The sequence below is a fragment of the Corvus hawaiiensis genome, chromosome 4, assembly GCF_020740725.1.
Source record: "Corvus hawaiiensis isolate bCorHaw1 chromosome 4, bCorHaw1.pri.cur, whole genome shotgun sequence".
Lineage (NCBI taxonomy): Eukaryota > Metazoa > Chordata > Aves > Passeriformes > Corvidae > Corvus > Corvus hawaiiensis.
In genome coordinates, this window is record NC_063216.1 from 12,310,338 (window position 1) to 12,571,928 (window position 261,591).

At 43.7% G+C, this 261,591-nt stretch overlaps 3 protein-coding genes and 2 long non-coding RNA genes across 9 annotated transcripts; 3 read left to right on the plus strand and 2 right to left on the minus strand.

Moving 5' to 3' along the window:
- Positions 1–52,149: 52,149 nt before the first annotated feature.
- On the minus strand, positions 52,150–69,475 carry LOC125324593. Of its 3 annotated transcripts, XR_007203045.1 has the most exons (5): positions 69,331–69,475; positions 68,094–68,350; positions 66,749–66,826; positions 55,677–55,920; positions 52,150–55,208 (listed from the first exon to the last, which is right to left on the minus strand). It is a non-coding gene; the product is annotated as an uncharacterized LOC125324593 (long non-coding RNA). The 3 variants fall into 3 exon arrangements; XR_007203044.1 differs by lacking the exon at positions 69,331–69,475 and having other exon boundaries at positions 68,195–68,835; XR_007203043.1 differs by lacking the exon at positions 69,331–69,475 and having other exon boundaries at positions 68,094–68,835.
- Positions 68,974–81,956, plus strand: NUP50 (nucleoporin 50). 2 transcript variants are annotated; one of them, XM_048300640.1, is made up of 8 exons: positions 68,974–69,215; positions 71,804–71,882; positions 72,995–73,078; positions 76,071–76,266; positions 77,769–78,428; positions 79,654–79,732; positions 80,770–80,888; positions 81,575–81,956. In XM_048300640.1, exons 2-8 carry the CDS (start codon positions 71,814–71,816, stop codon positions 81,775–81,777), a joined length of 1,410 nt encoding a protein of 469 aa, XP_048156597.1. In that variant the 5' UTR covers positions 68,974–69,215; positions 71,804–71,813; the 3' UTR covers positions 81,778–81,956. The 2 variants fall into 2 exon arrangements, with proteins under 2 accessions (XP_048156597.1, XP_048156596.1); XM_048300639.1 differs by lacking the exon at positions 68,974–69,215 and adding an exon at positions 69,499–69,673.
- A 9,039-nt stretch (positions 81,957–90,995) lies between these two features.
- KIAA0930 (KIAA0930 ortholog) lies at positions 90,996–187,455 on the minus strand. Of its 2 annotated transcripts, none has more exons than XM_048300316.1 (10): positions 187,099–187,455; positions 161,194–161,342; positions 111,761–111,865; positions 110,468–110,545; positions 105,982–106,083; positions 104,818–104,958; positions 102,569–102,763; positions 100,254–100,416; positions 97,473–97,628; positions 90,996–95,810 (listed from the first exon to the last, which is right to left on the minus strand). In XM_048300316.1, the coding sequence occupies exons 1-10, from the start codon at positions 187,220–187,222 to the stop codon at positions 95,770–95,772; spliced, it is 1,254 nt and encodes a 417-aa protein (XP_048156273.1). In that variant the 5' UTR covers positions 187,223–187,455; the 3' UTR covers positions 90,996–95,769. The 2 variants fall into 2 exon arrangements, with proteins under 2 accessions (XP_048156273.1, XP_048156272.1); XM_048300315.1 differs by having other exon boundaries at positions 111,761–111,868.
- On the plus strand, positions 116,272–120,895 carry LOC125324447 (endogenous retrovirus group K member 8 Gag polyprotein-like). Its single transcript, XM_048300314.1, has 2 exons — positions 116,272–118,500; positions 118,546–120,895. The coding sequence occupies exons 1-2, from the start codon at positions 117,425–117,427 to the stop codon at positions 118,820–118,822; spliced, it is 1,353 nt and encodes a 450-aa protein (XP_048156271.1). The 5' UTR covers positions 116,272–117,424; the 3' UTR covers positions 118,823–120,895.
- LOC125324449 lies at positions 151,060–156,414 on the plus strand. Its single transcript, XR_007202975.1, has 4 exons — positions 151,060–151,528; positions 152,027–152,251; positions 154,201–154,287; positions 155,093–156,414. It is a non-coding gene; the product is annotated as an uncharacterized LOC125324449 (long non-coding RNA).
- Positions 187,456–261,591: the final 74,136 nt, after the last annotated feature.

Sequence of the window (261,591 nt, forward strand, 5' to 3'; positions counted from 1 at the left end):
GAAATTAAAGCATTTCTCTAGTGCTGCAAGATGTACTGAGAAGGAATTTGGGAAACAAAGCACTTGGAAGCAGAACAAGGGGACAGGCAGGCTAAAGAAATGAAGTGATCAAAACATGACAGTACAGTAACAAGAGGAATATACACTAAGCTGATGAAAAGCAACACAGAAACAGGAACGAAAGCTGCTTGTCAAATTTAAGTACTCAGTAGGCAAGCGTTTGGGTGGAGATTCTCCAAACAGCAGGCATCTGCTGAGAGAGCATTTGAACTTCATCGCATGGCTGGAATCCCCCAGCGTTAGCTGAGGTGCACAGGGAGTGCAGGATTGCCAATATGAGCTCTGAATTTTCTGGCTTTTGTGAGTTCCGTTATTTTATCACTGTAAGTTTTGTGTCAGTTTTTTTTTCCACGTATAGAGATTGTGATTCTGCTTACAGAGTTGCAACATGTGAAGAGAAAACTGGCTGCCCTGGCAGTATTCCCTGATACACTTTGTGCAGCTCCTGATTGCATTCCCATCTCTCCCACAGCAGTCCCCTGTGCACAACGAGCGAAAAATACAGGCAGCAGAAAAACCACTGCCAGAGCACCAAGCTTTGACTAGCCCCTTGATTGCCTGTGACACATGTGAAGTGAGGAGAGGTGGTGGGTGGTCTAACAGTGACTGTTGTTGGCCAGTGAATACAAATTTCATGTTTGGGTGTCCTTGGTGTTGTGGAATTTTAATTTTTTACTGGTGAAGCTGACTTTTGAAGGTGATTTTTCTTGAGCGGCCCGTGCAGAGCCATTGGCTGCAAGGAGGCAATTAGCAGGAATTAGTGCAGGTGCTTCTCTTGGCTCCCATCCATGGGAGCAGCTCGGAGCTCCTCACCCTCCATGCCAACCTGGGAAGACTCCTCTGGCAGGGTTGCACTGTGGTACTCAGCTCCTCCGCACAACATAATTGAGACTTATGCAAAGTCAGATTTTTGCCTGGGCAGTGGTTAATTTAAAGCTGACTTTTCATGCTAGTTACTGTCTCTGCATAATGAACAAGAGCACTTTAGTTCTCCTCCTTTTTGCTGCTGATCAATTGATCTGAAATGTTGATGTGGTCATTATGCATTTAGCATCTCTGGGAACCAGAGCTGGAAAAGTAAAAATTTGTACATGTTTCAGTTCCAGTTATTGTAAATTAGTCATGGGATATAGAGATTTACCATGCCAGTAATTCCAAGATGAACTGGTAAGATGAACAAAATTATTTTAGAGTTTAGTAGCATCACTGTGTGTTCAGCATCAACAGCTCATGCTTAGACTATCATTACCTGATTTTGAAGGGGCTTAAGAGACAAGTGCATATAAGATGGAGCAGCTGAGGCAAAGTGAGGTTCAGGGGTTTCCAAAGTAGTTCAATGGATGCCTTGAGGAAGCTAGGAAAGAAAACCAATTCTCCAAGATGTAACCCTTCAGTAACACCCCTTCCCTTTATGGCCTCTTCATTTTCATTTCCTGAGAACCCACAGTTCTCAGCTGAAGAGTTGAATGTTATGAGATGGTCAAGGAGAAGGACTAAGTCAATCCTATGTATAAATGTGGTGCCTCACAACTATGACTGACATCCCTAGGGCTGACACTTACAAATGCTAGACATGCCACAGTGAATATGTTGATTAGAATATCTGATTCTTCACGATGTTACTGCAAGTAAACAGAGTCCCATACATAAACATAGTTATTCCTTGGAATACTGACTTTAACTTACAGATGAAGTACAACTTGTAGCTTGTTTCCTACACTTTGTTCCTAAAGTTCCAATTTGTACTCTAAGAAAGAATATCTTCACAGAAGGATGAGGGCTTCCTTAAGAATTACAGGAAAGATGCTCTTAAATGGCAGGGGATACAGAGCAGTGCAGGAGTTGACCATACGGAGCCCTTGCTTGTTGACAAGTCCAAAAAGGTAAATTAGGGTAAAAATAGGCTCTTGAGACACTGAATTTATACTGATGGGCTAGAAGGGAGTGTTAGGTGAAGTGATAGCAGGAAGTCTCAGATATCCTGGTAAACTGGTGGGTAATACAGCTGCTGGAGCATGGGTACTCTCCGTCACTACTGCACACACCAGTACAGTTCATCCCTTGCCTGCCCCCACATTGCCAGGCCCTACCCCAGAACACACATTCGCTATCTAAATCACAGACACCGATAACAGGCAAGGAGGGACTAGAATTTGTGCAAGAACAACTTTAACTGTAACCACGAGTTTCCAGCATACAGAATTTCATGCAGTGCACAGATCTGGATGACACAACTGGCACTTCTCTACTGTCTCTCTTTATTCTCCAGCTGTACATAAGCTACAGCATAGAGTTTCATTAAAGTAATGGATATATCAGAACCTACTTGGCACAGTAGAACTACATTCCCACACAGCTTAACTGAGGCTGCAAAAAAAATGGAAGGTTGTCCTTCATAAATATATTAAACTGCAGAAAAGTCTGACTTATACTCATTTTGTGAACTTAAAGATGACTATTTCTATCTCTACACCTACATATGTTCCCATACAAAGTACTGCACTAGTTTACAGTAAAAGAATACAGAGGGTTGTATCCTGACTGAGACTCTACCTAAAACACAATAGAAATTATAATAATCAGAGATGCAGAAAGTACAGAGTGGAAAGATACGTTAGGGGAAAAGGTAAATTAATAAAACTGTCTAAAAATCAGGTTTGTGAAGGGAGTTTCATTTTTGTTGCTGCAACTATAAAGGGGAATGGACAAAGGAGAGCCACGCTCCATGATATGGCCAAACCTTGATTAACATAAATCAGAATTAAGACTGACATGCAAGTATAACTTTCATTACAGACTTATATCTGATTGTCTTGATTTAAAATATTATATGAAATGTAGAAAAAGTTAGTGATAAAGATTATACAGGAGTTTTCCACTATTTCACGGTGGGGTTTTTTTTGTGTACAGTACAGCACCAATTTCTGATTATTTTTGGGTTACTATTTGCGTTCTTCACTTTTTGGAGAGCAAATTCCAGATTCATTACAATGTTTAGGTAAAAAATGGGCTTTTAAAAAGAACCTTCTCTAGGCCATCTGCATTTTTGCATTCTGTGCTGCATATGTAAAGCCAGTAAAGGAGATTGTAGGAATTTTTCCACTTACATTAGTTACAGTGCTCCATCCAACCAAAGCCACACACCAAAACCCCAGGGACATGGCAGCTGGGTCTCCCCATTTCACTGTCTTTTTTGGGATTCATGGGATTTTTACCTTCATTTTTCACAGGTCTGCCACAGATAGGCAGGAAGGCTTTGAGGAAGCCCCATCACTGGGAAATACTTCTAGTCTCCTAATTTACTGAATGCAAATAATGATACTTCCTTCATGTGCTGGAGTCCAGTAGGGAAAACTACAACAATAAAAGCCCAACCAGTTGTTACAATTAGAATAAATTTTCTATGCACAGCTATTGGCTAAAAGAAACATCAGAAAATCTTACCATCTCACTGGTCCCCGTTAAGACTCTCCAATATCCATGCACTTAGAGTTATGCTGGTTCTGAAAAACAAAACAGCAGCAAGGCAGTATAAAAGATATAAAACCACCACTGCCATATAACTCAAAATGCTGCCCTAGTATAAGTCCACTCTCTGATTTTACATATGTTCAGGAAGCACAGGCAACAGTGTGCAGTCTGGGCAGGTTTTTATTCTACAGCAAGTATTCTCTGTCCTCCTGCAGCTGGGACAAAGCTGAAATGGGTGCTCTGGCTAATTTGATGGAAACAAAGTGGTATTTGTTTAGGAGCCCGCACACACTCTGGACCACAGTGGTGCTGCAGGTGACCAAGTCAGGCACAGACCCAGTTTTAGCTCCTGTAGCACCAAGGCCAAACACCCTGTATAGTGTAACCTGTGCAAGCCCACACTTGATTTGATATCTGCATGTTACAGGGGCCCATGATAAGGTCCACTGCCCACAGCACTCAGGATAAACCTCCAGTCTTAGCACTCACAATGTCACTGAATGAAACCAGGATCAAATGGATCATCATGCTGGATTTGCTGCAGTCTCCAATAAGGCAGTGTCTTGCTTTGAAAGACAGGTGTCTGCTAAGGAAGGCAGGAGCCCCCCTTAGAATGGCAGATGCAACCCCCCTTCCCTCCGAGTTATTATAATTTTGAAATCAAGGGGCTTTTAGGCAAAGATGTGGAAAACAGGAATAACAGTTCTTTACTATTACATATCTATATGTGTATAACAAGTCAAACAACAGTAACTATGGCAGTAACAGCAAACAATCACAAACCCAGTCCCAGCCTTCTCGGCTGTCAGGCCCTTTCCCCTCGGGTGCAGTTCCGCTCGCAGCCGGCAGGGGCGCTGGCGGCTCCCGGTGAGCAGGGCAGGTGCGATGGTTCCCCCGCGGCTGCAGGGGGCGCTCCGGAGCGAACTCGGGGAGCACGCGGCACTGGTGCCCTGGGATCCCGGGAAGGGATGGGACAAAGGCTTCACAAACCCCTGGGCAGCCGATCCCGGTGTCCAGCCAGACCCTCAGGAACAGCAGGCTGGAACGGCAGGCTAGAACGGCAGGGCACAAATCCCGGGTGGCAGATGAGATGTATTCAAACGGGGAACCCCCCCAGAGGTCTGGGCGGGCAGGGTGAGCACGGCTACAACATAGCGAAGGCTCAAAGCAACGGCAGGGCAGGGCGGCCACAGCCCGGCTCCTAGCGGGGCAGGGAAGGTGGGCTGGGGATCCTGGTGTTTTTCTCTGCAGAAAGAAAAACAGCCGATGAAAAACAGCCTCCTTCTCCGGCGTTTGGGGACCAACTAACCGCACACCCAGGTGAAACAAAAGAGTAGCCAGATGCACCCCACCCCCAGTGGGTAGTTCTTTGTTTTTCTGAAGTACCCAACAATTTGCTAGCAACACGTATGGGGATATTTCCTTTAACAGAAAAAAACTAGGAGAACTCCTAAAACCCCAACAGGCAGTTCTCAACCCCACTGAACACAACTTTTTGGCTTGAGAGGCTCCAGCTGTATCACATAGAGAGTGAACTTGAAAAGAAAAAAATCCCAGACAGGTTTTCCCTGGATACCAAGAGCTGCATGTTTCTGCTCCCTGCAAAATTGCTTTCCCTGTAGCCATCTAGTGGAATGCAACCAGAATGTTCCCAATCAGGAAAAAATGAAGAGAGGGTTATTGCAGTCATTCAGAAGATCTCAGTACAAATAGAAATCAAACAGGCAGCAACCTTGCTGAAAATCTTCCTAAAGCATCATTTTCAGCTACACAGTAGCAATTCTATTAGGCAAACTCCTCTCTTTAAGAACACCCAACACCCCAAATGTATTAGGCTGGTTTCTCTTAGCAACTTGGCTCTACTTTGACATAACTCTGTTCTGCATTAGATGAGCTTGTTTCTGATTACATAAAGGTAAATGAGGTGGGAACTGGGCATATTAAGTGTATATTGAGCTGCTTTCCTAAGCAATCTATTTTTTTGAGACCCAGAGACTGTCTATTTGAGATAGGTGTAAACAACTACTAGAAAAATGAACTCAGTGCTTGGTGAATCCTGGGTTTGTTCATACCGTTAGCACAGCCACAGGTGGCCCCAAAGAACTGAAGTTTCCCTGCCGCTGTGAGCAGGTGTGTACTGATCCATTCAAGAAAATCCCTACTCTTAGAATGGGAAAGGAATTGCACAAAGTACTATACTAAATTAATAAGGAAACAAGGAACAAATAGGATATTTCTTTAGCTAACTGCCATAACTAAGTGAGAGGACAAAACAGAGTCAGGTCACACTGCATACCAGGCAAATACCTCATTTTTCCCCACATACTAATGAAACAAGAATGCAGAGCTGCACTACCTATCCTTTCTCCTGGTTCCTTCTTCACTCCAGTACTTCCATTTTAATTGTCAGCTGGGTTCACAAGAAACAAGTTACTCTGAAGGACTGCAACATGCTTTATTGAAGGGCAGCAGTGGTAACTGAATGTTAATTCTGCTCCTGACTTCCACTCACTTTTCAGACTAGAGCAATTTACAGCCATGTTCCTCCCGCAGTTTTTCCACCTCTAAAACAAGAAACGGCAGGATAAAAAACCACTAGCAGTTGGAATTCTTTTACTGTGAGGTTGGTTTCATCTTGTAAATTTTAATATTAACAGCCATGTCTTGCTGAAATAGTCCTCCATAAGATAAACAAGTAATCACCTCTTCGTGCCTTTGTCTAATTTACAAGTGCTGTGAACTCTGATGGTTTCACTCCTAGGTCTGGGTTATGCCAAAGCATTAAATGACAAGAGAATATGGCTGAACATTTGAAAAGCATTTTGAGGATAAAAAGCACCCATAAACTGCAAAATGGGTGTTATTGAATCTATGCAGAGATGAACTGGAAAGGTGAAAATACCAGTCATACTAGTACTTTCAGATCATAACATTGAATTAAAATTCATCATTTCAACATGATTCCTCATGTTGAAAACTATATTTCTGAATGATGCCAACAGAGCAAGAGGATAACCCTACATAAGAAATGTATATGAAGGTTTCAGACTGGGAAGCAGGAGGTTCATACTGCTTTATTCTGAGTTCCTTTTTACTCCACAAAAAAGCTGGGACAACTGAACAAGTTTAGATTGTCTAAAGAGCAAGTTACTGTCTAGGCTAAGCTAGGACTGTAGAATTTGTCTTTAACTGGGTGGCTTTTATTTGTATTTGGAGCTCTTTTTCCCATCCAGGATTGTCCCATAATACAACCAATTACAGATTCTGAGTTATTCGAGGCTTTTGGTTGCTAGAAACACAAAGGTCTGAGGTTTTATATTTCTGAATTCCCAGGGTTTACTTGCACAACTCCCGTTAATATTGATGTGAGTAAAATATCTTAAAAATCCCAATGCACACAAAAAAAGAATAGACTCCTAAGTGAATGTCTATTATTAAATGACAAAGAGCTGTAGTCTTTGCAAAAGCTAGCGAAGAGTATTCTATTTAATGCCTAATAAGTGTCACATTATCCATTTAGTTCAATTACATTGAATGAGTCTGTTTTTTCCAAAGCCTTTCACTTTGTCACAGGGAGTATGGGAGGCTGACAAGAAAGATGAGCCACTGTGAGCTCTCAGGTTGTTACACTGATCTCTCCTGAACCTCAGTGAGAGCTGGATCCACTCATTAGCAGAAAGGAAATAGGCATGACAATGGCCCCCAGTAGAGCCCTCGAGGTACTGATCTGACAATGATTCCATTGTAAACCTCTTGCCATCAAAATGTTTTTATTCTCATCCATTACTCAGTCTTCAGGGACTCAGACAACAAGAAGGAAATGGGTCCCTTCTGAACTTCTCTGAGGAATATAATACAGTGCTGAAAATTTAAGCCATGAGCTGCATCTTTTTTATATACTGCTTAATTCTCAGAAGTTTGTCTTGCTGTTTTTCCACAACAGTGCCTTTTTCTTTTACGAGACATCGCTTGTCTTTTTAGGACAAGCCCTCCACGGTGCCACAGAATGGGACACAAATACACAGTGCTTTCCAGCAGAGAACACAAATACTCAGTACTTTCCATCCAGAGGTTTCTCAAGCATCAGTGACATCCATCACGAGTGTCTTAATCTTGTCCTACCAAGAGGGTCAGTATTTGAAAACAGGGAATGCAAAACAATTACTAACAGGGAATGCAAAACAATTACTGATTTCAAAAATATTTCATATTATTTCAGCATATGCTAAAAGGTGGAGTGTAGGGGCAGAGTTCTGTTTCATCACACCTCATTTTTCATATTTCATGTGCTAGCAATTCATCCAGCATGCAGAAGACCAGAATAATAGAACCATGGGACATCCTGCACTGGAAGGGACTCACAAGGATCATCAAGTCCAACTCTAACCAGTAGCAGAAATCTTACATATTTTTTCCATTAAGTAAATCATCCAGTTTCTTTAACTACTGAAGCTCACATGTATGCAGTGGAGTGTCATTGGTCCCCAGAAGCCCCCTTAATATATTGGGTAATAACACATGTTAAAAATTTCCTGCCTTTTCTTTTTCTTTTAATGATGTATACCATAACAGTAGCTTCTGAGGCATTACAACATGCCTGGTTGTCATGGGTTAGCTAGCATAGTCCCGGAAGTGATGTTCTCGCAAAGGAGTGCTTACAGCTTCCCCCATGACCTGACAGAACCTATCAGCTGGCCAGTTTGAATATGGACAATTCTTTAAGCCACTTAAAATTGTGACCGCCTCTGTGATCCACACTTAAGAATAGACAACACCCCCCCCACAGCTCTCTCTCATTTCCAGCGCTGGGACAGGTGGCTGTGGGCCCTGTGTGGGGGCCAGTGGGCCCGGCCAGGCCCTGCTCGGGCCAGGCTGGGCTGGGCCACGGCCATCCTGGAGCCGATGGGCCCTGTTCCACCCATGGAACGCCCCCACAGCCTTGCTGTGGGCAGCTGAAGCAGCTCGGCTTCCCCCCCGCCCCCCCCCCCCCCCTCCACTGCGATAAGCCACATTCCAGCTGCAAGGCCGAGGTGAGATTAACCCTTTTAGTGCTGTGAAGAGCTGAAAACCTGAGGGAAGAGAAACAGGAGATGCTTAAAGCTGAAAGTCTGTTGTGAAGCTATGATATATCAGAGTATCCCGTTGTAATTTCATGAAGATATGGGGGGGTGGAGTGTTCAACTCGTAAGCAAAAGCACCTGCGCTGAGATAGGCAGATGCTGACGCAGCTGTAATTTCATGAGAAGTTTGGACAGGGAGAGATAGACCAGATGAGGACTTTTGCTCCAAATGGGAAAGGAGAAGAGATGCTCCCAGAGATAGTCCTAAAGATGAAGATGAGGAAGACCCTTTTCTCCCAGGGAAGGAGAAGGGCCTCTGTTCTTAGAGATGAAATGCTCCCAGAGATGGGTGAAGAGAACTTTTTTTTCTGAACGGCTCAACCTTAAAATTGTACCCCAAAAAACTTCAAGAGTGGACCCTCGAAAGCAGTTGTGGGAAAAGCTGTAAGTCGTGGGAAGGGACTCACATGCGAGCAGAGAGACTCCTCTTCCTAAGTGGACTGAACAAAGTTATTTGGAAGTGGGCGGCTCTCTCGTTGTGATAATTTGTCCATAGCATGAGCAAGAGAGACTCCTCTTCCTAAATGGACTGAACAAGGTTATTATGGAAGTGATAAACAGACTGAACCTCTTAAGGGTTGTCTTTTTACATTGTCAGTGGGAGAAGGGAGGAAGGTGGGGGGAGGAGAAGAGTTCTGAAGGTGTGGTATGATTTTTTTTTTCTTCTTTTAGGTCTGATAATAAACTTCTTTATATTCTTTCAAGGTTGGTGCCTGCTTTGCGTTTCTCCTAATTCTTATCTCACAGAAGGTAAACAGTAATGAGTATTTTGGACCAAACCACTACACTGGTAAACCACAAGAAACTAAAAAATTACATTGGTAAACATACACATACATAAAGATATGGCCTACATATATGTATATAAATGCTTACATACCCATTATGGGTATTTGAATTTATTGCAGGGATTGGATTAAAAGGTGTTGTCCCTACCTTACATACAGTTACTCTGACACCATCATGTCTTGTCCCAGGTACTACTGTCCTACCCCAAGGAATAAGCCTTATTTGAGAAGTCACATTTTATTTTAATATAAATAAATATTCAATAAATCAACTGCAAAACAACTTCTGTGGAGATACTCCAAGTGTGCAGGTTTCTTCTGCTCATTAGAGCAAAGTGTTGTCCGTGTATTCTCACGTCTTCCTGCTCCCAGCACAAAACCCAGCCTGCAGCCTGCACGTAGGGTCCTTCTTAATTTCCCTCATGAGAAGTGTTCAGCATTCTTCTCTGCCCTCTCCATTGCCTTTAAAACCCTTTTCAGTATTCAGTGATTCAGATCAACTCTTGTCTTTATGCATATGATAATCTAAGAGCTAGAGACTCCAAAAAATTTGAACTTCTGAAATAAATGAGTTTATCAATGAGGACTAAAACAATACACAGAAGTATAACAAGATCAGAACAAACAAACAAAACACCCTCCCCAAAAGCAAAACCCAGAAAATCATCTGCAGAATTTCAAACACAATTCCATTTCTGGATAGCTATAACACCTCAAAGACAGCAGGTAATTTGGACACAAACAATGTGTCAGGCCAGTTTTATGAGTTAAAAATGTGCTGCTGTTTAGGAGACTGAACTCACTGAATAATTTAATAAATGCAAAGATTACCACTGTCATCAATGGGAATTGTATTGATCTGAAAATTAATTGCTGTCTCACTGCTGTGTATTTAAAAGTTTATCCTTCCCAATGTGTATTGGCCATGTCAAAATCCTGATTTTCAGAATCAATATTCTTGCTCAGATTCATATTCCTTTTATTTTTTAATCAGTGCCTACTAAAAGGAAATTACACTTTTCTGTAACACATTCTTCACAATACTTTTAGCTGATTAAAGGAAAGAAATAAGGCTTAAATAAGTATATCAATAAAATCAGAAGACTGAAGACCCATAGTCATATCAGCCTGGACAAAGATTAGCAAGCTAGAACTGACATTGGTTAGACTGAATTTATATTTGTATGTGCTTGGATTAAAACTTTGGATTTCCTTTTCTATCTTTCATCTGCCAGAAGTGATTGTACTAGTATGGTTTATTATCAGCAAGTTGTGCACAAATATCAAAAGTATTTCAGGAATATATACTGAAATCAGGATGCATTTTGTTCCTTTGAAATCCCATTTTCTTCCACTCTTCCATGAAAATTTCAGTAGTCCACTAGGAGAGCAAAACTAATGCAACACAGACCTCGGCTTCTTAATACACACCAAAGAAGGCAATCAAGGATGCCAACTTTCCAGTGACCCTTGATTTGCCATGAATTTGATACAATTTTGGATAACAAACAGGCAGAAGTACCAGAACATGTTTTTGAACAAAATTCTAACATACTGAAGGTAAATGACCTGCCAGAAGTATTTTTCAGAGCTCTAGTTCATCTGGGGTTAGATGCAGAGAAAATTGCTTTGGTCAAACTGCAGCACATTTCCCAGCATGGCTTCAGTACATTATTTGCTGAAGGAAACAGAGATCCAGAAACTAAATTCCAGATCTCAAATTAAATTGATCTGAAATTAAAAACAAGCAAACGAACAGGAATTGAGGAAAGCTTACAGAAATAGGTGTAAACTGTTTAGAAATAGATGTAATGATTTAACACCCCTGGTACTCCACGCCAGTTTTCCAGGAGGCTTTAGAGGACAAGCAGAAATAAAGGCTTACTCATACACAGTCTTTAAACAAATGAAATGCCTGACCCAATTTGCTGTTCCCTAAAAGACGGTGTAAATAGCCACAAAAGGCAAATTCAACTGTGTTTATAGCCCATTGTTTTCTTTTCTGAAGGCTACACACTGAGTAATTATTAGAACATTCCTTATTGTCAGCATCTGAAAGGAATAAATGACTAGGTAGGAGTGTTTACCTGAGCACCATTTATTGATCAGTTGGCTTCCCAGTCATCTTTGGCAGAAGGGCCATTTCCAATTTTCAGTATGCAGCTGAACACTAGTTATTTTAGCAAATAACTACTTACAAGCCTCTCCTGGCTATGCCTGAAGAACCTGTAGGTTTCACAGCACTTTGAATTTTTTTGAATAGGGTTTGGAAGCTTGTATTTTTATGGTCAGAATTGTATCAAAGGTTGACAGAATTTAGAACTTTAACACTCCAACTGACAGTAGCTATGAGCCACACAAAGCCTGCAGTCCCAGTCTTGTGAAAGTTGTATGTGTGCCATGAGTGCACAGATTGAGATACTATATAAATTTTATGAAAATTTCTAGCTGAAGACAATAATGAGAATTTCACCCGTAAGAGACTTTATGGCTGAATAGAATTACAAGAATTTTCAGCCATATGAGAATTTCTGGCTAAATAGCAGAACTTGGAGGTCCTCTGGAAGGTGCATCACAGCTGTCCAGCAGACTCCAGCTTGCAATCCACTCTTGGTGCTTCCCCTTATCCTAGAACTGCAAATGCTAAAAGAAATAGGCTTGTTACTTGCCTTTTCACCATCCCACTGCAAGGATGAAAATGGTCTCTTTCATGCATTGCTGTCTGGCTTCTTGAAGGACAAGGTTTATATTGCAGAAATCAGCCCACCTACTTCATGCTGTGGTACAGGAGTTGCCATGGGAGGTGCTTGTTATAGCAAATCCTTCCACCCAAGTGCCAACAGCATAAAATTGACTTGCTCTTAATATCTCACCAACTTTTTGAAAGTAATAAACCGAACATCTCTCAAAGTAACATGAATATCACAGTACTACAGAAAAGTAGTAAGCAATAGAAAAAAAACTGAATTAGAGTCATGGGATATTTGAATCATTCTTTACATTTGTTCCCAGAGCAGTTTTGCGAAAAGCTACAGAAAATGACTGTTCTTCAACCAGTGGATTTGTTTTTCTTTGGTTAATTAATGAAATTAAAAGAGAGAGAGACTGGGCTTTCTAAAATAAATGTACTTGGTTTTCAGACAAGGGAAAATAACTTTGCTCTGCTAGGAGGCAACATAATGTAATCCATAAATCTCTTCACTTTATGGACAAAGAACTCAGCTGTGAACTAGGCTGCAGATACTTTCTATCAACGGAGTACCCAGAAAATTGGCAATCATACGCTGAAAATCTTGTCTTTAAACCTTTCAGGATAGGAAAAATAGAAAGAAAACAGCATTTCATACATTTCATGTCATGACTATATCATCACTTAGTCTCTATATAGGTACAGAGAGGGACATCTCATCATTTATTTCCTAGCAGAAAAAAATTACCATCCCAATTTCAGATGATGAAATGGCCAGGACCCAGTTCAATACCTTGTGTACTGAAACATGCTCCTTAAACTAGTCAAAAGCCAGCAGAAATGGCCACTGCGTGATGAAGACATGGCCTTCAAGTGATGAAGACATGAGCCTGTCCACTTACAGTTTTGGCCTCTAAGATGAAGGCTGAAAAGTTGAGATCAGTGTTTTTTGTTCTCTGCTTCAGATCCAAGACCTGGGTCCATTTTCTTTAATACACTAGGTACGTTACTCAATAAGGAAAAAAAGTTCTTCCAGTCATGTAGCTCAGTGGTTCAACTCATAAAACCCTAACAACTATGGAAATTCTTCTTGCAATTCGACTAGTGAGATTTGCATTAGTAGGAAACATACTCCATACACAAAACTCCCTGTTGCTTTCAAACCTCTTTGTGGACTGATGAGGCAACACTGCCAATGACACTGAAAATTTCACAATTGCCACAAAAACCTAACATTTTCCAGCAGTTTATTGTGGGGAAAAAATGTCATAAACAGCATTCTGTAAAAACCCCCTTGCCTTGTGTCTTGGTTTTGAAAGACAGGTGTCTGCTAAGGAAGGCAGAAGCCTCCCTTGGAATGGCAGATGCAACCCCCTTCCCTCCGAGTTATTATAATTTTGAAATCAAGGGCTTTTAGGCAAAGATGTGGGAAATAGGAATAACAGTTCTTTACTATTATGTATATAACCAGTCAAACAAACAACAATAACTATGGCAGTAACAGCAAACAATCACAAACCCAGTCCCAGCCTTCTCGGCTGTCAGGCTCTTTTCTCCTCGGGTGCAGTTCCGCTCACAGCCGGCAGGGGCGCTGGTGGCTCCCGGTGAGCAGGGCAGGTGTGATGGTTTCCTCGCGGCTGCAGGGGGCACTCCGGAGTGAGCTCGGGGAGCACACAGCACCAGTGGCCTGGGGTCGGTCCCGGGGAAGGATGGAACAAGGGCTTCACAAACCCCCAGACAGCTGGCCCCGGTGTCCAGCTGGAGCTTTGGGAACAGCAGGCTGGAACGGCAGGCTGGAGCAGCAGGCTGGAGTGGCAGGGATGAGCACAAATCCCAGGTGGCAGACGCAATATATCCAAACGGAGAACCTCCCGGAGGTCTAGGCAGGCAGGGTGAGCACGGCTACAACGCAGCGAAGGCTCAAAGCAGCGGCAGGGCAGGGCGGCCACAGCCCGGCCTCCAGCAGGGCAGGGAAGGTGAGCCAGGGATCCTGGGCTCTTTCTCCCCAGAAAGAAAAGCGGCCAAAAGAACCAGCAGCTTCTCTCTCCAAACACCGAGAGCGAACTGACCCCACACCCAGGTGAAACAAAAGAGTAGCCAGGTGCACCCCACCCCCAGTGGGTAGCTCTTTGTTTCTTAAGTACCCAGCAATTAGCAACAGTATGAGGAAAATTCCTTTAACAAAAAAAAAAACAAACTAGAACTCTTAAAACTCCAACATTATCCACCCCGAATTTTTTCCCATACTAACATGTTACATGAAACTTAACCCTTTTAACCATATAAATACATGCATCACCCAAATTATATACATATATACATGCTGATACTGATACAAGTACAGAGCCATGGGTAGTTCACCCTAAAACAAGGTCCCCTTGAGGTATGCATCGGGTCTCTCCATCCCTTTGCATCACCCACCAGGTGCAACCTGATCCCTGAGCAAAAACAACCCCACAGATGGGTTTGTCTTTGCTCAAGGCAGACTTAACCCAGTTTTTCCAAGCATACCTTTCATGTGCGCCACTGGAACCTTATCCCCATCTGTTGTTTGTAGGGGTTCAGATTGGGCAGGGCCTGCTTGGTTGGTGGAGCCTCAGGTGTTAACTAACCAGGTGGCTCTTGCTAAATGCACCTCCCAGTTTTTGAAAGTCCCCCCACCCAGTGCCTTCAAGGTGGTTTTAAGCAGTCCATTATACCGCTCAACCTTCCCAGCTGCTGGTGCATGGTAAGGGATGTGGTACACCCACTCAATGCCATGTTCTCTAGCCCAGGTGTTTATAAGGCTGTTCTTGAAATGAGTCCCATTACCAGACTCGATTCTCTCAGGGGTACCATGCCTCCAAAGGACTTGCTTTTCAAGGCCCAGGATGGTGTTCCGGGCAGTAGCGTGAGGCACAGGGTAGGTCTCCAGCCACCCAGTGGTGGCTTCTACCATTGTGAGCACATAGCGCTTGCCTTGGCGGGTTTGAGGCAGCGTGATATAATCAATCTGCCAGGCCTCCCCATACTTGTATTTGGACCATCGCCCACCATACCACAGGGGCTTCACCCGCTTGGCCTGCTTGATCGCAGCGCATGTCTCACAATCATGGATAACCTGGGAGATACTGTCCATGGTTAGATCCACCCCTCGATCTCGTGCCCACCTATAGGTGGCATGTCTGCCCTGATGGCCTGAGGCATCATGGGCCCATCGAGCTAAGAACAACTCTCCTTTATGTTGCCAATCCAAGTCTATCTGGGACACCTCTATTTTTGCAGCCTGATCTACCTGTTTGTTGTTATGAGTTCTTCATTAGCCCGGCTCTTGGGGACCTGAGCATCTACATGACGGACCTTCACGGATAGCTTCTCTACCCGAGTGGCAATGTCTTTCCACTCCTCAGCAGCCCAGATTCCAGGAGAATTTGAATTGTTCTGTCTCCTTTCTCAAACATCTCTGTTGCGGTGTTCCCCCACACAATGATGTCATCAATGTACTGCAGATGTTCTGGGGCCTCACCCTTTTCCAGTGCAGCCTGGATCAGTCCATGGAAGATGGTGGGACTGTGCTTCCACCCCTGGGGCAGTCGGTTCCAGGTGTATTGCACACCCCTCCAGGTGAAAGCAAACTGAGGCCTGCACTCCGCTGCCAGAGGAATGGAGAAAAATGCCACGATAGTCCACAGTCAATCTCCATTCCCCGTCAGACTTGCACACAGGCCAGATGGGGCTGTTGAAGGGTGAGTGGGTCTTGCTGACCACCCCTTGGCTCTCCAGCTCACGGATCATCTTGTGGATGGGGATCACAGCATCTCGATTTGTCCGATACTGCCGGCGGTGCACTGTCGAGGTGGCAATTGGCACTTGTTGCTCTTCCACTTTCAGGAGCCCAACGGCAGAAGGATTCTCTGATAGTCCAGGCAGGGTGTTCAATTGCCTAATGCCCTCTGCCTCCACAACAGCAATCCCAAATGCCCACCTGAGTCCTTTCGGGTCTTTGTAATAGCCATTCCGGAGGAAGTCTATGCTCAGAATACATGGGGCCTCTGGGCCGGTCACAATCGGATGTTTTTGCCATTCCTTCCCAGTCAGGCTCACCTCAGCTTCCAAAAGGGTCAACTGCTGTCATCCCCAATCACCCCAGCAATGGATACAGAGTCTGCCCCCACATGTCCCGATGGCATTAAGGTACACTGTGCCCCAGTATCAACCAATGCATCATATTTTTGTGGCTCTGATGTGCCAGGCCATCGAATTCACACCGTCCAGAAAACTCGGTTCTCCCGTGCCTCTTCCTGGCTAGAGGCAGGGCCCCTCTAGTCCTGGTTATCATTCTTTCCCTGGGCGTACATGCTCGAGGTACCTTCTAGGGGATCTGACATATCATCCTCCCTTTTGTAATACCTGGCAGCTCGGTCACGGGAGGCTGAGGCTACTTTCACCTTAGCGGAACCCCCTCGGTTAGTGCCTCCCTCCTTGAGTTCACGCACCCGCGCTGCCAGGACAGAGGTGGGTTTCCCATTCCACCTTCTCATATCTTCCCCATGCTCACACAGGAAAAACCACAGCTCAGCTCATGGGGTGTATGTACCCTCTCTCTCTAGCTGGGGGACGACGGGCTCTGACTTGGGGGCCTGTGACTCGCACTGGTGCCACACTGACCTTCCTCATCTCCTCCCTTATTTCCTTCCTCATCTCATTCATCTCCTCTTTGAGGTCCTGGACCACAGCAGAGACATGAGCTTTCAGCGGGCCATTGACCATACTGTCATAATTCCTGAGCCTGTTGGTGGTGGAGCCCACTGTTTCTTGGTTATTGTCAGCATCAATCGTTGCAATGAAGGTGGTGTATTGCGGTGGCCCTAGCTTTGCCAGGTTCCACATCATCTGTCCTATGCACCTGACCTTATCGGGGTCATTATCATATTATCATATCCCTCCCAAAGAGTACCTCTAATACTGCCACCTCTCTTAGCTGCTGGATCCCTTCCTCAAGTGCATTCTGTGATGGTACTCCTGCATTCTCTCTTTGTGAACGAACCTTTCTCTCACACTCATTAAGAGCCGCTCCCAGAGAGAAAGGGGCCCTGGCTCCCTCACAAATATCTTGTCCACACCTGGGTCCTGGGTCAATGATCCCAGATACCTTGCCTCACCACTATCCAGTTGCACACCTGTGCCCATAAGGTCCCAAGCCTGAAGCAGCCAGGTTGTATAAGGCTCACGCCCCCTTCGCACAATGTCTTTTCGCATATTACGGAGACTGTCGTACGATAGGTACTCAGTGATGATTTCTGGCTCTGGCTCTCCTGCTGGTTGTGAGGGCCCTGGTTCCCCATCATCATTAACTGGGCATACTGATTTGGTCTTATACTTCCTCCTTTGCACAGGGGCGACTGCTGCTGGCTGTGGTTGTCCTTGTGGTTCGGCTGAAACCTGGACGGTTGTAACATCTGTGGGTTCCACTGCTGCACCATTGGACTCACCCTCTTTGGGGCAGGGAGAGGGTTTTTCACTAGCTGAGGAGGTGTATTCCCTTAGCAATTGGCATATCTCCTGGCTCATCTCTTGCATCCCCTTCACCAGTACCCCCACCCAGTTCAGGTAGTCCATTTCTGAGGTGGACTGTTGGGTGGTATCAGGCTCTGGGGCTGAATCAGGCTCTGGGGTAGGATCTCTGTTGGGGTCCCTCCCCTGCCATGTAGCCCTGGGAGAGGGGCCCTGAGGGCACAGACACGGGGTTTCCCTGCCCCTGCTCAGCCTCGTTCCCATTGGTTGGTTTGTGTTCCCCTGCGCGGGCAGAAGGACCCTTGGTCCGGTGACTGGAACAGTTCCTGGGCAGAGCTCCGGCCATGTGGCTGGAGAAATAAACATCTCTGAAACAGCTATCAAGAATCTGTCTGTCCATATATATTTCCTTTCCATGGGACTCCTGGTTTGATATATGTATGTTGCAGGATCCCCACTGCAACAGATCTCTAGTGTCTGGGGCCGTGTCAGGTTCTGGGGCAGGATGAGGCTCTGGGGTAGGATCTCTAGTCTCTGGGGTTGGTGTCTGGGTAGTTATCCAAACCAATCTCAACTTATCCCTGAGAGCAGGCCTACCAGCACCAGTTGGTTAGTACTCAGAGGGAATCTAAACCCTTCGAAAATTGGTGGGGTGGGCCTAAAGAACTGGTTGAGGGGTTGGGAGAAAACTTCCCTGGTGTCATTTCCTCACAGAAGGTACCATTTTTAACATAACCCCAAAAATATGCACTTAGTGTGTGATAGCCCTTTATCCATGTACCCATATTCCGGAGGAAGTTAAAAACCCATGAATTCCTCACCTTCTCGACCCATAGTGCAAACTGGATAACACCAACGGTAGCCTTAGTCAGAGGACCCATGTTTAGGTAAGGAGCTGCAAAGGGGAAGAATATAGCCACAAACACCTGCCACCCAAACCAGGGTATTTAGACCACATAGTGCTGCCTAGCAAGGTTCCTATATCCAGCACACAAAATTAAGTTATCCAGGAACTGTTTTTCCTCTTTCACCCCTCTCTCTTAATGCCCTCAGGCCCCACGGTTGGGCGCCAAGACGTTGAGACAGGGTGTTTATCAAAACACAATGGAATCTCTGAGTAGTGCTTTCTCACTGGCACTTGGCTACATGTAAGAGAGTAAAGACCAGGTTAGTCAATAACTTTGCACTTTACATAGGCTGAAAAGGACATAAAGTTAATTTTTAATTATTGGTTATTGTGATACTGTATTTTATAGGTGTCCTGGTATAGGAATGGCACTTCCCAGTTTAGTACTCCCCCTCCCTGAGACTCTCCCAAACCAAACACCACTTGCTCTGTGCTCCCCCATCCTTCCCCTCCCTCTTCCCACTCTGGGGATGGCATTGAGAACTGGAGGCACAAAAAGGTAAAAATTATGTGTTGAGAGAAAAACAATTTACTGGAAGCAGAAATTAGATAAGAAAATGAACTGCAACAGCAACAATATTAATAATGAAAGGTATAAGGCAAAAAATCGAGTTGCACAAGAAACTGCGACAGAGTACCAACTGGCTCTTCCCCCCCCACACCACTCTGAATGGTCACTGAAAGATCTTTGCACTTCCCTTGGATGACGCTTCTTTCAAGGTGTGACTAAATACATTTACTTCCTGGAAACAGTAGATTTGATGAGTAAGAGATTAGTATTCACTCCTGTTCTAACTCTTCTGTACTCCTCCCAACATTGTCTTCATCAGTTTGGGAGGTTATTGCCACTTCAACAGTTCTGAGACTGCAGTCTTGGTCAGGTCTGGAGAAGGATCTAGCTGAAAATAACTCTAAAGGAGAAAGCAGTAACTGAAATAAGATCAAGTCCTAACAGTCAAATAACATGTAATAATCTCTAGCCTATGACAGACTAAAAGCAATGTTAACACAGCTGATTTTGCCAATCTGGGAGCAAAGTGATCCAAAAGAATGGCAACAGTTACAATCTGAAATCAGACTAAAATAATCTTCCTAAAGAAATCCCACAGAGAGTAAAGCACATTGATTCTACTGCGGGATCTGAAGAAGCAAAATTTCTGTTACTCTGCACCACAGGGCAGAGGTCATAAGGTAAGAAAGACAGGCATGTAGCTCTTTTAATGCATTAAAACATCTTTCTCTTGTGTTCTGCTCTCTTCTGGCTACAAAGATTAAATATGTCGGTTTAAGGAAGCTACTGGGCACTCCAGCACAAACTCTGACAGGTTTCTGATCCTAAGGCTGCTGAACTTGGAGAGTACAGGAATCAGCAGGCTCTACATTTTAACACACAATGCTCTCTTCACTCCAAGGATGTGTGGAAACAGCAATGTTAAACAAAATGAAAGGTTTTGCATTAAAAATATTCAGTGTATATTTCAGCTATGGTTAATACAGACAACTGCCCCAGCACTAATGATCCCTTCAGTTAGTATTAAACTCCTTATATCTTCACAAATACACCCAAAACCCAAAGCATTTGCAATCCCAGGTGCACCATGCACAGTATTTTTAACAAGATTATATAAGTTGCCATGCACTTTGCACAGGGATGACTGACCCAAGTGCATCAGCTGTCAGAGGCTGATTGGAGAAAAGGCAGCTTTTCCATGGACAGGCACAACTGGCACATCAGTCAGGACCAGCTACTAACACACAGATCACCACTCTCTCGAGGAAAAAGCACCATCAAGAGTCCTTCAAAATAAGAATATTACAGGACTGATGTAGTCATGTTAATAATGGACAATACAGCTAAGAAGAGGCTTTTTATTAAAGCCTATTATTTGGCTTAGTGAAAATAATAGCATAACTGCTGCTAAGTCTGCTTCCTCCCTGTAAAGCATATTATTTCAAGTATTTCTAGAGGTGAAATGAGGGCTTTATTATCTAGGATTTTGAAAAATAAAGTAAAAGATGAGAGCAAATAATAATGTTTCCTGATATTTTTTTTATACTTGAATCACAAGGACTTCAAAAATATCTTGTACAATAGCTCTGAATACCATTTTCTTGAAATATTTGATTGTGACAAAAGCAAATAGCAGTTTCAAATAATTCAGACATCAAATGTAGCACCCTTAAATGTTGATCTCCTTAGAGTCGTCATTTTAACATTTATTTCAAAGTTATCTTCTAAAAATGCTTGTTCTCCTTTTCTAAGGACTTCTGAAGCTTATAATTTGTTTCATTTCTGACACTTATTAGTTATAAGCACTGTTGAATTTCCAGCCAGCTTGGCTGCCAGAAGAGCCCCTCTCTTCCTGGGAAGAGGCAATGGAATCAGATCCTATCTACAGAGCGGTAAAAGTTACTTCACCTGTGTGGATGACGGATGGAGAAACAGGTGACAGACTTTGCAGCAGATCTTATCTTAATTATCCCTACTTCAAATAAAGTCTATTCATAGTGTAGCTCATAATTATTAAGATGAGAACACAAATGCAATGGCTGCAAACTGAGCAAAGCAAAGACAGCACTGATGTCTATATAATTTAAGTCAAAGTAACGAAGTGCTTATATAGCTTGGTTTATAAGATATCTATGTAACCTAATATCAATATAACCTAAATCATGACTTTTTATCCATATAACCTGAAGAATATCAATATAACTTGAAGCATAGCTTTCTATACTTAGATAGCCTGAATCATAGCTTTTACTTATGTAGCCTGAATCATAACTTCTATATCTATTTAACCTGATGCTTATATAACCTGAATCATAACTTCTGATACCCATATAATCTGATATGAATAACTTTTTATATAATGTAATGGCTAGTATATAGTTAACTAGTTGCTTATATACAAAATAGAGAAAAAGAGAAAAACAAACAAACAAAAAACAAACAAACAAAAAAAGCCCAACTTGCCAGGTCTATAGTTTTAGAGATAGGTAAGTGTAGTACTAATGAGAAATTGGCAAGCCAAAACCACTTAGCCACAAAACAAAGAATTTAAGCTGGTTAAGACCAGATGGACCAAGGAGCACCGTAACTGTGCATGCCCCGAAGACAAAGTTGAAAAGTTCAAGTGTGAAGAAGACTTTAGAAGCCTTCATCAAAGACTCCCAAAGACCCCCGAATTGGGGAAGTGCATGCGCAGTGCAAAGAATTATCTAATAACCATGAGATCGTGCTATGTAAATTAGTTCCAGCGCATATGTGATGATGCTGTAATGACATTAAGCAAAATTTACTGTATAAATATACCACAGCACTTGACAAAGGCGGGTGAGTTAGGAGGAAAAATCCCCCTCACCACCAGCGCTGCAATAAACAAATACCTGCACTATAGACATTGGTCTGTGGGGATTTATTTCCAGCCTATCTTTTGGGCATCAGTACCAGACTTCCTTCCTAGCTGGTGTTAGATGAACAGTGGAAAGATCCAGTTAGTTTTGTTTTTACGAAAGATCATAGAGCACATTTCATGAATATACGTTATATAAACTCCCTCAAAATTTGCATCTGGTTTAAAAATCTCTGATGGTAAGGAAAAAGTTACTCTTTGGAGTAGGGTGATTGCCAGGAACAAGGCATGAGTTGATATTCTTTTCCCTAAAGACAGCATGTGAAACTTTCTCTTGTCTCTATAAGGGAGATTTGCAATGGCACCTCCTTGCTAAGAGAGACAAACAAGCAGAGAAGTCAGCAAAGCAGTACTCCACAACTTTTACTAGCCAAAATAACAATCAAGATATATCTCTTACTAAATTTAGCATCAATGTTTTCCCCTTCCATAAATATTTTAGAGATATCAACTCCCATTCTTTGGGAGACCAAATAGGAGGACTTTTGTTGGGGGTTAGGATTTTTCCTTTTGTTCCTTTCTCTCATGGAATTTTGTCCCACCTGTTGCTAAGAAATGATAACTACCAATACTTAAGAGAACAAAAGATGAGGCTGGGAGGAGTAAGAGGAAGGGTGCAGCTGGCTATTCTCTTAACTGAAGGCTTTTCTCTTGGGAAGGGCAGAGTTACCTTGAGACTTTAGGCTGGGGGAAGGAGGCAGGGCGTAGCTCCTCTTGGTCTCTCGCTGTGAACATTGGGGGAGAACAGTCGAGCTGTTGCTCACTGTGGGGAGAATTCACTGCCACCGCCAGAACCCAGCCCTGTACTGCTTCTTCCTTACTGTGGGTGAGCCTTCGCTCATAACAGCAGCCATTGGACCTTATTAACACCCTACCTCACTAGAAAGGACTCTCACCATCTACTGGGCTGCCTCAGGGGAAAACCCGGGGCCCCGACCCCCTCCGAGGGAGCCTTTCCCGGCCGTGCTCGGGAGCCAGGCTGCTGCTGCCCAGCCCCACCGCTCCTCTGCCACTGCTCCAGGTTTTTTGCTACACGGTAACCCCACACCCCCTGCCTGCCGGGACACCCTGCAGCTCCTGCTACAGCTGTGGAGTTTCTGATACATTTCATTTGCTCGTCCCTGCCATCCCAGCCACCGCTCCAAGGTTCCTGCTGCAGCCCATTGTCACCACCCAGCCCGCCCGCCATTACCACGTGAGGGAGACACAACTGAACTCGCGCCACAGCGCCCCCTGCAGCCGCGGGGGAACCACCGCACCGGCCCTGCCCGGCCGGGAGCCACCAGCGCCCCTGCCGGCTGTGAGCGGAACTGCACCCGAGGGGAAAGGGCCTGCGGCTGAGAGAGGGCTGTCACTGGGTTTGTGGTTCTGTTTGTTTGCCTTGTTATACATATATACACTAGTAAAGAACTGTTATTCCTTGTCCCATATCTTCGCCTGAAAGCCCCGTAATTTCAAAGTTATAATAATTCAGAGAGAAGGGGGTCATATTTTTTCCATTCCAAGGGAAGTTCCCGCCTTCCTTGGCAAGCACCTGTCTTTCAAACAAAGACAACTTTTGAATGAGAGAGAGAGCAACAGACTGACTTTCAAGGTCAGCATAATGAAACCAAAGAAAACACTTCAAACAAGATACAAAATATGCACCTCAGCCATCACCCAGCCATGCTAGTAAATAATTCACTGACCACAAAGATGTGTCTGACAAAAGCAATAAACCAAATTACTAACTTTTTCATTACTATTTATTGACTCCTTGGCATATAACATAATATGCCACATTAAGAAACTACTTTATGTTAATGAATTTAGAAAAAAGCAAAACTCAGTAAATGTGAAAGAAAGGGTCCCATTGACAACAAGGTGTACCCAGCAATTACAGGGCACAACAGAGGTGACGTGTGGTGGGTTAACCCTGGCTGGATGTCAGGTGACCAACAAGTCACTCCATTATTCTCCCTCTCAGCTGGACACAGCAAGTAAAAGATCTTGACCAGCTCATGGTCAAGATAAGGGCAGGGAAACATCCCTCACTGGTTACCAGCACAGGCAAAGCAGACTCAACACAGGGAAATCAGATGAATTTTTACCAATCAAATCAGAGTAGGATAGTAAGAAAAAAACCTGAATCTTAAAGCACCTTCCCCCACCCCTTTCTTCTTCTTGGGCTCAAATTCACTCCCAATTTCTCCCTGTCCTCCCCCTGAGCAGCACAGTGGGACTGTGGGGAATGAAGGCTGTGGTCAGTTAATCACTCACCTCTGCCACTCCTTCCCTGTCACACTCTTCCCCTTGCTCCAGCATGGGGTTCCTCCCATGGGAGACTGTTCTCCATGAACTTCTCCAATGTGGGTCTTTCCCATGGGCTGCAGTTCTTTATGAACTGCTCCAGTGCAGGTCCCTTCCCCAGGGCTGGTCCTTCAGGAACAGGCTGTTCCAGTGTGAGTGACCCACAGGGTCACAAGTCCTGCCGGCAAACTTGCTCCAGCCTGAGCTAATCTCTCCACAGATACAAGTCATTCCAGGAACCTACTCCACTGCAGTCTCTCCATATGCCCACAGCTTTTCTCTGCCATCCTGCTGCTCTGGTGTGGGCTCCTCCATGGGCTGCAGGTGGATCTCTGCATCCCCATGCCCTCCATGGGCTGCAGGACAAAGATGCCTCACCCTGGTCTCCACCACAGGCTGCAAAGGAATCTCAGATCTGTTGCTAGGAGCAGCTCCTGTCCCTCCTTCTCCACCAAACTTGGTGTCTGCAGAGCTGTTCCTCTCACATAGTCTCACTCCTCTTTTCTCTGACCATAATTGCTGTTGTGCAGCAGTTTTTCCCTCCTTCTTAAATACTTTATTCCTGAGGTGCTGCTACTGTCACTGACAGGCTCAGCCTTGGCAGGTGTCAGAGACTGAAATGTTATAATTTATGGCTTAAACATCTTCATGAAGGACTTTTGCCTATTATAGCAAAACCATATAAAAGCTGCAGAGAAGACTACCAGGCCCTGACTAAGGCCCTGGACTGCTCATTGATGGAGATAAGATAAAGTAACTCAAGTCTGGGCTTGGGGAGAAGAGTACATTCACAGAGGGATTCAAACTTAGCACCTTTGGGGTGGAGACCACAGCCCCAGGGCTATCAGCTGCCAGGCTTGCACAGACCCTCACACCAAAGGGTGGAGGGAGGAGGAGAGGTTTTGGGTGTGTAGTGAAAAAGCCACTGGTGAGAGGCAGTTAACACCCATCCTCCACTGTGCAGAAGAGCTCAGCTGTGGGGCCCCTTCACCCCAGGAAAAGCCGCATGCACATGAAGCACAGCAGAGGGAATGTCATGGCCCATCAAAGGCCCCCCCAAATGGGTCCCCAGACTCTGCACCAGGGCACTACATGTGATGCAACACATCCACAGTGTTGCAAGGGACAGTGTCAAACTTGCCCTCGCCAGGGGAGGCACGTGGGCCTTCCCACCTGGCCCAAACTACAGAATCCACTGGACTCTATACTTTCCAGCAGCAGGTGGCAGGAGACCCTCACCACCAAGAAGACCAGGTGGAGGGGAGTCATGAGATGTCGTTGGGACCCTTGGAAGGGTGATATGTTTCTACTTAACCCCTGTCACTCTCTCCCTGTTCCCCCACCCACGCACACATTTTTTTCTATCTCCTCTTCTCTTCTCTTCTCTTCTCTTCTCTTCTCTTCTCTTCTCTTCTCTTCTCTTCTCTTCTCTTCTCTTCTCTTCTCTTCTCTTCTCTTCTCTTCTCTTCTCTTCTCTTCTCTTTTTTTCAGGGGAAAACCCGGGGCCCCGACCCCCTCCGAGGGAGCCTTTCCCGGCCATGCTCGGGAGCCAGGCTGCTGCTGCCCAGCCCCACCGCTCCTCTGCCACTGCTCCAGGTTTTTTGCTACACTAACCCCACACCCCCTGCCTGCTGGGACACCCCACGGCTCCTGCTACAGCTGTGGAGTTTCTGATACATTTCATTTGCTCGTCCCTGCCATCCCAGCCACCGCTCCAAGGTTCCTGCTGCAGCCCATTGTCACCACCCAGCCCGCCCGCCATTACCACGTGAGGGAGACACAACTGAACTCGCGCCACAGCGCCCCCTGCAGCCGCGGGGGAACCACCGCACCGGCCCTGCCCGGCCGGGAGCCACCAGCGCCCCTGCCGGCTGTGAGCGGAACTGCACCCGAGGGGAAAGGGCCTGCGGCTGAGAGAGGGCTGTCACTGGGTTTGTGGTTCTGTTTTCTTTTTTCTTTTCTCTTCTCTTTCTCTTTGCCTCTTTTACTATTAAATAAAATATATCAATTTTTTTGGCACCAACATCTAACCTCATTTGGTTTTGATCATGTTTTTTGGATATATTTCAAACCTTTCTGGGTTTGATCTGTTTTATTCACAGAGGCTTAGTTTCTTTTGGTCTTCCGTGTTAATTCGGAGCGTAACAGCAGGTCTGTCCTGGAGCCACCTGGCCTTGGCTTTGTCAGACGGGGGGGAAGCTTCTAGCAGCTGCTCACAGAAGCTGTCCCTGTAGCTCACCTACTACCAAGACCTGGCTATGCAAACTCAATACAAATACAAAATATAAGAGCTTCCAGGCAGATGCCTTCAAGGTAGATGCCTACTTACGGCAGTGGTGACTTGCTGCCCGTGTGGAAAGAAGAGTAGGGAAGAGGAAAGGGAGGGCAGTCTGCCTTCAGCTGCTCCTCCCATTTCTGGCATAGGAGAGGGAGGCAGTAGATGTCATGTGCTAATTCATCTTTGTCCTCCCTCCCTAGTTTGACCAGATTAGGGCTTTTAGCACAAACAAAATGGAAGTGGGGGCAGACAGAGCAGAACCAAATGTCCATGCACATTCAAATTCCTCATCATGATGTGAAGAAATAAAAGTATTACCAAAAACTCGGTAAAATAAAAAACTCTTTAACACCAATGTAGCATTAAGAAGCAGGCATTCTTTATTTGGCCGGATGCACGGGGGCATAGCTGCTCCTAAAGCCATGCATCCTGAGTACAGGAAAGTTTGTCTTTGTATACTGTATTTTGCATACATATTCATTGATTGTCCCAGACTAAACATACATACAATAATCATTTCCCTGAAACCATTAACATATTTCTCCTTCCCTTCACACATGCATTCTTCTGTCCTGGGGGTCTCTCTGGTGGTCTCTGGTGGTTGTGGACCCCAAAGTTCCAGTTGTCATGATCCAGTTATTAAAGTTCTTAGAAAGGTCTCTGCCCAAATTAAGGTGCAAATGAGACCACATGACAATTTCAATACTATGGGTTTTATTTGATAGTAAATATGCGAGAGACAGAAAAGAGAGAGGAAAGAAGAAAAAGAAATAGAAAATAGATGGGGGGGACAAAAAGAGAGTGACAGAGACGGAATAAGGAAAATATCACCAGTCCATGGATCCCAATGATGTTCCGTTGATTCTCTCCAGCTGGTCTTCTTGGTGGTGAAGGTCCCCCCAAAAAGCACAGAATCCAATGGGTTAATATACGCTCAGGCTAGGTAGGAAAACCCAGGCACCTCCCTGGGGCGGGGGAGTTTGCCATTGTCTCTTACAACAGACTCTGGGTTTGTTGCATCACAAGCAAGGCTTCAGGAATGACTCTGGGGGGCACTTTGGGGGGTCTTTGATGGATTATGACACCCCCTCAGCTGCCTCTCATGTGAATGTCCTGTGGATGTGGCCTGTGGGGCTGGGGGTTCCACAGCTGGGCCAGTTTGTATTAGGGAGGATGGGTGTTCACTGCCTTTGACCAGAGGTTACACCTGAAACCTCCTTCCCTCCTTGTTTCAGGGGGAGTAAACCTGGTTTCTGTGGGCTGTGGTCTCCCCCACCCCAAATTCAGCCAGGGAAGAATCTCTGCTGCGCTTGGCTTTCTTGTGGATGCATTCCTCTCCCTCAGCCTTGTTTCTTTTTCCCTAGGTGTTGCAGCGGGGATTTCTGCAACATGTATTGACAGCGAGGCCCATGGAAAGAAGCAGGGATCAATTCTTGATAGATGTTTTAGAGATCTTTATTCTCCAGCCGCATGGCCGGCGTTCTGCCGAAGAGCTGCTAATCACGGGACCAGCTGGGTCCTTCCCCATGCAGGGGAACACAAAACAACCAGTGGGGAACGGGATGCACCAGGGAGTAGGGAAACCCTGTGCCTCTACCCCAGAGTCCCCTCTCCCTGGACCCCACGGCAGGGGGTAGGAACCCCAACAATTCACCTTTTTGTTTTAACTAAAAGAGGTTTAAAATTTAACATTGAAAACAACTGGACAAACATAAGATAACAAGAACAGTTTCAAAAGAAAACAAGCCACCCTCCTGAGTCTCTAAATGTCCAAACAGATTTTTTCTCTGGAGCATCTTAGGGTTGGCAGAAGGGAGACAGGACTCTCTGAGCATGCTTTGTGGGGAAACTGAGGCAGGAGAAGGTTTCTTCTATTTGTACCTGTTGGAACTCTAAACAACAGTAGTTAATTTCTTCCCTCCCCTTTTTCATCCCCCCCTCGGTATCGGAGAGGAGTTGTGGGGAAAGGGAATTGTATAGGGAAGCCATGGGGAGAAAAACAGATTAGGAATAAATTGGGGATGGGGTAAACTTAGGAAAGGGTTCATATTGGGTATAGGGTAAAAGGGGAAAGTAGGCTGCAGGTAGGGAAGTGGCTGGGATGGATATTGTTTATAATTTTGTGCATAACGGCTGCCTTTGACTGGAATACCCCCAGGCCCTGTTACGTGGGCCACCTGTGGGCCTTTTCTTCCTTGCACTATGTCAAATTGTACAACTTCTCAATCTCCTGCACTGTGGAGGTATTTTTCAGGGTTATTCCTTTTAATGGCAGTTCTATGGATGAATAAATCTTCCCCTGTATCATCTCGTGTTATAAATCCATAGTTGTTTTTGACATTGTACCATTTCACAATTCCTGTGATTTTCATTGCTAGAACTTCTCCTATTACGTGCTTGCTTCTGTGTCGTGGCTGCTGGTCCTGCGCAGCCACTGCCTCGCCGACTCCAATGTCTCGGTCGGGCCCCTGCATTGCTGCTGCTCCGCGCCCTCTGAGCGGCGCTGCTTCAGCTCGGCACTGTGCTGCACGGCTTCTCATGTCGCTGTGGAAACTGCCGCTTCTTGCTCTACAAGGCTCTCCGAGCCGTGTGCTTGGAGCGGGTTTCCACACTGACCCCCGGTTCTTGGCTGCTTGTGGGGGTTGCCTCTCTGCTGCACGTGGCCCACGGCACCCATGGCGCCTGCAGCGTCACTCCCTCGCGGTTGCGTGGCCGGGGACCCTGAGACAGGGATGGGGTCCACGATAAGGCGCGCGCTCCCAAGGGGGCCGGGCGCATCCAGCGCAGGCACCTCCACTGGCACCGGCAGGGGAGATCCCGCAGCTGCAGTCACGTGCCCCTGGGATGGCTGCCGCGTGCTTTCAGACATGTGATGACAGTCATCTTCCGCCACAGAGGTAATGGGACCATGCAAATGCTCCTGAAGAGCTTCACTGATTACAAAAGATGCAAGGATAAGTTCTATCACTAGTCCATGTTCTGATTGAGCCTTTATCTCACCCAAGATCTCAAACCAAAAATTCCAGTTACCAATTCCAGGAGGATCAATATCAAAAAGTAAGTCTCGAGAAATATAAAAGAAATTTTTGAAAAGCCAGTCAAAAAATTGTTCTAGATCTCCCAGAGCAAGTTTCCTGTTTTGCTGTGCTAGGATTTCTTTAACTTCCAGATACATTTCCTTCTGTGGCATAGAAAGCCACATTTCCCATGATTCCTCCATAGTCCAGAGAGAACAGCCAAACTAAGGCGAGAAGAGAGAGATACAGAGTGGTTTTTACTCATGAATTTTCGGGGATCTTCAGAATTTTGGTTATTTCACAGGCGCTGTCTCCAAGGGATCGTCATGCCCACGTTCTCCGCCATTGTTGCAGCAGGGATATCTGCAACATGTATTGACAGCGAGGCCCATGGAAAGAAATAGGGACTGATTCTTGATAGATGTTTTAGAGATCTTTATTCTCCAGCTGCATGGCCGGCGTTCTGCCCAAGAACTGCTAATCTTGGGACCAGCCCGTCCTGTGCAGGGGAACACAAAACAACCAATGGGGAACGGGATTCACCAGGGAGTAGGGAAACCCCGTGCCTCTACCCCAGGGTCCCCTCCCCCTGGACCCCACAGCAGGGGATAGGAACCCCAACACCTAGGCTGGAATAACTGAAAAATAGCATTATCTAGGCGGCATAACTTACAGTCCAAAGTTCTAGTCAGGCATCTTCAGGAAGGTTTCTTTTGTTGTAGCTTCTTATACAGTTTTTGTTATAATGGGCAAAACTCCTTTATATCAATGTTTGAGGCATGAACTCTTTCAGTTTCTGACACCAGTTGACCTGAATGAGTTGGCAGAACACTGGCTGGTGAACTTCCAGTTCTCCTTCTTACACAATGGGCATTGTGCGATTTCCACAGGCCAGTAGTTTTGGAGAACAAGCATTGTGTTAGTTCACCAGACAATTTATCATCTGGTAACATCCCCTCCTTTGAGGCTTGTGAAGCTTTTGTTCTTTTCAAGCCTTCATAAGCCTCACCTGGTTTTTTTTTAGTAATATCATATACATTTTTAAGGCAGGTAGCATAATCACAATTATTACTATGATTACGATTATACTTTGCAAAAGTGAGGCCAACCAACCAGTCAGAGAAAATCCAAATTCTTTAAATATTTAATTTAATTAGTTACTTTCTAATCCTGTCCTATTTGATCATTCAGCTTAGCAGTCACATTTGGAATATGCACACAACAAGCGTTGTTTAAATTCAAGTAGCCACATACTCCACAGTCATGTAACAGTAATAGGTCTAAAGCTAATCTGGTTTTTAAGGCCCCACATGTGTTCCAAATTTTTGTCAAATTGTTGACTAAAGTTCCCCATGGAACTAGATTTTCTGCAGAAGTTGGTGCTGGCAAACAAACTCATTATAGAAGTTATATTCTTTAATCTTTCAAAATCTTGCACTAACTTCAAGACTACAATACCTTTCCTAGAAATTAAGAATACAGGTTCTATTATTACTATAAATATGCAATTAATTATAATTTTCATCTAGATCAAATAAATAATATTCTTCTAGAAAATTATATCCTTTACTTAAAACGATAGGATTTATATATATACTTAAAAACTCCATGGTGTTAGTCAGCCTTGTTTCTGCTTTTATGTGTTGCTGGTTTTACCCACTTGTGATGAACTCAGGTTCCTCAATTCCTTCCACCTTGAGTACAATGTACATTACATGGGGACTTGATACCATCATCCCTTTCCCTTCTCCTGGATTGGTCCAAAATTCTAGGTTTTGGTGCACATGGTATCTTTTGGTTGTAAAGGATGTACATGTAAGTCTAATGCCAATGATTTGTTGATAACAATGTACTTTTTAAAACTTAATTAATTTTAGTACTATTATATAAATTTCAGCAAAAGTTTGAGGCTTCCTTTGCCTTGTGGGTGTGACATTGGAAGGTTTCTGGCTATTCAGAAAAGTACCAGAATACCAAAATGTACTAGCCTGCCATTCTGCCTGGGCAGTTCTGTAAAATCAATTTGCTAATAATTACCTGGTGAATTCTTCTGTTTTACTAGTCCTGGAGGTGGCCTTCTTCCTCCCTTGAGATTATTTTGAAAAACAAATTATTTATTTTTCAATAACTGATCTATTAATTTCTGTTATTTTTATGCTTACCATATTCCTTTGTAAACTAGTTACCATATTCTCTATTTCTTAATGTGTTTCCTTATGTTTTAATTTTATTATCTTATATATTAATTTGGAGGTACAATTATCTGCCCACATGAGCTTACCAATCACCTGCTGGGATTTTCTGTAGTTTCCAATGATGGGGCTAACTGCCTGTCCTGATTCGGTTTCTGTTCTAGGACATTCAACTTTTTATTAGGTGTTAGTGCACGGATACTTTTTTCAGCAACCTCTTCGTTTTGTCAGCTGACTGATTCCTTGTATTAACTGGGGAGTCTCCAAACTGATGGGCTTTACAAGGGCATCATAGCCACCTTTTTCAGTTTTTGCACACTTTGTAGCAGATGACTAATTTCTTCTTTGTACTTCATAGGAGACCTCTGTGCCAGTAACAATCCTCTTTCCTTCCACATCGTTTCGTTGGTGTGTACTTTTTTTCCTTCAATGATTTCTAGCACTCGGTGTGAGGTCATTCATGCTGCTTTTTGTGCCGATGTCTGTACTAGTTTGAAAACAAACCAGTGGGAGATCACAAGTCAGAATTATGATTTAATAGGAAAATTAAAATAAATGCAATAGTACAAGAACACTGACAGAGTCGGGATACAGCCTGACACCCTGTTAGTCAGGGTGGTGGTAGCAGTCCAGATAAAGTGGTCCTATTGAAGCAGTGATCCTGTAGAAAAGGGTGTGGTCATCACCTGAAGGTTCAGTGATAGCTCTTGTCCTTTGGGAGTGCCATAGGTAAGGGCTGCTCATGCTGTTCCAAACCCCAGACTATATCCAGGTGGGAATGCTTGGCTCCTCCCCCTGAGTGGAGCATGTCACAATGGGTTGATGTAATTCTATGAGTCATGTGGTGGGTCCTTGATTGCCCATTAAACAGAGATAGCTCCCAGAGGGAGTTATCAGGGATGAGTCATGGTAGGAGATAACAAACACTGCCTCACCTGCTTTAACAGCTTGTGAAGATGATAATAGAATGCATGCTTTTGGTTATATCTTACATTGTAACCTAGGACAATGTATTAAAAGGTAAAGCCTGGGCTTATAGCCTGAGTCGAGGCTCCCCCTGCATACCCAGCTGCCCATAACATGCTGCTCCCATTAGTGTGCAGGTCCATTTCCGGGTCCTGGATAGGATTGCTCTTGAGATCCAGTCTGCCAGAACACACTTGTTCCATGGTTACCAGGCAGTCATGGCACAAAGGTCTCCGGGCTTCTGAAGCATGGAGAAACACAGCTGGGGTTTAAATTAGTCCTTACCTTAAGTTCAACATTGTCCTGCTCCAATTGAGCAACCTGCTATTTCAGCATCCTGCTGGCAATATCCAATGTTTTTTCTGTTCCAAACCATTCATTACCATACGGGGTACATACCAGCTTTTGTGTTTCTCTGCAGCTACCACTGCTCTCAGGTATTCAGGTCATTCTTCACTTGTATTGTCCGATAGTTTGGATAGGATACTTCCATGACCCCAAACACTGTCCAGTACTTCTAGGGCCAGGTGCATCCTTTCATGCACAAATAACTCAAATGGTTTGATTTGAGTGTGAGAGATCCAGTGCAGGGGTTGTCATTAAGGTTCTTTTAGGGCTTCAAAGGTCCTCTGACTCTCAGGAGTCCATACCAAGAATTTTCGGTGGAGGGCCATGCAAGGGTTTTCGCCAGTATCCCATAACTGGTGATCCATAACCGACACCATCTGGCCAAATCTATGGCACGTTGTAGTCCTTGGCTCCGGAGTCTGGAAATGGCTTCTTCTCAGCTGCTTCACAAGCTTCTTTCCTGAGAGATCTCAAAACTAGAATATATTACTGCTTCTTTGCCTATTTGTGCCATTTTCTTTGACCTCCTGTATTTAGATTGTTCTAAGAAATGTAACAGACTTACAGTAGCACTGAGGCAATTATTTTCAGTCTTGATTGCTGTCAGAATACTTTCCATTTTTTTTTTTAATTTTTGTTTTGCTTTCACAATTCATGTTAGCTTGTTAGCTGCACCTTTCACCCAGTGTTTGAGTTTCCCCACTGAAAAGCAAACAGTTTTTTAAAAATTATCTGAGTCAAGAGGTATTACAGAAAAAGGCATCCTTAAGATCGAGCACCATGAACCATTTGTATTCCCTTTTATGTGCTGTCAAGAGTATGTACAGATTAGCTACTACTGGATGAATATCAGGTACTTTTTATTAATGGCCCTTAAATCTTGTACTAATCTGTAACTGGTAATACTGGTATGTCATACTCTGATTCACATTCTTTCAATAACCCATATGTTAAAAAATTTATTTATAAGTTTTTACTAGTTTTTCTAACTTTTTCTTTGCCTCACAGTTAATAGAATATTGGTTTTGCTTTACTGGTCTGGCTTCAGGTTTGAGAGTAATCCTCACTGGTCTGGCCACCTTTGATCATCCAGGCATTTCAGTCACCCATATCAACAGGGTTACAGCATTCTTTGCTCCCTCTGGGATTTCTTCCAACTCTTCTGATTCCTGTAATATAAAGTCTTTGCCTCGATGGCTTTTGATTCTGGTGTTTGAATTTGTATTTCCCCATCTTAAAAAGTTATTTGAATCAATTTTCCCAATAAATCTCTCCCCAACAAGGGGATTGAGCATTTGGGCATATACAAATTGGTGTTTCCCCCACAGTTTTATTAATTTAAATAGTAATAGTTGTAAAAAAAGGCCCATTCTCTTTCTTCTTTGTCACACCCACAATGCTTACAGGTTCTGAGCTTAATTTTCCTCTGCACGTATTCAGTACTGAATAAGTTGTTCTTGTAGCAATTAAAAAATTTACCTTTTCATTCCCAGCAATAATGTAACCAGGGCTCAGATAAAGATGATTCCTCTGTTTCCTTCAGGGGTGTTCTTCATTTTCACTTAAGGTCTTGAGTTTGATGGCTTGAATAGCTTGGTTTAGGTTCTTTGTCTGACTTCCCCTGGCTTGGGGACACTCCCTTTTCCAATGTCCTCTTCCTTTACAAATTGCCAAATACACTTCAGCTGCCGCCTATCACAACGCAAACTGCCAAATACATTTTAGCCGCTAAATATCACAAAGAAATTGCCAGATATACTTCAGCAGCTAATTAATACAAATTACTAAAGTATACTTTAGTCACCAATTATTACAATAATTAACCAATTGTTTCTGAGTCCTGAGTCCTAATTATGGTTTCAAATACTTTAGCAACTCTGTCCGGATTTTCCCTATAAACTCCTGTCACCTTTCTCCATGACATTAAATCCACTATCAAAACCAGGATTACCAGACCATAATTCCCGACTACCTGCCAGAGGCACACCATCAGAACTTCCCCAACTTCTCCCCCAACATCTCTTTGCTGCCTTCTAGTGCGTCCCACAATCAGACCAAAACCCTCCGATCCCCTAAAGTGTTTCTCTGTTCCAGTCCACTTTCCTATGACTTACTCATGTGTCTAACCGTATTCTCAGGTACATCATTCACCCCCCCAATTCTTTGCCACAGAGCAACCATCAGTCCTAAATCCCCCTCCTCTTGCCCGCACTTTAAGCATCTCTGTCCTATGCTGCACAGAAAACACCTCTTTCAACCGTTTGCCTTTCTTTTCCTTTTCAAGTGCATAAGAAACTTCATCCCACTTATTTTCCCTTCTACAAAACAACATTAATTGCAGTATGGTGTTACACTGCAAGGTTCCATCCTTAGGCCACTTCTCTTGATCTTCCAGCATGTAAAGCAGCCAGAATTGATTACAAAATTGTGTAAGTTTTTCACGTGTGAGAGGATAACCCCCAATTTGTTTCCAGTGTTTCAAGATACATCCCAGACGTGACACCTGTGATACCCCTTTTGAGGTTTCGTTTCCCATTATAACAAATTACCGTAGAGGAGCTCCTGGGAAGGGACTCTAACCCTTCCCTTTTTGAAGGGACTCTAACCCTTCCCTTTTCCCACCTTAGGTACCTTTAAACCAAACCCTGTGTACCTTTTGCTGCACTTTACAGGTAGGTTAACAGTTAACACCTTTAAAGTAAAGAATGCCTTTATCTTACCAGGGCTCTTGCTCCAATTTCCTTGTACCAAGGATCGAAGTTCTCCCCAAGAATCCCTTGGCACTGGCTGGAGGTCCTGCGATCCCTCAGATCCATTGAAATTCAGGAGTCTATCCCACCTGGGTTGCCAAAACTCTTACCATAAATTTGGTAAAATAAAACCTCCTTAACACCAATGTAGCTTCTCCCAAAACTGTGCATCTGGCCGAGTAAAGAATGCCTGCTTCCTAACGCTACATTGGTGTTAAGGAGTGTTTTATTTTACCAAATTTTTGGTAACAAAAAGGTCTCTAAATCCTGGAGACAGTTGAGGAAAATGGACTGGTAGAGAAGCAGCTGTATCTGCAAACTGCTTTCCAGAGTATGGCCATCTACATGATACCAAAATCAGCTGGATAGAAACTTTCTAACACAATTTTGAGTATTAGAAAGCAGGCCTTCTTTATTGCAGCGCACTGGTCACTTGGAGGATTGTTCCTCCAATTGAGTGCCCAAGTGTTGGGTGAACAGTTTTTATCCTCCTTTTTCTTAAGACTAAGTTCCTTATGGGAACCAGTCTCTTGACATCTTTATTTCATTTTATTGTGTAAGGCATTACAACAGCTATAACACTGAATCATGATGCAAGCTAAAGTACATACAGCAATTATTATGGTAATGATTGTAAACAGATGTTTTAACCAAGTCCATGTGGGTAACCATGAACTAAGTTTGCTCCAGATTTCTTCAAATCCCTAGAAGGTGTAGTCTTGAGCTGTGTGTTGTAAAAACTGGATTCAGATTTCCTGGGCATCTGTAGACACTCTACCACTTTGATCAACGTATACACAGCAACTGGTGTTACTGACCATGCATACTCCTTCTTGTGATGCTAAAAGAAGCTCTAGTGCCATTCAGTTTTGTAAAATAACTTGCGACAAGCTCTTGACTTCTTCCTCCAACACAGTAATTGTGGAGATACAGCTAGAAAGAAGAAGTGAGAGCACTGCTAAACTCATGTCAGAAGTAGACGCGCTAATGCTGCTAGGCCGCAAACTGTGGCAGGCAGTACAGCCTATAACGAAATAGTCAGCATAGAAGAAAGGCATGCTTGGTATGTACCTGTGATAGTTAGTGCTAGCTTTTAGTTTTGCAATGTTATTAAGAAACATAGATATGGTTGTTATAGTGATTGCTGCTTATATAAGAATTTATTTTTAGTAACTGCTGAAAAGGTATAAATACTCAGCTCTGTATCAATAAAATTGGCGTATTGCATCCAAGCAATCTGCCCCGTCTCTTTCATCGCCAACTGTCTCACGACAGTAATGGCATCTATTGTACGATTTTCTATATATTCTATGTGTTGGGGTTTTAGTTTAGTCCTAGTTTTTTTTTCTGTTAAAGGAATTTTTCCCCCCCTATACATGTTGCTAAGGGAACAAATCGCTGATCGTTGGATACTTAAGAAAACAAAGAGCTACCCACTGAGGGTGGGGTGTGCCTAGCTAGTCTTTTGTTTCACCTGGGTGTGGGGTCAGTTCGCTCTCTGCGTCCGAGTTGCTTCGGCTACTTTTCTTTCTGCTGGAAACAACACCAGGATCCCAAAGCCACCCTCCCTGCCCCGCTGGAGGCTGGGCTGTGGCTGCCCTGCCCCGCTGTTGCTTCGAGCCTTCACTGTGTTGTAGCCGTGCTCACCCTGCCTGCCTAGACCTCCGGGAGGTTCTCCGTTTGGATACAACTCGTTGTCCTCCTGGGATTTGTGCTCATCCCTGCCACTCCAGCCTGCTGCTCCAGCCTGCCGTTCCAGCCTGCCATTCCAGCCTGCTGTCCCCGAAGCTCCAGCCGGACACCAGGGCCAGCTGTCCGGGGTTTGTGAAGCCCTTGTTCCATCCTTCCCCGGGACCCCAGGCCACTGGTGCCGCGTGCTCCCCGAGCTCGCTCCGGAGCGCCCCTTGCAGCCGCGGGGAAACCATCGCACCTGCCCTGCTCACCGGGAGCCACCAGCGCCCCTGCCGGCTGCGAGCGGAACTGCACCCGAGGGGAAAGGGCCTGACAGCCGAGAAGGCTGGGACTGGGTTTGTGATTGTTTGCTGTTACTGCCATGGTTATTGTTGTTTGTTTGACTGGTTATATACATATATATAATAGTAAAGAACTGTTATTCCTATTTCCCACATCTTTGCTTAAAAGCCCTTGATTTCAAAATTATAATAACTCGGAGGGAAAGGAGTTACATCTGCCACTTCAAGGGAGGCTTCTGCCTTCCTTAGCAGACACCTGTCTTTCAAAACCAAGACACTATGGTAGCAGAAATGTTCGCTATTGTCTTTTCTAATTTACTTACTCCTAGCCAGGGTAAAAACCATCTTATAAAATCATGAAATTTAGCGGGTCACAGCTATAGCCTTCAAAGTTCATTTTGTATGCCCCAAATAGTTTCTCATCCGAAGTCCTCAGGTCTTTATCTGTGGTGATCTGTTTACCCACTGCTTTTCTGATCCCATATTTCCCCCCCGCTTTCCCTTGCTCCTAGCCCTGGCCACTCCCTCAGGCTCTCCCTATTGGTTCCTGTACTCCAACTCTGCCCATGTACCGTCCCTGAGCCCCTGAGAAAAAGCCCCTGCGCCTGGATCATGAGGTCTCTCTGCCTCTGGGGATTGCTGGGACAAGATGTAAGATTAAAGATCCTCTTAAACCCTTATGGAGAGACCCTTCTCGCCTCCTTTGCCATCACTGTGTTGTAAAGCTGATAGCTAGCTGGAGCAAAACTGCGGAGCTGTTCGAAATGGACTACAGGAGGGGGAAAATGGTCGCACTGCCCTAGCAGCTCCGCTGAGTTCTCAGGGGAAGCTGCAGCTTGCTAAACTAAACTTAGCATTACAACATTTATCAATTATTGTTATGTTAGGGACTAAGGCTCCTAAAGTATAAATGCCTTTCCAGCCTAGGGACAACCCCTTATGGGCTTTATTTCTGCATATCCAATATCACCCTGTTCCATTTGGTACTGACCAAGGATGATTTACTTTTCCAATATTAAGTGTTTGAATATATTGTGTGTCATTTCATTCATTAGTTCAATCTAGTTCTCTTGTTCCTTTAGGACAGTTACATCTTTGCACACATATGTGACCATAAGAGAAGTTGGTAGGTACTTGCACACTAACTGGTATGTCTTCTTCTTGGCAAAAGGAAGTGTTCACCCAGTAAATAGTATTAATTTCTCACGAAAATGGAATTGCATTAATGGTTAATGGCTTCATCATGTTTTCAGCTAAATGGGTGCACACCCAACAATCATTTCTGTGCAACACTTGGATCACATTTTGTAATAAAAGTAGATGAAAGTTTTGCTCCCAAGTCAAGGCTGAACTGACTATTGTCAGGACAGCAAAACAAGACTTAAGCATCTTGTTCTCAGACAACTGTTCAATTACCCAAGGGGCTTTGATCCTTTTTAATTTTGGAATAATGTATCCATTATTTTACTCCAACCAGTTTCAAAGTTATCAATGGGACTTAGGAAGGTCCCTTCTGGCTGGAGCAGAGTGGTTCCCCAGTCTTTCAAGTAGACTTAGTCTCCTCATTGGAAATTCTGTACTGGTGTGTCCAATCCCATCAGTCTGGAAATCACCACTGCTAGCTACAAATCCTGTAAGATTTTACTAAGAAACACGAGGTAATTATTCAAATTGATCCCTCCTTTTACATGTGTGTTTCCTGGAATGTGTGGTACTTGGTAGGGTCGACCATATAGCAGCTCATAGAGGCTTATTTTGCTGGTGCCCCACAGGTGAATTCTAATTTGGAGTAACAGGTAAAACTTGGAGCCATGTCAAGAAGGTGTCCTGACATATTTTACCCAATTGCAATTTGATTGTATGATTCATTTGCTCTACTTTGCCTCTAGCTTCGGGCCTCTAAAGCGTAGGAACATCCCAAGCTATTCTCAAGGCTTTCCTAACCTGTTGTACCACTTCTGCAACAAAGTGAGAACATCTGTCTTACGACATTCCCAAAGGTATACCTTGAATCTAGGTATTATTTGATCCAACAGTATTTTAGTCACTTCCCTAGCCTGATTGGTGTGACAAGGGAAGGCTTCTGGCCACCCAGAAAAGGTATCCACCAGAACTAGGAGGTATTTATACTGCCCTTCCAGTAAAATCAATCTGCCAATATTCACCTGGAACATTTCCAGATTTTATGGCCCTAGCCCTAGCCCTATTTTATTAGCTTTGTTAGGGTTGTTCCTTTAACAAACTATACATTGTTGGATTCTTGATTGTACAATCTGAGCCATTTAAGACCCAACAATAGATTTTTGCAAATGTTTCAAAAGTTTTTCAGTACTCCAATATACACTTGGCTTTGTGTTCATGTTCCACTACTTCACACAAGATTGGTTCTAGGACTACTATTTGCCCTGTTAGGGAAACTGCCCAGCCTCATGGATAAGATCTTGCTTCTAAGGTTTCAATTAATTGACAGTTCCTAGCACTACACTCTGTTTTTTTCTACTGGGAGAGGTATCTCTAGCAGGGTTATCAAAGATAAAATTGTTTTCTAACATGCCTTTTTCTGCAGCCTCTTTGCTAAATGATTCCCCAATTAGTCTTATTGGCTAAATGATTCCCCAATTCCAGTTTGGTCTTACCCACTTGGTGTGCTCAGCAATGCACGATGGCAACTTCTGCTGGTTTCTGGATACTTTCAAGTAAAGTCAAGATTTGTTTTCCATTTTTGATCCATTTTGATGTGCCTTGAGATATCGAAAGGCCTCTTTCTTTCCAGATGGCCCCATATGCATGTACCACTCAAAAAAAAAAATTTGAATCAGTCCAAAAGTTAACTCATTTTGCTTTACTCAATTCCAAAGCTGGAGTGAGTGGAATTAGTTCTGCTTTCTGAGCTGAAACATCAGAGGGGAATGCCCCCAATTCGATTACCTCATGGTGTGTAGTCACTGCATATCCAGAGAGCCATTTTTCATTTCAGACAAAGCTGCTCCCAGCAGTAAACAATTCCCAATCAGGTCTTTCCAAGGCTCTGTCTCCTAAGTTAGGTCTGTTGGAATACACTTCTTCTATAGTTTGTAAGCAATCATGATCTGGGCTTCCTTCTACTTGTTGGGCAGATAAGAACATAGCAAGGTTAACAATAGAAATTGTTTTGAGCGTTGTTGGGGTCCCTTCCCCCTGCCATGGAGCCCTGGGAGAGGGGCCTTGGGGGGGAGACACTGGGTTTCCCTGCCCCTGGTCAGCTTTATTTCCCATTGGTTGGTTTGGGTTCCCTGATAACGCCAAGGACCCTCGGGTCCCGTGACTGCGGAGTTCCTGAGCTGAGCCCCGGCCATGCGGCTGGAGAAATAAACATCTCTGAAACATCTACCACGAAACTGTCCATATATACTTCATTTCCACGGGACTCCTGGTTTGAAATATGCTTGTTGCAGTAATCCCCGCTGCGACAAACTGGTGGAGGAATGCGAGCAAGATACCGATCCCTGAGGAAATTTGTGAGTAAAAAACCACTCTAGACCTCTCTCTTCTCACCTTGGTTTGGATATTCTCTCTGGACTATGGAAGAATCGTGGGAAATGGGGCTCTCTGAGCCACAGAAAGAAATGTACCTAGAAGTTAAAGGAATCCTTGAACAACAAAATGAAAAAGTAATGGAACCGGGAGATCTAGAACTTTTTTTCAACTGGCTTTTCAAAAATTTCTCCTATATTTCTTGAGACTTACTTTTTGATATTGAACCTCCTGGATCTTGTCAGGGGTGTTTTTGGGACAAGATCTTGCGGGAGATGAAAGATCAAACAGAACATGTATTAGTGATTGAACCCTTGCGTGGATCCATGGTAGTCAGATAAGCTATTCAGGAGCATTTATATGGTCCCATTAAAGCAAAGGAGGGCCATAGTCCCGCGGCTGAGGCCGCGTGGCTGCCATCCCTGTGGCACACGCCGGTGGAGGTGCCTGCGCTGGATGCGCCCGGCCCCCTCGGGAGTGCGCGCCCTATTGCAGACCCCATCCCTGTCTCGGGGTCCCCGGCCATGCGACCGCGAGTGAGGGAGCGATGCCGCAGGCGCCGCGGGTGCCGTGGGCCACGAGCAGCCAGGAACCGGAGATCGGCGTGGCAGCCCACTCTGAGCACACGGCTCGGAGAGCCCTGCAGAGGGAGAAGCGGCGGTTTCCACAGCGACACAAGAAGCCGCGCAGCGCAGTGCCGAGCCGAAACGGGGCCACACTCAAAGCAGCGTGGAGTTTGCGGAGCGGAACCACTCACAGGGCACGGAGCCAGTGGCGATGGCAACGCAGGGCCGCGCAGAGTCCAGACACGCGCCGGAGCTGCGCCGCTCGGAGGGTGCGGAGCAGCCGCAACGCGGGGGCCCAGCCAAGACGTCGGAGTCGGCGAGGTGGCGGCCACGCGAGACCAGCAGCCACGACAAACACGCAAGCACGTGATAGGAGCAGTTGTAGCCACGAAAGTTACAGGAACTGTGAAATGGTACAATGTCAAAAACAACTATGGGTTTATAACACAGGGGAAGATCTATTCATCCATAGAACTGCCATTAAAAGGAATAACCCTAAAAATTACCTGCAAAGTGTAGGAGATGGAGAAGTTGTACAGTTTGATATAGTGCAAGGAAAGAAGGGTTTACAAGCAGCAAATGTTACTGGGCCTGGGGGTATTCCAGTCAAAGGCAGCTGTTATGCACAAAATTATAAACAATATCCATCCCAGCAATTTCCCTACCCACAGCCTATTTTCCCCTTTTACCCTATACCCAATATGAACCCTTTCCTAAGTTTACCCTATCCCCAGTTTATTCCTAATCCGTTTTTCACCCCATGGCTTCCCTATACAATTCCATTTCCCTACAATTCCTCTCCGATGCCGAGGGGGGGATGAAAAGGGGGAGGGAAGAAATTAAACCCTCTCCTGCCTCAGTTTCCCCACAAAACATGCCCGGAGAGTTCTGTCTCCCTTGCGTCAGCCCTAAGATGTTCCACAGAATCTGTTTAGACATTTAAAAACTCAGGAGGGTGGCTTGTTTTGTCTTGAAACTGTTCTTGTTATGTTTATCCAGTTGTTTTCATTCTCCTTTTATTAAAATAAAACGGGTGAGATGTTGGGGTCCCTTCCCCCCTGCCATGGAGCCCTGGGAGATGGGCCCTGGGGGGGAGACACGGGGTTTCCCTGCCCCTGCTCAGATTCATTCCCCATTGGTTGGTTTGGGTTCCCTGATAATGCCAAGGACCCTCGGGTACCGTGACTGCAGAGTTCCTAAGCTGAGCCCCGGCCATGCGGCTGGAGAAATAAACATCTCTGAAACACCTACCACGAATCTGTCCATATATACTTCATTTCCACGGGACTCCTGGTTTGAAATATGCTTGTTGCAGTAATCCCCGCTGCAACAGAGCATCACATTATTTTGCTCCAGAAAGACTACATGGTATTTTAGCATCCAGCTGGGAGATAGCCAGTGGCCCCCTTTTTTTGCTTAAATATCAACTGGACCACATGTGGTACATAAATGACAATGCTTTGTCCCAAAGTCAATTTTCAAGATTCTTGGATCAAGAGAATTGTAGCTCCTACTGCCCTCAGACAACCTGGCCAGCCTTGGTTGACATTATCTAGTTGCTTTGAAAAGTAGGCCACAGCTTTCCTCTACTCCCCAAGGAACCATGACAGCACTCCCAGTGCTATGTTTCGCCTTTCATAGGTAAATAGTTCAAACGGACACACGGGGTCTCTTGGGTTTGCATGGCCTGGTTTTGGTAGTGGGGGGGTTACAGGGATGGCTTCTGCGGGAAGCTGCTGGAAGCTTCCTCCATGTCCGGCAGAGCCAATCCCTGGCAGCTCCAAAGATGGGCGTGCCACTGGTCAAGGCTGGGCCAATTAGAAATGTGGTAACGACTCTGTGATAGCATATTTAACAAGAAAGGAAAACTAAAGGTCATTGTGCAGTTGTAATTGTGGCCAGAGAAGAGTGGGGTGAGAATGTGAGAGAAACAACTCTGCAGGCACCAAAGTCAGTGAAGAAGGAGGAGGAGGTGTTCCAGGCACCAAAACTGGGATTCCTCTGCAGCCCATGGTGCAGCCCATGGTGAGGCAGCTGTGCCCCTGCAGCCCATGGAGATCCATGAGAGATGCAGAGATCCACCTGCAGCCCATAGAGGAGACCCATGCCAGAGCAGGGGGATGCCTGAGGAGGCTGTGACCCTATGGGAGGCCTGGGGAGAGAGGGGCCCATGGTGGAGCAGCCTGTCCCTGAAAGACTGTACCCCACGGTAGGGTGAGCCACGCTGCAGCAGTTTGAAGGGGACTTTCATCCACAGGATGAACTCACATTGTAGCAGCTTGCAGGGATCTGTTGCTCGTGAGATGGACTCACGCTGGAGAAGTTCATGGAGAACTGTCTCCTGTGGGAGGGACCCCACAGTGCAGCAGGGGATGACTCCTTTCCCTGAGTAGCAGGAGAAACAGTGGGTGATGAACTGACCATAGCCCCCATTCCCTGTCTCCTTGTGCTGCTGGGGTAGGAGGTAAAGCTGGGAAGGATGGAGGAGTGGGAGGAAGATGTTTTTAAGGTTTTATTTTACTTCTCATTAGCCTGCTCTGATTTTGTTAGTAATTGTCTCGGTTTTGAAAGACAGGTGTCTGCTAAGGAAGGCAGAGGCCCCCCTTGAAGTGGCAGATATAACCCCTTTTCCCTCCAAGTTATTATATTTTGAAATCAAGGGCCTTTAGGCAAAGATGTGGGAAATAGGAATAACAGTTCTTTACTCTATATATATATGTATATAACCAGTCAAACAAAACAACAACAACTATGGCAGTAACAGCAAACAATCACAAACCCAGTGCCAGCCTTCTCGGCTGTCAGTCCCTTTTCCCCTCGGGTGCAGTTCCGCTCGCAGCCGGCAGGGGCGCTGGTGGCTCCCGGTGAGCAGGGCAGGTGCGATGGTTCCCCCGCGGCTGCAGGGGGCGCTCCGGGGCGAGCTCGGGAAACCCGCGGCTCTGGTGCCCTGGGATCCCGGGAAGGGATGGAACAAAGGCTTCACAAACCGCTGGGCAGCTGATCCCGGGCTCTCAGGAACAGCAGGCTGGAATGGCAGGGACGAACGCAAATCCCGGGTGGCAGACGAGATGTATCCAGATGGGAAAAACCACGGAGGCCCAGGCAGGCAGGGCGAGCAGGGCTACAGCGTAGCGAAAGCTCGAAACAGCAGCGGGGCAGGACAGCCACAGCTCGGTCTCCAGCAGGGCAGGGAAAAGCGGCTTTTGGGGTCCCGGCGTTGCTTCCAGCAGGAAGAAAGAACGGCCAAAAAGAAAAACAGCAGCAGCTCCTTTCTCTGCAGCTTCTCTCTCTCCGGACGCTCAGAGCGAACTGTCCCCACACCCAGGTGTAGACAAAAGAGTAGCCAGGCCCGCCCCACTCCCCTTTTTGTCTTTCTTAAGTACAGCTATTTGTCCCCTAGCAACATGCATATGGGAGAAAATTCCTTTAACAGGAAAACCTAAGACTAAACTAAAACCCCAACATTATCCACCCCGAATTTTTTCCCATACTAACATGTTACATGAAACTTAACTTTTTTTTTTAACCATATAAATCTATGCGTTACCCAAATTATATACAAATATACATGCTGATACTGATACAAGTACAGAGCCATGGGTAGTTCACCCTAAAACAAGGTCCTCTTGAGGTAAGCATCGGGTCTCTCCATCCTTTTGCATCACCCACCAGGTGCAACCTGGTCCCTGAGCAAAAACAACCCCACGGATGGGTTTGTCTTTGCTCAAGGCAGACTTTACCCAAACAGTTTTTCCAAGCATACCTCTCATGTGCACCACTGGAACCTTATCCCCGTCTGTTGTTTGTAGGGGTTCGGATTGGGCAGGGCCTGCTCGGCTGGTGGAACCTCGAGTGTTAACTAACCAGGTGGCTCTTGCTAAATGCATCTCCCAGTTTTTGAAAGTCCCCCCACCCAGTGCCTTCAAGGTGGTTTTAAGCAGTCCATTACACCGCTCAACCTTCCCAGCTGCTGGTGCATGGTAAGGGATGTGGTACACCCACTCAATGCCATGTTCTCTAGCCCAGGTGTTTATAAGGCTGTTCTTGAAATGAGTCCCATTGTCAGACTCGATTCTCTCAGGGGTGCCATGCCTCCAAAGGACTTGCTTTTCCAGGCCCAGGATGGTGTTCCGGGCAGTAGCATGAGGCACAGGGTAGGTCTCCAGCCAGCCAGTGGTGGCTTCTACCATTGTGAGCACGTAGCGCTTGCCTTGGCGGGTTTGAGGCAGTGTGATGTAATCAATCTGCCAGGCCTCCCCATACTTGTATTTGGACCATCGCCCGCCATACCACAGAGGCTTCACCCGCTTGGCCTGCTTGATCGCAGCGCATGTCTCACAGTCATGGATAACCTGGGAGATACTGTCCATGGTTAGATCCACCCCTCGGTCTCGTGCCCACTTATAGGTGGCATCTCTGCCCTGATGGCCTGAGGCATCATGGGCCCATCGAGCTAGGAACAGTTCTCCTTTATGTTGCCAATCCAAGTCTATCTGGGACACCTCTATTTTCGCAGCCTGATCTACCTGTTTGTTGTTACGATGTTCTTCATTAGCCCGGCTCTTGGGGATGTGAGCATCTACATGACGGACTTTCACGGATAGCTTCTCTACCCGAGTGGCAATGTCTTTCCACTCTTCAGCAGCCCAGATTGGTTTTCCTCTGCGCTGCCAGTTTGCCTTATTCCACCTTTCCAGCCAACCCCACAGAGCATTGGCTACCATCCATGAATCAGTGTAGAGGTAGAGCTTTGGCCACTTCTCTCTTTCAGCTATGTCCAGAGCTAATTGGACAGCTTTGAGCTCAGCAAATTGGCTCGATCCACCTTCTCCTTCAGTGGCCTGTGCAACTTGTCGTGTGGGGCTCCATACAGCGGCTTTCCATTTCCGGCTAGCGCCTACAATTCGGCAGGAACCATCAGTGAAGAGGGCGTATTGTCTTTCACTCTCTGGTAGCTCGTTATATGGTGGGGCTTCTTCGGCACGTGTCACCTGCTCCTCTTCTTCTTCAGAAGATAACCCAAAAGTCTCACCTTCTGGCCAGTTTGTAATTATTTCCAAGATCCCAGGGCGACTTGGGTTTCCAATTCGGGCGCGCTGCGTGATGAGGGCAATCCATTTGCTCCAAGTAGCGTCGGTGGCGTGATGCGTGGAGGGAACCTTTCCTTTGAACATCCACCCCAGCACCGGTAGTCGGGGTGCCAGGAGGAGTTGTGCCTCTGTGCCGATTACTTCTGAGGCAGCCTGGACTCCTTCATAAGCTGCCAGGATTTCCTTCTCTGTGGGAGTGTAGTTGGCTTCAGATCCTCTGTAGCTTCGGCTCCAGAATCCCAGTGGTCGGCCCCGAGTCTCACCAGGCACCTTCTGCCAGAGGCTCCAGGACAGACCATTGTTCCCGGCTGCAGAGTAGAGCACGTTCTTCACCTCTGGTCCTGTCCTGACTGGGCCAAGGGCTACGGCGTGAGCAATTTCCTGTTTGATCTGGGCAAAGGCTTGCTGCTGTTCAGGGCCCCAGTGGAAATCATTCTTCTTGCGGGTAACCAGGTAGAGAGGACTCACGATCTGGCTGTACTCGGGAATGTGCATCCTCCAGAAACCTATAGCACCTAGGAAAGCTTGTGTTTCCTTCTTGTTAGTCGGCGGAGACATTGCTGTGATCTTATTGATGACCTCAGTGGGAATCTGACGTCGTCCATCTTGCCACTTTACTCCCAGGAACTGGATCTCTCGGGCAGGTCCCTTGACCTTGCTCTTCTTGATGGCAAAACCAGCTTGCAGGAGAATTTGAATTATTCTCTCTCCTTTCTCAAACACTTCGGTTGCAGTGTTCCCCCACACAATGATGTCATCAATGTACTGCAGATGTTCTGGAGCCTCACTCTTTTCTAGTGCAGTCTGGATCAGTCCATGACAGATGGTGGGACTGTGCTTCCACCCCTGGGGCAGTCGGTTCCAGGTGTACTGCACACCCCTCCAGGTGAAGGCAAACTGAGGCCTGCACTCTGCTGCCAGAGGAATGGAGAAGAATGCATTGGCAATGTCAATAGTGGCGTACCACTTTGCTGCTTTGGACTCCAGCTCGTACTGGAGCTCCAACATGTCTGGCACGGCAGCGCTCAACGGTGGAGTCACTTCATTCAGGGCACGATAGTCCACAGTCAATCTCCATTCCCCGTCAGACTTGCGCACAGGCCAGATGGGGCTGTTGAAGGGTGAGTGGGTCTTGCTGACCACCCCTTGGCTCTCCAGCTCACGGATCATCTTGTGGATGGGGATCACAGCATCTCGATTTGTCCGATACTGCCGGCGGTGCACTGTCGAGGTGGCAATTGGCACTCGTTGCTCTTCCACTTTCAGGAGCCCAACTGCAGAAGGATTCTCAGATAGTCCAGGCAGGGTGTTCAATTGCCTAATGCCCTCTGCCTCCACAGCAGCAAACCCAAATGCCCACCTGAGTCCTTTTGGGTCTTTGTAGTAGCCATTCCGGAGGAAGTCTATGCCCAGAATACACGGGGCCTCTGGGCCGGTCACAATCGGATGCTTTTGCCACTCCTTCCCAGTCAGGCTCACCTCAGCTTCCAAAAGGGTCAACTGCTGTCATCCCCCGGTCACCCCAGCGATGGATACAGGTTCTGCCCCCACATGTCCCGATGGCATTAAAGTACATTGTGCCCCAGTATCAACCAATGCATCATATTTTTGTGGCTCTGATGTGCCAGGCCATCGGATCCACACCGTCCAGAAAACTCGGTTCTCCCGTGCCTCTTCCTGGCTAGAGGCAGGGCCCCTCTAGCCCTGGTTATCATTCTTTCCCTGGGCGTACATGCTCGAGGTACCTTCAAGGGGATCCGACATATCATCCTCCCTTCTGTAATACCTGGCAGCTCGGTCACGGGAGGCTGAGGCTACCTTCACCTTAGCGGAACCCCCTCGGTTAGTGCCTCCCTCCTTGAGTTCACGCACCCGCGCTGCCAGGACAGAGGTGGGTTTCCCATCCCACCTTCTCATGTCTTCCCCATGCTCACACAGGAAAAACCACAGCTCAGCTCGTGGGGTGTACCCTCTCTCTCTAGCAGGGGGACGACGGGCTCTGACTTGGGGGCCTGTGACTCGCACTGGTGCCACACTGACCCTCCTCATCTCCTCCCTCATCTCCTCCCTCATTTCCTTCCTCATCTCATTCATCTCCTCTTTGAGGTCCTGGACCACAGCAGAGACATGAGCTTTCAGCGGGCCATTGATCATGCTGTCATAATGCCTGAGCCTGTTGGCAACAGAGCCCACTGTTTCTCGGGTATTGTCAGCATCAATCGTTGCAATGAAGGTGGTGTATTGCGATGGCCCTAGCCTTGCCAGGTTCCACATCATCTGTCCTGTGCACCTGACCTTATCGGGGTCATTATCATGCTGTCCATCCTTCCCAAAGAGTACCTCTAATATTGCCACCTCTCTTAGCTGTTGGATCCCTTGCTCGAGTGTCTTCCACTGCATTCTATGATGATACTCCTGCATTCTTTCTTTGTGAATGAACCTTTCTCTCACACTCATTAAGAGCCGCTCCCAAAGAGAGAGAGGCCCTGGCTCCCTCACAAATATCTGGTCCACACCTGGGTCCTGGGTCAACGATCCCAGATACCTTGCCTCACCACTATCCAGTTGCACACTTGTGCCCATAAGGTCCCAAACCCGAAGCAGCCAGGTGGTATAAGGCTCACGCCCCCTTCGCACAATGTCGTTTCGCATAGCACGGAGACTGTCGTGCGACAGGGACTCAGTAATGATTTCTGGCTCTGGCTCTCCTGCTGGTTGTGAGGGCCCTGGTTGCCCATCATCATTAACTGGTCGTACTGATTTGGTCTTATACTTCCTCCTTTGCACAGGGGCGACTGCTGCTGGCTGTGGTTGTCCTTGTGGTTCAGCTGAAACCTGGACGGTTGTAACATCCGTGGGTTCCACTGCTGCACCATTGGACTCACCCTCTTTGGGGCAGGGAGAGGGTTTTTCACTAGCTGAGGAGGTGTATTCCCTTAGCAATTGGCATATCTCCTGGCGCACCTGGCCCATCTCCTGGCACATCTCCTTGCGCACCTGGCCCATCTCCTGGCACATCTCCTGCATCCCTTTTTCCAGTACCCCCACCCAGTTTGGGTAGTCCATTTCTGAGGTGGACTGTTGGGCGGTATCAGTCTGTGGGGCGGGATCTCTAGTGTCTGGGGCTGTGGCAGGCTCTGGCTCTGGGGTAGGATCTCTAATGTCTGGGGCCGTGTCAGGTTCTGGGGTAGGATCTCTAGTGTTTGGGGCCGTGTCAGGCTCTGGAGCAGGATCAGGCTCTGGGGTAGGAACTCTACTCTCTGGGGCCATGTCAGGTTCTGGGGCAGGATCTCTAGTCTCTGGGGCTGGTGTCCGGGTAGATATCCAAGCCAATCTCAACTTATCCTTGAATGCTAAATAGAGTAGGCCTATCAGCAGCAGATGGTTAGTATTCAGAGGGAATTTAAACCCTTCGAAAATTGATGGGGTGGGCCCAAAGAACTGGTTGAGGGGTTGGGAGAAAACTTCCCCTGGTGTCATTTCCTCACAGAAGGTACCATTGTTAACATAACCCCAAAAACATGTGCTCAGTGTGTGATAGCTGTTTATCCATGTGCCCACATTCCGGAGGAAGTTAAAAACCCATGAATTCCTCACCTTCTCGACCCATAACGCAAGCTGGATAACAGCAATGGTAGCTTTAGTCAGAGGACCCATACTCAAGTAAGGAGCTGCAAAGGGGAAGAATATAGCCACGGCTACATGCCACCCAAACCAGAGTAAACTAGACCACATAGTGCTGCCTAACAAGGTTCCAATATCCAGCACACAAAATAAAGTTATCCAGGAACTGTTATTCCTTTTTCACCTCTATCTCTTAATGCCCTCAGGCCCCACATTGGGCGCCAAGATCTGTCTCGGTTTTGAAAGACAGGTGTCTGCTAAGGAAGGCAGAGGCCCCCCTTGAAGTGGCAGATATAACCCCTTTTCCCTCCAAGTTATTATATTTTGAAATCAAGGGCCTTTAGGCAAAGATGTGGGAAATAGGAATAACAGTTCTTTACTATATATATATATGTATATAACCAGTCAAACAAAACAACAACAACTATGGCAGTAACAGCAAACAATCACAAACCCAGTGCCAGCCTTCTCGGCTGTCGGGCCCTTTCCCCTCAGGTGCAGTTCCGCTCGCAGCCGGCAGGGGCGCTGGCGGCTCCCGGTGAGCAGGGCAGGTGCAATGGTTCCCCCGCGGCTGCAGGGGGCGCTCCGGGGCGAGCTCGGGAAACCCGCGGCTCTGGTGCCCTGGGATCCCGGGAAGGGATGGAACAAAGGCTTCACAAACCGCTGGGCAGCTGATCCCGGGCTCTCAGGAACAGCAGGCTGGAATGGCAGGGACGAACGCAAATCCCGGGTGGCAGACGAGATGTATCCAGATGGGAAAAACCACGGAGGCCCAGGCAGGCAGGGCGAGCAGGGCTACAGCGTAGCGAAAGCTCGAAGCAGCAGCGGGGCAGGACAGCCACAGGTCGGTCTCCAGCAGGGCAGGGAAAAGCGGCTTTTGGGGTCCCGGCGTTGCTTCCAGCAGGAAGAAAGAACGGCCAAAAAGAAAAACAGCAGCAGCTCCTTTCTCTGCAGCTTCTCTCTCTCCGGACGCTCAGAGCGAACTGTCCCCACACCCAGGTGTAGACAAAAGAGTAGCCAGGCCCGCCCCACTCCCCTTTTTGTCTTTCTTAAGTACAGCTATTTGTCCCCTAGCAACATGCATATGGGAGAAAATTCCTTTAACAGGAAAACCTAAGACTAAACTAAAACCCCAACAGTAATAAATTTAAGTTGTATCTCTAATTTTGAGCCTGTTTTGCCCATGATGGTATTTGATGAGTGTTGTCTCCCAATTCTTGTCTCAACTCACGAACCCTTTGTTACATTTTCTCTCTCCTGTCCAGCTGTGGAGGGAAGTGAGAGAGTGGCTTTGGTGGGTGCCTGGCATCTGGCCAGGGTCAACCCACATCAGGTCTGCATAAGGGCTTGCTTAAGTTGGAAAAAGGCAGCCCATGAATCATCAGTCCAGACTATAAAGTCCTTCTGAGTTGTCTTCAAGAGATCATACAGTGACTTTATCAGCAACTGTCCCGGTTCGAGACAAATTTGGAGGAATGTCCAAATTTGAACATCCTCTGATAGAAGGCAGGCTACAGCCCCCCCTCCCCCACCAGGTTCAGGAAAAAAATATTTTCCTCGGAGGAAAGTGAAAGGGGAAAAAAGCTATTTATTTAACAGACACAATGCACAATGGGAAAAGAATAATGCTAAATAATAAAACCTCTTGCTGTGAAGAGAAACCTGGGAAGATTTGAGAGTCCTTTGTGGGTGTGGCTTTCTCCTCTTCAGAGCTGGGTTGGCTTGGGCCCCCGGGCCTTGGTGCAGGGTCTCCCAGTTCGTTCTGGTATTGTTGAAAGTCCAGAAGAGAAGAAGAAGAGGATGCCAAAGTCCCAGGGGAAAAAAACTTTCTTGCCTTAGCTTGCAGACTAGCTGAAAAGCAAAGGAGTTTAACTCTCTGTCTCTCTCCTGAGAAAAGGAGCCAAGAGCCGGGAAAAGCAGGAAGGTGCTTGCCTCTGCTCTTGCTGCCACAGAAGCACACAGAAAAGATAGAGTGACCTTGGAACACAAACTGCTTTGAAAAGTTTGTCTGGCTTTTTTTTTTTCTTTCTCTCACACCTAGTTTTAAAGACACAGAAAGGCACAGGAATCATGTCTGGGCATAGAGCAGCGATAGGGGATACAACGTCATAAAGTCACCCCAAGATAGCAACCCATAACTGCAAATTCACAGACAACACCATCCCCCCATCCTGAGAAACGCATGCAACTCTCTTACTATTCATGGCTGTGGGAGTTGGCAAATTGCTTCTTTTTGTTCCTGTCCCAGCCTCCTTTGTCCTTGAAGGATTTTTATTTCCACACTGGTTACTCTGGTCTGGACTGTTTGTGCTTTGTCTTTGGATACTCTATATCCACTTAGTCCCAAAAAACTCAACAATGCCACAGCCTGATCCCAACAATGCTGTTTAGTTTCAGTGGATACCAGAATGTTATGTACATACTGTAACAAGACTACAATAGGGTTCTGATTTTTCCATTTCTCCAATTCTTTTGCCAATTGATTTGCAAATATGGTGGGGCTATTTTTAAACCCCTGCGGCAGAACCATCCAAGTGTTCTTCTCCCTGTGTTTGGATTTTCCCATTCCGAAGCAAAAAGCTCTCGACTTCCAGTACTCAAAGGGATACAGAAAAAGGCATCTTTCAAATCTAATACTGTGAGCCATTTTAATTTTTCACTCTAGATTGTTAGCAAGGTATAAGGGTTTGCTACTACTGGGTGTATATCTTCTATCTTATTTATGGCTCTAAGGTCCTCTACTAGCCAGTAATCCTTTCCAGTTGCCTTCTTAACTGGCAAAATAGGGATATTAAATTTGGATTCACATTCTTTCAATAGGCCATATTTTATCAATTTTTCCACAAGGGGTAACAACCCCTTACAACTTTCTATTTTCAAAGGGTATTGCTTTTGCCTTACTGGTCCCACTCCAAATTTCAATTTAATTCTTATAGGCTCTGCTCTTTTGGAACGCCTGAGCACCTCTCCAGCCCAAACTATTGGAATCACTGCATCCTCAAGTGATACTGGCAGACAGATCATGTCAAATTTCGGAGATTGTAGTGCAAAAATAGAGGATTCCATGTAATTAGATTCTGGAATAATCACCTGTATTTTGCCACGTCTAAATTTAATTTCAGCATTTAGTTTTTCCAATAAATCTCTCCCAAGTAGAGGCTTTGGTGAATTGGGTGAGTCACCCATTGTTTTCCTAGTTTAAAATCAATGGACTTCAAAAAAGCCGAGTTTTGTGATTCCCTTTTGCACCAATGATTGTTATAAAACCATTCACACTTCCTTTTACTGTATTTAGCAGAGAGTAAATACCTCCTGTATCTACTAAAAATTCTACCTCCTCATTTACCTCCTCACTCTCCAGTTTAGCTGTAATCAGAGGTTCTGCCAGGCAAGAATCCTCAGGTCTCCCTCAGTCATCATCAGTGATGGCCATGAGAGTTGTATGTTGCAACTGTGACAGTCGCTTTTCCAACACCTGTCTTTCTTACAATATGCATATTGATTAATACCTAGTCTCCCAGGGGAGCTTGAGATAGGTTGTCCATGCCCTCATCCCCTTTCTTCCCCCGGGAGCACTATTCCTTTGGAGATTCCTTCCATAACTGCAACTATTTTTTGTTTAGTTGTTTCTTGGTGTTTTTCTCTATTCTGATAAACTCTCCAAGCAACATCTAACTGCTTCCCTAAATCATAGTGATTTTGTCCCTCAGCCTTTTGTAGTTTTCTTTTAATATTATCTGAGGATTGAGCCACAAATATACGGGCTAATTGAGTTTTTCCTTCCTGTTTCAGGATTGATATTAATATATTTTTGAGCCGTTTCTTTTAAGAGATTTAAAAATTCAATAGGTGATTCCTTATGATCCTGCTTAATTTGGAATAATTTGGACATATTTATAGCCTTTGGTATGGCATGTCTAATTCCATATAGTATCCAAAATCCCTCTCTAAACATGGGCACATTAGGGTCACACTCAGAATCCACAGTGGGAAAACTAATATCTAATGTACCTGTAAATTTACCAGTCAAAATTAGCTCTTCCACAAACCTCCTACTGGTTTTAACACCCATCTCTCTTTCTGTACTACCAAACAACATTTGTAACACAGTAGCTATATCCTTCCAGTCCAGATCCTGAGTTTTAATCATCATTTAAAATGCTTTTGCCATTTTGTCTGGGTCAACTTGGTAGGTGCCAGCCACTGACTTCCAATTATTAAGGTCTGTTATTGAAAACAGAAATTTTACTGTGATTGGACCATCTATACCTACCCCCTGATGGAGGGGAGCTACTATCACATCTCCGTATTTAGCTCTAGGTTGCCCTGTAATTGGACTAAACCCTCTGGTCCTTGATACATCCTCTTTATCCTGTCTTCTCTTCTACATGTGCTAAATCTGCCTCTTTATGTGCCAGTTCCTTCAAAATACCAGTCTCAGCAGCCTGATTATCTGTATCCCCATCCAACCTGCAGTTAGGACTGACCTTAAGATTTAAATCACCCTCCTTATAAGGGAGATGTTTATAACAAATTTATCCTCTGCTGAATATAGTACAACATTTTAACTGTTTTCCTTGATTCTCTTTTTCAAGATCCAGCACAAAAGGGTCTGAGGGCATTGGATCCAACCCACAATCTTCCTGCCATTCTGGATGATTCTGCAAAGTGAAAAACATACCAGCATACGTCACCTTATGCCATTTCTGTTGCCGTCTTAAAATAGCGTTAACTCTAACAATGTATCGTAATTCAAGGTTCCATTTTGTGGCCACTTTTCTCCAGAGTCTAGTTTGTACAGTGGCCACCATTGATTACAATATTTAATCTCCCTGGTCACTGTTCCCCCAGGGACCACACCAATCTTTCTCCAATGTCACAAAATGCAACCAAGTGGGGATTTTTTCAGAATGTCCCCCTTAGATTGTCCACTACCCATTTCTGAATAGTAGACCCAAAATGTTAAAATACAGATACAAATACAAATACAAAACAATTATCAATTGATAAAACCAAGTCAAATACCAAATTCTGGGATACCTAAAAACTCACCCACTGTGCTAGAAGATCCACATGCCTTATTTGGGCAGGATTAAAAAAAAATTCCTTTATATCGAATGGGGTCTTACCAGTGTCCCAGACTGGTACGAGGGTCTGTGGTCTTCTCCAGGAAAGTCTCAGTGCTTCCATGAAGATCCAGAGACCTCCTTGGATCCATGGGAGACCAGGCAGAGTGTTCCATCCAAAGTTGCCAAAAATTATATCAAAATTGGTTAGATAAAAACTTTCTAACACAGTTTGAATATTAGAAAGCAGGCATTCTTTATTGCAGCACGCTGCTCACTTGAAGGATCCTTCCTCCAGCTGAGTGCCCTGAGTGTTGAGTGAACAAAATTTTTATCACACACACTGATTACCTATTCATGAGCTATTTCCATTTCCTTGACTTTATTTGACAGTCGCACCCCTTATTGGAAGTCCTTATATGGTTCTTTGGGGTCTGTCTTCAACATTCAGTGTCCTTTTTATGTGGCTGTTCCTTGACCCCCACTTTTGAGTAAGCACAATATCATTGTTTTGCATAATTTCTGCTTTATCAGCCTTGCAGAGCTGAGCTGGCATCCTGCTTGCGTTTTGCATGACTTCTGTTTATCGAAGTTACATCCTTTATTTATTTTTCCAAGGCTATGCTGTTCTGTTCAACTGTCCTTGATAAGAGTAAAATGTTCTGTTCTGCTATCTTTATCAAGTGAGTAAAATCCTGTTCATTTCTACTGTCATTATACAATCAAAAGGAATGGACCAGAGAAGTATAAAGATGGCCACCATAAATCCCTCTAGGAACTGGCTGTAGCCCTCACACTATAACGGAAGAAACTTCTCTTCTACAGACTTTCACATCTCTGCTAGGACCATACACTCTTATCCACAGCCCAAGCAATCTGCTTCAGGCCTTCCTATTATTCCCACCAAGCTGTGGCTACAGAAATGACCTTTGCTGCTGCCAGCAATGGGATCACACAGGCAACTTTGCCCCTTACCCTAAGGGTGGTACAACTTCATTTTACCTACACTGCTGAGAAACACTGAACTTGCTGCTTACATGTATAGCAATATTTTTCCTCAAATGCCCGTTATTGAGAAGAAAGACACTTCAAATAGGTGCTGTAGGAGTGACAGTCTTGAAGAAATCTCAGTGATGGGAGAAGTATCACTGTTTACATATATGCATGAATACATATATGAACATTGTATTGTATATGTATTATAGATATATTAATATTGTATTTACATATATAAAAGGTAATGCTGAAAATCAAAACCAGCCAGCAGCTCAGTATACTTAATAACCAGCAAATTATCATTTGAAGAAAACAGAAGAACACTCAGAATGGAGAGATAATTCACAAATCCCACACAGCCAATACATTTGTACTCAAGAGTACAGATGTACTCCTTCGAAGAGGTTGTGCAAGATCCCTGTTTGTCTACCAAATCAATAAACACATCACTTACTCCAGAAAATACCATCAAGTGCTAACAGTAAGGAAAAGTGGGGTAGTGGAAGTTGTGTTGCTCCAGGACTATATTGTTGGTGACAAAAGTAAGTATTGTATAGGGCTGGTGCAGATATAGTCAGTATATGAAAAAGGGAAACACTTAGATGCATTCAAAACTAAAATACATTCAGGACTGCACCAGGACTGACTACTGTTATCACTCATGCTTTCTACTTCCAATACAATGTCTGCATATTTCTTGTAGACAAGTCCTGGGGGAAGAGAGAATTGAAATGAGATACACCACACTTTGGCTGTCTTGAGTCAGTCTGATTAGACTTTCATATATTCTGGAAGATTTACAAATGGATTGTGTGCCTTTATTTTGGAAACATCCTTGTCTACATGACAACCAGCCAATCCAAAGCTGCTGCCCTCTCAAGAACACCTGTCCGGAGCATAGGAAGGTGTAAAATATATTGACAATGCAGTTCAAAATCTTTCAGCTTCTGTAAAGCAGGAAACGTGAGACAGCCTGTGTAGAGGGATTCCTCCTCCCTCCCGGAGGGCTTGGGCATCCCAGGGCTGTTGCAGAAGTACCCCTGATGGGGCCTCAGGCCGAAAACAGGCTTGCAAGGCACCTGCTAGCTGGCAGCCTTGAACAGCCTTGGGAAAAGGTATACACTGGTCAGCTCCCCCGCTGCTTAGAGGCTTTCTCATGGGAAAGGGGCATGAACTTTGGAAAAAGCATAACTTGGTGTAACCGAATAATAAAACTGGAGCATGATGCTCAAATCGTATCGGTGTTCGTATCGTGACTCTGGCTGGATTCCCCTGCTCCCGGGACCCTCCCCTGCTACAAGCCTGGAGGCTTTCAAGAACCTCAGCTAAATATTAAACATCTATTCTGTTGGCTTTGAAAATGGATTCAGTTATGAAAACTTAACTAGAACCAAACATTCACCATTGCAATTTTTTCTGCATCTCCCTCACAACGCTATCTGTATTCTTACAATATAATTCAAAGTCTTTCTGTAGTGTTCATGTGTCACATAACTTTACATCCCCTTCATATCAGCAGCCACTGACAAGCTTTGGGGCCTTGACATGCATCCCCAAGTGCCACAAGGAAGGCAGTGCAGACCTTCAACAACCAAGTTCCCTGTTGCCCTCTCATGTGTCAGGAGCCCGGCATCAGTGAGTGCCACAAGCTGCTCTCTAGTTCCTTTTCTTGTCAAGGCCACGGTCACAGCCGTGGTCACTGCTGCAGCCACAAAGGTTTGCCTTGCACTGAGCTTTCCTGCTGAACCATTTATTCCTTGCTTCATTATAATCTTTCCAAATACTGACAGGAAATGCTGCCTTGCTCCTACTTTTCTTAATGATTTCATGGTTTTTGCCCTTTGTTCACCCATCTCAGCTCTGGAGACACATCCTGGGTGCTAAGAGGTGCTGAATGAGACAAGCTGCACCTGCCAGTAGATCCCTGGGGTCTGAGAGTTCCCTGGGGGGAGCAGGGCAGGCTGGGGCTTGCCAGGGACAGCCCCTGCCTGGACACGGGGACAAGACAGGTAGCATAAGCTAGCCCTGCTTGCAATTACGTCATACTGAAATCTATACTATCTCCTGACTTTGCTTGGCCTCTTTCATCAAAGTAATTTTTGTATACTGTGTGAATTATTCTACATGATCCACTCCTCTAGCTTCTTCTGCAGCACAAAGAAGCTGGAATAAAAGGATTTTAGTAAGGCTGAGGGAATTCTAAAAGTCTCCATTCCTTAATTCATCAATTCATTAATTTCTTTAATCCATTTCTCTCCACAAATTAGAACTAAAGACATCTTCTGAAATAATGCACACAAATATTGCACATATTGTGGACAGCATTCAGCTCCGTAATTAATTTACGTATACCCTCTGTAACTTGTCCAGCTGAAATGTGTGGATTCATAATTCATATTCTTATATTACTAACCAGGGTGGCCTAAAGAAAAATAGCTTCCATTTAGAGCTCTATCCTGGACTTTGTGATGCCATCCCCCTGAACCGGCAGTGTTGTTTCTGCAGCCAGGTGGTGGAACCTGATCAGGAAACTCACCTAAGTGGAAACCATCCTGGCAAAGAAATAAAGACGTTAGTATTAATCCAAACCAGCTCTCCAATGTCAGCTGCAAAAAACATGTGCCAACACAGAGGAAACAACAGCTCGAGCTGGGAATGGGCAGTAGAACTACCTTTTCTCTTCTGGCAACAGTACCAGTTGAAGTGTCTATAAAACTCAGCTTTTCTCATTGTAAGCCTTATACAAGGCTTTCAATGCCAGCTGCACACAGACAAGTGGTTGAATGCCTTCTTGAAGAAGCCCCCAGAAGAGAACCCTTCAGAGGAAAATCAGATTAATGATCTTTTCTCATTAATTTATGATCAACATTTTGTACTTTGTTGTGTTGGTTGTTTGGGGATTTTTTAAATTGAAGTTTTCAGTCTGCTTCCCAATGATCTATGTGATGCGACACGGGGCTAAACCATGACTTGGTTGAAGAGACTGAAGAGAAAACTGGTGTTACAGAGGGTACAACTGACAGTAGTAACTTCTGCTAGAAACTTCCTTTCTGAAGTCCTTACCTCCTCAGCCTGAAAGAAGCATGGAAAGAAAATTACCCTAGTTGTGGGGAGATAAATAGTGAAACCCCACTCTTGAGTCATTGAACAATCCTCACAAAGAAATAGCTACACTTGTTTCAAGTTTAAAATGTTGTTTTTAAGTTTCCCACCAATTTAGAAACACTTCCTTAATGCTCCTTTAAACTTTGCCCCATCCCATTTTAACTAAATCTCCTTAAAATCAGACCTACATTTGAAGAAAATACATAACACTTAAAACTGTTAAGGATATTTTGCAGACCTTCTGGAGACTCAATTCAACTCAGAGTGATATCAGGAAGATTAATCAGTTTTATCAGTAATTTCTTCTAGAGGAGAATTGTGTAAGGCTGCAAGATCCTCAAGTGTAAATTAGGAGCACTTAGAGTAATGAATACTGCAGGGGTGTGGAACAGTCTCTCATCAATATAAGGTAAGATTTAACCCTAACTGTGCATAAAGCTGCTCTCCAGGAAGTGCAACAATTTAAAAACAAAATGATTGATTTACTTTATGACTAAAAAGACACATTTTCTCTGGCTCTCTTAGGGAAAAAAACTAAAGTATTTTTCAAAAACTGGGACTTCCAGTTCCACAGGCGATAGTTTTTTCCATTATTTATCATGTAGAGGGAAATACTAAAGAGATTATATGAGTATTACAAACAAACACAGGGATTTATCAAACACCCAACATGTATCATGACACCTGCAGAGTGTTTTAAAAGTTTAACATCTTCCTAAGGTTAAAGTACATTAGAAGCCCTCTTCCTTTATTAATCTGTTGCTCTGCTCTTCTGTCTATTAATTGATATCATAGTATATCATACTATAAAATAAGACTGTATCTCGATAATGATGCCTAGAGGAGCAAGCTTCCGAAGCATTTTCAAAACATTTTCTGTACTTTTGAAAATTATTAGAAAGTATTTCCATTACAACCTTATAAATAAAATTAATTTACTTTAAAATAACCCAACAATTAACATATAAAATTTCCCCCATTTGGTAAATGAGACTTCTTCCTTTCAGTTTCCTTCCTAAAAAACGACAAAGCCAAAAAGGCATTATCCATTGAAACCAAATCCAGGGAAGTTGTATACAGTGTGATGCATTTACATGTACTGAAATTCCTGCCTTTATGTGGGTACATCATAAAACAAGTTAATAGCACAAACATACCTTTTTCAAATGCATGGAACTATTTCCAGTCAGGTGAAATGCAGATAAAAAAACTATACTGAAGGGCAAAGCACTGGTCTAAATCCCTTTCCGTATACTTGGGTGAACAACAAAATTATCCATCACCTGATTAAAAAGCCAAGTACTTAAACCCAAGAAAACGAGTATTTAAAGACCCTATAAATCTTAGGCTGCCTACATCGTAGATGGACCATTATTTCTAGGTATAAAAAAATGTCTACTTCATCATAACAAAACAGCCCTCACTACAAAAATCAGAATAAACATTATTCTATATGTAAATATAGCATAAAAAGCCCTGCAAAAAAATAAGCATGAAAGCATGCAACACTGGCTGAAAAAATAAAGAGAAATAGAAACAATTTCTCTATAAAACAGAGTTGAAAACTGCTCCTCTTGGATGGCAGGTACAGTACTACTGCCAAAAACCAAGATATATAAATATTTTATAACATATTACTTAACAGAGTTTTTCTGAGCTGAAAGGACATGTCCATGCCAGTGTGTCTATATCACAGCAGAGACTAGCCACAAAAGCCTGTGGTGTCTTTTAAAGCACCTCCAAGTTTCTCCCTCATGGAAAGTGTCTGCCACAGGACAGGTGCTGCATCCCAAGGACACCATACACTGCTGTAAAAAACGCTTTGTAGTTTCCCTCATATTTGGCAGAATTTTTAGATGGATTTCCAACAAAAACTCATGCCATTCAGCACACAAGGATGCTTGCTCAATGAGAGACTCCAGTCTTTCTTATTGCACACTGTTCAAATCCTGCTCCAAAAATGCGCATTTTCTCCTTGCCCTTTATATTTTTCACTGTCCTAATGTTTCTCATCAAACATGTGTCTCTCTTGAGTAGCCAGTCTATTCTTACCTAGCAGAGTAAAAGAGTTGTGCTGATGGCAGCTGAAGACCTGAGATCACATGAATCCACCGATTTTAAGTGTTAATTTGAGCAGAGAGGGTGCACCAGGTTTTCTCTAGGTAGTGCAAAACTGCACTGCCTGCCTTCTGCAGCTTTCTGTTACTTTGGGATTTCTAGGGAACAACTGCAATTTCTGTCCATGTGAAGTATCACTAAAGTACTTAGCAGGGAAGTTTATGTATGAAGACTGTTGTGGCTTTAAATCTGCTTGAACACTGGAAAAATCTTACTCAAAGTACAGAATTTTTACAAGTGTTCACAAATAGTGATCATGGACTACACTTTGCAGATAACTCAAACACTCAAGGCTGTAAATGAAATCAATTACTGCTGTCCTTAAATATGAGGTAACTGAATAACACTAATTGTTGAAAAAAACCCAAACAAAAAACAGTAACAGCAAAAACATGCTAAGAGATGTCTCTTTCATCAAACCACTTCTCTTTCTCTACCTTCAAGCTCCATGTTTCTTAACTGATCAATAAAACTGGTCATTAGACAGCACAGCCTGGCCCAGGGAAGAACAAAACACAGGTTACCTGACAACTATGTACAGTAGGTGACAGGCACAAAAGCTGCAACAAAAAAATAAAAATATATTGCTTTTAGATGCAATATGGCTCATAAGCATGAGTGTTGCACATCTCCAGCACAAATTATCCAGAAACTTGGATAATCCCAATGGATTATCCATCCATAAATCCACCAACACAAAGCCCACAGATGATACCCATGGTTACTAAGAACCTTCAAATACTCCAAGAAGAATTAGTTCTAGACTCCGCAAATGCTCAAATCTTTCAATAACACTTTTAGTGATAATTTTTTTCCAGAAAAATGTTTCATTTTCTCCCTCTACCCCAGTAATTAGTGAGGGTTAAAGGTATTTGGTTTGATTACTCTGGGGCTGATTCTGTGGATGAGTAAGCAGGTTACTGTGGGGAAAATACATTATTCTCAGACAACAGAGAAAATACTGACTACCATGCAGAACCTGAGTTTTAAGGCTTAGAGATATCCAAACCACCTTAGTAAATATATATCACAATTTCTGCAGAGCAAAGTTAAATGAGGACAAAAATAAAAATTCATTTGTAAAAAGCTTAACAGTTTGATTATTTTAAAAGTTTGTTACCTTTTTAAAATCTATTTGTTCTTGCTGTCACATCTTTGGAAGAGGTTTTCCTTAATACTGACTGAAAATCCCCAATTCACTCCTTAGACATCCCTTAAAAGCCCAGTAATTCACTTTCCCTATATATTACTTTGTTCAACTGCTTCCTTTATAATCTATTAAAAGCAAAAATACAATTCCTTAGGGAAAAATACCATTATGTCAACCCTTGATTTCTGGGAAAAATAAAAAAGTCAAACTTAAGAGATACATCAGAATCAATTATTTCTATAACTGACTCGTGTTTTAACTTGTCTTTACCCAGCCCCCCTGGACTAGACAGTATTTTGAATCAATACAATGAGAAAATAAAATAACTTGGGAGTGTGCAGAAAGCCGTGTGGCTTTTTGCATTTGTGGCCTATAGCATACTAACACACAGAACCGGAATGCAGACTGTATCTGTTTCTTAAAAGTACCCAGAAACAGGCAAGGCTACACATTTTCTAGAAGACCTCAAACTGTAACTAGCACTGCAGGTGGCAGGAACCTCTTTCTGGCTTATATATCCCTAAACCGGGGACTGTTGGGCTCAAAGGTCTTCAGAGGTTGGACTCGATGATTTTGGAGCTCTTTTCCAACCTCAAAGATTCTAAGATTCTGTTCCATTACCTTGTGAGAGGGAAACATGCAAGTCAAGCAAGACAAACCCCCAGATATGTGGATGCTGAGTGTTTTTGAAGGCATATGTTCTCTGCAGTGGAACAAAGGGAGACAAGGAAGGTGCTTTTCAAATGGACCAGGCAAGCCCATCTCTTAAGGAAGAGATTCTTTAGCAAGCAGCAGCAGGGCTGTAAATCACTTTCTGCAAACATGAGGTGAAGACTAATGGTCTCCATTAAGTCAAATTTCAGATGATTATATTGAAACCAGCTTTGGAAGGTAATAGGGAGACTCATGGCAGATCTCAGTCCTGAGATGAAGACATAAATCTAGATGTCTACCTGTAGATGACTATAAAACCAAAGGAGATATAGTCAGTATCAGCTGGTGGTTCCTGGAAAGCTCCCAAGCTGGCCTGACATTTAGCATGTCTCGTCTAGCAACTGAACTGAACTGAATTACACACTCTGTGAGAACTCATCGTCAACAAGAGCTCATGCACAAAGAGCACGGGCAGAGACCCAGATCCTTAACTCTTGAGAGCATTCATGTTATTTACAGCATTACGAGTTCAGCCATGGGGGAAATGGCTTCCTCTGGTTCAGGCAACCCCAGCAAGTGACATTTTCACAGACCTGTTTACCACCACATGAATTAGGATTAGAACCAGTAGAGCCCCTGTAGCATAAGATGGAACAAACGGACCCTCACCTTGCTGGGAAAGGAGAAGACAGATTAACTCTGTACTACCAGAAAGGCTCCATTTATCCCACAGGAACCAGGTATGAAGAGCAAAGAAATGTAACGTGTTATGCCTGGACCTCTCCCATTGGTTAATACTTGCACATGCCCCACAATCCAAAGTGCTTTTGAGGAAATCTACTCAGGCAAAGTATGTTTGTTGAGGAAGTTCAATATCTTCTGTCTTCCTTTGATCTTCATTAACACTGGCCTAAGCCAGGAATGCAGAAGTAATACAGCTGGCTCTCTGTGAGCGTGGATTCACCAGGAATCTTGCTGGGGAAAGCCAAGTTGGTGGCAGAAGATGAGAGAGCGGAAAAAGAAAAGAGGCTGTTAGACTGCTAACTATGTTAACGGTTTAGAGTTCTTGGAAATACAGGAGAGGATACAAGATCTGCCAAACACATTTACTTGGGGCGTCAGACTAGCAGTGGTCAGACTTATAGCCTGCTGTAGCCAAAGGAAGTTAGGAAAGGAGTGGCTAAGGAAAAGCTGGGTTAGAAACAGGACTAGCTATGATACATAAAATGACAATGCCATTGCGATAGATACTCCTAGGGAAATGGACTGACAAAAGGAATCCCTGCCCTTCTTCCTCCTCAGCATTTTATGAGTGTATCCAGACATGCAGCCAGCATCATTAAAGCAAGGCCATGTTTCATGAAATACATCAACAGTTCAACAACTTTTATTCAACTAACTGCGAAGTATCTGAGGCTTCTGGAAGTTTGGCCCATGACAGCTAAGATATTTTTGTGTATTGAGAAGTCTACCCTTGATTTAGCATGTCTTCAACTTAATGAACATATAAAGTCGGTTTAATAGCAAGCTTGCTGTCATTTAAAAAAAAGCTTTATAAGTTCTGTGGTCAGGATAGGACACAATAAAAATCACAGAAGCAAATGAAGATTCATAATGAAATGTGCATCTGCCTTGGCTACCAGGTTAAATCACCAGCAATCCAGAGTACTTCATGCACAGTGGTTTGAGGTTTTTCGGCTCAGAATTGGCATCAAATGCTGCCTAGAAAAAGGTGGTTTCTGTTGATTTCCCCTCAGCTTCCTTCAGTCAATAGCAGATGGAATTTCAGTTTTCTCACAAAGACTGTAGGCTTAGAATAACAATTCTTACATTTCCAAAAGAGATGATGGAAAGCAACAGCAACAATAAAAAAACCCCCACAAACATTCAGTGGCCATCTGGCCACTGAAAGGCAGATCTGATGCTCCACTTCACAGAGGCTCTTGTAAAGTGCCCACAGTGGCACCATGGGAGAATCATGTGCTGTATTTCTACCAACTATCAGCTGTAGATTACAATGTAACCTGATATTCATGAAGAAATAGCTTTCTAGAAAACGTTAATAAACCTGATAGCCTCCTAAACTTTTATAGAGATAGAGCCAAAATGATGTTATCTGTTTCTGCAATAAGGAAAAGCTTACATGTGAAAAATAGCTCAAGGAATTAGTATTTTTTTAATTAAGACAGTTACTGCTGGAAAGAGCTGAAAACTTGGTACAAACTAATCTTTTGCTTGAAGTCTGGGAGAGAAGAATTTACATTACAGTCAGAGAATGAGAAAAACTGACAGTCCTGACCTATTTGGCAACTGAGTGGAATGGTGCTTTAAGCACTTTTGGACTGCTGAGATATGTTATTATGACAAAATATTACACTCTTTCAGAACAAGATTCGCCTTAAATATGAATTTGTATGTGTATTTGGTGTATTTATAAATATGAATTAGGACTAATGACCCCACTTTGTAGTGAGTAACTACTATTACAATGATGATAAAGCAGAGTTCTAATAATATACACAAGAATATTGAAAATGGCATCAAAGAAATCTCTTTCACAGACATTTTTCCAACTGAGCTACCAGAAACCAAACCAAATAGATATACCCCTGGCTTGGAATTTTAACTTGGAACTGTGTCTTCTTTGGACAAATCTGTGATCTCTATTTAGGGATTATATATTAGTTGATGAATGTTTAACTGAAATTTTACCCCCTCCTCAATATAGGGAAGAATGCAGAAAATTGATACATTTTCCTTTCCTTTTCCAATTTTCTAAAAGAAGAATTAAAACACCCCCACACAAAACGAATGAAAACCTTTAGTTTCATTTTGGACAAAGTTTGTCAACTTGTCCTCAATTTGTAATTTTTGCCTTTCTTTGCCAAAAAAGCTTTTCGAGTTAATATGAAATTCTCATTTTTAAAATATTTTAGGGAAGAAACCATTAATAATTTGCATAGATCATCTACTGTACTGACCCTCTGTAAGATGTTGTGGAGATCTGTCTCCTTAGGGAAATGGATGTTATGTCTTCCAGAGCTCTTTGATGCCTGGAGATGAACCTTCTTATGCATCATACCTGCAAAACCTCCATAAATGTTCTAATTACCTTAGACAGTCACCTTTGGTCCTTGCTGTGCTGGAGATGAGCACAACACGTCAGAAATAGTTTATGGCAAGGACAATCCTATTAAGAGACAAAAAGAACGACAGTTGTGTTTGTTCCTTCCATGAGTATTAAAAAATTGGGAGTTCTGATACGTTTTCCAACATCCTCCTCACTGGGGAGAACAGCTCTGTTTGAGGCACCTTGATTTTAGCAGAATTTGGAAAAATAAATTGAAAATACAGGAAAGAGGTTTCAGGCCTAACTTTACATAAATTAATAGATTAACAACTGAAGTCAACACATCTTATAGACCACTAGGAGAAACTTTTCTTTTTTACCCATATTAATCCAAAAGGTTATTTTTAATGCAAACATTAATCCCTTTCTAAGAATTGCATTTACTATTATTTCCATCAACTTTCAAATTTCTAAGTCAGTTGATATTTTGAAGTGCAGCTTTTGTAAAAGATCTCCCACATGACCTCTCACTTTGCTATTGTGATTTTTGTTGTTTAGAACATATTTAGTTTTGTTATTTAAGAAAAAACTCTATTTCATTTCAACTCATATTCTTTCCCACTAAGGACCAAGAGACAACATGGTATTTTGAGGGGCTCATGAAGAGATTGGTGGTGACATTTTAGCAAATCCAATTCACTGCTGGGAGACATTAATTCTCTCTTTTATAATATTTGGTCTACACCCAAAAAGCCCAGGAAACAAAGCCTTTTAAAGATAGTTATTTGAGGTACTTGGGTTTTTAACAGTTGATCAGGTAAATACTGCAAGCCAGAGACAATGACAAAAGGAAAACCTCTAACAAAACTCTAACCCTGGATCCACACCGAGTTTGTCACCTGGTACCTGGTACCTGCCAACAGAAATAGGTGCCGACCCTGTATTACCACACAGGGCTGAATATTTCTAATCATCAAGTTCTTTTGCTTAGCGTAGATCAGGAGTCCTTATACAACAGAACAGCCACGTTTCCAGTTAAAATACTTGCTAGGAATTCCTCAGAAATCTTCCAAGCACCGGCACAAACATAAAAAATATCAATGAGGAAATGCCTGAATACTATTAAGTGACCCTGAAAAACTCCTTATTGAAAGAATATTTTACAAATGGACTTTCCCTTCAGCACCATGAGTGCCTTACTTACAACAAATAAGAGTTGACAGATAAAGCAATTTAAAAAGCTACACTTCTGGAATAACAAAATGCACAAACAATGAAGAAAATGTTTACTTTAACAAAAATGTATTTTAAAAAATATTTTTTTCCCCCTGCTTCTCGGTATTTGACTTTCTTGGTTCTTTCCAGTAAACCACTTCAAATGCCTCACCCTTGGTAAAAGCAGTCTGCCACAGCCTCATACCCTCAGCGGCCGTCGTGATGCAATGATGTGGGCAGTGACCTTTTCAGCTCAAATCGAATGCGTCTTACCAGGGCAACGCTGGATTCGTCTTTCTGCTGCTCTTTGCTGTTCTCTGTCCCCCACTGAGACAAAATCACCGTCTTTATTTTCAGCATTCAGGCCGGAGAAAGTTGGATGGAACCCCCTGCCTCGGGGTGACTTTCACCCTGTCACGAAGGTATTTCCTATGATCATCGGAACAAGCCACCATTTAGCAAGTTTCTGGACTATGTTTTCCTACAGGTCTAGTGCACACACTACCACACTGCTTATAATTAATATCCTGATCATGATTAATTTAAAAAATTAATTAAAAATCAACGAGAAAAGTGAATCAGCGGCAGCGAAGCAGGGAAGAGGAAGCAGGGCCGAGCAGCAGGATAGCCCGTGACAGCCCAGGGCACGGCCGCCCCTCAGCCGCCCTGAGGCGCCTCCCATGTTGGAAATGATTAATTATGTAATTTAGAAGCAGTGAACATTATTTTGATAAAAATGTATGAATAGGTGAGAAAGTTTTTATCAGCGTCTGTGTGGAGGCCAAAGTTTTGTCAGGCACCCACAAAAGGCTCCTGGCCAAGGATTTAGTGTCAGCCCGACTCGCTGACACTAAAAGACGACGTTGGGGGGTTTATTTTTCCCGACCATTTCGGAGAGTTTGGTAAGACCGCGGCTTGCGCCGGAAGCCACGTGACGCACGGCTCGAACGGCGCCCCCCTTCCCTCGCAGCGGCCTTTGGGGCGCCCCCCCGCAGCCGCCGGCGGTACTGCACCTCCCGGCCCCGCCCCGCTGCCCCCGCCGGGCGCACGCGTGGTGCGGGCAGGCGCGGGACGGCGGCGGCGGACGCGGCGTTCCTGGTTTGGCTCTCACCGAGCCCCGTCCCCCGTGGACACAGCGGGGGCGGCCGGGCCGGGCGGCATCGGGGATTGTGGGGGCACAGCGGGGGATGCTGAGTGCGCCCCGGGGCCGCGCAGCCTACGAGTAGACCCCGCCTCCCGCCCGCCGCAGCGTCGGCCCCGCAGCGCGGCGGGAGAGAACTGCCCGCCCGAGCGGGTGAGTCCCGCTGGGGGGTGGGAGGGGTGACCGGGCATGAGCGGGACCCGCACACGGGGGTGCGGGGTGGGGATGGAGGGAGCGGGGCGGCGGCGGGGGTTTGGGGGCCTCGCACCGGTGCAGGTTCGTAGGGTTCGGAACGCGCGGAGGGGTCTGTGAGGTGTGCGGGGAACGTGCGGCGTCCCCGGAACGGAGGGAGCGGAGCCGGGAGTCAAAGCAGAACAGCAGCTCCACGGGGGCGCGGGGTGGCCACGGCAGCATCCGGCTTCCGCTTCCTCCCGCCGGAACCGCGGCGACACCGCCGGGGCCCGGCACCCGGCTCCGCTCCCTCCAGCACCGCGGGGGCTCCGGCCCCTCGGTATTCCGGTGATGCTGCCCCATGCAAATCTCCAGCTAAGCCTCGCTCGCAAACGGCTGCGTTAAATAGGGCAGTGAAGCTCCTGGGCGGATCTCTGTATGTCAGCAAAGCATCTATGTTGTGTTATTTTTAAACAAGAAGAGCTTGTTAATCGAACAAGAGTTAGGCTGGATATCAGGAAAAGGTTCTTCCCCCAGAGGGTGCTGGGGCACTGAACAGGCTCCCCGGGGAATGGGCACGGCCCCAAGGCTGCCAGAGCTCCAGGAGCATTTGGACACCGCTCTCAGGGATGCACAGGGTGGGATTGTTGGGGTGTCTGTGCAGGGCCAGGAGCTGGACTCAGTGATCCTGGTGGGTCCCTTCCAACTCAGGATATTCTGTGGTTCTTTGATATGTTTCTCAGAATACTTCCATCTCAGCCTGTTCAGAGCTTGTGTTCCTAAAACTTCGAGAAGTTTGTGAACACCAACCAGATGTGGGTTTGTGTTGGTTCTTGTTTCACGGGATAGAATATACATCAGGTTCTCTGGTTAGATTCATGTTAGATTAATGTGTGCTAGATCCTCTACAGTGCTTTTGTAGAGAAACTGTGTAAACACAGGTGGATGCAGCGAACGTGGAGCCCAGGTTGAAAAGGTTTTCCCTCTTTTGGTGGGGGACAGGCTTTGTAGTTAATGTGCTCTTTAAATAACTCAAATATTTAATTTAATAATAAAACGAATAAATTTAAATAATATAATACTACATTATATGTTTAATATATGCAGAATATATATACAGAATACTTTTATTTATTATAAGTTTAAAATTAAAATGTATTACATAATATAATATATTCTGTATAAAAATAAAGTAATGAAACAATTATTTAAATAAATGTGACTTTAAAATAACTTCTTTTTTAGCTTTTCAATGGGTTAGATTGAAATAGTCTCCCAGGGATCAAGCAAGGACGTCTACTTTCAGGACAGTGTGGATTAGGGTATTTAAATATGTATACACAAGCCAATCTTTGTCTCTCTACTTAGAAGCTCTAGTAACCTGACCTTATTTGTGATGTGTGTCAGACAAAATTCAGGACCTGGATGTGTGATTTCCAAGACTGCTGTGCTGCTGGATTTACTGTTCTAAAACATTTCAACGGCTAAACAAGATACTCTGTAACAATGTATTGCTACAATTTCAGGCTCTGAAATTCAGCTATTTTGGATTTTTTTTCCTTTTTTTCTGGGCAGGTCTTAATCACAAACCCAAGGGGGTTTTGGGAAGAGTTTTAATTTTTGTGCTTGCTTGAGATTTAAATTGCAACGAAACTACATATTTCCTTTGGAAAGTTTTCATATTTAGTGTCAGAAGATATGACCATAGTTAGTAAAAAACCTCTTTTTTCACATAAAATTCCAGTAGTGTGATTGCTTACCAGGTTTTTTAGATTGAACCCAGCTACCATGTTTTTTTTCTTTGGTTTTATACACAGCTGATAAGTTGTACTTTAGTAAAATGGGACTCAGAACTGTTACAGATATTACTTCCCCAAAGCTGATTTTGCTTTACATCACAGAGAAAAACAGCAAAATGATGATTTGTCTGCTTACAGTAATTGCTCTAAAATCCATAGTATGACCTATGTGTCCTTTGTAGGAAAACCAATCTGATTTATTTGTAATTTTTCTCAAATTTCAAATTAGTAATGGCCTACCAATCCCATTTTTTAAAGGAGAGCATTGTCTTCAGTCTTAATCAAGCTTTCTGCCCAATTGATTCACTGGGTCCTCATCAGTATTTATTTTAGACATTATAAAGCAATTTACTTTTTTCTTGCTGCTTACATGGGTATCCTGAGGTGGCAATGTGGAGTGGAATACGGAATGTTTCAGCCACAGCTTTGGGGTTTTTGTAGCCCTTCAGAATGCGAGTGTATGAGTTATGGTTCTGAAAGGAATTTTTCCAGCTGCTGAAGGAAGCTTGTCACATAACTGAACTGCACATTTCTGTTGTTGCTTTAATTTAAGATTGAATATGGCTGATCACCACAACTTTAATCTCAAGTGCTGCTGATTGTTTTTGCCACAACACTTGGTTTTCAGTTGTCATTCCAGTCTTGACCTGCTTCTACAAGAACTGCAATTCCTGTTTTTTTGTTCTAAGAATACAAATTGAAGATCACTGCTGCTTAGAATTTAATTTCTGTGTAATTCTTTCTAGGATTTTTTTTTTTTCTTCCACTTAGGTGGGGGAAAATGGCAAAGAGAATTGCAGAGAAGGAACTGACTGACCGAAACTGGGACCAGGAGGATGAAGCTGAAGAGGTAAACTACGCATTAGTTCCCCCCTACACACCCCTGGAGGTAGTAGAGTTGCTGTTTACATGTGCTGTGTATCTTGTTCGTAAAACCTACACTAAAACTGGTGAAAAGTGTAGCAATTAGAGATAATTTTATAGAAGTGAATTTTTAAAAAAATTTTTTTATAAAACTTGCAGTTTTGCAGACCATATGGCAAAGCAGCTTTTAAGAGTAAAAATTACATCCGTGGTTCTGGAGAAAGGAACTTCATGTTTCTAGAGGGAACCTCAGGTTTGTTAAAATGCTTTTGGACTCTTCAAATGTGTGATAGGAATTTATTTAATTGACAGGAAAACCAGGTTTGATTTTTGGAGATAAATGCTCTTCATGCCTCCAGTATTTTTTTGGAGGGTCAGTAATAGTTAATTTCAGAACTATGTTAATTTTAGCTGAATGCCCCCACACAGCCAGAGGAATTAGGCAAATAGCTCAAGTGGTATGTTTAACCTGATTGTAAGAAGAGATTTTCACCTTTAATGTCTCACACTTCCTTATGGCTCATGTTTAAACAAACTGGTTTAGTTTTTGTCCGAATGAAAGTGTTAAATGCTTAGGCCTGTAAATGTAGGAGACAAAACTGACTCTTTCAGGAATTTGAGTATAAGAAAACTTAATTTCCTTATTTGTTTCAGGGAGCCATTAGCTCCTACTGAGCCATAAGCTGCCTTTGCTAAGTTTGAACTACAGCAGGCTGCAGGAGGTTTCCTTAGAGCCTACATCTCCATATATCTGCTCCAAACTGTGGATTACTGGCAGATTCCCTTTGGCAGAGAGAGCTTAGAGCTGTGTTTAAAAAAAGCAAAGCAAAACTTACATTATTTGTTGTAATAAAATGGAGATAGCACAAAGAGAAATATATTGCAGAACAAGAAAGAGTTTTCCAAGTATCAACTCACATTCAGGTCACTGGCAAGCTAATAGATGGTGCTATATTTTTGGGGTGGGTTGGTTTTTAACTTCTTCCCTTGTTTGTTTGGGAGCAGTGTTAGAGTTGTGTTCAAAACCTGATCTTGGCTGTCCCTTCATGTTGTGCATTTTGAGAATTCTAGTAATGATTCCATAACTTCCTCTTAAAGGTGGGAACATTCTCTGTGGCAAGTGAAGAGGTCCTGAAGAACAGAGCTATTAAAAAAGCAAAGCGCCGAAACATTGGGTCAGAGGTAATGTAGTCACTGAACATGAGTGCTGGAGATTTACTCAGTTACAAAATACAACATCATGCTCAGGATTTTACTTACTTAGGTTTGTAGTGATGCTGAATATCATTTCAACTCACTAGCTCAGATGTGCACATGAACTTTGGCTGTACTGTACCATGCCAAGAATAAGGCTAAAGCAAAAAAAGGATAAAAGTTTGACTGGGTGAGGAGGGTGTTCTTGCATATTTTTGAAGTAAAAATAAAGAGCAGTTCGGACACAGTTTTGTTTACAAATGGGTAAAACAGCATTTTTACTACTTCCATTTTTTTACAGAGATGGAAGTATGGAAATGCAAAGTTACTGGTTATCCATACTGGAGGGCTGGAGGATGTCTCAGAAGCTGTATTTGTATAGACATCCTTTGAACAGGACATGCATCATGTTAGAAATAGCCCTGGAGTTTTACCTGTTACATAGATTGCTTTAGGTTTGGATGGGACTAGGCACAGTTAAGAGCTAGACAGTCTTCTATGCTTTTGATTTTCCTTCTGCAGTCCAAGCACTGTAAATGAGGAAGCTGCCTTAGCCCACTAATGCTTTGAGTAGTTTTAGCCACAAATGTGGTAGAGGATACAGTTAAATAAAGGATTGTACTGGAAAGAAGTGATGCAAGACATAAACTACAACTTGAGAAGGAGACATTCAGGGGCAAATGGAATAGGAAAAACAGAACAGTATGAGAAAGAGGACCAGATGTGTTGTAGAAATGGTTGTAGAAATAGTCAGGAGACTGGGAGGAGGCTGTTAGAGCTGGTAGAAGGGCCTGGTGTACTTCAACCCCAGCTGACAACTAAGGACCATGCAGCCCCTCACTCACTCTTCCTCCTAGCGGGATGAGGAGGCAAATCGGAAAAAAGGATAAAAACCCTGGGTTGAGGTAAGAACAGTTTAATGATTGAAATATAATGATGATGATGATAAGGGAACCAACAAAAAGAGAAAGAAATATACCCCAAGAAGAATCAGTGATGCACAGGACAGTTGCCCACTACCCACTGACCTCAGCCCATCCCCAAGCAGTGATCAGCTGCTCCCAGCCAACCCACGCTCCTCCCCTCCCAGTTTCTGTGCTGGCCATGACATTCTGTGTTATGGAATATCCCTTTGGCTAGTTCAGGTCAGTGTCCTGGTCATGCTCCTTCTCAGCTCCTTGTGTCCTGCTCACTGGCAGAGCATGAGACACTGAGAAGTCCTTGATTGCAGTGAGCCCTGCTCAGCACCAAGTAAAACATCCTTGTGTTATCAACATTCTTCTCACCCTGAATCCAAACCACACCACTGTACCAGCTACTAGGGAGAAAATTAAACCCTATCCCAGCTAAAACCAGGACAACAGGCTGGACAAAGTCTAAAATGCAGAAGAGATGACAGGACAGCTGAGGTTGCATAAGAAACCTGTGAAATAGTTACAAAAACGTGAACTTGAAACTAACTGATGTTCCCACATGGAGCAGGCAGAGTGCTGCAGTGAAAAAGACTGCAGTTTAACTGGAATGTCCAGAGAGAGAGGTGGGACTGACCAGAGAGACACAGAATAAAAATGCCTGCCTAGTAATGAGGAGCAGAGGACTGCACTGGAAAAGACTGCACAAAAGGAAGCAAAAAGACCCATACCCACAAGGTCACACACTGGAATACAGCTAAAATTGACAAGCTTTGCCATTTCTTCAGTGGCAAAAGCAGATGAAACTTGGAAGCAGTTCTCCTCTGATGGTTTTCCAGAGAAACTGAAAGTTCAGTTCCAGTAGTAAAAGTTCATTACCTCCAAAGACCTAGAAGTGGGCAGTGTGTTGCTATTTGGGAGAGACGAGGGTAGACAACCTGGTGTGTCACGACCTTCCTAGAAAGAGTGTCCTGCAAGGAACAACTCTTCCAGGAGTGGTCTCTGGCTTCCCTGGGCAGCAAGTGATTTCACCAAGTGTAGTGATTTCTCAGCTACAAGTGATTTCAGCTCTTGTGATTCAGCTCGTTGTGAAATTACCCAAGGCGAACTTGGGAACAGAGAGACAGGAGCCTCGTATAGCAGTTCCACAGAGGTGGCTTTTATTGTCCAGCAGCCCCTGTGAAGGGGAGGCCAGGGACAAGAACTCCCTGTTGAGGGGCAGAAACGGGGCTTTTATGGGAAAGGCAGGGGTTGGGGTAGAAACCAGCTAGCCAACTGGGTACAGGCTATTACCATAGAGAAACAAGACATGCCAGGGGTGGTTCACTTTCTCACCATGACCGGGAGGCAGGTTGCTTATCTCTGGGGAAGGTTGTCTTGCCCTCAAGCCTCTCTGCTCCAAGGGAGTGCAGAGGGCTCTCATGCCAAGGGCTCCCAGCCCTCCACAGCAGTGCTTTATTTGCATGTTAATCAGACTTTGTCTTTTAGAAACATGTAAGAAACTATACCATGAAATAATATTGTTGCAAAGACAGTGGTCAGAACTGGGTAATGAAAAGGCTGCAGAGATAGATATTTTGTGATCAAGTACAGTCTGTCTTTGCATCTTCCATCAGTCACATTGGAATATTTTGGGTAAATCACAGAGGTTTCATAGGTGACTCCAGAGTAATGAGTGGATTGAAGTATTGGGCTCTTGATTGCCATTGTAAATGCTAAAAGTTGTTGAAAATAAACCTGAAATTCCTGTGTAATTATTTAAAGAAAACAAGACGCTGTGAATGTCTAATAAGTAGTCAAACACGTCCACAGCTCTGAACAACTTCCATGTATCCACATCCTAGACCCAGTTTATTTTCATACCAAACATCTGAGTCTTTTAAGAACAGTAGCAGTGTGTGTCATAAGGAAGCCGTTAATTTTGTTTGCATAGCTGACACACTAATGCATGGAATGACATGCTGAACTGGGGAAAAATAAACTGAGGATATCAGGAATAGTAAGTGGGGATAGGATTAGTGTGGAGATGATGTATGTAACTGGTTGTCTCTCTTCTTTTCTCTGCCCAGTCTGAAAGTGGAGGAGCTTTTAAAGGGTTTAAAGGCTTTATATTGCCTTCTGGAAAAGGCGGAGGTGGCTTCAGTGGATTCGGGAATGGTGCAGGAATAAAGCCTTTAGAAGGGCTATCTAATGGAAGCAGTAGTGTCTCTGGTACTCCTCCTTTCAGCAGTTTGAAGGGTGCCTCCGAAACACAATCAGCATTTGGTAAGTTTTAAATAAGCATACATATTTATCAACCTTCATGACCTTCAGTCATAAAATCTGTAGGGTTATTTTAGTAGGGAAAAAAACACATTTAGACCATCCTGTAGTTGTGTTTTAAGGTTTTGAGACTTCAGACCTCTTTGTAAGATTTCTTAAGAAGATTTTACAGTGCTGGAGGGACAAGTTTTCAAATGCATGCAGTTTAAAGAGGTGGCAGCTAAATTCATATTTCTAATACTGGAGGTAAAAGTTTTGTAGGCACAGATGGAAACGGAAGGCGCTGGCATAAGGCAATCTGCAAAAGGTGTAAAGCATCTGGTAACATGTTCCAGTTAAATAGTTGTCCCAGTTCTTTGAATTTCAGTAAAAAATACATGCTGCATAGCTAAAGTCTTCATCTTTTTTCCTTGTACATCTGATGTTGCAGACAGTCTTACTAGAATCTTATCTGTTACAGTTATACCTACATTTTAAGCATTTGAAATACTTTGGCAAGTTGAGCTCTCATGCTTTGGAATTCCCTGAGAAATATTAGTTCTGTCCCTTTGTGTTGGAGATGCAGAGATGTTAACCCTGCCACCACAGAATTTTGGAGTCACCATGCCGTAGAATAGAAATGGTGGAGTTTGAAGTTTAGAGTAACTGAGATTTCAGTGAGCTTGAATAAATTAAGGGAAACTTAATTTATGTTAAGAAATATATTCAATGAGACTTTTTCCAGTTTGCTTCTTAGGTTTTTTTATATGGAAGTGCTCAAAAGCATGTAAAATCATGGGCTAGTGCACTCAGGGTGGTTTAAAGCCCAAATGGAAAGAGATAAGTTGAGTATTTTGATTTAATAAGTGTTATAACTTGCTAAAGTTGTAAGATTTTTGTAAGATTTTGAAGGTTTTGGCAATATATAAAACATGTATTTTTTTGATGTTCTGTACAAGATGTCTTTGGATTTTTTTTTTTATACACCAGTGTCCTCCATCTACTTTGTCTATCCCTAACTTACTCGTCTAAGCTTAAAACTTGGGTCTGCTCACTGGCATGGCAGTACCTGGGGCACAGTGTGGTGACCCAAAAGAAGAAGCTCAGCTGAGTAAGGATAAGTGATTTGATTAAGAAATATTGAGCATGTAAGTTAGACTTTTAAGAGAGCTGTGCTTTCTGGGGAAAAAAGAAGGTTCTAAGCCACATTTCTTACTAGGTCAGCAAAGCATCTGTATTGTTTTGTTGTGTTATTTTTTAAAATCAGAGCTTATTAACCAAACGTATTAAGTTGGATATCAGGAGAAAGTTCTTTCCCCAGAGGGTGCTCAGGCTCTGAACAGGCTCCCCTGGGAATGGTCACAGCCCCAAGGCTGCCAGAGCTCTGGGATCGTTTGGACAACACTCTCAGGCAGAGGGTGGGATTGTTGGGGTGTGTGTGCAGGGCCAGGAGCTGGACTCGATGATCCGTGTGGGTCCCTTCCAGCTCAGGATATTCTGTAATTCTGTGATTTTTCTTGTAACAGGATCCCCAATGTCAAATGGTCCCACTGCTGCTGTGTTTGCTGAGAAAAAGGCTGTGAGCCCAAGAGCCAATGGTGGCAGCCAGCCCTGCTCATCTGGCAGCACCTTGAGTGTGGCACATGGCTCCGGCACCTACCACAAACAGCTGGCTGCTCTCAACCGCTCCGTGTGTGACTGGATAGTGAAGCATGTTAACACCAACCCCCTGTGCGACCTGACCCCCATCTTCAGGGACTACGAGCAGTATTTGGCAAGCATTGAGCAGCAGCATGGAGGCAGCAGTGACAGTGGCTCTGAGAATGAAAGCAGCAAGACCCCTGGCCCACGGGCTGTTCCTGCGTTTGGGAGTTCAAAGCTCCAGCAAGGCTCCACATTTTTGTTAAACAACAAAACTGAGGATACCTCAGACAAAAAACCTGAATCTGCATCAGAAAAAAGAGACCCATCGTTAGGAGCTACGTCAACTGTCTCGTTTAATTTTGGCAAGAGTGTTGACAGTTCTGTTTTGGGTTCCCTTGGTTCAGGAACACTTAGTAGTTTCTCATTGTCTCCTGGGAATTCAGGTTTGTTTGGAAAAGACGCAAACCAGGCTAAGTCTGTCACTGCAGCATCCACCAGTTTATTGGAAGCTCAGACAGATAGTGGCAATAGTGATGACAAAGGTAAATTCTATGTATTTCTATTGTAGTTATTTTAATGGTCAGCTGTGAGTGTATGTGACTTAAGAATACTATAAAAATGCAATATTGCATTGATCATGATCATGGCCTGGTGTAGTGTCAGAGGAAGTTTGGGTTGGTTATCAGGGAAAGGTTCTTCCCCTAGAGGGTGCTGGGGCACTGAACAGGCTCCCCTGGGAATGGCCCCAAGGCTGCCAGAGCTCCAGGAACGTTTGGACAACGCTCTCAGACACAGGGTGGGATTGTTGGGGTGTCTGTGTAGGATCAGGAGCTGGACTCAATGATCCTGGTGGGTCCCTTCCAGCTCAGGAAATTCTATATTCTGTGATCATCATTATTCTTGAATTTGAAAGTGCAGAATTATACTCCTAACTGGAGATCCCAGCCTTATGTAAGCAACACCAAAAGTATGTGCTTTTCAAGACTTACATATTTCTGTCAGATTTATACATTCTGTAATGTAATATATAATATAATCCTTTTTCTGAGGACAGGATTTGAACTGATGAAATTTAAAGCAGCTGGTGTGTTCAATCTTTGAGCCGGCTGGACTTCTCAATCCTACTGCTTTTCCTAGTAGGTTTATCAAGAGATCCCTGCAGTAAAAAGCATGAGAAACAGAACAATTTAGTCCATTTGACTGAATAGATTGTAAAGCAAACAAAGTTACATAGTACCTGGCAGCTTTACTCTGCTCTTTACCTGTGCTGGTTACAGTAGGCTGATAGAAATCCCAGTAGCTGAGGGGCTGGAAAGGCATAATCTGCCACTCTCTCTTGTCTGTCATTCTGCAACTTAATTCCCTTCCCCCAAAGTAAACTTGGCTCTTGGAAGTATTTATTGTGCTTTACTTGAACCCATTTGTGGAGCATATTTGAAATGTGAAAACTGTTTCTGTTCAAACAGGAGGTTTTGACTTACTAAGCTTTATATTTTTGGGGCTTGATTGTTTGGTATGGATTGGGTATTTTCATCACATATAAACTGAAGGTGAGGATGAAGTTGCTTTAAGAGCTGAATGAAAAGCAAGTAACACTTTTTTTCTGTAGCTGAAGCTGCTGCAGAGTTCATGTGGACTGAAAGGTGTTCTGGCTGTCACTGACTGGCCACATGTGTCCGTGTCAACCATGGTGGGCATAAGGGACTTCTAATACAGTACCAAAATCTGTGCTCACAACATTAACATATTAAAACTTTTTCTGTAAAGGAGGGGAAGAGGAGGAAGAAGAGCCACCAAAAGTCATTGTTAATGAAATAAAAGAAGATGATGCTTTCTACTCAAAGAAGTAGGTGACTTTAACTTGGAAAATAAAATTAATACCTGCATATTGCTATTCTTCACCACTGCAGTGCATAATTAATGATACGTTTGTGACTTCCTAATTAATAAACTTGTTAGGAGTCCACACAGAATATGAACTCCTAAAAAAACTTAATTATAGGCAGGGATGTGTAAGATCTTACTAAAATTCTTCTGTATCTTGTACACAACTCTAATAGTTTGTGTTGTACATGTGATCAGCTTTTTTACAACTGAAGATGTTTCTGCCTGCATCAGGTTTTGTACAGTTAAATTGCAGGGCCTGTACCACAAAAATCATGTACTGTACTGCTGGAAAATCCATCAGATAGATATGCATAGCCTAAAATAAGACTCTTCCGTTGGAAAATGCTGATTATTATTATTATTATATAAAGCAGTGAACAAGTTGCGCTTTTAAGCTCAAAATGAAACTAGCTCTACTAGAAGCAGTTTTTCTAATCATGTTCAGTAGTCCAAGTAATTGCATGTCTGCTTGACACTCAGCACAGAACTTGTCCTGCTACAAAAAGCCATTAGCTTTATCTGAAAGAAAGTGTGTGCTACTTTATTAAAATGGCATTAGGTTAGAGCTTCAGTTAGAGCTTCACTTCAAAAATGTTTATAAATTGTACATTAAAGTCCTATTACAACTTCAGAATGATACAGCAAATTCTTCTGGCTTTCTAATTAGTGTTTTTTAAAAGTAGCCTACATTTATTGCTCCTCACAGACCCTGAGTACAGGTTGCTGTGCCTTTTACTTTTCCCTGAAAGTAATGCATTTATCATTTCAATACTGAAAGAAATAATTCACTTTCTCTTTGAACTGCCAGTGCTGTCCATTAGCACATGAAACAAGGTCAAGAATAATAAAGATTTATGTTACTCACAGCATGTTAACTCCTGATTATTGTTACTGTGAGTCAGATGGATACCTGTATTTGGAAGATATCTTTGTATTTCATCTCTACATGGCTGCACAAACAAGGATTTTGGATTTGTTTTATTTTTTTCTCCACAGGTGCAAACTGTTCTACAAAAAGGATAATGAATTTAAAGAAAAAGGCGTAGGAACATTACACTTAAAACCAGCAGGAAATGAAAAAACTCAACTCTTAGTACGAGCCGACACCAATTTAGGTAAGTACATTTCTCCCAGTAACAAGTCTTGATGTCAAAATTCCTTGCTAAGCATTAGGATTTTTCTGTCTTTTTTACACAGCATTAACAGACACAATTAGTGAAAACCTTTCTAGGTTTTTTTTTCCTGAATAGTTTAGAATACTGACAAACACTTGGATGCCTCTAGTGAGCATTACAAAAGAGAGCACATGAAGCAGTGCAAGAAGTAAAGGTTGTGGTGTATGTTTGGGGATACAAAGTACCTGTTTTACCCTGGTTCGTCCAGGTTAACATGTCTGTCTGTATCAGAACATTTTGCTTTGCATATGAACTGCGTCTGGTGGTCAGAATGAGTAACTTGGCATAAACTAAGCACTGTGACTGGATTCCTCATTTGCTGCTTCTCCCTTGTCCCCTTCCCTTTCTCCTGTGTGTCCCTACTATCATTTGATATTCAGTTTCCTCCATTTAAAAAAGAAGGATGCAGTATTTGCAGAGATTTTCTCATTTCTAGTGAGGAAAGAAATCTGAGAACAATGGCCATGAACGGATGCTATGGGAAGAAGACCAACATACACGATGTTTCTGAATTGCCTTCCTTCCAAACACCACCCTAAATCTCTAGTTAGTACCTATACTAACACTGTATTGCAGTAAAAGCTAGAAAATGACTAATTGTAATTTTTTCCCCTCCTCATATGCAGGAAATATACTGTTGAATGTTCTAATTCCACCTAAGATGCCATGTACAAGAACTGGAAAAAACAATGTTCTTATAGTTTGTGTTCCTAATCCACCGATTGATGAGAAGAATCCAGCTGTTCCTGTCACTATGCTAATAAGGGTGAAAACAAGTGAGGATGCAGATGAATTGCACAAAATCTTACTGGAGAAAAAGGAGGCTTAAATGAGTTGCAGTCCATAATTTGAGGAATTATTGCCAAACTGCTGCTGCTCTTTTTTTTCCCCCTAACTTCACTTGAACATTTAATTCTTTACTCTGATATTAAGAACTGTTATAGGAATTCTGGAAAAATGATGTGAGGAAAAGCTAAACTAGCTAATAAAAGCTTTAATAGAACTCAAGTGTTGGACTGTGCTCCCTCATTTTCAGTATCTAAATGCAGGACCTCTTCTGGATAAAGCACATGGATGTAAATCCAAGCATATGCTTTTAGCACCAGTCGACCAAATGGACAGAAATCCAAGTACAAAACCATGGTACCAGAGCTTCCTCACGGACAATGCAATACAATGCAACCACCTCCTCTTTTGAGAAGGGAGGATGTTCAAGTTTACCTGTTGAAACTGTTTCTAGACTGCAGATTTTTAATTGGTCTGTTGTATTCTGGTGAGACTGACTTTTCAGACTCGGTGACAATACTGCACCCCACCAGTAATGATCTACATTGTGCTGTGTCTGTACCCTTGCAGACCCACGTGCTTTCAGGACTCAGAAACTGCAGATATTTAAAAGAGAATTTGCTTGGGTAGTCTTGTTGACAGTAGTGGTTCCGAGAGAGGAACTGTCAGTTCTGTTCTTACTGTAGCAACAAATGAATGATGTGCAATATAGTACAAGCAGACAACTGGAAGACAGTTTTATCTTGGACACTCTGGCATCCCCTGGCTTCTGACAGGTCAGAGGCAAAGGGTTGTAACATGGTCCTTCCGAGGTGTTTGTCCCTAGTCCTGAAACCTGGCCGGGGCAGAGCTGGACTTGCTGCTTTGGTCCTGCTGCTGGTACTTTGCTGAAGAGAGCTCTTCCCACCAACAAACTTGAGGACTTTTATAGACCTTTCTGTTGCCTGTGGCCCTTGCCAGGAGACACATACACAAGGGTGTCTGTCAGTATGTATTCTTCCATGTGGTAAAGCTTCAACGCTGTGCTGCACTGCATTAAATAAAACAGCGGAGTGCAGCTTTGGCACAAGCTTTCTGTTGCATGTAGGGGGCACGGGGTAATTTTTAAACATAGTTTTCAGCTGTGTTAAAATTAATCAGATGGCAATAATTTGGGGATCAGAACATTCATTCTGGTCTTGGTTTCCCACAACTTTGTCAGACTGTGTTTGGTGGTTTAATCCTTTTCTTTTTTTCAAATGTTTGCTGGAAACTCCTTCCCTAGTAACTTTTTCTACTTTGCTTCCAACTCTGGTGGGACTTCTCCAGGAGCTTGATGTTAGTATGAAACTTGAACTGCTCTCAGATGTGTTGCACTGACTAGCTCTGGCAAGATGGAACAAACGTACTGTTTTGTCTCTGGAAAAACAGAGGAAAAACCTCTGACACAGAGGAAAAACCCTTTTCCTTAAAAAAAGTCGGTGTGACACAATTCATATAGGGGACCTGGAAATCCACCACAGTGGCATCCTGTGGGCTGAGAGCAAGGAATAACACCATTTGAGGAGGTGCAGCACATCTCACCTGCCCCCCTTGCTCTGGGGGGTCACAAATGGCTGCCTCTAGGCCTAATTCACTGCACAGTTCAGGTTATGGCCTTTTTTCCCCTCTTCATTAAAAGGAGGAAAATCTTGATTTTATCTATAGCCCTGTTGACCAAAGTTCCAAAACAAAGGCCTTTGCTCACATTTCAGCCATGCTTAGTCTACAGGAATTGCATTTTTAACACTGGAGTGTGAAGGGAGCTTAGATGCCATTTGAGATATTTGAAAAATAAACTGGTGCCTTTTGGGGTTTCTTTTTGCATCTGGCTAAGTTCTTAAACCATTAAAAGTCAGTGACATTGCTTTCCTCAAAATAAGATGCTTTTTTTAAAAAAAACCGTCTTGCTGCTACCTTAATTGGAGGTCCAAAGCTGACACGGTGTATCTAAATGTGTATGAATGAAAAGCAGAACGTTGCCTAACAGTTTAGTCCAGGCTCTGTTTAGTCCAAGGGCTCAGTTAATTTTGCATTTGTCTTTTGACTAATGTCTTAACCCTGTCTCTGTGCAGAAAGGTTTACAGAGCTTTCGTTATGCATCCCATAAAGAACAGCTCTGTCTATAAATGCTTGGGCTTGTCTTTGCTTACTTCCAAAAGCTCATGGATTTGGAACTGTTCCTTCATCCACAGAAACGTGGACCAACAAACTGAACTTAACACTTCTTTCCTTATGCTTTGCCTCTGAAGAGGGGCAGTTGTGGGGTTTTGCACGCATGGATGTGGCCCAATTCAGACAGTACATCTCAGGCCTCTTTCAAAGGGGAGGGCACAAAGAAAAAAGAAGTAGAAGAATAATAAATTGTGTTGGAAAGAATTAAACCTTCCCCTAGCCATGAGTCCTGAAGTTCAGCAAGTAACACCTGAATTCTTCAGTGCATGTATCTAATCAGTAGAACCAGGGGAAGGTAAAAAACTGGGATGTCACCTTCATTAGAATATCAAATATATGCATAAACATACAATTTTGAACATTTTACATCGGGAAAATTGCCTCTAAAAGAACAGGGAAGAATTTCCCTGCAAGTCAGATTTTAATCAACATCTATTCATGGGGACTGTATCATTATGTGGACTATGAAGCAGGAAAAGTCAGTCACACACTGACATACTTGGTGCTCAGGTATAAAGCACAGCCCTTTCCCAGCACTGCTGGAAATTTTTGATGATGCTTCAGTTTCTGTTTAAGAAATATTAAAATGCTGTAAAAGGCCAGAGATTGTTACATAGAAATAAAGGCCTTAAATGAAAAAGCAAAGTTCATGGAGTGCACAGACATCAGTGTACTGCTGCCTTCATAACAGACTGGCACATGCTATCCAAGGAAAGAATTTTGATCAGAATTCCAACTCAAGGAGGCATTCCTATGTTTTGGTTGGTAATGTATTTAACAGCTGGATATCAGACACCTGATATTAAATATGCGAGTTTCTGCCCGCATTTGTGTTAATGCCTTTGCTGTTCCAGCTGCATGTAGATGTTGGAGTGTCTTATCCATTCCTCCTCCTCCTCTAATTTTGAAGTTTCAGCTGGAAAATATACATCTCTGCTTCTTTTAATTCTCAGAATAATTTCTAAGGGAGATTATTACAATTGGCTTGAATTTTATTTTAAAATACTAAATTGCAATATTCAAGTTTTAGTTTTTTGGGTTTTTTTTTTGTTGTTGTTGTTTGGTTTGGTTTTTTGTTGGTTTGTTGGGTATTTTTTTTGCAATGTACTCAAAATTACCTATTTTGGAGGACAACAGTGTGTTCCTTGAACCCCTTTTGGGTGATGGATGTGAAAGTTTAAATTAAATTTACAGTTCAAATGAACATACTGTAGAACATAAACCAATCAGGAGGTTTGCTTTGCTATTAAAACTGAAGTTCAGCTCCCTTTGCAGCACTGTAACATTTAAAATGTCATTAAAGACTTTCTTTCTGATGCCTTAACTTACTTGCATTTAGTAAAATTTTGTAGCTGATGCCTGTGTGCAGAAATTAAATGACATTAAACAATGTAAAGTGGCATGAGCTAGTCTAAATCCAATGAAGATGCTGAATGTGATGATCTGTTAGTTGTTAGTAGATTTCAAAATGCTCTGAATTTTTCAGTGGATCCGTAAGTTTTACATAACATGTATATTAATGTTTTCATTAGTTCTGATACACTGAGGACATGTACAAAAATCCATGGAAAATGTGAATAAATGAATGGAAGAATAATTTGCCTTGTGTGAATCACTTTCATTTTGAGTGTATAACATTGCATTAATAAAATGAATTGTATAACAAGTTGCTTGCAGGTGAACTCCTGCCTAGAAAATCCTGCTGTTAAAGGATCTGAAGACAGCTGCACCCCTGAGCACTGACCTCGCCACTGCGCAGTTTTTTTGGCCTGTGCCATGGCCAGTGTTCCATGCAGGCCTCATCAGCTGGTACCTGCCTTCTGCATTGAGAACACTTTGAGTGCCTAGTGAGTCTTGCTTGCCTTAGAATATACAACTTTATTGTCACCTGCCTATGGCTTTTATCAGCCCTTAACACTCATGGTAGTTTCCTCCAACAGTCTTGAAACAACATTTGTACAGTTTTGCCACCCCATAACTTCCACTGTTGCACCCAGCTTTCTATAGGCCTCACACCTACTTTAGTTTGGTTTTAAACTGAAGGATTCTTAACACTGAATTCCCCAGTAGCTTTTGCAGCCTTTCCAAGCCTGCCAAGAGATAACCCATTATTTTAGCAGGATGCTTGCCACAGTGTCTATCTTACTGTGTTCCTCCTTCCTTCTTTGTTCCTACCGGGATAGTCTGTGAGCTTATGACTGAACTTGACAACCACTGCATTTGAGGTTCCTAGTCTCAAATAATCCAGCTTGTATGACTTTGTCCAAGCCAAACTTCTTGCTATTACAGAAAAGGGTAAGCAACAGAAAAGGGTAAGCACTCTCACTGGGACAGTGCATACTTCAAAGAAGGAATAGTGTGTGTGGAGCAGCATGACTCCTCTCCTAGGAGGAAATGAGAAGGGGTTTGCAGGTTTGGGCTGGGGTAGAGTTAAATTTCTTCCCACTAGCTGGTAGTGGCTGTGTTTTAGATTTGTGCTGGAACAGTCCTCATAACACAGAGATGTTTTAGTTAGTGCTGAGCAGAGCACGCACAGAGCCAAGGCCTTTCCTGCTCCTCTCCCACTCTACCAGCAAGGGACTGGGGGACACAAGGACATGGGAGGGAACATGGCTGGGACAGCTTTTCCCAGCTGGTCACAGGCACATCCTAGACTATATGGTGTCGTGTTTAGCATATAGAGCTGGAGGGAGATTGAGAGAGACATTTGGAGTGATTGTGTTTGCCTTCCCAAGTCACAGTTGTGTATCATGGAGTCCGGCTTCCCTGGGATGGCTGAACACCTGCCTGCCCATGGGAAGTGGAGGATGAATCCCCTGTTTGGCTTTGCTTGTGTGCATGGCTTTTGCTTTTCCTGTCAAACTGTCTTTATCTCAACCCACCAGTTTTCCCACTCTCATCCTTTTAACCACCCCCATCTCACCAGGGGGAGGAGTGAAGGGCTGAGCTGCTGCCTGGGGCTAAACCATGAGAAGGCTGTGCATGTGTGTCACTGGCTAGAAAATACTGATGGCAAGAAGTACACTTTAATCATGATACAAACAATGCCTCAACAGACAAGTTACCTGCTGTAATAAACCTCATGCTAAAGACAAAACTGAAAGTGAATGCAGAGCAAGAGCCAGCCAAGGAACTCTGGGTACCATCTTTGCACAAGGCAGGACATGTGAAGGTGTGAACAAGTTCAAAGTTTGGACAACAGCTTTGGTAAAATACTTGCTTCATTGGAAGTTTGTAAGAGACTAAAGTTGAGGTGGAAAAAAGCAACAAACTGCTCTGAATATTCAGGAGGTGATGGCTGGAGGGCAAACCTCTGCACAAGCTACAGTATATTACTGTGAGCACATGAAGATGAGTTGCATGAAATACAGCAGTAGCACAAAGGAACCAAAGGCTGCACAAGATGAATAAAGAAATAGCAGCAGAATTACACTGTCTGAAGTAGTCAATGTACTTATCCCAGTTTCTGTTAGGTTTGTGTATTTTTTTAGGCATCACACTTGTTTAGAAATTCTTATTTGCTTAAGAGCATCCTGTATATGGATATTTATTTTGATTACAATCAAAATTGATTATAATACAAATAAACACCCATAATAATCAGTTTATTGGGTACTACTGTTAGGGACATCATAACCTTTACTGAGAGGTAACTCAGAAATTCATCATCTCTGGAAGTCTGCAGAGGCTTCAAAGATATGAACAGAATTTTCTTGTTCAGGCAGTACCACTGAGGAAAAAGTGTGACTTTAGTTTACTACCTTACAGCATGGATGACATAATACACTATAAATTTTTTTGTCTGAACTATGGTTGATGCTGTATCTGGAGCCCTACCTGGACTGGTGGGCACTTGGGGCATTCTACTCACCTGCAAATAGCAATTCTGTTGATGGCAATTACAAGGAAAGCTTGCAGATGGTTTCTTCATTGTAAAAAAAACAAAACAAAACCACTGAAAAGAAAATGGTGGTTTACATACCAAACTTACTTACTTTGGCAGTTTACGAAATCTGTTTTTCCTTACCTTTACAGTGAAGTCAGGAATGACACCTGTGCTGATCTCCTGTGGTGGGCAGGGTAACCACAGACACCCATAGCAGGAAGCATGGCATTCCCAACTCTTGCTGAGAAGGAAGCTTGAATAGTAATTACTCTTCTTGCTCCTTGATGATACATCTATCACTATTTTTCAAAAGAGAACCTAGTCTGACACTTGCAGTGATTAAAGAGTAGGTTCTGGCGACCCTCTCATCCTTCAGGAGCAAAGGAAAGCCTCTAGACTTGGTGCAGGCTTAAAGCATTCACTATTTCCAGTAGGGTTTAGATGAACAGAATGATTGCATCGGAATTAAAGGCTGAGTGTGGGAATTCAAAAGGCCTGTAGACTTGTAAACTGCTTTTGCTGAATCTCCACAGCAATATTGCTCCAGCAGGAAAAGCAGAACTGTAATCATAACCACATTTTAACATCTGGGGGAGATGTGAGGTGGAAGAGCACAGGGTGAGTCAGCACACATTGTGAAATTCTGATTCATGAATCACCAGAATCACCCACATGTTGGCATAAACAGGTAACAGGGAAAACCTTAGTGCAGCTGTAACTAACGAGACAAGCTTTTTTGTAGTGTAGGTACTCTCCATTGAGCTGTGCAGGAAGACTTGGTATTTCAGAAAATTATCAGCCAGCTCCATTCATTTCAACAAAGGTTTAAAACTGTTTATTCCCATTTTCCTTGAAAGAGTTTATTTGAAGTGAATTCAGGAACATGCAGTTTAACTACCTGCACACTTACTATTCATACATTTATGTCATTACCTCAAGTTCACCCATGTAACAGCAGCAGCTCCAGCAGAATGCTCACACTGCCCAGGAAGCTTCTGCAGTGGCCTCATCTGCTTTGCTGAACAGGCACATCCTTGTCCTCTCTGACCCCTCCCACTCGTATCATGTTCCAACCAGGAGATTTTGCCTAAAAATCCTTCTTTCTGTGCAGGTGCCATGAGGTACACATGTGTGAAGGTCCAAAGACAGCTGTGTGGCAGGTCAACTTTATCTTCTGCAGTGGAAGAGCATGTGCCTCACATAAGTAAATCCTGTTTGTGCACACAAACCCTTGTGTCTTGTCTAAACAAAAGAGTGGATCATCTTACCTTAGTTTTCATACCACCACCTCAGTCAACATTAACCCTACTAGGAAAAGCCAACTAGTTTGTCTTGGCGAAGAGTTTCCTGGCACAATCAAGCATAAATTACTTATTTCTGACATTTGAAATGACTTATTTCTGAGTACTTATTTCTGACAAGAAAGTCACTAGATCCCACACTTACCTCTGTGAGGAACCAGGCTGGGGACAGAGTTTGAATTAACTCATATTTTCCTTGATGTATTTTAATGTCTTCTTTACTGAGGAGCATCAGCCCCTCCCAGATTCTCATCTACACTGTTAATGGAAAATCAGACCCATATTCTTCCTGCATTTTACTCCTTTGCTTTCTGCAAAGTTTCAATTACAAGTTTCAGGAACAACACACTTCTGAGAAGAGTACACAAGTAAGTGTTTGCTAACAAAGATGGCTAGTTTTCCTTTAATCTCCAAAGTGTGATTTTACTTTGTAAAAGCAGACCTCAATGATAAACTTCTGTGCCAAGCAATATTAGGGTATTTCTTGGGAGGATCTCTCCAGGTGTGGCCAGGCAGGACACAACACTCCAGGACAAAAGAACATGAGTTAACTTGGCTGCCCAAAGCAGGGACATTATAGAGCAAGATGTATTTCCACACTGTTAATCCTGTATTTGTATTTTAGTATATTGAAGAAATTAATTCAGTAAAGCTGGGAAAGCTCTTCAAATATGTACATGGCAGTCTTCTGTTCCCTCAGCATTTGGATTAAAAACCAAACCCCAAACCAGCAAACGTTTTTCTGTCCGAACTCCTGAATGACTAATAAAGCAGGGGAGGTTTATCACCACCACTCGTGAGGTTCTGCTGTTCCTTACCTTTTGTACTGGTTTAAATAATGCTTCTCCATTATGGCTGCTTCCAAAACCTTTCAACTTAAAGCATTCAAGGAAAAAAATCAGTTTGTTTCAAAGCCATATTTTAGTATTTCCCAACCAGCTAAGATTCCTGCCCAGTTGCATGTGCAGTCACAAAACAACACTGCCAACAATCTGCTCAAATATCCATGTAAAGAACTGAGACATCCTGCTCTTCTTAAGCTCTGTGTTATAATTCTCCCTAATATCTCACACGTTTCTGTGCTATCACACATGGCTTAGCATAAATGTTGTTACCTACCACATGGATTCATAAAACATCCTGGTCTGGGATTCTTTGAAATGGAATCCTCAGCACACCAACTCATGGAGATTGTTGGTAACATTTGTTCAAGGAGAGTTTAATTAATTTAGACAGAAAAATCCCCTGAAGGTTTATTTGACTGTGAAATGTTAGTCATAAAAATCAAGTGGAGAGGGAGGAGCCAGAGCCCTGCATGTCTGTAAGTCAAGGCAGATCCCTGCCAGTACACACAATTTAAGGCAGTGTAAACAGTGCAGATCTAAATGCAATATCCTTTTCGTGACAATGCACAAACCCGCACTGAAGTTCTTCCTGAATTCATCAGGAAGAAACCATTACAGCCATCAGTCCTCACTATTATACACTGCACAAACATAAATGTTGATGACATAATCAAGTTTAGAACAAACCACAGATCAGTTTAGAAGGGTTGTTCTAAAGGCAGAAATGAAAAACTTTTGTAAACAAATTCAGGACTACGCTGACTTTTACCTTCTTTCCCCTTATCCAATGTCAAGTTGTCAGGGGCTGACCACTGAGAGGTTCCATAGCAGAATCAGAAGTTGGGCTTTCCTCCAAATGCAGTAAGAATGAAGAGCAATGAGGCCACTCTGCCTCATTAGTCTGGTATCTGGCAATGCCTACATGAGTGCCAGGGAGCACTATTCCACCACTGGTGCCGGCCACCAGAAAGAAATACATCCAAACTCCAACATCACCAGGTACAGTAGAGAGAAAACACCACTAATAGAGCTCATGGTCATTAAAGAGGTCTGTTTATTTGCTGCAGGGTCCAACACTTTCTTCACTGCTGCCATAACCAAAGTCAGCTTTATTTTTGGTGCACAACATTCTCCTTGCTCTTTGTTCAAATGGCTCAGTACAGTGCCAGCACGATTTTCAACCCATCACCTTTTAAGCAACACCAATGATCGATGAGGCAAATAAAACCCAAACCATGCAACATGTGTTAGGCTGATAAAATTAGGCTGAGAATATTTATATATTTACACAGAGAACGTTCAACATTACAACCTGCTTGCAGACTTGTATTATCTTGACGAAGTATCCAAACAGCTACATTCTGGTGTAAAATACTCTTTTTGTTTAAGGTTTGGTGTAAAAGCTACTTACTTCACAATGCCTTTGACTGGATTCTACCGCACCTATTTTTGACACAGAATTTCTACACACGAGCACCACACACTTTCAGTCACACCTCACAGAATGTGTAAGGCATTTTCAGACATCTGATCACTGTGAGCACAGGAAATCCACTTTCTAGAGCTTTCAGCCATGACCTTTGGAAACCATGAGAGTCTTTCAAACATAAAGGGTGAGTCCATAAGAGAGACACTGTTCTTCCAAGAACTATAAACTTGTCATTTCTTGACACTGCTACACACAACACAGATAGAATTTAAGACTAATAAATTATTTTCCTAAATAAAAATTTGTTCTTAAACCCCACTTGGTAACAACAGGGCTTAGGCACTTCTGAAGATTTTATCTGTCTTTAATATGGAAGCTTCAGACTACAAACACAAGGGCAAGCAATCATTTCGAAAAGGAAAAAAATAATGACTGGCAAGAAGCAGGTCAATAGTCTAAGAGTGTAGTCTATTTCCCTGAACTCCACATCCATATAGAACTTCAGTGACCAGACAGGATTCTGCACATGAGGGTCTGCTGGAAGAAATCTGCCTGCTGGGCCAAGGCCTTCACTGTCTAAATTATGAACATACTTTGGGAAAAACACGTTACTGTGAAAAGCCACCTGTGCAAATAATTCTCTTTTCTGGAGAGCACAACATGCCCAGAAATAGAAAACTGAGTAACAGCAATCCAGAGCCCAACATGCCCAAGCCTTGTAAACAATGAAGACCGGGAAAATAAAAAGAGAAGGAACAGGGACCAACACAAACTGGATTAGCCAAGACAGATGAAAGGCTCATAGAGATTCTAAAAGCATCTTCTTTTAAAAGGAGATTTGGAATCCACCTTGTCCTGGCTGGCAGTAAGAGAACATAATTTCATGTACATGGTGGTCTCTAAGGCAGAGCAATAATCAGCTAACAAAAAATCATTGATTTAAGAGCTTTCTTTAAAAAAAAAAACAACAAGCTTTTTATATTGGTTAAATTGATAGCAGTGAAAAACTTGTTATGGGTGAAAAGATTCAAATCCTTGTATTTGATAATTTGATATCTATCAATATACAACATCTATGAAGAGCTCAAGTGGTAAGCCTTGATCTCCAGAGGGAGTGAATGGGCAGAAGGATGGAAGGAGTTAACTGAGCAATGACATATGATGGAATTCCAAAAAGAAATAAAGCTATTCTGCAAAGTTTCCCGAATTTGTTAACCGAGCTGCATCTTCAAACATCAGCATAACTGATGAAAGTCACTGTGCCCCAACCATTAAGACACTGACAGCCAAACAGCCTTCAAGGCATTGCAGGACACGCCAGCTCCCTCTGCAGCAATTACTTAATGGCCAACAGGGGCTGAATCCAATTTACTGCTTAGGAGCTACAGAATTAAAATCCCTTCAAATTAATATGGTGAGAGGTTCTTACTAACATTCACTTTTCTTTTTTCATGTAGTGCAATAGAATGCTAAGGGTCCAGCTGTGCCATCCTGACCTAAGCAAAACTGATCAAATTCTCTGTCAATCTGTCCACACAAGGACAACCAATTATAATTTTCAGGGTTTGTTTAAAAGCAGAAAAAAATGTGGAATTTGATAACAGAAAGTGGGAACCACTGGCTACACATAAGAAGTCCAAGATAGTTGTTTAAAGAAGGAATAACCGAGAATCTGGCACATCTTTGCTTCCAAAAAGCACTATTGACATTCAGTAGACTTTTTGACCTCTATTTTCCATGGATGTCCATGAGGGCATACTTGTAGTCCTTTTCTACTAGAAAAGGAGAGTCTTCAACGTATCTATAGCATATCGCACTAGGAAGATACAAGAAATAAATTTACTTTTTTTAGGACATTACAGCCCTTCAAACACTAGACATCAAAATCCAACCATATACATGTAACAAAGCAGATGATACCTCCTGAACAACAGATGTAGGATCTAAAGTGTACCTTCCATAGCACTGCTTTTAAACTAATGCACTAGCTTAGAATCATTCCTCATTTGCTCTGAAATCTTACACAGCAAGATTTTCTCAGTCTTTCAAATCACACAAAATTAAACCACCTAAACATAATACACAACACCAAGGGAGCATTACAAATCCCTGTCCACTGAGAAGTGTTCAGGCACCTACCACTGAGGGTCCTATCTGGATACACTTCATTTCTACATTGTTCCTCCAGCTGCCTGACTGAAAGGTATCTATTGTCACGATCAGTACAAATGTGAACCCTCTCTCCCTTCCCTCTGCAACGAGCATTTAAAGGAAAACCAAGCACTGATTTGCCCAGTCCAGCAGTATGAAAGCACAGAGTAAGGAGCACACTGAGAAGCTTGTTTTCTAGCTGAGGAGTGGTTTAATTCTCAGCATGGGCAAAGAGAGAATATTCGTACCAACTGATGTCAGGCACACTACCTGGGGATCTCAGGTACCCACCCAGGCTGCCTGGCAAGTTCCTTGAGAGATCACTTCAGCTGCTGAGTGAAGACTCCACCTCTCCCCGGGCTCAAGGAGAAAGCCTGGGGCAACCAGGTTAGATGGTAGAAACACCCTCACATACACACAAACCACTGGCAACATTCCAAGGTTGCAGCATGAAAAGTGGGTGTGATGGTAATGACAAAGGGAATGTTTTTCTAACGCCTTGCAACATATTTGAAGCCAACTGAAAACTAGTCAGCTGTCTCTGTCATACACTCATGCTGCCGGTGTAAGAAAGGCCACCACGCTGTGCTAAGGTGACAGCTTCCAGGCCTGGCCTCAAATACTGACAGACCTCCTTACCATGCCAGTCATCAGGCTGGGCTGAAAGGCAAATTTGGTCTGCCTTTATGCTGAAGTAGAGCTATTTCCATGGAATCTAGCCTGAGGAAAAAAAAGCAGAAAGTTCTATTTGAGAGGTTAAGTCAAGATGCTACTGTGAGAGTAACAACAAAGCACTTGGGAAAGACCAGGTATGAGGGAGACAAAGGTCCAGGCTCAGAGCACATGCCACAGCATCAGGTTTAGGTGCTCAGAGTCTGAAAAGTGACAAAAACGGCATCTTTGCTCTCACTCTGTGCGGTGCTGGAGTCTGACGTGCCCCAAGAGACACACCACCCCTCCCACTGTTGTGTGGTCCTAAATAAACCTAAGTATGTACTGGCTCTCACATCAAAACAGACAGTCAGAGCACAGTAACCTCAGCATTCAATCATTTTGTTTTCAAATGTCAAGGACAGCAGTTTTGCTGTTTAGAGAGAGCTGCACTTCATGTGTAAACATAAGGCTGTTTTCCTGAGAGCTCCTGACACACAATTTTCAGACCTCCCACTATGCAATTTTTAGTCACTTTTCAGAACAGAATTATGTTTCCATCTTTTGGATTTCAAGAAAGGTCTCTGTGCTTCAGCATATAACAGCCAAAGATAGAAAATCCGGGCAAGCTGCCTGACCATAAAGCAGCTCCCATGCCCTCCTTGGCTACAAAGGGTACCGCAAGGACGAGTCTACAAACTCTCAAGTCCAGTGCATGCAGGAGGATGGGTTACTGGTAAGGTTTTAGGCCTTTGGAGACCGATTACAGTCTCCCATTTTTTCACTTTAGACTCAAACTGGTATTGACTCAGCTGAGAGAAAGGTAAGCAGCATTAGTCCTGGAGATGAACCTCAGCTTTACTATAGCAGCACATTTTAGCCTTCTTTTCACTGGCTTGTTTTCTTAGCCAGTTCTTGAGGATGAAAATGTTGCTGTTCTTTGGTAGATACAGAAATCTGTCAGCAGAGTTCACCTCTCCTAACACTGACAGATGAAAAATGGGAACATTTTCAGCCTCTTTTAAGCTCTGACCTGACCTGCTGCACAAACCAAAACAGTGATGTATCTTTTTCCTTTTCCTCCCTTAGCAGGAAGTTGTTCTCTCCCCCACTCCGCTCCACACACACACGTGCACACGCTCGCACACGGCTGATGAGATGAGGGTATGGCCAGAGTCTATGGAGCGATGTCCAATAGCAAATCATTATGAAATTCTCAGAATGTTTCTCCCAAAGAATATAAAGTTTAACACATTCTGTACATATTGTTGGCTTCTTAGTTATAAAGTAAACACAGTAGCAAACTGTCCATAAAGTGTTGACTCAGTTTAAACACAGCCCCTTCTCATTTTATCTTGCTGAAAGTCCTCTTCCAGTCAGAAACACTCCAGTGATGTGGGCATTCGGTGTGTGACAGCAGAGGAAGGAAGAAAGAGGCACTTTTGATCGGCTGGTATTCCTGGACTTCCCTTTTTCCTGCGGAGGTCTATGTTCCTGACACTAGATGGTAGTGTTAGCACGGAAAACCGCTGTGGATAGGCACTTGGCAACAAGGCTCCAAGGCAGTGCCCGCTCTCTGCTATGTCATCAGGATTGGTTTCTGCCGCACTTCCAGGATATCTGGGCATGGGAGAGAAATAAAGAGACATAGTAAACTTAAGAGGCTTCTGAAAGCAGCCACAGTACCAGGAAGTACAGAGAACTGGAGATGTAAGCATGGACTGCGGCACAGCCCACCAGGAATCTAAAACATGACAAGTACGCAGCTTTGCCTGTTAAAATCTGAGTTAACCAGGATGCAACTGGGAAGATCTGAGAGATGAGAAACTGCAAATATATCCCATCATGTGGAGAGGACAGGTGATCTACAATCATTTATACTGGGATGAAGCAACATATGTTATACAGGGAGTGATTTTCCAGGGAAACAAGCGCAAGTGCCATTAACAAGAGCTGCTAAGAGGTTTTCCATTCTTTAAGGGAGAAATGCAGCATCCCCAAGCCCCTTAAGGAGACTTCTGTGGGTACAAGTATTTCACCTCTTTTATTCATTCTATAGTCCAAAGCCTACATTCCTGCACTCAAAAAGCTGCGAAAAAACCCCACTCCTCTTTTTGGCTTCTCAACTCCATATTGCCCAAGTGGGACAGAATATGACCCTGTAAAACTTCTGTTGTAATCATGGGCATCTTTCTAAATATGGGTAGTAAAACCAACATGGCAAGGCACTACGCAGAAATATCTGGAAACTGGGCTGCTATGTTCTTTTCTAGGCTACACAAAGAACAAGGAACATGGAAAAAGGGAGCACACAATTAAAAGGCTGATCAAACACAACTGCACAAAGAGGATGACATGAGCAAAAATTGATCCCCAGCTCCAGAGGGCTCCAACCACACCTGTAAAGAATTTAACACAATGGAGCGAGTCCAGTGAAGGGCCACAGAGATGACTAAGGGACTGGATCATCTGACATTATAAGGAGATGGTGACAGAAGTGTGATTATCCAACATGGACAGAAGGGTCAGAGTGAAGTCTTATCAATAAACTCAAGACATTTTTAGAAAGTATTTTGATCACTATCACTGGGATTTTAATATCTTAGTACAGGTTTTCTGAACTACCCAAGAGAAATGAGCACCTTTCCCACTTCACCCTGCCCCACATGTAATGCTCCTGCTTCCTGGAAAGCTGCTACTGGCACAAATATATTGATTACAAAAAGGCCTTGGAAACAGGACCTACACAACATGTCAAGCTAAAACAAATGTGGGTAGTGAAAAACTGCAGATGAAAATTCTGCCTTACAGCCCAGAAATTTCATGCTCTATTTCTGTGTATCTCGATACATACCCCAACTCCTGCAACTGTATGTTCAACAAATTAAGTCTTAGAAAGATGTTCAAGCTCAAAGCCAGTATTTGAGCATGGAGGCATTTGTGCCACCCTCTTGAGCATGTATTAAATGCCAGCTGAAACAATACATCTTCTGTGAACTCCAAAATGCCTGTGCTGAGAGAGTGAGTGACCTTGGTAATGCCAGCTAACTTGCTGTAAGATTATCAACACAATGATCATAAGGAATAATTACATATTTTGCTGAAATGTTCAAAATCCATCCTTAATTACAAATGACCAACTTTTTACTGGAATCTGTAATTTCTTCTGAATTGAAATAAACTCCTATTTACAGTGGCATTACAGAGAAATACTCCTTCCTCTGTCTTAACAGCAGAATCCCCCAACATTGTAGGCTGTGCACAATGCATGTCAAAATTCACCTGTTAAAATTCGATGCAATGGCAAAGTGATGTATGTTAAGTGTGCATAGAGTAGAAAATTTTCATCTGTTCTGTTCAGCTTCAGCCACGAGCCCACCAGTGAGCGTCCTGTTCCAGACAGGGACCGCGACCGGAGATTTGTCGCGTTGTGAAGATCTGCAAAGGCAGGAAGAGACAGCAAGTCTCAAGGGATTGTACTTTACTGGAACACTTCTGAAACTCAAAAAAGAGGAAAGCCTCCTATTCATTGTTTAGAGACAAATCACATGCAGGACACTATCATAACTGCTTTTTAAAAACCAGACAGACCTTGCCTAGCAGAGAGTTCACCATTTACACTGAAGCTAATGGTAGCAGTAGCAGCTGAAAAAAAGTCAGGAGAGGGCTTGTGCTACCACACTGCACCAGCAGAACCCTAACTCAGCCTTCTCTCATACACAAAGTCATAGAATAGCCCTAAGATTAAGTACTTACTCATGCAGAAATTCACCAGAGTAACAAAACAGAAATTGTTTCTTTTGAAGAAAATTGACATCTAGCAGACATGGGGAGATGCAGCATTAATATCACAGTTTCCTGCACACCTCTATGCACACCCTGAGGCACACCTACGACCCTTCAGCTGAGCCACTGTTCTCCGAATTAGTTTAGATGTCCCCAGGTAACTTTTAAAACAAAAAGATACTGAGTCCCCTGTAGGCCAGAGGAGTTTTTTATAGGTGCAGGTCTCTACCACAGCCATGTGCTACATTTTTGAAATGTTTTTAAATCTTTGCTCTATTGCCCTGTAAAATTCAGCCCTGTCCCACAATGCTAAAAGCAGATGTTGAAGTTAACATATCGATTCTGAACCAGGGTGATCCAAGCTCTGGGACTGAAAGCAGATCCTGATCCAAACAAAGAGGAAAATTCATGGTGGCAGCTACTATAGAAAGATGCATAACAATGTGGGAGGAAAAAAATTCTGAAAATCTTTCCCTCCTTCCCTATACAAGTGTATGTATAGTCAAGCTGTATATTCCCTCTTCCCATGCATGACCACTATGCCAGGAGCACTGTGGTGATTAGGGTAGAAGGAGCTGACTCTGGTAGCTGCAATAAACACAACTCTCCTGGTGTATCATGCTTGCACACAGCAAAGCCACTGACTTGGGCCTAGATTGGCTGTTCCTGTTCACCACAGGTCTGTCTGCACGGGGGCAACTCTGCAGCAGCACTGGCTGTACCAAGGACACTGCTGACCTTTACACAATCCACATCTTTTCCTCCACCCACAAAGCCAAGATGCACCCAAATCTCTGCTCCTATCTCTGCATCTTCTGCATCTGCATCTGGCTTTTTCATGACAAAATAAGAAGGTTTCACCACTGCAGCTCCTGAGCAAACACTGGTAGGACATTCAGGTTTCTGAAGTTTGTAAAAAAATCTCAATTTAGGTACTACTCCTTGTAGAAAACTCATCTTTGAATAAATTAAACCTCCTAGCATAAGCTGTTAAAATAGTCCTCTTTTTATTTTTCAGATGAGGAACAATAAGGTCAAAGCACTTAGAAACCATTTCTTGGTATTTTATATGAATGCTATAAAATATCTGAAAAACCTACAATTTGTTTACTTCCATAAATATATTAGAAGGAAAAGGATACAAAAATAAAAAACATTTCCATCATTATGATTAAATAGTCTAGGATCAGACCCTGCAAGACAACCCTGAGGACACACTGCATCATGCATGAAGGCTGCCAGAGAAACACCTTGAACCCTGTTCTCTCCTGGGCAACCTCCAAAATAAAGACACCAAAAACAGGACTGCATGTGGGGAAAGCTGCCCTTCTCCCCACACTACACTGTGCCTAGTAAAACATACTCAAACACATCACATTTCAAGTAACATAGATGCTGATTAGACAAATTAAGGAAAAAGAGATGAGCAAAGGTTTTTATTGATAGAACCCTGAATTAACTACCATCAGGTTTTTTTTTTAAACTGCCACAGAATTTGCATTAAACATTATCACTTCAGTTTGTTTTTTAATGTGCAATTCTTTACTAGCTAAGGTGGTCCAGTACTTCTGATAGGCAGTATCTTTGCTACTTCAAACAGAACTTGTAATCTGGAAATTACCTTTGTGTTTATCTGTTAGAATGCCAACAGACAGATTTGTTGACTGAATTGTTTTTAAACATATGAAAAGCAGTTTGGACATTGACATTTTTGAGTTTCCTGCCTCACAAGACTGTGATGTGATTGGGATTTATATACTATATTCTGAGTCAGGCTTCATCTTGTCAGGTGTTTCCTGCTGAGTAACTAGAATTTAAAGGAAGAGTTCCACAAGTCATTAAACTATTATACAAACTCATTAGGTTTTCTCTTTATAGAGTTCAGAACTGATTTAAAGCCAGTTGAAGTAAAACCCCTTTTCACCAGCTTTAACCAACTCTGGATCAAATCAGAATTCAAAGAACTTGTTGCTGAGAACATGCCCTACCCAACTATACCTGGAGAAGTGCCCCCAAAGTGTGTGACATCTGGGAAAGGGGGAGGATCTCAGCTGCTCCAGTTTCTCTCAAATGGGTCCACATAAAAGAAATAAGTTTTAACATATTCAGAGATACTCAAGCTTGTGAAAAATCTTATTTTCAGAGAGGCACTGGCTGTTTGTGGAGCTCTCGTTTTTCCACCCTGCAAACCTGCTTGAAAACCCTTCACTGGGATACCTTTCCACAGCTCTGTGCCCTCTCCAGACAAGTCTGTTTAGCTGTCAATACTTCTCTCACCTCCACCATCATCATCTCTGAAGAACTCCTCACTGTCGTTTGCTGAATGGGACTTTTTCATCTCAGCAATTCGATTTCGGGGCACTTTTCTCTTGAGGGATGGGGAGAAGAAGGATGGGCGGTTGTTACGTTCTGGGGTTGGCGGTGTGCTGAAAGAGGTAACCTGAAAGGGAAATAGAAGAAATGCTGGAGAAAGTCTTGGCTTTCCCTCCATGTGCCACAAGGCGGTCACATGTGTAAAATCAGAATGATGACGGGTATCTAGATATGTTTTATCAAAGCAGCTAGAGAATTTCAACTGAGTAAACATTTCAGCTTCAAAATGCTCATCAAGGGGAAAATATTTTGGTATATCACAACCCTCAACTGTTACATGAATAAAGAAAAACCTCTCTCCTCAGATGATCACTTTTAACAAGGATTTACAGTCATAACGGCACAAAATTAGTAATTTAGGCACCAAGAATGTCAATCTTATTTTTGCATATTGAAATTCAGGAGACTTAACATGCTAAGAATGTATTGTATTGAACACACTCAAATCGTGCACCTTCACTTCTTTGGCACGCACAAGGCAGCAGTTTCCCTATTGGGAAGGCTGTCCCATGGGATCCCTGTGGAAGGTCAGTGTCCCTGGGGAGCAGGGTCACAAATTCCTGAGCACAACACACTGAGGCAGACATGAAGTCAATGTTCTCTTTTATGTGTGTCATGTTTCAATACTGGAAGGAGAAAATGAAGCTGTGGTGCCTCAGATGATTTGGTTAGTCCAAGTGATGACAAATACATGGATGGAACCATCTGTGGTGAAACACAAATTAGGGACAAAACTGTGGAGACACCCTTCTTTCAGAGCAGTAGTTGCCATTGAGTAAACTACAATTAAAGCCAGCACACCTGTTTTGGAGAGAACTGAAATGTAGTGCTGATGTACTGGCTGTGATTGCACTATTTTAATAGTTTCATTTCAAAAGGAAAAAAATAGGGATAACTACTTTGCAAATGGATGTGAGTAACTTTTATCTTGTCTTTTCTTCTTCACAGAGTCAATTTAACAACCCCCTAACTCCTCCTGAGCTGGCACCTGACACTGCTCATATCTGTCCAAAGGAATGCAGAGGGAGGTGACATGGAGTGACAATGGCAGCCAAGCCAGGCTGATGTTACACTGCAGAAACACTCCATGTTGTCCCTCTATCACTAATGTTAAAAAAATAAAAGAAAGGGATTGTAACACCCAACTGATCCTCTCCCCAGCACACTTAATTTCTAATTTGTGCTTGCCTCTGTTTTTAATTTTGGAGTCATTTCATATCACACTGTGGGTGGAATGAGAAACAGACGTATCGCCGTTAAAACCACTAGCAAAAAGCAGTGGTAACACATTATCAAATCTAATTTGACATTTTCCAGCTGACACTGGAAGCCTTGGAGACAAAAGATCATGTTGTCCCTCCAGGCCTGATTTCTTCAGGCTGTATTTCTGTGGTAGAGAGCAAGAACATCCAGTTAATGAGTTCTGTGCTGGTAGCTCATGTTGCTTTCTACCAAGTCAGAAACAAAAACCACACTGCCTGCATGGAGATCTCTAGAAGCAGTTCTTCAGATCTTTAAATGATACAGGTTAGCCACACTACACAGAAAACCATGCTAGACTCTAGCAGGTACTGACCCAGCCCAGGTCTGTGCAAATATTTTGAAGACATGTTGCCTAATCCCCATCAACCAGGTAAAATGTTGTAATGGAAAATAAAGCTCAGGATTGAATAAAGGCCAAATTGGCATCTATGGTCTGATTCTATTGGCATTTTACTGCACTTGCATTAAAATTAAGCATATGTATGATGCATCTGGGTCCGTGATCTTTGTTTAGCATTATACAGGCTTTGTGTTGGCAGTATTCCTCAGTGGCAAAACCTAACAATACCATTTCCTGTGAGGTTTAGCAAGCAACCTATATAATACACAAATTCCACATTTCTAGGTAAATCCCATTTTGCACAGAAGTGGAATCTACGTATTTTATAGAAAACAGGCAGAATCCTCGGTTTCCTTGGCATCAAGACTGCTGTTGTTTCAACAAAACACTCCTCCAGAAGTATGAATCATCCAGTCATCTCTGTATTCAGCATTTGCTCAGGAGAAACTGCATTAAAAAAATCCATCTCATATACTGAGTTCAACCAAATTACACAGAGGCAAACTTAAGTGCAGCACCTCGATGTGACTTAACCCCAGCTTCAATCTGCCTCCTGCCTTTGGAACAAAGCATCTTCATGCTTCACCTTCAGAAAGTATTTCTGTCTGCTACTTACTCTCTCATGCACTGGGGAGTCTGGATTTGAATCTTCTTCTGTCCCATACGGTGAAGTGTCACCAGTGGAAACTCTACTCACTGCCATCTCCGCATGCCCTTTTCCCTGCGGTCCTTTCATTCGGACAAACTCCATGTTGTTGTATTTATAAAAGCCAAAAGACATTCTTTGAGCCATCTTAGCTGCAACGCTCACCTACAATGCATCAAGACAGGAGAGAAAAACATGTAATAACAGCTCTACAACTTGAAAATAACATCCTCTGAAAGCAGTTATCTAAGAAAATGTCAGAACCATAGTGGATAATGATTCCTAAGAAACATTTTAAGCCACAATCTGAAGTGATCTCCAAAAGGAAAGTAATTTTACAGAGACAAAAACAGGTTCTGAGAAGAACCAATTCCGTCAGCCATCCAAAAGGCAGAGTTACCAATGGCACACTGAGAGAAAACCAAAAGTTTTTATCCAGGCCCACACACTGTGGCACAGGAGAGCACAGGCAGGTACATGCACAACACAATGCATCCTGTGCCGAGGCACTCGTTTGAGTCCAAAAGGCAATAGACACACACACACAAGATGCTTCAAACCAGCAAAGCACACCCCACAACTGGGCCACTACTTTGTGCCAAGTAATTTCTGACATTTTTATGTCCATACTGTCAAGGCCAAAATATGAGGAACCAGCCCCAAGCACAACTAACTTGCACTGCATGGCTCACCAAGACACCCTGACAATTTTAAATCCCATAAACAGACACAGGGGCTCAATTTCCAGTCAGCAGAACTGAACTGAGAATTGAACTGAGAACTGAAAAAAGGAACAGACCAATATGAAAACAGTCGAGCTTTTGCTAAGTGATGTAAGTAGGATTTATCCATAAGTTTAAGTGATTTATTGCAATTTTCGTCAGTTTATGAAAAGGACAAGATGCTCATCAGCTTGTATAGTACTGAGAATTACAGAATCCTAGAATAATTTAGGTTAGAAACTACCTTTAAGATCATTAAGTCCAACCAAGTCCACCACTAAATCATGTCCTTAAGTGTCATATCTACACATGTGTGAAATATCTCAAGGGTTGAGGACTCCACCACTTCCCTGGGCAGCCTGTTCCAGTGCTTGAAAACCCTTCCAGTAAAGGAATTTTTCCTAGTATTCAATATAAACCTTCCCTGAAACAACTGAAATGAAGTAACCTTCAAAAGCATAGAGATTACTCCTGTTCTGTAAAAATAATGGTAAAATTTCAAGGTTTGCCTCTGGCCATAATGGAATATTTGAAAAATTAACAATTTTACTTCATCTAACAAAATAATGTCAAGTAGCTGTGTGGTCAATCAGAACATTCCTAGACTATGTGGCGACTTTACTCCATCAGATCTTATCTTTCCACTGCAGGACTTTCTTTTTATGTTGTCCTCAGTGATTCTGCATTCCCATTTATTTTAATAACCCAGCTGCTGATTGTGTAAGGCCATAAGATGACGGTGGGAGAGAAACAACTTCTGTTTCATATTCTCTCAGAAACCTGCTGGAAGAGTGTAATGGCTCACATTTAAAACAACAAGAAGGGAAATTATTCAGCATCTCTCCTGACAAGGGCAGAAACAAAGAGAACTTTACAGACACAGTAGATATTGTGGGAATTTCTTCTGTTTGTTTCTAAAAATCTCTCAGGATTGTCTTCATAATAAGCCATTTAAGAAGTTTACTGACTTGAAGGTAAAAGTGCTGGTATTTCATGTTTCTGTAGAAAGCAGAGAAAGCTTTTCTCAGTGGCAGTGAGACTACAAGGGTCTTTTGAAAACAGCCATGAGTGCAAAATACAATGAAGAAAAATACATGTTATCGCAAGGTAGTTACCAGAGTTTAAGATCTCCCATGAAATCATACCTTCTCTGAATACAGAAATATCTATGACCTTTCAAGAAAATGAAGGGGCTCAAAGAACTGTTGTTCAAGTCCATTCCAGTGTCACACTCTTGACTACTTATCCCTACCTCCCCTCCTTTTGGCAAACAGCAGAGGAATATATCCCAATCTCAATACCCTCAGCTATCTGAGCCAAATCCAGTAGCTTTCACCTAACTTTCAAAGCCAAAAAAGACAGACAATGATGCAGCTGATCTAATAGGACAAAAAGATGACAGCATCAACCAAAGAGAACCTAGAAATTTTCTTTACAAAGAAAATTTAGTCAGAGCACCATTGCTGCAAAGGACATGGTCTTTCAGAAGCTCCTTACCCTGTTGTCATAGACCTTCTTGAGTGCTTCATAGCGGATGGACCCCTGGAAAATCACCCCTTGGAAGGTGTTGCTTTTATCACTGGCCACCAGCTCCACACAGACCATTTCTCCTTCTCCCACAGTCATGTCACTGAAAACCTGCCAAAGATGCAAGATGAAACACTTGGATGCAAACTGCAGTTGTTCAAATTGAAATACGTTCCGATTCCCATGGCTGTCCTTACACCCAAGGAACTTTCAATATAAATTGAAAGGGAGCAGAATGTTTCACCCCAGCCTTTCAAGAAAACAGACTCCAGGCAGTGCACACTGCAAATCACACATTGAGATGAGCAGCCCTCACATCAGCCTTTCATGCTTTAGCCCATCATAGGTACTGAAGCCTAAATACAGCTTTAAGATCAGATTTCAAATATTAAAGAGAGAGGAAGGTAACATAAAATAAAATAAAATAAAATAAAAAATGTGGAGGGTGGGGGGCCTGCTGGACAAGGAACAAAAGGAGTCCTATGGTGGAACAAGTCCTAGGTTCTTTTTTAGGTTAGGGTGACTGAAAAAGCTTCTCCCAAGATGCTCTGTTCTGTTATGTTAATGTACCCCAGTTCTGCTTCCCTGGTTGGCTACGTTGGCCGCTCCACCCCTTGCCCCATCACCACACTCTCAGAATTTCCCTACTGGTTCCCTTACCCTGGCCCCACCTGTGTGCCGCCCCCTGCCCTCAGATCATTGGTCCCTGATGCTCAATCTGCTCCCATATAAAACCCTGGACCTTGCATTGTTCTCAGGCTACTTCTCTGGAACCCTGCACGAGTGTGGCTGCAATAAACCTCTCCTGTAAAACCCATGCGAAGACCCTTCCTGCTCCTTTATCGTTGGACTGTTTTTGACAGGTATCTGGTGTATCTGTGCGTACGTGTGTGTGTGTGTGTGTGGTGGCTGCATCGAACAGCTTCCTCCCTTGGAGACGCTTTTGGGAAGGTCGCGGCATTTTACCATCCAACGCCACTGCGACAAAGTAAAATAAAATATAATAAAATAAGATCTCGCAGAAGATAAACCGCAACTACCCAAGAACATTTGTTCAAAAGGTACAAGAAAACAGCTAATCAGGACCTACGACTAGAATAGGACAAAACTTTGCTGCTGCGACAAGGAACTCACCTCTTCAAAACTGTCAATCATGAAGAATATATTGGGGTAGCTGATCTTTGACTCCTCTCCTTTACTGTCCATTGGGTGTTTGCTTGGAGATGCAAACACTTGCTGAGAAAGATGCAGAAAAAGATACCTCTTCTCAGTTAAATGTGCTTGGGAATAGACACACAAACACAAGGCAAGTAATTACAAAACATCTCAGGCTGGCACTGCTAACTTACGCTAGAGATGCTGGACATCCTTCAAGCACAGCTGAGCTGGTTTCTGACTAAAGCCAGATTTGCAGTAATGGCACTTGAGAAATCCTTGGTTTCCACATGCAAGTAATCAAAAACCCATTTCTCCACAGTAAATCTACCTGTGTACCTAACCTCTCACCATACTACAGTATACCATCCTACTTTTTCATCATCACTTTCAGATGCCTTTATGTTGCTGCAATGTGCTGCAAAGTAAAATACCACAGTGCAAGAAAGTTACCATGAAGCAGCTGATCCAACACCTTTAATTTGTTATTGTTTACTTAGTACCACACTAAGATCAACCTCCCTCAGTAAGGGCAGCGTGGCTGTCCTGGGGTGATTCATAATGCTATTTTATTCCATATCTACCTGCACACAAAAACCGTTACTGTATCTTTATAACCCTACAGCCTCAGACCTTGTGTGTGTGAGGTGCTATCACGGGCATTTTTGAAATCGGTGCAGAGGCAGTTTCTGGGCTCTTGGCTGTGTAGTATTCACTTTGCAGGCTACTTGGTCTTTGTTCAGGCTTTCCTTCCGTTTTTTTGTTCTCTCTTAATTTTGGGGGTTTTTTTTTCCTTGTATAGGAGAGACTGCAGTTAGTGATTTTGGGCTGCCTTGGGGCGAATTCCACAGGCGCCCACCTGCAGCAGCCCTCGCTCCAATCCAAGCCCTTCCAGGAGAGAAGGCTATGGAGAGTCTCTCTTTTGTGGCAGCTTTGGGTTTGCAGCTGTAGCTACTTGTAGAAATTGCATTTTGCAATTAGAAACTGTTTCAAAGTGAACTTGCAAACTCCGCCAACAGCCAGAAAAAAAGCGAGCGAGTTCCTGGGGCCAGGCCGCCCTGTGCCAGTGCCCACAGACTGGCCCTTTCCCCCCCAACTCCACACCCAGGCTGCAGAGCCCGGCAGCAGCAGCAGAGCCCGCGGAAGGCAGGAGGAAGCGGCTGCAGCAGCGCAGACCCCACACAGGCTGGTGAGTTTCCATCTGCCTCTGGAACTGCTCTGTGGGCTCCTGCCTTCCTGGTAGGGGTTGCCACCATCTTGTCTCTTTGTTCCTGGGGACATGTGGTCACCTGGGAGGTGCCATCTTGGAAGGGAACAGTGTGACACCATCTTCCCTTTGTCCCTTGGTTACATGGCTGCCTCCTGCAGGCACCATTTTGGGAACAGGTATTTCTGGCATTTTGGGTTTCTTTTTGTTCCCATGGGGTTTTGAGTTTTAACAGTTTGGTATCTAGCAGTTATTTACTTTTTCGCCCTGCCTGTTGGTGTCTGTTTGTTAATAAAATGTTATTTTTTCACTTAAATCTACTTGTATTTCATTCGTTATTGGGGGAAAGGGATTGGTTGGAATCAAGGGGGAGGTTACTCATTTCAGAGTGCCCACTTCTTTAGACTGTCTAAAACTGTTCAAAATGATACCAAGTTTAATTTTTTTTAATGTAAATTTAGTCAGGGGTTTTGTTCATCTTTGCCCTGGGGGGAAGGCAATCAAAGTTTCTTTTCAGGGGACTGTTTCATCACTCGAGGCCTGATGAGCTTAACATCTCAACAGACTGGGAGTAGCACAGAAGATACACAAAAAATAATGACCATCAACAACCATTAACGAATATCAACTCCAAACATCACCCCTGGCATGGTCAGAAACACCTGGTCTGGGAAAAGAGAGATAAGGGAATGAAGAATGAGAACCTATTAACATTGAAGGCGAAGAGATTGATAACCAATAGGAAAGCAAATACTAAGAACTGTGTAACTTGGGACCAATGAACATTGAACCAATTAATTTCTATGGGTTTTGACTGTATAAGTATGTGAAAAATCTAGTAAAAATTATGTGAGAATGTTGTGGTTTAGTATAGCTTGGTTTTCAGCTAAGGAGAAATCCATCATGATGGAATGAATTTCTCTGCACAACCCGGGCAATGTGCGGATGAAATGATTTCTGTTGCACATCCTGGCAGAACAACATCCTGGCCAGAATAAAGTAATGCCTTGATTCTCTAACACTAAAAATGTTGTTGGAGAGTTTTTGTTTTCCCTGCAGTTCTGGTGACAAAACCAAGACAATGGCTCACAGCACTTGGTTTCTCATCCGCATCTTCTGGTTCTTTCCCTATCACTGTGCTTCCTCTTACACATTTCTCCCTCCTAAGCAGTTCCTGAACTCCTTTAGTGACTTTGTTTAAATAGCTAAAGGCTTTAGATTTTATCATTCCAAAAAGATTAGCGACCAGGTAAGGAGGGAGAAGGAATTCATACCAAGCAGATTTCTTTCCTTCCGCATTTGTTTACAAACAAAGGTTTGAATTACAGAAACCTGTCAAATCTTAGCCCACTGTGAACATGCTGAAAGCTCTGGATCTGACCAGGCTGTCAAGTTCAAGACATTCTTGCTACAAACCATTCAACACAAAACATAATTAAGGATAGGATATTAGATATTCATGAGAGGGTTGCTTTTCCTTATTTGTATCTATGCAGCCTTTAAGCACATTGAAATACAGTTAAAAAGAAAGGTTGTTTCAACACCAGAAACATCATCAGAAAGTACCCAGACTCCTCAAAAATGCTACTTGCACCAATGCCTGAAACAAAGATGTCTTCCAGGCATCCTCATTTTTATGCCAGCCAATGAACAGCAAAACATCCTCCCAAATTCATCTCCAGTCGGGCACACCTGAGGAAAATACAGTTTGTGGAGATTTTATTGTCAAGCCAGCAGTTTTCAAAATAAAGTCAGCCTTTTTCCTTCTGGCTTCATGCCGTATGCATTCAGTTGTATGAGCAGAGTAGATTTGTCATAGGTCTGGAGTAGGACAACAGGTCTTAGGCCATCAACATCTGGCTGCACATGGGCAGGAGAAGACGCATTTTTTAAAGCAAGAACCATCAGAGCAGTAATGCAGATCCAAACCAGCTGGATTTCCTTCATTTAACACCAACAGCTCAATGGTGGACGTGACAACGAAATGCCCAACTGCAAACATGCTTTCACAGCATATGGAATTGCCTTTGCCCTCTCTATAGATCAACGCAACGATGCTGAAATGTTACTGGTATGTTCTGGTAAGTTTAAATGTGGAAAAAGGGAAGACACAATTTATAAGCAGTCCCACAGTAGGAGCCTCTAGAAAGGAGGAACAAAAAACTTCCTCTTCCTTCTAAATACTGCTCACATGCAGTAAGGGCATATCCCTCATCTTCTCCTTCCTAGTTTTCAAATCTGCAAATAATATTCACAGATTTTTCTCAAAAACATTTGCAGAAGTTAACTTGGGGTGAAATTTGGACTAGCCAACAGTGAAAAAAGCAATGAGAAATAACAGGCTTAAATCAGTAGCGCAATGTGGCATCTCAACAACACCTAGAGAAAAAATTATGTGCTTAATCAATGTAAATCACAGAGACAACAATCAGCATTCCTAGTTTTGTTTGTAGGCAAAGAAAAAGTTCTTTTAAAGTGGCAAAACATAATTAAAAACTAAAGAGCACTGGTTAATTTCGGTAAAGCCATGCAAACACCTGCATGAACTAAGGGAATGGAAATGCCTGGGATAAACAGGCTTTTGAAGGCAACAGGAGCCTTTTAAAGAAGAATTTCTGCTAACTAGAAGAAGTTGTTGCAAGATCTACTGGAAATTGAGTGGGGAAGCCTCAGGTTTCTTGCTCCTATCCCCTTTATGCTTGTTATTCAGTCTCTTCCACTATGCTAAACCCTGGATTAACTGCACAGAAAAGATAAAAGCCTAGGGTATGGAGAATAAAGGAATGAGCAGGTTAAGAGACAAACTAAGAATCTTGTAAAATAATAAAAATATAAATTGGTAATCAGTAAATTGTCTGCCATTTAGCAGCTCTACATTAGAAACTTACCCTGAAGGCTCCTCGTAACCCAGATCTCATACAATTTCAGGTTTAGTCTCGGACTGGGGAACAGTTAGGCATCATATTCCTTCCTACCCCCAGCACCTTCCCTTTCTCCCCTAAATCCACCAGGCAAAGATATACACCCTGAAGCATGCAAGGGTCTTTACAATTTACAAAATTTACAAAGAGGGGCTATAAAGGATATTTACATCTCCCATCTAGGTAACTGGCAAGAAATGTCACTATACAAAGACTTGAGATGCTTCACAAGGATGAATCTGTCAAAGCACAGCCTGAGAACCACTGCCCCAGTTTTTAAGATTAGGTAATACTGGATACCAACCTCTGATCCACAGCAATAAAAGGGGAAGCTCACCTGAGATTTCTTTTTGTGAATATGAATATCACCTCCATCAGAGCGCGTGCACACAGCACAGGTCACCACATAATCCAGCTGGAACAGGGCACCATACAGAGAAATTAACATTTAGAGTTGGGAAAACAAAACATTGGTGTGCATGAAGCAGAACACATTCTGTTTCACTTTTTTTTAGCTGTCTGTCTAAAAAGCACGATATTTTGGTGTTGCCATTTTCTTTACTCTCTTTACTATACTGAACCTCCTACAATTTTCAAACCTGTGTTTTTTCATTAACTAACACCAAAATCTCTTGCACAGCTGCTTGTTGAGGTGCACAACCAATGGGTAAGGAAAGTCCTGCTGATATAGTTTAACATGAACTTAATTTCAGATGGGGGAATAAGCAGCGCGCACGCACACACACACACACACACACACACATCCCTAAGCACACTTTATGATAGAAATGGAAAAGATTTCCTCTCTTTGAACAGGGAAAAAGGGACACACTAATGAACACCAGTGACATGTTAGAGGTATCAGAAAACACTAGCACAGCCTTCCAAACAACCTGAAAAAACTTAAAAGGAGAAAGTGCAATAGCTCTGGACAGCAATGGCCAGCTGTAACAATATCTCTGAATTCTGACTGTGGCAAATATGTCCTGGTTTTACTGAGTATCAAATAAAGGCAAAAACTGCTCTCTGCAGAGAAGTTCTGCAAAGAGAGTTCTGGGAGAAAGGAGGGAGAATGAAAACAATTTATTTTCCAGGATGTGTGCCTGAGCCAACAGTTTCCCATTCTGAGATCATAATCAGCAAAACTCTTAAGGGATCTCAAATGATTACAGTAGTATTCAGCTTTCCTAAGCACCAATGTAACACACACAATAACCAAACAACCTGTGAATTAATTAAAGAAATAATTAGTTCTGCCTTCATATTCCTACCACCAAATGTTTTATTAAAGTTCTGCTGTCAAGAGCAGTAACCCTCCAGCATAATACACGACACTGCATTTACACTTACCACTCTTCTGTCTTAGCTGCACCAGTACTGTGAACTCTAATGGAAATGCTGCTTGTCTAAGTCTCATTCACTCTCAAAACCCATTAAAATGGATGAAGCCTTCCTTTTGCAAAACTTTGTTACGGAGAACAAAACTCAGCCCAGCTTCACTGCATACAGTTAAAGTTTTTTGTAGAAAGCTATTAGGACTCTATCGAAAAATAATAAGTATCTCAGTTTAGATTCTGAAAGGCAAAACTGCATAAATAGCCTGTGAAAATTAGATAAGCATCACTGTTACCTTCTGCAGGATGAGGTTCAAGTAGACACTCTCTTCCCAGTCAATATCGGGGTCTCCCAGGCCAGGAAGCTTCTTAGAATCCCTCCGGTAAACTTCAACTTCAACCTGCTAAGAAAATACCACATCTCTTTGAAAACTATTACTTAGAGGTACCTATTTCCAAATATAAAAGTGGTATCAGAAGCTGCACATCATGTAGCTTCCTAGTTTTCTGCCAGGATCAGATTTTGCTGATGATGCAAGGCTTTGTGTAGGAATGAACTGGGGAAACATGGGATGTGTGGGCAAACAGGGAAGAAAGGCAAGTCTGTGCAGGAGAATCCCCGTTTTGGACAGGAGCTTCATTTATTTCCTGTAACAGGTATGTTTTAGCAAAAATGAAATTAATAAAATCAGGGATGCACACACATACATATTTCTCTTAACACAATCCCTCAGAATCAAGCAGGTCACTACACTAATGCTCAGCATGGTCCAGCCTGTAGCTATTGCTTATTTTCCATTGGTATGGGAGTCTCTGGGAAGACAAAGTCCAACAATTAATCACAGAATATGACAACTTGGAAGAGACCCAGAAAGATCATCAGTCCAGCTCTTGGCCCTGTACAGACCATCCCCAAGAGTCACATCATGTGTCCCTTGGGGATGGTCCTGTGCGCGCCACAGAGGATATTTTGGAAACCCCTTTGTAATGGGTTTGTGTGGCCAGGTTTTGGTAGCAGGAGAGTGTCATGGTTTAGCATAGTATGGTTTTTTGGTAAAGAAGGCTCCATCAGCCACAGAAGTGATTCTCTTGCAAAGAGGTGCTTACAGCTTCCTCTATGACCTGACAGATCCTATCAACTGGCTAGTTTGAATATTGGCAACTTTTTAAGCCACTTAAGAAGCTTGACATGCCTCTGTGATCCACATTTAAGAACAAACAGAGCCTGGAAAAGCTCTCTTGTCTTCTGGCTTTCGGAGAGGTAGCGGGGGGGGGGGGGGGGGGGGGGGGGGCCTGCAGGCGGCCCAGCAGGGCTGGGCTGGGCCTTGCTCAGCCTGGCCGGGTCGGCCGTGGCATGGTCCGTGCAGGCGGCGCAGCCCAGCTCCCCACCATCCCCACCTCCAGTGTGGCCGAAGATTCATCTGAGGATGCCCACTGCCCAGCAAAGATTATGTGACGAACAGCAATAAGTGAACTCCACTGCAAGGCCCAGGTGAGATTAACCCTTTTAGTGCTGTAAGTTTCCTCCAGAACAGATGAAATCTGCAGACATCAATCCTCTCCCAAGTCAGAGGAAGAGGAAAGGTGAAGGCGTGTGAAAAAACGCCATAGAGACACCAAAGTCAGTGAAGCATGAAGAGCTGAAATGCTGAGGGAGTAGAAAGAGGAGTTGCTTCAAGCTTAGAAGCTAAAATTCTGTTGTAAAGCTATGGTGATGGAGTGATATATCAGAGTACCCATTGTAATTTCATGAAAGCATAGGGGGGTGGAGCATTCAAACTGCAATTGTGAGCAAAAGTATCTGTGCTGAAATAAGCAAATGACAGTAGCTGTGATTTGATGAGGACCTTTGCTCCCAGGGGAGGAGGAGGGCCTCTATTCCTAGAGATAAAAGTGATGAAGACCCTTCAGGGGGAGGGCTTCTATTCCTAGAGATGAAGATGCTCCCAGAGATGGATGAAGAGAACCTTTGTTTCTGAACAGCTCATCCTTAAAATGGTACCCCACCCAGTAGCTCAAGACTGAACCCTCAGAAACAGTTGTGGGGAAAGCTGTAAGTCGGGAGGAGGGACTCTCACATGCAAGCAGAGAACCAACCAGGGCAGCTCTCTCCCTGTGGCACTGAAGCCATGAGAGAACTGTTTCTTGTGGAGATGTCTCCATAGCATGAGCAAGAGAGACTCCTTTCCCTAAGTGAACTGAAGAAGGTTATTATAGAAGTGGTAAACAGACTGAACATCTCAAGGTTTGTCTTTTTACATCGTCAGTGGGAGAAGGGAGAAAGGTGGGGGAAAGAGAAGTGTTCTGAAGGTTTAGTCTGATTTTTTTCCTTTCTTTTAGGTCTGTTAATAAACTTCTTTATATTCTTTTCAGTTTTGTGCCTGCTTTGCTTTTTCCTAATTCTTATCTCACAGAAGCAAAATAAGTAATGGATATTTTGAACCTAACCACTACACTCAATTGGTGTTCCTGCCCGGTTTATGAACTGAACCCTCTACAGGGAGCAACACGGGCAGCTCCTTTGAGCAGCTGCCAGAAGCTTTTCTTATGTGCATCAGAGCCAGTGCCAGGGCAGCTCCAGGATGGATGCGCTGCTGGCCAAGGCTGAGCCTGTCAGTGATAGTGGCAGCACCTCAGAAATAACAGGTTTAAGAAGGGGCAGGTGGATGCCTGACAGAGGCTGTGACCCTGTGGAGAATCCACAATGGAGCCGGTTCCTGGCAGTATCTGTGGAGAGAAGAGTCCAGGCTGGAGCAGGTTTGCTGGCAGGACTTGTGACCCTGTGGGGGACCCATACTAGAACAGCCTATTCCTGAAGGACTGACCTTGTGGAAGGGACCTGTTGCTGTTATCCCCAGAGAATGGCGAAATCACGACAATGCAGGTCAGATGATATGGCCAAAGCAGAGCTAAGACCTCATTTAATGAATTTCTCCTCTTTTATAGTGTAGTTCGCAATAAAGAAATTACATGATTGGCTTATTCACTCACCACCTCTCAAGGTGATAGGCTGAGCAGTAAGACACCCATTTCCAAATATTATTCTCACAAGACTGAAAACAATTCTACAGTTTCCAGAACAACTTGCAAGTGCAAAAATGGTTTACATTCTTACAAACTGTTATCCATCCAGTTCTCATGAGAATGAAAGCTCTCACAGGGAAGCTGTGAGAAGCTGGATTTCTCTGTTTCTCAGCTAAAGCATGAGAAAGGAAAAACTTCACAAACTACAGAGCTGGAAAATTTTTCTGCTCCTGCCTTTTAGCATTCACAGGGACCCACACTGGAGCAGTTCCTGAAGGACTCTCCCATGCAAGGGACTCCGCTCTAGATGAGGGAAAGAGTGTGATGAGCCCTCACACTAAGGACAAAGTGGAGGCAATGTGTGAGGAACTTAGCATAACCTCCATTCCCCATGACCTTGTGTTACTGGAGGGGTGAAGTGGTGGAGAAAACCAGGAAAGAAGGCCACGAAGAAGGGAGGGGTGGGGAGAAGGTGTTTTTAAGATTTAGTTTTATTTTTCATTGGTAATAAGTGGAACTAAATTCCCTAAGTTGTTTTGCCCATGACAGTAACTGGTGAGGAATCGCTCCCTGCCCTTATCCCAACTCACGAACCTTTCGTTGTATTTTCTCTGCCCTGCCAGTGATGCTGTGGTCTTGGTGGGCACCTGCCAGCATCAACATCCCACACTTTCTTCTAAAGATTTCACAATGGAACTACTGACTGGATGCAACTACATACACGATTTTCAGCTATACTAAAAACCAAGCAAATGCAAAATCCCAAATAATCTCAGAACACAGAAACAACTCTACCTATCCTAACGAACTGGAGCAGCTGAGACAAATATAAAATGATGACGTAGCACACTGAGGTAAATGTAGTTAAACATTTCCAATACAAACTAGAATAAAAATAAATAAAGTTGGAATACTAAAATATAGTGAAGAACAGCAAAACAGTAAAATTTCAGGATTGCCACTATCATCCGATACCATGAAAGCTGAACACACTGTTCTTAACCATTAATTTTTAAACTTAGAAATATTTTTTTAAAGGTCTATAGACTTATCATTCTTCTTTTGCTTTTTTTTTATTTCTTCCAAGGTTCCCATCCATGATTTTTTATTGTCAATATAATTACACAAACTAATGACAGTTACTGCAAAAACCTAAAGATGTGAGCAGTTGAGGCAAACAACCTAATTTAAATTCATCTCCAAACAAAGGTAATAATTGCACTTCTGCACCTAAAAGCACAGAAACATGACATGAACGAAAATCCAGAAATATCCTGTCTCTGAAGGAGACAGCCATCCTGTCTCTGAAGGAAAGATGCAGTGAGAAAACAGGGTGAACGCAGGACTGAGTAATGGCAGGGTAAAACTCCAGCTCTAAGTAACACCAGGGAAAGCAAAACCAAGTGCTCAGCAGACACCGTTTCTGGTCTCTCCTGCCTCTGTATCCATGGAGCCTTTATTTTAAGCCAAGTAGTAGTTAACCGCTTCATAACACTGAAGTTTAAACCTCCCCCTGCAGAAGTCAGTCACTAATTCTCTCTGCTGGTGAAATTCACTCACACATGAACAACTTCTCCCCAGCAATTACAAAGCCAGTGCTCAACAACTCTTTCTTGGAATGCCTCGCAAGTCTGTCACAGATATTGAAAGGAAAAGGGCTTTCTTCAACCTTTTTTCCCCCTGTGCACTAATTCGAGGTAGGATTCCTTGGTGTACAACCTGTGGGTCAGGGCAGAGTGGATCTCCATGAATTACAGCTCTCCGTGGACTGGAGAACTGTGAGAGATTGGTTACGTGAAAAGGGACATATAGATTCAGGATATACAGATTCTTTGCAGCTTACTGATCTGAGAAGCTGGCTACGTGAGAACGGGCACATAGACCCTTGCAGCTAGCTGAGCAAGGTCTCATAAGACAATGCACCACACATCCTGTGTAACAACTGAAGTTACAGAATATTACATGTATCTTGCTCAGTAACTGAACCACCATTGAGTCTTACTGCTGAACTATGGGTTTATTTGCAGAGCCAGCAAGGTTAGGTTTTGGCAGCAAAACAATGGACATCTGTGGTTAGAAGGCCAGGGAAAAAGGCAGAACTGCTGACCACGAAAGGGGGTCTAAGGAGGGGTTTAGAATCAGCTTAATCGACGTGAACCACTTAGAATGCGCCGTTACGAATATGCATAAAGCCTATTATTGTTAGTATATAAGGAGTTCTGGTACAATCAATAAATCGGATTCCTGCTGATCACTCATATTGAGCGTCTGGGTTTCCCCTCTATCGCGACATTCTGGCGCCCGAACAGAAGACGGAAAAAGGGACCGTAGAGACGGATAGCCTACGTCCGTCAGCCTGCGGGGGATGGGGACCGTAGAGATGGACAACCTGTAGCCACGGCACGATAGAGAGTCTGCGTCGGTCCCGTAAGCAGCTCGGGAGGCTGCAGAGGTGGTGAAAAGTCCACACCTCCGAGCCCAGGAGCACCTACAGAGGAGTCCTGCTGGCCACGCACCGCCGGGTCTTGCAAAGGCTGCAACAGCGCTGACGTTTAGGTATGGCTAAGAGACAAGCGGTGTATCAATTGCTCAAATGCTTTTTAGAAAAGTGGAGCACACCAGGGATAGATTGTAAAAAGGATCTCCCTGGACTTTTAGATTATGGAGTTGCTAAGGGTTGTTTTATTGATCCGAATGAAGTTTTTGAGAGGGAGCAGTGGAAAGTGTTTGGGGATATTTGATGCAGCTACGCAGGATGATAAGGTGGCTAAAAAGATGATGAAACCGTGGCGGGCAGTGAGTAATGCTTTGGCACAGTATGAGGCAGAGCAGAAGGCTGCAGCAGCCGCTGCGCAGCGCTTAGGAACGCCGCTTACTCAGGAGAAGGACATGGGTGAGAGCAGCTGCCCATTACCCCCCTCTGTAATACTTCTACCATGCAAAAGGGGAGGGCAGCCTCAGATCCTGTTTTTTCGTCTCCCGCGTCCCCTCAAGCTGTTAGTGCACCATTAGCACCTTTAGAGCATGAGATAGTGCCTACAGCTCCTTCGTTAGAGCTGCCCACAGCCCCCCCGCTGTTTGTAAAAACAAACTCAGAGAGTCAAGAGATAGCTAAGGAACGAGAGGAATTTTGGAGGGAGGTTGCTAAAAATATTGCTGCTGAGGGAGACATAGATAATGCCAGAGAACTTGCACATGCTTTTCCAGTCGAATTTTCACCCTCTGATGCTCAAAGACAAGTTACTGTTAATATTAAACCTTTAGATTGGAAATTGCTTGCCCAACTGCGAGCCACTGTTAATGAATCTGGGTTAAAAGGGGAACCAACTCGTCAAATGCTTGATTTTTTGTGGGGCTCTATGCTCTTGCTACCGAATGATGTTAAAAATATTACTAAGCTGATATTAACACAACACCAGTGTCTATTGTTTGGAGCTTACTGGCAGATTTTATGCCAGCAGTCAGTAGCAACGCAGCGGAGAGCAGCAGATCCTTTGCATGGGGTAACCCTAGATAAACTAATGAGTACGGGAAATTATACGCAGATAGAGACACAGGCTCTCGTAGGTCCTGACAAGGTCCGGGAAAGCGTGCAGCTAGCTCGGCGAACAATAGATCAGATTAAGGACTCAGGAGGATTGCCATCATATATGAGTATCAGACAGGGAAGAGAAGAACCATTTGGTACCTTTATCGATCGAATAGCAAACGCTATTATTGCAGCCGGGGTTCCAGAAGCTCTGCATGGTGCCTTGCTTAAACAATGTGTCATTCAGAATTGTAACCCCACTGCACGTAGTGTGTTAGTTACTCTGCCTGCTACTTGGACGATTGAGGCGGCATTAGAGAGGATGTCACAGGTCCCTGTAGGTCCACAAGCTATGCTTGTTAATGCAATAAAGGAACTTGGAAAGGAACTAGGAATAGGGATGAAACAGCAGGCTGAGGTAGCTCAGAGGCAGATTGAGGCAAATCAGAGTCAGGTTTTAGCTGCCCTTGCACCTTTGCGAAATCACTGGAGCGGGTCCCGACGACAGACCACCCGACTGCGATGTTTTCACTGTGGAGTCTCCGGTCACATGAGACGGGATTGCAACTCTAGCAACGTCTGGTGTCAGCATTGCCGATCGGACACCCATGCCAGCACTGCCTGCCGGAGGTCGGGAAACGGGAAGCCGAGCGGGAAGCCCCGCCCCGCGATGACACCAAAAGCGGCAGCATACCCAGTGACCCAGGAAATCAACACCTGCGTGCCTCTACCGCCTCTGACCAGCACTTTCGTCTCCAGCCCGCAACCCGGGGGAGCCTCGGATTGGACTTGGCAATCTCAATAAACTGTACTCTTATAGACAATCGACCGCAGCGTGTCCCCACCGGGATTAAAGGACCTATAATTATAAATGGGAAAGCGGTCGGAGCACTTTTAATCGGACGCTCATCAGCTGCTATGGAAGGATTACAAATACTTACAGGACTAATTGATGCGGATTATACTGGAGAAATTCAAATCATGGTACAGACTCTTTTTCCACCAATGTTCATAGAAAAGGGCACTCGACAATTGGTGCCTTTGCCGGTTCTCACTGAAGGACTGTCACCCATACACTCTGACCCCAGGGGTGAGGGAGCCTTCGGATCCACAGGACCGGCAGCCATGCTCACTGTGAGCCTGAAAAGTTGGCCACGCCGCACAGTGGCAGTAACATACCAAGAAGAGACTGTTACCCTGACAGCACTCTTGGACACTGGCGCTGATGTATCCATCATCAGCAGTCACCACTGGCCTCAGCATTGGCCCACCTTTGAATCTGGATCTACAGTCACTGGAGTGGGAGGACTTACCCTCGCTCGCAAGTCCCCTCCATTGCAATGGACTATAGCTGATCAAGTGGTAAATTGCAGTGTGTCTATCATCCCATTGCCACTTGGTGTTGCTGCTCTGGTGGGACGAGACATACTCGCTCAAATGGGCATGGTTCTTACCACAGACCAAAATTTTTAGGAGTGGCCATTGCTTGGACTTTTCCCCCCCACCAGCTCAAAGAGGGACTGGAAGCTATGTTCACTTTAAGGACATGGCTGCAGGGGAATGGAAAGGCCCTGCAGAGGTGTTATATTTTGGTCGTGGCTATGTTTGTGTGCTTACTCCTACAGGTCCGCAGTGGATACCCAGCCGCTGGGTCAAACCGACACCGTGCAAGCCTGGAGCCTCCACAATATCACCTTCCAGAGCTGAGTCTGCTTCGGCTACATCTAGTAGCTGATCCGGTGATCGCACCTCTTGCAAACATCGTGCCTACCCGACTTAGGCACTTTGAATCCTGAGAGGAAGCAGAACAGCTACTGGACGCCCTTGAACAGTATTATCCAGGGAAACTTAATTGTCGAACCTGTGGTGTTTGCGGGAAGCCAGGGCATTTTGCATGGTTTCTTATCCAATGTGGGGGTTGTAACAAAGAGTGGTGGGTTCATCAGACACTTCTGTTAGGGGGAGCATGGTGTATTATTTGTGAGGGAACTTGGCGACGTGACACGTTACAGAGAGATTTAGAACGGGAAACTGGTTTACCAATTTTTCAGGGTCTTACTCTTTATGAGTCAGTAGAACAATGAGCTATTGCTGAATTTCGCTATCGAATTAATCACGAGGTTGCTCGCGTTCGCTTACAGCTTAAATCCGCAAAAGTGCATAAAGTTTGCGGAGATGGCCTTAAAATACCACGCCAATGGATGGTGCGTACCCATGAGTGGGAACGCATGTGCTATCGCTTTAACGCTTGCAACATTGCTGATAACCGTGCACGCTACCGATCCACACCACGTTAGCGCTATAGACCACCGAAAAAACATGTGGATTACCTGGGCTAACCAAACAGGCCAAGATTCTTTTTGCTTATCCTTAGCAACGCCTTCTGACCCTTTCCGCACTTGCCTTATTGGGGTTCCATTAGCAGAAACTGGTAGCCTTAAAAAATACACCCTCAGCTACTCAGAGCCGGAAATTGCACTCTGAACCTTTTGTAATGCAAGCTATTCTACCCTCACTGATAACTATCTCGATACTCACCTCTCTACTTTTAACATCTGCAATGACCTGAAAATAAAGAAAAACCCTCTAGCTGCCCAAGCACGAGCAATTGCCTTAGGCCTTAATACATCTATGTTTGAGCCACAAGAGCTAGATCTCTTAGGCTCTCAGCCTAGTCCCTATTGTCTTATGTTTAAAGGCAGTCACTTTGACAGCAGTGTCAGCCCCCAAAGGCCAAACAAAGACAGTACATGGCTGAGCCCTACCACCTCATGGTACTTTAACATCACAGTGTACTGCAATGGCTCAGTATGGCCAGTTGATAATCCTCCACAAGAACCTAGGGCTTTGCCCTCAGGAACTTTCCTCATTTGTGGGGACAGGACATGGCCAGGAGTGCCTTCTAAACCAGTGGGAGGACCGTGCTATTTTGGGAAACTAACAATGTTTGCTCCTAGCATTCAGCAACTGTTAACTATTACACACAAGCGATCACGACGAAGCGCTCTTCCATTAGATCCTAATTGCAGAGACGATATGCAGTTATGGAAAACTCCTGCTGTCTTTTTTGCTTCTCTTTTAGCCCCAGGAGCTGCATCAGCACGTGCCCTCACTCAGCTTAGAAGGTTGGCATGTTGGACAGGCAAGCAAGCAAATGTCACCTCACACCTGATAGGTGAGCTTGTTGCAGACGTGGATAGCTTACGCCATGCCTTACTGCAAAATCGTGCAGCCATTGATTTCCTACTGTTAGCACATGGACATGGATGCAAAGACATAGAAGGAATGTGCTGCTTTAACTTATCAGATCACAGTAAATCCATACATTCTCAGCTTCAATGGCTCACTGAACATACCAAAAAGCTCACTGTTCAGGACAGTCCTTTAGATAGATGGTTTCAAGGGACCTTTGGAGGACTTGGAGTTTGGGCCGTAAGTCTCATAAAAGAAGGTCTTAGATGGGTCGGCATCATACTTTTGCTATTGCTTGGAGCACGCATTATATTTTCTTGTTTAGCCAAACGTGTAGATCAACTAACTCAGGGAGTTTTGCTTGCTCAAACGAATATAAACGGGGGAATTGTGAGAGATTGGTTACGTGAAAAGGGACATATAGATTCAGGATATACAGATTCTTTGCAGCTTACTGATCTGAGAAGCTGGCTACGTGAGAACGGGCACATAGACCCTTGCAGCTAGCTGAGCAAGGTCTCATAAGACAATGCACCACACATCCTGTGTAACAACTGAAGTTACAGAATATTACATGTATCTTGCTCAGTAACTGAACCACCATTGAGTCTTACTGCTGAACTATGGGTTTATTTGCAGAGCCAGCAAGGTTAGGTTTTGGCAGCAAAACAATGGACATCTGTGGTTAGAAGGCCAGAGAAAAAGGCAGAACTGCTGACCACGAAAGGGGGTCTAAGGAGGGGTTTAGAATCAGCTTAATCGACGTGAACCACTTAGAATGCGCCGTTACGAATATGCATAAAGCTTATTATTGTTAGTATATAAGGAGTTCTGGTACAATCAATAAATCGGATTCCTGCTGATCACTCATATTGAGCGTCGGGGTTTCCCCTCTATCGCGACAGAGAACATGCTGGATTTCAGACAGCTGAGTCCTCCCAGGAAACAAATCTGTCCCAGCCAGGCATCCAGAAGACACTGGGTCTTTTTCCAGGCCTGCTACTGACTCACTTGGCCATGCCTCATCTTTGTGCTTGTTTACCTGGCTCTAGATCAGATGTGCCCTTCTGCAAGTGCGAAAAGTTATTAACAGAAACAACTATGTAAATACTAATTATTTATTCCCAGTGAAATTTAGAAGCCAAACTAGATATTTGCTCATTGAAGTGAGTGACCCTTCTGGAGCTGAAATCCATGATGCCACCGTTGTATCAAGTTCCTGAGGTTCCTGAGCCACAGCTGTAAAGAAGGGCCTCAGCCAGGCTGACCTCCCACATGCCACAGACATTTACCCTTTTACTTCCTCACATAACCCAGTTAAATGACCTTTGACTAGACAGTGCCTGGGAAAATACCTTGTTTTGAGAACTCCAATGATTCCAATGATTAATCATCCTCTTGGCTCCAAGTGTGCAACTTCATTTAATTTGGCTGCTTTCCTTTTGCCAGCCTCTGGATCTTGTCATGCCAATTTATATATTTATATATATATCAAGAAGATCTTGAATACTCAGTTTTGGGTTTTTTGGTTTTGTGCTTGGGCTTTTGGGGTTTTTTTTGTCATGTGTTAATCTTTGCTAATCTTTTAGACCAGACAAAATACTTTTAGGACACCTCTGTGCCTCTCATTAGGCACCTCCTCAGAACTTGTGCTCCTTTGCCACCCACTTAGTGTAACATAATGCACACCTTAAGTTATCCACTTTCAGATAGCTAGAACATTTTTATCATTAAACATGGAAAAATCCATTTAAGACCCCAGTCCAGGTTTAAAGTCTTCATGATAAACAGGGTTTACAAGAAGCACTATTTTGTTGGCAGTGAGAAGCCAGCCAAAACAGCAGATCCTGGTTTTCTTCTAAATAGAAGTCTAATGGAATTACAGGTCTGCTTGTAAGTAGAACCATTTTCCAGGATTTTTTCAGACCACATTCACTAAAAAGAGTAAAGGGGAGAGGATTGAACATGAAAAGGGAGAGGAAAAAGACTCAGGGAACAAAATTCAAGACTTTTTCCACAAACACAAGTTCAACAAGAAAATACTTCTTCTGTCCCCAGAGCCAGCTGAAATACAGAGACCAAAATTTGATTTCTATGATCTTACATTGACATGTTTGCTTCAAAACACCAGGAAAAATCCACAAAAGCAAAAAGCTTCTTTCAAATGGATCCATCTGCAATGAAATTAGAACGATGCCCCAGCACGTGCTCAGGTTTGAAAAGCCCCATCACACAGCATGTCCAGCTCTCATGGCTTCAACATTAGAAGTATCATTCTCACATTTATCCAGGTACTTCCTTTTACCTCTCTTTTCTGTAGCAGAAAAGTGTCATTTCAAAATGATGTCTTAAATTCAAACCAAATTAAATGGTCCTTCTAAATTTGCTGACCAAAGGAACTAAAATCCTTCTCTTCCTCAGATTCACACCCAAGCAGCCCTAGTTTCTTCTGCTCTTTTCTTGTACATTATCCATCAGCCCCTTGTTTTATTTCCTCACACTTTAAAAACCTCTTTTCATACTGAGTACTTTAAATGGTGTAACCTGGGTGGACATTAACAGAGCAAACTGGTATTACCACTGCAGAGCATAATCTCCATTTCCAGACAACACTTCTCTTGGACAACCAATACTTTGTAGCTCCACAGACACTTATTTAAGCACCTCATCACACAGCTGGGATTTCTGTGTGCCATCCTGTTCCCTCATTCCAGCAACTCAACTTAGAGCAGCAGGAAACCAGATCCCTTTGGTACCGGTACCTATGGATTGCCACAGCACGAGCCTGGCACAAGACAGCAGCTGTTTGGTATTCCTGTTCCATCTAAGCAGCTTTCCATGAAGCAGCAGCACCACCACAGTGTGAAGCTGTTTCAGAGTTTGCAGGCACAGACACACATCCCCATCCATCCCCTCTCTGAGCAGCAGTATTGGTTCTCCAGGATCCAAAGCATCGGGAAAACCTCCCTGGGCCAGTGGATACTCAGTTGCTTCCATATCAGTCTTGTATATAACTAATACAGATCACACTTCACACAGCACAAGCTATTTAGTTATAAATTTGGACTTACAAGATTAGTTTTTTACAAGAATAAACACTCAGGAATTTTTTTTCTCTTATGGGAATGAAAGATGTCTTAAAAGAAAAAAATCATTAAAAATATGCAAGGTACAACAAAGAAGTGGTGCTAAATGCTAAACACCAGCCATCAAGCCACAGCAGGACAAAAAAAAAAATTAACATTGCAGTTACAGTTAACTTCTAATTGCATATTCCTAAGATGGGCAGAACACTAAATTTCCTTTTCTTTCTGTATCCTTTCAACACACACATTTCAAATAACTTGAACCACTTCATACAGCACCAGAGGTACTACTGCAGTAAGGTGGTTTATGGATGCGAAGGAGAGAGAATTCGTGACTAAAGCAGATTTTTATTCAAACCACCTGGTTAGACAGCAAGAACAAACTCTGGGGCATAAGTAGTCATCTCTGGCTCCTTCTGCCACAAAACTTAATCTATTTTTCCCCAATACACACAAAGACATCAATTCTCACCCCAAACCTCAGCTCTCCAGTGCCCTTATAATGTAGTATCTTCAATGAATTCTCAAAATTCATGGATTTCTGCAGCACCTCTGTGACTAATGTAACCAAGGCTATCATTGATAAATGTGTTTTGGAGGTAGCTCAAGCTATAACAAGTCATTGGAATGCTTAGAAGAGTCCTAAAAAAGGGTCTGATTGTAGTGGTTTGGTTTGAAATATCCATTACTTACTTATTTTCCTCCTGAGATAAGAATTAGGAGAAAGCAAAGCAGGCACAAAACTTAAAAGAATATAAAGAAGTTTATTAACAGACCTAAAAGAAAGGAAAAAAATCAGACTAAACTTTCAGAACACTTCTCTTTCCCCCACCTTTCTCCCTTCTCCCACTGACAACGTAAAAAGACAAACCTTGAGATTTTTTCAGTCAGTTTACCACCTCTATAATAATCTCTTTTTCAGTTCACTTAGGGAGAGGAGTCTCTCTTGCTCATGCTATGGAGACATCTCCACAAGAAACAGTTCTCTCATGGCTTCAATGTCACAGCAAGACAACCGCCTGGGATGGTTCTCTGCTCACATGTGAAAGTCCCTTCCCTCGTCTTACAGCTTTCCCCACAACTGTTTTCGAGGGTTCAGTCTTGATCTAACGGGGTACCATTTTAAGGATGAGCTGTTCAGAAGCAAAGGTTCTCTTCACCCATCTCTGGGAGCATCTTTATCTCTAGGAACAGAGGTCTTCTTCTTCCCTGGGAGCAAGGGTCTTCATCACTTTCATCTCTCTCTGTTCAAGCTTCTCATCAAATCACATCTACTTCAACATTTGCTTATTTCAGCACAGGTACTTCTGCTCACAACTGCAGTTTGAACGGTCCACCCCCCACGCTTTCATGAAATTACAATGGGTACTCTGATGTATCATAGTCCATCACCATAGCCTTACAACAGAATTTCAGCTTCTAGGTTTGAAGCATCTCCTCTTTCTCCTCTCTCGGGGTTTCAGCTCTTCCTTCTTCACTGACTTTGGTGTCTTTATGGTGTTTTCTTCATGTGCGTTCACCTTTCCTCTTCCTCTGACTCGGGAGAGGATTGATGTCTGCAGGCTTCATCTGTTCTGGAGAATCTTACAGCACTAAGAGAGTTAATCTCACCCGGGTCTTGCAGCTGGAATTCGCCTTTTGCTGTTGGTCACCTAATTTCTGCTGGGTGGCGGCCAGAGCTTGTTTCGGTGTAGCATTTCTTTTCAGCGGCCGCACTGGAGGGGCTGGCTGAGCTGTGGGGCCAGCACGCACGAAGCAGGGCCACGGGTGGAACACGGCCGCGCGGCTCCAGGGTGTCTGTCTCCCAGCCGGCCCGGCCCAGCCCGCACTGAGGGGGCTGCGTTGGGTGTCCAGCAAGCAGAAGCAGCTGAGATCTCAGCCAAGCCATGCCACGGCCAACCCGGCTGGGCTGCCCCGAGCAGGGCCCCACCTGGCTCCACTGGGCTGTGCCGAGCAGGGCCCCCAGTTACCTGTCCAAAAGCCAGAAGCAAGAGAGCTTTCCCAGGGTTTGTTCGTTCTTAAATGTGGATCACAGAGGCGTGTCAAGCTTCTTAAGTGGGTTAAAAAGTTACCAATATTCAAACCAGCCAGTTGATTGGTTCTGTCTGGTCTAGAGGAAGCTGTAAGCACGTCTTTGCAAAAGAACCACTTCCGTGGCTGATAGAGCCCTCCTTAACTAAAAACCCAAACTATGCTAAACCATGACAGTCATATAGCAGTGTACCTCCACTGGAATGCAAATGATAAAGGGCCTTCAGTTTCTTTACTTTCACCGCAGTTCCTGAACACTTCAAATCCCAGTAGGCTTGCTCCTAACAAAGTGAACTAAAAGAATAAAATACATATACACACCCTTAAAACTTTCAAAATATTATTTTAGATAAAGATTTAGAGACCCTAAGGTTCAAATCAGCCTCACAAATGTTCTAAGTTAATTTAATATACTAGTAATGGGGAAAGGATGGGTTATATTGATTTCTGCAATTAAAAAAATTGAAAAAAAAAAATTAGTAAGCCACATGACCCTGATTTAATGCAGAGCAATCTTCCGAGGCTGAACATTTCATGGTGTTTTTACCAGCAGATGCCTAGTTTGAGATTAGCAGAAGGTAGATTCAGTCTGAGCAAAAGCTACTCAGCTTTGGTTGGGTTTGTGTGCTGTGATTCCTGCTCGTCTGGCTCTTGAAGAGAGGGTGCAGGTAATTCATTAGGAAAAGGAAACACTGCACACAAGAGTGCCTGAAACCAGCAGCAATGTAGGTCTGTGTGACAAACATTGCAATCTTTGCAATGTCTCTCTTTAGCTGTAGCACCTCCTTCAGCTTCAGCAAGGTTGGTTGTACGGAGAGTGACCTGCCAAAACATGTCCAAACTTTCCCTGCAGCATGAAGCTTTTCTGGCAAAATCCCCCAACTCCAGACAGGGAAACACAGGTGACTTCTGATTTCCCTCTCTATACACATCAACAGCATGATGCAATTCAGGAAAAAAGACAGTATCTCGGAGCTGCTTGGACCTTTTAGCACAGGAAAAGGGCGTTTTTTTTCTCAGACCAAGAAACCGCCACAAACAGCATGGGGGTTGTTGGTCTAATATCCCAGGACTTGTGCTTCCTGTGTTTTAACAAGCTGGGAAGCCCCAGAATCACAGAGCTGAAAGGAATGAGGGACTTACCTTTACAAACAAGCTGTGGGCCTGCTGGTAGATACAACTAGCATTGAGAGATAAAAGAAACAATGGTTGACGGATGGAATGAGAGAGATTTGCCTTTACAAACAAACTGTAGGTCTGCTGATAAATGAAATTAGATACTGAGAGATGAAAGAAACAATGGGAAGAACCATAAATTCCATAGGAATTAAAAGGGGGGGTATACCCTAGAAGGAAGTCTTATGTATTAGGCATTTCAGGAAGTCTGTACCTCTCAAGTACCTCAGCCAATGCGGAAAGAGAGAGGGAAATGCGGCCAGGAAATTAGGATAAATAGGAGGCTGCGTCCTCCAAAAATTTGAGAGACCCCAGGGGAAATGCCCCATGGCCTCTCTCTTTATTCAAATAAAGTAACAGGACTCCTCTGTCTCCTTTTTGGACATAAACCTCTAGTGTTTGTGGATTAATTTTCCTGAGAGAGCCCTGTTCAGAGCAGGGCTTGGCTGACCAGCAGCCCTGTAGAACAGGTAATTGATAGGACACAGGCTGGGCTGGCCAGTTGGCCAGGAAAACCCATCTGCTCATGCATCCGTTCACCAGCAACATCCCTGTCTCTGCTAAATGGGAAGGAAATCAAAGGAGCCTGCTATTTTCTGAAGTACGCAGAGAAGCCCTGTGGGAAGGGTGCGCTCCTAGTCATGTCATGCAGGGAAGCTGATGTTACAAGCCTCCACTAGAATATTTACATCCAAGATAATATTTAAAAGGGGACAATTGTATTCAACAATGCAACAGTGTCCTAAAATGAAAAAGAAAGATTATTTCAGATGTCATATGGAGGAGCTTTCTTCTTAGGATTATGGCTACTGAAATTTTCACCAGTGGTAACAGCAGAGGACAATGCAAAGAATGCCCTCCAAGACAAAATTCCTATTCCCTTTTTCTGGATACTATCAATTATTCAGAAGTTGCACCTGATTCTCCCAGAACACATTGTGGAGCCCACATAAAGGCCCACATAATACAGGCAGCATAGCCCAGTAGCTATGGCAACTCAACACCCACCATAGCTATAAAGCTGAAACAAAGCCTGCTGCAACAGAGCAACTGCAAACTGCGAGAAGCAAAGTTCAGCTACAGACAAACCACCCATTTTGAAAAATTTGCTTCAGTGTCAATTACTTGAATTCTGTACCCACAACCCCTTTGTATAACCAAATGATCACAAACTTTAGGAACTTTTCCTTGTGCTAGTATCTTGGTTTAGAGACAAGTTTAGGAGAAGAATGCTCTGGAATGAGTGTTTCCTCTAACAAAAAAGGGGTTCCAACAATCCCTTTCTGCCAATGAGAGATTAACAGTAGTGGATGAAAGTGAAGAAAACCAACCATTTATTCACAAACAGAGTGCCAACATGGCACGGGAAAAAATGGTGAATAAATGCTAGATACTGAACTGTCAGGCCTTGCCCCCCTCCATACACACCCCCACACCAGAACAAAAAAACCCCAAAATGCCAGGGAAAGAGAAAAAAAAAAACCAAAATGGCTGTCACATAGTGGGGAGGAGAAAAAAAAAGGTGTCGGCTTTTGTCTCAGGGAAGGAAAAAAACCAATGGGTTCACACAGTAGCCTGGGCAAAAACAGATGGGAACCTGATGAATCTCTGATGTTGGTCTCCTCTTCACAGCAGATGAAAATGGTGGATTTAGGGTCCTTTTGATAGGGAAGATGTCTTTACAAACAATTTGATGGGTGAAGGTATGGGTGTTAACGTCTTTAAAACGGGTCTTAATGTCTCTACTAACTTTGGGCAGCAGGTTTGTTACAGAGCCCGGACAGCTGGGCTCCTGAAACAGCAAGGGGGTCTGCGCAAGCCTGAACTTCTGAACTTTGCGGTAAAATGACAGATTCAAGAGGGGATATGTGGTAGGCCGTTCAGGAAGGCCATACCTTCCTAGTACCTCAGCCAATGGGGAATGGAAGAGGGCACCATGCGGCCAGGAGTTTAGGATAAAAGGAGGCTGCACCTTCCAAAATCTCAAGGGAGAAAACACCATGGGCATGTGCCCCAGTGGACTTTCTCCCTTTATTTGAATAAAGCTGTAGGTCTCCTCTGTCTGCTTTGTGGACACTGGCTTTTCATAGCATGATTTTCCATACAAATGGGGTATCGTCCCGAATCCTTCCACCGTCTGGGTCCGGCATGTAGCAAGAGGAGCTGGAGGCGTGCCATACCCAGTTTTGGTGACCAGCTCTCTTCGGCGCTGGCCACTGGGTGATTGATTGGTACCTGAGACTGTCCAGGAGACAGATGACAGGTGGACCAGGCGGGTCCGTGAAGAGTCCACAGGAAAGGACCACTGGACATGGATGCCCAGAGGGGGCAGTAAGGGAAAGTTGAGAAGGGTCTCGGCAAATCTCACCAGTGAGTACAACTTTGGGGAGTAAAACATGGCAGGATGCCCAGGATGGGCAGCAAAGGAAAGTCAAAAAAGGGTCTCAACTATAGGGATGACGATCCCAAAATACCTCTGAAAGATCCTTTGGGAAAATGTTGAGATGGTTTGCACATTCTCCCAGAGGTAGTTAAGGACATGGATGCCTAGAGGGGGCAATAAGAGGAGCTGAGAAAGGATCTCAGAAATCCACACCCAGAGGGGGTAATATGGTGTTGGTTTGGGAAAGGATTGGTTGAAGGGGAGTGTGGAGAAACATGACTAAGGCAAAGAGCAACGGGAGGCTATGTGATAAGGAAAGAAAAGAGAAACAGGGAGGTCTGGGAAGCTCTCCACCTTATCTTCAAAATCTGCAGTCTAACATAGGGCTGGCCGCAAGTCTTTTGTATTCCTGGCTTCCAGGATAGGGAAGGCAGGGAGGTATTGTTCCTACAGCCCTACCCCTCCTCGGGCCATTATGGAGCCAGGGGGCAGGATTTGGGTTTGTGCACTTACTACTCAGGGCTTAAGGGGGTTTCTCTATGGTGAGAAGCGCCGAGGCCAGGTGTGGAAATGCAGGACCAGCAGCACGGGTTGTGGACCTGTGGGGGAGATGCGGGACCGAGCCAAGGCTGTGGGGCAGCCACTGCCCCCGCGGGCAGGGGCAGCAGTGGCCCCCCGGCCCCCATGAGGTTGCAGGACGCCCTGGCTACCTGCCCATCCCTGTGGCATTGTCGGCTGTGCCCGCCCGCTGAGCTGTGCCTTGGACCCGGTGCTTTACAGCGCTTGCGGTGCTGGGAGAGCGGCCCAGGGGCCTGGACAGGTGTGCTGGGGGGGTGACTGGACACTGCGTCAGGACGGGGAGCGGCTTTGGTGTGCCGGTGTAAAGTACAGTGACCTACTTTGATTTAAGATACAATGTGTCACCAAAGCTTGGCCCAATATCAGAAGGGATTTTGCTTGGGTCACCAGGGAGGAGAGTGATTTTGCAGAGAGTTCGGCGGCTGTGGGAGAGTGAGAGCCCACAGACAGTGGGAGCAGGGGCTGGAGAGGTGGCAGAGTGGGCCCTTGGAAGAATTGGTTTTGAAAGGCACATCAGGTATGTGAAAGAAAGGATGAGGAAAAGGTAAAGGTACAGGCAAGGATAATGGCACAGTTTTTACAACCCCCAATGGGAAAAAGTGCAGGGAGGCCCAGGACCAAAGGGAAGGGGGTAGCCACCAGGACAGCGATTGGGAAGGAACGAATGTGCCATTTGTAAAAAAGAGAACATTAGAAATGGATTGTTAAGGGTATCAGGATCTCCTATTGTAGCAGGGGCTCAACACACTGGAGCCCTTGCTGGACTGAGAAGCGTGTTTCCTAGTAGACATAGGAGCCTCTCTGTCTAATTTGAATTTTATGCCAAAGGGGGGACAATTATTCAAATGTTCTTTTGCTAAGTGGGAAAGATGAGCAGGTGTGTTTCAGTCAACCACTGTCGGTGAATCTGTGTGTTAATTTGAACTTAGCCAGTATAAAAGTAACACAGGGATACCCATGAGAGTTTGCTGAATGTGTGGAGCTGCCTTTTTGTGTAGTTTGTTTGCGAGTATTGCAGCTACAGAATATCAGGTTTTAGTCCTGCAAGGTGTACCTGCCTGGGCTATTCATGTAGCAGGGTTTGCTTAGGTGCTTTGAATTTTTTAAGGGAAGTGTGTTAATTTGAACTCAAAAGTGTGGGCAGTCCCAAGGGAATATGGAAAACTGGATATGGAGGCCTCTCCAGATTACTCTGAGGTAATCTCTGGACAACTGGTGTCTAAAAAAGCAATACCCTCTTTCAAGGGAAGGAAGGAAGGGGCTGCAGCCTGTTGCTGAATCCCTGCTAAAGGCAGATCTTCTGGAGCCGTGTATGTCCCCCTATAACACTCCTATCCTACCAGTTACGGTGCAGGACCTGAGAACAGTAGGTGAGACTATTAAACCAAGGCACTCCATGGTCCCAGATCCTTATACCATCTTGAACCAGGTTCCCTCCTCACACTGCTACTATTCAGTACTTGATTTAAAAGATGCTTTCTGGGGATGCCTACTTAGAGACCACAGTAAACAGTATTTTGCCTTTGAGTGGGAACAAGGGGGAGAATGGATTATTTGTGCAAGGTATTAACCGAATTTACTCCATCCCTAGGAATTAAGTTATTTCAGTATATGAAGGGCTTGCTCCTATTGGGAGAATGGGAAGAGGTACGGGAAGCCACTGTGATTTTCTGGCTGGAGGAGGGTGACTTGGAGTGTCTGAAAGGAAGGCACAGGTTGAAGGAAAGGTTGAATGTTTGGGGTGTATTTTAATGGCAAGCTTGCAGTGTGTTGTCCCAGAGGGGGTCCAGGGAATCTTGGAGATGCCATTGCCCAGAACTGAAGGGGAGCTGTGACAATTTTTAGGATTAATAAGGTATTGCAGGACCTGGATTAAGGACTTTTTATTCTGTGACTTTTAAAATCCAGATAGCCCCGATGTTGTGGTATAGACACCAGAAAGACAACAAAACTTTAGCCAGACTCAGAAAAGGAATTGGAATTATATGTGGATGTTAAGCAGGGCTGTGCCAAAGGAATTCTAGTGCTAAAATGTTTGACCCATTGGCAAGGGGATGGCCCATTGTTTGCTCTAACAGTAACTGAGGCTCTGTTGTCTGCAGAATTGTGCAGCCACGGCTTTGATGGTAACTGATGGCAGAATTGTTAAAAGTCTGGCATCAAGTTCTAAATGGATGACCAGCACCAGGCTGTTACAGTATGAAACCTCTTTAATGGAACAGGAGGATTTAGAACTGAGAACCCAGCCTCCTGTTTAACTGGTCCTGAGAAAGGAACCTTAAAGGAGACTCATGACTGTATCCAGGTAACAGATCTCCAGACTGGAGCTAGGGAAGATTTAGAGGATACCCCCTGGCCAAATGGGGGAAAGGTATTTATTGATGGATCTTCAAGAGTCATAGGGGGAAAACAAGTCGCTGGATATAGTAAAAGGAGGAGAATTGCAAGAAGAGGGGAAACTACCATGCACATGGTCAGTACAGACCACAGAATGGTATTCCTTAATAAAAGCCTGCAAAGTGTATCAAGGAAAGGTGATGAATATATTTATAGATTCAAGGTATGCATGTGGGGTGGTACATGCGTTTGGAAAACTGGGAGGAGAGGTTTGTTAACTTGCAGAGAAGAACGTTTGCTTAGGAGAGCTCAATTACTCGCCTCTTGGAGGTGGTGAATTTACCAAAAGAGGTAGAAATAATACATGTTAGGAGACATCAGGCAGGGTACTCAGAAAAGACAATAGGTAATCAACTGGCCAGTGGAGATATTCAGAAAGCAGCACTTCTGCCAGAGGTCTCTGAGATCCTCCCTTTGCTCCCTGGCTCAGCCACTGCCAGGGGGAGGGGGCAGTGGTGCTGTCTTTTCCACCAGAGGAGTTGGAGATAATTAAAAGTGGTGGGGCAGAAGAAAGAAGGGAGAATTGATTTACAAAGGACAGTGTAAACAGTGGATTCCAGGAGCTTTGACCCTGCAAATATTAAAACAACTCCATGGGGGGGTGTCATTGGTGCTGTTGAAGATTGGCAGAGACCTTCCTAAAGACGTACTGCCTTGGGTCTTTTTGTTTTAGCAAAATGAGCTATTGAGATTGCAAGGTGGGGAGTGACCCTGGGTTATATGTCCTATCCAAGGTGTGTTTTGCTTAGATGCCCTGGGCGAGAGGGCTTGAATATCTTCTGGTAGTGGTATGCTAGCTGGCAGGATGGCCAGAGGCGTTTCTGGTCACATCAGCAACTATTGCATCAGTTATTAAAGTATTTCTGGAACAAATAATTCCAGGATGTGGGATTGCAAAGACAGTGGACTTGGGAGAACTCATTTTACAAGGGGATCCTTCAAGGGATTATGGCTGCTTTGAGAATTCACTGGGACCTCCATAGCCCCTGGCACCCTGAGAATTCCAAAGAAAGGATAAATGGAGAAATAAAGAAACACTCTTTGAAGCAGGTGACAGAAATTAAGATGCCATGGGTAACGGCTTTGTCACTGGCTTTGGCAAGAATAAGAGCCAAACCCCGAGGAAATCATGCCCCTTTAAATTAATTTTCAGTGTGGTGGGGAGGTGAAGATGTGTATTTAAACCAGTATGTGGCCAGAAAACTGTGTCTCGTGAAATCTCTTTGACAGGACACCCAGTTAGCACAAACGCTGCCTTTGGACTTTGCTGTTCGTAACATCCAACCAGGACTGCAGGAACAGCAGTCAGGACAGCTGAACACAGGTGGACCCATCATATTCTAGTCAAGATCTCTAAAAACCCAGAGATTTAGACTTCTCAGCAGGAGGAAAAGGATGGGAAACTCTTGGGGTCTCCCCCCCTGCCATGGAGCCCTGGGAGACGGGCCCTGGGGGGGAGGCACGGGGTTTCCCTGCCCCTGGTCAGCCTCATTCCCAGTTGGTTGGTTTGTGTTCCCCGGTGTGGCCAAGGACCCTCGGGTCCCGTGACTGGGGGAGTTCCTGAGCAGAGCCCCGGCCATGCGGCTGGAGAAATAAAGATCTCTGAAACATCTACCAAGAACCTGTCCATATATACTTCTTTTCCACAGAACTCCTGGTTTGATATATGCTTGTTACAGTAATCCCCGCTGTAACAGGAAACCTTTGGTATCAGTAGCCATGGATCACCTACAATGACCTCTAATGATTAATGGGCTAATATGAACTGTCATTGTCTACTTTATTCTCTGTATTTACTTGCCACACCTGATGCAGAGGCCAGATGTGGAAAAGCTGGGAGGGGGTGTTTCAAACGTTAATCTTTATACCATGCCAGGTTGCTAAAAAAGGTTAAGTTAATGTCTTGGTGTGACTTTATGATGTGTGTCCCCTGTCATCTGCTCTATGCCCAGACATGAACCCTCTGCCTTTCTGTACCTTTATGGGAGAGGGGGGAGAGCTGGTGGAATTCCTTCAGCGCTGTGTTCAAAACACAAGATAAGCTCGCTGGCGTCTCCTGCCCAGCTGCTCTGCTTCTGCAGCAGGGAAGAGTTACATTCCTCTTGGTTTTTTAGCTAGTTTTTTGCTCGTTAGCTAAAGCATGAAGCCCTGGGACTTCGGTTTCTTTTTCTTCTCTTTTGGAACTGTTTAGAACACCGGAACATCATCGGGATACCCTACATCATTGGCCCGGAGGGGGCCCACGCCAAACCCCAGCTCCGGAGAGGAAAAAGCCACACCCACAAAGGACTTTGAAATCTACCCAGGTTCTCTCCACAGCAAGAGGTTTCATTATTTAGCATTATTCTTTTTCTTTCCCGTGTCTGCATGCACTTTACTTATTAAATAAACAGGTGTTTTTTTCACTTTCCTCCGAGGGAAATTCTTTCCAAACCTGGTGGAGGAATGGGATGGCTGTAACTTGCCTTCTATCAGAGGATGTTCATTTTGGATGTCCATTTCGGACATTCCTCCGAATTTGCCTTAAACCAGGACAAATAATTAGTTGTGCTCAGCACAGGGCCTGGAAGAAAGTGAAAAACTGTGATAATTACATTTTGGTTTTAATTACTTTTTTATTGGGGTAAAGTAGTCACCATGTTGGTTGAGTTCATAATGTCTCTCTGGTTTGAGGTACTAATGTCTATCTGGTCTCTAGGCCTGTTTGCCTATCCACAGATTGGTCCGTTTTTTTCCCTGGTACGTAACTTTTACCGAGTAGGGGCACGAATCCAGATTTCTATTTTGCTGTGCTCAGTGATAATGGTTTATAGGAAGTTAACAGAGGTACTGGAAGTTGTTGAAAATGTGCATGGTCTTTTGTTTCTCCATCCTAATCCCAGTCCTACTTTCAGTAGCCTGTTTTGGGGATTTATTAGTAATTGCATCCAGTTTGTTAGAGGAGGAGGAGGGGATGGGGTTTCCCTGCCTTTCATCTCCTTCCCCTTTAAATTTGATACGTCACCTTTTGAGAATGTTCAGTTTCCCCTGGATGTTAGAGAGACCACCTTCCTGGTATTTTATCTGGTAGGTTTCCTCTATATGGTCTGCAGCTTGTCTAGAATGAGGGATGAGATTTCCAGGGTGGCTGATGAGACACCTGACCCAGGCGTGGAAAATCCTGAGTGGTGTGGGGAATGGGAGGATATGGGCCAAGCCCTGAAGGAATTCTCTGACTCAATAGCCTGGAATTTCCCCCCCGAACAAATGCAGAACCCAGCTGAGGTGGGGAAATATCTGAAAGAGAAGTGCAATGACAAGTCTAATGAGAAAAAGCTCATTGCAATATGTCGGGCCTTGGCATATGCCTATCACACACTGCAGCAGGTGAAGGTAGAGGGGCAGGAAGATAAATCAGCAGACACCTCAGTCACTCAAGCTGCAGCCAAACCAGACTGTGAGCCTAAGCCATCGACAGTTGTTCCTACCATGAGAAAAAAACACACAACCAAAACCAATCGCCCAGTGAAAGATGATGATGCGGGGTAAGGATCCTCAAAGCCAGCAACTAACTCAGAACCAGAAATCATTATTGAGTCCATGTCCATGAAGGACCTTCATGGCCTGAGAAAGGACTACACCCAACAGCCTGATGAATATATATTAAATTGGATGCTCCATATTTGGGACGCTACAGGCAATGATACAATTTTGGACAGTACTGAAGTGAGGCATTTGGGATCCCTGTCACATGATCTGGCTATCAACCAAGGGATAGTAAAGAGGCCTGAACCTCTCAGTCTTTGGACACGGCTCTTGAGAAGTGTGAGGAAAAGACCTGTGCCAAGATGATTTCTATGTGCAGCAAACCCCATGGAAGACCATAGAACAAGGGATCCAGTGCTTGAGAGAACTAGCAGTGGTAGAGATTGTCTAAACAGATGACCCAGGATTGAGGAGTCCAGACAGGGTAAGATGTACATCAGTGATGTGGCAAAAACTCGTATGACTTGGGCTGCAAGAATACGCTTCTGCTTTAGCAATGATGAAACCAGATGATGGGGATGAGACCATGGGTGAAATGGTGAAGAAGCACCAAGCATATGCAGATGCTGTACATGGCCTAACACATTGTAGTGGGTTGAGTTCGAAACCAGGCAGAAACACCAATTAAATGTAGTGGTTTTGGTTCAAAATATTCATTACTTACTTATTTTCCTTCTGTGAGATAAGAATTAGGAGAAAAGCAAAGCAGGCACAAACCTTAAACAGTTGCAGTACAATGAAAGAGTTTTATTACTAATAGAATTAAAAGTAAAGAGAAAATAACAAAACAAAATTAAAGCAAATCCCCCCCCCCTCCAGCACTTCTCTCTTTTTACCCAGCTCACACAAGGGATAACAGAACATGGGATGTTAGTCAGTGTTCCAGTTCTTGAAAAGTCTCTCTCTTATGCTTAAGGAAAAAAGGGTTTTCCTTCACTTGCACGTGGTTCCCAAACTGCCACTAACAGCAGATCCGCCCGGAAACAAACAGTCTGCTGTGTGTAGAACATCTCTCCCATGAAAAATCTCACAGTTCCTTCACACTGCAAAACATGGGCCATCACATGGGGTTATTCATCTTTTTAAGGATAAGTTATTTTGGCCTTCACACAAAGGCTTTTCTTCGCCACAAGTCTCTAACAGCCTCTTACTACTTCTATATAGCCTGGCATAGGCATTCTTCACAATCTTCAAAGGCACACGAAGATACTCCATCCCCCCATGTTCTTCAAATGGATTAAAGAGACAAACAGTTTGTGGTATTACAGTTTCTTACCACGGCATGCAAGAAGGTTTCTTTTAAGCTGCGCGCCAGAATCGCGGCACCGCCCTCTTTTCTCCCATCGCCATTGTTGGGGTTTTAGTTTAGTCTTAGGTTTTCCTGTTAAAGGAATTTTCTCCCATATGCATGTTGCTAGGGGACAAATAGCTGTACTTAAGAAAGACAAAAAGGGGAGTGGGGCGGGCCTGGCTACTCCTTTGTCTACACCTGGGTGTGGGGGCAGTTCGCTCTGAGCGTCCGGAGAGAGAAGCTGCAGAGAAAGGAGTTGCTGCTTCTTTCTTTTTTGGCCGTTCTTTCTTCCTGCTGGAAACAACGCTGGGACCCCAAAAGCCGCTTTCCCTGCCCTGCTGGAGACCGAGCTGTGGCTGCCCTGCCCCGCTGCTGCTTCGAGCTTTCGCTACGCTGTAGCCCTGCTCGCCCTGCCTGCCTGGGCCTCCGTGGGTTTTCCCATCTGGATATATCTCGTCTGCCACCCGGGATTTGTGCTCGTCCCTGCCGTTCCAGCCTGCTGTTCCTGAGAGCCCGGGATCAACTGCCCAGCGGTTTGTGAAGCCTTTGTTCCATCCCTTCCCGGGATCCCAGGGCACGGGTGCCGCGGGTTTCCCGAGCTCGCTCCGGAGCGCCCCCTGCAGCCGCGGGGGAACCATCGCACCTGCCCTGCTCACCGGGAGCCGCCAGCGCCCCTGCCGGCTGCGAGCGGAACTGCACCCAAGGGGAAAGGGCCTGACAGCCGAGAAGGCTGGCACTGGGTTTGTGATTGCTGTTACTGCCATAGTTGTTGTTGTTTTGTTTGACTGGTTATATACATATATATATAAAATAAAGAACTGTTATTCCTATTTCCCACATCTTTGCCTAAAGGCCCTTGATTTCAAAATATAATAACTTGGAGGGAAAAGGGGTTATATCTGCCACTTCAAGGGGGGCCTCTGCCTTCCTTAGCAGACACCTGTCTTTCAAAACCGAGACAGATCTTGGCGCCCAACGTGGGGCCTGAGGGCATTAAGAGATAGAGGTGAAAAAGGAATAACAGTTCCTGGATAACTTTATTTTGTGTGCTGGATATTGGAACCTTGTTAGGCAGCACTATGTGGTCTAGTTTACCCTGGTTTGGGTGGCATGTAGCCGTGGCTATATTCTTCCCCTTTGCAGCTCCTTACTTGAATATGGGTCCTCTGACTAAGGCTACCATTGCTGTTATCCAGCTTGCGTTATGGGTCGAGAAGGTGAGGAATTCATGGGTTTTTAACTTCCTCCGGAATGTGGGCACATGGATAAACAGCTATCACACACTGAGCACATGTTTTTGGGGTTATGTTAACAATGGTACCTTCTGTGAGGAAATGACACCAGGGGAAGTTTTCTCCCAACCCCTCAACCAGTTCTTTGGGCCCACCCCATCAATTTTCGAAGGGTTTAAATTCCCTCTGAATACTAACCATCTGCTGCTGATAGGCCTACTCTATTTAGCATTCAAGGATAAGTTGAGATTGGCTTGGATATCTACCCGGACACCAGCCCCAGAGACTAGAGATCCTGCCCCAGAACCTGACATGGCCCCAGAGAGTAGAGTTCCTACCCCAGAGCCTGATCCTGCCCCAGAGCCTGACACGGCCCCAGACACTAGAGATCCTACCCCAGAACCTGACACGGCCCCAGACATTAGAGATTCTACCCCAGAGCCAGAGCCTGCCACAGCCCCAGACACTAGAGATCCCGCCCCACAGACTGATACTGCCCAACAGTCCACCTCAGAAATGGACTACCCAAACTGGGTGGGGGTACTGGCAAAAGGGATGCAGGAAATGTGCCAGGAGATGGGTCAGGTGCGCCAGGGGATGTGCCAGGAGATGGGCCAGGTGCGCCAGGAGATATGCCAATTGCTAAGGGAATACACCTCCTCAGCTAGTGAAAAACCCTCTCCCTGCCCCAAAGAGGGTGAGTCCGATGGTGCAGCAGTGGAACCCACAGATGTTACAACCGTCCAGGCTTCAGCCGAACCACAAGGACAACCACAGCCAGCAGCAGTCGCCCCTGTGCAAAGGAGGAAGTATAAGACCAAATCAGTACGACCAGTTAATGATGATGGGCAACCAGGGCTCTCACAACCAGCAGGAGAGCCAGAGCCAGAAATCATTACTGAGTCCCTGTCGCACGACAGTCTCCGTGCTATGCGAAACGACATTGTGCGAAGGGGGCGTGAGCCTTATACCACCTGGCTGCTTCGGGTTTGGGACCTTATGGGCACAAGTGTGCAACTGGATAGTGGTGAGGCAAGGTATCTGGGATCGTTGACCCAGGACCCAGGTGTGGACCAGATATTTGTGAGGGAGCCAGGGCCTCTCTCTCTCTGGGAGCGGCTCTTAATGAGTGTGAGAGAAAGGTTCATTCACAAAGAAAGAATGCAGGAGTATCATCATAGAATGCAGTGGAAGACACTCGAGCAAGGGATCCAACAGCTAAGAGAGGTGGCAATATTAGAGGTACTCTTTGGGAAGGATGGACAGCATGATAATGACCCCGATAAGGTCAGGTGCACAGGACAGATGATGTGGAACCTGGCAAGGCTAGGGCCATCGCAATACACCACCTTCATTGCAACGACTGATGCTGACAATACCCGAGAAACAGTGGGCTCTGTTGCCAACAAGCTCAGGCATTATGACAGCATGATCAATGGCCCGCTGAAAGCTCATGTCTCTGCTGTGGTCCAGGACCTCAAAGAGGAGATGAAGGAGATGAGGAAGGAAATGAGGGAGGAGATGAGGGAGGAGATGAGAGAGGAGATGAGGAGGGTCAGTGTGGCACCAGTGCGAGTCACAGGCCCCCAAGTCAGAGCCCGTCAGAGCCCGTCGTCCCCCTGCTAGAGAGAGAGGGTACACCCCACGAGCTGAGCTGTGGTTTTTCCTGTGTGAGCATGGGGAAGACATGAGAAGGTGGGATGGGAAACCCACCTCTGCCCTGGCAGCGCGGGTGCGTGAACTCAAGGAGGGAGGCACTAACCGAGGGGGTTCCGCTAAGGTGAAGGTAGCCTCAGCCTCCCGTGACCGAGCTGCCAGGTATTACAGAAGGGAGGATGATATGTCGGATCCCCTTGAAGGTACCTCGAGCATGTACGCCCAGGGAAAGAATGATAACCAGGGCTAGAGGGGCCCTGCCTCTAGCCAGGAAGAGGCACGGGAGAACCGAGTTTTCTGGACGGTGTGGATCCAATGGCCTGGCACATCAGAGCCACAAAAATATGATGCGTTGGTTGATACTGGGGCACAGTGTACTTTAATGCCGTCGGGACATGTGGGGGCAGAACCTGTATCCATTGTTGGGGTGACCGGGGGATGACAGCAGTTGACCCTTTTGGAAGCTGAGGTGAGCCTGACTGGGAAGGAGTGGCAAAAGCATCCAATTGTGACCGGCCCAGAGGCCCCGTGTATTCTGGGCATAGACTTCCTCCGGAATGGCTACTACAAAGACCCAAAAGGACTCAGGTGGGCATTTGGGTTTGCTGCTGTGGAGGCAGAGGGCATTAGGCAATTGAACACCCTGCCTGGACTATCTGAGAATCCTTCTGCAGCTGGGCTCCTGAAAGTGGAAGAGCAACGAGTGCCAATTGCCACCTCGACAGTGCACCGCCGGCAGTATCGGACAAATCGAGATGCTGTGATCCCCATCCACAAGATGATCCGCGAGCTGGAGAGTCAAGGGGTGGTCAACAAGACCCACTCACCCTTCAACAGCCCCATCTGGCCTGTGCGCAAGTCTGACGGGGAATGGAGATTGACTGTGGACTATCGTGCCCTGAATGAAGTGACTCCACCGTTGAGCGCTGCCATGCCAGACATGTTGGAGCTCCAGTACGAGCTGGAGTCCAAAGCAGCAAAGTGGTACGCCACTATTGACATTGCCAATGCATTCTTCTCCATTCCTCTGGCAGCAGAGTGCAGGCCTCAGTTTGCCTTCACCTGGAGGGGTGTGCAGTACACCTGGAACCGACTGCCCCAGGGGTGGAAGCACAGTCCCACCATCTGTCATGGACTGATCCAGACTGCACTAGAAAAGAGTGAGGCTCCAGAACATCTGCAGTACATTGATGACATCATTGTGTGGGGGAACACTGCAACCGAAGTGTTTGAGAAAGGAGAGAGAATAATTCAAATTCTCCTGCAAGCTGGTTTTGCCATCAAGAAGAGCAAGGTCAAGGGACCTGCCCGAGAGATCCAGTTCCTGGGAGTAAAGTGGCAAGATGGACAATGTCAGATTCCCACTGAGGTCATCAATAAGATCACAGCAATGTCTCCGCCGACCAACAAGAAGGAAACACAAGCTTTCCTAGGTGCTATAGGTTTCTGGAGGATGCACATTCCCGAGTACAGCCAGATCGTGAGTCCTCTCTACCTGGTTACCCGCAAGAAGAATGATTTCCACTGGGGCCCTGAACAGCAGCAAGCCTTCGCCCAGATCAAACAGGAAATTGCTCACGCCGTAGCCCTTGGCCCAGTCAGGACAGGACCAGAGGTGAAGAACGTGCTCTACTCTGCAGCCGGGAACAATGGTCTGTCCTGGAGCCTCTGGCAGAAGGTGCCTGGTGAGACTCGGGGCCGACCACTGGGATTCTGGAGCCGAAGCTACAGAGGATCTGAAGCCAACTACACTCCCACAGAGAAGGAAATCCTGGCAGCTTATGAAGGAGTCCAGGCTGCCTCAGAAGTAATCGGCACAGAGGCACAACTCCTCCTGGCACCCCGACTACCGGTGCTGGGGTGGATGTTCAAAGGAAAGGTTCCCTCCACGCATCACGCCACCGACGCTACTTGGAGCAAATGGATTGCCCTCATCACGCAGCGCGCCCGAATTGGAAACCCAAGTCACCCTGGGATCTTGGAAATAATTACAAACTGGCCAGAAGGTGAGACTTTTGGGTTATCTTCTGAAGAAGAAGAGGAGCAGGTGACATGTGCCGAAGAAGCCCCACCATATAACGAGCTACCAGAGAGTGAAAGACAATACGCCCTCTTCACTGATGGTTCCTGCCGAATTATAGGCGCTAGCCGGAAATGGAAAGCCGCTGTATGGAGCCCCACACGACAAGTTGCACAGGCCACTGAAGGAGAAGGTGGACCGAGCCAATTTGCTGAGCTCAAAGCTGTCCAATTAGCTCTGGACATAGCTGAAAGAGAGAAGTGGCCAAAGCTCTACCTCTACACTGATTCATGGATGGTAGCCAATGCTCTGTGGGGTTGGCTGGAAAGGTGGAATAAGGCAAACTGGCAGCGCAGAGGAAAACCAATCTGGGCTGCTGAAGAGTGGAAAGACATTGCCACTCGGGTAGAGAAGCTATCCGTGAAAGTCCGTCATGTAGATGCTCACATCCCCAAGAGCCGGGCTAATGAAGAACATCGTAACAACAAACAGGTAGATCAGGCTGCGAAAATAGAGGTGTCCCAGATAGACTTGGATTGGCAACATAAAGGAGAACTGTTCCTAGCTCGATGGGCCCATGATGCCTCAGGTCATCAGGGCAGAGATGCCACCTATAAGTGGGCACGAGACCGAGGGGTGGCTCTAACCATGGACAGTATCTCCCAGGTGATCCATGATTGTGAGACATGCACTGCGATCAAGCAGGCCAAGCAGGTGAAGCCTCTGTGGTACGGCGGGCGATGGTCCAAATACAAGTATGGGGAGGCCTGGCAGATTGATTATATCACACTGCCTCAAACCTGCCAAGGCAAGCGCTATGTGCTCACAATGGTAGAAGCCACCACTGGGTGGCTGGAGACCTACCCTGTGCCTCATGCTACTGCCCGGAACACCATCCTGGGCCTGGAAAAGCAAGTCCTTTGGAGGCATGGCACCCCTGAGAGAATCGAGTCTGACAATGGGACTCATTTCAAGAACAGCCTTATAAACACCTGGGCTAGAGAACATGGCATTGAGTGGGTGTACCACATCCCTTACCATGCACCAGCAGCTGGGAAGGTTGAGCGGTGTAATGGACTGCTTAAAACCACCTTGAAGGCACTGGGTGGGGGGACTTTCAAAAACTGGGAGATGCATTTAGCAAGAGCCACCTGGTTAGTTAACACTCGAGGTTCCACCAGCCGAGCAGGCCCTGCCCAATCCGAACCCCTACAAACAACAGATGGAGATAAGGTTCCAGTGGTACACATGAGAGGTATGCTTGGAAAAACTGTTTGGGTAAAGTCTGCCTTGAGCAAAGACAAACCCATCCGTGGGGTTGTTTTTGCTCAGGGACCAGGTTGCACCTGGTGGGTGATGCAAAAGGATGGAGAGACCCGATGCTTACCTCAAGAGGACCTTGTTTTAGGGTGAACTACCCATGGCTCTGTACTTGTATCAGTATCAGCATGTATATTTGTATATAATTTGGGTAATGCATAGATTTATATGGTTAAAAAAAGTTAAGTTTCATGTAACATGTTAGTATGGGAAAAAATTCGGGGTGGATAATGTTGGGGTTTTAGTTTAGTCTTAGGTTTTCCTGTTAAAGGAATTTTCTCCCATATGCATGTTGCTAGGGGACAAATAGCTGTACTTAAGAAAGACAAAAAGGGGAGTGGGGCGGGCCTGGCTACTCTTTTGTCTACACCTGGGTGTGGGGACAGTTCGCTCTGAGCGTCCGGAGAGAGAAGCTGCAGAGAAAGGAGTTGCTGCTTCTTTCTTTTTTGGCCGTTCTTTCTTCCTGCTGGAAACAACGCTGGGACCCCAAAAGCCGCTTTCCCTGCCCTGCTGGAGACCGAGCTGTGGCTGCCCTGCCCCGCTGCTGCTTCGAGCTTTCGCTACGCTGTAGCCCTGCTCGCCCTGCCTGCCTGGGCCTCCGTGGGTTTTCCCATCTGGATACATCTCGTCTGCCACCCGGGATTTGCGTTCGTCCCTGCCGTTCCAGCCTGCTGTTCCTGAGAGCCCGGGATCAACTGCCCAGCGGTTTGTGAAGCCTTTGTTCCATCCCTTCCCGGGATCCCAGGGCACGGGTGCCGCGGGTTTCCCAAGCTCGCTCCGGAGCACCCCCTGCAGCCGCGGGGGAACCATCGCACCTGCCCTGCTCACCGGGAGCCGCCAGCGCCCCTGCCGGCTGCGAGCGGAACTGCACCCGAGGGGAAAAGGGCCCGACAGCCGAGAAGGCTGGGACTGGGTTTGTGATTGCTGTTACTGCCATAGTTGTTGTTGTTTTGTTTGACTGGTTATATACATATATATATAGAATAAAGAACTGTTATTCCTATTTCCCACATCTTTGCCTAAAGGCCCTTGATTTCAAAATATAGTAACTTGGAGGGAAAAGGGGTTATATCTGCCACTTCAAGGGGGGCCTCTGCCTTCCTTAGCAGACACCTGTCTTTCAAAACCAAGACAGCCATGCTCAGCTCCGTCCCACGTGACTCACTTCTCTTTCTCTCTGACTCTGAAGCCACCATGTTGAAGAGTGTTCTTGTTCAGGCTTTACGGTGGGGAAAGCCTCGCTCCCTCTGTGCTGCTGGCTGTGTAGTGTCCTCTTCAGTTCAGCACGAAGTGTGCTGGCTGCAGACAGGAGGCTCTGCCAGCTCCCGCTGGCTCCGCCGGCTCTGCATGGAGAGGAGAGGGACCCGCCTGTCCCCAGAAGCCACGCTGGATGGGTTTAGCTGTGAGCAGTCCATGGCTGGTTTTAGCTGCCTGCGGCTCTGGGACAGTCCCCCCAGCGACCCAGGGTCCGTGCCGCAGCGTTGGGAAAGGGGGAAAGGGGCAGTGGCCCCAGCCCGGCCCGGCGGGGCCAGGAGGCTCAGAGCCCCCCCACCTCCCAGCAGGCGAGCACCAACAAAAAAAGGGGAAGTCCCGCCTTTCTGTGCGGTTTAAATATGTAAATTGTGAGAAGCGTAATTGGTCTTAAAGACTGTCCATCAACTCAGGGTCAACCCAATACACACATGCAAGAATTTGCAGCTGTGGAAACATGTCTGCAGAAAGTGGAAGATAAGATAGAGGAGAATCACCAAGAACTCAAGAAAGAGATTAAAGAGGGCCTTCTCCAAATCTCGGTGGTACAGATCAGAGATTCTGGTACCAGATGCCGACATCCCCCAGGCAGAGAGAGAAGATACACTCCGTGAGGTGAGCTGTGGTTCTTCCTATGTGATAGTGGGGAAAACACGAAGAGGTGGATAGACAACCCACTTCTGCTCTGGCAGCACGGGTGCATGAACTGAAGGAGCACAAGACTCAGAAAGGAAGTTCCACCAGAAAGGAAGCAGTTCCAGTTGCCCATAGCCGAACTGTCAGGTATGATGGAAGAGGACACGTCCAATCCCCTTGAAGGAACCTCTAAAATGTATGCTCAGGGAAGGAATGATAACCAGAACTAGAGGGGCCCTGCCTCTAGCCAGGTAGAGGCCAGGGAAAACCATATTTTTTGGACTGTGTGGATTCGTTGGCCTGGCACATCAGAACCACAAAAATATGATGCCTTGGTTGACACTGGTGCACAGTGCACAAGAATCCCATCGCAACATGTGGGGGCAGAATCTGTTTCTATTGCTGGGATGACAGGGGGATCACAGGACTTGACCCTGGTGGAAGCTGAGGTGAGCCTGACTGGAAATGAGTGGAAGAAACAAATCATTGTGACTGGCTCAGAGGCCCCGTGCATTTTGGACACAGACTTCCTCCGAAGCGGGTATTTCAGAGACGCAAAGGGACTCAAGTGGGCTTTTGGAATAGCTGCTGTGGAGACAGAGGGCATTAAGCAATTGAACACCTTGCCTGGACTATCAGAGAGCCCATCTGCAGTAGGCCTTCTGAAGGTGGAAGAACAAAGAGTACCAATTGCCACCTCGACAGTGCACCGCCGGCAGTACCGGACAACTCGAGATGCTGTGATCCCCATCCACAAGATGATCTGTGAGCTGGAGAGCCAAGGGGTGGTCAGCAAGACCCACTCACCCTTCAACAGCCCCATCTGGCCTGTGCGCAAATCGGAAGGAGAATGGAGATTGACTGTGGGCTATTGTGGCTTGAATGAAGTGACTCCACCATTGAGCGCTGCTGTACCGGACATGTTGGAGCTCCAGTACGAGCTGGAGTCCAAAGCAGCAAAGTGGTACGCCACTATTGACATTGCTAATGCATTTTTTTCCATTCCTCTGGCAGCAGAGTTCAGGCCTCAGTTTGCCTTCACCTGGAGGGGTGTGCAGTACACCTGGAACCGACCGCCCCAGGGGTGGAAGCACAGTCCCACCATCTGCCGTGAACTCATCCAGGCTGCACTAGAAAAGGGTGAGGCTCCAGAACATCTGCAGTACATTGATGACACCATTGTGTGGGGGAACACCGCAACAGAAGTGTTTGAGAAAGGAGAGAAAATCATCCAAATTCTCCTGGAAACCAGCTTTGCCATCAAGAAGGGCAAAGTCAAGGGACCTGCCCGGGACATCCAGTTCCTGGGAGTAAAGTGGCAAGACGGACGGTGTCAGATTCCCACCGAGGTCATCAATAAGATCACAGCAATGTCTCCACTGACCAACAAGAAGGAAACACAAGGTTTCCTAGGTGCCATAGGCTTCTGGAGAATGCACATTCCTGAATACAGCCAGATTGTGAGCCCTCTCTACCTGGTTACCTGCAAAAAGAACAATTTCCACTGGGGCCCTGAACAGCAACAAGCCTTTGCCCAGATGAAGCAGGAGATCACTCATGCAGTAGCCCTGGGCCCAGTCAGGACAGGACTGGAAGTGCTCTACTCTGTAGCCGGGAGCCATGGTCTGTCCTGGAGCCTTTGGCAGAAGGTGCCTGGTGAGACTCTGGGTTGACCACTGGGATTCTGAAGCCGAAGCTACAGAGAGTCCGAAGCCAACTACACTTCAACAAAGAAAGAAATCTTGGCAGCCTATAAAGGAGTTCAAGCTGCCTCAGAGGTAATCGGCACTGAAGCACAACTCCTCCTGGCACCCTGACTACCGGTGCTGGGGTGGATGTTTAAAGCCGAGGTTCCCTCTACCCACCATGCCACCAATGCCACATGGAGCAAATGGATTGCTCTCATCACACAGCGTGCCCGTATCGGAAAACTGAATCGCCCTGGGATATGGAAATAATCACAACTTGGCCCAAAGGTGAAAACTTTGGTCTCACTGACGAAGAGGAACAAGTGACACGTGCTGAGGAAGCTCCACCATACAACCAACTGTCATCAGAAGACACACACTACGCTTTTTTCACTGACGGTTCCTCTTGCATCATAGGTATGAAATGAAAGTGGAAAGCAGACGTATGGAGTCCCACATGACAAGCTGCAGAAGCTACTGAAGGAGGAGGTGGATCAAGCCAACTACCTGAACTCAAAGCTGTTTTGGCTGGCCCTGGACATTGCTGAAAGAGAGAAGTGGCCAAAGCTATACCTCTACACTGATTCATGGATGGTAGCCAATACTCTGTGGGGATGGCTGGAAAAGTGGGAAAAGGCTAATTTGCAGCATAGGGGAAAACCAATTTGGGCTGCTGAAGAGTGGAAAGACATCACTGCCCAGGTAGGAAAGCTACCTGTGAAGGGTCTGCCATATAGATGCCCATGCTCCCAAGAGCAGGGCTAATGAGGAGCACCAAAATAATGAGCAGGTAGATCAGGCTGCAAAGATAGAGGTGTCCCAGATAGACTTAGATTAGAAACACAAGGGAGAGTTGTTCCTAGCTCAATGGGTCCATGATGCCTCAGGCCATCAAGGCAGAGATGCCACCTATAAGTGGGCATGAGACCAAAGGGTGGATCTAACCATGGACAGTATCTTGCATGCACTGCGATCAAGCAGGCCAAGTGGTTGAAACCCCATGGTATGGTGGGCGGTGGTCCAAATACAAATATGGGGAGGCCTGGCAGATTGATTACATCACACTGCCTAAAACATACCAAGGCAAGTGCTACGTTCTCACAATGGTAGAGCCCACCACAGGATGGCTGAAGACCTACCCTGTGCCTCACACTACAGCCCATAACACCATCCTGGGCCTGGAAAAGCAAGTCCTTTGGAGGCATGGTACCCCTGAGAGAATTGAATCTGATAATGGGACTCATTTCAAAAACAGCCTTATAAACACCTGGGCTAGAAAACATGGCATTGAGTGGGTGTACCATATCCCTTACCATGCACCAGCTGCAGGCAAAGTGGAATGGTGCAATGGATTGTTTAAAACCACTTTGAAGGCACTAGGTGGGGGATCTTTCAAAAATCGGGAGCAGCATCTAGCAAAGGCCACCTGGTTAGTTAACACCTGAGGCTCCACCAATCGAGCTGGCCCTGCCCAATCTGAGCCCCTGCATACAGTGGATGGAGGTAAGGTCCCAGTAGTGCATGTCAGAGGCCTGTTAGGAAAGACTGTTTGGGTTAATTCTGCCTCGAGTACAGACAAACCCATCTGTGGGGTTGTCTTTCCTCAGGGTCCTGGTTGGACATGGTGGGTAATGCAGAGGGATGGAACAACATGTTGAGTACCACAGGGAGATTTTGGTGTTGGGTTAGAGCCACATGTAATGTGGAATGCCTATATACCACTGCTTCCTGAGTGTCACTGTTTGTACACAGCTGTATATATATATATATATATATATATATGTATATATATATATATATATATATGTATGTATGTATGTATTGATGTATGTGTGTAGTTAGAATACATTAGTTTGGGCACTGAGCTGACAATATGGGATTAGGGGTGGAATGTTGTCATGGTTTAGTATAGTTTGGGTTTTTTGTTAGAGGCTCCATCAGCCACGGAAGTGATGCTCTTGCAAAGAGGTGCTTACAGCTTCCTCTATGACCTGACAGATCCTATCAACTGGCTAGTTTGAATATTGGCAACTTTTTAAGCCACTTAAGAAGCCTGATACGCCTCTGTGATCCACATTTAAGAACAAACAAACCCCGGGAAAGCTCTCTTGCTTCGGGCCTTTGGACAGGTAACTGGGGGGCCCACAGCGCAGCCCCGCAGAGACGGGCCGTGCCCTGCTCAGCCTGGGCCGGGCCAGAAGACAGCCATCCTGGAGCCGTGCGGCCCTGTTCCACCCGCAGCCCCTTAGTGCAGGCCAGCCCCGCAGCCCTGCTCCGTGCAGGCGGCGCGGCCTGGCTCCCCCCCTCCAGTGTGGCCGAAGATTCATCTGAAGGCAAAGGCAAAGATCATGTGACCAACCAGCTGTGGGGCCCAGGTGAGATTAACCCTTTTAGTGCTGTAAGTTTCCTCCAGAACAGATGAAATCTGCAGACATCAATCCTCTCCTGAGTCAGAGGAAGAGGAAAGGTGAAGGCGTGTGAAAAAACGCCATAGAGACACCAAAGTCAATGAAGGAGGAAGAGCTGAAATGCTGAGGGAGTAGAAAGAGGAGTTGCTTCAAGCTTAGAAGCTAAAATTCTGTTGTAAAGCTATGGTCATGGACTATGATACCTCAGAGTACCCATTGTAATTTCATGAAAGCATGGGGGGGTGGAGCATTCAAACTGCAATTGTGAGCAAAAGTATCTGTGCTGAAATAAGCAAATGACTGTAATTGTGAGCAGAAGTACCTGTGCTGAAATGACCAAATATTGAAATAGCTGTAATTTGATGAGAAGCTTGAACAGAAAGAGATGAAAGTGATGAAGACCCTTGCTCTGAAGGGAGGAGGAGGGCCTCTGTTTCTGGAAATGAAGATGCTCCCAGAGATGGGTGAAGAGAACCTTTACCTCTGAACAGCTCATCCTTAAAAATGGTACCCCAGTAGCTCAAGACTGGACCCTCGAAAGCAGTTGTGGGGAAGGCTGTAAGTCGAGGGAAGGTACTCTCACATGCAAGCAGAGAACCAACCAGGGCAGCTCTCTCCCTGTGACATTGAAGCCATGAGAGAACTGTTTCTTGTGGAGATGTCTCCATAGCATGAGCAAGAGAGACTCCTCTCCCTAAGTGAACTGAAGAAGGTTATTATAGAAGTGGTAAACTGACTGAAAATCTCAAGGGTTGTCTTTTTACACTGTCAGTGGGACAAGGGAGAAAGGTGGGGGGAAGAAGGTGTTCTGAAGGTTTAGTCTAACTTTTTTTTTTTCCCTTTCTTTTAGGTCTAATAAGTTAATAAACTTCTTTATATTCTTTTCAGTTTTGTGCCTGCTTTGCTTTTCTCCTAATTCTTATCTCACAGAAAGAAAATAAGTAAGTAATGGATATTTTGAACAAAACCACTACACTCAATTGGTGTTTCTGTCCGGTTTATGAACTGAACCCGCTACAAATGTCTTGGGGTGACTTTATGATGTGTGTCCCCTGTCATCTGCTCTATGCCCAGACATGAACCCTGTGCCTTTCTGTACCTTTATGGGAGAGGGGGGAGAGCTGGTGGAATTCCTTCAGCGCTGTGTTCAAAACACAAGATAAGCTCGCTGGCGTCTCCTGCCCAGCTGCTCTGCTTCTGCAGCAGGGAAGAGTTACATTCCTCTTGGTTTTTTAGCTAGTTTTTTGCTCGTTAGCTAAAGCATGAAGCCCTGGGACTTTGGTTTCTTTTTCTTCTCTTTTGGAACTGTTTAGAACACCGGAACATCATCGGGATACCCTACATCATTGGCCCGGAGGGGGCCCACGCCAAACCCCAGCTCCGGAGAGGAAAAAGCCACACCCACAAAGGACTTTGAAATCTACCCAGGTTCTCTCCACAGCAAGAGGTTTCATTATTTAGCATTATTCTTTTTCTTTCCCGTGTCTGCATGCACTTTACTTATTAAATAAACAGGTGTTTTTTTCACTTTCCTCCGAGGGAAATTCTTTCCAAACCTGGTGGAGGAATGGGATGGCTGTAACCTGCCTTCTATCAGAGGACGCTCATTTCGGATGTTCCTCCAAATTTGTCTCAAATCGGTAAAGTTAATAATAACTAGGTTTTATAAAGATAAATAAAAAGAGGAGGGATTGATAGGGAAGATGTCTTTACAAACAATTTGATGGGTGAAGGTATGGGTGTTAACGTCTTTAAAATGGGTCTTAATGTCTCTACTAACTTTGGGCAGCAGGTTTGTTACAGAGCCCGGACAGCTGGGCTCCTGAAACAGCAAGGGGGTCTGCGCAAGCCTGAACTTCTGAACTTTGGGGTAAAATGACAGATTCAGGGGAGGATATGTGGTAGGCCATTCAGGAAGGCCATACCTTCCTAGTACCTCAGCTAATGGGGAACAGAAGAGGCCCGGGAGTTTAGGATAAAAGGAGGCCACACCCTCCAAAATCCGAGGGAGAAAACACCACAGGCGTGTGCCCCAGTGGACTCTCTCCCTTTATTTGAATAAAGCTGTAGGACTCCTCTGTCTCCTTTGTGGATGCTGGCTTTTCATAGCATGATTTTCCATACACTTTCTTTCACAGGGTTGGCTTTTCTGAGATCTGGGAGCAAGATAGTGCAGCCCCTCAGCTTCCTGGCCATCCCCCAGCCAATTCTTCTCCCGTCAATTCTCCAATCTTGGACCAAAACCAACCTGAACAGTTCAGGAAAAAAAACAAAGGCCACTGAAGGATTGCTGTCACAGTCTCCAAGGCCGGGAAAAGGAAAAAAACTTCTTGCCTAAGCTAACAAAAAACCAACGAAACAAGGTAACGCTGTCACTTGGGAGTGAGGCTTTGAAACAAGCCCGCCCAAGAGCCCCAAGGCTCCTCCCACCCCCAGACCCACCTTAAAGCTACAACAATCATTTCTGGGCATAGAGCAGACAGTCAGGGACTAGAAAACCACCCTAAGGCAGCTAGCCAAAAGCTCTTAGGGAGAAAGCCTCACATAGCTGTGAAGGAGAGCAAAGCAGAGTTTTTTTCCTTGAACAAAACTCTGGGTAAGATACGCTAAAATTCTGATCTTTCACCACTTTATTATCCCACCCTGGTACCTTCTAGGTACTGATGGTACTCAGCCTGGGACTCTCAGAGGGAGCTGCACCCACACACTGGATCCCTTACTGTCTCCACTGAACAACTGCAGTTGCAGTCTCAGCTTGAAACAACGAAGTCAACTCACACATAGACTTTATTCCTTTTGATATTCAGTCCTGGAAAGCTATTCCCATTATTCATGTGGGTTTTAGTACTGCTGTAATTCCTCTAATTCCTTACAACCTAATCTTTCTCCTGTCATTTATGTTTCTGGTTGCAGGTAGTGGCTTAATAACCTAAGACTGCCCTGGAGTTAACAATTTAGTTTACCTTAGAATGAGAAGTGCTTTGATTTGTCAAGTCCAGCCCTAAAATTTAGGGTTAATTACACTGCTCATTATCCCAACTCTCTTAGAGAAGATGAGGTATCACTGCAAACATCTCCCAGCTTTGATTTGCTGGCACCCTCTCCTCCCACCCAAGTGTCCTTTTGCGGGAAGAACAAACACTGGTCTATGAGTAGCTCTGAACTGAATGGTGAAGTTCAAAAGTCAGATCTCATTTAGCTCTTAATGAGAACAAGAGTAAAAGGCATGCAGGGCAATCTATACCATCAGTTGGCAGCTAGAAACAGCAGCTTCCTCCATCTTCAAAGACAAAAAACTCTCCTGTAACCTTTGCCCTTCATCACTCTACAGCAAATAACTGTTTGCCGTCCTCATTTGAGGGTACACATCAAACACAAGTTTTTTAGATCCTGCACTGCCTTGAGATTGTGTTTTCTCACTGAATTCTTACTTTCTTCTCATGGTTACATAAGTTTATATCTCAGTATTAAAGAAATCACCTTAAAATTAATTATAGCTCTTGTAAAAGTACTTCATCACAAGGAATACCTACCAAATGTATTCTGTTTTCTTCTTTTCAAGAAGCACATGACCTTCCTTCTGATTGGCAAGTCACAGACATAGGAAACAAAGATTTAACAAGCCTACACATCTGCTTTCAGTATCTGCACATCGTATATGAGAAAGATTCTGGAGTGATAAGAATGAGTAACTTATAAGACTGAGAATGCTAACAGGACTCTGAGAATTAAAAGCTGACTTCAACCAACCATAATTCAAATTACTTAGGTGAAAAGGACCCCAGAAATCTAGTTCTGCCTTTGTAACTCCAGAAATAGCAAAAGAGGTATAAAAGATGAAAAATAAAAGTGCAAGTTGTTCAAATAATGGAGCAGTCTGAATGCTTGAAGATGCTCATCAAACAAATCAGGGGAAAGCAAAAATGTGCAAACCATAAGTCACATGGGTGTGGAAACAGTTTATCCCTAGCCTGGCTGTGGCACCAGGACAGTGGTTAACAGTGGCTAAGTAAGACAAGGCTGGGAGTTCAAATATGCTGAGCAGTATCAGCAAGGCAAGAATGACTTGGTTTTGGGATCCTGACAAAGTCATCTTTGCTGCTGCCTCACACTTTTACTATGTGAATCCCACCAACTTTCATTCCCCAAATGCTCCATGATCTGCTAAATCAGCTTTCCAAAATGAAGGGAAGAGATACATGTGTGACTATTTAAACATTATCAAACATGGTCCTAGACCACAGAGTAACTCATATTTTCAGGTGTAACAAGTTGCTCACTGTTACCTTATTCCTGTATTGTTATTTTCCAGCCTTTCTGAAGCTCATAGAGAAGCACAAGTACCTGAAGCAACACACAGCGTGCCTTCTGCAGTATCCAGTCACCACGATTCGGGAAGGTACGTTACATCCATAGGCAGCAGACACTGCCATGGGAGAAGGAACATTACAGAACGGTAATAAATCAGTGTGTTTCAAACCACCTCCGTTGAATACAGAAATGCATAAACTGGGTTAATAACCAGAAGACAGGGTGGGAGTAAACCCCGGTCCAGACATTAGACATTTAAATTCTAATTACCAATGTTACTACAAACATGATGATGATTTTCCAGAGCTCCAATTGAATTGCATATTAATTTTGACACTGAACCCAGACATTCCCATACCTCTAGTAAGCAAGTTGACCAGCCTGTAACCCACAGATCAAATCCACCAAGTGCTCTGATGAACCAGTGGCCTGATGAGGCCTTTCAGGGAGCTCCAAGCAGACACTTTTAGCTTTTCCAGGATGCAAGCCCAGCCTAGCAGTGCTCTTCTGTCCCTCCGCTCCCCAGTGACTCAGACAGATATGATGCATTTCTGATACTGAATTATTCAGCATAATTCATCAGATGGGAAAACTGGGTCTGGGCTTCTTCCCTACCCAGTGAAGTTGCTCTCTGCAGTCGAAAACAGAGCATCTTCTTGGCCACATGGCTCAGGGCTGCCACTTTTCAGTGCCATTCATATTAAAATCACATCTGATTCTGGCTTTCTTGTCATCCTGTTTGACTGCTTAAGAAGATTTCTTCAGAGACTGAAAGCAATATAAAGCAATTCATTAAAAATGCCCCTGCAGCCTACATCCCCTCCTGAGTCTGGAGTTTTGCAACTGTGATACTGTGAAAGTATTTCAGCTGTGCACTTGTTTTGCCTCAACAGGAATTTACTCTGGAAATAGGGCAGAAGATGAGAGCATCACCACCCTGGACTGGTGTTAGCCTGTCACGTGTGTCACAAGCATAGTGAAGGTCACAGACAGCATGGATCATTCTCTGTGGAAAAAAAGATGCTCCTGTCACACTCATCATAGTACATTCTTTCTTTTGCTTTTTTTCCAAGCAGTCTGCCACAGCACACAGAGGAAATGGAGATGGCCTTGATGATCTTAAAGGCCTCTTCCAACCCTGATGATTTCGTAAGTGCATCATGAGCAGAGGTTCTCAGGTAGCAACTCCTTTATGCTCACACATTTAGACAATCAAGTATCAGCAAAGTAGCATGAGAAAGCACAGGGGTTTCTGGCAAGGGGAACTGCAAAAGAAAGGTCAAATCTTTGCACAGAAGATGCTGAGCTCCTTACAAAAAAATTAATCAATCTGATAATGCCAGGGTTCCTTTTTCATGTTTCAAAATAAAAGCACCGTTTGGATGCTGAACTTTTTGCAGGAGCCTGCTCACTGCAATACCTCTACAAGTGCAGCACAATGGCAGAGCTGAGGCACAACAGCCAAGTCTGTATCTGCTTGCAGGTGTTGCAATCGTTTGTTCCCACATACTACCCATGAACAAGGAGAAAATTTATTCAGCAAGAAAGATGCAATTTTTGGCTATTTACTTCTCTTCAGCATTTGGGTGGTGGCATGGGACTGCCATGAAGTATAGCATAGAGCTCTTCTGGAGACATCCTGTTTGCTTGCAGTGCTGAAAAAAACCCCAACACTGCAACAGAGCCAGTAATGAAGGATTCTTAAAACTTGTATTTTTATTAGATGCTGAGTTCATGTTGTTGAATCTTCCAGGCAGCCAGATGGTGACAGTGAATTATGGATTCAGTTAGGAAAATCCTGTGATTTTCAGTGCAAGTCATGTGCCTGAAGTAATTTAGGTTTGGAAACTGACTGGTCACACCACAAGCAGTATTTGTTGAGTCACAGGTCCAGATGCACATGAACATGTAAACCATGGCTCTGTTCAGTTCTGTTTCTGAAGCTGCAGTCACAACATCAGTAGCTTAAGCTTTTTGAAGACTTAACAGTCCTAATGACTAACCTGTGCATTTGGCAGCAACTCTACTCCTCCACATTCATAGGATGCTTGTGGATACAATATTGCTGCTAGCAAGAATTTTTATTGCTTCTTTCTAAGCCCGTGAGTTACTCTTCTCTCTCACGAAGATATTTGCAGAAGTTCTGTAAACTATGAACACCTGCGACCTTGTAGAACTATGTTTATGGTACAGTAGAAAAATATTTTGACAATGGATATTTAGGATTTCTAGCCAATCAACCCAGAGGGTGGCTGATCCTTTGTCCAATTAGACTATGAAGAAAAAAGTCTATAAAAGAGTTTGTAAAAGAATTAAATAAATCAATCTTGCGGCACAATTCCTGCCTGTTGGATCTTCTCTCCTCTCTTCCCTATGGCTGCGGGATACAGTAACAGATGCTGAAGAAAATAGGAACTACTCCAATATCCAGGCAAGCTCAAAACATGACCAAGGTGTCTTACATTTATTGTTTTTATTGCTTTGCCCTGTAGATAAGGTACCTTTTCAGGTGAAAAGGTACGCTGAAAGGCAGAATACAACCTGCTGGTCCATCACTGAAGTTTTATCTTCATTTCCCAGCTGTCTGTGTAACACTATATACTTGCATCTTCTGGATTCCCAGGAGAACGTAAAGCTGCTCTCTACAGAAAGATCAGAGTTAATCAATCTTGACCTAACAGCATTTTAAAATCATAATCCAGAGTCCAACCATGTTAACCTTTCAAACCTGCAGTGTCCAAGACTCTTTGGAAGCGAAGATCAGGGCTTACATTTTCTAGTAGGTCTCATCAGCTGGCATGAGAGGCAGCAGCAAAGTGGCTTTTGAGTCTTGACTTAATAAAGAGCGACAAGTCAAAGGGATTCCACCTTACAAAATCCTGCTAAATTCCTTAACCTTGGGAAAAGCTACACTCCATAATGCCTTGGTCTGCACAGAACCTGACACAGGAGGTCTGTGGTTTTGCATAAAGACACCAAGAGAAGAAGTATCTTCAAAACTTGGCAAGGAAAACTTCAAGAGTGTTACTGTGTCATGCCAAGGAAAGACAGAATTAAATGTACTTCTCTGGGATCCAACAGTCTGTGTAGTGGATATAGTCCAGAATTCCATAAGGCAGTTCTGCCCTGGCATTCATGTATTAGGAGCTTAATTGCTGTTTCATCCATCTATGCTCAGTTTAGAAATTGGTGGGAAGGAAAAGAGAAGCAAATGGAAAGTCTCTTAGACGTGACAGACTGCAAAGCAGATAATTTAAAAAGCCCTTTAAAATAAAATTTATGATGGTAGAGAAGTTTAACAGCAGCACCTACTGGACATACCAAATGGTATGATTTATTACTTAAAGCTATCGTGACTAAGCTGCATCCAAAGCCCTTCTCATCCAGTCTCAAAACAGAGCAGAACCTCTAATCTTGATCCTATCAGGTTTTTTCTGCTTATCTTCTGTTACACTTCAACTTAAAATCAAATGTTATTGCCAACGCTCTTCAGCTCCAGTAAGCACAGAAGAATCCAAACCCACAAGCAGGAACTACTTTTAATCACACAAGACAGGCACCAAAACCTGGGAACCACTGGATTCATTGACACTTGTTTCCCACTGACACAGACCATCACACCAGGGCATGGAAATGACACAAACACCACCACTGTCAGCATTCAGACAAACAGCCTCTCCACATTCAACCCTTTTTGTCCTTGTCATCAGTCCGATGATTGCTGTGCTCAAAGCTGCACAGATCTTATTTTCATGAACATAAACTAACGTTCTGAGCTGACATGGGATGAGTCACCTCTGCCAATATTCTTCAGCCAAAACCTGCAGCAGCCAGTTAAGCACTGAGCACATATATAGCGGTGTTTGTGGAAGAACTACAATGAACTAGTTTCACGGTGCACCCAGACTACAAAGCCACCCTCAATGTGGTCCATGAAGGAATCATCACCAGACCATTTGGCTCAGCTTGGCATAAAGCAGGAGCCAACAGCACAGCTCCAGTTCTAGTCCTAAATGTCCCCAAACATCTGAACTCTCCCCTTCATTTGCCTTTTCAGTCTACCCCATGGAATCTAAATGAGAGCACTGTTTGGTGGGTGGCAGGGAGGCTTGTACTTCTATCCAGCTTCTACAGATACCAGTCTCCATCTCCCTCCCCTTTAACAGTGTGACTTTGGCATTTTGGCATCATTTTTCAAGAAAGAATGTCCAAAACCACAAAGTAAATTAAAAACCCATACAGTCATACATTGGGGTTTTAGGAGTTCTCCTTCTGCTTTCTTTTTCTCTTAAAGAATTTTCCCCATACATGTTGCCAGGGGGACAAATTACTGGGTGCTTAAGAAAAACAAAAGACCTGGCCACAGGGGGAGGGGTCCATCTGGCTACTCTCTTTCACTTGGGCTTGTGGGGTGTTAGTTCCTGGTGTTTGGACGGAGAGGGAGGCTGGAAGGAATTTGTCAGCACGGCAGGCTTCTGCTTTTTTTCAGCTGCCTTCCTTCTACCAGAGAAACCCCAGGATTCCCAAGCCCGCCTTTCCCTGCCCCACTGGGAGCCGGGCTGCTGCTGCCCTGCCCCCGCCATTGCTTCGAGCCTTCACCACTCTGTAGCCCCCGCACATGCTGCCTGCTGACACCTCCAGGGATTCCCACCGCAGCTCCGGAGTTTGATACATCTCATCTGTCACCCAGGATTTGTGCTCGTCCCTGCTGTTCCAGCCTGCTGTTCCCAAGGGTCCGGCCGGACACCGGGATCAGCTGCCCAGGGGGTTTGTGAAGCTCCTTTGTCCCATCCCTTCCCGGGATCCCAGGGCACCGGTGCCGCGTGCTCCCCGAGCTCGCTCCGGAGCGCCCCCTGCAGTCGCGGGGGAACCATCGCACCTGCCCTGCTCACCGGGAGCCGCCAGCGCCCCTGCCGGCTGGGACGGAACTGCACCCGAGGGGAAAGGGCCCGACAGCCGAGAAGGCTGGCACTGGGTTTGTGATTGTTATTGCTGCTTGTTTGCCTTGTTATACACATATAGATATATAATAGTAACGAACTGTTATTCCTATTCCTCATATCTTTGCCTGAAAGCCCCTTGATTTCAAAATTACAGTTATTTGGAGGGAAGGGGGTTGCATTTTTTTTTCATTTCAAGGGAGACTCCTGCCTTCCTTGGCAGACACCTGTCTTTCAAACCAAGACATCATAATTCAAAGTGTACGGGTAGTTGTTTGCTGTCTCACTTCACTGGACAGGCTCAAAAATCAGATAAAAGAGGAACTGGAACTACAAAGCAGACAAGTCAAATCAAACAGGAGGACAGCTGAACAAGTACCAATGAATCACCAACTACGAAGTTTCACAAAGCAACTGAAGTACTTCAAAGTCACGAGAAAGGTTCAATTCTTAGAAGCCAAGCAAAATACAGACAGCCAAGGGAGAGTTACAAAATGCTGTGTGCTATAAGGCCCACTTCTAATCCCAACTGTTACCACACATGATTCACTAATGCTGATTTTGTAGTCACCATCACTTACGAAACCTCCTCACAAATAAAAATTATTTATAGTGCTTTTGGAAAGCTTAAATAATGCTCTGAGAGCAAATACAAGGGTTTATGTCACTGTCGCCTATCCACAAGAGATTCAAACACGTTAAGCTAATGAATCAGTTAAACAGATGGATCAGGGGTCTGCAAATGGATTTAAGCAACTAGGCTGTCTCTGAGATTCACCTTCCTTGTAGAGAAGGACAAGAGGTTAAACAACCCATGCTTTTACCAGGCTGAACAAAGCCATAATATCATTTGATGTGAAACAGGGATGCATTTACCGTCACTTAAACAACAATCAGGATGGAAGTTTCTCCCACGAGTCTTAAAGCTCCAAACACATTAGCTGAAGACTAAACCATTCATCTGATAGAGAAAGAACCATATTTTGCCATCTTCTTCTTAGTGGTTGTCATGATGGAAGTTGGAGGGCCAGGGAGAAGAGAGAAGATAATTCTGTCCATTTTCTGCATCTTCACCAAAACTGTGGGAAAACATTCTGGAATCTTTTTCTCAAGGGAGCTGACAATTGCAGTTCTTTGCACTACCAAATCTGAACCCAGAGAACTCTTGTATAGCTGGTTACAAACACTTTCACATACACCATTCACTAATACCTGCGATTTAACAACAGTGTCCATTATTTACACGTGTCAGGAAATTAATCCCCGTCTTTTCTTCCTCTGTTTATCTTCCTGCAGCCACCAACCTTAATTCCTAATAAAACCATCCTATTTATTGCTTCTGTTTCCCCTACCTAAGATGAAAACTGCCATGGAATGCTAAGAAGTTTCTCAGATCTCCAATGGGGAAATAAATACCTGTGCAGCAGTACTAGGATACTTGACTATGTTTGCAAGGAACAATAGTTCTTTAGGAGGGGCATATTGTCTTAAATGTAAACTATGAGAACACAGTAGTTTCTCCGCTGTTTGTCATTGCTGTATCCCAGCTCCAGGAGGCTGCTTGCATTCTGCTACTGAGTACACCCAACAGATGTTCATTCCTGATACTCTGGTATCTCAGGCAGTTTTCTTCTAGAAATACCAGTGTGACCATCTTCCTTCTCCTTTTTTTCTCTCTTTCTAGACTTGCACTTTGAGTTTCTAAAGTATCATCACTGAAAAGCAAAACAAAAATCAGCTTCCCAAAAAAGCAGGCAAGCTTTCTTATTTTCTCAAGTCTATGACAGTGCACCTCATTTACACTGCTGCTGATGTTACAGAATCACAGAATCATTAGGGTTGGAAGAGACCTCTAGAGATCATCCAATCCAACCCCCCCTACCAAGGCAGGGTCACCCGGAGTTCACAACCTTAACCATGGGTCCTTATGGGTCAATTTTGTATAACTGTGGCAAGCAGAGTTGGAAATTCCTTATCCTTGGTTTGCAGGTACTCCACAACACCAAATCCTATGTTATCTTAAGCTTCCCAAATTAAAATACATCATCACTCACCTTTTTACCCTCGGTACTCTCCCCACTGACATAGGACAGTTTCCGACGGACGTAGAAGAGCATATCATCCTGCCGGGGGGCCCACTTCTCCATGAAATACGTCGAAAACATCCAAGTCCAGAACACAATACGGTCATCTTTGAAACACCCTAAGAGGTATAAAAGAAAGGAGAGATAAGAGTTGTGAATGAGGATGTCACTTTTGCTTGTGCTTAACACCAGAACTGTAGCTCTAAGTTCTTCTACGGTGCACAGCCCAGCTGTCACTTGGCCTGAGTCCACAGCCTATCTTGGCCCACTGTCAAGCACATCCCAGCAACCAATCTGCCCCTCTGCCCCACAAGCACAGGTCAGGACCCAGGAGGAGACCGTGGCTCTGCCTGTGCCATGAAGAAGTGCAGGGCCAACACACTGTGGGAGAACACATCAAAGCCATACTCCAGCACTTTCAAAGACATGCGGTGACAGTACATGCTCCAGTTAATGACCGGAAGCCAGAAGGTGCCAACAGGTTTCTTATGGGCTCTTGGGGGACTACAGCCAATCCTTCAGGAACTAACAGCTGATGTCTTCCTTAAACTGATACACAGGAACAAGAATGTGCCTGTGCAGGGGCAACTGTAATTCACGCTCTCTGACAAAGGAACAAAATCCAACTCAAGGAAACGACAAGTTCACAAGTCTTGAATCCCAATTACACAATAAAAAGCGGAAGGAGAAGGGCAAAACTGGGAAAAGGAAGATGCCACAAAGTCTCACTCAAGGAGACAAATGACATCAGCATCAGCAATAGCACTGCAGTTGGCCTCTGCCCAAGAAAAGGAGGCACAGTAGAGGTGACATCTCATTTTGTGAAACTCTTCAAAGCACTTAGCTGTAATAAAACAGCAAAGGGTGCTGCACCTTTTGTGTTGTTAAAGATAAGAAGAAAATGTAGTACTGTGCCTGGTGATAGGGGAGCTGATTACTCCTCTACAGAGTGATTGCATCCCCTCCTCAAAGCCCTACTGAGAGATTAACTGGCTGTTACAATCAAGCTGTTTTAAACATGTGAGGAGAGAAACACTAAAAAAATACAAATAATTATATTGCTGACACACAGCAAAACCCTGAAATGGATAATGGGGATAATGGATGGTTATTATGTACAAGACAGCAAGACAGGTGGAGGTGTATGTACACATGTGCAACTGCCAACCCCTCCTCCAGAACATCCACCCTTTACAGGACATCCTCAGCACATTTTCCTACTTCACTCTGTGTGCAGTATTTGCCAGACAAATCTTTCTTCCAATCTTTAATTACTGGGTTGGGCAGGAGATTAGACTTCCAAAATTTTCAGAGACAGATGTGTGACTGAAAGAAAAATATTGTGTCTCTAAACAAAATAAAAAAGTAATATTGAAATCACACTAAAATTCCACTGATGGACCATGCACAGAATACGTTAATCAACATCAAGCAGGACAGTATTTGAAAATATGTGTATAGCTGGTATTAAAAAAAAAATGGAAAGGCTGAGGGAGAAAAGAAAAAGGCCGAGGTGGATCCCAGTGCAGGTTAATTCCAGGCCACACTGCAATTACTTTATTTGCATGACTGCAGTGAAGTAATTTCAATTACTAAAGGCAGCATGGAACATAATGTGTAATCCTGAATAAAATCTGCACTAAATACTTGAGTACTTAAGGACTATCAATTTTTTTCCAGCAGACAAATGGAATCAAGCGCTGGAGAGATCAGATACAGAATGCTGGGCATCTTCATCATGGGAATGTTCCCTTTAGGAACAGGTGAACTGAACTGTGTATAGTGAACAATTACACCTGAGAGCATACCATGCAAGAGTGGATTCCACTGTGTTCAGACTCACAAAACCAGTCTGAAAAAGGACAGGATTATCACCAGTCTGTATATTCACACAGGAACATCCAGAAGAGAAAAAGAACTATTCAGGATTTAAGGACAAACCTCCCTAACGCAAGGACAAATGGCTCTAAACCACCCACAGATACATATGCAGGCTGGAAATTCAAAGCTGATTCCTATGCATTCAAGCCACAAAGTTCAGGAGCAGCCCCCTCAATTGGAATAGTGAAGGTAAAAATCGCTGCAGCTAAGACAGAGCTCAACTTGGTTAAGAAAATTCCTGTGGTACCCGTGACAGCTGAGGACACCATGACCCAGTCCCTCCTTTATATTTAGCAAAGAGCAGAAAATGGCACACATTCATCGTGATTCACTAATAGTCTCAAAGACACTTATTAAATCTCATGGCATTAGAGTACCTGAATTCCCAGCCTTAATTAGATGGGGAGGGAGAAGGAAACACGGAAAGAGGATTGCCCTGAGTTCCTCTGAAATTCTAAGAAAGACAAAGGAAAAACTAAAAAAAGAATGTACATTCTATAAGAACCATATCTTAAAGTGCTTTAGTGTTCAGAAACTGCTTTGGGTTTGCTCCATAGACAAGGAAACAAAATAACTCTAGCCAAGCCACTCCTAGGTTTATAATGCAAAATCAAGTTACCTAAACCCAGCATTATAAAAAAGGGTTTATTAACCACTTCTACATTCTGACAGTACATGCAGCACTCTGAGAAGCTGTCCATGAGCTGCTGACACTATCAGGTGTGGTTTAGGCTATAAACCACAGGAATTATTATGCTCACCTAACTCTTTAGGGGTAGTTATAGCATATATATTTAGGATATATATATAGCATATACAATTCTGGGTGGTTATACCTGCAGGAGAACAATAGAACTGGGTAGGATACCAGGACTTCGTGTGTGTGCTTTTCCCTCACTGGGGAACACAGGACAAACTGATTCCATGGATTCAACCTTAGTTTAAACAGAAAACCTGGGGTCAAAAGCGCTGCAGCACTCAACCTACTTCAGCACTGCAGTACAATGCAGGGGAAAAAACCCTGGAAACCCTTAGAGCCACATTGGATCACTGTCAATTCCAACCCCACCTGCAACTGATGAGATGCAAAACTCTTCTCCATGCTTCAGGGATGCTTGCAGATTCTGCTGTAATTAAAACCAGCCTGAGGATGCTGCGACTGTTGTGACTGCAGTGGCTAAAGGACTTGTCTTGAAGCCAAAAAGAGTCAAACAACAGCAAAACAGCTGCTTTTATTCAATTCTAGTAGAAGCAGAGAGGATGTGCAACAACACACAAGAAGATTTAGCCGTCAAAATCTACTATTAAATAGCATTAACTTGCAAAGGAGACAACATTTTTATTTGTAACCAGAACTTCTTAAAACTTGAAAGGGAGAAAATCTACTACAATTTAAAGCCAGAAACTGTCAGACCCAGTATGTCCACTCATGAATGCCTTCAACTATTAGATCCCAACATTACAGTAATTTTGGTCATTTACAGCATCTCACTGGAAGCCTTCCAGCTTTGCCATGAAGAAAACTGGAATTTTCTATAGTTGAATCTATAGTTGAGAGCATGTAGCAAGTCAGCTTGCTGAAAACGCTCCTTCCCTAGCAAATCCTACTTCTAAAGGAATAAAATGGAATTAAGAGTTCAGACTATAAATCTTAATAAACCTAAAGTTGGTTATATGAGACCTTTGTCATGAACAAGTCCTAATTACAACAATTACTGTAATTATTCATTTACATGTATTTTATCCTCATTAGAAGCAAAATTTATGCCAACTGCTATGTAACAAATGTCTTTCTTCTTACCTATTAGATTTTTATACTGAATATTCATTTCAGGGAACTGACTTCATATCCACATAGGAAATTGTGAATTCATTTTTTTTAATGCTTTCCAAAAAATCACTGGATAAAGAAAAGTGTCAGGTTATTATTTTGCTTCAAAGGAATAGAAGAAAAGACTTCCCATTCAGTGGATAATCATTTTTTCAGCATGCACCACTCAGAGCTTAGAGGAACAATAATTTCAGCTAGACAGGGTTTCTTCCTATGCTTTTATTCCTTTAGTCTGCCAGGAGATACTCCTCACTGTGAAACATTATAAAACTCATTTCATCCAATACTCCCATAGTGATCACCTGTAAAATGGCCATCCTTAGATGTTAAGGGGTTAATTAAACACTAATGAAGATCTTTACAACCCCAGCATAGTGACAAAGTGAGAGTTCTAAGCAATTCACACTGTACTTAATTTTTGTTTTGAGTTTAGCAAGGACAATATGTGAAATGCTTCACGTATATTAAAACTGCCTCTGATGTTATAAAGTTGTAACTATGACTGCATAAAATCAGAATGGATGTTCCCTCTCTAGAGATAGTTGCCAGCTAACCAGATCATCAGAAATCTATCCCATGACTATGTACAGGGACACCACTTAATCCCTTCAGCTTGACCTTATAAAAAGAGGACTCCATTGAACTTCCAGAAGTTCAGTGGCAACCAATATTTGGAAGGCAGGTGACACAGAGGGAAAAAGTTTTATTGGCAGAACTTTGGCTAAAACAGGAAGGCATCATGGTAGCAGCAGGGACAGGGGCAAGACATGCCACAGACACAACCCTCCTCCTCACCCTAGAGTTAACTATTCTACCCCACCAAGTGTGGCGTGCACACATCTATTAATCGAAGATGACAAAGACTCAGTATTATTCCAGTCAAAAGAACTTGAGATCTCTACCTTATATGTTTATCCAGAAAACAGCTGGAGATGAGCCAAGAAATCCATAAAAGGGTGTGGAACCAGGCTGCAGGGAGGCAAGGATCGATTTCAAGGATATCTATACTTGCACACTGGGCTCCCCAGCTGTGCAGTTACAAATTCAGGAAGTCTCATAGTGCTTGTGCCATCTCACCAACTTTTTGGCTGGACACAATCAAATGGTCTGGAGATAACTAGAACAGAAGAAGCTCTCTTCCTTCTCCTAGCTAAACTGAGGAAGCACTCAGCCTCCCTTCCTCCTCTTGAGTCTGGGAAAATGAGCTGCTTCCCTCTTTCCTCTCCAGCTTCAGAGACTGAAGAAGCCCATGAAGGTGAGCAGAAAGGAGAGCAGCAGAAAGCACCACTACAGAGAAGCAGGCAATGAAGAACCTAAAGGGTTTCTGATGCTGCTCCACCCAGAAGCAGAAGAAAACCCAAACTGACTGAAAAAGAAGAAACTCTGTCACCAAAAACAGGTATCGACTGTCTTTTCTTCAGCCTTCAAGTGATTTTCTGCTGGAATCCTGGGTGCAGAGAATTTCAGTCTTTCAGTGCTGACAGGCAATGATCTTCAAAAGCACACTGCATTCGACCTGAGGCCTTGGGAAAAGCTTCCCAGATTATGTAACAGCACTGAGATTGTTGCTGTGTAAAGTTGTATCACTGGGTGGAATATGTAGAGGTGTAGAAAATTTAGGTTTATGGGATATAGTAACAATATGGAGGATTTTGGGTGTGGATTAGTTCTTCTTCGTTCCTCCTTCTTCTTCACAAATCTAGGTGGTTTGGTATTGGTTCAAAAAACCCGCAGTGTGCATCATGAATAATTAGTTATTGGATTATAAGTAAAAATAAATTAGTTGGCATTCTATATTTGGATGGTTTGGACTTTAAATGGCCTTAGAAGTTAGAACTCGGGGCCATTTTCCACCTTGTTAACTTAGAAGGCACACTGTGCAGCTATGCCATAGATAAGAATTAATAAACATCAATTAGAAGAACAGCTCCGCGTCTTCCGCCTCTTAATGCAAATGCTGAGTAAAAGAACTCGCGAGTCAGAGGCAAAATGAAAAATAGAAAATTGTTGGAGAATGGTTAGAGGATCAGGGACATGGATTATTGATAAAACCAGATCAATAGAAGAGCTGTGCAGGCAAAGGCCTGCAAGCAAAGGCCTTCATGAGAAAAAGCCTCCATGAGAAAATGCCTGCGTGAGAAACAGGCCTGAGAACAAAAAGGGAGTTTTTAGGAGGTACAATGCTGTTCTGATAAAGATGTGCTGACCATGAGAAGGGAGGAAAATCTTTAATCTCTCAAGACAAAACATAAATAATAGAAGCTTGCCAAATGTAGTCTTTGATCTAACCTAATTATGTAGAAGTAAGAATGCGCTTTTGTAAGTTTAAACTAATTAAAGAACAGATAAGCTTGTACTTTCACACTATATAAGTGCCTCTGTATTGCTAATAAACGAAGCTTGCATTACCAATCACATTGATTGTCTGCATGTCTTCCCCCACCAGAAAGTGAGCAGAAAATATAACAATTTTCAACACGCACACAACCTTTACCTCCCCCCATCTCCTTCTTCCCAAGATAAGAAGCCCTGCCAGGTCCTTCCAGACTCCCAAAGCTCCACTGGCCAGGAACTGAACAGGCACCTCCTTTCAGATCCAGGCCCCCACCTGCCACCACAGATGGGCTGGTGCTCTGCCTCACCAGACAGGAGCGACACAGTACCATATGATGCCACTGACAGCTTTTCCAGCTCTGTCACTGGCTCCTCCTAGCGCCTGGCAGAGCCCCAATGGGGGAAACGTCCCAGTGCTCTGGAAAAAACTCTCAAAGAGCCACAGGAACCCCTCAAGCTCGCTGGAACAGCTCCTGGGTGCTGCTCTTTTCTCTTCCTGATTCCTTTCCTCCTCCAGCAGCCAGTTCTCCACTCCCACTGCCTGCCAGCCAGGGCACGCTGCCCAAAGCTACCCCTTGGTAACACCCAGGGGATGCCACAGAACATGCTGCTCAATGTGACAGCGGCTGAATTGCCACCAGTAGGACCAGAACTTCTCAAGACTCATTTTTACAGGCACTTCCCTTCAAATCCAGGCTGGGCTTGGTCCCACCACTTGCTTCTCCCAGCTCCTTCCCAAGAGGCACCTGGAAAAGCTCTGCCCTGCCTTCAGCACATGTGCTGCCACCTCCCCTGTGGTGACTGAAAAGATTTATCTGGCCAGACTTTGGGCTGACAAATGTCTTTTATCAGGTGTACAGCCAAGAGAAGGTAAACTTAGATCCAATAAATTCCCAAATACAATAAATCTGGACCAAAGCAACACTAAACAGGCTCTGCATAAGGCGTTTCCTCCACCCATGGGGCTGTCCCATCCCGAAGGCGTGAATACCCCAGGAGGGGTCTGTACCTCAGGAGAGCTCCCTTCATCTTCACCAGCCCCAATGACAATGTGCCAGGGAGTAAAGGCTTTTGGGAACTGCTGCTTACACAAGGGCTTCCTATGCAAGTAACACAGGCCACTGCTGTGGCCTCAGGTTCCAGGCATGGAACCCTGAGGTCACCAGCTGGCCCCTTCTACATGGCCTCTTCTTGCAGAAGCCTCTGCTCCCCAGGCCCTTGCAAAGGCTCCCAAGCACATACATCTTCCACCAGAGCAACCCCAGTGCCTTCTGAAACCCTGGGTCACTTCCAACCACATCTAGCCAGGGAAGGGAAGTCTCAGAGACAACAGATCCCCATAAGTGCCAGGAAACAGAGGCACAACCAAGGAACTCTGCTCAGCACCTCTGACACAGGGCACAGGGGAGACCTGAGCTCTGCTTTACAAAACACAGAATCCACATAATAAAACAAACCCAAAGAACCCGCAAGTGCAAATGCCCATAATCTTGTCCTTCCTTGCCAGCCCTGAGCCAAGGCAAGGACCTGGCAGGTGTCATCCCTTTCCCCGTGTCAGACACAGGTGATGCCCACCTCCACCTTCATGCCACTGGCACTATCCCACAGCTGCAGAAAATAAAGCTGATGAGAGATTCAGTCAAGCAGCATTACTTTCCCCTTCCATGCAGGATCACATGGCACTTTACCACACAAATTTCCCTATGCTGTCATCCCCCAGCAAATCCTGTCTGCTGCACAGACATTGCTGGCTCTTGCTATAAGCCTTTGGAAAAGGCCCTTGGAAGCGACTGGGGCACTGCAGCCACACAAGTTTGACAGGTGACTCCACTGCAGCTCCCGCAGGAGAACTGCCAAGGCACTGCTCCCTGACAGCTCAACAGCCACACTAACTTCTTGTCTCCCATCCCCTTCCCAAAACAGCCACAGGAAGAATGCAGGAACACCAAAGTCCCTACCCCTGGCTGCCTTCGTGTACTCAAGCACTGCACCCGGGGCTTGCGTGAATCTGCCCTGATTAACAAGAAGTTTGGCTGTAGAACCAAATCAAATAATTAAAGACAAGGATAGCTGGTGCCAATCTAACACATGTGCACAGACTTCCTACTAAATGTAATTATGGTATTTCTGTAACACCTTTTTGAGTTTTTCTACCTTCTAATTAGCCCCTGGCAAGCAAGAGGAAGAGTGCAGACACAGCCAATGCCGAGACCAGAGCAAGGTTCCTCCACAAAGCTGCTCTCATTTGACTCAGGACAACAGCACAGAGCAGAGCTTTAGATTGTTGATCTGTCAGTTATTTCTGGTTTATTAACAGTATCTATAATGATTTATTCAATAGAGACAAAGGGCAGATCTCTTTGCAGACTTTTGCAAAAAAACCTCCAGCTTTGTACAAAAAAAGTGGCAGTACATTTATTCTACCACCTGCTGATTTTGTACAGAAGCCCATATAGTCCAGGCACCTAATTATACATGACTCTTACCAGGTGTAACTACCTATTATGCTCACTTCTAGAGCATGTTTTTTAAGAGGTTACCATAATTATCTTATTTAAAAATTTATCACTAGAGAAGTATTTCCTATAGCTCATCCATCTGGTGGTCTCTTTTGAATTACTTTTGCTTTTTCCATTTAAATCATGTTTTACCAAAGTCAATGAAGTTAGTCTTGCTATCCTACAACAACGTCTGAAACCTACAATGTTTCCCTTCCTTCTCCTGCAGCTCCTACTGTTTTAACCTCTCCTAACAGAAACTGCCTCTTCTCTGTGCATCTACAAAGAATTAAAGTCAGACCACAGCAAGATTAATTAATATAATACCATGCAGCACCTAAAAGGACTGCTGGTCATTACTTCTGTGCCTGAGCACAGACAGCCCTGCCAGTCCAAGTTACAAACACTTAATGCACAGCTCATGCATTTAAAGACTTAATTTGGCCCCAATGGTACTCATAGACTTTTGGAATGGGGAGAGGACGGCTCAGGGTGAAGAGAATCCTCAAACACGACTACCAATTCCACAATTTGCAGGAAAAGTTTAGGAAAAGGAAGGTGTCAGCTGGTTTTCAAAGGAAAACACAGTACTTTGAGATAAGAAAATGCATAAGAGATGGTTCAAGCTCACCTAGGAAAGGCCTTAAGGAAGAAAAAAACAGCCAAAAGCAGTTCTGGCCTTGCAAACCTCCCCAGCTGGAGAACACAAAGTGGAGGGCAAAGCACAGAGAGTAGGGCTTAACAACTCAGTATCTGAAGGGTTTTTTTCAACATTTATTTTAGGGCCCAAAAGTTTAATTATTTCCTCAGTAAAAAAGGGGAGTCAGGGGGGCGGGGGGGGTGGGGATGGCAAGGGGTGTGAAGCACACTACTTCTGCACACTTAAAGCATCAGAGAAAGAGAGACTAATCAGAAGGAGATGAAACAGTGAGAGCAGAGTCAGACAGCTCTAACCATAGTACCTGCACATTTTGAAGGAGCTCCTTCACATATTTAGACATTGAATTCAAAAAGAAACATTCCCAAATGATCCAGGTTGTACAGAAGGCATGAAAACGCAAATCAAAAAACCACCAGAAGAGGGTTGTCTGCCCCCATTACCAACTCTTTTGGTCTGAATAAGTTACTTAGCAGCCCTGCCTGACTATTCCATATGTCATCCTGTCACAGAGACAGATCAGTTTAATAAATACCTTCCAAATATTTCATTTGTACTTAGTGAGAAACATGCTTTAAGCTATTCTTTGTCAAAAATGCTCTCATATGTGTAGATTACGACTCTAAAGTAGTGTAAGCAGAGATGAGCCTAAGAGCATCCATGGAAACATAGGAAAGATACCAAGAACCTATTTAGACACCAATTACCAATATAAGTATCATCAAGTGTCTGGAACTACCACTTGGAGTGTCCGGACAGGACACCACAGAACTGCAGTTTAACGTCTTCCTAAACCATCTCCCCGCTATCACTTTGATTGTTTAATTAAATAGTGACACAAAGAGCTTATTTTTCTTGTCTCCTATGAGCTTCTTGGGATTAACACCGGAGTATTATTCTGCAGCACAATGTCTCACATTGGGTTTAATGATCAAAGTTATACATCCAGTAACTCCACAGAGTTACTAAATGATCAGCATAGAAATACCACAAAGTAGCTAAATTCAGATAATCAAAAACTGCACAGTATGAAATTAAAGAAGAAATATTTCAAATTCTTTCTGTATTACACCCCATAGTAAAACACTACTACAGGGTATTCCTGATGAGGAAATCCCTTGAAGAACACTTTCCTTTTAATTCCAAGGAATACAAAAACATCATGTAAGAACAGTGAGTTAAGCCCAAAGGTTGTTTATTCCAGTATTGTGCCTTAAACAGCTGGCCCTGGAGATGGACAGGGAGGAGCAGAGGATGATGCAGGGGTGGCATTACCTTTCTCCTCAGTACATTTACAGCCCCCAGTGTTTCTGTGCCAGAGACCAGTGAACATGGCAGCTTGTGCTGGATGGCCATTCTAGTAACCTGTTCATCATCTCCTTGGACACACCTAGACTTTCACAACCTACAGTTGTTTGTGACCATGAATACCACAGCTTTTACCATCCAGGAGGTGGTTTTGTTTGGTTTGGGAGTATTTTAGAGGCTTGGGGGTTTTTTTTCCTACCAATTGCCAACTTTAAGCACTGGTTTTATTCACAGAAAGGCACAGTGAGCAATTACTGCCTACACACTGTAGTCACACCATCTACTTCACAAGTATCTTGTGGCACACAGGACCTGAAGCATCCCATTTCCAGGCTGTCAAGTCCTACCCTACCAGATAAGTATCCCCCGTACAAAAGTCATCCCCATAGCACCTCTACTGCCCTTCTCTGAACCTTTTCAAGTCTACAATATTAAAGATGAGCAAATGCCATGGAAATTTTTTGTGGCAAAACACTGATTTCAATCTCTTCCCTCACAGCTTCTAACACCTGACATCCTCTTTTGACTGCACTGAACAGGGGAACAATTACAGCTCCTAAACTAGGTAATACCAACTGCTCTGTGAAGACGATGTTTGCTAATCAGCTAAACCCAGTGGCAGAGTTTCTAATGCAACAAGTTTTGGGGCACAAACATGCCTTTCCACAAAACTACTTCCTCTTTTCCCTTGCTCTTCACATCTCATTGCAGAACTGTAGCACAACTAAAAGGAAGAACCTTTATGCACAGGCAGAACAACAGCGCAGATTTCAAATGTGCTCATGCACAAGTGGACACATTACCAGGCCTAGAAGAGGGTACATTAGAGCTTCTACAGGCAACACTTCAAACACAACCAGGTGTGAAACTGCACAGCTTTGCATCAAGAAAATCCATCCCAGAGCTCTTCACTTTGACTGCATCTTTATCAATACCTTACATAGGAAAGCTCAATATTTAATATGCTTTAATTTTCCAAGATTAAATTTATAAAAACCCACTGCATCAGCAATGGAAACAATTCCAGCCACCTGAGGAATACCCTTGACACTGAAGAGCAGTCAACCAATACAAGTTTCTCAGCTGCCTCCCTTGCTCCTAAGATCTTGTACAGCCGTTTCTGAATCCAAACAATTCTTTTCTGCTATTTTATGTTTTACTGAATTTCACCCAAGAGAGAAGGCATTCACAGAAGTAAACCTGAGTGTGGCTTTAGGCACATCTGCAATGCACAATGAAAGGAGAACAATACACAATACAAAACGGTTCTCTTAAGGACCAAACTGCTTTTTCTATGGCTAATTGAGCACCTCCTTATATAGAAAACAGCTAAAATCCAGTAGAACAACTCCCATGAAGAGCTGTTACCTTATGAGGAAGGGACAACATGGTTCAACTACCAGAGTTAACAAGCATCGTCTTTCAACTTTGGGGTTTTTCTCTAACTATTTTCTTACCAAGCTAACATTTTCTGCCCAGTATTCATCTCACCGTTCTAGATACCAATAACATGTCTTATCTACATCCTCAACTGCTTTCTGATGTACTTGTGGTTGCTTCAGAAAACTTCAGCTTCTGGAATGCTTTTAATTCCATTTTCTGAACTTCACATATGATCTGCCACTGTGATTACCTCTACCACATTTGTCTTCCCTTTGTTTTCTCTCATGGAGAGGAGCACAGAATGACTTTGGGGAAGTCCAGCACAAGTTCATGTACTATTTAAGCTGAAGACACGTGAAGAGAGCAACTCATGCTAAGGTTTACACAACAGCCATGCTGTGTCACATATTACAGTTTTATACATATTACTGGAATGCACTTAATGCTGGCCGCCAAAATGCAAGGGACACACAACTTTTTGTGCAATATTTTGAAAGTTCACTAAAAGTGACAGAGAAAGGTATAACTGAACATGCCTGAGATTGAACACTGGCCACAGAGTTTGGCTGTGGCTTCAGAGCTTCTTCAAATTTGGACCCTTTGATTCCTCACATCCTGGAAAAAACCAGTATTGCTTATTTGTTACTTCATTTCATGCAGGTAGTGAGAATATTGAAGAAAAGTAAGTGTTCACTTGCACAAAAGCATCAAGAAGTCTCCTTGTTTGGATTCTGGGCACTGCAGTTTTCTCCTTTATTTTACTTGCGATGGTTTCTGTGTTACTCAGAAGTGGAAGGTGGGAGAGAGATTACTTTCTTTCATCCACATTGTTGGGGTTTTAGGAGCTCCCCTGGGTTTTTTTTGTTTTTTTTCTGTTAAAGGATTTTTCCCCCATACATGTTGCTAGGGGAACAAATGGCCAGGTGCTTAAGAAGAACAAAAGACCTGGCTGCTCTTTTTTGTTTCACCTGGGTGTGTGGTCATTCGGTCTCAGCGTTCAGAGAGAGAGGGAAGCTGCTTGTTCTTCGGCCGTTTTTTCTTTCTGCCAGAGCAGCCCCGGGATCCCAAGCCTGCCTTCCCTGCCCCGCTGGTGGCCAGGCTGTGGCCACCCTGCCCTACTGCTGCTTCGAGCCTTCGCTGTGTTGTAGCTCTGCTCGCCCTGCCTGCCCAGACCTCCGGGGGGTTCCCCGCTTGGATACATCTCATCTGCCATCCGGGATTTGTGCTCGTCCCTGCTGTTCCAGCCTGCTGTTCCCGAGGGTCCGGCCGGACACCGGGATCAGCTGCCCAGGGGTTTGTGAAGCTCCTTTGTCCCATCCCTTCCCGGGATCCCAGGGCACCAGTGCCGCGTGCTCCCCGAGCTCGCTCCGGAGCGCCCCCTGCAGCCGCGGGGGAACCATCGCACCTGCCCTGCTCACCGGGAGCCGCCAGCGCCCCTGCCGGCTGCGAGCGGAACTGCACCCGAGGGGAAAGGGCCCGACAGCCGAGAAGGGATGGACTGGGTTTGTGTTTGCTGTTACTGCCATGGTTATTGCTGCTTGTTTGACTGGTTATACACATATAGATATAATAGTAAAGAACTGTTATTCCTATTTCCCACATCTTTGCCTAAAAGCCCTTGATTTCAAAATTATAATAACTCGGAGAGAAGGGCAGGTTGCATCTGCCACTCCAAGGGAGGCTTCTGACTTCCTTAGCAGACGCCTGTCTTTCAAACCAAGACACACATTTATTTCAATTCTCCATTTCCATTTTTACCTGCACTTCTTCCACAGCAGAAAATTGCTGTACAGCATCACTGCTGAGAAGACAAACACAATCTCCTCTAGAAAAAAATTTTGTAAAATATATTCCTAAAGTTCACACATCTTCCTGCAGGTCTCTTCTTTACTGTTACATCATATGCTGAGCAAACCATCATTTCAGTTAACACTCACCATTGAATCAAAGCCCATACAATTTAAAAGCATAAACTACTATGTACCATCTACAGATTTCCACTTTGAAAAGTGAAATTCAAATGGCACCATAGCAGCATGAGAAATACTTTCCAACAAGAGTAACCCTAGAAGATAAATTTAAAGAAAAATCATCAAATATCACAGGTCAGTACGAAACACCAAATAAAGACAGCATTTTACAGGTGGCAGTTTACTTTCAATATCTAATCCTAGCAAGGGTCAATACAATGGAAAGGATATGGTTACGTGCTACTGAATTGCAGTGCACAGAAATAATAAACCCATTTTCATCCAACAGTCGTCAGCTACTTTGCTGTACTTCAGTCTCTTAAAGCATGTGGTAGTTCAGTTCCCTAGAAACTGCACCCAAACTTCTCTCAAACCATGTGCAATTCCACAAAGGACTGCAGCATCACCTCCACAGATTTTATTTACTCATTAGGGAAGCACCAGAGGAATCACCTTGTTACGCCTTTCATAAGAAACTACTGCAGAAAAGCTGCTGTGTTTCAGAGCTGGCCTGAGGATTTAGTGCAGGTGAAAACATTCTCCTTCAATGGAGGCAACCCCACTGGATGCAGACACTTTAAACCCAGTGAAAGAAGAACAAATGGTTACACATTTCCTACTGCTGCTTCCAGGATTACCCAGCAACAGTCCCAAACTTTCCAAGACCTTAATCCAATCTCGAAAGGTCACTTGGCAATTTACAAAGCATGCTGGCACTGCTGGAGTGCAGAAACTTGTCTATAACAGTACAAATGTGTGTTTTTCACTGCTAAATTACATGCTATTTTTGTTCTCTGCCAAAGCAATCCCTCCAATCAAAGGTTGCTACTTCTGTAAATTTATGACATCCAAAGTCTCTGTTTTCACACTTAATAAATACTACTACTGTGGTAGATCAGGTAAAACCAGCAAATTGTATTTTTGAAGTATTCCAGCCTTACAAAACTACAAAAGACTGTGGTTATTACTGATAATTTCATGTACATACCTCCCCCAGTATCTTATCTTTGCCCAGGCTGGTAGTTAGCAACATGCTGCCAAGGCAGAAGGAAGGAGTAGTTATCACAACAGCAGTTTGCAGAGAAGCAGAGTTATTTCCTACCCATACTTACTATCACAGGCTGGTATTTTCCAAATTCTGTTTCTTTTCTGGTTAGAAACATCAGCAGCATCTTTCTTAGTGAGCACTTGGCAACTTTATGCTGGAAGCCATCATTTTCACTTACCTTCGACACCACAAACCCACTCACTTCTAGAAGTTGACAACCAACACTTTCATCTATCTTGCAGCCAAGATTTTAAAAAACCAACTTTGATACTGCCATCTTTCAGCTGGGTGTCCAACTTGACATGCACACGTAAGACAATCAGTCTAAAGAAGGATGTATTTCTTTAAAAAAATAAAAAAAGCCCGTTAAAAATCCCAGTTTAGGTTGTTCAGAGTTGGGTTGTCCAACAGAGGGTCTTTGCCAGCGACTAGATATTTCAGCTAATTAGGCATCGCTCCCTTTAGCATTGACATTACTGTTAATGCAGGTTTCTAAGACAACAAATATAGCTGTTTAGCTAGAAATAAAAGTGAACTGCCTGCCCACTCACCTACATCCTAGTAAAATCTCCTCTTACGGCAAATGCAGGCCACTCTCTTTAAGCAAATCACAGTCATGCATGGAAGAAAAATGTTTCCTCTAACAGCTGATCACTTTACTGTGAAACCATCAAACGGTCAAGGGAAGCACTCCCAGGCTGTCATGCAGGCAGTGCAGGTTTGGAGACCATCAATCCCCTTATCAGCACCACAGGTTTTCATGCTGCAGGCACCTTGTACAAGTGAGGAAAGAGACAGTTTCTTGACAGCCCCAAGTAAGGCACAATAATTTAATTTAGTCCACAACCAAACAACTGGAAACAAGAAAAAAACTGGCTCTCTGGGGAAATGGTCATGGGAGGGGAGGGGAGGGGAGGGGAGGGGAGGGGAGGGGAGGCAGAATTTTAGTAACAGATGTGACATACTACCTTCAGTCAGAGAGAACCCAAAAAACTGCCCTAAAGCCAGTACCCTACTCCTTAAGGGAGAGCAACTACTGCAAAGCTGCTGTTCTATTTCATAAACAGAGGTTCAGTCTTCCATTACTATTTTAGCTACTGAAAACATGCCATCCCTTTCCACTGGTAACCAGCATCACTGTCCCACTGTCTTCTCCAAAGGGGAGACTTGCACAGCTACAAATCCCTACAGACCTGGAAAGCTTGTACATGGGTGTACTACAGCAACCAGGCCAAGGCCACACAATACTGGGCTAAAGAGTTAAGACACTTCCAAGCTTTTTGCCTCCAACCTGCAACATGACTATTGTTTGGCACTTCAGCTCTGCTTCTTTCCCCCTCCTTCCCTCCCTGGGTCTCTCCCACCCACCAATAACCCTCAACAGGCACTCTCTCCAGGCCAAAAAGAGTTACAAAAAATGGTTTATAAACAACCAGAGAAAGTCACAACCTTTATCTACTGAGAAATCACTTCTTCTATCTCATGACAGTTACAAGGTCTCAAGTGGGAACACGTGAGCTGAAAAAGGAAGGTCTTCCTTACAAAATTCCTCAGCACAAGCACCACAAGGCAATGTCTTTTACTGCTTTTCCCCACCACTGGGCTTACAAACATCCTCCCCATAGATTTTGATTACATAGTTCACTGCCTTTTGATGTTGCAACTACAGTTTAGAAGTAAAGAATAGAAATCTTAATATTCTTCTATTCAATCATTAAAGCACTGAAGCATAGATCCTGCATTTGAAGAGACACACCAAGGATTTAGATACAGCCACAATAAGTCCAATTTCCCCCTATCCTTTTGTTTTCTGTAAATTTTAGGAAATGCCCTCAACCTCAGGTTTCAGAGACAGTGACAAGAAAGTACAAATTTTTACTCGTTGCATTCTTCACGGCATTTTGCTGAAGAAACATTTGTGATTCCCTTCAAAGTTTCTTACCAGAAAAACAGACAGAGGAAGGACATGTTTACACTTGATTTTCCCCTTTTGCCCCATTCAGAACAATACAGAGTGAAAAATTTGAACCCGGACTTTTCTTCTTTTCTGGCAGTTGTAGAAAATGACTCAAATTGGAAAGGAACTCAGAATTCCAAGTTTTTACACAAAAAATCACAGACCATTCTGTATTTGTATTTTTGTTAAAAAAGCAGAATTTATGTTATTTACAGGCCAGGTGGTGCTCCTGGCCATGTCACAGGAAGGAGCAGAAGACAGCACAGCTTCCAGGAACAGGACACTAGCCTGCTCCAGGTGCAACTCTGACACTGCTGGCACCAGCTACAGCAGCCTCAGAGCAAAATATTAGAGTGAGCTTCAACACAGCAAGTCTAAATTTTTAATCTCTTTATTTTGGAGACACCTAGAAATGTTACTTTAGAAATGAATTCAAGACAGCAAAACTGTAAAACTGGCAAACAGCGTACTTGGGATCTTACACTTTGCCTGCCTTTCCACTTTTCCATTTGAGACTCACAACCACATTTTCCCCACTGGCTTCTAGGAACAACTAGATGCACTCAAGTGTGGAACAAGTGCAAAAGGTATCATTCTTCCATTCAAAAATATTTCTGTTGTGTCACAGGATTAATGCATTGTATTAAATATGACACATACGACTACTTAGATATCTATCACCAAATGAGTTAGCCTGACAGTTGTTGAACAGAAGAAATTAAAAAATCTCATAAGAATTATTCTGGTCCTGTAACATTTTTAAAGCATCTAATGCAAATCTTTAAATCTTTGTTCCTTTGTTAACTGAAAGAAAGGAAAAACCACTAAGGAAGAACAATCCAGAATGAATCTGCAGAGTCAGAGCAAAGAACTCAGCATAACATAATCTATGCTTTTAATTTCAAAGATCGAAGAGGATGAAATCAGTTTCCCTTTAATAATGTAAAATATGGGCTACTAACAATTCAAATGATGCTTTGAGTAGAGTTTAGTCACCCTCGTTATGAAAAACATGTTCAGACCTTCATTATTCAGGCAGAATTAAATTACTCATTAAAAACAAACAAAAAAAAGGTACTTCAACATTCCTACAAAGTATATAAAAAGCTGCATCATCATTATTCAGATGTCAACTGGGTTTATAGAGCTTTATCTCCAAGTTGTACTGCCATGAGCTTGCTGCTTTCCTTATGAAAGGATGAGATCAGGTAATCACTAAGCAGGAGTGACCCTCATGAGGCAATAAACTCATCTCCTCAAGATCAATTATTTCAATCACACTGAACGCCCTGTGTATGATTGCAGAGCACTGAGTTTTATGGAAATTTGAAACCCACCTCTTAAGGTCCTTTAAGGCAGGTAAGTAAACATATCCCTTATTGGAACTGTAACACTGCTAGACATTCAAGATCTCCTGTATCTGCTCTCCAACAACACAGAGGAATACATTTCTAGTGAAATCCTTCGCAGCTCTTAGCAGAATGTTATAAATCCATTTCAAAACATTTCCCTCATCTGCACGGTGTTTCGGAATCTCCAGGCAATTAAATCAAGCTCTTCATAGTGGAAAGATAGCTCAAGCTTCACTGGCATTTTAATCCATTTCTCAAGTTTCTGCTGATCAAAGCCCTGCAAGGCAGGACCAAGAACTCTCAACACACTTCTACCTTTTATCCAAGCTTGGCAGTTAGACATGCAAACAGAGTTAAAACTACCTGCGTTACTTCCAGACATAGATAATCAGAAGTAATCTATCTTCCACCTCCATGTGCTCACAGGAAACCCCACCCAAGTGTTCACTGATACTCTACAGAAGACCCGACACAACGCAGTACCAACAGATCAATAAAATGGGAGCAACACCTAACACAATATTCCTGACACTTGAAATCACTCTGGGCATGGACACAGGGAAATTCCTGACATGGGGCCTTTGCATGGGAACTTATGAAGAGCTGGGTCACTATTGAGCCATAAAGATTTTCATCAACACAAACAGCAAAACTAGGGGTAGTCTTGGCCTGACTCACTGAGCATCTCTTGCCTAAAGAGGAGGGACAAAAAGCCCAGTGATGTCATTTTCTAGAAGGAAACACAGCAAATTTCAACAGGTTAGGTCACCTCAAATGCACTTTTGCATATCCAGCACACTGTTGTATCTGGAAACAACCCAGAATGCTTCAAATGTGAAGGACTAAGGATTGCCTGCCATCTGCTCTGCTTTCTGACATAGGAAAGAAAATTATGCAAAAAATATTCTGAAACATCTAATGCAGCCTCAATACCAGCACCAGAAGCTGTTTCCTCACTGCTGTGGCAGGACAGATACGGCTCCAAAATGAATTGCTCTTCACATCACAATACATTACTTGCCTGCAAAATACTACATTCTCCTAAAGGGATTTAACTTGTGGCCCCTAATGAAATATGTCTAGGGAACCCCCAGAGTAAGAAGATAAAGAATACTACTGTTTTCAGAGTTCCATTTCTGCATAGTACTGTCTAGAGACAAGATGAAGCAAAACCTCAAAAAACAAGAACTTCAGTTTTAAAGCATTGAAATTGCAGAAAACCCTATAAATCTTCACACATATAATTTGTGCCTTAAACAGTAAGAATTCAGGGGAAAAAAATTACGTAGGACTGTTGGTGCACCTGACTAACTTCAGCCAACGGAACTACCGCTGCAGTGTGACCAGGTGACCACAACTCCACAGCAGCAGCAGCATGATGCTGAATCTGCTGTTCCTGTATTCTGACTGCATTTTATCTCCTGCATAGAGAAAGGTAAACAAAACCCTCTTTAGGATCACACGCCCCCAAAAAAGAGTAATCTTGATTCCCTGAAATTCACTGTTTAACCCAAGGGACTGCAGACAGACCAAAACCAGCTTCTTTCACATACTTTTGAACACTGTCTGTAGAAAGCAGCTTCACTATTCAGTGGGCTCCTGACACCATGAACTGATTTTGTGCAGACTTTCTCTTTCTACCTTATTGTTCACTTCCTGGTAATACTTAAAATGTCAGTGAGCTGCTACCTGATCCTACTGAGACAGTTTACAAGGATGAGCAGATGCAACCATCATTACTAACTATTTAACTGCAGGGTTTTGGTTTTCCAGAAATGCAGCTGGAATATAAGACACAGTGTATTTCACCTATTGAAGAGTCTGCATCCTCTGAGCTTTTTCTGTTGATCAGCACCCTGAACACTAACAGTTAGAGGGGAGACCAACACACTTCATTCTTCAAGAAATTCCAGTTTTCATTTCTTGGAAAGAATCCAAAGAGATAGAATGTTAAACCTTTAAAAGATCCATCCTGAAATTTATAGGTAAGATGTGTCCTAATCCCTAAGACAAACCTCCCATCCATCTTAAATTCCAAAACAGAACTCAGACTTCCAAATGGATTTACGGCTTAGTACCTTACTAAAAATTTAGGGTACACTACTAGAACAACAAAACTAAGCAGCTAGGGTTACTAGAGCTACAGTACTACATAAATAAGAGATAGGTGTTCTCAAATACCCTGACTGTTCCCACCATCAGGCTTATGGATCCATAATTCTGCCTGGAGGGACACTCAAAAAAAAAAAAAAAAAAAAAGGGGGGGGGGGGGGGCGGGGTGGTCCAGCAACTTCTGCTAGCATCCAAAAATGAACACCAGTATGCCATGACTTAGAAACTTAATTGTTCATTTTGGTAGGGCAACAATGTTCTGCAAGGTATTTTGTAGGGATTTGGGGGGGGGGGGGGGGGGTTGGGTTTTTTCCTAGTTTTTAAAAGAATCTTGCCTCTTTACTTCAGCATCTCCAGTCTGACTTTGACAATTAGAGCATGCACACTCCCAAGCAGGACATGAAAAATCTCACAGGCTTTCATCTTATTAAAATGAAAGAATAAACTAATAGCCCAGCTGTTTAAAAACGAAGTGAAATCTGTAATAAAAAATAGTCTGTTATATTATCGATGTGGCATGGAATATCTGCCACAATCCAGACAGAAGCTAACCTTCACAGCCACATGACAAATCCCTGAATACACCGGTGAGTGATGGAAAGCCTGACAGGCCATTAGTGACATCAGCATGAATAGGGTTCTAAGGAACAATCAAAACAGAATTTTAAATTAATCGCCTTTAAAAGACAAACAAAACCAAACATAAAAACCCCACACAGAAAAAGGTATTAACCCTGGAGGGCTGCAGGCCTAGCATTTAGCCACAGATTGCCATTCTCCATGGCCTGATCCTACAGGGACACTTCCACTCTCGACTGTAGAAGTGACAGGATGGGATCCCAGAACACAAAGCCCTTGGACAAGCAGAAACACATTCCCATTCCCCGGCCAAAGCCACCAGATCAAAGAGTTTGCTCCACCTGTGGTTCCTCCTACACCATCCAAGTGCTCAACTACACATCAAATGTCTACATGCATTTTTTGATTGCAGAAATTTCTTCCAGACTTTTTTTCAATGCCAGCAACAACAACAACAACAAAAACCAACAAAACAAACCAGCTTCAAAATCATCTTTCACACTGCAATTTCTTTGCTATTTGCTTATCTTTCTCCAACTACAAATCTGAGGTTCAATACCTCAGGGTATTTACCTGAGGGTAAACTGGTTAAATCACTTTGACTTCAAAGTATCTACTTTAACTCTGATTTACATAATCTGTTCTGATCTTGCACTGTGTTTGCACTTTCTAGAACTTTTGCTGGAAAGAAATAGATTCTTCCTGGTTGCAATGTTGTGGGGGGTATTTTTGTTTTTGACTGATTAGGAAGCTACTCTATAAACACTTTTTTATTTTAATATTTGTAAGTTTCTTACATTAGTATCTTTTTTTTTCTCTTCAGTATTTGACTATACATTTTTTACTGAACATTTCATATTCATTAGCTGCAAAACACTTTATAAATAGGGCAAAAGAAATAGTGTAAATAACAAGTTAAAAGTAATAAAAAATGTATTTTAAACTGCAATCAAATTGTTCTAAATTAAACAAACTCATTACAGGCCACATTACCCATAGTTGGTGAATTTGGCTGTATACATCCCTCAAGTTTTTGTTACGACAGATGTGATTTTCATACCTTCTTGTTATTGACAGATCAAAAGTAAAAAAAGCTTCTCAGCTTTTGTAGTTTCTCACCTGTGACTGCACAACTCTCTGAACTAACTCCAAGAACCATGAATGAAGAATGTTTTGTGTCTGCTGGAAAGTGACTCCTGTCAAACCAGTTCTATGCTGCAGAAATTCTCTGCAGACACTTCCACCTACTCTGTGGATACACTTTCTTCAAAGTTACAGATGAAAATATATCCTTCTTGAATATTATAATTTAAGTAAAAGTTACTACACTATGAAGAAGGTAAGGCCTGAATCTAGTAATTTCAAATCCAAATTAACCCTCCTTTTAATTTTTCATTTTAACCTCTTTTGTTTTCCAAAAATTTCTTCCCCTGTTCTTCATCCCTTTACCCACATTATGTTTCCATCACAGGGACCAGCATTTACTGTATGCCACCTCACCTTCCCTTCTCTCAGGAAGGCTGAAGAATTCTTTCTAGGTCTTATTCATCAAGGCAATGTGGCCCATGTATCATGCCACAGTCTTTTCCCACATGATGAGCCCCGAGGTTTGTGCACTGCTGCACAAACAAGTCCAGGCAACCCTCTGGCTTTGAGGATGAACATTCCTGCTTCTGCTGCGCCCATGCCAGGTACACCCTCGTCTCCTTAACAGCCATTCAAGTCCCAGAACAGCCCCAGGGCTGCCAGGAAAGCAAGCACAAGAAACTCTCATGACAGGTAAGACTATTGGGCCTCTCTGCTGGCACCTGGAACAGGTTCCCGTTACACACCTCAGTTTTCAGCTGCTTGTTAAAGCCCCATGTGCTGCACTCCACAGGGCATTCACCTTCTTTTCAGGATGCCTATGACTTCTCCATTTTTCACCCACTACATGTCTCCATTACTGACCAGCCACAGTTCAAGAGATTCGGATCTATCTATTTACTTTTTCTTACTCATTCTAAGTTCCAGTACGAATGAAGTCACACCTCCACCCAAACCCACTCTACTACTCTAAAAGCAGGGCAAATTCTCACTGAAAGACAGAAGGACAAGGAAATTAAGCATCTGAAAATGTTACACAGTAGTATCAGGAACCACCAAAAATAAAACATTCCTGGTTCAGGGGTTTGGTCAAAAGGTAACTTCAGAGCCTTACATGCAGCCTGGCTGAGGAGACACACAGCACATCTATCATTCCCTCAGGAGGAGAAATATTTTGCCAGAGAAATGTTGTAACCAACAGCATTTCAGAGGGAGCTTAGTGCACAACACCAGAGCAGTACTGTACAACTGGGTGACACGAACATCCAGCCAAGAATTCTTGGAGAGACATCACCCTTCCCAGCTTGGTAAATAATGACATGAGTCATTATTTTGAAGTGCTACCTTTTGTACATTACACAAATAGGACATTACAGAAAATCCCCACCATACAAGGGGATTTACACTTTTGAACAAAGCCTGTCCAAATGCTTATGTGACATTCTTGAAACAAAGCAATTCCTCTCACCAAACCTCAGCGTCAGCAAAAACAGCAGTTTCTTCCTCCTTGGGCTCATTTCTAGGAAATACACAAAAGGAGAGAGGATGGCCAAGTTATGACCCATTGAGTCCCATTTTATTGTTGAGGGATTAGCAGCACCTAGGGAAAAGCCACTGTTGGAATCTTTTCCAGCTGATTTGAAGAGAACTGAAAAACAACAGGTTTCACCTACTGATACAGCTCAAAAGGATATGGCCATTACCAAAAACCCCACCATGAATATAAAACCAGCTGTGGGTGTGCAGGTCCTGAAGTCCCACAGGTTATGTGCCACCAGGCACAAAAGGCAGACAAAATCTCTGTGTTAACCACTTGAACCCAGACAAGACTGTGACTACTTTCATGACTTCTGAACTTGAGGAAAACCCTTTACATCTGCTGTGCTGCCAGAGCCCAGCGTACTCCAGAACAGCCCAGGCTATTCCAGCTGTGTTGCATGCCTTGCAACAGCATTCACTAGTACAGAGCACACACGCATAAATTTAAGCCACAGAATTACAGCTTGGGTTCATCTACAGTTTCTACCAAGCACCACTCCAAAAGCTCAGTATTCTTCCTAAGGGAGGTATTTAAACAATTTACTAACCTGGCAACAATCACAGCATAGGGGAAATAGCTCTTATTAACTGGGAATGACAACGTTATGGATCAGGGAACACGCAGCACTCTGCAAAATGCACATCTCCACACAGGAACAGACATACATGAGCAAGTCTCTACAGCCACGAGCAGCCCCTCAGTGCCACCAGCTAAGCAGCTTTCCTGAAGCTTTCCTTTCAAGTCTTCATCTGGTAGAACAGAGGTACACTGTCCTATTCCTCATGTGACTATCCCAAAGCTACTCAGCAGGACTTCCCATGATAGGTTATTGTGGATGTGTGTTCAAACACAAGCAGAGAGGAAGTATCCGCATGGTCTTACCAGCTACCACAGTTTTTCCCTTTTCCAATTTCAGCAAAAGAAAGTGATGGTGGTATTTCTCTTCCCTGGGAGTATTTATCTCACATTCAAACATGAGATGGCCAAATAGGACCTGACAGAAGCTTTCCAATGAATGCAGTCTCACAGGCATTTAGATTTTGTGAGATTTCTCCCGTTTTGTTTACAATTTCTTTGCCACAACATTTTACTTACTTTATTAGGGCCTGTAACATTTCAACACCACATTACAGCACACAGAGCCAATTCCATTAGAAAAAGGCATAAAAAACGAAGAATCATTTCTCTTTGTTCACACAAGATTTCACTCTGTGGCAAAGCAAAAAGAAAGAACAGAGAACTCACTCCTTCCCAGGGAGACCACAGCAAGCACTAGCAGACAAACTCATGCATAAAGGCAGAGAACCAGAGATTCCCCATGTCAACCCACACACCTCACAGCCTGTAAGACCTGAATAAGAACTTATTCTGAGCTTTTAACAAAGACTCAAAAATGGAGGAGACTTTTGGGGCCTTATAAATGAGCTGAGGAGGGAGGAGTCATTAATAAAGGCACCATGGAAGAAACAAGTGTTGCACATCACTTCTCATCATTTCAAGCTCTGCCCCTGCAAGAACTTCTGGATATTCATCCCCTCAGAACACAGGTCCAGTCCTGGCTACACAGAAGCTTTGAATAAGGTAGACAGAAATTCTGGATGTGAAGAACAATTTCCATGATCTCTACTGCTGCATATAAAAATTAGTAATTTCTATTCACTAGCCTGGCCAGAAGAGTTTCCTGATGTGAACAATTTTGGTTAAGGAGCTGCCATACCATTCTGTTGCCTAAAGTCGACTGAATTTCAACCTGAAACTTCTGTTTTACAGTGCATAAGCTTTGCCAAAAGCTAAATAAAGACGTGCCATGTGAAATCTGCATCAACCAAGATGAAAGTAAACAAGACAGAGCGCTACAGAAATCCTCCACGGTTTAAAAAATTAACTGACCTGCAAGAGCCACAACGTTCTGTGCTTACTAGACCATGGCAAGTGGTGTGAAGTCATTTAAACAGAGAAGGGAGGTGTCAGGCTCAAAATCTCTAGAGAGCGTCTGAGAGCCGCACAAAAGCGAGCATTGGCAAGAGGCATCAAAAATCGGTTCTGTTTCCATCCCAAAACACACGATACGTAGTTTACACTTAAAAAATACAATATGGGCTGATGTGCGCGGTGCCTTCTGACCATTTTTCTCCAAGGGCGTTTCAGACAATAGAGCAGGGGGATGAGCCCGAGAGGCGCCCGGGGGCTCGGGAAGGCAGGAGGGCCCCTCCCCGTGCCGGCGGAACACAACAGGTGTTGTTGACAGCGAACCGGGCGCGGTGTCGGGCCGGAGCTGCCGCTCCCTCCGGGGGCTCCCGGCGCCGGTGCCGCTCCCCGCCCGCCCCGCCCGACTCACCGAGGCCGCTGATGTCGTGCCGGAGGCCGGCGCGGCTCCGCTCCTCCGCTATCGCCCGCAGCATGTGCCGCAAGGAGCGGTCGGGCTCACCGTCCGCCTCCCCGTCCCTCCGGGCACAGGCCATGCTGCCGCTGCCGCCGCCGCTGCCGCCGATGAGCTCATGTCAGGCCGCCGCGGAGGCGGCACCCGGCGCTCCCAACACGGGAATGACCAGGAGTCCTCCTGATCCCGCTGCCCCCGCCGCTTCCCCCTTGAGAAGTTTCCCGGGCGTCGCCGCCGGCCCCTTCCCGGGACACAGCGATCACTCGCACCGACGCTGCCCAGCCGCACTCCGCCGCTTCCGGCTACTGCGGCCGGCGGGCGGGACCAGCAGGGCCGGGATCCGCCCGGACACGCCCACAGGGCGGATCTGCCACCGACCGTCATCCTGGGCAACCCATCCTGCATCCCTGACATCAACCAGCATCCTGGGAAACCCATCCTGCATCCCTGACAATCCATACTGCATCCCTGACATCAACCAGCATCCCGGGAAACCCTTCCTGCATCCCTGACATCTAACGACTGTTTCCGGTCAGGCTTTCTGGACACCTTCTTCACTATCCTTCTTTCTCACTATGTCCCACAGATTTGTCTACTCTTACTGCAGGCAGATCTCTCCTGCCCACCCCACTGATGTCATAGATGAGCTGCTGCCTCCTTCTTGCTCTCCTGTTCCCATGTGCCCCCTGTGGGGACAAAACCCAACCTAAGGTGTCCGCTGAAGTCTCTACCAAGATCTGAGTCACCTCAGTAGCATCTCTTGTGTAAATAATGAATGGGTGATCTCAGGGAATAACCCAGGTTGTGCTGCAGAGATTGAATCCTACGTCCTCCTGCAGCTGCTGGTGGTTGTGCAGAGCAGATTCCAACAATGGCCAAAACTTCCTCAAAAATTAAGGATTTTCCAAGCCACAGTTGGAGAGCAATACCACCACCTGCTCAGTTCTCCTGCAAACAATTCGCTCAACATTTTTTTTTTTTTTATAATATTGCTTTAGGCTCTCCTTAGATCCTAAAAATACTGTAAAGGCCTAGGCAGACTTCTTTTCTCTGAAGCCCCATTTGAAATTTGGCAGGCCTTGCAAGTGGTGATGGGAAGAAGCAAAAGGGTCAGAGGACTTCAAATGTGAGTTGACAGCATTTGAGAGTTGGGCTTTTTGCTACAGCATAATAAGAAAGAAAAGTTTTCAAATACTGCATGTCTATTCTCCACAATGGCATATATTTACCCCATGTTGCCAATTTCAGTTTCATGTCAGCTTTTGACACCAATAAACTAACAATCAGACACCTGCTGAATGCAGTTTACAGCCATGCACTCGTTTCCTGTGACACCAATATAGGTGAGTATTTTCTGTGGAAGGCCCTTCTACTGAATTGTACAGAGGAGAGAAATTTGAAGTTGATGTAGCGTTTTGCTAGTAAAATGCTAGCTCTTTCACAAAGCAGTAGAAAACAGGGACATACAATCTCAGGACTTAAGCACCTCTTCCCTTGGAGAGAATGAAGGTTTGCAGTCACATGCTAGCCCTGTAAATGAATTATTTGCCCCATGGGGAAGAGCAACAGAAGACTGTCCTGTACTGTTACCCTCCAAGTTGTTCCCGACATTGTCAGGAGGAATGATTCTCTCTGCTGCCAGAGAAGCAACAGTCTCACTTCCTTCATGCCACGCTGTACTCATTAAGGATTAGATGTCTTTCCCCTGAAGATTGCTGCTCGATCCCAACAGCACTGTCTCATTGAGGGCACATGGGAACACTTGTGTCACCAGCCAGTAGACAACCCTGCAGCAGATTCTCCAGAGTCTCCAGGAGTTCAGCCTCTCTGCTGTGCCCTGAACATTATCTGTAAAGTTCCAGCCACCCTGCTTTAAAAAAGCAGTCAAGGAAACCTGCTGCTGCCCTATCCAGGTCTTTTGTAAAATGAAAAGGTATTCCTGCCCCTTCTTAGCTCCCCAGCCTACCTTCTACTTTCTCTGGCTTCTATCAAAACATGCCCATGGAAAAAAAATGCAGATGTTTTCCTTCCTGTAGGCTTCCCTAGCCAAACATACCTCCTAGTAGATCACAGCACTTGACCAGAAAACAGAGGAATAAAGTTTGTTTTCTTAAAGAGATTATCGATTAAGTACCCTTAGGATCAGTTTGAATCCTAGAATACTAATTGATTTTGGTTTTTAAGGATCCCACAGTACATTGTAAAACAAGAAACCACTCTGTCTAGCCAAAGTCTTGACAGAGAGGGGGCTTTGTATCTGATCTTTATATATTGGTCCTAAAGATCTTCTTCAGTGATACTTAGCATGATGTTATCACTACAATGGGCACCAGGAGCACTATCTGACCATGCACGCTCTCACTGAACTCAATTGTGCACAAAATCTTCTCTTACAAACCGTAATGGGTGTTATGGTCCTGAGGGCTCTAAAAAGCCTTAATTGCCCTGATCACCCTCACCTGGGGCCTCCTTTCCCACCCCCCCACCCCCCCCCCAGACTGGGGTCCCTATTTAAGCTCAGCCCTGAGGCCCTTTGGAACATGTGGTGGTCTCTGGGTGTAGTTCAGTTGTGGTTGCTGTTCCTCTGGCCCTTGAGCTGCAGGCTCCTTGCTGAGCTTAGCCCCAGACCTGCCTCCAGACCCTGGAGGCACCTTTGGGCCTGAACTCTGTTTTACCCTGTTCCCTCACTGAGGTTCTGTTATGCTAAGCTGTGGACCACAAAGGCCCTGCCAACCTGGGAGTGTCTCTCCAGGGAGGTTTTAAACTGCACAGTGCCCTAATGATAGAGTCCTGTGCTTTCTTATATAACAGTGCACTTCACATCCTGATGTAAAGTATTGATTAACAAGAGGGATAGGCCTTGGGGCAGAGACTGGGCTGGATTCATTTTTGTAACTTAGGATGTGTGTTCTATACAGCAGAAAGGTAAATACAAAAGCCTTAGGCTATTAAAAATATCTAACTGGCTTAATGTTGTGGGGTGTTTCTTTTGCACTAGTTGATAACAATCATCTTTGCTATGCAAAAGTCATATAAGTTATTCATATATTCTTACTATGCTTATTTTAGTAGTAGCTAATAGTGATAGCCTGCAGTGTGTGCTAGTAAGACCACACTGGGTGTGAATATCTAATGGTGAAAATGAGCATGCAAGTTAGCAAATATGGGCTTATTGAATGCATTTGAGTGTCCATCTACTAGCTGAGTCCTAGATTACACATACCTGACAGTCCTGATGCTGGCAAATCTGTGTGGCTACTTACAGCCCATCAGAGACCAGCGTCTTACTTGAGTGCTTCAAGCTCTCTATGTGCATAAACTATTGCAGGAACAGATTTTGTAACTCTGAAGCTTTGGAAGTTCTATTCAATCCATTATAAACATGCAAAGTACCCCCATTTTTCTCATGTCTTCCCTTACTGATAAAAAGAAATTAAGATTAATAACAGCTATATGTAGCAACTGAATGTTATATCTAGCTTATAGATCATCACAGGGCATGAAACGCAGTTTTTTGAGGAAGAGATCAGGCAATTTTAAAATTCTAATCCTATTTCAGTCTTAAATTGGGATATTGCCGTCTTTGGCAGTCTGCTGTTCTGCTGAGGGCATGCCTATGGGTCAGTGGCCATCCAGGCAGTTTATATGCAAAAAGGAATTCTGCAATCTTTACTTAATTGCCTCCCTAATTGCATCAAGGCATTCTGACTTAGGACATGGCAGTTTGGGGCCTCCCATTATAAACTGTTTTAAATTGGCCAGCTTGAAAGATAACTCAAAGCTACTTCTAGAACTTCCTCGTGTCGAACATGGGCCTGATTTTGCTCCCAAGATTAAACATACAAATTACTGAAAGTTTTATCTACAGAATGTTACAAGATCTTTTTTCAGCTAAAATAATTCTCTGGAGTTAGACCTCTGAATGCACAGCAGAATATTTAAGGTCATGCAATTTTGAAGTTAGAGGTGTTCTGTGTGTTTAGTTTTCTTTTGCTCTTCCCCCTTTCTTTGTACCACTCTTGCTACCCCTGCTCCTACTTTCATCTGTTAATTGCCATGGGTTATACTGAATGGAAGCCAGAGATGCTCAGCCTTGCACTGTAGGAGTAGAAACAAATCTGAACTTGCATGTAGAGCTTTCAGCCCAGTCTGATCCCTCTCCTCTTCAGCCAAAACCACTGAGCCTTCTGCATTTGAGACTTTTATCCCAGGTTGTTCCTGCGCTGTTCCTGAGAGAATAAATATCTCAATAGGAGTGACATAGGAATCATAGACTTTGTGATAACAGACTTCTGAGATTTATAAGCCACTAACACAGAATCCATGTTTCATTGTTTTTCCTGAGCTGTATTTGTACTTGTACCCATAAGCCACTTATGAACCCATCCCAAGCTCTTCACCAGCTCAGCAAATCTGAAATCCCTGCAGGAACTATTTTTTTCATATAGCTAAGCTCTTGGATAAGAGGAAATGGGGCAGTCCCTTGACAAAAGCAAGTTCCTTGCAGGAAAGAAGTCCCTGTCAGGCTAGGTAGGGTTTTCCATTCAAGGCATGGGATTCTGCTGAAAAAACTGAACTGGCTGGAAGTCACCTCAGAGAGCAGAGGTAATCAGGAGCTTGCACAGGCCAAGTATCTGCTGAGAAGTCTGTCCCAGAGAGTGACACAGCATTGCTTTCCACAGGACTCTTACTTGATGGCAGTATATTGCTTAATTCCTTGACATGTTACCTTACCTGTGTCTCACCTTTATGTGCCTGCACTCTTCAGCCTCTGTGTGTTCCAGGCTTTGAATTCATAGGTAGCAATTGCTAAAGAAATGTTCACCACCTCTTGGACACAGGATTTCAGAACTGTGAACGTGTAAATCTGCCTAAGTATTACCTGTGTCCTTTGAGAGGACAAATCTGGTGGAAGAGAATTGGGTGGTGAGGCCACAGGGGCTCAGTGAGGTGAGCCAGGGCTGGGAGGTGACCTTGTGTCACACTGAGAGGCTGCTGCCGGGAAAGTGTGTGTTTGCCATCCACTTCAGGTGGTGCTCAAGGCTAGTGCAAGACCTGTTTGTAACCACAAAGAACAGGTTTCAGTCTGCCTTAAAGAGAAAATTCAATCTCAACAGGCAGTAAAAGAGGGTATAAAAAACCCACTTCTCCAGAGAAGTGATCAAATAATGCAAAGTTTATAAAGAATGTAGTGATTACATCCTTAATTCTTTTGGGAAAAGTTATGTGATAACTTTCTAAAAATAAACTGACTTTTCAGAGGTAATTTCTAAATAATTATGTTATAATTTGGAAATTAGTTTTTCTTAGCTCCTGAATTAGTGTGTACACCTCTGGAAGTATAGGGGCAAAATAAAATCTGAGTAACCATTCTATGAATGCAACTAGTAATGATGTAGATTTTTTTTTTTTAGAAATGTCTCAACAATAGAATTATCTAGGTATTTTAGAAATACGTAACCAAAAGGGTGTTGGAAAAGTTAAAAATTTTGGAACTAGTGTGATTTTATTTTACTGGTTTTAGTGCTATATTACACTATATTGTATAATTATGTTAGTATTTCAGTATTAATGAACATCAGTTAATATTTTTAATAACAGGCAAGATAAGAAAGAATCTGTGAGCAGAGAGCAAAAGAAATTGCTCTTTCCACAAGATCTGCTCTTATCTGGGTTGCTCTAATAGATGACTCAAGCAGCTGCTCCAGATAAAGGACTCAGTGTGGCAGGTTTTTTAGATTCATATTTACTTAAACATTCAGTAGGTCAACTACACTCAAGACAATTCAGGTAATCTTTGGAGCTCTGAGCAGCCTGTTCTAGTGGAAGGTGTCCCTGCCCATGGCAGGGGATTGAAACAAGATGAGCCTTAAGGTCCTTCCAAGTCAAACCAGTCTGTGATTCTGTGATCTTCAACAATTTACCTCTAGAACAAAGATTTTTCTCTACAGATTACCTCGTTGAACGCTGCTCTGACGTGCTCTCTCATATAATAAAAATACTTTTTCACCTTTTCAAAATATTTTGTTGCTCATACCAATATATATAATAAATACATGAATTAGGAAAATCAAGTTTTCCACTAGAGAAATGCTTTTAACATTAAAAAAAACCCAACTATTTTCAGGATGATTTTGAGTGGAATTTAGCCTTACTGACTCAATCATGTAAAAGGAAGAGGTTGGTGGGTGTCAAAAAGGTCAGGAGTTCATCTTGAAGGGTTTTTTTAATTAACTCAATATTTTTTTTCTGCCTCTGTAGAATATAGACAATAAACGTATCTTACAAAAGCATCAACTCATTTGCATGCGCAAGAAGAGAAGTTGTGTTCAAGTTGTAAAGCAAACAAAAGAAGTTGAAGGCTTAAAGTACTATTTATGTTTAAATGAAAGTATGTGAAATGTTGCCTTTTTCTCTCAAGTCGAAACACAATAACCTTGTTTGATCAGAGGTAGGGAGAGAGGAAGCCTGTGAAACAGGAATTTTATTCTGAAGATGGTTCTCTAAATTTTATGGTGTGTTGGTTTGGAGGATCTGAGTCATGATTACATGCACTTTTCTGCACACTAGCTCAGGATGAGGTGCCAGCCTTTCTGCACACTATCTGAGGCATTAAGCTGTTGCTGTGACCCATCCCACTGCGGGGCTGGGGCAGCGTGATGCCAATCAATCCCAGCCCATCCCCTGGATCAAGTTTCCCAAAGAGGCAGACTCAGAGGGTGGGTCGATGGGCGGCTCAGAAGCCTAAGCCGCACCCCCCCTGGGCGGCGCCTGGGTACAAGCCGCCTTCCCTGGTTCGGGAAAATTCTCGGTTACTCGGTTGTTCATTGGCTCTCTGTTATAGCTCCCACCTCTTGGTTTCCCCCAGTGGTTCTTGTTAAATTGTATCCTCCCCCTGGCTTGTAACTCATTGGTTGTTTTCCCCTTTCCCCGCGGTTTTCAAATTCCCTATAAAATTGAGGACAAGCCTCAGGGGAGGGTCCAATCGCATTCTATCCCTTCTGAGCTTGTTTGGGTTGTGAAACTTCTAACAATAAACCTGTTAGGAGCCAGACCAGAACAGCCTCTCTCTTCCTTTGTCTCCAAGCTAACGTGAGCCTGTACTAACGGCTCCTGCCGTGTTCCCTCTGCAAAGAAGCCAGCTAGCTAGCTCAGCCAGCAGCTCTTTTCCTGATGCTGAAATCGCTCCAGTGATGCACAGAAGTAACGCAGCTGGACTCTCTCTGACCTGGGGCACGCCAGAGCTCGTGCCTCGAGCACAAGTACTGCGTTATGCGGCTCAGTCAGTTGTCTCGAGATCTTCCTTTTTCACCAGTGGTGAACTGAGTAAATGCAACTAGCTAGGGTAGCTTAAACTGTGAAAATGGTCTCAATTATTTTGTGGTGTATAAAGCATTTATTAGTGCCCAAAGTGATTATTACACCTTCAACAAATGCTTTTATAAATCATGTGATCTGCTATTCTTGCAAAAAAAGATAGAAATTGTACCAGTATGTATTAAGCAGGTACCCATCTAATGAGTTCACAACAATTTATGATCACTTCAAATAAAACTTTTTCTTATCTAGTTGAATTACAAACAATTAACTCCTAAGTTTCAGACCATATATCTTGACAGTCACACATTGCAACTTTTTGTGTATTATACAGTGTTTGATGCACAGAAATGCCTGGAAAATATGTCTTGTATCTAAATCAACTGTGTCTCTGACAATGAACATATATTTACTAAAATTGAGCAAGTTCATCCTGACAAGATGAAACATAAAAAATAGATAAATCAGACTTAAATCCCGGTAAGGCCCGGATATTTCCAGAAGGCTTGGAAGAGTGTTGTGTTTCTGTATTTTGACACTGTCTCCTGTTAAAGACAATTTATATATGTGTAAATCTTAACTGGGCTTGTGGCATCCTTTAACAATGCCTAAATAATTCCCCAAATGGTACTTTAGAGGGCTTGTGTGTGTTAGAAGTTTCTGTACTGCTTGTAGACAAGCTTACTCTGTGCTGTAAGGCATTTGGGTCCCACCAGGAGGAAAAAGTAAGACATTTGGAGGCTTGAGGTGTTCAATGCTCTTCCTGTTAGCGGCAGGTGGTTCCCTGGCTGGTTGCACATTCCCACACTGTCCTGGGGGATGTTGATCACACTGGTGCAGGCAGAGCAGGAAGAGATGAAGTCTTAAGCCAGTCAATTTCTGGGTATACTCAGGCACAGTACTCTTTCATGTAGTGCTGTTCTTCCTTATCCAAATATTTTAGAATATAGACTATAAAAAGTGCTCCCCAGATCAGCTTAAAATGTAGAGACATCTGTTAGATTTAGGGAGCTTATTATGTGCTTATCTCAGGCAGAAGGCTATGAGATTTCCTTTCTTCATGCAGTTCAATGAAAAAGAGGCAACTAAGGAGCTTCAGGAGGTGGGATGTGTCTTTCCACTGAAGAAAGGCTGTTCTTAGCATACTTACAATAAATAAGCTGAAGAACATCAATTTGAATTTCACAGTTCAAATGGCTTATAGAACACTGAGGATTAATTGATTCCATGAATTTAGGCAGAAACTTTTCACTCTTGAAACATGAATTTGGTCGCTAAGGCCAAAAGAAATCCTGTATTGCAAACATCTCTTCCTTCTTCACAGCTGTCTCTGTCAATCCACCCAAAGCGTGGTCGTAGGAAAATCCTTTCTCTAGTCAGTGTTCCATGTAAGGAAGCCAAGGGGTGCTGCCATGTCTGCTCTGAGCTGAAGTGCACACCAATACATACACCTACTCCTACCTGCTTACCGGGACTGTTGAAGCTTCATGAACATCAGATGCCAAAGTCACAGAATTATTTCCTGCATCTTACCAGTTCTTTATGGAAACATTAACAGACAAAAGCAACTTCCTGTAAGGAAGATCTAGCATCTCTACATGAAAGCACCAAGTCCCTGCAGAGCAGGGGTTTCACACACTGTATCTCTGAGCCAGGCACAATCAAGTAAATAGGAAGACTTGGGAGGTAATTAGCGAGCGCTTCCCTGTCTGTCCATGGATGTTTGGCTGTGTGTTAGCTCTGACAAATGCTTTCATTCAGCAGTGTCATGGACAGCTGACAGAGTTTCTCTTGACGAGCCAGTTTGATGTCATGCTTTGTTCCAAAGGCTTGCTTGTAATGCATGTTCAGGGGAAATACACCTGTAAGGCTTTGCAGGAGGTAGAAAGGGAAAATTATACTTGGGAAGACCATATTCTTTTGTTTGGCAGTATGAAAAAAATAAGGGTAATCTTTTCCAATTAAACTAAAGGAAAAATGCCATGCATTTAGCTTTGAATACTACAGTATCCCACACACGCACTATCTAGAGGTTCTAAATTATGCTAGGTCTAATTACTATGCATGGACAAAAGAAGAGAGTCCTTGTCCTGAAGAGATTAAACACTGTAGTTATTGCTTATGAACAAAGCTTTAGAAATTAGATGTCAGAAGTCTTTTAAAAATCACATATGACAGCAGTCAGATAAAGAAATTGTTATAACAAAAGCATCACAAACTGTTAGGTCTTTTCTTTAACTTGGAACTTTAACATTAACTTTAATGTCACCTGACATTTCACCATCATAAAAATCTGCTTTCCATATAGCTGGTTGCAAGCCTCATTCCTTACTTTGTTTCTTTTTTCCTTTTTTTCCCATTCTCCAACCTTTCTGTCAAACCTAAATGAATCCTGCAACCCATGAGGAAAAGGAACCCTGTTTACAGCTCAGGCTGCTGAACTTTGAAATGTTTTTACCGTATCTTTACAAGCAAACCAAGTACACCAGAGACTGGTTCTGAACTGTGGCATTGCCTGGGGTTGCTGTTGACCCTGTTGACTTGGCCCTGTTGACCCTCAGTCCATTTGCCTCAGTCCATGGATCCAGCCTGTCCAGGTCCCTCTGCAGAGCCTTCTTGCTCTCCAGCAGATCTACACTCCCAGCTAACTTTGTGTCATCCACAAATTTATTAAGGGTGCACTTGATCTGGACATCCAGATCATCAATAAAATATTAATTAATCTGGCCCTAGTACTGAGCCCTGCAGCTTTTCCATACTTCTAATATATCTGTATCTTAATTTGAAAGGACAAATCCAGTGACAGAAAATAATTTGGCTCCTCATTCCAGTAGTAGAGTAGAACTTGGCTTCTTCCATTGCCAATAAGAATGTGAAATGGAACTGCACTGTTTAAAGGTTAAAAAAAATAGCTTTCCCTTACATTAGGTCTTTACGATCCAGTCAAAAGGACAAGTGACACTAACAATATTTGGCAACTCCATCCAAATGTTTCACTCCATTTCTAGAGCCAAGAATGGATCACATTAATGATGTTTCCAAAGCAGTAGATAGATGTGCTGTGAGCTATGAATCATTTATTAGTATCCATGGCTGTAATGAGGAAGACTTCAGAAAGGGAAGAAATGAGCACAGCACTTGTGATGGTAATGGCATTGAAGTGCCACAGGTATTCAGGAGCAATTCATGATACATGACTCAACAGGTTTCCCGTGTTGGCCCACTCCTTAGCACTTAATATTTGAGAGAAGAGAAAGTACTGATAATTCCAGTGCGGTTATGTTCAAGAAGCAGTGTGATAATGGAATTAATTTTTTGTGCCATCTTTAATCTATAGTATCTACTATATTTAAGAAATCAAACCAGTCATAGAACTACTTTTAAAGGCAAAATTAAATAACAGCTTCTGAGCACGTGAAGTTCTGTAGATAGAAATGGTCATCAAATCAACTTGGCCAAAGTAGAATGATGGACCCTTAACAGATTTTGCAGTGTCTTCAATTACATGCTTCAGTGTTTTAAACACAGGATTGAACATGCTGAAGATCCTGAAAGTTCAAGGGATAGATCTTGTTGACTTTGCAAATATGAAATCAGGGAATTCAAGTGATTTGAACCTGTCAACAAGATGACAGTAATTAGGAAAAAAGTGGCAGAAATCCCTTTGAAGAGCAGTCACTTATTTTTACCTCATACAGGAAAAAATGGCAGCTACTAGAGTTCACCTGGTTCTGACCAAAGAAAAGTAAAACAGCCCCTTTTGTGTCCTTCACAGTTCCCACCCAAAGTCCTTTGTTAGTGACGGTGATAGAGCCTCTTAGGCACAACCCTTACGTGCAAACACACTTTAGAGTTGTTTAAGGACACTGGTTTCTTGGTTTCCCCATGAAAAGGGCTAGAGGTTATATGCAATACCACAACATGACTCCTGAAGGTGAGCAAAAATCCTCCTGTGCTTCCAAATTCAAATGTTTGGCTCGTATCAAGAAAAATAAACTTATCATGAAATACTTGTCTTAAACTCTGAAGGTCTGAAGTTTTGACTCTGGTTCCTTGTTTTATTTTTTGATTCTTAGTAGGATCAGAAAAGGCTGCCCAAAGCTATTGAAGGAGAAAAGCAAACTTGATCCAAAAAAGCAAACCAAGATGGTTCGACACCCAGGAGAAACACCCAAAATTCTGTATCTGGGCTATGACAGTTTAGGGCTTATTCTCCCCTTAATTTCTTTATCTACAAAGACTTATGGGATTTCTGTGCCTGTTCAGTATGTTCCTGTGGAAATATGAAGTGAAGAAGGAGAAGTAAGAATTAGGTAGGACAATCAACTTCCTAAACTTAGATAAAAATCAAGTCTCTGACTGACTGTGGTTTGTACATGAAGTTCACACCACTACAGACATCCGTGGCATTGTTTGGCCAGGATGTTTTAAAAAATTAAATGCCTGCAGATAGGTCAGGGTTCAAAAATATTTCTTTTCAAATTATTTCTTTTGAAAAAATTATGCTAAGTATCATGTTAGCTGTGGTTGCTGAACTCTGAAAAATGTTCGTCATTGCTTAATGGTCTTCAGCATTATTGAAAGTCTGGTTAAATTTTTGGCTGACTGAGAATTCCATCGATTCATAGACATAAGTCCCTTCCTGCACAAAAGTAAATTACTTGTGTGCAAAAATATCAGGTGATTTATTTTCAGTTCTTCAGTGGGATGGTATAGTAGATATGTTTTTTCTTAGTCTCTATACTATAATGCACTCAAGTATGTCATTAGAATTATGAAATAAATCAGAGGATTGCTAATAGTTGCCATTAGGTGAATCTTAACATGAAGATTATAGCAAATCTAATCAAATTGAACGGATATAATAAGAGGCCAAACAAAAGAAAAATATTTCCTTCCTCATGGTAGACAGTTGAGTGTAGTGAAGGCTCTGCTGAAGACAGGTTGGGTGGATTGTAGAAAATGTTAGGATACTTTATAGCAGAGTCTATATAAAACAGCCTATGTAAGTCAGCAGGAAGCTTGGGGAAGTATTGATAAGAGCATGAGAATACGTGGAGAGGCACATTTGATGTTCTTCTTGATCAAAGAAATAGTCAACTATTGTTCCTTTCAGATCTTTAGATGCATTTTTATGAATAAAAAAAATTCCTTAAAAGAAATATACATTCCTTATGACATCAATATTTGAGTCAAACAGAAATAAACCTACAACTCTGAATTTTGGCTATTTGGGAGACAGTGATTTCCCGTATGTTGAGAGATAAACATATAATAGTTTGTGGTTTCCAAACAACTGAAATAAATTACAGCACAATTTTTCATCTCTGTGCATGTTTTTTGTTAAGAAAGGCTGACAAAAAATAGCAACAAATAAAAATGGCTGCAATATTTGTTCTGCACTGGTCAAGTAACTGCATAAGAACAGCGCTGAATCTGGCTTAATAATTCTAGCTCCACGAATTCCCTATGTCTACAGTGTGTAACAGGTAGAAATACCAAAAGTACCTTGAAGTAAACTGGTTCAGATTTGATGGCATTACAGGAAACTCTACCCAGGCAAGTTCAGCCGAACTTACGTTCAGCTGGAAGCTGCTCTGCTTGCATTTCACTGGGAAATGTAGCTCAACCTGTGCAACTGAAAACTGCCCAGACTTGGACAGCATTTATTTTGCTGAAGAGAACAATGGCTCTGCACATTTTGTCATATTAGCTGCTTATAAACACAGAATTTACATCACCACCAAGAACTGAGATCAGGACTCGGCCAAAGTTATTATGTGGGCAAGTACATTCTAAAAGGAGAGTTTTAATCTTCTCCTATTCTGTAAAAATCAGAGCAAGCTGAAGTTAATGTGCTGTCTTGGCATTGACGCTGAAATAGGAATGCCAGCTCTTCCACTCTCCTCACTATCCAGCTTCCAGATGTGGCTGCCTTCCAGGGACAGCTCAGCATTTGCCTCACATCTTTGCAGGATATTCTAAGCCCAGCCTGTGGGCAGCACAGGAAGTGCTTCTTCCTGCTCTGATATCCCTGTTATGATAAGCAGCCAGAGCAGCAGAGTGCCTACTGACAGGCACAGCGTACTCCAAGCATGGCTGGAATTACAGCACATGGCTCTGCAACAGTTCAGCTACCACTGGCCTACCATAATTAAGGCAGAAAACCAGTCATGCTGGTCTTTGATTTTGTGTTGTTCTTTTTAATTTCTGTCTGTGCAACAAAATGAACCTTAACAAAAAAGCCAGAGCTTTTAATTTTAGAGGTATTACACTTTTTCAGTGGTGAGACCTTCTTTTTATTTACATTTGTTTTAAGTCAGTATCTTAGCTGGTCAGCAAAAAATGTAATGCCACCATGTCTTTGAAATTATTTCATTAAAGTTGTAATGCACTCTCATAGAATGACTGATTTTCAGGAAAAGTCAGTGAAAAGATATAAAAACCTTCTAAATATTCAGATCCCTTTTTATTATTCAGTTAATTTAGGGTTATGTAGAGAACTAACTTGAAAGAATATCTCTGGTTTAGAAACTAGGTATGCATCTACTAAATATCTTCCAGGAGAAAAACTCAGCTGAAACAAGTCTGGGCTTTTTGTGCCTGGACAAATCACAAAAAATATAGTTCTTGCTTTATCAGGCAGATATTTCAGATGAGTGTAAAATTTTTTGTGAGACTTTCTGTCCTCAGCCTTTCAACAATCAAATGAGTAAAGGTTTTGAAGGCTGTGTTCCGACCTGGGATATATTGGCTATGTACCAATGGATCTGTGCAAGCCTAAAGTGCTAAGGATTTGGCCATGTGTTAGCAAATATCATAAATCTTTAATATAAATACCTTGTATAGATATATTAGATAGTCATACACTATCTGCTTTTCATGGCATGCAGTGTACTTGGGTTTTGGCTGTTAATGAAGGTGAGTGCAATTTCACAGCTTAATTTCTAAGAGGCTTATGGAAGTGAAACCTGAAAGGACAGCTATAGAACAACACATTATTTCTGAAATGAAATTTGCATTCTATTGTAATCACATTTTTCATTTTGTGGTTCTCTGATCTATGTCATTCCCAGCAGGACCCATCGCACTGTAACACTGTGCTGCAGAGGTCTGTCTGTACCACAGTAAAACACAACAAATACATTAATAAATCAAAGTAACATCAGCTGTGGAGTCCACATTTGTACACACACACAGAGATTTCAAAAAACAGGTGAGCTCATTTTTCTCAGCCACTTCTTTGCTTTACATTTCCCCCAAAAGATAATGCAGGACTTGACTTTTAAAGCACTTTCCAATTAGTGAAGTGGTATAATTCTGCTTTCCCACAGGCTGCTGCACTCTGTGCAGGAAGCCCTTTGCTCCATGCTGGCATGGAGCCAGCCATGCTGCAGAGGGCCCAGGACAGCCAGGTCTCCCAGGGCAGCTTGTCCCACTGTCTACTCATTCACAGGGCACAGGTGAATGGACACAGGAATGGGGCCTCTAAGCAGGGAGCAGTTTGGGCCTGAAATGGATGTGACTAGGGAGCTGCACAGATTCCTTCTGGTCTGTGTGAGGTCTCAGCAGCCCAGTACATATTGTTGTGCTGTGCTTTCTTGTTGTTATAGTCCTGGTTCATTAATGACCAAGAGAAATGCTTCCTTATAGTTGTCACCCTCCATGGCTCTTTGTGGCTCAGGGAACCTGTGACTGAGAGAGATGGGGTCCAGACCTAAGGCACTTAACCGCAGTGATTCATCTCCTCACCCCTTTAATTCACGAGTGAAAACTTTCAGACCTTCAACCCCCTCCTGTCCTGCTTACACCAGGTGTTAAAATCCTCTTTGAACCCCGTCCTTTGAACTAGCATGAGGAGCACTCCTAAAACCAGGAAACACAAGAAAAGCTGATGGTAGTGTGACTTATGTAAGCAATGCAAGATACAGAACAGTCAGAACAAAGTGATGTCACTCATCTTGCACAATACGTGGTTAAATGTAGGCACTGCTCTGATTTGTGGATGTACCTGCTGGACTCTAACTTTAGAGTATGTTCTTGGGGGTTTTATAGGGGACATACCATGGCTGCAAACATGCCCTGTGATGTTGTAATCACTCCTGCAGGAATCCTGGTTCTGGCCTTTGCCTGGCTGTGTTCAACCTACTAATGATTCAGACTGCATGGCTGTCTGTGTGTGTACAGGAGTTTTTGTGTGTGCTTGCATGGTGGGCAAAGTCTATTTTATGAACAATATTCACTCTTTCTTGGAAGAGCCTGTATGATAATGCACAGTATTAGGACAGGATAATTTTTTATGTGGGATTTATTGCTTTATCTTTATAACTATTAATTGCTCTATCACAGCATCAGATTATTCCTCTCTAGATGAGATTCAGAGTGTTATAATGATTTCTCATCACATCCAGTGGAAAATGAAGGATCTCGTTTTCACTTTCACAACTGTAAAGATGGAGTTAAATGACTGGAGAAGTAATAACAAAAAACCAGTCAAATCCCTCAATTCTTGCCAAGAAATAAAAGCAGTGTCTAAGAGTCATATTTCAAGATAAGAGGGGGCTGGATATGTGCTCCCTTTCTATTTGGAAAGAAATTCCCAGATAGTGCTGTTTTTTATGCAGCTTGAGAAACATGCTCAGCCTGCTGCTGTGCAGCTTTTGGATGATTTCAGTTTCTATAAAAAGGAGGTGATCTCATCCTCACTACTTAAAGATGCATCACCCTATCTTTCCCCCTTGGCCCAGCACAAAGGGGAATTTGAATTTATGAAGCCTAAAGTGACTATTAAAGGATTGACAAAGGCGTTAGCATTAACCCCTCCACTTCCAACCTGTCCAGACTTGTGTCATGGCACTGAGAGCAGCTGGGAATTGAGATCCATGCAGGGCGTGTGTGGTGCAGCAGGGACACTGCATTCCCTCTGAGCTTGGGAATCACTTGTGTGGCAATACATGGGGGCAGACAGTGTGTATGTGCTCAGATCTAGGAAAAGAGATGGAGATAGACCACCCCATGCATTCCCTGGTTAGACTGTGAGAGAACTGGTAGCTCTACAGAAGGGAGAAATGCAATATTACAGGCATTTATCAGCATATTTGCCAATAGCAAAGTAGAGTTTGAACCCTGAAGTTACATTTTGGCATGCCCACTAGGATTTTATTTTCAAAAGCACATATTTAAGTCTGTGAGAAATGCTTCAGGCCAAGCTATTCATTTGGGGCCAAACACTAAAAGTTCTTTAGGCTCCAGAAACTTCTTGTTGCTAAATTTAATTTGAGGATTTCAGAATTAAACTCAGCATTTGCCCTGAGGTTCTTTTCTTTTGTCCATGTGTATGCAACAAGGCAGATTGGTGATAATTTGTTCCACCTGCTTGCATTTTCATGACACAACAGTGGTTTTTTGCAGGGTCATTTAGTAAACCTAGTCTAATCCCGAAGAAATTTTTTTTAAACTGTAGAAGGGACACATACTATGTTGAGAAAAAAATTTGTGCAGAATGGTGCATTTGATGCATAGATCTTTGTGTATTCTACAAAGGTTTCTTAGGAAGCCAAAGCCTAAGAGGAGGTGGACTGGAATGCAGAAATGGTCAACTGTGCTGTACTCACAGCATTTCATGGCTAAATATTCAGCTCTTTCTATCTTACCACTGCTCTGTTCCTGCCTACCACTGACAGCACACACATCAAAACTGCAATCCAGCCCTGTATTTACATTTCAATCCCTTCTATTGCATTTCTTCTTAAGAAACTCCTTAACTAGCTTTAAAATAAGCTATAACAGATGACAAGCTGTCCTGAACACAACAGGGGTCCTAACAGGAAAGAAAGGTTTCATTATCCTTACAGTACCTTATAGAATGGTATTACAGATTTGTTTGAGTTGGAAGGGACCTTAAAGATCATCTAGTTTCAACCCCCCTGTCATGGCAGGGGGCAGGGACAGTCTTCTTTTTTTTTCCTCTGTTTTTGTTTTTTTTTAAGCATGAATCTTTCAGACCGATTCTAATCAATGCAGGTTAGGAATCTCAATTTACTGCAGCCAGCACTATGCTTGGAAAGGTTGCTCTATATCAAAAGTAATTTTCTCCTGCCTTTAAGCTCAGGCTCAGATCTTGCTGCCAGGTGCAGCACTTCTCATTAGGGGTAACACTGCTTATGTATTACATCAGAAGAGAAATCTGACACGGAAGAGTGATTTCAAAAGAAATTATTTTATACTGTGATGAGTAGATGCTGGTGTTACAATTTTGTTTGGAGAGGGAAGAGACAAGCTGTGAATCACTCTTGCACAAGGCCTCTTTTCCTTTTGGTTTCTCATTACATATTCCTCACCAACAGAGTTCAGAAGCTTTCCAAACATTCCCTAAATGAAGGAATTTCACATAGCAGAGAAATAAACAGAGCAATTAAAAGGTACTCAAATAATAATTGCAAATTAGAATACTTCACATGTGAAAAATGTCTTTCAACAAAACCTTTCCAAAAACCTTTTTTAGCATTAACAAAATCTCAAATATTTCTTAAAGGAAGATGAACAGTGTTCCCAGTATGGGGCTTACTGGTAAAATACAGCTGCTGTCAGGGTGCAAAATCCAGATATGCAATATGTTCCTGTAAGATTACAGTTTAGAAAGAAAGCCATGAGGATTCTGCGAGTGAAAACACAGGCTGAAGTGCTGGAAGTAGAACTCTAAATGATCTCAGCTCAGAGTTGGCCAGAGCTCAACAAATTACAGCTCTGGGAAGTCTTCAGTGACTGACAAAGGTTAACAGGCAGGAACATTCTTCTGTGCTGCAGACAAGCTGGGATGTTGCTAACCCTGCGATAAAACAATAGATCCCCTCAGATTCCAAGTAAGGCAATCTTACTGACCCCTTTCTAGGAATGATACCAGCAGGGAACAGCCGCTTTATTAAAATCACAAATCACAGAATGGCTTGGGTTTGAAGAGATCTTAAAGATGAACCAGTTCCACCCCCCTGCCGTGGGCAGGGACACCTTCTACTAGACCAGGTTGCTCCAGGCCCTGTCCAACCTTGCCTTGAACACTTCCAGGGTTTGGGCAGCCACAGTTTCTCTGGGCAACCTGTGTTATCCACACAGGGAAGAACTTCTTGCTAACATCTAATCTAAACATATTCTCAGTCAATTTAAAACCATTCTGCCTGTATAATGTAGCTAAATGTTTCCTTTTACTACAAAAAAAAGTATGTTTATGGAGAATAAACTCATTATTTGATCCTAATTTTGGGCCTGAAATTTGGATCTTTTACTTTTGCTACAGGCACTGAAATCTAAACTAAAAGTGGACTCTTACCCTCCACCAATCACCCCACTCCCCACATCTGAGGTAGTTTGTTTTGGGGGTTGCTGGCAAAAAAAAGTTTACAAAGAAACAAACTTTGAAGCAGAAAAATTTGTTCAAGTTTGAAAAGAAATATATATAGAAAGAAGTGAAAAAAACAAAGAATAGTCAAAAGTTCCATTTACAACAGAGTGCCCAAATTAGAATTCCATATTACTGAAATGTCACTTGTTGAATGTTGTTTTGTCTAGAGGCATTTTGACCTATGAAGAACTGGAACTTCTCCTTTTATGCTAAAGGCAAAATCTCTCTTCAGACCACTTCCCATTTATGGATTGTTGAAAACCTGGATGCAGATATCTTGAGACAGGACGCTTCTTAAAATTGGCATCCCATTTTACTATGCAAATGAAATGCTGTGCTGCCCAAAATGACAGTAAACAAGGTACACAATAAAAACTCCCCTCCATTTATCATGTGATTTGTATAACAGAGTAAGTCTGTTACTCAAAAGACTTATTAAACGAAAAGATAAATATGAGAAGAGGAATGGGTTTCCTGAATGGGTTATCCCTCTACCCTTCAAGGCAGTCATTCTCAGGTAAGCTTAAGAGATCTCTGAGATGCCTAAGGCAGGACCTCAGGAGAGGTCCTCTAAAAATAGGGGGGTTTTGTGGTTGACTTAGAAGCTTCATTGACATTCAAGAAAAATTGGAAACCTAGGATATAAATAGACATGGGAAGGCAGCCTTAGGCACGACCAAAGCCTAAAGCTATGCATATTCCAAGTCCATTATTCTTGCTTTTATTTCCATTTTAAATGAAAGTGTGAATAAAACACACTGTTTTAATTTTGAGGGGGGTTTTACCATTTAAAATTAATTCCACAATTAATTAGGGATGCTATCAATTTCTATGGAGGTACATACTCAAAGCCAAAGCAGTGTTGCAGATAAAGCAAGTTGGTGTTAGAGGAATGGGGATTTATCTTCTCCAAAACTGAAATGCATGTGTGAATCAGTTATTGTCAAGTGCCAGAGGCCAGAAATCATCCCAATTAATTAGGAGAAAAACAATCAACCACTTCACAAAATCTCATCTTATTTAATGCAGCTTGCAGCTGACCCTGAGTCAGCAATATTATTAGCTGCAGTATTTGTTTGCCATGAACACAAGAAAAAAATAGGTTATTTTCCCCTGTTCTTCACAGCTTTTTCTCCTTTATCACAAAGTAAGAATGACATTGATGATGTATTTTAGAAAGTTGCTTGCAAGTCAGAATCCCTATCTGAGACTCCTGAAGTACACAGCCTAAGGATCAATGAACTAAAGTGAAAGACACCAGTACAGAGCTATTCAAATGACACTTCAGTGGCAGCAGTTTTCTCTAATTGCAGAATCTCTAGAATACATTGTTGCATTACCTGAATAACGATTTTTTAAAATAATTGTGAGTCACATCCTAAAAATATGAATCTATAATAGGTCTGTTCAATTGTCAGCTGAACAGAGAGCATGAAATGGCATAAAGGACACCTGAATTTTAAAGAGAAAGAGCTGTTTAGTATCCATAAGAAGCGCAGTTTTAAGCAGTCATGAGGTCTCACTTATATTAATGGAAAATACAGCTACCCCACAATTCAGGGAATTAGTTCTCAGTCTTCTAATGCTTATCAAAAGCAATCCATTATAAAGATGGCATTTTCAAATATTTACTTTGTTTTGATTTTATAAAAGTAGACTATAGTTAGAAATCTGACAAATAAAAGAATACATTCAGTACAACAGTAAATCTAGTGTCTCTCTGTTTAACATCCCCATTAATGCTCGGGATGGGGGAACAGTGGTCTCTTGGTAAATTTACAGATGACACCAAGCTGGCAGGAGTGGCTGATGCACCAGTCTCATGCTGCCTTCCAGAGGGACCTTGACAGGCTGGAGAAATGGGCTGACAGGAACCTCAGGAAGTTCAAAAAAAATGCAAAGTTCTACCCCTGGGGAGGGACAATCCAGGCACTAATATATGCTCAAAGCAGCTGAGGGGAGGGAGGTCCTTTCAGACCAGGACCCCCTGTGTGTCCCTCTGAACATCAGGCTGAACATGAGCCTGCAGTGTGCACTTCCCTGGCAAAGAAGGCCAGTGGCATCCTGGACTGCATTAGACCGAATATAGCCAGCAGGTAGAGGGCAGTGATCCTTAGTCCTGCCCCTTTCTCAGTGCTGGTGAGTCCACACCTGGAGCGCTGTGTCCGGTTCCAGGCTCCTCAGTACAAGAGAGACATGAACATAATGGACAGAGTTCAATGAAGGGCCAGGCTGATGAAGAGACCAGATCTCCTCACATGTGTGGAAAGGCTGAGAGCTGGAACTGTTCATCCTAGAGAAGAGATGGCTTGGGGGATCTCACTGATGTGTTCAAATACCCGAAGGGCGAGTGAAAAGAGGATGGAAGCAGGGTCTTTTCGGCAGTGCCCAGTGCCCAGCAGAGGCCATGGGTACACACTGAAACACAGTGGAGGGTCCCTCTGAACATCAGGAAATGTTTTTTTGCTGTGTGGGTGACTGAGCACTGGCACAGGTTGCCCAGAAGAGTTGTGGAATCTCCATCCTCGGAGACATTAAAATAACCAAATGGGTACAGTCCTGGGTAACCAGCTCCAGGTAACCTGTCTTGAACGGAAGGATTGGATAAGATGATTTCCAGAGGTCCCTGACAGTTCAACTGTTTTCTGAGTCTGTGTTAGTGTTGAACAGAAAGTTTTAAAATGTATACTTTTGCATTTCTAGCTCACTGACTGACAGTGATTAATCAGTTCCATGGATCCCACAGAACTGATTCCCTCTTCATAAACTGGCTGACTTCATCTTGGATAGCAAGCAGGATTAGAAGAAGCCGTTCTGAGTTTGTATTCCAGGGAGAAACAAGGGGTAAACCTTTCTTGAAAGATGAAATCAAGTTTTTTGCTTAATTTCTACCACTGCAAAACTGAAGTCTACACTCATCACATAGTAATGTTGACCTAGAAAAATACTAGTCCACATTCAGTACGTGTTAAAATCAGAGTAAGTGGGGAGTACCATGAGTCTGACACTTAAATGTGAGGCCCAATGCTGTACTTAATCCAACCCCCTGTCACCCATGCTATTTGCATGGAGGAGTCCAAGCATGTTTAGCTCCTCCTGGGGGTTTAACCTCTCCTTCACATAGTCTCAACAGTCATGTTTGTAAGTTCATGGAAATATCAAGGGAACAGCTAACATCTTGCTTTTAATGTATATTGTAGACTTACCTATGGCAGTGTGTATAGAAGGCATTATTAAGCAAATAAATAATTATTTGCTCACGAAATTAAAGGACATTCCTAAGGTAATCAGATGCAAAACTACTTTGCCTCCCAGGTCCTCCTCTAGCCCTTTCTCCGTTTCATTTAGCTCAGATTACTTAATCAATGGATGACTCTTGAGATGGAATGTGTTCCTCAAGCCTGTACATATATTATTTCACTGTGGTGAACATGAAATACAAGTTCATAATTCAGGATACAATGTACATACCCTAAGCGTTGCCCAGGGATTAACAGGATTTATCAGCAGATAGAGCTCTGACTGGATACAGCCTTTAATATGCCTGCAAGTCCAAGCAGTGATAAGCTGTAAGTGTTTAAACTGGGGAAAGCTCTTGTTGTGTTGCCTAATTAAACCTCTTCTGGTATCACCTTTATTACTCTGGCTGATATCATGCAGACAATTTGAACTGCAAATTGGTGAGTTCTCCCTAGACTTTGGTAATTGCTAATTATTAAAGCTTTTTGGTTCATATTGGAGAAGGTGTTTTATAATTGTGTTGGTAGGGTGGTCACAGTATCATTTGCAAAATCCAAATCAAGCTTGCTGTTACTAAGATATCTGGTGCTATATAAGACAAATGATAAATACTTTCTCATATAATTCTCATTATCCCTTCTCATAATGAAGCAGGCAGTGACATAACGGTGAAACAAGATTTTTTCATTTGACACTCAGCTCTGTTAAACTGTTCATTGAAGCTATGTTTACTTAAAATATAAAACTATCCCTTGCTAGAAGAGTTCTCATGCCTATTACTTTTCTTGGATTTCATAATACTTCAAGATGGCTTTGATACTAAAGCCTGTCAAAAGCTTTTTTTAAATACGTGAAATTTGTTGGCCTTTGCTACTCAATGATCTCTTTGATGACTATTCTTAGGCTAAAAATCTGGTGGGCCCTTGATTTTCTGGAAAGAACTATATCTTGATCTTTCTTTACTTTTGCCTTAGTTCATTAATTCAGTTTAAGTTGATTCTGTCTTTGGAGAAGACTGAAGGGACCCCAAAGCCTTGATAGTTTGTGCATATGCTTAGGTCATCCTTGGCATTTTGAATGAAGTCCTGCTTTCACATTGATGAGAAAGCTTCCTGTCTCATAGAGGTTTTAACCTTGTTTGGTGATTTTACTAAGAACCTCACCAAATCCAGATTTTTGTGACTGGTTTCTTTTAGAGCTTTTCCTCTTTGCCTGAAACTGCACTGGTTTTACATTGTATAAAGCTTTTTCACAGCTCTGTTTGTGATGTGGAATGATTCGGGTTCCGGCTATGACTGCTGACTGACAGCATCGCTGGTTTTCCATGCTGCTTGCTAGTATTCCGTCTCTTAAGCATGATTTGTCCACAGGCTTGCTTTTTTCTGTTTCTAAATTTGTCTTCTGTTTATTTGTAACGGGTCATCCAGTTGATATAAACTTGCCAGTCAGAATTTTGCTTTTCTTAATTAAGTGATTTACATTGTGGTTTTTAGAAGCCTTTTCAGTTTCTGTGATAATGTTGACTAGCATATTTGCTTGTTTCTCCCAATTTTTTCCCCAATATATTATTTACAGGGGGGTTTACTGCTTCTTTTTCTAGAGGCATTTTTGGGACTTGGATGCTAGGTTCAGCTTGCACCTCTTCTTTTAAAGAGCTTTCTCTGCCTTCACTCATCACACCTCAGATTTGTTTTTCCAGAAAAATGTTGCAATTGTTAAGGATTCCTCGGTATGAACACAACAAAGATCCCAGGCCAATTACCTATTACTTGGACTGGTCTAACCATCTCCAAAGTTATTCTTTGGTTCAGCTTTACACTCCTTTTGTTATGCTTCTTTGTTAACTTTTTTGCTCTCTGTAAAATGTTTGAGCTTTGAGGAATTATGTTCTTTTTTTTAATGTAATCTCAAAATTACCCCACATGAATGAGTTCTGCTTTCCCATCAGCATTTGTATATGCTCAAACATTCCTGGAGATCTTCTGCAGTGAAACTTCAGTGAAATTCTCTGGATTAATTACAGCTGTCTGTTTCCAGGGGGCTGACTTTAACATGAAGCGATTGGCTGTTCCCCTTCACAGCTGCTTGCGCAGTCCCAAGAGGTAACAGGAATGTAGGGACTGCAGCAGCATCGTGGAGAGTGCGAACACCTTTCCAAGCTACAGCACTGGTGCAGGCCAGCCTGGAATGTTTGTGGAGCTCCAGTGTGAGATGATCCTCTAGGCAGTGCTGGCAGTCAGGATCTGAAGACAGCTGCACCCCTGAGCAATGACCTCGCCACTGCACAGTTTTTTTGGCCTGTGCCATGGCCAGTGTTCCATGCAGGCCTCATCAGCTGGTACCTGCCTTCTGCATTGAGAACACTTTGCTCTGGGCGCTGTAATTAATGCTAGTCCTACTGAGTCTTGCTTGCCTTATAATATACAACTTTATTGTCACCTGCCTATGGCTTTTATCAGCCCTTAACACTCATGGTAGTTTCCTCCAACAGTCTTGAAACAACATTTGTACAGTTTTGCCACCCCATAACTTCCACTGTTGCACCCAGCTTTCTATAGGCCTCACACCTACTTTAGTTTGGTTTTAAACTGAAGGATTCTTAACATTGAATTCCCCAGCAGCTTTTGCAGCCTTTCCAAGCCTGCCAAGAGATAACCCATTATTTTAGCAGGATGCTTGCCACAGTGTCTATCTTACTGTGTTCCTGCTTCCTTCTTTGTTCCTACCGGGATAGTCTGTGAGCTTATGACTGAACTTGACAACCACTGCATTTGAGGTTCCTAGTCTCAAATAATCCAGCTTGTATGACTTTGTCCAAGCCAAACTTCTTGCTATTACAGAAAAGGGTAAGCAACAGAAAAGGGTAAGCACTCTCACTGGGACAGTGCATACTTCAAAGAAGGAATAGTGTGTGTGGAGCAGCATGACTCCTCTCCTAGGAGGAAATGAGAAGGGGTTTGCAGGTTTGGGCTGGGGTAGAGTTAAATTTCTTCCCACTAGCTGGTAGTGGCTGTGTTTTAGATTTGTGCTGGAACAGTCCTCATAACACAGAGATGTTTTAGTTAGTGCTGAGCAGAGCACGCACAGAGCCAAGGCCTTTCCTGCTCCTCTCCCACTCTACCAGCAAGGGACTGGGGGACACAAGGACATGGGAGGGAACATGGCTGGGACAGCTTTTCCCAGCTGGTCACAGGCACATCCTAGACTATATGGTGTCGTGTTTAGCATATAGAGCTGGAGGGAGATGGAGGGAGACATTTGGAGTGATTGTGTTTGCCTTCCCAAGTCACAGTTGTGTATCATGGAGTCCAGCTTCCCTGGGATGGCTGAGCACCTGCCTGCCCATGGGAAGTGGAGGATGAATCCCCTGTTTGGCTTTGCTTGTGTGCATGGCTTTTGCTTTTCCTGTCAAACTGTCTTTATCTCAACCCACCAGATTTCTCACTTTGACCCTTCCAATTCTCTCCTCCATCCCACTGGAGGAGGGTGAGCAAGTGGCTGCTTGGGGCTGAGCTGCTGACTGGGATTAAACCATGACAGAAGGTTACAGCCCTTTTCTAGCACTCTATCCTCTCTGTTTAAAAAAATGAAAATAAATTAAAATTCTTACAATTTCTTTTTTATTTTAAATTAGCAGAAGCAGATTGGGAAAACTTAAAAAATACTTGTTAAACTCAGAATGTCAGATCCAGATCTGCTGAAAGTTACTGGAAGTATTAAACACATCTGTGAGAGTTAGCCCACCTCCAGCTACGTCCCATTTTCCCTTCCTGGAGTCAGTGATATACTCTACAGCTCCAAACATCCAACAAGATACAAATTTTTCCTCATGTCCTTCTAGAAAGTGTATATATGTAATTCACACAGCAAGCTCAGCCAAATTCCTTATCCAGTATGAAAATTAGAGCTGCTCATAAAAATACCTTGGGAAGTGTTTTGGCGCAAAATGACTTGCCATTAGCCCTGAACACAGATGATCGAAGCAGCTCTGTAACTTGTCAAAAGAAAAGGACTTAAACAAAAAATACACCAAACAAACACTTCTCCACAAACAACAATTTTACAGGAAATGTTCAGCCTTTATGTAGGCCTGTGACTCCCCAGTTACAATTCCCACCTCACCCTCTGCCTGCTGCTGGAGAGCCTGTTACTACCCTGTGCAGAGCACAGGATGCACAGAGAAGGCACTAGAGGACAAGCAGGTATCACAGGACTCTTCCTCCTTGGGAGAGGTCTTTTTACTTTGACAATTGTGTTGCTTCAGAAAGGAGAAAGGAGGCAGCAAGGCTTAGAAGACCATGTAATACCCTCCTGTCCCTCCTTGTGGCATCAACAAGGCTGATCTCACAAAGTTCAGAAACAGGGTAGAAGTAGTCAGTGTAGAGTTACAGTGCACCGAAAAACTTCGAGAATGGGCTGTTTATGGGAGCTGCTGAAACATGTGGCCCATGCTTACCTGTTCTAGAAGCTGTTAGAGCTATTTTGAGAGGTATTCTGATTTCCACCGTGAACCTTTATGAGCTGCATAAAACAATGAGCTGCTTCATAGCTTTACAAGTGCTTGAGATGAGACTATCCCCAAAGAGTAACCTGTTTATAGGCGTATTCTCTCAGGCCTTGTCAGAGGAACTTACTGGCAAATGGCTATACGCAAAGTCACAAGCAAGATTCTGCTCAGGAAAACACTTACCAGGCAAAGGTGTGCAAGCAAAATGGCTGAAATCTCCTTACAAACCAAACTCATCACTGCTCTTGACATTGCAGTGTGAGAATTAAGAGACAAGGGCAGCATCTGTGGTAGAAACACCTTCCTGCAGTGACAGAGCACTTCATCACCCACTTCAGAGAGTAGAGGACAAGAACAACTTGGCAAGGCACACACAGAGAACAATTACCAAATGCTGACTCAGGCATGAAAACAAGGCAAAAAAACCCTCCCTGAATTATTTCAGAGAAGCTGACAGAAAACAGCTGTTTTGAACAACACCTCAATCATCCAGATGTGCCAGAAATATGTGTCTCCATAACAAGACATGAAAGGGCTGGGATGTTCCATTACTGAGATTCGAAGTAGCTAAAATGGGGACAAAACTGGTTAATACTCAGCCTGATTAAATCAACTGTCTTTAAATTTAAATGGCAGATTACTAATCATTTCAAGCATGTTCTCAGCCATGAAGTTGTCACAGCCTGAGGATGAGCCAATTCAGAAGATGCATCCAGTGGAGCTGATCAAGATCTGGTTGACATACATAATTTGATTTCTATTTTTGTTTCTCTCTTTTTTGTCAATCACTTGTGTGTTGAGAATTTGCAGCGATTTACCCTTCGATGTCCAGACTAACTACCACAACACACATACCAATAACATACATACCAATAACGAAATCTTTTTATTTGCATTTTTCTAGAAATCTAGGCATGTGACCTCTCTGCTAGTTTTTGTAGCTAGCTCATTGTGGTTAAGAACTCACACCATGAGTCTCCTTAGGTATTTAGTCTGGCTTTACTGGACCAGCCTGAAAGAACTGGGAAAAGCCCATTGAAAAAATTACAAAAACCATGTCAACAGTAAGACTTTCTCTCTAAACCAGCTAGTTAACGATTGCTTTGTATCTTTCACCTCCCAATACTTGCTGCATTTTCACTGTGCAGTTTGTAGCCATGAGAGGGGGGAAAAAGAATAAAATTTGCAGGCTGACAAAACAGTCTCTTCATACGTAAAATATTAGAAATATCCCTTTTCAAAATATCCCATAGCTGCTTACAGGTTTTTGTACATGAGAACACGTACTGTGTATACAGGAATATCTTTGAGCTCTTCCTGTGACTGGCATCTGGGTTTAACTTTTGAACTGACTGATATTTTATAGAAATGCACTGAATCTCCTGAATATGCCATTACCATGGAGAAATATTTCATGTTCATTGGTATCCAGCCCAATTAACCTTTGAGTAGTCATTAGAGGTGTGATGTTGTTTGTTGTTTGTATTGTAGTTTGTTGTTCAATTCCTCAACACCTATTCTTCACTCACCTGAAATCATAACATGCTGTGGCACATGCCTACCTGTTCTAGAAGCTATTAGAGGTATTTTAAGAGGTATATATGTTATTTTTTTTTGAGACATGCAAAGCACTAGCTATTATGTTTTGACCAATATTTTCAACTATGTCCTCATTTATGTATTCATTCTGAGGGTTCAAACCCATGAGTGATATCCCTGTGGTATTGCACAATACTACCAAACATAAACCAAGTAGCCTTCATTCTACATTATCTGTTTGTCCTCCAGTACATTTCCCTAAATCAACCAAGCTTGACTTGCATTAATAGATTTTTTTGTCATGGGGAAAAATCTGGACACTGTATTCACTTCTGTTAGTTTCTTCTGTGTTTTGCTATTAAAAGATTTCTCCACAGCAGAAATAGGACTACAATTCTTCAGACATAGTTGAACAACCCTTTTGCATCTTCCTGAAATAACTTCTGATCATTTTATTAGGCGAAATAGCAGTAAAATGTATGTTTTGTCCTAACCCAGATGCTTCACATTATCATGTGACTTCTGGGAGAAACAGCTTGGAAAGTGTCAGGGCTGAGTAAGAACATGTGAAAACAAAGGGCTAAAAATAAAGCAGAAGAGGAAGAAAACTAGGAGGGTGGAAAAAAAAACCAATCACAAATAAGAAGAAAATACTTGGTCTTTTTAATCACAAAGAAAGAAGATGCAAAGTAATACAATAATGACCACAAATTCACCATGACCTGCAAATCAACCATATTACACACAATTTTGAGTTGTAAAACTGGACACAGTTCCATGAGCTAAAGTGCCAGTCAAAAACTACAACTGCTTAGGCTACAGAAGATGAATATATGTGAATTTTTTCTGATGTGCAAAGCACCCATGCCCATAACTAAACATCCAGAGGCAACCAAGCTGTGTGTGGCTCTTTGCAAAACCAATACAGCCATTATGAATTTCCTCTGGCATTGCCTGTTGTGGAAATGGTTTGAGCAGCTGCTGGATGGACTCCTCAAGCAAGCTCTAGACAAAGCATTCAAGAAGCTGGATTGGAATGAAGTTTGAGTCTTCCTCAAACTACGCTACCTCTAGTCATTCCTACTGGAAATAAATTCTCAAGATAATGAATTCTTAATTCAAAATCAAAATTCTTCCATTCCTATTACTCCTAGGCCATGCTTTACATATTTTCTAGATTAAATCAATACAGTTTCCCTTCCTCAGTATAGTTCAGCAGTGGGATTCTTTTGATTGACTTCTTTCTTTCAATGCTTAGACTGCTCAGAGACATGATTGTCACAGCAGGTACTTGGGCTTCACTTCTTTGTATCTCATGTAGTCATCCACCTTCTCCAGATAAAGCTGGTGAGTTTTAGCAGTGGGGGGTCCTGGGTGCAGGGGAACCAGCCAGAGTCACGACATGAACACTGATACAATTTGAGCATCATGCTCCAGTTTTATTGTTTACCTTCACCAAGTTATACTTTTTCAAAGTTCATGCCCCTTTCCCACAAGAAAGCCTCTAAGCAGCGGGGGAGCTGACCAGTGTATACCTTTTCCCAAGGCTGTTCAACGCTGCCAGCTAGCAAGTGCCTAGCAAGCCTATCTTCAGCCTGAGGCCCCGTCAGGGGTACTTCTGCAACAGCCCTGGGATGCCCAAGCTCTCCTGGGGTATCCTATGCCCCTGTTCCACAAGGAATTCCTCTACAGTGAGTTATGTGAAAAACTCCCCACTTACTAATAATTCATTATATACAAAAACAAATGTTCATTTCTCGGCTGTCACAAGCCCTGGGAGACAGTATAACCCTCACAGCCCATTCAGCCCTTTACAGCCTCCACAGCCCACAGAGACCTCTCAGTCCCCTTAAACTGGGGGTGCTCCTGTAAGCCGGAGCCTGGCTTGGCACCTCACTTGCTTTTGGGTGTCACCACTGTGCCGTGGCCATGCCAGATATTCCCTTCCTCCTCTTGTGTAACCTCAAGGGAACTCAGGGCTTGCTCTTCACAGCTGGAGCACTCATAACCTTCAAAGACCTAACAGCCCCCATAGGACTCATAGACTCCATACGCTCGCAGACCCTATAGCCCTAACAGAGCTCACACCCTTCACAGCCCCCACAGCCCATACTGCCCCCATAGTCCTTACAGACATTGTCACGGGTGGAGAGGGAACTTCAGACAAAGTTTATTCAAAAAGCCCTCCTGTTGAGTCATGAGGTGCAGAAAAGGACCCCCTCGCTTTCTAAACTCCTTCTCAGAGAGAGACCAGGATCCAGTCCTAGCCCCCAACTTCGTAAATAGTTTAAGTTTTAGAACTTTGTTCCGCACATTTTAATGATTTCAAATCAGATATATTTATATAAAAGTTGATTATTTATTATGCTAAATATGAAACAATAAAAATTAGACAAAAAGAACTCAGTCAAGATTATTTACTACAGTATAAAAGCTAAAACTACTATTATGGTATGACATAAGATAGTGCACTATATCAAAGCAATATTAAAGCAATTAAATTAAAGCTAGCAAGAAGAAAACTTTTTAGAGATTGATGTAATTCACCCATACCCACAACTGTGGGCAAATCTCTTTCTCTTAACCTCGAGGCGTATCCTTGATGGCTGTCCCCAAAACCCAAGGGAGTCATCCTCAAAGAAGGAATAAGTTTGAAGGATCTACCTTACAGAAAGTGGATGGGAGTTTGACAGTGTAAAGGGGTTGACTGCCAGTCATATGCCTCCAGGTCAGTTTAGCAGCTTATCTGCCAAATCTTTGTCTCACTACCAGGAGGCTGATTTGGGGTTGGTGAGCCAGACAGGTTTCAGCATAATTCAACACCAAAAACCAGCACATGATTCCCCTCCTGTCTACCACTGATAGCCTTGCAAACAGGGTGTTGTTTGAGTTGCTTTACCACATTCCAGGGCACAGCATCCTGCTACGCTCCACCCCATGACAGCAGTCAACCACCTTTACCTCAGGAAGTGATAAAGCAGGTACTTGTGCCTCCATGCTATTCAAGCATCCACTGCATAGGTGTACATTATCCTTAAGTATGTTCAGATACATCAGTCAGTCTCCTAGGTTTCACTATTTTATCTTCCCTTCTATAGTTTGAAAAAGTGTTAGCTATATTACAAATATACATTATACTTTCATATACAAAATTATTATAAAAATCAGTTCGAATTTAGTTAAAAATATTAAACAGCATAATATTGAATTAGGTATTGATTCTGGAAAGAAAAACTGTTATCATTTCAACTTATGTATGTCTGGAATGGTTAGTATCCTTGTTTGTTGTGTTAGGTACCACACCATTTTTTATATATGTATATATGTACACGCACACACACACAATGACAACAATATTATAAGAACAGGGTATAATATCAAATCCAGAATTCCCATTGAGGCTGGGAACCATCCAAACAAGTAAATCAGGATGTTCTCCACCCCGTGAATCTGAAAGGCCTTATTACAATGGTATAGACACACCCACAGAAAGGGGGAATGTCAGGATGTACCACGGGAAAGTGCCATTCAGTAAAAGTTCTACAACATAACAGTCTGGTTGCCTTAGGGGGATCAAAGATATAACAAAACTCACATGTTATTCCAGTCAGGGTCCTGGATTGGTGTTGGAGACTGTTATGGTTTATGGTTTAAACGTTTTTTGAAGGACTTTTGCCTATTATAGAATAACTGTATCATAAAAGCTGCACGGAAGACCACTAAACCCTGAATGGGCCTCCTGACTGAGTCCCTGGACTGCAAGTTGATTTGAGATGAGTCAAAGTGGCACTATTCTCAGGTCTGGAATAGGGAAGAAGAATACTTCCACAGGAGGATTAAGCCCAGTACCTTTGAAATGGAGGCTATAGCAACAGGCTTATCCACTGCCAGGCTTGCACAGACCCCCACACCAAAGTGGGGAGGAGAGGTTTTGGGTGTGTGGCATAGCCTCTGATCAGAGGCAGTGAACACCCATCCTCCGTTGCTCAGACTGACCCAGCTGCAGGGCCTCCCACCCCAGGAACGCCACATTTATGGGACAACCACATGAGGGGCAGCAGAAGATGTGTCATGGCCCATCAAAGGGGTCTCCAGGGCCTGCACCAGAGCACTGCACATGATGCAGAATGATGCAACTGACCCAGAGCCTTGCAAGACACAGTGTCAAACTTGCCCTCCCCAGGGGAGGCACCTAGGCATTCCCACCTGCTCAAATGTATATTAATCCATTTGATTCTATACTTTTTAGAGGGGGACCCTCACCACTAAGAAGACCAGATGAAGCGAAGCAACGAGACATTGGGACTCAGAGTGATGATATGTTTCTCTTTAATCTGTCTCTGTCACTCTCCCTTCCCCCGCCACCTCTTTTTCTATTTCTTTCTTTCTTTTTTTCTCTTTCTCTTTGCCTCTTTTACTGTTAAATAAAAAAAAAATAATAATTTTTTGATATCAAAATTTAACCTTGTTTAGTTTTAACCATGTTTTGGGGAATATTTCAAACCTCAGGATTCATCAACCACAGACAGCTCACTTGGTCCTCTGTGATTAAAGTGGATTGTAACAGTTGGAATCAAATAATTTACTAAACCCTTTATTTGTTTCCTGGACATGAAATCTTCTCTTCTGTTCTGTCAGTTTAACCACTTATGCCTTGCCTTCTTCACCTACAGCTGGAGAAAACCTTCCAGCTGCCACCTCAGCTCCTCTGTCATCCCCTTCTTCTGCACAATCATGCTTTACACATTGCTTGTTATTACTACATCCTCTTCCTTTGGTACAGTAACAGATCTGATTTCCTGTGTGAGCTCCAAAACTCAGTTCAGGGAGGAACCTTTTCCATCTGCTGTGGTAACCATAAAGAAAATAGAAACATCCCAAAACCTTGCTTGTGACAACATAAAACTTATATACATCCTGAGAAGACATTAAAATGCAATAATCACCATTAATAAAACTTCAAATTATTTAACATCTTGACAATACTGATGAAGAGTCCTAACACCACGCAGACAAATTTAAGTTAGATTACCCAGTCATTTCTTTGAGACCTTTTCGGTTTTGGAAAAATAATTTTTTTTTTAGAAAAAATAACATTTCATTTACATAAATATGAAATAGCATTTCCTTTACAAAAAATGTGGTGGTGGTAAATAAAAGTGTTATTTCTATCCATTTTATTAAAGAAACAATCTCTATTATTTAGACTTTTCCACCAAAACAAGCTTAATGCTTATCAAGGATCAGTGGTTAAATAATATTATATTACAAACAGCTATTAATTGCTGAAACAGGGTTTTCTTGCCATAGTCACAGACCTTTGAGATTGTACAAACACAGAAGACTAAGATATTTACAAATTTCACCTTTAACTTAGCAAGAGCCTTACTAAGAATTGCAAAAGAAGTGTAAATTGGAAGTGTTTCAGGCCAGGTTGGACAGGGCTTGGAGCAACCTGGTCTAGTTGGTGTCCCTGCCCATGGCAGTAGGTGGACTGGATGAGCTTTATGGTCCTTTCAACCCAAACCAGTCTGGGATTCTATAGCACAGAAAATTTTCTATCAGCAATTGCCGTCTTTTGGTCTCCTAACTGTTACACTAGAAATGCGAACGTTGTTGGAGTTGTCAGTGTCCTGATTAGAAGCAAAAGATGGCACTAGGAGCTAAAATGGTAGATGTTCTTTGCAACCTTGGTTTAAACTCCCAGAAGCTGGAAATGGTCAGGGCCTGAGGATGTCCTTCTACTTCCTAGTTTTCCTAGTGGAGACTTCTACCACTTTCTATACTAGATTCCTATATATGCTTCCTGTATTGTGGAAAAACTTTTAGTGTTCAGGTAGCTTATGTTTTCCCTCAGAATTTAATTGCATTACCAGTATTAACATACTTACACAACTGTTCAGTATTGCAACATAGGTTTCCACAGTACTGCATAGGTGAAATTTAAAGAAGTGGGGTCTGAAACGACCTATGGTTCTTATTACATAACACTGCAAAGATGAGTACTTTAATTCTTAAACCCCACTTCAGACCTCCATCAGAGTCACTTTTATAATGCTTATTTTTTATTCTGTTTTTTAAAAGTTCAGAAATTGGTAGATAAGCTTCTTCTCTCCTTGGGAACTGATCCTACTTGATAGTAGTAGGATCAGATTATTTTTAATGTCTGCCTTCCCCAGATACACAGCATTCCTTCCTGCATGACACACTGCTTCAGCATTTGAAACAGAAAAGAGTAGCTGCCTTTATGATTACTATTTTCAAATCTAATTTCAGTTTATCATTAAATCTGTTATAAGTTCTCTCCAATTGTGCACATTGTTCTTTTTTTATGTTCTTAACAACCCACAGGAACTAGTTTTGATTCTACTACCACATATAGTGTCAATTTTCAATTCCTTTTCTATTTTCTTTTTTATTTTCTTTTTCCATCCAAAAGGGGATAATGTGTAGGGATGATTCTAGGATTTGACATTTGTGTCCACTCTAGCAATGTTTTTAAGATTATACATTAAAAATTACTCCCCATTTCAGCTTCTATGACTGAGAGAAATAGGTAAAATATCACTGTAAATGTCAAATGGCATTATCCCACCATTCAATTTTTATATCCCTCTTTCCATATAAAACTGATATAGAGCTAAGGTACCAGAATAGCCATCATTAAAAAAAGATATATATATATTTTCAAATGTGTTGGCAGTGTTTCAGTTTGATATTTTAGTTATCAACATGACCTGTAAAACTGATAATAATGGAAAAAATCTATTTTGAAACCTGAGATATCAGGATGAAGTATTTTTCCAGGTGGCTGCAAGCATGTATAAAATATTCTTGTTATTCACACTTCCGAGATTCTTGCATGTAAACATCAGAGAGCAGAAAATAAAAACTTTATCACTTGTACGTGCTTGACCATCGTATTAGTAAAACCTAATTTCCTTTCATAAAACTCCACTGACAAAAGCAGAAGCCTGTATCCATCCAACACAATCATCGCAAAAAAATCGAGTATTCATTAAAGAGCATGTTGAATATCATCCAAGCCCATGGGATACAGATGCAACTATTAGAGCTAGTTATATATGCTTATTTTAAAATAATAGAAGGATGACAGCAAAATAGAGCCTTCCACTGTGGAAGGACATGCTCAGTATCTCCACCATAACATGCAAGGTTTAGATTTTCTTCGTGCAAGAAATGCCTAATGGATCTAAAGGAATGTGAAGCACATATGTGTAAAATCAATGTTCCTCCATGAATGCTTCTCTCCCAACCATTCAATTTGCACAAATAATACTATATAACCAACCAAACATCAGATTTGTTTAAAAACCTTTTGCAGTTCTTTGATGCTGTATATAATGAACTTGCAGAATATCAGTGCAGCTATTAATGTTTGTGTTTTCAGGCTACTTGGAATGCAAAAGAACTATGTAAATATATCCTCTGGCTGCACCTGATGTGAAAAAAAAAATTGTAAGGAAGATAAGAAACTTTGCTTTGATGATTTCTTATTAGAAGTTTTACTTGCTTAGCAGTCCCATCTCATCATCCTCCTGGTCTTACTGGTGATGTGGGATGCAGAATGCTGACTCAGGTGCATGTGCCTCAGATTCTCATGGTGCTCCATACTGCCTTTTTGCTTAGATGTCATTGCCTGCTTTGTTTCAATCCCAGAGTTTCCAGTGTTACTCAGCACATCTCTCATAGTGTGACAAAAATGTTGAAACAATATAAAGTACAAGAATTCACAGCATAAAAAGTCTGTAGACCCACTAGGCCGAGCAAGGCAGAGCCAGCACCACACCTCATCCTTGTTGCCCTGGTGGCCTCTGCTGAAGTTACCATCTGCTTGGCTTCTGAATCCCGCTGGACAGGGGCAAGAGCCTCTGCCAAGTGCCATATGCTGCCACCTCTTTTTCTTGAACTTTACTTCCTTGATATATTTCCATTTCTATTCTGTCTCAACAGAAAAGCAGAGTATGACCCTTTACCTCCTTTTCTTCCTCCAGTGGTACTCAGGCTGAAATTTGTTCTTTTCCTTTGAAACATTTCTGTATCACATTTTAAAACAGCCTTATATTGAGCTTCAGAAGATTACATGTGAGTTGAGATGATAACAACTATGAGAATTATACTTTATAAGAATTCCTGTGTGTGTGTGTGAGCATGTGTATGTGTATAAAAGCATTAATCACTGAAATTAGCAATGTAAATTTTGTTCCTTTCTGGAAGATTTCATTGTGCTGCAAGAATGGGGGAAAACAAGAGACAGGTAAGGCAATACACTCAGCACAGGTTTTCTACAGCAAGTCAGTACTTTTGTTTAGCTGTACATAAACAGCCTTACTCTCACTTGGCAGGGATACCTAAATTGTAAAGGTTGTAAAAACAACTTCACAGGTTCACATAACAAGCAGGATGAGGCATTGTCTGGTCTCATGTTCCAACCACTAGACCTTGTGCATCCTCCACACTCATGCAAGTTACAGTAATTACATTAAGACTAAACTGCCATTGGAGTAATTTTTCCAATGAAATTTACCAGGTAAAGCATTACATTTACTACATGTAAAAGGTGGGACTCTCTTATGTCTCTGTAGTCACAGCACATTTCTTCAGTAAAAGACGATGATTTCTTGGAGTTATCGTTACCTCATATCACCCATAAGAACACCAAATTTGGTACTGGCTTGGTTTGAGAATGTCTGATAAAAGACTTCTCCAGTGCATCTTCCAACAAATAGAACTGTCAATTCCCACAGGAAAATCAAGGATCAACGTTACCTAATCCTAACACATGAATAACTGCATAAAGCAAGTTTAAGTGTTTTTGTATTAGTGTAGATTTCAAGCAGCAGCTGCTAATTCAGAACTCAATCCTAGCAGTTTTTAAAGTGTCTTATTCAGGTAATTGCAGAGGGACATGTTTGACACTTCATACCTCAGTAGCTTTTCAGAAGAGACCTGTGAACAAAAGTCAATTTTATAACATATACATATATATAATATGTATGTGTGTGTATATATATATATATAAATAAAAAAAATATATATGTATGTGGCTGCAGCATATATTAATAAACAGTTCACAAAAAATTATTTTCAGTGATGACATATCAAATTTGTTTAGGTGGGCTGAGATTATTTTTTGGAGATCATAGCTGTATGGTAATTTCCCATAGTCTTTTACCAGATTCTACATATCATTTCTTCTCTGATAGGCACATTCTCACACACGTAACCCCCTACCTTTTAGACAAGAATTTCCTCCTCCACTTTTAAATTTCTTTTCAGCACAATATTCTTAGTTTCCACTCTCTCTCATTACTGTACAGGTAAAAAGTTGTTACACACCATTCCAGAAGTTCAATTTCAGCAGGAAACACTGAAATTTGTGAATTGTAAATGTACATTACAATTTGTTCCTTTTGTATAAATTCTTCTGGTTTTGGTAAATTTTCACCAAGAGTGACATCATTAATCCCAAAATTTAGGAATTTTTTTTAATTGACATTTCAGCTACTACTTTTATTTTTTAAGTTGCTTGAGAAGAACACAGGTTTTGTAAAATGATGGGGGTTTTTATCGTTAATTTTTTTCAAGATTGCTTGAAGGCTTTAATAATCTGACATGCCATATGATGCTGCCTACCCTTCTTTGATTCCAGCAGGTGAAGCAGGCAGCATTTACAGAAAAACAAAAAGGAAAATCCATAAAAAGAATCAGTAAGTTGAGTGAAAATTAGTAACTACTGCTGGAATTAGCTCTTATTATGAAGCAGAAAGAGATAATGTTTGTGGCTTGGCTAGTTAACTATTTGTTATGTTATTTTTCTACATAAGCTACTGACATAATTGCTAAAGAAACAAAAGTGAAAGGATCAGAACACCCTGTGAGCACAGATGGAGCTTACATTGTAGATACATTTTTAAGATACTAAATTAATTTTAGCAAGAGTGTCATCAGTTTCTCAGAGATGAATAGATAATTTTTACATGCTCATTGAGGCACATGGAAGGCTGTGGTATGGGCACAAGTTTTGGCCTGTTAACAAACCCCAACTATTTTGGGAAGCAAACTTTCTGTTCTGTTAGGGAAGTTTCTTATTCTAACACATAAGGCCACAGCATCTCCAGTTTGTTTGTCCCCAGTGCTTTTGGTGTTCTTGTGGCTTTGCTGGGCAGACATGTTACTTGCATGAAAAATATGAGCCAGAAAATAAGTTATTCATCTTCCTCGTGTAGTCCTCAGTCTTTGTATTTTGAGTGTAGATGGACTTAGCAATTTGATATCAGAAGGTTGTTTGTGTGGTAGTTAATTGCTGTCTCTCCCAGGCAGCAATTTTTCTTACTGTTTCCATTAACACACAGCACTCTGAAAAAAAAAAAAAAAAAAGTACAAAAAAAGCAGTGTTCTCTATTTTCATATACAACCCCCACCTTCCTCTTGGATTTCCTTCCATAGGATGCACACATGTAGGCACTTATTTGCATGTTAAACAGAGAAGATAAAACTGTTTCTACCCTACACAGATGAATCAAACGTTGAAAACCAGTTGAGGACAAACAGTCATTCAGTATTCTCTCAGGTATAACAGCTACAACTTACAAGATTTGGGAGGCAGAAGCTGACACAAATTGGCTTTGTCTTGCACTTCTCAAGCTCGCAAATTGAAAGGAGAATCCTAGAAATGCAATATTAAAATTATGAAACTCTGACCCTCAGTCTGCCTTTCAATGTCAGTTGCTTAAAGGGCAAAACCAGAGAGATACAAAGAAGAGAACAGAATCATTCAGGTTGAAAAAGACCCTTTGGATCATCCAGCCTGTCTAGTCACATTATTGGGCTGTCTGTTGTCTTCCAGCTGGGAAATCTTTGTTGGTCTCTCTAGAATGGGTTTCTCCTGCTTTGCTTCAGGGCTCTTGCTGTCTAGTATCAGTTTCCTGGCCTCTGTGTACTCCATCTCTCTTTGCCCCAAGTATTTCACAGGTGGAGCTGGTCTGGCAGAGTGGGATTACTGTGCACGCTTTACATCATTGGCTTCTGTAAGATCCAGATCTGTGGGGAAGGACAGAAGGGAAGGCTGTCATCCTGAATCACCACCAGCACTTCAGGAGGAGACTGGTGAAGAATTGGTTTGCACCAGGAATTTATGCCAAAGCCAAATAAATCTCCAGCATGCACTACTGTTAATGAATCTTGGCAAAGACCTCAACAAACAACAAAGCTGTGTCACAATGAAATACTATTCAGAAGACTGATGGAATTCCCTGGAACTCTGCACAGGTAAGTTTATTAGCAGAAGTTAAACACATAACCTGGTAGATTTTACAGGTTCATAGATAGTGAAATGCAGATGGGCCCAGGCACAGCTTATATAACCAGTACCTCCATAAGAGGATCTGCACCTCTACAATCTGGGGAATTATTATGGGTAGAAATACAAGAAAGAATAACTTACCTCCTTGGCGGGAGGAACAATTTTTGGTATCGCTAACTTTTCTCAGCAGTAAAGGTAAAAAGAAAAGCAAGTTGGATCCATCACTACCATCTGAAATTTGTGTCAGGTCCCTGTAATTCTATGTGAGCTGCAGCATAGCATAATAAATTGCCAATTCTCATGTTTTTGGAAGTTCCATGTCACAGGAATCTACTATTATCAGAAAAGAACTGTCTGATTGCTCTTCATTTTTCAGTTTTTCTCTGAAGCCTGACAGAGGTCTGTGCTCGGTTAACCTTGAATCCCATACCCATCGCTGCTCAGCTGCCTTTTTAGGTGTCAGATCTTACCAGCAGCCAAGTGACGGATATTTTCTTCTGAAAACAATTTCTCACACAACTTCCAATTTCTTATTCTTCAGAATAAGGGCTTGCTTTGAGGATCAGGGGTTCTATCACAGATACATTGTTAAATACAGTGTATATACACGGACAACACCTAAGGCTTTATCTCCCCATGTAAACATAGACTTAGTGCTTTCACCTTTGTAGGGCTTCCCAAATGAAGCCTCCCAGTTGCAGCTTACCACAGAAGGGTCTGAAGTTACAGACACTTTGCTGTTGGGAAGATTCAGGACCACTGTTTTATGGAAGCTTTTAGGCATGTCTCGCATTTTTTAAGAAGGTCAACACATTTTTATTTATGACCACTTGTCACACATTTTTGCACTTACCTTATTTTCCTTCTTACAGATAAAAAAAGATAAAGATCTAACTTAGCAGCATGAAATGTAAACATTGGACCTATGTACGGGAAAAAATATTGTTGATGCTATAAAAGATTTTACTTTATTTATTTTTTTCTAGAGAGCTCTTAACCAAACAACTCAAGGGAAGTGCAGTCATAGCCTACATTAATTAGCTGTAGCATAAATGGCTACAGCATGTGAGCAAGCAGTTCTGATAAGTTGTGCACTGTGTGTAATACATAAAACAGCTATGCAAAATATATATAGGGGAAATTCATCTGACTTCCTACACTCTATGGTTTGATAATTTTTACACAGATTTAGACATCATTGTTGCTTTTTCACAATGCCATAAATATGAAAGATTAAAAGTCACAGTGATAGGACCTCTGTAAAGCATACACAGTCAAGTGAATTTGTATTACGTGCACGATGAAGTGATAGCTTACATGGCACAGCAGCTCTACAGAATATCAATATAATCAGCTTCTGCATGAAAAAGACCTAATTTTTCCAGCCTTATTTCATATAAAAATTCTACCCTGAGATACTTAAAAGTGTAAAAATTAGCCTTTCTTTCAGATCATGACATCAAATTTGAGCTCAGTAACAACTAAATCATCACACCCATGCTTCTCAGAAGGAGGCAGTTTCCTTGGCACCAGACCTGTTCCACTCCCCACTGCAAACCAGGAGAAGGGATGCTCCTGTCATCCTACTGACCATTCACTGAGCTGAGCTCCCCAGTTTAGCAAAGCCATTGGAAGCCTGATGCTCTATTCAGATGTTGCAGGGCAGGGACAAGAAGGCCACAAACAGCCCAGGTACTCCTTCCTGGCACACAGAAAGAATGAGCACAATGTCTCTGCATGCTTGGAGTCCTTTATATAGTCACACATAGTTAGAATTGGCTGAAATACAGTAAAAAATATTACATTTATTTTGAGAAATTTAAAAGTGAAAGAAAACCTTGTTCCCATCAGGAACCTAACAGCCAAAAAAGTGTTTTGCTGAGCCTAGTGAGAGACAGGAACATTGTTTTGCATTACACAGGCAGAGGACGTTGACAGGTAGCAAAAGGATTTTACATGTGCATGGTGTTATGCAGATGTCTTCAGCTCTGTCTTGTGAACTACAGATCACACTCTAAAAACTGTGTCGCTACAGATGGGCTGCTGTTCTTTTTTAACGTTTAGAATCTCAGCAGAAGGATTCTGCACTTTTAATTAAAAAGATATTATTGGGTTATGCATTTATATACCACAAGAGTCCTCCTGGATATAGTTGGCAAATGGTTCTCAAATACTGAATGGTGCCTTAATTCACAAAAAGTTGTAATATTCTTTATCATTCAAGCTATCTCAATCTCTTTCATTGCTTCTCTGGATTAATACTTTTGTAAAGTCATACAAGTTTTATTTTGTCATTAATCCCTCACAGGTTCTTACACTTCTCTTATTATGCTATCTCAAGTCTATAAGGTATTAACTGCTCAATGAATCCACAAAGGTAGTAAGGAAATCACACCCCAAATTTGTAAATCTGCAACATACAAAAATCTCATATCAAACCTCATTAAAATGTTGCACTAATACCTAAAAATAACAAATAGCTATTGCAGTTCTACAAAAAGAATATTGGTAATTTTTTAAATCTCATAGACACAATCTCACTTTTAATTAAATTTATTTGTATGGCTATGAATTTATAGACTATCTCATTAAACTGCTAAAATAGTTTGTTAGGAATCCAGGACTAAATTCCAGTCCATCTCAGTTCTGGGTGAGCAGTGAGGATCAGGAGAGGGTGGATTCTGCTGGGGGCTGCTTGCTGGTGGGCACACCTGTGCATAGGGCTGCTGGGGAAAGGGGAAAACCTTTCAGGTTTCAGGATCAGGTGAGGGCGGTCTCTCAAAGAACAATGGTTAGAGCATCTTGCAGGGGGTAGGGGAGAATCTGGATGCACCTGGCATGGAGCATTGCTCAAAAATGGTACTGAGGGATGAGCAAAGGGCAGCACCAGAGCAGGTGGGGCAGTGTGTGGGGTCACAGGGGAGATTTTTCTCCTTTCCCCTTTCCATTTCTTCTTGTCAGTCCCTCCCCAGTGACCCCAGTCCCTCCCCAATACCCCCATTCTCTACCAGTTTCTCCCCAGTGCCCCCAGAAAAAGGGGAATTATGAGGAGAAAAGGGGGTTAAACTAAGGGAAAAAACTACTTTTCCATTATTGACTGTATTTAAACTGGGGAGGATACCCCTTCACCTGCAATTTTAAGGATATCAGTTAAAGGAAAACCTGCCTTTTCCATGCTATTAGGGGTATCAATTCATGGAGAATCTCCATTTTCCATTGCTCCCAGGCAAAAGCTGCCAGGACTGACAGGTCTGGCTGGCCATGTCCTCTTAGGGGGCAGCCTCTCAGCTGCCTTGAGACACTGAGGTGCTGGGCTTTCCTTCCTGTGGAAGAGAGCTGTCCTTTGCAGCCAGGAACCCCTGCTAAAAAGTGGGATTCTGCCTCCTAAAATTGCAGATGTCTAAGGATTGCTCTCAGACGAAAGCTGCCAGGACTGACAGCTCTGGCTGGCCTTGGCCTCCCAGGGGCTGCCTCCCTGCAGCCCCCAAGACACTGGGGTGGAAGGCTTTCCTCCCTGTGGAGACATCTGCACCTGAAACACTGGGGCTATGTGCTTTCCTTCCTATGGAAAAGGACTGTCACTCTTTTCCAGCAGCCCATGGAGGAAATTTAGAATCTACCTCCAAAATTCAATACATCCAAGGTTGCTCCCAGACAAAAGCATCCAGGACAAACAAGTCTGGCTGGCCTTGACCTCCTGTGGGCCACCTCACATCTGCACCCGAAACAGTGGGGCTACGTACTTTCCTTCCTATGGACAAGCGCTGTCTTTACATCCAAAAGCTGATGGCTGATGTTCAGATTGGACCTCTAAAATTTAATATATCCAAGAACTGCTCCCTGACAAAACACGCCAGGACAAATGGGGTCTGGATGGCCTTGACTTCCCCTGGGCTGCCTCATCTGCAGTTGTAACACTGGGTCTACGTGCTTTCCTTCCTATGGAAAAGAGTTCTCATTCTGGTCCAGGAGCCAATGGCCTAAATTTGCATTCCACCTCCAAAATTCAGTACATCCAAGGATTGCTCCCAGATAAAAGTGGCCAGGACAGAGGAGGCTTGCTGGCCTTGTCTTCCCCTGGCCATGTCTCATCTGCACCTGAATCGCTGGGGGTATGTGCCCCAGGACAAAAATCTTCCTCTCACCTTCCCTCCTGTATTTGGAAACTTGCATTTGTACCACAGTCATGTGACAGTCCTCTTGTCTTTTCAGCATGTAAGCTGCAGTCACACTATGGTGCTCTGCACACTGCTTCTGAGACTTAAATACCATCACGTACTGTCAGCTTCGCAATGTCCGAAGAGCCTAATATACTTTCGCAAAAAAAAAAAAAAAAAAAAAAAAAAAAATTGGCCAGGACAAAACCAGTTGCTGGCTTAGCCCTTCTCCTCGAAGCCTTTCAACTACACAACATACCCTGAGGCTATGCACCTTCCTTTTAAAGCTACATGAAACGTTATGGGTTTTGATCTCACAAATCCAAGTTTCAAACATTTACACATCCAGGAGCTGATCCCATACAAAAGGTCCTAGAACAAAAGCCCAGCTCCTACCTTAACCTTCTACTTGAAACAGAAACCTGTCTTGGTTTGAGCCATTTTAAAGAGCTGGGCGCTCTGAAATCGGTAACCTCCCCTTGATTTCCACCAATCCTTTTCCAACAATAAGGAATTAATTATGAGCAGACATAAATGAAAAAATAACAGTTTACTAACAAGCGCGACAGCATCAGGTAAAAAATAACAGTAAATAACTGGTAGGCATAAAATTGCCAAATCTCACGAACCCCACGGAAACAAAGAGACAAGATGGTGGCAACCCCTACCAGGAAGGCAGGAGCCCACAGAGCAGTTCCAGAGGCAGATGGAAACTCACCAGCCTGTGTGGGGTCTGCGCTGCTGCAGCCGCTTCCTCCTGCCTTCCGCGGGCTCTGCTGCTGCTGCCGGGCTCTGCAGCCTGGGTGTGGAGCTGGGGGGGAAAGGGCCAGTCTGTGGGCACTGGCACAGGGCGGCCTGGCCCCAGGAACTCGCTCGCTTTTTTTCTGGCTGTTGGCAGAGTTTGCAAAGTTCACTTTGAAACAGTTTCTAATTGCAAAATTCAATCATTATGTGTGGCTACGTTGCAAACCGAAACAGCCACCTTCGAAGCAGAGCTCCTGCCTCCGGGGAAAACTGCCAGGAAAGGAGAACCTCTGCTTCCCTAGTGTTCTCTCCTGGAGCAGGGGGCCAATCGACCTGAGCTGGCTCTTTGGAGCGGGGCCACCTGCGGCAACAGGCAGGCAGCTGTGCAATTCGCCCTAAGACAGCTCAAAACTGCTTACTGCAGTCTCACTGAAACAAAACAAAAAAAAAAAAAAAAAAAGAAAAGAGAATCCAAAAAGGGAAAAAAGCCTCTGCTTAAGTAAAGACCAAGCAGCCAGCAAAGCCAACAGCACGTAGAAAAAAGGGCCGAACTGCCTGAGAGCACCGATTTTAAAAGTGCCCGCGGTAACCCTCTGCCTCCCCCGAGCTTCCTGGCTGCAGGGTCTTAAAGAGACAGGAACAATTTTTGGGCTCAGATACATATGGAACACAGCAACATTTTGGGTTACCCCAGGATAAAACCACAGCAAACACGCTGTTGCTATGAACTTTCCTTCTCAGCTCGATGTACTATCACATTCTGACACTCCTGATGTCTGAATCTAAATTGAAGAGTACTCAGCTACAGCTTGCACTGACCTTCTTCCTCCTGACATTTTGAAAACTTGTTTTGCACCACAATCACATGCCATTCACTTTCCCCCTACAACCTGTGAACTGCACGTACACCATGATGGCCTGCACTTCAATGCACTTTCAGACTTGCACAGGTTTGGCTTGTGGTGGCTTGTTGAAAGGCTTGGAGATAGAAGGAAGAATCCAGCAACTGCTTCTGTCCTGACACATTTTTCTGAGCAACAGGTAGCTGAACACTTTGGACTCTGCGAAAGTGTATTATGGTACACATAGCTGAAGAAAAAGTGAAGAGCACATTGGGGTGAATGCAGAATACACACTACAAAAAGGGAAAGGTGAATGCCATCAGTGAGCTTCTGTTCTTAGCCTTGTTGTATGGGAGCAGCTGCTGGAGGCTTTAAGGTTTGTAACTGGGCTCTGTGAGAGTGAAGAAATGTGACAGTATATATAGCCCAAAAGGAACATACCTAGCCCCAAATGTGCGGTGAAAGACTGCCATGAGAAGGAGTAACCCAGTAAGGGCTTTTGTCCTGGCACATTTGTCTGTGAGACACTGACACTTTAAACTCTGCCAGACTGAAAGTGTGAGATGGTACTTAGAGGTGACAATGAATATGCAGAACATCATGGGCTGTGCACAGTTCAGGCTGCAAGAGGAGCATGACTGTCCCCTGAATGCAGTCCAAATGGACAAGTTCTCTATTGTAAGGGGTAAGATCAGCGAAAGCTTTCTGTGCTGGCACATTTTCCTAATAGAGGTCTAATAGGAAATAATTCAGTTTAGCTTTAAACTCTGCACAATTGAACATGATGTGATTGCTGAGAAGAAAAATGCATAACAGCAGTTTGTTTGGGGTGGTTTATAGGCTCTCAGGGGAATGTGCAGGCCAGCTCTGCACATTCTTAGACCATTCCTATGGGAGCAGCAGCTGAATGTTTTAAGGTTTGAAACTGGGCTCTGTGAGAGTGAAAAAACGAGACAGTACCTATAGCTGAGGAGGAAGGTGCATAGCCCCAGCGTGTGGTATGTGTGTGGATTGCTGCCTTGAGAAAGAATTATCCTGCTATTGCTTCTATCTTGACACAATTTTTTGTTCAGAGTTACGTGAACATGTTGGTCTCTGCTTAACTGAAAGTGCTGATGCTGCACATGGATGAGTAGGAAAGTGCAGAGCAACATAGTGTAAGTGCAATTCCACTAGCTGCAAAGAAAAAGTAACTGTCACTTTATTGTGATGTGAATAAAAGGTTCTCAAGCTAAGGGGCAAGGTGAGTGACCTCTCTGTCCTGGCACTTTTATCTGTGTGAGTTTTAGCTGTAAACTTTACAGCTTAGATTCAGACTGCAAGAGTGTGATTGTACAAGTAGCTGAGAAGGAAAGTGTAAAGCAGTGGTGTGCTTGGTGTTGTTTATCGCAGCAGGGGAAGGCCAAAGCAGGTTTTTTGTTGTAGTACCTCTTTTTCAATGGGAGCACCTGCTGGATGTTTTATGGTTTGAAACTGGGATCTGACTGAAAAATGTGATGGTACAAACAGCTGAGAAAGAAGGTACATAGCCCCAATGTGTGGTGTGTTCATGAAAGGCTGCAAAGCTAAGGGGAAATTGAGCAACTGTGTGTGCTGGCACATTTTTCTGTGAGAGAAGTGTGTCAGACTCTACAAGACTGAAAGTATTGGTACACAGCTGAGAAAGCTGTGCAGAAAGCACCATGGTGTGTGTGAAGGTCACAGGTTGTAAAGGGAAGAAAACTGCCATTTGATTGTGCATCAAATACAGGTTTCCAAATGTAAGGGGCAAGATCTGAGAAAACATTTTGTTCTGTATAGTGGATTGACCCTGGCTGGATGCCAGGCACCCACCAAAACTTCTCTCTCACTCCCTTCCACAGCTAGACTGGGAAGAGAAAATATAATGAAGGGTTCGTGAGTTGAGATAAGGACCAGGAGAGAATGCTCATCAAATACCTTCACAGGCAAAACAGGCTCAAAATTAGAGATACAACTTAAATTTATTACTAACAAAATCAGAGCATGCTAATGAGAAGTAAAATAAAACCTTAAAAACACCTTCCTCCCACTCCTCCATCCTTCCCAGCTTTACCTCCTACCCCAGCAGCACAAGGAGACAGGGAATGGGAGTTAAGGTCAGTTCATCACCCGCTGTTTCTCCTGCTACTCAGGGAAAGGAGTCATCCCCTGCTGCACTGTGGGGTCCCTCCCACAGGAGACAGTTCTCCATGAACTTCTCCAGCGTGAGTCCATCTCACGAGCAACAGATCCCTGCAAGCTGCTGCAATGTGAGTTCATCCTGTGGATGAAAGTCCCCTTCAAACTGCTGCAGCGTGGCTCACCCTACCGTGGGGTACAGTCTTTCAGGGACAGGCTGCTCCACCATGGGCCCCTCTCTCCCCAGGCCTCCCATAGGGTCACAGCCTCCTCAGGCATCCCCCTGCTCTGGCATGGGTCTCCTCTATGGGCTGCAGGGGCACAGCTGCCTCACCATGGGCTGCACCATGGGCTGCAGAGGAATCCCAGTTTTGGTGCCTGGAACACCTCCTCCCCCTCCTTCACTGACCTTGGTGCCTGCAGAGTTGTTTCTCTCACATTCTCACCCCACTCTTCTCTGGCCACAATTACAACTGCACAATGACCTTTAGTTTTTCTTTCTTGTTAAATATGCTATCACAGAGTCGTTACCACCATTTCTAATTGGCCCAGCCTTGACCAGTGGCACGTCCATCTTTGGAGCTGCCAGGGATTGGCTCTGCCGGACATGGAGGAAGCTTCCAGCAACTTCTCACAAAATCCACCCCTATAATCCCCCAGCTACCAAAGCTTGGCCTTGCAAACCCAATACACTGGCATATTTATCTATGTGAGATGCAGATGGAAACTTTTTGGTTTAGATTCAGACTGCAAGAGTGACAGAATATGATGGTACAAGTAGCTGAGAAGGAAAGTGCATAGCATTAGCATGTTTTGACAGAAGCAGTTTGCTGGACTGATTCAATACCGATGCATTTTCCTCAGCAAGAAGTAGATGGACATTTCGGACTCTGCAGAGACTGAAACTGTGTGATGCTACATGTAGCTGAGCCTAAAAGTGCACTGCACCACACTTGTGTGTGCAGTTGACAGGCTGCAAGAAAAAGTAACTGCGAATACATGTTTTCAAATGGAAGGGAAAGTCATTGAATTCTTTCTATTCTGGCATATTTTCGTCGAGAGAAACGGACTTAGGATCTTCACCTTTGATGGTTTGGAGCGAACCATGGTGCACTTGCATCTTTGTCAAGTACACACCGCCATCAAGTGGACGTTCCCACTGTGGCCACTCAACAGCTCCACTAGACAGTGCTGGGCACACGCTAAAAACCCCTAAATGTGGCTCCAAAAGTGGAGAGAGACGTCTAGTCACGGTCCTCAAAAAACATGTCAGGACAGAAAGGTTTTGCTGACCTTCCTGTTCTGTGCGCAAACTCCTATTTCCACCACATTCGAACTCCTTCCCAATTATATGTGCTAATAAGTTCTATCAAACTCAGAGAGTCCAGATCCAAAACTGGAAGCATCTGACAAAAATGTAACTCACAAAACTGCCAGGTGAGAAAGTTGTTACAATCAATCCATCTAAAGACTAAGAGATGAGACAGGTATTTCTGGATTTTACCTGTCCTGGGTCATCTGTTATCTGCACCTGAAACACTCGTGCTGTGTGCTTTCCTTCATATGGAAAAGAACTCTCATTGTAGTCCAAAAGACCATGGCTGCTTTGGATTCCTCTTCCAAAATTCTGTATATCCAAGGATTGCTTCCAGATGAAAGGTGCCAGGACAGATGAGTCTGGCTTGCCTTGTCCTCCCCTGTGCTGCCTCTCATTTTCTACCTGAAACAATGGGACTACGTGCTTCCCTTCCTACCAACAAGAACGGTCATTCTGTTTCAGGAATCAATGGTTGAATTTTCAGTTCCTCCTCCAAAAGTCAGCACGTCCAAGGATTGCTCCTGCACGTTAGCTGCCAGAGCAGACAGGTCTGGATGGCCTTGACCTCCCCTTAGCCAGCTCTCAGCTGCACCCGAAACATTAGGGCTACATGCTTTCCTTCCTATGGTAAAGAACTGTTGTCCTTGTCTAGGAGCCCATGACTGAAATTTGCATTCCACCTCCAAAATTCAATACATCCAAGGATTGCTCCCAGACAAAAGCTGCCAGGACAGACAGCTCTGACTGGCTCTGCCCTGCCATGGGCTGCCTCTCAGCTGCTCCCAAGACACTGAGGTGTCAGGCTTCCCTTCCTGTGGAAAAGAACTGGCTGCCTCCTCCAGATGCCTGGGGCTAAAATTGGGATTTGTCCTCCATATTTCTATACATTTGAGGATTGTTCCCAGATGATAGCTGCCAAGGCCATTCAAATTGTTTACAAACAATGCCATGTTCACTACTAAATCATGTCCCTAAGTACCACATCTACATTTTTGAACACTTGCAGGAATGGTGACTACACAGGTTCCCTGGGCAGCCCATTCCAATGTCCAATGACTGGTTAAGTGAAGAAATTTTTCCTAATGTCCCACTGAATCTCCCCATATGCAACCTGAGGCTGTTGCCTCTTATCTTGTCCCTTGTTCCCTGGGAGCAGAGCCCAACCCCCACCTGACTGCACCCTCCTTTCAAGCAATTGTAGAGAGTGAGAAGGTCTCCCTGAGCCTCCTTTTCTCCAGGGTGAGCCCCCCCCAGCTCCCTCATCTGCTCCTGGTCCTCCAGACCCTTCCCCAGCTCTGTTCCCTTCCCTGGACATGTTCCAGCCCCTCAATGTCTTTCTTTAAGTAAGGGGCCCAGAACCAACCCCAGGACTGGAGGTGCCTCAGCAGTGCCTGGCACAGGGGAGGCTCACTGCCCTGCTCCTGCTGCCATACAACATGTAATTCCAATCCAAAAGGAAAGATTAAATGATTTGGTCTTGTGCCTACATGTCATGGAACATGGTTTTTGAACCATCTGTGCATTATCTGTGTGACTTCTAGTTTTTACTTTTCAATTAACCAATAATGATTTAAATCCACCAATGACTCCTTAGTGCATCATTTGTCATGGACTGTTTAGATAGTTTATGTATATATTTTAAGAGTTACTCTCAGTTTTTCATGGACAAGGCTTTTTCTGTCTTTGCTTTTGCCAGGCTTCGTTTTCCTTCCTCGCTTCTTCCTGTCTTTCTCATAGATGAAAGTAAGAGATTAGAGTACCTGGCCTTTTCTTCCTGCTGAGGCTCTCACACACTGTAACCAAGTTCTCTCTTCATGCAGTACTTTTGGATAAATTCAAATCTTTGTCATAATAAATTTATGGAATTTTATGCCAACATTACTTCCAGTAATCATCATGTTGTAGAAATATTTTAGTAAAAATATCTTCCAATTTCCACTCACAAACATGGTGTGAGTTATTTTTATCTCAATATCCCAATGGCAGTTTTCTCCTGGGGTCAGTTCAGTCCTTCTCCAAGGACTGAACTTGAGATCCCAGTTTTCCTGCCCTCAGACAAGGTTTGCCTCCCTTGTTTAGATGGGCAATATTTATTGCAGCTGACTATGCATTTTACTACTCTCAAGGTCAGCTTGTGTGTTGCTCTACTTGCCTTACTCTATCATTATACATATTTTTTCCAGGTTTAGTATCACCTGCAATTTTATCAGCAGTGTGCATTCCCTGTCATAAGCTACAGTTTTCTGCTACTTTCACTTACACTGCTTCAGCAGGACTTAGGTGCTGCTGCACAAGAAATTGTTATGTCCAAATGAAATGACAGAACTATTACATTTTTCCTGACACTGCCTACCCAACATCACCGGAATGCACCTGTCATGGTGGGAGCCTTGGGCTGTCCTGTGCAGGGCCAGGAGTTGTGTGAGTCCCTTCCAACTCACGGGATTCTACGATCCTACAACATAGGATGTCCTTGGTGTGCCTCAAAGATACCCAAGTTCTTACCCTCCAGACATTTTTTTGAAGCTGAATGTGTTCCAGGCCCTTGTCTAGTAATGGACCCTGTTGATTTGGACCTGTGAGTTGAGTTTCTGGCTTGAACACATGCCTGCTGTATAACCGTGGAACTGCCTGGTGATCACTGGAGTCTGTCTGACTCTGGTTGCCATTATCGGACCAGATCCCGACCTGTGGATTGTTTTCTTTTCTTGTTGGTGGACCTGCTTCATCATCTCGACCCTGTGCTTCCCCTGTACTCATCCCTGCCTCTCTTGCCTAGGGCTGTGAGGTGGCCCCTGCCTGGCTGTGGCACCTCCTTGGCTTCTGGCCTGAGGGAGCTGCTGGCCTGTGCTGTGCCCTGACATGATGTCTGGAGTCAGAAACAGGGCAAATTCCTCTGGTGTGAAAGCATGTGAGACTAGAAAAAGCAGTGAGGTGCCCACAGCCTCTGTGTGCTGCAACCCCTCTTGCTCCTAATGGGCAAGCAGAGGTGGGGAGCGGAAGTCCCTGTCCTGCCCCGCTGTAAAAGGAGTTGGGGAGGATTCTTTTTGATAGATTTCTCAGACAAAAATGAAGCGCAAACACAGCAAAGCAGGGCAGAACAGGTACAGACAAGGAAACAAGACCACAGAGAGTAAAAGGTGGGGGGGGAGGAGGGCCAAGCTGACCCTCCAAGCGAGCCCCTGATCCCTCCAAGAAACCCAAAGCAAAATGGCTCATGCGTCGCAGTTAACAGCTTCTATGTGCTAAAGCTCCTCCCACAGCCTGATTTCCCAGACATTTTTCCACGGGCCACTATAAAATTTCAGCTTCCTTTATCCTGGACTCGGCAACAGCATGGCAATTTAATAGTGCAAATACAGGACCGGTTGGCATCTCATGCTAGATAAGCCAAAGTAAAACAGGTTCATTCTTGGGTAGTAACAATGTTCTTTATATTTCTTCTTCACTAGATAATTTTTCACTCCTCCCTTTCTAGAATAGTTAGTGCTGCTAATGTTGTGGACATCCTGCTCACAAAGTGCTTCTTTGTCAGTAAACAATTTTTAGTTTCAGCTTCCTGACCTGGTGAGTATGTGTGTGATGCACTTCTCTCTTCTCTTTGATCCTGAGTAAGCGCAATAACTTTTTCTCCTGATAGGGTATCTTGAAAGATATTCACATAGGTCTCACCAAACAGACATGGAAAGACTTAATTGACTTCAGTGGAAATAAATCATATTGTACAAACTGCTGGACAGATACAGTAGCTTACAGCAGACTATCAATTAGTAATACAGTCTTATCTCAGGGTTACACTTAGGGACAGAATTATAGGACACTTAAGTACAGTGATCAGGCAATGCTGACCTAACCCTGGTTTGTCAGTATCTTCTGATTTATGTTTTTTAGTGCTCCATTTCCCAGTTCTTAACCAGATATTTGTTATCTGAAAACAACTCCCCTCCATGTTCTTGCTCCACATCTCTTAAATGTATTATGCTTAAAACTCTGTAAGGAGCACTAAGAAGCCACAAGTGCTTTGTTTCCACAAATACCACTTTAATATTAGGTGTGACTACATAGTCACTGTGTATGGTGAAAGTAATTCTGGGGAAAAGGAGAAAATACCATATCTTCCTGTGGGTCCTTACGGAGTTGGACCACATGGAAGGACAGGCATGGAGTTGGACTGCATGCTGCCTGCATAGTTCCCCCAGAGACATAGACCATAGTACCACAGGGAAGGAAGATCTTAGGTCAAACTGTTCAGAAATTGATACATAAAGCAAACTATATATCTAAGGAATAATTTGAAAACAACTCTCACTTTGTCACATCCAGGGCTTTTCAGGTAATGTCACTAGTGGAACAAAAGCATTACAAAAAATTACGTTCTTGTTGGCAGCAACTACACTCTGTGCATGTCTCTCTTCTTTCTCACACATTTATGCTGCAAGCTTTTCAGGGTGAAGAGTATTCTTCAGTGCTTCCTTAGAGACTTGTATAATGAGGACAGCATCTCTCATGGGATTGCTATGACCAGCTGAAATATAATAAAAAGAGAAATACTAATTGCAGCAACCTAAGATATACAGAATGGAGATGTGTGGTTTATTTTATTCAATATGTGCTTTTTCCTCCATGTTACTTAAAGGGTATTTGTGTTCTGTGCCATATGTCTATGTCATAAACACTATTTCATTCCAGAAAGACTTGCATCCTATAATTAAAGGCTCATCTGATTACCATTCAATGTCCAAACAGAATTATAGTAAAGGCAGATTAAAAAAATCTCTGGCCTTACATGTGAGGCGAATATTTTACCCATTTAACTTATGCTACAAATATAATTATTGTATTCCATTAAGATTATATACGTTTAGAGGCCCAGGTTTCAATTACTTTAGATCTCAGTCAAAAAGGTGGAAGACTGAAAGGAACTATGCAGTCAGGTAGCAGAACTCTGTTCTTGCAGGTCACGTTGAAGTATGAACAAATAAGCAAATATGCTCGTAAATTAGGACTGACAGAAACCATTCTCTTTAAATCACTATAACCATTTTCAAGTGCTCTGAACTGGCGTGTAAAGAAAGCTGGCTTTACTGCCCAGTTCCAGCTGGATGAGAAAATGCTGTATGTAGGTGAGAGATTGCTATCACTAACCAAGTGCCTTCAGCCATCAAACTATCAATTCATCCATTATCTAGTATTTTGCTGCAAGAGGGGAAAAAGAGTAGTAAATGTTAATGGAGATGTTAACTTTGCTCATAAATATTTCACTGTGTGAAAAAATGCTTTAGAAAGGGACAGTGTGGCTTACATGCTGTACAAAACCAAAACTCTATCCTTCTTCAGACAATTTTTCCTCTAGATGAGGCTTTTCATAATGTTAGTAAGATGAATTACAGTTTGCATTTATAGTACATTTATTTCAGATCCTTTTAGACTCTAATCTTTTTAAACATGCAGGATTTCATTTTAGCAGGATTTGGATCACGTGTCACCTCTTCAATCAAAGAAGATACTTTCGAAAAAAAGTATGTGATTTTTCCTGGGAGACACTAGTCTATTCTACAGTTACAACATAAATTCCAACATGAAATACTTCGTTAGTTTTAGCTCCCTGAATGCCTATAAGACAGAAGAGTATCAAACTAGGGCCATTTCCCAGCAGAGTGACATGTGGAAGCAAAAGGTCAAATTCTGATATACAGCTTCACAGAATGTATGTTTATATTCCTGGCAATGTTGAATTCACCCTTACACTGAGGGAACTGTAAGCAGAGACTGTCTTGAAACTATATTACTTATCAGCCAACCAACATCAAGGAGTTTCTCCCCAAATCCTGATTTTCAGACTGCTGCTCAGATCACTGGACCAGAGCAGGGTACATTCCTGTAGCAGTGTCAGTGACCAGCATCCCTACAATGTCACAGACACACCCAATGCAAGATTCCTTGGGCAACTGTAAGGGGAACTAGGCCAACTAAGATACACATTAAACTGGACTGCACAAAAAAAATTATAGAGACTCAGAACCAGTTCAATTCTGTTTACAGATAATATAATGCAATTCATTAGAGCAACATTGCCAAGCACTTTGTCTTGACATTAAATCATGATCTGTAATGTAACCAAATAATTAGTATAGCATAATTCCAGGAAATTATTTAGATGTTGAAATAACAATTTATGTTATTGCATACTGTCTTAGGATATAATATTACTTTGAATATGTTTTAATGTGTATTCTTTGGTACAAAGAAAGCCTTTCTATAGGATGGACAGCAAAACATACACCCCCATTCCTTAGCTTTTGCTCAAACAAACTGGTCAAAGTTGACTGTAGTTTAGTTTGTGGTAAGATCAAGTGTGGGGTGGGGTCTGGATCAACGAAATGATAAATAGCACACATAAAGCACTTACTCATCACTAGCAATTTATTCTATTAAAAATAGCAACATAGTTTAAATTCCCTGTGCTTACAAATTCATTAGAACATCATTTGTAGCCAGTAGTTCTTTATTCCACCTACCAGTGTTACACTTTGTAATCCATTCCCTCCTGTCACCATCACCATTTGTACTACAGGCTGACATCAGTGAGCTTTTAATGCACTTAGCCCTAGATTTTTCTCCAGAGCACCTTTTTTTTTATTATCTGTTTCACAAATTACTCTATGTAAAATTAATCCTATCTCAAAACTGAGGACTTGAAAAGAAGCTTTGATGTTGTCCTTGCTCTACTTCCAGAGCTCTCCTGCTGTGTCACTTTTGACACAGCAGTGTCTCAGATTTGCAGTGCCAGCTGGAAATTTGCAGGCGATTCAAAGAGGCTCAAGGAAGCGTGAGCGACCCCGGAGAGCAACAAACAGGGGCATGGCAGGGCAGTGAGGGTGTGGCCTGGCAGTAAGGATATGGCCCAGGTGTGGCACGGCAGAGCAGGGCAGTTCACGCAGACAGGATGAGCAGGAAGGTGCAGCCACCCTTCTGGTGGTGGGTTGTGTGCAAGGTGGCTGGGATCTTTTGGGTGGTTGTAGGGTGTTTTTGGTTTTTTCCAGCAATGGTTTACAAATGATGAAAAGCCATTGCTGCTGCTGCCAGCAAGAGTGTGCTAACCCAAACAGAACCTCCCACAAGGATGCAGCTGTCATGTTGGCTGCAGGGAGGGTCAAAGCCTGATGTTAGTACCAGAGGACAGTGCAAAAGACACCTGCATGCAGTGTGAGCAGATGAACGATCTGCTCTGCCTAGTGGCAGAGCTTAAGGAAGAAGGGGATATGCTAAGGAATTAGGGAGAGCAAAACAGAAAGAAACTGGTGGAGTTACACCCTTCCAACCCTCAGAGAAGCTCAGCAAAAGGAGACCTAGTAGATGATGGGAAATGAAAATGGATCCCTACTTGAGGAGGTAATAAAATTCCCTCCTGACCCCCATCACCTTCCCAGGTGCCCTTACAGAATAGGTATGAGGCCCTGGACCCAGAAAGTCAGGCAGATGACACTAAAGAAAAAAATCTGTCTGGAGAGTCTCCCAGTTGCCCTTCATCTGTCAGATGGATCACAACTTCAAGTATTCAGCAGAAAGGAAGGGTAGTTGTAGTAGGTGTCTCCCTTAACAAAGGGCTCTATATGTTGACCGGACCCATCCCACAGGGAAATCTGCTGCCTCCCTGGGGCCCGGGTATGGGATACCACCAGGAGACTCCCTGAACTAATTCAGCCCTCTGATTATTATCCATTATTATCCTGCTGGTTGTCCAGGCTGGTAGTGATGAGGCTGACAAGAAGGCCACCAGGGTAATTAAAAAGGACTTCAAGGCTCTGGGTCAATTGGTTGATGGGACAGAAGTTCAGGTGATGTTCTGTTCTCAGTCCCTTCAGTAGCAGAGATTAATTATGAAAGGAACAAGAAAACCCACATTATTAATGAATGGCTTAAGGGCTGGTGCCAACAGTGGAATTGTGGGAGTTTTTTAATCATGGGGCAACTTTTACAGCACCAGGCCCACTAGAGTTAGATGAGCTCCATGTATTTAACAAGGGCAAAAGGATTCTAGCCCATGAGTTGGCAGGGTTCATTCACAGAGGGCTTTAAACTAGGTTTGAAGGGGAAAGGGGATGAAACCAGGCACTCCAGAGATGAGCCCAAGGGTGGTAGGCCCGAGTCAGGAGTGAAATCAGCAGCCCAGATGAAGTGCATGTACGCTAATGCATGCAGCATGGGTAACAAACAAGAGGAGCCATGGTACTGCAGCAAAGCAATGATGTAATCGCCATCGCAGAAACATGATGGGATGACTCACATAGCTGGAGCACTGCAGTAGATGGCTACAAGCTCTTCAGAAGAGACAGGAGAGGGAGAAGAGGTGGAGGGGTGGCTCTTTATATTAGGGAGGCTCTTGGTGCTCTAGAACTTGAGATTAATGACAATAAGGTCAAGTGCCTATGGGTAAGAACTGCGGAAGGCCAACAAGGCTGACATCCTGGTGAGAGTCTGTCATAGACCACCCAACCGGGATGAAGAGGTGGATGAATTTTTCTATAAGCAGCTGGAGGATGTTTCAAGATCACCAGCCCTTGTTCTTGTAGAAGACTTGCCAGACATCTGCTGGGAGCTCAACACAGTGGAGAAGAGGCATTCCAGGAGGTTCTTGGAGTGTACGGAGGACAACTTCTTGTCACAGCTGGTGAGCCAGCCTACCAGGGGTGGGGCTCTGCTAGACCTGCTGTTTACAAACAGAGAAGGGCTGCTGGGACATGTAGTGGTTGGAGACTGTCTGGGGTAGAGTGACCATAAAATAATAGAGTTCTCAATACTCAGTGAAACAAGGAGGGGCATCAACAAAACTTTCACACTGGACTTCTGGGGGACAGACTTTGGCCTATTCAAGAGACTGATTCAGAGAGTACCTTGGGAGACACCCCTTAAAAACAAAGGGGTCCAGGAAAGATGGACACAGTAAGGATATGGCCCAGGTGTGGCACAGCAGAGCAGGGCAGTTCACGCAGACAGGATGAGCAGGAAGGTGCAGCCACCTGGATCATCTAGGTGATGATGATCACTAGGGTGATGAGGGAGATGGTGGAAGAGCTTGCCAAATCACTCTCCATCATTTACCATCAGTCCTGGCTCACTGGGGAGGTGCCAGATGACTGAAAGCTGGTCAGTGCGATGTCCATCCATAAAAAGGGCCAAAAGGAGGATCCAGGAAACTATGGGCCTCTCAGCCTGGCAAGATTATGGGACAGGTCATCTTGAGTGCAGTCACACAGCCCCTACAGGATGGCTGAGGGATCAGACCCAGCCAGCATGGATTTAGGAGGGTCAGGTGACCAGGTAACTTGCCTGTGGATGCAGGGAAGGCTGTGGATGTTGTCTACCTGGACTTCAACAGAGACTTTGACACTGTCTCCCACGGCACACTCCCGGAAAAGCTGGCAGCCCATGGCTTGGACAGGTGCACTTTTCACTGGGTTAAGAACTGGCTGCATGGCTGGGCCCAGAGAGTGGTGGTGAATGGTACCACATCCAGTTGGCAGCCAGCCACCAGTGGTGTCCCCCAGGGATAGGTGCTGGGGCCAGTCCTGTTTAACATCTTTACTGATGATCTGGATGAGGGGATTCAGACCACCATTAGCAAATTTGCAGATGACACTGAGTTGGGGGCCAGTGTCAATCTCCTGGAGGGTAGGAGGGATTGGAGGAGGGACCTGGACAGGCTGGATAGATGGGCCAAATCCAGCGATATGAGGTTTATCAAGTCCAAGTGCCAGGTCCTGCACTTTTGCCACAACAACCCCCTGGAGCGCTACAGGCTGGGGACAGAGTGGCTGGACAGTGCCCAGGCAGAAGGGGACCTGGGGGTACTGCTTGAAAGCTGACTGACCGTGAGCCAGCAGTGTGCCCAGGTGGCCAAGAAGGCCAATGGCATCCTGGCCTGTATCAGGAATAACGTGGCCAGCAGGACCACGGAAGTCATTCTTCCCCCATACTTGGCACTGCTGAGGCCACACCTTGAGTGCTGTGTCCAGTTCTGGGCCCCTCAGTTTAGGAAGTCTTGGGGTCCCTCCCCCTGCCATGGAGCCCTGGGAGAGGGGCCCTGAGGGGGAGACACGGGGTTTCCCTACATCTGCTCAGCTTCATTCCCCATTGGTTGGTTTGGGTTCCCTGATAACGCCAAGGACCCTCGGGTCCCGTGACTGCGGAGTTCCTGAGCTGAGCCCCGGCCATGCGGCTGGAGAAATAAACATCTCTGAAACATCTACCACGAATCTGTCCATATATACTTCATTTCCACGGGACTCCTGGTTTGAAATATGCTTGTTGCAGTAATCCCCGCTGCGACAAACTGGGCGTAACCTTAACAACTGAGCAGGGGCAGGGAAACCCCGTGTCTCCCCCCCAGGGCCCCTCTCCCAGGGCTCCATGGAAGGGGGAGGGACCCCAAAAGGTTTCGCTGCCAGCACCGTGCTCTCTGGGCGAGAAGCAGACAACTGTTCATCTCCAGCAAAACGAAAGCGCGACATGCTACGAAGAGCATAAGAACGAAGGCAGAGCAGCGGGCTGCTGTGCGAATCACACAGGCTGCAAGATGAAGCGTGCCTGCCACTCGCTTGTTTGCGGATTCACTTTAGCAGTCGGAAGCAGAAAGTTCAACTTGCGGCTACTTGTGCTGCTACCTATTTCTCTTCCAGTATTCCCTAATTCTGCTAGCTTCATGCTTGGAGATGCAGAGATGACAGTGGTAGATGCGGTGGAGAAGGGAAAAACAGAGTGCAGAGGACAGTTTCTGGTGCTTGACGTGAGGCAAGGGGAAGGTTCAGCCCAGCAGAGGCTGTTACCCCTGGAGCCTTTTTCTTTGGCAGCAGCTGCTGCAAGTGGGCAAGGGAGCTGCGAGAGTGCATCATGTGAGGAGGGCGCGTCTCTCGGAGAAAGAAGCTGCCTAGCAGCAGTGTGCTGTGCTCAGTTTCAAGGCTGCTTAGAGAAGGGGTACCTGGAGAACGCCTTCTTTCTGGACGCGTCCTTCTGCGTGCGCTCAAGCTGCGTGGACTCTGCAACACTGCGGGTGTAAGAAACTGTTTCTGGCCAGCTTGTGTGATGGAATGCAATGGCTGCGCCTTACTCTCTGAAGCTGCCGGAGCGTTCTCAGCTGCATGTGCTTGTGAAGCAGCTTTGTGTTGAACTTGTGCAATTCGGTGCACTGAGTGCATGAGCCCGGTGCCCGCCTGCTTCGTTTTTCGCCTTCTGTGCTCTGGACAGAACTGAAGCCCAGCCATGGCTCTGAGCTGTCCCGCTCTTCAGAGTGTATACTGCACGCAGCCACAGGGTTCTGTGCAGGGATTTTCCTTCAGCTCGAGGTACAATCATTTTTCTTGCTGCTTTACAGTGTCCAAACCGTGTGTGTAGCTCTCACTCAGCCAAATGCTTCAGGAGAGAAGCACTTGCTGGATTAGCCTTTCGCTGGCCAAGACTTTCAACACAGCACCACAATCCGGGCGACGACGAGCGGAAAGGAGGAACCTCTTTTCGTCCTGGCACCTTCCTCTGGGCGAGACGTCTGTCCGCATCTTTGCTCTCTGCAAGGCTGCAAGGTGCGTGGTGGTACTTGGAAGCGAGAAGAAGGCGGCAGAGAGCACGGCGATCTGACGGCGCTGTGCAGGCTGTAAAGGAAAGAAGAGTACCCCTGGAATGTACTGCAAATCCAAGTTTCCACGCATCGGGGGCAAGCTCTGGGTAAGCTCATCGACCTAAACCTGTTCTCTGTGCGAGACGTAGCTGAGAAGCTTTCCGTTAAGATTCAGGCTACCACGCAGACCGAATGTGCTGCTACCTAGCGCTGAGAGAGAAAGTGCAGAGGCCAGGCGTGTTTGGGCAGAGGCAGCAGCCTGGAGGCTTTCGCTGCCAGCACCGTGCTCTCTGGGCGAGAAGCAGACGACTGTTCGTCTCCAGCTAAACGAAAGCGCGACCTGCTACGAAGAGCATAAGAACGAAGGCAGAGCAGCAGGCTGCTGTGCGAATCGCCCAGGCTGCAAGAGGAAGCGTTGCTGTCACTCGCTTGTTTGCGGATTCACTTGAAAACAGAAATTTCAACCTGCGGCTACTTGTGCTGCTACCTATTTCTCTTCCAGCTTTGCCTGGAAAGAATTGTGCCCAGCTTGATGCTTGGAGATGCAGAGATGACAGTGGTAGATGCAGCGGAGACTGGAAATACAGAGTGCAGCGGAGAGTTTCTGGTGCTTTGACGTGAGGCAAGGGGAAAGTGCAGCCCAGCAGAGGCTTTGACTTCTGGAGCCTTTTTCTTTGGCAGCAGCTGCTGCAAGTGGGCAAGGGAGCTGCGAGAGTGAAGAAGGGGACGGTCCATCTATCTGAGGAAGAAGCTCCTCGAGGCGCAGTGTGTTGTGCTCAGTTGCAAGGCTGCCTGGAGGAGGGGGGGACTTGAAGAACGCCTTCTTTCTGGACGCCTCCTTCTGGCTGTGCTCCAGCTGCATGCACTCTGCAGCACGGAAGGTTTAGGAACCTGCTTCTGGCCAGCTTGTGTCCAGGAGTGCAAGGGCTGCGCCTTCCTTTCTGAAGCAGCCAGAGCATTCTCCGCTGCAGCTGCTTGTGAAGCAGCTCTTGGCTGGACATTTGAAATTGGCTCCCCTGAGTACATGAGCCCGGTGCCCAGCTGCTTCGTTCTTCGCCTTCTGTGCTCTGGACAGAACTGAAGCCCAGCAATGGCTCTGAGCTGTCCCGCTCTTCAGAGTGTATACTGCACGCATCCACAGGATTATGTGTAGGGATTTTCCTCAGCTCGAGGTACAATCATTTTTCTTGCTGCTTTACAGTGTCCAGACTGTCCGTGTAGCTCTCACCCAGCCAAATGCTTCAGGAGAGAAGCACTTGCTGGATTTGCCTTTCGCTGGCCAAGACTTTCAACAGCACCACAATGCAGGCGACGTCGAGCGGAAAGGAGGAACACCTTTTCGTCCTGGCACCTTCTTCTGGGCGAGACGTCTATCCGCATCTTCTCTCTGCAAGGCTGCAGGGTGCGTGGTGGTACTTGGAAGCGAAAAGAAGGCGGCAGAGAGCATGGCAATCTGCCGGCACTGTGCAGGCTGTAAAGGAAAGAAGAGTACCCCTGGAATGTACTGCAAATCCAAGTTTCCATGCATCGGGGGCAAGGTCTGGGTAAGCTCGTTGACCTAAAACTGTTCTCTGTGCGAGACGTAGCTGAGAAGCTTTCCGTTAAGATTCAGGCTACCACGCAGACCGAATGTGCTGCTGCCTAGCGCTGAGAGAGAAAGTGCAGAGGCCAGGCGTGTTTCGGCAGAGGCAGCAGCCTGGAGGCTTTTGTTGCATCGGGGATTACTGCAACAAGTATATTTCAAACCAGGAGTCCCGTGGAAATGAAGTATATATGGACAGATTCGTGGTAGATGTTTCAGAGGTGTTTATTTCTCCAGCCCCATGGCCGGGGCTCAGCTCAGGAACTCTGCAATCACGGGACCCGAGGGTCCTTGGCGTTATCAGGGAACCCAAACCAACCAATGGGGAATGAAGCTGAGCAGGGGCAGGGAAACCCCGTGTCTCCCCCCCAGGGCCCCTCTCCCAGGGCTCCATGGCAGGGGGAGGGACCCCAGTAGGAAGGATGTTGAGATGCTTGAACGTGTCCAGAGAAGGGCAACAAGGCTGGGGAAGGGTCTAGAACACAAGCCCTATGAGGAGCGACTGAGGGAGCTGGGGGGGGCTCAGCTTGTAGAAGAGGAGGCTCAGGACAGACCTTATCACTCTCTACAACTCCCTGAAAGGAGGCTGTAGCCAGGTGGGGGTCAGACTCTTCTCCCAAGCAAACAGCGACAGGACAAGAGGACGGAGTCTTAAGCTGTGTGAGGGAAGGTTTAGGCTGGATGTTAGGAAGAAGTTCTTCACAGAAGGGGTGATTGGGCATTGGAATGGGCTGTCCAGGGAGGTGGCGAAGTCACTATCCCTGGAGGTGTCTAAGAAAAGACTGGATGTGGCACTCAGTGCCATGGTCTGGTTGACAAGGGGGTGTTAGGTCATAGGTTGGACTTGATGATCTCAAAGGTCTTTTCCAATCTTGTTAATTCTTGTGATTCTGTGATTCTGGTGAATGAGTGCTGAGTGAGGGGTGAGCACAGGCAGAGAGAGAGCAAAGAGCATGGCCATGAGGCACCTAGGAGTCCCAGAATCACATAATGGTTTGGTTTAGAAGGGACCTTAGAGATCATCTAGTTCCAATCCCCTGCCATGGGCATGGACAAAAGAAGCAGGCAATATTTCTGGATGACATACATCATTTGGGAATACTGCAGAGAGAATAAAATTTCCAATGACTTTTAAGGTTTTCATATCTATTCTGATTGTGGTTTCAAGCTAAAAGATTATGTAATTCCAAACTCCTGTCCTTAGCTATCAATGCACTTGCAACTTGCTTTACTGCAAGATGGAATATTTTCCATAACTCAGTACTTCTGTTTGGATTGTCATTTTGACTTTCTCCATTTGTTTGTTCTCCTTTACCATCTCAGCAACTCCTAAGTAAAATGCTTCCTAAAGCAGCTCTGGTTTTATTCACCACTGACAGGCATGGGTCACATTTCCACAGCATTTCCCACTCTCTGCTTCCTAATGGTGAAAAGGGACACAAGGAAGTGCAGGGCTAGCCACAGGCATGTTGCTTAGGAGGGCTTTGCTGCTCCTCTGCTTTCCACTTATTGTTCCAGGAACAAGGCCCTGTGCTTAGGAACTTGTAAGGGAACTTGTTGACATATAGGTGGAGGAAAACCTGTTTGATCTGTGGTATTTGCCATCTTTCTTTTCACATTGGTCATGGAGAGCTTTATCTTGTTTTGTTGTTGATATCATTTAGCTTTTTTGCTTTGTTTCTCATCTTTGTGTTTTCTCCCCTTCCCCAAGGAAAGGCCTGGGCCAGAGAAGTAAAGCTTTATTTCAGAAAGGTTTTACTTGCTTTTTATTATATACCTGGTGCTAAATATGCTGTATTCTTGGATGGAAGGAGGTTCATTTTCTGGCAGACATCAGTTCTCATGGAAATCTATTACACATGCTGAGAAATCTGGCTCCCTCACATATGTGCTGTGTCATGTCATCAAGCCTTTCTCTTTAAAGCAAATACAGCTCTGCCTTCCCCTTGCCTTTGTCTTTCCCTCTCGTGATTTGCAGAACACTCAAGACTATAGTCAATTAAGAGGGATTACTTCTTGGAGGAGACTACAGATACCACACTTGGTATAAATCTATGTAGCTTCATTGACTTCAGCTCATTTTGGCTTTGTAAGTGGCATTCCTATTTATCATATTGGATTTATGATGTTATCCCCCTGGATGACAGATGTGTATTATTAAATGCTAATACAGTTGGATGGTGGCATTGACTTGTTAGAAAACAAGATGTATTCTTTATTTTAAATTGTATTTTTTGCTGCTCTGATTCATGGAGTACTTCAGTGTTTAATATAGAAAGCCATGCCTGATAATATTAGACCTTCGTTACAAAGATTCTCCAAATTCTGGCATGTCAAGTGTCAGCTTCACCAGTAATTTTTTAGTACAAAACTGCTTTGCCCAAGCAGGACTGTAAGTGTGTAACACTGCAAATACCTGAGCTGCTGCGTGGCTCTCACAAGGTATCTGTGTTGTGCCCTATGCATCCATTGCACTTAGAACTGACTGCAGAGGAGACTTCAGGCCTATATGAGCTACCTATGCACGTACAGAAAGTTTGGTAGAATAAAACCTATAATGATCAATCATCCTTGGGCTATGCAGTTCTTAATGAAAGAACTGAGATTAGTGGAAAGTAGAGCAAAAAGTGTGTCAGTAACAGGAACTGAAATGCAGCCCTCTGGTAGGTAAACAAATAAAAGGATAAATAAAAGTCATGTGAGATAAGCATCAGGACAGACATTAAGCTTTGCTTGGTTGAGATCCAAGTACAAGTTTATAGATTTTCTTTGGGTTTTTTTGTAGCTGCCCAGGTCTTGCCACTACTAGATAGGGCACTACAACAGCAGAGCTGTGATAGGAAGTTAACAGTTGGATGAGTGCTAAGCTAAATATAATCTTTTTTAAGCTAGAGGAACTAGAAAATTAATTAGGCTTGCTCAAGTTTTTCACTTCAGGCTAGCAGTGGGACTGATGTGTGATCCATATGTATAGATAGTTGTAAATTATCAAATTTCTCCATTTTAATGATCTACTATTCATCAAATAACACACAATAACTGGCAGTGTGATGGGCTCTTACACTGCTGTAGATGTGTAACGAAATGGCCAGGTTACATGGTTTAAGTTAACTAATTTTACTCTACTGAATTGCAAAGGCCTGGGAGATGATGTACATCCAGTCACGTGGTTCCATTGGAAGCTGGGTATCACAGCAATTTTCTCATAACCTGTGATTACCTCTAGCAGTCATCAAGTAATACATTTGTCATACTAGCTGCTGTGAAAGAAAAATTTAGTGTATTTAATTTCCAGTTTTAAAAGTACTTAAGGCCAAAAGAGCACATAATTCCTTAATGTTTATGATGACCTGGCATGCTGGACTTCTCGAATTACCTCTGCTGAAATTTATTAACTCTACCAAACAGGCTTCTTGTAGCTAGCTACAGCTTTCTCTTGAATGTTTAACAACAAACATAGGGGGAAATATCTTAAAAATATAAAATGCAGAAGACAGCAATGAAACATTCTGGCTTGTTTGGTAGAACAAGAACTACAGCCTGACTGGAAGAGGGTGAAAAGCTCTTCTGCTACTGACAGTCTGTTTAGTACCTTTTCACTCTCATTTTCAGGACTTATATACTAGGGATAAGTGACATGGGCTGGCTCAATAGGTCGAGCTCTGGCGTGCCCTCGGTCAGAGGGAATGCAGTGTCACCTCCACGATGTCCTAAAAGAACGCCTTTGGTGGAAAGGCAGGACGCAAGCAGGACGCGCGTGCTGCTTCCTCCTCGGAGGACGCACGACAGGCAGCCGATGTCTGGGCTTGTGTCAACCCGGAGGTAAAGGAACAGACAGGGGCCTCTGGTATGGGTTCCAACAGGTTTATTGCCGGAGGGTCCAGGGACCAGAAGGGCCCCAAGGAGGGTTGTGCATGCCTTTTTATAGGGGAGTGGAACAAGGCAGGGAAAAGGGAAGCAACCAATGGGGTACAGCCAAGGGGGAGGATACAATTTAACAAGAACCAATAAGGGAGACAAGGAGGCAGGATTCACAAGAGGGAAGCAATGAACAACCGAGCGGAAGACAAATTTCCAGAACAGGGGGAAGTAACTTGGGCCCGGGAACCACCCAGGCGAATGCGGCTTAGACCTCTGAGCCGTCCCATGATCCGCCCTCTGACCCACTGTCTTGGGCGGGGAAATCCACCCAATGGATGGCCCTGGCATGAGTGGCATTTAACGATCTCAGCGCATGAGTGGGCTGAGCCACCCCAACAGATAAGCTTTAGCAGGCGTTGTGTATGATTGTTTGCTATTAATCCCAAAACCAGCAGAGCAATTGAGGTGCTGAAGTCAGCTGTTTCTGGTTTAGCACCAAAAGCAGCACAGAGGATCTGACTTCATTATTGTCTTCACATGAGGGACGATGCTGAGCAAAGATGTGTACTCAAACAAAACTGTCCATGCTCTACTCCTGAACTTGTGAATCAGGTATTCTGCTTGGTCTCTGGTCTAGATTACAGCAGTTTTGGGTCACAGAGCTTCACATGGGAATTTTCTAATCTTGACTTGTTTGACTGTCCTGTCTTCAGCATATGTACAACTAAATCCACATCATGCTGCATTGCAGCCTTCCTGAAAAAGCATTTAAAATCATTTAAATGGGTTTTAGAGAAAGACTTTTCTTCTTAGTGAGATGATTGTTTATAATGCTGATGGGCACTTCTATGTGGAGAGCCCAGTAAGTCCATTTGGTCCCATCTTTCCACATGCTTCTTCCTTTGGCTATCTTGTTATAGGCTTCATCCCATCAGGTATTTACATGCATTGATCAGGTTGTCCTTGAGCTTTCCCTTTTCAAGGCTAAAAAACTGCATCCCTCTCAGCCTCTTATCTCATGCCAGATGCTCCAAACTTCTAATGATCTTAGTTGCCCTTCCCTGAACTCATGGCAGTATGTCCATGTCTCTCTCATTGCGGGGAACCCAGAACTGGACACAGCAGTCCAGTTGTGGCCTCCCAGGGCTGAGCAGAAGGTAAGGATCGGCTCCCTTGACTGCTGGCCATGACCTGCATGCAGCTCTAAAAGCTGTTGGCTGCCTTGACTGCAGAGCCCACTGCTGGCTCTTGGGTAACCTTTTGTCCATAGTAGTCCAGCTCCTCTCCTGCACAGCTGTTTTCCAGCCAACTGGCCCCATTGTGTACTGGTATATAAGGTTATTCCTTCCAGGTGCAGAACTTTGACTTCCCTTTGTTCATCTTAATGAGATGCCTGTTGGTCCATTCACCACCATGTTCAGGTGCCTGTGGGTGGCAGCCCAACTATCTGGTATATCAGCCACTCCTCCCAGGTTTGTTATCTCCTGCAAAGTTGCTGGAAGTGCTCTCTGGTCCATCACTGAGGTCAGTAATGCAGCTGTTAGTACTAATCCTACAATAACCTTAGGGGTACACCATTAGTGACTGACCTCCAGCAGGGCCTCACAATGCCAACCACAGCTCCCTGAGCCCAGCCATTTGGAACACCTTGCTGTCTGCTTCTCTGGTCTGCTCCTCAATAGCTGGTCTGTGAGGATATGCATATCCAGAGATACACAACCGAAACCTTGAGTTTCAGAGTCTGATCTCTTGGTATGCAGTGATACTGAAACCAAACCTCTCAAGAATTAAGCCCCATCATGCACCAAAATGCTATGTGTATATAAAAAAGCACAGCTGGGTCTCAGCAGGAATATCTGTTTAGTCTGTGTTCATATGAAATTCACTCTTGGAAGCCAAATGCATTTAAATTATTTATTTCAACAGTTCGTACATACGGCACACTATATAGTGAGGGTTTTCTTTACAAACGTTCTGTGGATGAATGCTTGGAAACTGCAAGTGAGTTTAAGGGTTGTATTCTATGTCAGCCCAAAACTGACCAGTGAACTGTATTGCACAATTCTTCTTTTAAAGGCTAAAACAACCAATACCTGAATGCAGTTAATAATCTTTCCCAAAACATGTACAGTTTGACCAGACAACACTAAAAGTGGAGAGCTTTACATACATTATATATTAATTTGTATTCCTCTTTTAAAAGTGGGCAGCTGAAAAAACAGATTAAATAGTTTTTTTCAGAGGATGCCACTAACTATGTATAATCTTTTGGATCCTCATCCAAGGTCCTAATCACAAAACTCTTTCTTAAGGCAGAAATTACCAACTGAGAGCTGAGCCAAGTGCACTGCAGTGGTGGGTGGGCTGGAGACAAGGATAAGACTGGAACTGAAGCTGTTTAGAAAACAGATTTCAACAAAATGCCTTTCACTGAGTCCCACTACAAGTGCATTGAGAGGAGAAAGAGAATGTTTAAATAGCTTTATATAACAAAAGATAAGTTTCTGGCTGCCATTGTAAGTAAAAATATCTAAAAATGAAGTTCCTTGAAATAAGCTTACGATGGAATCAGCTCAGTACTTCAGATGCTGGACTAGGAACCGTGAGAGTTGAGACGGGGGCTTTCTTTACTATTGCAACACTCCAGTCAAGTCATTACACCAGATACCTCTGTTTAGACAGAGGCCACAGCAATGCTTACTATTTTAATAGAATCTCTTTATGACAAATACATTTGGGTTTACTTTTTCAGGTAAAAGTTTAAACCCTAGGTTTAAACCTATTTGACTGCAAAGAAACACCAGCTCAGCTGAAATTCTAATATTGTTTTCTCTACTGCATCCCTCTTCCACCAGCTGTTTACACTGAGTACTGCCTGTTTATTATTATTAATACTTATTAACTTATATTTGCCAGTGATATTAGCTGAAAGCTTAGAACACCAGGAACATATGAGTTAGGAGAAACACTGTCCTTTATTTCTTATATTGTTTCTGAAGTGAAACAATATTTTCTAAATGTGAAAAAAAAATCTGGAATGTATTTTTGCAAATGCCTTCTATAGCATCAGATTGACTTTTCTTCTGCCTTGAATCATTGACCAAAACTGTTTACTGCTAGGATATCCACCATACACATGATCTCAGAGAAGCCGTAGAAAAACACTGAGGCATCTGAGTCTATTGTAAACTGAAGCAGTATAAATGTTATGTTAAACTCCAAACCATACAAACACAGCTGGGCCAAGCCTTTCTCTCCCTTTTCCAGAGCAATGGTGAATTGCAGTAATTTAGTACCCCTGGATGCCTTTTCTTCCCCAAATCTCTTCTTCTAGGCATATTCCAACTGCACTTGTGCATGAGAAGTTGCTGTCTATCATGTTATCAGACCATGAGAAAAAACTCTAAAGAATCAATCTCTTGATGCTGCTCACTGACATAGAGAGGTAACTCAATGCATGGCTGGCAGCATTCCTGCTGACATGTTCCCATGGCTTATGTTCAAATCAGAGTTGAACAAGAAGTCACTACACATAGTCCTTTGAATACTGAAGAGCAACTGAGCCATTTCAACTCTATTTGTAGGAACCCATATGCAAATTCTAAACAGGATTACATTGCCAAACTCACAAAATGAGCTTAAGTAACCAGAAATAGGGATGTTGCTTAGAACATAAATGTTGACTAGCAGCAGGTGGGCATTTGGTATCCACACACACAGATGACTCCATCTTCCTGCAGAATCTACACCATAGATATGGATACCATGGACTTGCATATCAGAATTTTTTCGTGAGTCCTTTCACACCTCTTGGAAGTCAAATGAACAGGGCGTTTCCGTGATACTGGCTGAAGAATAAGGATCTAGATTCAACAATATCTGATTCACATGCTTTGTTTTCAGGGGGTGGTTCTGGTGTAGGGTTTGTATCTGGTTGTTAACTTCAAACAGCATCTATCAGACTTTAGCATAAAGCATATTGGCTACAATGTGAATACTAAAGTCAAAGCCAGCATATACTTTTTTTTCTTCTGGAAACAATGAATTAGACAGTGTATTACAATTCAGTGAGTAAAGGAAGTCCTTACAGAAAGCTTTTTCCACTTGTAATTACAACACTATGGACCTAATTAATCATTTTGTAAAAAAACTTTTGCTCCAGTCTGACTGCAGTAGAATTTGTCACACTGCTCAGTACAGGAGCCCCATTGTGTTGTATTTCACATTCATATAAAACTGCAGCTATTGCACCAAAGTTCATCTGAGTCCCAAAGATATTAAACTGCCTTTATGAAGTGATATTTCAGGACTGTAGATTCAGGAAGGTATTCCAAGCCCTACAAAAATCTTTGTGAGGAAAGATCTTACTCTCCAGCTATTACAGATATCCATCCCAGTCCTTGAATATTAATAACATTTTGTCATAAAATTTCCTCTTGCTTGCAAAGCCAGAAAGCTGTATTTTATCTACCTAGCAAAAATAAATGTAAAGGGCTCCATTACATAAATATGCAAAGAGCAACCTGAGGTCAAAGGTGAGGGATTGCACTCACCACTTAGGGAGGCCTGATTCCTCACATCAGCCAGGGAAAGGGTCATTGCACTGACCCACATCAGGCCAGCACAGTCAAGTTACCTCTGCACAGACCCAGTTAACAGAAACTGCAGGCTAGGGAATGTAACCAGGACGAGATTAACAAGAAGATTATCTCCATCCCCTGTCATCTTTGCTTAGTTCTTCACCAAAAAATGTTACTTTGGTCATAGCTAAAACACACAAATATCCAACCTCTCTGAACTACCAAAGATAATTCTTCCTCTTCTGCAGCAGAATGACTCCTAATTGTAGCCGATATATAGAACAAGCCCTTCAACCAACACTGGATTCACTGAAGTAGGAAAATACTACCACTTTCTAAGTGAAGATATGTGAGTCCGGTCTCTGTTGACTTGCCTGGCACAAATGATCCTTCACAAGGAGCAGTTCTGAGGCAGCAGCAAATGGTCTTTGCTTTTATTAGAGACATCTAGACTATCATGTAAGCCCAGGGCTTTCATAAAAAGAATTATTTAGTGGTTATTAACAGTATGAGATTAAAATTCAGGCAGGTAACTGTAGGCATTTCCTCAGCAAAGAAAACAGTAATTTCTGTGTAACAAACAGCCTTTCATTTTAACCTCTGGCTTCTCTCAGCTTCAGATGTTCTGCAGTTGTTTGGAGCTTACTGCAGTGATAAGATCTTAAACGTGATATCTGACGGGAATGCAAGAAGCACTCGTTCTTGTGTCCGTAAGAAATGTACCTCAATGGAGCTAGGCCAATTTATAATAAGCAATGGTGTGGCCCCGATTTCTTAAGCAGAAAGATATTTTTCCCCATCCTGATGTTTTCACTGCTTCACCTTTCAGGTTTGCACAAAATTAATTGCAACCAGATGATAAAGTTTGAAGTTCTCATTTTTCTGAGCCTTTTTATTTCCATATAGACACATGAAAAATCTCTAATGTACGGAGATAAATAGCTCAGTGAGTCATGATGCTCCAACCCATGCACAGCTGGGACTTCCACACTCAGCACACAAGTGTTCCTGTGCTGAGGGAATGGAGGGTGGAGGTTATTTCCATCACACCAGTCCCTTTGGAACAGAGTGGTTTGCAAAGCTCTTCTGCACAGTCATAATGAGTACACACAAAGGGACTTCGTTAGGAACGAAGGAAAAAAGACCCTGAAAATAATTCCTGCAGCCTTTTGATATAGTGCCATAGTGACTGAGAGTTATTCCATTAAGAATATGGAATTGGTATATTCCATATACCAATTGATATGGTATATTCCATATACCATTAAATGAAAAGCTCCATTGCTCAGATTTCCAGACACTGCCTTGTGACATTGTATTACTAATACCAGTCACCAGGACAAGCCCTTCTGAAGTCTATAGTAGCTGACTGATAACCTCTTTGAATAAACATGTTCAGTGCCACTCTCAAATGGTCAAATGTTCCTACCCCAACAGCAGCATGAGAGCTGCTTCCCTTGCCATGAACCTCTTCAGAACAGTTGGTACAGGAGACTGAGCTGCAGAGGTGGCTGTAGTTCCCGACAGGGAACCGTGCCTGAAGAATGCTGACCGGACAGAAGAGAAAACTTTTCCACTGTTTGACATAACACCTTGGCAACTTTCACAATATTTTGTAATGCTGCCACTCTGTCCTTCACCACTTTTAACTGCCCCTGCTTTCCATTACTCTCCCAAACCTTGATTGCCTGTTTTATGCACTTTTAAAAAATATCTCTGCTTTTGCTTCCATATTCATGGATGCTTTTTAGAAAATTAATTCACAAGGCATTACTCCTCTTTCAGCGCATTCCTTAAGGCCTACACCCACCAGGATATCTGCAGGAACTCACAAGCTAATAATAGCTTGTAAGTGAATGAGCAAAATGCAAGGAATGTTTCTCCATTGCTTCTTCAGAGAATGAGGTTTGAAAGTTAGTTTTGAACTGCCTCTTACATAAACTTTAGAAACTGCTTTATTTTAGAAAATGAGGCACCCTGTTTGAATGTTGTTAAAAGAACTTGTAGTTGATTAACTGTTGCAAAGGTTAAGAGGAATTTTATTACAAGAACTTGCAGTTAAGTGAATTAGGACATAGCTATGCAAAAGAACTAGTGAGGATCTTCCAAATACTTTAGGATGGATTCTTTGCTTTACTCATCTTTCTCACCCTTTGGATTAGATTATCTCTTGACTGGCAGATGTCATCACCATGCTTTTTAATTAAACACTTTAAGGTGTTTAATATGCACAACCAACATGGAGCTGGGCTTGCAAGGACTGTACATTTTAGCCTGTGCAGTGGACTGGAGAGATGGACTACAGCAGGGTATGGACAGTTGTGTTCATTATGTCTCCAGACAAGAATGTAAAGAAGGTTTGGACTTTAGATCCTGGAAAGTTCCACACATTTCCCAGCCTTTTGTGACTTCAGGCCCCATCCTTCTCAAATCCTTATGGGCTTCACATAGGCCTGCAAAGCCAAGGCTACAGGCAAGTTTTGTTCTCACGGAGCAATCAATACAAACTGACTCTAGAGGCTTCTATAAATTACCACAGAATTGCCTACAAGCAACACAGAGCAAGAAAATTGTCCTTGTTGCTTAAATGAAGATACAGGAATTTACACTGATCTCTTCTCTTGCACTTTCTTCAGGAACGCTGTAATTATACTGAGGTTACATTTGTTCATGTCCTTTACATCCAGACAAGCTCCCTTGACTTCTGTGCAGTTTATGTGGATTTACACAAATATAAGTACGGATGAGATCTGGCCCTAATTTAGGACACATCTGCCAGCACAGATTCTGCGGAGAGAGTTTATTGCCATGTTAATTTTCTGCCTTTCTTTGCTCTTCTTGTGAATATGAAGCAAACGCAACAATTTGAAAATCTTACTGGTGATGTTATCCCTCTTTGCTATGGCTGGTGAATTCAGCCAGAGCACAAGATGGTCTGGTACTCAACTAAAACATGATGGCTTAGAAAAATACCCACATAAAAATAATGGCTAAAACTTTCACTCTGAAAGGTGATTTACTTTCTGTGAGGAGCAGCTCTATTGACATACCCTCAGCTGCTGGAAAATCAGTCAGTACTAGTTTGCATGACTAGCCCGTGGAGCAGTTTGCTACACTCTTCATCTAGGCAAGACTCCAAGGTGATCATGTAGAGTTTTGTCTGAGCAACAAATTCTGAATTTGTTGGATGGCTGTGAATCTAAAAAAAAAAAAAAAAAAAAAAAAAAAAAAAAAAAATCAGCCTTTAAATCAAAAATTTTGTTGTGATTGTGGACCTTATGCTGCTGGTTCTTAAAATTGGTATTTTTTCCCCTGCTCAGCTGCAATTTGCATCCCCCTGTGTTGGGTTGACCCTGAGTTGATGGACAGTCTTTAAGACCAATTACGCTTCTCACAATTTACATATTTAAACCACACGGAAAGGCGGGACTTCCCCTTTTGGTCGGAGCTCGCCTGCTGGAAGGTGGGGGGGCTCCGAGCCTCCCGGCCCCGCTGGGCCGGGCCGGGGCCACTGCCCCTTTCCCCCTTTCCCATCGCTGCAGCACGGACCCTGGGTCACTGAGGGGGACTGTCCCAGAGCCGCAGGCAGCTAAAACCAGCCATGGACTGCTCACAGCTAAACCCATCCAGCGCGGCTTCTGGGGACAGGCGGGTCCCTCTCCTCTCCATGCGGAGCCGGCGGAGCCAGCGGGAGCCGGCAGAGCCTCCTGTCTGCAGCCAGCACACTTCGTGCTGAACTGAAGAGGACACCACGCAGCCAGCAGCACAGAGGGAGCGAGGCTTTCCCCACCGTAAAGCCTGAACAAGAACACTCTTCAACATGGCGGCTTCAGAGTCAGAGAGAAAGAGAAGTGAGTCACGTGGGACGGAGCTGAGCATGGCGACGGGAGAAAAGAGGGCGGTGCCGCGATTCTGGCGCGCAGCTTAAAAGAAACCTTCTTGCATGCCGTGGTAAGAAACTGTAATACCACAAACTGTTTTTCTCTTTAATCCATTTGAAGAACATGGGGGGGGTGGAGAATCAACGTGTGCCTATGAAGTTTGTGAAGAGTGCCTATGCCAGGCTATATAGAAGTAGTAAGAGGCTGTTAGAGACTTGTGGCGAAGAAAAGCCTCTGTGTGCAGGCCAAAATAACTTATCCTTAAAAAGATGAATAACCCCATGTGATGGCCCATGTTCTGTAGTGTGAAAGAACTGTGAAATTCTTCATGGGAGAGATGTTCTACACATAGCAGACTGTTTGTTTCCGGGCGGGTCTGCTATTGGTGGCAGTTTGGGAACCACGTGCA

Excerpts from the sequence above, each read along its gene's own strand:
- KIAA0930 (XM_048300315.1), bottom strand. The coding sequence starts at position 187,222 with ATGGCCTGTGCCCGGAGGGACGGGGAGGCGGACGGTGAGCCCGACCGC. Across the intron at positions 111,869-161,193 it reads AGAGTACCGAGGGTAAAAAG|CAGGTTGAAGTTGAAGTTTA; the intron begins GTGAGTGATGAT and ends GTATTTTCTTAG. Across the intron at positions 100,417-102,568 it reads ACTCCCCAGTGCATGAGAGA|GTTACCTCTTTCAGCACACC; the intron begins GTAAGTAGCAGA and ends TTTCCCTTTCAG.
- LOC125324447 (XM_048300314.1), top strand. The coding sequence starts at position 117,425 with ATGCAAAAGGGGAGGGCAGCCTCAGATCCTGTTTTTTCGTCTCCCGCG. Across the intron at positions 118,501-118,545 it reads GCCCTTGCACCTTTGCGAAA|TCACTGTGGAGTCTCCGGTC; the intron begins TCACTGGAGCGG and ends ACTGCGATGTTT.
- NUP50 (XM_048300639.1), top strand. Across the intron at positions 76,267-77,768 it reads CGAAACACAATCAGCATTTG|GATCCCCAATGTCAAATGGT; the intron begins GTAAGTTTTAAA and ends TTCTTGTAACAG. Across the intron at positions 80,889-81,574 it reads ACGAGCCGACACCAATTTAG|GAAATATACTGTTGAATGTT; the intron begins GTAAGTACATTT and ends CCTCATATGCAG.